Raw genomic sequence first — 219,944 nt, 5'->3', positions numbered from 1 at the left:
ACTCAGGAGATCAAGATAGGAGGTTCAAGGGCAGCCTGGGCTATATGAGATCCTGTTTCAAAACAAAACAAGAACTGGCTAGAGGGCTCGGCAGATAAGGGTGCCTGCTGCCAAGCCAGCGGGACAACTTGAGATCACCTGAAATCAGTCCCTGGGACTCACATAGTGGAAGAGAATTGATTTTTGCTCCTCAGAACTCCACCTGCATTCCATAGAGCATGGGCACCCCAACCACAACCATCAACCACTGAGCGTAAAGAAATATATAAACAACAATCAACAAAAGGAGTTAATGCTACACTCTGCTCACCCCTGTGCTTTCCTCCCCCAACTTCCTTCCCTCCCTCCTCCTTCTCTCTCTCTCTCTCTCTCTCTCTCTCTCTCTCTCTCTTTCTGAGTAGCTGGTATTTAAGAAACAGACTAGCTAAGGAGTCCTATTCCTGTAATATAGTCAGGAAACAAAAATAAGTGCTATATATATGTATATATTACATTACAACACACACACACACACACACACACACACACTGTACTTTCTGGCTCAAGCCTTTCATTAACCTCCAGACTTGCTTTTTCTCTTCCCAACACACTTGCCCTTAGACTGGCCAGGGCAGCACAGCGTGGGTTTGTGCGCGGCAGAGATGTCCTTACTGCTTCTTTCATGGTTCTCTCCCTGTTTCTCCCAACAGGGACTTCTTTGCCCTCCTCTGTCTAGATTGTTAAAAATTCCCACTTGTTAGCACTGCCGTAACAAAGTGCCACAGACTAAATACCTTAACAGAATTTAATTTCTCACAATGGAGGCACACTATCTGAGATTCAGCATGCCCCCTCAACCCCACCCTTTGGCTTTTTGAGATAGGGTCTTGCTACATAGCTCTGGCTAGCCTGGAACTCAATGTGTAAACCAGGGTGGCCTCAAATTTGTAGCATGATCCTCCTGTCTCTGCCTCCCAAGTGATGGGATTATAGACACCCAGCACAGCACCCAGCACAGCACCCAGCACAGCACCCAGCACAGCACCCAGCACAGCTTATAGATGCCAATAGAGATGCAGTGTCCTCATGTGCTTTTTCTTTTTGTATCTTTTTCTCCCCCTCCTGTTCCTCCTGCTTCCCCTCCCCCTCCCCCTCCTTCCCTTCTCCTCCCCCTCCCCATTCCTCCTGCTTCCCCTCCCCCTCCCCCTCCTTCCCTTCCCCTCCCCCTCCCCATTCCTCCTGCTTCCCCTCCCCCTCCTTCTCTTCTCCTCTCCCTCCCCATTCCTCCTGCTTCCCCTCCCCCCCTCCTGTTCTTCCTGCCTCCCCTTATTGCTCAGGCTGTTTCTAACTCTTAGGCTCAAGTTATCCTTCTACCTCAATGTCCTAAGTAGTTAGGACTTAAAGGTATACAGCTCCACGTATGTTAAATCTCCCCCCATCCCAGGCTGGACTTGAACTCATGGCAATCCTCCTGCCTTAACCTCCTGAGTCCTAGGATTACAGAGATAAGCTACCACGCCCAGAGGAAATCTTCTCTTATTATTTTTAATTTTATGTGTATGTATGAATGTCCAAATGCACACACAAGCACTGTATGCCTGGTGCCCTTGTAGGTGCTGACAGGAAAACTGGGTGCTCTGCAAAAGCAGAAATTGCTCTTAACCAGTGGGCCAGCCCCAGTTCTCCCCTTTTTATAAGGATATTAATCATATCATAATAGGGTTTACCTTGATGGCCTCACTTTGTTTTGTTTTTTTTTCTTTTTGCTTCTATTTTCTTAGTTGTTTATTTTATGTATATGAGTACACTGTCACTGTCTTCAGACACACCAGAAGAGGGCATCAGATCCCATTACAGACAGCTGTGAGCCACCGTGTGGTTGCTGGGAATTGAACTCAGGATCTCTGGAAGAGCAGCCAGTGCTCTAACCACTGAGCCATCTCTCCAGCCCAGTGGCCCCATAGTGAGCTGCTATGTCTGTGATGCATCAACTTAAGAAGCCCCTGACAGGAGGCAGCAGTGGTGGGCGAATCACAGCCTTCTGGGATGGGGTGGGGAGGGGGACATCTTATCAGTGAAGAAGACCGCTCAGTGGTCGAGCGTTTTAGGCTATAGGGAATTAAATGGAGATAGGTCCTAAAACAGCCATGCATTAGATAAACAAGAAGTTTAATAATAAAAATGAGAAAAAAAACTACAACACAGTGGGCTGGCAAGAGGCTGGCAGACGCAGTCTGACGTTAGACAGCCTGACTTCTTATGGATTCTGGTCACAGGGTTGGTCCCTCACTCTAGAGAGGCTTCACTCGGACAGGGTGGGCTTGTCTTCCTGGTACCGCTGCTACCGTGTTGGTTTTGTACTCTGTCATCTTGTGAAAGCTGCCTAAATCTGACCTTTAACCTGTGGTAAAAATGACACTCCTTGCGATCGATTTCCTCAGTGCACACCCAATCCCAGCTTTTGAGGTTAGCAGACAGAGGAAGCCACTTTTCTGGAGAGCTAAGAGCTTGAGGAATGCTGGAAGCTCCCCACCGGGAGACAGCCTGAGGCTCCTGAAAGTTCTGAGTCCTGCAGACTCCTCTCTCTTGCAAAGTGCTCAGGAACACAAAATGTCTGGATCCTGGTGACAAGGAGGGTCCAAGAGCTTGCACAGCAGGGACACAGGATCTTGGACCTCGCTGGCAGCCACTGCAAGCCAGGCCAGTTAGGAGGTACTGCTCCTCCTTCGTGGGTGAAGAGCTTTCCTCCTGGCGATGTCCTCCTCGGTGTCACTCTCGCAGTTCCTCTGGGAGGAGAAAAAGAGGTCCATCATCAGATGGCGAGAATGTAGCCACACTGAACAGCCCGAGTTCATATTGTCAAGCAAGGGGCCTCTAAGCTGGGGCAGTGAGGTGATGTCAAAGGCAGCCCTCAGCTCCATCCAAAGACCTCTGCCATACAGGAATAGGAAGGGGACTTGAAACTAGCTGTCCTGAGGCCTCCTTGGAGCATCCTGGGGGAAACAGGTGCAGGAGGGGCCCAGTTATAACAGTGAAATGCTATTTGGTACCATTTATGTCTGTCAATAGGCAAGGCCTCTTGGAAAGATAGTTTGTGGGACTCTGTGTCCCCTGAACTCAGTCTGTGGGGAAGTTGATTTTTCCGTAAGATCGGCTGGCCATTATTTCAGGCCCTTGGCCTCAGCTGGTCTACACCAACCCTTCAGCAAGCTTCACCTAAAAGCTGTCTGAAGAAAAAGACTTCTGAGTTCCACTTTCATGAAAGCGAAACAAAATGTAACCTGTCAGCTCCCACACCTCTGAGACAAGCTGGAGCAACCACCTGGACAGATGTTACAATGTCTTTCCAGTCCAGTCCCACCAGTGTTAAAATCACTATTATTATTGGAAGGTGTTTTGTTCTTATAAGATTTTATTTTATTTTGTCTGTCTGCCTAAGTGAATGTATGTACATGTGTACATGTGTGTATGTATGCACATATACATATACACACATATATGCACATAAATGCATATGTATATATATGTATATATATGTATGTATACACATACAGCATGCATGCAGATGCCCATTGAGGCCAGAAGAGGGAGTTGGACCCCCTGGGATTGGAGTTATAGGCAGTTTCGAGTCACCACGTAGGTTCTGGGAACCAAACCTGAGTCTTCTGCAAGAGGGGGAAGTACTCTTAACTACTGAACCTTCTCTCCAGCTGAAGTTCAGTCAAACTATTAAAAGAATAATTTGAATCTAAACAAGTCCAAAAATGTTTAATTTCTAAGCTTTCTAAACAGAAGGTCCTGCCATCTTTCAAAAAAACATTATTTTAAGGAAGGTTCAATAGGAAAAACCATATAACATAAGTGTCTACGTAAAAAAATGAAAAACAAAACCAAAAAAAAACTATGTTTTGTACTAGGAAAAAGTTAGAAATTTAATTCTTTTACATCCCTTTCTGCAACTATATCACATCAAGGCAAAAGGTCCAAGACTTGATCCATGCCTGCTGCCTGTCAGTGCAAGCCCTAGCCAGTAGGAAATCTGAGTCAAGATCAACTTAGCCAATACATCCTGGACCAACTCTGACGAGGACAACAAAAATAACTCAAGCTTTGCTGAACAGCAACTTTTTAGTATGAGTCAGAGCCAAACAATAAAAGAATAAGCCAGGCAAACTGGCTGGTGACAAACTGGTGACAAATGGATTCTCAGGGCCAGCCAAGTCTGTTCCCTTCATAATCCACAAGACTGGTGGCCAGAAGAGGGACTCAGCCACTGGAGATCTACCAAAGTCCTGACAAGAGCAGGAATCAACAAGAGCTCAGTCTATGGAAAGACGATCCCTGAGGATGTGTTGGGGCCACAGGGGGTGCAGGGGAAAGCTGGGAGCTGGGTGCAGCTCAGTTTACACAGGGCAAACTGCCAGGCTGTTACTTTCCAGCCCCTTACTAAGCAAGGAACATATAAACTGATTTATACCTTTGGGACACTCCTGCTCTTTCCACTCAGTCAGGAGGGAGAGGCTACCCCAGTGAACCCCTACCAACTGAAATGTTCACACTGATACCCACCTGGAGAACAACGGGAGGAGTTTAGCAGGATTAAGGATTGCTAACACACACCAGCATTAGGGACAGGTCTTCATTTATGCTGAATCACTGCCCAGCAATGTAACAAGTATCATTACCCCCAGTTTACAACTAAGAACATTTTGGAACTGAGAAATTAAGTAACCTTTTCATGGTCACACAGCAGGGAAATGGCTGATCTGAATTCTGGAAAACTGGCCCTAGAGGCTGTTCTCTTAATGAGTATATTCTATGATAAGTCTCTGGTTTTAAACATACACTAAGGGGCCAGGGTGTAGCTCAATGGTATAGCATTTGCCTAGCACATTACAGGCTCTGGGTTCAATCCTTAGTACTATAAAAACATTAAATGAACATAAAACTATAATAAGTATAACATATCATCAAATGTTATTGATACAGGGGAAGTTGGGAAGGGTGTAACAAAGCCCCCATTGTACAGAGATGCTGGGATTGTCAGAAAGGGACGTTTTGAGGTAGAGTGGTTTTCGATAAGGTCTCATGTCACCTGTGCTCTCTGCCTTTACCTCCTAAGTGCTGGGATTATAGGTGTGCACTATTATACTTGGCCAGAGTAAATTTTGGATGGTCTATGGGACCCATTTCCACAGTTCTCAGGGAGCTACTTGTCCTCAGGTAGGGGCGGGAGGGTGAGGTGGAGTGGCAGCTCTTAGGGAGCCCATAGGGAAGAGTTCTTGACGATCCCTCACACTTCAGCCTTCGGGGCAGAAGTGGACAGGGCCTGCAGAACAGGTTAGACATAGTTACCATCCCCCTCCACGCCTACAGCCAGGGGCTGTGCCCCAGCAAAGGCTCCACACAGACTTACCACGTCCTCATTTGTCCTCAAGTGTACCTTCTTCATCAGGGAGCGGGTAAGGTGGTTGCACAAGGAGACAATGCTGAATGACAGCTGAGGGGAGAGAAAAGAGGACCACCAGCTGAAACAGAGATCTGGAGAGAAGCAGGGAGCCCCAGCAGACCTCTGACCTTCGCCCCAGGCCCTGATGTACCTTCCACCGCCTCCGGACATACTGCTTCTTAAAGTTCTCCAGGTTGACCACGGACTCTCTGCGCACCATGGCTTGCTGGTTGTCCACTGGCTGAGAAATAAGACAGCGTGATGGTGTCAACTGGGCTTCAAATGGCAGCTACCCACCTCCCCACAGAATCCTGGACTACATATTGTCCTCAGCCCGCCGCTGGCCTCCTTCTCCAGCAAGGCATGCAGTGGGAATGTCTGATGTCGCAGTCAGGGTGATGTTACAAATGTCTTTCTGCCCAGAAGGTATCCTGAGTGTCCCTGAGCTATTATTACCACAGTGTCATACATACATATACAGAGACAGGAAGGAAGGGAGGGAGGGAGGGACAGACAGACAGACAGACATTCACAAACACACAGATCCCTAAAATGGTTTGTACATTTGAATGCAACCTGTCTGTGAATGATCAGAGTAGCCCCGAGCTTTTATTCATGGAAGTATTTATGTGTCAGAGGGAGTGGGGCCAATGTGTACGGGGGTTGGAGTGTTGCACAGAGGAGCTGGTTCTTTCCTTCCACCATGGAGGTCTGAGGAAGTGAACTCAGGTAGCCAGGTTTGGCAGCGAGGACCTTTACCCGCTGAGCCATCTCTCCAGCTGCAGCACCATCCCTGAATCTGTTGGGAAGTTCTAACAGAAGAGCAGAAACACTCATATATCTTTGAAAGGAGCACCGTCCTCCTTACAGGGAAAGCCATCTCTGAGCAGGTCTGACCTTTGGGAGACGTGCACACAGAGTGCTGAGGAGGAGAGGAATGCCTGCCAGTCAGCCAGATCAACCTCCAAAGCACATCTGTCAATGTATAGATTCCTACAATGTGATACTAACTAGGAATATTAATTTCAGAAATAAGTAAAGTGCTGGTGCCTTACACGACATGAATAAAGCTCGGGAAGTGTGTTAAGAGGAAGAAGCCAGACACAAAGGGCCAACTACATGTGTGATTCCAGTGATATGACGTGGCCAGAAGAGATAAATATATGGAGACAGGAAGTAGATTAGGTAGGTTTCTAGCTGTGCCCAGGAGAGAATGTTTCCTGGGGCCGGAGAGCTGGCTTAGCAGTTACAAGTGAACACTGTTCTTGCACAGGCTCTGATCTCAGTTCCCAGTACCCATGTCCAGCAGCTCACAACCACCTGTAATTCTACTGATTCACATGTACCTTCCCACCTCCACATACATAAGTAAAAATAAAATAAAGGGAAAGAAGGAATGGTTCGGTGGTTAAGAGCACATACTGCTCTTCCAAAAGACCTGAGTTTGGTTCTCAGCATCCATATTGGACAGCTCACCCTTGCCTGAAACTCAGGGGAGCCAGTGCCCTAGGTGGTTCTGGGAATAGAACTCAGGTCCTCAGGAAGAACAGCAAGTACCATTAACTGTGAGTTACCTCTCCAGCCCCAAGAATGTTTTCCCTTCTGGGTTAATGAGAAATGTTCCAGGGTTAGAAAGTGACAGTGGCCATACAATCTTGTAAAAATTACTAAGAACCACTGAATTTTACAATTTCTGATATATTAATTATGGAAGTAAAGTTAAGTGTGTGTGTGTGTGTGTGTGTGTGTGTGTGTGTGTGTGTGTGTGTTCAGGCAAGCAGCAGTTCCAAGGATAGTTGACAGCTTCTGTGGATTCTCAAAGGACCCTGTGACCCAAGGACAGCTGCCCAGGATGATCCCTCAGGACCGTGCAGTAAGAGCTAAGAGAGGCAACCCGCAGGCTCTTCAGAGCTGGTCCCACTTAACCACATTCAGAGCATAGCTCTACCCTCGCTTCCCCTCATGGTACCAGGCAGAAGGAGGCCAGCTTACACCACCATCCACACAGCATACACCACCATCCACACAGCTTACACCACCATCCACACAGCTTACACCACCATCCACACAACATACACCAGCATTCACACAGCTTACACCACCATTCACACAGCTTACACCACCATCCACACAGCATACACCACCATCCACACAGCTTACACCACCATCCACACAGCTTACATCACCATCCACACAACATACACCAGCATTCACACAGCATACACCACCATCCTCACAGCTTTGGACTGGCGTCTGGCAGGAGGCCCATGCTAGTGGTACCTCACCTCATGCTCCCAAGTATTTCAAATCCTAATTTATACATCGTTCTAGAAATATTGCTGATTCTGATAGCACTAGAGCCTCAAATGTTTCTTTGCTGTGTGTGGAACCTGTTGATGTCAGCTTGGCCTGTGGACACTGGAGTTTTCCCTTGTCTACACCACCAGGCCACTCTACCCTCCTCCCTAAGCCAATAATGCTCCTGCATGCTAACTGTATGGTTGAAGTGAATCTCTGAGCTACTGATAAGACCAACTAAAATAAAATCCCAGGACCTGGGCCAACAAGATGGCCCAGTGAGTAAAGGTGCTTGCTGCCAAGCCTGATGACCTGAGTTCAGTCCGAAGTTCCACAAGACAAAATCATCATTTGATCTTGATACATGGGGTACTTGTATGCACATGTACACACACATACAAACACACACACACACTGCAAATACATATAATAAGGAAATCCTAAACCTGAACCTGCTTATACCCAACAAGAGGCCCAGGATGCTTTGATCAGTAATCATAATACCATTTGGAGGTACAATTCCCTCAGCCATAAATGACCTTTGAACCTAATTCTGATATGATGTATTTGTTTTTCATAAGGAAATTTGAAGCAGTAGACTCAGGGAGAGAAAGGACTTACTCTTACGTACTTACTGATGGGTAGAAGAGAAATGACTGATTCCCAACCCCCCACAGCTGAGAGGCCACATGTAGAAAAAGGAAATCCTATTAAGAAAAACACCACTTCCTTCTGGTTCAACAGTGTCACATTTACCCAGATGAACTGTCACATGGAGCTGTGCTCAGGGACAGCAACAGGAGGTGATGATTACTTCTAGGGTCTCTCTATATGCTACACATAATAACATGAGTTCCAAGGAAAAGGCCACTTAAGCGATGAATCTGTCAGGCTGGCCTTTCCTCATTAATGGCCTCGTTGGTTACTAAGAGTGTCTCACAAGGCTGATGTCATCTCGGCCTGGACAGTCAGTGGGAGAGAGTCTGCAGTGAGACCTGTTCTCAGAAGGAATGTGGCACTGTTCTGGCTAAATGGACTGAGTCAGCTTCCTGCTCCTCTCTTCAAAAGGACAGTGAGTGTCCACCTTCCAGTCTGTGGTCGATCTCTGACACCAGGGAGCCCAGGTAGCTCTGACCAGGCTCCCAGGGGTGTTTGGTGTCTTAAAAAAATGTCTTTGAAAAGGGAGGTGAGAAAACAGAAAACCAGTGGCTGGAGTCAGATTTTGTTTACACAAATTGGAATGTCTCTGAAACAGCCCAGGGGTGTGCCCTCCAGTGTGAAGTGGCCACAGAACAGGGAGGAAGCAGCTGCAGCAGCCACCTCAAGATGTGAGAAAGGAACTGTGGACTTCAGAGGAACCGCCCCCTCCAGTGATTTTTCTCTCAATACCAGGCTTTCCATAGGAGCTGCAAATAGACTGTAGCTTTCAGGCCTGCATCTGTGCCATCTGACAGCCTCATACTCCACAGAACACCAGGAACACCCACTTCTCTCTCCTGTCACCCTGGGCCTGGTACACTTCCCTTCTCTGTTAAGCCTTCCTCCAAGGGGCACCTCTTCCCTTCCCTTTGTTGGCTAGGCCTTGACCCCAGCTGGCAAACATCTATTTTCCCAGGAAGATGCAGGTGGAAATTTTGTGAGCTTATCTGTCTCCTCCAGCCTGGGTGCTCAGGAGTTCACCCTGCAGCCACCAACCATGAGGAAATGTGATGATGTTCCTCTCCATGCTTGGCCTAGTCTCATTTTTCTGGTAGGTTTTGGGATAGATCGTGGGCATTGTCTTAATGCTTTTTACCAGGCCTTTCTGTTTTCTGAGCAATTTTTGTCTCTAAGAAAAACTTCTGGGCTGGAGAGATGGCTCAGCAGTTAAGAGCACTGACTGCTCTTCCTGAGGTCCTGAGTTCAATTCCCAGCAACCACATGGTGGCTCACAACCATCTGCATGTAATGGGATCTGATGCCCTCTTCTGTTGCGTTTGAAGATAGTGACAGTGTACCTACATACATTAAATAAATAAATAAACAAACAAACATACAAATAAATAAATATCTTTTAAAAAAGAAAGGAAAGAGAAAACTTCCTAAAACTCTCCTTCCTGTACCCTTAAGAGAATATAAAGGTTTCAACTAAATACCATGTGTGAACTGTAGTTGGGTCCTGATACAAACAAGCCAAATGGATATAACAGACACCCTTGCCACATGAGGGTGGGTTAGGTTTATGAAGGAGACCAAGAAATCCTTAATTTCTTCAAGTATAATGATGACATGATGCTTATACAAATAAATAGAGAGAGAGAGAGAGAGAGAGAGAGAGAGAGAGAGAGAGAGAGAGAGAGAGAGAGAGAAAGGTGACTCAGTTGGTAAAGTGCTTGCCTCATGATCGTGAGTTTAACCCAGAACCCATAGAAAATTATGGGCATAGTGTACACACTTGTAATTACAGTCAGAGACCTGGGAGGAGGAGACAGGTGGGTCACCAGAAAGCTCAATGGGCTAGCCTGGCCTTCTTGGTGAGTATCCAGGAGAAGGGAGACTATCTCAAACAAAAAGTAGAAGGCACCTGAGAAAGGTCCGGCAGGCTTGGGGACACGCCCGTAACCACAGCACTTGGTGGCAAAGGCAGGAGAACTGTGAAGCTGAGGCCAGGCTGGACTAAACAGCATGGGGACCTGGGGTGGGAGCTGAAAACACTTAAAGCTTGCCTTAAAGTGACTGGGCCCTTGCTGACATGGTGTAGCACAGGGAGCTCACCATTCCATCCCTCCATACTTCTGCTTACATTCTGAGACTTTTTCCTTTAAAAAGTTATAGAGCCTTCCCTTCACCTGTCACTCAGTTCCAAGATCTTGACTCAGTTTGGGAGTAGACCTCCAGAATGTACCCAGTGTCCTCCTTAAGGACACAGGAGGAGGAAGGTGTCTCCATGAGGAGGCAACTGCCCCAGATCTCCACAGCAGGTTCTGTTGTTCTTCATGCACTACCTCAACCAGAAACATCTGTACTGCCCTGTGTACCTCTCACTTAGCCGTTCTTAACCTGTGGGTCGGGAGCCCTTTGGGGGTCAAATGACCTTTCCACAGGGGTTGCCTAAGACCATTGGAAAACAAATACTTGTGACTCATAGCAGTAATAAAATTAGTTATGAAGTAGTGACAAAAATAATTTTATGGTTGGGGGTCACGACATAAGGAACTGAATTAAAGAGCCACAGCATGAAGAAGGTTGAGAACTAACTGATAACTTACAAAGCCTTTCCCACCTTCTGGTTGATTGGATCCCATTGGTCTTATACTAAATCTCTTTTTCACTTTTAAATTTCTTTATTAGCATAATTAATTGTATTTAATAAAGGGTTTCATTGTGACACGTTCAGTCATGAACATAATGTATTTTAATCATATTCACACACACACACACACACACACACACACACACACACACACATACACGCACCCCATTAATCTTTCGCTATTCTTTTACTAAGCCTCTTCCTCTTCTAAACTAGTGCCTCTCATATGTGTGTGTTTGTGAGTGTGAATGTATGTGTATCCCAGTGAGATTCAGGAAGTTTGTCTACATGAGCCTGGATAGGTTTACCAGTGGCTACATCGTTAAAGAAAATATCTCTTCCTATCAACTGTGAACTGAGTACACTGCACCTCTCCTTCAGGGTTGCCATGGCCTTATCTATCACCTCTCCCTAGAACCAGAACACAAGGGACCTGAACTCCAATATGCCCAGGGTTAAGAACCTTCCCCACAGGACAAGAATTTCACAAAGGAGAAAAGCCATTCAGCACCACAGACATTTCTAAAAGGTTTGATGGTGATGAGGTGTGAGAGGGGAAGCTACCACTGTCATTGTCACCTCAGAAGGACATTTAACTTAAGTCTGTTAAATTAAACATCTTTCACAAGGGTCTGAGAGATGTCTTAGCAAAGGGCTCACTGCTCAAACTTTAGGACCCGAGTTTGATCCCCAAGTAAAAATCCAGGCTCCATGGTGTGTGATTGTATTCCCAGTGCCTTGGAGGCCAAAGGCCTCCATCCCTGGGGCTCGGTGGCCAGCCACTGGTCCCAATAAGAGACCCTGTTTCAAAAAGCAAGGTGGAAAAGCAGGGTGTGGTGGCACATGCCTTTGATCCTAACACAGAGGAGGGAGATTTCTGTTGGGGGCCAGCCTGGTCTGCATAGTGAGTTTCAGGTCTGCCAGGGTTGTACTGCCAGAGACTCTCTTGTGAAAATGAACCAAGAAGATAGTTCCAGAGGAATGACAACCAAAGTTGACCAATGGCTTCTACAGGCATACACACATGTATAAAATGTCCCTATATACATATGTGTACCCCCATATGTAAGTATACCCTCCCTAAATGCAGAAGACTCAGGTGGCAAAGGATCATAAACCAGTATTGCTGCTCCTTGTTCCTGGCTCCTTTCCTCTAGGTCCTAGTGAAGCGCTCCACTCCCTGTCCCCCATCCTGCCAGGACAGCCCTGTGCTCCAGGTGGCTGTTAAGATGCCAGCCATGTGCCTATAAGGAGCAAGCAGGTTCACTGGGTGCATTTCTTTCACGGGCCTCCTCGGACACCCCTGTGCATCAGGCTGTGACGCCTTAGGAGAAAGGAGTTTGTGTGTCAGGTGACATAGGAAGGTCACAGTCTTCTCTAAGTTTCCTGAAAGCTTTGGGTACTTGTCTTAGTTAACTTTGTCTTTGTCCAGTTAAGAGTTTGGTTATGAGTCAGGTAAAGGGGGCACTGTCATACTTATGACTGGCCCTGAACACAGAGGACAATTTTATTGCAAGGAAGGAAACCACTATGGCTCTGAGCCAGCACAGACCTTGGGTAAGTACCACCCATAAACTGCTACACAGGAGAGTACTGGGGAGTTCCCCTCTGAGGACCCTTTCAGCATGAACAGAGTAGCGGATTCCACAACCCAGAAAACCAGCTCCCCCTTCCTTCCCCATCTTCACTAATCAAATCATGGCCATCACCCCTCTTCCTGCGTTTACTTTGGTCTTCAAAGAAGGTTCATCCGTTATGTCTGCACTCATGGTTTCGCTTTTTAGGAAACCCGATGTAAATGTCAAGGTCTGTTGATGTACCCAAAAGGACCTTCAATATTCGTGGTGTCTTGTACCGAACTAGTATGTGACGTCCCACAGCAGGGCACACGGGACTTTGAAGCACCTGTAGAGTCGTTTGTCTTTAGTTTTGCAGTCTTTCCTTCATCCCAGGATGTGCAGTGTCAAACCACAGACATCATCAGCATCTCATCACTGTGGGCCCGGAGTGAGGCACCGTGGGGCCCTGCAATCCATGCTTGACGTTCTTCTGGCTCACACCAGTGTGGTCTAAACCCAAAGAGCAATGTTGCAAAGGTAGCCAGGCCTCCTGCTCCAAGCTTTATCATCTCTACCCAGGGTCAAAGTTGAGCCAGGTGTGTTTGCCACTCTCTGTGTGGTCCTGTCTCTTGGTTACCCTCTCCCTGTGTATCTCCTAGAGATGGTCCATGATAAGATTTTTTTCTTTCTTAATTGACCATGATTAACCATGCATCTTAAAATTGTGGTTTCTTATATTTAATTAAAATAGTTTCTATAACAGTTATTATATGTAATACTTTAAATGATCCAGCTTGTTAACTTAAAAAAAAGGATTCTAGAGAATGAGTTTATTAGATCAAAATCTAGTCTGTGATGCCTGCTGAGAATTTCTACTTCAACACTAACCCAGGACCAGTTAATGGATTCTAGTGACCCTAAAAACAAAGGAAGAATTCAACAGGCCAAAGCCCTGCTGGTTCTGCTCTTCCTCAGCTCACTGTACACCTGTCCTCTACACTGTACACACCTGTCCTCTACACTGTACACCTGTCCTCTACACTGTACACACCTGTCCTCTACATTGTTCACCTGTCCTCTACACTGTACACCTGTCCTCTATACTGTACACACCTGTCCTCTACACTGTATACACCTGCTCTCTATACTGTACATATCTGCTCTCTACACTGTACATACCTGCTCTCTACACTGTACACACCTGTCCTCTACACTGTATACACCTGTCTTCTACATTGTACACACCTGTCCTCTACACTGTACACCTGTCCTCTACACTGTACACACCTGTCCTCTACACTGTACACCTGTCCCCTACACTGTACACCTGTCCTCTACACTGTACACACTACTTTACGCTGTGCTGGGCATCAAACCCAGAGCTCTATGGATGCTAGGCAAGCACTCTTGAACTTGACCTGAACTAGCCCCTAATTCCACAGAGTTCTTTAAGGTCACAGACATAAAATGTGATGAGTGAGAAGACAAAATTCAAAAGAAAGTTAGTATTTTGTCTGTGTATCTTACAGCCCTGACTCTGTAATAGGAAAGTGCCCGCTGAGCAGGTTATTCCTGGCTATGTCCATCGTAACCCAAGATCTTCACTCATATGCTAGACATGTGGAGTGTGAGAAATGAGCCCGTCCACCATCATTACCCAGTTATAAAATATCTCCTGGGCCCCGAAAGATACTCCCAGAGAAGGGCATGCTGAGGGGATATATTTTCTAATCACTGGAGGGAGGTGCAGGGCAGGTCCCCTAACTAGGACGCTCAGCTAGGGAACTCTACAGGGCGTGGCTGCAAACACACACCCCGCAGGGTACTTCCAGGTGGATGCCCCAGCAGAGGGGAAGAGCATGCTTCTATAAAATCCTGAGACTGCACTACTGACTGGATCCTGATGCTCAGAGATTCAAGCCAGCCAGGGTTCCCTCCTTGTGTGATCTGTTGAGCAGCTCCGATAGGGACTCACTGGTGTCGTGGTGGATCATGGAGCCCGGGCTGTGGCCATCAGTGTACCCACTCTCCAGTTGGAATATGCCCACCAGTTCCTGCATCCACTGGATGTCTGCTGAGAGCTGCTGCCTCAGAGTCTCAAACTGCACCTGCAGATGGTCTAGCTTCCTTGCCACGCCTCCAAGGCTGGCCCCTGTGGCCTGGACGTCTTCTCTCAGAAGCTTCTTCAGGGACTCCACCTTTCGGAACTCATACCTGAGCTGGGATAGGTTGTGGCGGGCATTCTCATTCTCCTCTCGGTACCAAGCCTCCTTCTCATTGTAGATGGAGACCAAAGACTCCACATCATCCTGCAGGGTATCATGGGCTCCTGCTAGGGCACGGCATCCCTCATCTACCCGAGCCACATCCTCTACCACATGAGCAAAACGCTCAAAGTTGACATAAGTGTTGTTGGGGGGCATGCTCGAGTGGCATTTGAGGGTATACTCTCTCAGGCGTTTGGTCTTCAGCTGGGCAGGTTGCGTCTTCCACTGTTCGGGGGCTCTGGCTTCTCCTTTTGACTAGTAGATGTTCAGACAGAAGAACCAGAATATTAACATATTATGTGTTCCACAGGGCAGTCCAAGTTGCAGGCAGAAGGCACACACATGGCCTCTTTGGCATTCAAGACATGGTAGGAAGAGGCAGGGTGAGGCTAGCACTGCTCCCTACACGCAAGACCGTAAGAAACACTGAGGAATGTAGGAGTACTGACTGCATGCTCACTACAGGTCAGAGAGCTCTATGACCATTAGAGAGGGTCAACACACATAGAATTTAATAGTAGCTCAAACAGACAAGCAGGGGCTCTGCAAACATCCAACTCAAAGGCTGAAACATGCAGGCTGCGTTGGGCAGAGGAAGGCAGAGGATATCAGCACATTCAGTAGAAAAGAGCCCAAGAGGCTCTCTAGCTTTGGGCTACAGGCACATCCCAACCTAGAAGATTATTGCCTTTCCCTATCCTCCAGGGAGTAGATGAACTTGAATCATCATCTATGTGCCTCTACCCTTCTCATCTGCACTGAGATCATCCCAATAGGCTTCCCAGTGAACAATGAAAATAGTCTAGAGAGTGTTCAGCTAATCAGCCCATAGAACCAGGGCTGGGGCCTTGCTCCGAGTCCCCACTGCCACTCCCAGTGCCCTCTTCACACCAGACTCCAAGACTGTGAAAATGGGTGTGCCCTTCACTACAAAAAGAGTTAGATGGGAATTTGCTTTCTGCCCTGACCCTCCAACAGGGGACAGAATTGTCCTAACAGAGTTTTGGCTTTCCTTCCATACCAGATCTCGGTCTAAAGACCAAATTCCTGAGGCCACACAGCACCTATAGAAGCTGTGTGACTGACTTTCATTTTATCCTGTAGCGAGAGCCTGGTAGTCAGAAAAAGAAATATACCTGATTACAGAGTGGCCCGAGATCTGGCTACAACTGGACTTCTGCAGTGAAAGAGGACAGAGAGATGACTCCCAATAAATTACATTTTATAAGAAAACGCATCTTAAGTGATATCTGCAATGGTGCACTGGCTCTCTGAGCCCACAAGATGCAAACTTCAGGCAGCAAAACCCTATTTTATTTGCGTTTGTCTGTTGGTTTTGGTAGTGCTCTGATGGACTGCAGAGCCTCATGCAAGCGAGATGTGCTCTAGTACGGAACCAGCATGACCCCTCTGAGGCCCCCGACCAGTGCCCGAGATCAAGCTGTTTGTTATCTGCCTGCCACAGCCAGCCCTGGTGGCAGAAGAGAGACCTCCTGCTCACTGGAGCTCAATACACGCCCTTACCATGATCCAGGGATGTCTGAGAGCCTCTTGGATGGTAAGCCGTTTCCTGCAATGACAAGGAAACAGAAATGACTCCACTTCCGGGAGCAGCACTCAGTGCCCCAGTTCTCTGACATCCTTTGACTGCACCATCAAAGCAGTACAGATGCAGAGGGGCTGAAAACTGGCTGCATTTCCAATACTCTTGGGGAAATGGTCCAGGCGGAAACTTTACTACCCAAGGTTACTACTAACCTTCCCGTGTTAAAGGATCTAATTTCCACCCTCTCCTCAGCTTCTTGAAAGCCAGCTGTCCGGGGCCAGCCTCTCGTGTCCATTTGGTGTTTTCCTCCCATCTCTCTCCTCTGTTCTCTACACACTCAGGTAGGTACCCAAACCCCAACACTGCCCTAAATTGGGAAATCAGGGCTTCTGCACACCACAGGACCCCACTCTGGTTCCCTCTTAAGTCTGTGAAAACCAGAGGACATAGCCCTGGTCCACGGCCTGCCCATTCAGACCCGTTCTCTGATGCTCAACACGCAAATGCTTGCCCATACTCTTTCTTAGCCATATAGCTTCATGGCTACCCTGAGCAGAGATGTCTGCCCTCATCTCTCCTTTTCTGACCTCTCTGGGCCTGCCTGCCTCCACTCTCTGTCTGAATAGTCTTCAAAATGTTCATAGTCCTTCAAGTCAGAGTCCTGCATATGTTTAGGGAAGACTACACAGATATCCGAACACACATGCATGCAAACATATAAATATGCATGCTCATGTAGACAGGGCCATTTGTGTTTTGGCAAGAGATGAAGGCACAAAACCAAAATGACAGGATGAGCACGGCCAGGGACACTTCTCAGTACCTGACCAGACTACATGACCCAGATGTAAAAAAAAGCGGGGACAGACTGGCACGTCTTCGAAAGGGAACAGGAAAGAATGGGCACCTGAGACACCAGACTGTGTCCTCTTACCGGGTCTCTTTCACAAGGAGCTTCCGAATGAAGTCCTTGGCCAGCTCACTTGTCTGGCTGAAGAATTCCTCATCAAAGTCGTAACTCACAGCAGTAATGTTTGCCAGGGTTTCTTGCTTTGTGTCTCCCAGGAAGGGGGATGCTCCACTTAGACTGAGGGTGACAGAGAAAGAACCACGTAACTGAGGGAAAGAAGAGAAACCGGAGGAAAGGCCTTGGGACCCCTCAGCCCGTTCTCTCCAGGCAACCAAACTTTTCAGTGCTGTCCAACCCAATTCACTTTCTGAACCTCCAACCGAGTACCTAACTCACGGAGACTGTGTCTAATGGACTCAGAGGCTAAAAGAAGAAAAACAGCCCTTAGCAGAACAAAGTAAAACACAATGAGGAGCTGACAAAGAACGTGAGGAACGCAGGGAAGAGGAGGCAGTGCAGCTTTCACGGGATGGCTGATCTTAAAGAGTGAATAGGCTGCTGGCAGGCTCCAGGAAGAACTCCCAGACCCAGGGAGCAAAGCTTGAGAGACACAGAAGGTGTGCGACATCGTCCCCATGGGGCTAGACAAGGTTGCACTGTACAATGACCTCCTGAAGCACTGGGCACCTCCTCACAGATAAGCGTTTATGATGCACACACCCCATCCACGCACTGCCCACCTCGATTAACTACATTAGCTTACCAACTAGTTGTGCTGGAAAGAATAGTCACCTTGGATTTTATTTCTGTTCCCTTAACACAGTCTCGTTTGGCTGAAGCGATTGCTGCTTCTGTTTACCAGATATAGCTCTTGGAAGTCAGTCCCATCCCTGTGGCTGCTTTCTTAGCACTGGGGAGCAGCAAGGTGCACTGGAGACTCTGGTGCCCTTGACCTTTCTGAGACACTGTCTCCTCTTTTAAAATGAAGACAGTAACAGCCCCTGCTTCACGTGATTGACATGAAGAACTGATGTATGCAAAACACATTGGGCAGGTAGGTATGGCAGCAAATGCTTGTTATCCTGGCACTTGGCAGACAGAGGTAGGAGGAAGAGACTTTAAGGCCAGCCTGAGCTACATAGAGTCTGTCTCAAAAGATTAGCGGATAGTGGGTAGAATGGTGCACCCTCCCAATCCCAGCACTCACTTAGAAAGCAGAGCTGAGGAAAGAATCCGCATGAATTTAAAACTAGTGTGGTATACACAGAGAGTTCTAGGCTAGCCAGAACTGCACAGTGAGACCTTGTCTCAATAGATAGATAGATAGATAGATAGATAGATAGATAGATAGATAGATAGATAGATGATAGATAGACAGATAGATAGATGATAGATAGATAGATGATAGATAGATAGACAGATAGATAGATAGATAGATAGATAGATAGATAGATAGATGATAGATAGATAGATAGATAGATAGATGATAGATAGATAGATGATAGATAGATAGACAGATAGATGATAGATAGATATATAGATAGATGATAGATAGATAGATAGATAGATAGATGATAGATAGATAGATAGATGATAGATAGATAGGTAGATGATAGATAGATAGATGATAGATAGATAGATAGATAGATAGATAGATAGATAGATGATAGATAGATGATAGATAGATAGATAGATGATAGATAGATAGATAGATGATAGATAGATAGATAGATAGATAGATGATAGATATATAGATAGATAGATAGATAGATGACAGATAGATAGATGATAGATAGATAGATAGATAGATAGATGATGGATAGATAGATAAATAGATGATAGATAGATAGATGATAGATATATAGATGATGAATATATAGATAGACAGACAGACAGACAGACAGATAGATAGATGATAGATAGATATATAGATAGATGATAGATAGATAGATAGATAGATAGATGATATATAGATAGATAGATAGATAGATAGATGATATATAGATAGATGATGAATAGATAGATGATAGATAGATAGATGATGAATAGATAGATAGATAGATAGATAGATAGATGATAGATGATAGATGATAGATGATAGATAGATAGATAGATGATAGTCAGTAAGTATGGATGTATCTCAGGGATAGAGCACTTGCCCAGCATGCATTAGGTCTTTGGGTGCAATCCAGAGCACCACAAGAAATAGATAAGATGTTTTGTATAACCCTGATCCACACTAGTGGTTCTAGATAGAAATAAATCATTATTTCTGGCATGGATAGGACATAACAACCCTCTATGAGTCCCAAGCCTCCAGTCTGCATAAGACCAGAAGTTGGTCTGTGCTGCACGTGCTGTCCTCACCCACCTCATCTCTCCTACCTGGGGAACTGATTTCATTATATAGCTACTAGTTCAAATAACATCTACTGTCTGTCCATCTTCTTCTGTGTGCCACAGAAACGTGTTCAAACCTCCAGTATAATCATGCTCCCACAGGGTCATATCTCTACAGACACAGAGCCCAGGACAAGCAAACCCAATCCTCACCCATGGCAGCATCCTGAGTGCCTGGCACAAAACTTTTGACAGAACAGGCTTCCTTTCTTTTTGTTTTGTTTTGTTTTTAGAGACAGGGTTTCTCTGTGTAGCCCTGGCTGTCTTGGAACTATCCCTGTAGACTGGGCTGGCCTCGAACTCACGAAGATCCACCTGCCTCTGCCTCCTGAATGCTGGAATTAAAGGTGTGTGCTACCAGTGTCTAGGCAACAGACACCAAGGCTATAATTCCGCTTGTGGGGAAACTGAGACAGGTATATCACAAACCCAAGGCTAGCCTGGGCAATTGGGTGTGTCTCTGTCATTGGTAAAACATAAACATAAAAACCTGCTAAGTCCTAAGTCTCTGGAAGAGAAGGAGGTGGAGGAGGAGGAGAAGTAATAATTAAGGGATTGCAGGGATATAATTCAGTAGTAATACATTTGTCTGGTTTATGCTTAATCACTCTAGTTTCAAATTCTGAGTATCACAAAAATAAATAATTAAAGCTAGAGCTACACAGTAAGACAAAACAAAGAAAAGAAATATAAAATAAAGTTCATCAAGGTCAAGGGGTCATAAGAAGACTGTGTGTGCTGTAGAATTCCTTAATAGTTCAATAGGAAAACTAGAACTCTAAAGAATCCCAAGATTTAAGAAAAAACAGGTGACAAATTCTCTGGCTCTGCAATTACAGAGAAATGGTTGCTCACTTTGCAGCAGAGCCAGCTAGGTGGTGAGAAAGGCAGAGAGGCCATGGCCCTGCCCTAGTGATTCTAACTTAGTGGATGTGGGTGGGGTCTGGGCCATGGTAGGTATTAAAAGACCCACAGAGTTGAGGGCCTCAGCTGTACTGTGGGAGTCACAGTGTAGCTCCGGCCTGTACTGCCAAGAACAATCCCAGGCTGTGGAACACTGGCCCTAGCTATGGGCTGACTTTTACCCCCAAATGCCATGAAAATGGCATTCTCCATGTGAGTTACCAAGGGCAACCTCTTGGAAGCACTGGCGGTCGAGTGTCAACTTGTTCTGTGTGCCAAAGCAGAGCCTAGGAAGCATGTATGCGGGGCTTATGCTCACCCTACTTCTTATGGCAGAGGGTCTGTACTTCTTATTTTTTCTGATAAGAAAAACAGGTCCAAAGGTTAAATATCTGTCTATGGCCACAGAGACTGAAAGAGACAGCACAGGTATCCTGCCCCAGATGACACCTAATCCACAAAACAACGATCTATGCAGGAAACCTTGGCTTAAGCCATTGGACACAAGGGGGCAAGAAAGGGGGAAAGAAAGGAGGGGGTAAGAGTGTGAGAGGGAGGGGAAGTGGCCTGGAGATAAGAAGAGAGGAAACAGGGCAGTGCAGGGCTGTCACAAGGCTTCTGGTAAAGTAACAATCTCACAGCGACACGTGTGGTCTGCCAAAGGCTGAGCAGAGCAGCCCTAGCTTACCACAAAGAAATTTAGATGTGACCTGTATAGGAGGGAGGGCAGTTCTCCCAGACTAACCCTGCTCAAGTACAGGAAGTGGAGCTCGGAGCACTTGCACTCAGGAGCTGGTGGATGTAGCGCATCTACTGATGCCTCCCGCCTGCCCGCTCCCCCTCCCTCCTCCTAAAGCTAAGCAGGGCTTCAGCCCAAAGCTGGAAATACTCACAGGATGTAGGTGATGACTCCAATGCTCCTATAAAGAAGAGTAGTGTCAGAGCTGTGTGATTTCAACCTCGAACCCTGCAGGGAGTCACCATGCAGGTATCAGAAGTCACTTGCTTCCCCCAGGTGGCCCCTGAATGCCATCTCAAGTCCTATCTATCCCTCCCTACCTCACTCTGCAACAGACAAAGATGCATTTCGGATCCTCGCTCTCTGCACATTGAGTCAAGGACCCAAACTCAGGGTCTGACTTCCGAATTTGCAGACGCTGTCATCAGGCATGTCCCTTAACCACTGAGCCCACTTTCCTTATATAACGAGGACACTAAAGGGTAAGAACAACCTCACAGGACTGCAGGCAGGGTCGTGAGCTGCACCAACTGTAAAGCAGTGGTCAGATATGACAAGTAGAGAATTTGTCACAGCAGAATTACTAGACCAACACATGCCTCGGACATAGAATGCCCCTGTGGAAATAATGGATGGACCAATGGAGCTAACTTAACTTATCTAGACCCCAGTTGACACTGACCCAGGATAAGCCTGCGCATGCCACAGCCCTCCACCATTGACAGAGCTCACTGCTGGCTGGCTGCACAGCTGCTGCTCCTGGGAACTAGGGTTTAAACACTAAAGGATATGCCATCCAGACCAGGGCTGGGGCCTTCTGCTCCTGGAGGGACCCTGGTACCACTTACCACATGTCGGCCTCCAGTCCCAGTGGCTCATAGTTCACGATTTCTGGAGCTGAAAGAAGTCATGTTTTAGAGTCAGGATGGGGTAGAGATGAGAGGAGATGGTTCTAGGGAATTCTATAGTATTTGGTGTCAACTGTCTCCATCTTGAGTCTCCAATGGTGAGAAAGGAATATTGGAACAGCAGATGTGAATAATCCAGATGTAAGAATGCTGAGAAAATGGGTTGCTAAGGACTGTGAGTTTCTACAGAAAGTCTATGTTGAAATCTAATTCTTGGGCAATGAAAAAAACAAACAAATGGGGCCTTATGGGAGATTAGTTCATGAGAGTAAACCTTCAGGAATAAAGTGAGCCCCTTATAAAAGGCCCAGGAGCATGCTCCCACATGAAAACATAGAAAGACACTGGCATCTGTGACAAGATCCCTCACCAGACACCAGGCCCACTGGCACTATTACCTGGGACTCACAACCACCAGGTCTGTGGTCAGGTTTTAGTTGTTTATAATCTATCCAGTCTAAGGAGTTTGGTTACAGTTGCCCAGACAGGGTAGGACATGTGTTTCTTGTTAATCTGGGAGAAACCACTCATGAACAAGGCTTGATGAGATGGGAAAGGGGAGGTACAAAGGAAGAGGAACATAGGAAGAAGACATGAAGGCCTGGTGATGACATGCTATGGGGAATTCTGGTCCATGCTGAGAGGTGATGGAGAAGAAGGCAGCCAAGGGCTTCATTTTCCTCTGAGTCCTGCCTAGCACCTGAGGAAAGACCTGAGGACGTCTTTGGTGTGTGTGGGGTGTCACTGAAGTAAGACTGTAAGCATGAGGGGATGTAGACACATCAGATGACAGCTGGCTACAGGGAAGATTGGGAGCCATTTATACACAGTACAAGCAGGAGCTGGCCAAAGATCCAGTGAGTGACCAAGAGACGGTCTGGAGTGTGAGAGAAGATCCTGCTAAAGAGACAGAGGACTGTGAGCTGCTCAGAGAGCACAGAGGCCCCAGAAAGCCAAGGCTCGGCTTCATGCTCACTTTGTGACTTCTAAGAACATGGGGATGGGATGTTATAGAGGTGGTACTTCATGGAGAACGTGGGGATGGGGATATTATAGAGGTGGTACTTTATGGAGAACATGGGGATGGGATATTATAGAGGTGGTACCTCATGGAGAATGTGGGGATGAAGATATTATAGAGGTGGTACTTCATGGAGAACGTGGGGATGGGATGTTATAGAGGTGGTACTTCATGGAGAACGTGGGGATGGGGATATTATAGAGGTGGTACTTTATGGAGAACATGGGGATGGGATATTATAGAGGTGGTACCTCATGGAGAACGTGGGGATGGGATGTTATAGAGGTGGTACCTCATGGATAACGTGGGGATGGGGATGTTATAGAGTGGTACTTTATGGAGAACGTGGGGATGGGTATGTTATAGAGAATAGAGGTGCTACCTCATGGAGAACGTGGGTATGGGATGTTATAGAGGTGGTACCTCATGGAGAATGTGGGGATGGAGATGTTATAGAGGTGGTACCTCATGGAGAATGTGGGGATGGAGATGTTATAGAGTGGTACTTCATGGAGAATGTGGGGATGGAGATGTTATAGAGGTGGTACTTTATGGAGAACGTGGGGATGGGTATGTTATAGAGTGGTACTTTATGGAGAACGTGGGGATGGGTATGTTATAGAGAATAGAGGTGCTACCTCATGGAGAACGTGGGGATGGGATGTTATAGAGTGGTACTTCATGGAGAATGTGGGGATGGAGATGTTATAGAGGTGGTACTTTATGGAGAACGTGGGGATGGGTATGTTATAGAGAATAGAGGTGCTACCTCATGGAGAACGTGGGTATGGGATGTTATAGAGGTGGTACCTCATGGAGAATGTGGGGATGGAGATGTTATAGAGGTGGTACCTCATGGAGAATGTGGGGATGGAGATGTTATAGAGTGGTACTTCATGGAGAATGTGGGGATGGAGATGTTATAGAGGTGGTACTTTATGGAGAACGTGGGGATGGGTATGTTATAGAGTGGTACTTTATGGAGAACGTGGGGATGGGTATGTTATAGAGAATAGAGGTGCTACCTCATGGAGAACGTGGGGATGGGATGTTATAGAGTGGTACTTCATGGAGAATGTGGGGATGGAGATGTTATAGAGGTGGTACTTTATGGAGAACGTGGGGATGGGTATGTTATAGAGAATAGAGGTGCTACCTCATGGAGAACGTGGGGATGGGATGTTATAGAGGTGGTACCTCATGGAGAACGTGGGGATGGAGATGTTATAGAGAATAGAGGTGCTACCTCATGGAGAATGTGGGGATGGGATATTATAGAGGTGGTACCTCATGGAGAATGTGGGGATGGAGATGTTATAGAGTGGTACTTTATGGAGAACATGGGGATGGGATGTTATAGAGGTGCTACCTCATGGAGAATGTGGGGATGGGATGTTATAGAGTGGTACCTCATGGAGAATGTGGGGATGGAGATGTTATAGAGTGGTACCTCATGGAGAATGTGGGGATGGAGATGTTATAGAGTGGTACCTCATGGAGAATGTGGGGATGGGATGTTATAGAGGTGGTACCTCATGGAGAATGTGGGGATGGGGATGTTATAGAGTGGTACTTCATGAGAGGAGGGAGCCTTGATAATTGCTAAGGCAGGAGGGGGGGCATGGGAAAGACTGAGGTTTGTATCCAGAATAATGTCTAAACCACAGCATCTATAAGCTGTCTGCTGTCCTCTCCCCTACATTTCCTCCTTCAACACACAGACATCCAATGCTGGCTTTGACTTTTTCCCTGGCTATTTTAAAATGGTGCCAGGATGTATTTGAAATTGTTTCTCTTGATTGCTGTTGCTGCCTGCATGCACTTCCGTCCTCTCCCCTGCCGTAGCGCGTGTGCTGAGCTGCAGTCCATCTGCACCCGTCTTCTGCTTCTCATCACAGGAACTTTTGGTTTTGTTTTTCATTTTTGCTGATAAGACACATGAAAGTGTGTTCTTTTTTGTAAATGATATTCAAATTAGGTGTGGACCTCAAGTAATCTATGGACTAGTCCAATAAGAGAGATGCAGAGTTCAGAATACATATTTAGAGGATGTCTTTGGAGTGTGTGTGTAGGGCGTGTGTGAGATAGGGTTTCTCTGTGTAGTCTCAGCTGTCCTAAAACTTGGTCTGTAGACCAGGCTGGCCTTGAACTCAGAACACCTGCCTCTGCCTCCTGAGTGCTGAGATTAGAGGTGTGAGCCACCACCGTCCAGCCAAGGATCTTTTTTTTTTTTAAGTTGGGGAGCCAAAATCTTATGCCATACAAGCTTGACTCAAACTCTCTGTGTATCTCATCATAGCCTTGAACTCCTGATCCTCCTGCCTCTAGCTCCCAACGACTAAGATGATGGGTGGGGACCAGTGTGCCCAGCTCCAAGTTATTTTCACACAGCAACTTGACATCACTTTGACATCCAAACTATGATCATTTCTCTAGGAATTGATCTATCTCCCTCTCCCTCCACTCCCCCCTTAGCCCCCCTCTCTGTGGGGTGTGTGTGTGTGTGTGTGTGTGTGTGTGTGTGTGTGTGTGTGCGTGCACATCTCTTGTTCACCCTATGTATGCCAGGCTTGACCCATTACCTCCTGGGAACTCTCCTGTCTGCTTTCTGTCTTGCAGTAGAAACTGAGATTACAGACACACAGTCACACCTGGCTCTTGTGGGGTCTTGGGATTCAAACTGAGATCACACAGGTGTAGCAAGCGTCCACGCTGCCTCCTCAGCCCTTGGAAATCAATTTCATTGCATCTTACTAAAATGATGACTGTTACACATGACAACACACTGCATTTCTTTTTTGTAGTTTGTTTTAATTTTTGTACAGGTGTGTGTATCTATGTGTGGGTATGTGTGTACATGTGAGTACAGGTGTGTGTATCTATGTGTGGGTATGTGTGTACATGTGAGTACAGGTGTGTGTATCTATGTGTGGGTATGTGTGTACATGTGAGTACAGGTGTGTGTATCTATGTGTGGGTATGTGTGTACATGTGAGTACAGGTGTGTGTATCTATGTGTGGATATGTGTGTACATGTGAGTACAGGTGTGTGTATCTATGTGTGGGTGTGTGTGTACATGTGAGTGCAGGTGTGTGTATCTATGTGTGGGTATGTGTGTACATGTGAGTACAGGTGTGTGTATCTATGTGTGGGTATGTGTGTACATGTGAGTACAGGTGTGTGTATCTATGTGTGGGTGTGTGTGTACATGTGAGTGCAGGTGTGTGTATCTATGTGTGGGTGTGTGTGTACATGTGAGTACAGGTGTGTGTATCTATGTGTGGGTATGTGTGTACATGTGAGTATAAGTGCCTACAGAGGCCAGAAGAGGGTTTTGGATTCTCTGGAGCTGGAGTTACAGATGATTGTGCGCCGACCACCCCAAGTGCTAGGATCTGCATTTGGGTCCTCTGCAAGAGTGTGCACTTTTAGCTGCCTCTCCAGCCCTGAAGTTCTCATATTTTGTCTGTTTTTTTGGGGGGGGGCAGGTGGTTGTTTGTTTTTTTTTTAACAGGGTCTGGCCTGGAACAAAGTAGTTGATGGAGAAAATAATTCAAGCTGCCTTTTGAGGAGGCCACACCCTCCATCTCTGGAGGTATGGCCATACAAGATAAATGATGGTTTGATTCTCAGCTCTCCTTCCTTCCCTCTTGGCAGAGGTTTTCCTTGTGAGCTTCAAACCTCTGACCAGTGCCGTGGGGAATATCTAATGTGTAGACAGAGATGCTTAGGGCAAAGGGTGAGAGGAACAGAGGGAAGAGGGTAAGGCCAGAGCTCGGCTGGAGCTGGCTGTTCCAGTGTGTGAGTGAAGGCCAGGCTCTCAGGAAAGGCAGGCAGAGACCGGGGACCTCCAATGTGTGAGTGAAGGCCAGGCTCTCAGGAAAGGCAGGCAGAGACCTGGGACCTGGCACACACGCCTCTCGTTCTCAAGAACTCAAAAGCTACTTCAGACTGAGGAGTCCCGTGGGGAACCAAGACAGGGAAGTGTTTTTAAATCTGCACAATGAACTCTTCCAAGAGTAAAAGGTAGAGCCAGTTCAGGGAAAGTTTAACTCTACAAAGGCCTCTAGCCCCACCTGGCTACTCTGTGTCTCAGTGGGTACTCAAAGCCAAGCTCATGCCTGTCTCTTCACCAAGAGGATTCCTTCTCAACCCTCAGTTTCTTGCAAGTATCTCAAAGCATCATTTCTCAGCTCAGACATGAAGGATTGTTCCTAAGATTTCTGTCCCTCCTCCCTTAACCCCCTTTTCCCTCCCCCTGCCATGTGTGTGTGTGTGTGTGTGTGTGTGTGTGTGTGTGTGTGTGTGTGTGTGTGCCTGCAGGCCACAGGACAGTCTGGCTATTGCTCCTTCAGTACGATCCACCTTATGTTTTGAGACAGTGTCTTTCATCAGCTTAGAACCTGTCAAATAGGCTCAGCTGGCTAGCTATTGCACCAAATATCTACCTGTCACTGCCTCCCTAGCTCTGGGATTACAAGCATACTACTTGTAAATATGGGATTACAACTACTCTTGGCTTTCTTACACAGACTTTAGGTCTTGAGCTCAGGTCTGAACTCCCTCCCCAGTCTCCATTGACATTCAGATTGAGAGTATAACAATCCAGGGGCTGGAGAGATGGCTCAGTGGTTATGAACACTGACTGTTCTTCCAGAGATCCTGAGTTCAGTTCCCAGCAACCACATGGTGACTCACAACCATCTGTAATGAGATCTGATGTCCTCTTCTGGTGTGTCTGAAGACAGCAACAGTGTACTCATAAAAGAATAAATAAATCTTAAAGGGAGAGAGAGAGAGAGAGAGAGAGAGAGAGAGAATAACAATCCCCAAACTCACCAACAAATTCGGGTGTCCCAAAAATGTTTTTAAATTCAACTCCATCTTCTATTTCATGAGCCAGGCCAAAGTCAATCAGCTTGATGTGTGGAATGGGGATATTCTTGTCTAACAACATAATGTTTTCTGGCTGCAGAACAAAATCGAAAGAAGGCAAGATGGTAGTTAAAGTGTTGTTTTGTGTTTTCCTGTTGGGTTAGGGTGGGGACTGTGTTCTCTTGGCAGGGGTCAGAGAGGGAGTAAAACAGCAAAGTTCTTGTTTTTGTGACCTAGGTCTTCTGTGAGCTCAAACCCAGCATGGAGGGTAAAGGACCAGTTTTTATTAACTGCACTGACAGTGGAACCAGAGAACTGGGCTCTAGTTTCCCACCAGTCTCTGAATGGAAGAACCCGCAGTGAGGCTCCCTGCTTCCTCATCTGTCAGATGGGGTCAGACACCTGTAGCCTTTCCTATAAGCAACCCCTCCCCCGCCCCAATGTGAGAGGACACATGGCTCCCCTGGGTTTATACAAGGCTCGCTAGCCTTGACTGACTCTCTGACCTCCCTCTTGTCCTCTGGCCAGCCAGCTTCCTGTTGACTTTCTCTGAGACTGACCAACTTCTCTTTGTGTGTTTAGCTAATTTTGGCTTTTGGCTGGACACAGGAAAAAATGCACCTGATTCCCAGAGAAAAGACCAGCTGCCTGAGCTATTTCCGGCCCGAAACAGCTGCTGGCCTCACACAACAATGGCGGGTTTGGTGGAGAGAAAGGACACTGACTAGACCCTCACAGTCCAGTCTACCATCCCTCTCCCAGCTCCCAGAGCCTCTGGCTCAGGGTTGTGAGGCTGGCCTCCTTCATTCTCACCCAACTCCGAGAGAGAGACAGGGAAGGGACAGGTCTATCTGCTTAGCCATCTTTCCTTCACCCCACAACTGTCTTAGATTCCATTTAAATTGGATTGTTCTGAAAACTTTACCCAAACAAAATCTTTTTAAAAAACATTTATTTTATTTATGGGTACACTGTAGTTGTCTTCAGACACACCAGAAGAGGGCATCAGATCCCATTACAGATGGTTGTGAGCCACCATGTGGTAGCTGGGTATTGAACTTAGGATCTCTGGAAAAGCAGTCAGTGCTCTTAGCCACTGAGCCATCCTTCCAGCCCACCCACACAAAATCTTATATATAACATTCACAGCAGTATCACAAGAGCCAGAAAGCAGAAAATGCCCACTAACTGATAGAGAGATTCACAAAGTGAGATGTACACACATTGTATATGATATGCACATAGAAAGGCCTACTTTTTTCCAGTCTGGGAACTGAACCCAGGACCTTACTTGTGTGACATAAGTGCTCTTACAGGCCCTAAGAATACTATTTGATGACAAAGAGGAATGAAGCAAATAAAAAAGTAAAAGCTATTGATCTATGTTACAATGTAGATAAACCTTGAGAATGTTACACTAACCAGGTGTCAGGTGTCTGGCCTGAAACTCAACTTACTACCCAGGATGATGAAGAAGATTGAAGTGCATCTGAGGTCAGCTCAGGCTACTCTTAAGTCTCTTCCAGGAGAAGGAGGAAGATTAGGAGGAGGAGGAGGAAAGGGAAGAGGAGGAAGAGAAGGAGGAAGAAAGGGAGGAGAGGAGAAAGAGAAAAAACATACACAAAAGGGCACTTGATACAGGATTGTAAGAAATACACACAGAGTCTAGGCAAATACATATGGACAGAAAGAAGTTTATTGTTGAATAAGACTTGGGGAACAGGGCCAGTAAGGAGGCTCAGCAGGGAAAGCAGCGGCTCTCAACCTTCCTAACGCTGAGACCCTTTAATAAAGCTCTTCATGTTATGGTGACCCCAACCATAAAATTATTTCATTGCTACTTTATAACTGCAAGTTTTTGCTACTGTTGTAAATCGTAATGTAATATCTGATACTTGACTTCCCCCAAAGGGACTGAGACCCACCAGTTGAGAACCACTGATGTACCAAATTTTGCTGCCAAGCCTGATGATATGAGTTCAATCCTTGGGACCCACATGGTAGAAAGGAGAGATCTCTGACCTCCAAATGTGGGCTGTTGCATGTGCTTGTGAGCAAATACACACATAAAAATGTAATGAATTAAAAAAAAGACAGGGAAGCCAGGCAGTCATGCCCCTACATCTTTAATCCCAGCACTCAGGAGGCAGGGGCAGGCAGATCTCTGTGAGTTCCAGGCCAGCCTGGACTACAGATCGACTTCTAGGACAGCTAGGGCTACATAGAAAAACCTTGTCTTACAACACCAAGACTAGGGAACAGGCGGTGACTGCTAGTAAATGTGTGGTTCCTTTAGTGGGTGATAAATAAATCGCACTGGAAAATAAACTTCTTGCTTTTGCATCAATCTGTGTCTCAGGTGTCTCACTGAGGGACATCTCAGAGTAAGTACCACTGGCTGAGGGTCAGAGTCTTACTGCAGCAAGTGGTGGACTGTGTCATATGTGGAGTGATGTCCAGGAAGGCTATTAACCAAGCAAACACATTTGAGAGGATAAGAAGCCACAATTCTCAAAACAACTGAGGAGGAGTTCCCACCTTATGCCTTTGCTAACACAACTGTCGGCACCAGGAGGACTTTGGTCCACCCACTCCCACCATACTCATGGTTGGGTTTTCAAGACTTGCTCAAACTCTGTCTCCCTAGAAGACATTCCCAACAGCCCCAGCCACACTACCTGATTGTAAGCAGAGCTTGGTGACCCCTAGGCTTGTTCAGATCTTTTTGTTAGGACATCTGTTGAGGTCTCCAGTCCAGCACCCCCTGCCATCCTTCCTGACTCTGACAGAGCTGTCCTCAGCCGGAGGGAGAACTAGGCCTTGCAGTGCCCTCCCACGTGCTGTGTAGAGCCTTCATAGCGACACGCTGAGCTGGACCCTAACTTTTAGGGTTTAGCTAACTCACACTTAATCTTGTCTGGTCACCTCCCAACACATACACCCAGTGTCTCTGTCTCCCTGAAATCTCTGTGACCTCTGGTTGATGCAGCTAGAGACTTTTTACTCAAAATTTTTCCTATTTTTTTCCTTTTCGGTTTGTTTAAATAACACATTTTCTTTTGCATTTTAAAAGCTTTATTTTTCTTGCCCTCTGGAGATTACTCTAAACTTTATTTTGAACATGTGTCAAAGTCCTTTCCCGAGGCAGATCAGATGTCTAGCCTCTGCTGAAGGGAGAATGAGGGCAGAGGAGGTCAGGAGAGAAGATCCAGGCGGGCAGATCCATTCCAGCGCCGCGGCCAAGCTGGTGGCTGCCACAGGAATGCTACAGCCATTCCCGGCACTGAGGTACATCCTCCCCACTTCCCTGACAGGCGGCCCTTCTAGTCTCCCCACAGCACTGCCCAGTTTGCTAGGAACTTCTCTAGGGACGAGGCCCTGAGACCAGGTCCTACACTATCCTGACCACCTGAGCTCAGAACCCAGTTCAGCACAATGAACGCAACGGAAGGCACGAGCCACAGAGAGCCACCCCAGACCTGGATGCTCAGGATGAGAGAGCAGCAGAGATGTGGCATCAAGGGACCAAGGCTGACATCTCTAGGGCAGCACCACCTTCAGAGAAAAGGCAGCCTTGTTTCTACTCACGCCTGTAGCTCGCAGTGGAAAGGCCTGTCCACTGGCTCAGAAAAATGGCAGACTACATTTTCTTACCAGAGACTGCTTTGAGCTGCTAAGAGCATTTCCCCTCCCCTGGCCCCTCCCCAAAGCTGGTGCTGCCCCTTCACATTTCAATCAAGATAGCCAACCTCCTTCGAAAGTTCTTTCCTGATGGCCCCTCCCTTTCGAGCTCCAAACACCCTGCACTTCCTCGTTATAGCATTTTCTTTGCTCCAGAGCTGGAGCTCTGGTTACTTACCTATCTCCCTCTAATGGGCTCCAAGCTTCCTAAGTGATTTGTTCTAGCATCTCCCCAGAGCTTAAGATAAAGCCACCAAGTGCTCAGTAGGTGTCCCCTGAGCGAAATCAAGTTCCATTTATTAAGTCGATACAATATGCAGGACCTGGCACCAACCAAATATGTGGTATGGTTTACACCTCAGTCAACTGCTGAGCAGAGGCGATATCTTTCCTTTCTTGATGGAGGAAAAAAAGCCAAGACATCAGCCTAGGGGAACAGAGATTTAAGCATCTCCCCGGCACACCCAAAGCTCTAGACTAAATGACCCCTTTCCCTACTGGAGCAGCTTAGTGTCTGGAGCAGGCATCCGCCTACCACCCCAGGATGCTTTCGTGTAAATGAGCCCCCTCCCAACCATGGCTTTCAGTCCTCACAGAGCTCCTAAGTTAGCTGCTCTCATCTCAGACAAGAAAACTAAATAGTGGTAGGGATGCTTAGAGAGCTTAAGGAGAACCAGAGACCAGAGCTGAATCTCAGGGCTACGACTCCAGCTCCGAGGGATCTGATGCCCTCCTCAGGTTTCCAAAGATGCTTGCGTTTATGTGCCATTATACACACACAGGCATAAATATACATAAATGAAACAGAAAATGGGGAGCTCTCGGAGAAGAGTAACCAAGTTGGCTATACAAAGAAGTGTGGCCCCAAGGGGTTCAACTGGGGGGTGGCAATGGGGCCACAGGGACACTCTGCTAAGCGATGAGGACTGGGGTTTGTGCTCCCACCTCACCAGCTACTCAGCAGGCTACTTGGAATTCTAGTGGCCCTATATACTCAGGCTGGGTGCAGACAGGCCATTGGTTCCCTGCCACCAAATGATATTGCTACTTCCAGGCCAGAGAACATGGTTCCCCTTATCTGCAGTTTTCATAAGGCTTCTTTCTGCCGTCCCAGCCTGACCATTTCCAGGGACCAGAGACTCATTTTGGTGCTCCAAATAATCCTGGCAGCCGCCCTGAGAGGTAGGTGCTACTACTATCACCATTTCACAGATACAGGAAACTGAGGCCCAGGGAACTAAAGACTTACCCAAGGCCCAGCAGTCCCAGTGACCGTCAAAACGCTCATTCTGAGGACTGAGGCACGCAGATCCCCGTGCCAGCTGCAGCCACAACCCCAATTACCTATCCAGCCTTGCAGTGGGTCTCACATCTGGGCCTGCTTTCATCCCCCACAGGGTAGGTACCACCATCTCAGACACCTCACATCACCTCTGGATGCAGCTCTATTTTTTTTCAATATTTTATTCAGTATTAAGACATGCATATGATCTTTTGGTCAAATCTTCCCCATCCCCCCCACCTGCCTCTATTGTGTCCGTTTAGTCTGGTACACGCGTAGGGGCGGAGCATGAGCAGCCTCCCCGGGGCTCCATCCTTGGAGGAAACAAGGTCCTGAACCATAGCTTGCCTGAAAACCTCTGTCATTCTTCGCCTATTTCCAAGCCATGCCTCACGACCATGTCCCTTCCACTCCCTTACTGTCAAGGCTCCAATCCTCCAGAGCCAACAATGCTTACTGCAGCCCCATCAGCAGACGTCTCTCATTCATAATGAACTTGTCTGGGTGGACGGCCTTTCCCCAGGTAAACTCAATTCCATTCACGGTTCCTGATGTTGCCTCTGCTATCTTGCCTGTCACACATTGATATTCACATAAATGCAGTGAAAGATTTCCAGTCAGGGTCTCCTTCTCTGCCTGGGTGACATAAGTCACCACCAGGAGTGCCAGAGAGCTGTTAAAAGGGCTAAAATATGGTCTGAAAGGCAGCCTGAGCTCCAGCAAACTGGCAGTTGCCCGGATTGTGGTCTCCCATTCCACCTCTCCGAATCGAAAAAGAGCTCAAGCCTAGTGCTGGGAAACAGTTTCAGGTCTGCGAGCAAAGGTATAGAGCTTAATAAACAGACCTCTTCCTTTCTTGGGGCCCAGTTCCCCACTCAGCAGATGTCATCCAAAGTTCCTTTAGCAGTTTTGATGTGACACAATTCTAGCTAGGCAAATGTGTGCTGCTCTGGGCCACACGGCTAGACACGAAAGGGTCCTGTGTCACTGCCTCAGGTCAGAAAGGAAGACTAGTCTGTGGTAGCCACAGGAGGCTGGGCCCCAGCCAGACTGCCCTGTGGGTAGCACAATCCTATCCATCCTCACTGCCCAGCATCCTCATCCAAGTGGTATTCACTGCAGTCAGGTACTTAGCCCACGCAGCTGACATCACCTGCAAAGAACGGCTGGAGGAGGCACCACATTCTTTAGGTGCTGATGCCCAGCCCAGAACCCAGAGAGCTGCCATGGGGGATGTGGTGGGAGAAAACTGCCCCACCTGTCAAAACAAACATGCCTTGCTTGGCCTCCCAGTCAGGCAGGCACTCTGGGAAAAGCCAACATGCTTGTTAGAGTTGCCTGCAGTGGTACCAACTGGAAGTTGGTCCTCCCAGGGAGGGCTCATGTTCCATGGCATCAGGCAGGTCTAAGTTCTCCTCTCAGCTCTGCCACTGAAAATATGAAGTGGGCAAAGTCAGTGGGCTTCTGAGGGCTCTCTATAAAGTGGGGACATTCCTAGTAGGTCATACATAGTTCTGAGGGTTCAGAGAGATGGTTCATGCGTGAAAGGGAGTATAGTCCCCAAGAGAGGCTGTAACATACTGGCTAAGCTGCCCATAGTAGCTCAGAGTCCTCTCTGGGAGTGGTCCTTGACACTCCATCACCTGAGTTCACGAAGAACAAGCCCTTGCACAAGCCATCTTTCCCACACTCCCACCTCCTGTTTCCCTTCCCCACACTGTTTTATACTCCAGCCTCATGATGCTGGAGCCACAGGGGTCAGTCAGTCATGCTCTAGGGAAGCCCAGAGAGGTCAAGAAGCTGCAGAAGGGCAGAGCTGGCCCACGAGTGCCCCATAGGGCCTGCCTGCTGCTCGGTGAGTCGGAGACCCAGCTGGACAAGAAAACTTCATGGGCAATCTAAGCCCAAACCCAGAGTGGTCAAGCACCTCTGAGCAACCTGAGAAAGCAAAACAGATCGATCATAAACAGTTCTGACCCACAAGCCTCCAGTGTAGCCAGTGCCCCAGTATGTCTGCCACTCACAGACTTCCTGGCCCCTTGGCCCTTACTGCCAGTTTAGCACCTACCTCACCTCCACTACCTCCACCACCACCTCCCCAACAAGCAGCTTATTCTGCCAGATGACCCCCATCCGAACAGTTCCTCTCCTGCCTCACCGCACAAACTCAGCACCCACACAGGAATGTCTGTGACCCATTCCTCTAACACACTAAGGGTTCTGACCTCAGGACCTTGGTCATGATTATGCAGCCTCCGGCAAAACACCACCAGTGTGATAATCACTTCCTTACTGTCCCGCCCACATCGCTCCAGGAGGAAGTCAGGGTCTTTTCCTCTTACTGCTATCTCTAAGCATCCGAGATGGGCCAGCCTTGTACTAGCTGTGCAGTTACTGGTTATAAGCAAGCAAACGAGCAAACCTATACAGTTCACGCATACCTGTCACACAGCCTGTCTTCAGGAAAAAGCCTGTGGGGGTTAATGCTCAACAGCACAGGTCTTGGAATCTGGGATCATCTTTCTCATTGCCATGAACATCAGTCTGACATTGGGCAAACAATGTTCTCGTCTACAAATAAGGGATAACAAAAGCTACCTCTAGAGCAGTGGTCCTCGAGCTTCCTAATGCTGTGACCCTTTTAAAAATTATTTATTTTATATATGTGAGTGCACTGTCGCTGTCTTCAGACACACAGAAGAGGGCATCAGATCCCATTACAGATGGTTGTGAGCCACCATGTGGTTGCTGGGAATTGAACTCAGGACCTCTGGAAGAGCAATTGGTGCTCTAACCACTGAGCCATCTCTACAGCCCCACACTGCAACACTTTAATGCAGTTCCTCAGGTTGTGGCAGCCCCAGCCATAAAACAGTTTTTGCTGTTAATTCACAACTGCAATGTTGCTACAATTGTGAACTGTAATGTAACTATCTGTGTCTTCTGATGGTCTTAGGTGACGCCTGTGAAAGGGTCAAGGGGCTGCGACCACTTCAGCTGGTGATTAGGAAGCTCATAGGGTGGAGCACAGGCGGAGCCTCAACACTGTACTGTGCTGTTCAGTCTTCCCCGGAATGAGGATCTGCTCATCTGCCTTCCTTTCAGACATCTCCCAAACCGTGTCTTTCCCAGGAGCTATCAGCTAAGCCTGCAGCCCAGCCTTTCTTCCCCGGGCATCCCGGAGAGCGATCTCTACCTACAGGGCCACTGTACCCAAGCATTCTGGGAGTAAGTCTTCTGTTGTTATTATCTTTGTTTTTTCAGATAGGCTCTCACTCTGTAGCACAGGCTAGCCCAGAGCACGTGGTATCCTGCCTCAGCCTACTGAGCACTCAAATGACAGGGATGAGCCACCATTCTTGGATTGCTGGAAATGAGTCTTACTTTCCCTGCTGTGTTAATAATAATAATAATAAAATCCCTTTCCAACGTTCCTCACGGCATTTATCTGTGTATGCACAGAAACACAGTCATGTAGAATGTACAGTTCATAAGGTCCTCATCTCTTCTGGCCCTGTCAGGGTTCAGGCCACACAGATGAAGAAACCAAGGCAAGAAGTCAAGAGTTGTGGACAATGGCTCAGCCAACAGTGAGGCCTTGAGCTAAGCCTATATCCTCTGTGCTCCCACCCTCGATGCCTCCTGTCCTCTGATTGGTGCAGCCGTGTCCTTGCGATCGCCAGCCTGCTGGCACAGTGGGCATTTCACCATGGCTCTGTGCCCCAGCTCCCTGCTTTTCCCAGCTGAGCCTTAGGGAAGGGAAGAACCAGGTTGCCCTTAAATTTGTCAACCCACAGCCTCCACCCAGCCACCAGCAGAGAGACCACTATGTGGCTCTGACCTCTTGCCAAGTTGGGAAAAACAGGAAAGGAAATCACTGCCTGATCTTTGCTCTTCTGGGAAGAAAGAGAAGTAAGGATGCACTATTTGTCTGTTTGTCTGTCTGTCTGTCTGTTTTTGAGACAAGGTCTCACTGGGTAGCTTTGGCCAGAGCCTAGAACCTGCAATGTGGACCTTGCTGGTTATATCTCCCAAGTGCTTAGGACAACAGGTGTGCCACCCTTCGCAAGGCTGTGCTGGGGTCCCTGGTTTCCAGTGTTGGATCAGTCAGCAAGCACACAGGCTTCACAGTCTGTGCCGCACGTCAAACAACACTTGCTACAGGCTCTCGTCGGCATATATTCCTCATCAGGGCGTTCCTACCGCCCCTATCTAAACCATGAGGAATCTGACCCAGATTCGAATATTCTGAGTTCCATGCTGTGTTTGGGTCCCTCAGTGATCCAGGGACCAAATGCTTCTTAGAACTCCCTGGGGACCACATTAAAATAAAGTCTGATGGGCTCAGTTGATGTTGTAAAGCAACCTCTGCAAAGAATCACAGTGCTCACATTTGTCTCCAGGAGCGACTGGCATGAGCAATACATGAGTTAGTGTCTGTTTCTGCCCTGTGCTAACTGTGGGACCCTAGCAGGCCACACCTATCTCTGAGTCTTGGCTGATTCATCACTCAAATGGGAAAATGAATATGGCTAGGTTAGGTCGTTTTGTTTGTCTTTTAGGCTTTTTGTTTGTTTGTTTGCTTGTTTGCATGACAGGGTTTTTCTGTGTGGCCCTGGCTGTCCTGGAACTTCCTCTGTAGACCAGGCTGTCCTTGAACTCAAGAGATCTACCTTCCTCTGCCTCCTGAGTGCTGGGATCAAAGCCGTGTACCACCACAACCTGTGTGGTAGTTAAGGAGGCCCAGTGATGTCCCAGGAGCCTCCTAGTGATTTTTCTATGGCATAACCTCAGAGCTTCTGCCTCAGCACTACTGCACGAGCAGCTTGAGTGACAGACACAGAGAAAAGAGTCTTCATATGGACCCCTCAGGGTGCCACCATCCCCCTCAAATGAACCGGTGTCAACATGGGAACTCACGCATGCCCAGCACGTGTCCCCTAGCGAGCTCCACATTTCAGACGTATGGTATGTGCTTTTATTTTACCTTATTTTACTCTATTAGCCTTCATATAGTAAGTGTTCCACGGATGCCAAGTGCCATTATTACTCATCACTGCCACCGCCACAGATAGCACTGAATTCACCACCATCTTGCTCACAAGTACCTTTGTCCACTGGGTCTCAGAGAACCAGGAGGCAACTGGTTCATGGGAGGGATTATCAAGCTGGTAAGAATTCTGTGAGTGTTTAGCAGAGCTAATTACCAAAAATTGAACTGGAGACTTCTGTTTCTATTGAGATTCGCTACGTTGTTAGGGCTCCTGATTTGCTGTGATGGAACTTCAAAGAAACCATGTGAACAATACTTTAGTCGGGGGAGGCTGGGCTCAGGTAGAGGGCAACACACAGCTGGAGGAAGCCAGACACCTCAGAGCCCCCTAACATGAAATGCCAGGAAATGTTAGGAAAAGAAATGTTCACAAAAGGAAAGAGGACAGTGTAGTGAGAATTTTGGTTTCTTTATAAAACACAGAAATATTTTAAGAATGTGCTTTTGTTTTAATCCCAGGTATACGATGTGGAGTGGCTTCAGATTGTCCACAGCAGCTGACTATGATTTGCCTCGTGCTCTAGGAGGGGTGTGATTTTGTCAGCTGCAGAGAGTATCTGTGATTGTGTGACGTTTGGAATTCTGGAGATTTTTCAGAGGGCATATAAATACCAGGGCCAGGCTAGAGAGATGGCTCAGTGGTTAAAAGCACTGACTGCTCTTCCAGAGGTCCTGAGTTCAAATCCAAGCTCACAACCACTGTGTAATGGGATCTGATGGCCTCTTCTGGTGTGTCTGAAGACAGCTATAGTGTACTCAATAAATAAATCTTTAAAAAAAATAAATCAAGGGGACAACATTTGAAATGTTAATAAAATATATCCAATAAAATGGAAAATAAACAAATAAATCTTTAAATATATACTAGGTTTCTAAGAGGCAGGGTGGGTTGTTGGTTGTTGTTCATCATAGTCTATTATTGTTAAGTAATAGTGTGCAAAAAAGAAACAAGGAGAGAAGAGGAGGAGGAGGAGGAGAAGAAGAAGAAGAAATTAGATATCCTGACAAGCTTGCCCCAGGGAACTCAAAGGCTCCAATCAGTAGCAAGTAGTCTAATGATAATGTTGACAGCTCCCTCCTCTCCTTTTTTCTCTCTTCTCTAGTAATAGGAGATTGAAAGGGTGAAAGAAAAGGGATGAAAAAGAGTGGAAGAAAGAAGAGCCCACAAAGTAGCCAAAGACAGCTACAGGACAGCATTTTACTTTGCTCAGCTAGAAAATGGAGAACATATTGACCCAAAGAAAGAAAGGAAGAAAGGGAGGAGGGGGAAGAAGGAAACAAGGGAAAAGAAAAGGACTAGAAACCAGGTATATGCGTGCCACTGGGAGGCATAAGCAGGGAATCAGGTGTCCAGCCATCTTTGGCTATATGATAAGTTTGAAGCCAGCCTTGCCTACATGAGACCTTGTCTCTGAGAACCAAAACAAAATGTATAGCCCAGCCCAGACCTTGGATTAACTGTATGAATAACAAGTGCTGAGCTGTCATCTGATACCTGTGTGATCTTGAGCGTGTTACTTAATCTCTCTGAATCCCAAGTATTTGGTTTGCAAAAATATGACATCACCTTCTGCTGCCATGAAGATCAAATAAAGAAAAAGGTGTAAGCATGCTGGATTCTAGAGAGTACTATGTCTTTAAAGTGTTGCCATGACCACTCTTATGAAAGCTTGCCCAGTGGTCTCTATCACACCAGGACCATAGGTCAGCCCTGAGGATAATTTTGGTCATAAAGGAGCTCAGAAACTTGGGTTTTGGGGGATTCCTTGCTCTGGAATTTACCCTCTTACTTGTGTTCATAAAAACTAAAAGCCTCCTCAGAGTTTTAAGCTTCTGGATTACATATAATTTTAATCATTTCTTGTGATTTATTATTTTTGCTTCAATATACCATCAATTCTAGGGACCACCTTCTATTTCAGAGATCTCGGGTTAGATTTGGTTGGTAGAGAGGAAAGGATACAGTCCAACTCAGAGGAGAAACTCTGAAATAAACCAAGTATACCCAGAATATAGATGTCTACTAGCCATGTGGAGAATCCACTGTGGTCCTGCCGCCCCTCATTTCCCAGAGTTGCCTATCTGGACCTAGGCCAAGAAGGAAGAGTCAGAAAGTCAGTCTACACACCTGGAGGCCATGGATAGGCTTAGCAGCATCTTTTCCCTACAGGTACTAGAGTAAACTCAGACTGTCTTTAGGTCATGGAAAATGTTCAGATTGAGTCTAAGAGCTAGAAATAGCCCCATCAGCCATCCTACCACACAGCAAGTCTCAGCTCTCTGCATTACTAGAGTTTGTTTTCCTAGTCTAGCAGAGCCCAAAACACTGTAATAAGAGTTGTGTTTTCTTTTCCACTCTTCTGGGAAGGGAAGTAACAATAGCAGCACAATACGTACTCCGCATGCACCACTGAGTGCTGTTCCCCTCATAGGTCAATTCTCCCAGGTAGCTGGTGGGAGCTACATCAGGGTTGAAAAACCAAGGTTCATGCATCTTCTGGTGTAGGGCAGGATCAAGCATAAAGCCCAACACAGCTGACTCCAACCAGGCTCTGCTTCACCAGAGCAAACCCTTCTGTCTCTAGCAGCCACAGGAGAAAAGACAAAGGGAGGCAGTGTCCAGGAGCCAGTGAAGACCCACGGAACTAAGTTAACTGCCTACAGTGTCATTAGGAAGGAGACACAGGGGCAACCCAGTTAGACCATTACCTGCCTGGTGTATCACTATCCTACAAAAGCTTGGCCAGACCTACCTTCCACTGGGATCCCCAATGATTTTTGTGACCCCCTGGGAGGACTCTGTAAGCCATCGTCAATAGAAATCATTTAGAAAAGTCTGTAATAACTGGCATCAGAAAGGGCACCAGGCTGGAGTAAGACAGGGATTCACACATGGGAACTGAGCCCACACCCTTGGTGTGAGACTGTGGGCATGTCCTGTTCTCTCTGGATCAGTCCCTCAAGCCAAAATACAGTGTCATTGTAGACACTACCTCCTCCTTACCTTCACACAAAATTAAGCACCTAAGCAATTCTGAGTTTCACCTCTGTCCCATACTGTCCCTTACCTAGATTACTGCTTTTGGCTCCTGGATGCCCAGCTGTTCCCTTTACATCCATCTTCCTGGCCAGAGGGATCAAGCTGAAACATGGCATGCTACCCTGGCCCCTTGTACCTCTCAGGGTAAAGGGCCTCCTTGGCTCAGCCTTAGCGGTTCTCAGTTGCTTGTGGCCTCTTCCTAGCCTCTTCTCCATGTACACAGGTCCTTTCTCTGTACTTGATTGAATGTTTGCAATACTGTGATTACATACACAGTATATAAGTCTTTCTTCCTCAGATGGTCCTCTCCCTCTGCAAATCCCTGTCAATTCTTTAGAAAAATCAAATGCCAGCTTTCCCAAGCAGCTCTCCCTGATAACTTCAGGAGGAGTTAAATAAAGGTCTGTCCTTAGGGCTCACCAGCTCCAACGCCCCCACCCACACCCACCCCTTCTCCCACCACGCTTCTTTCTGTCATGACTCTTAGAATGGCTGATCTTTCTTTTCTGCCTCCTGCACAAATCTCCTTATAAAAAGGATCTAATCAGGTGGGTGGAGGGGCACCCTGGAGCCAGGGACAGGCATATTTCTCTGAGTTTGGGGCCAGCCTGGTCTACAGAGGGAGTTTGAGGACATTCAGAGCTGCACAAAGAAACCCTGTCTCCAAAAACAAAAAGAAAGAAAGAAGAAGAGACTAAGCCCAGAAAGAATGCTGACCACCATGCACAAGACTGCACAGGGGTTTCTGCAAAGACAGACAGACAGCCAGGTGTGGCAGTGTACACCTGTAAATCCAGCAAGTGGGAAGCAGAGGCAGGAGAATCAAGAATTCGAGGCCAACAAGTTTGAGGTCAGCCTGAGGTATATAAGAGTGTGACTCAAAAGCAAAATAAAGAAGCAAAAACAGCCAAACTGTGTGGGCATCCTCCTATAAACAGGAATCTATTCCATGAGGTAAAAGGACTTCAGTGAGTCAGCTCTGCAAAGCCCCCCATCCCCCAGTCTCCATGCCTGAGCTCAGTTACTCAAAGAGCCAGTCCTTCTGTCCTGACCACAGCCGTACATGCAGTGAAACATGGTCACGATGAACTTTCTCAACCCTGAACACCAGTTACCACAAATGATCAGTGGGCCCTGGAAGCAGTCTTGTGGCTCCAATTTGGGGTGAGGGAGGAGCAGGCAGCCAATGGTCCTTGGGCTCCAAGATCTGTCATCTCCAGTGAGGAGACACAGAAAGCCATGCTGTGCTGGGTCTAGAGTATCAGACAGCCTCAGCAATTCTGCAAATCCTGATAGTTCTGCCCACTCATGATTTCGCTCTTCCTCATCAGTAAGTTTCCTCTTGTGAAATGAGTTTTGTTTCAAGTTTCTTGTTGCTGTTTTCTAACATTTTTTACAGTATGCCTTACCTGCTCCCTGGAAGAGATAAAGTGTTCAAACAGCGTGTAGTGAGCCCCACGTGTGGAAGACCTGGGAGAAGTCGAACGGAAGTGGACACGTGCAACAGGCCGTTCCTCCACCCAGGGTCAGGTTTGGGGTTGAGGTGCGTGGAGTGGGCCTGTGGGCACTAGACACTTTGTAAATATGACAAGGGGACAGGGTCCTTTCTTCCTAAACACTGCATGCCTTTTACTCCCCTTACTGACCTTAAGATCAAAGTGAGCAATTTTCTTTGTGTGAAGGTAATTCACCCCATCCAGGATCTGCTTTATGAAGCTGGTGGCTTCCTCCTCACTTAACGACTCCTTCTGGGCCAGGAAATCGAACAGCTCTCCTCCGGACACTCTGGAAGACACCGGTGGGGAGGGCCAGGCCATTAGTTTTGTATGTCGTGAGGCCCGGCTAGTGGGAGCAGGTCTACAGATGACTGTCAGATTGTCTGAAAAGTAGGATTTCCCTTGCCCTGCCTGGAGCTTGGTCTAACCAGTTCCTAATACTGGCTTTGCTTCAGTTCTTTTTGTTGGAGCTGAGGGTAAAGAATCACACGAGGGTGTTCCCAGAAAGGCTCTAGGCCCAGGTCCCTCGCTGTCAGTAAAGAGCAGGCTGTGGCCATTGTGGGTTACACTTCGGGGAGCAGGCAGCACTGACACTGGTGAACAGTGACCTGGCACAGGGTTAGTTAGTTGGTAATGATGGGCACACATGCCCATGGCACACAGGCAGAAGTCAGAGGACAACTTGCTGGAGTCAGTTCTCTCCTGCCAGTCATGTTTGTTTCAGGGATGAACTCAGCCTTCAGCCTTGGAGCAACAAGTACCTTCAGCTGTTAACCCACCTCCCCAGACCCTGACTTGGTATCTTGTTTGTACATATGAACAAGTACCATCTGCCCCGAATATCCAGAAGGCAGAGAATGACAAGTGAATTATTTGTGTTAATAAAGAAATTATCTCCTGAGAATTGATTGCAGCCACCAGACCAATGAATAACAATTCCTTCACACACGATCCATGAAAGGAGAGACCACAGACTACAGCGAGGCACACCAGTCCATCACTGTCAGGGACACCCTCCAATATGCGTTTGCCACGTAGATCACCAGGTGACAGATTCCTAACTGTCCTGGACTCAGCTAAGAATGGTTTTCCCTGTCTTGGGACTGCCCACTTAGAAGCTCCCTAGACCCAATGTCTGATCCCATGAAGTCTGCGTTCGTACTGACTGCATGGGCATTCACTTGTGCTCACACACAAGTGAAGCAAGAGATCAATGTCAAATGTCTTTCTCAAGTGTTCTCTGCCTTCTATTTTGAGACAAGATCTCTTGCTGAACCTAGAACTCTGGATTCAGCTAAACGGGATGCCTGCAAGCTCTTCTGTCCCCTTTCCCTAGTGCAGAATCAGAGATGCGCAGCGTAAGCGAGAGCTAGTGACCTGGACCTACGTCTTCATGCCTATACAGCGAGCACTTTACCAACAGGACCATGCCCATGGTCCAGGCATCAATATGCATTATCTTTAAAAGTCCTACAGTTTATCCAGGCTTGGTTTTAAACCCAGAAATTAGGAGATGGGAACAGGTAAACCTTGGTGAGTTCCAGGACAGAGACACATAGAAGGATCCTATATATGATTTAAACATGCACATACATACATACATACATATACATATATATGGTTTATTTAGCTTTGCTTAACTCTTCTTAACTTACAAATAATTTTATGAAATATGGTGTGTATAAAATTAAAAGTCCGCAAGCACGGTCTCAAGCACTTGTGGGACAAAAGCAGGACTGTCACAAGCTCAAGGCCAGTCCAGTCCAGACAGCCACTGCCAGGCCATCCTGAATTAAAAAGACCCAAACTCATAAAGGACAAAAACCAAAGTGAAACAAAAGTGGAGTGGGATGAGATGAAGAACTTGCTATTGCTGACGTCCTAACTGGTATGTGTGGGCCTCCAGCCACTCAGCCTGTCTCTGACTCTACTCTCTCGGCTGCTGTGGCCTCCCAGAAGGAAGCTTTATAAGCACCCTAAGCAATCAGGAGCTTCCGGCAGCACATCAGCTATGATAGACTCACATATTAACTGAGGGCCAAATCTTTCACCTTCTCCTACCAGAGACAGCCAGGTTCCAAGCATGTACTATGAGCTATTTGTCAATCACATAGCATGGGACCACTTTATCCCCTCTGAAACCTACAAAAGAATTCACCTAGTCCTTGTGGGTCTAAACTCTCTTTAAAGCCCTTGCAATGTCTATCTACAGCACTAATAATTCTTCTAATAAGTCTCTTACCAAAAAAAAAAAAAAAAAAAAAAAAAAACCAAAACGATCTGCCTTCGTGTTCTGGTGAACCCCAAATACCAACTTTCCTGCTATACAGAAAGACAACTACCTATGAAGCAAGTTCCTCCCAGACAAGTCTGGTACTTTGATCTTGAATTTCCCAGCCTTGAGAAGTATAAGAAATAAATACCAGTTTGTGGTATTTTTGTTCTATAGCTGCTTGAAGAGCCCAACATAGGATGTTTGTATTGAGCAGGGTGAAGCTGTAACCAAAAAAGCCAGCAAAGCAGAAAGCTAATTTGGGAGTGGCTTCAGAAGTAGGTAAGGTGCTGAGGCAAGTTGTGAAATGCATGCTGGGATTAGTCTTCAATGTCCTAAGTGAGTCTCAGAGAACAGTTCTGGGGAGGGGAGTCTCGCCCTGAAAGCATCTCCATAGTTCTGATAGAACTGGAGTAGAAATACAAACAGTGGCCCACCATTCTGATGAGGTTTGCAGGTAGAACTGAGAAACAGGGCTTCAGTCAGTGAAAGTATTTCATCACCATTCTTGTAACAAAATAGCAGAGAAATGCCACTGAATGTGTTCACCTGCTAGTGTCTTATGAAAGGTCAAACTTGTGAGAGACAAGACTGGGTATCTGGCTAAGAAAATGTCTAAGCACAATGCTGATGAAGGGGTCTGCTCCTCTTGACACAGTAAAATGTAAATGTGTGTGTGTGTGTGTGTGTGTGTGTGTGTGTCTGTGTGTGTGTCTGTGTGTGTGTAAACAGCTTGCAGGAGTCAGTTCTCTCCTTCCACTACATGGGTCCCAGGGATCAAACTCAGGTCATCAAACTTGGTGACAGGCACCTTTACTCACTGAGCAATTTCACTGGCCCAAATAGGAATATTATACACACACACACACACACACACACACACACACACACACACACACACTTTTAAAAAAAAAATCAGGAAGATGTAAAAGTTTAAAGTTTTTTTCAGCCTATCCCTGCTGGGAAGCAAACCATGAGAAACTCTGTGGCAGAGAACTCAAGGTGGGGCTGAGGTGTGCTTGATAAGGAGATTTACAAGGATCAGCTACCCCAAGGAAGGCCAGGTGTTAGTCATCAAAACAATGGAGATTAGTCAACTGTATAAAGGGCCTATTGTCCAAGACAATGAGATAATGGTTTCAAGTCACCTCAGACTTCACATAGGGTAACAGTGTCACTCCAGTCACCAGGCCACACACAGGGCCTGGGGGACAGATCCCTATCCAAGGTAGAGCCTCCACCCCACCCACTGGTCAGCCTGGTTCATGTTGAGACCTTTGCTTCCTGAACTCCAACACCACACTCATCAGTCACTCCAGGTGTGGCTCACTTGTTCCTCTGTGCCAAGCAAAGCTGTGTAGTTGTGACTACTTCCCCCAGAATTTCAAAGGATGCCTCAGAGGGAGGAGGCCCTGGAAAGAGAACTGTGTGGGGGTAGAGGCCAATGCAGAGAGCACCTGCTGCAGCAGGCGATCAGGTTGCCTGGAGACTCCAGACCAGTGGACCCTTCTATACAATTCTTGTCTAGAAGAGCCATAGCCAGACAGCTCCAACCTGTGGGGGTTATGGTGTAGACTACTGAGAGCAAAGACAGAGGGCAAATTATTGAGCCAAAAGTGGTCTTAGACTGACTTAAGACCTGTCACTCATTTCTTCTTTTCCAGTTTGCTCCTTTGGAATAGAAAGGTCTACACTACACCTACCACACACAGAACTTTAAAAATCACAATGCTCCTTTGTAGTTTGCCTCAGAATGGATCCCCTCAACTCTCATCTATAACTGACCTGAATGTGCTCCCCTAAGACGCTGGCTTCTGTTTGGATGTTTTGTTTTTTGGACAAGGTCTTCATTTGTAGCTCTGGCTGGCCTAGAACTCCCTCTGTAGACACAGAGGTTTCAAACTCACAAGAGTTGGTCTGCCTCCCAAGCTCTGGGATCAAAGGCATATGCCATCGGGCCTATATTTCCATCAATGTTTAAATTCTGATGCTGAAATCAGTTACGACTTTTCAGGCCTCTTAGGGTTTAATGGATCTATTTCACATGAGGGGATGACATAAATTTTGGGGAGAGGGGGATGGGGTGCCATAGTCAGAATGGACTGAGACAGACAACAAAGAGGAACACATGCTAGACCTGACTGGTTGTAACCTGCTGACTCATTTCTCTAGGAAAGCCATGGTTTTCCCACCTGAACAAGAGCAGATTGAGCAAGATGGTCCCTAAAGCTTCCTCTTCTTAGTTTTAGAAAATATGGCCTCTTCGTGGACTCTGGATAATCTAAGCATGGCCTCTAACTTACACATAAGTCTTCTTCTCTAGAAAATGACAGGATTTGCCCTTTTCAACCTTTTCTGCACCCCCGTAACAGTGTGCGTGAGTGCTCTGGGCTGTATACAAGCTCCTCTATTTGCTGAGCACCTCTGTCCAGTCTATTCAACAATATTTAGCCACTAAACATGTGTGGTTACTGAGCACTTGAAATATGACCAATGTGACAAAGGAACTGAATTTCTAAATTTAACCTAATTTTAAATCCACAATTTAATGAAGTATAGAATTTCTTCATGAAGTACAAGTTTACTGTTTAAATATTACTGCTCCTCACTTAAACCAGAGCAACACCCATAAGCAAATATGTGTTCTGAGTGTCAAACCATATTAGCTTATACAGACTTAGAATATATATATATATATATATATATATATATATATATATATATATATATATATATATATATTATATATATTATATATATTATGCTCATCAATAATCTCATACTGCCTACATATTAAAGTCAGTATGTGTTGGAATCAACAAAATTATCATTAACATCAGGCCACCTATTACTTCTTACCTATTCAATGTGGTTACTAAAAAATTTGGAATTATATTTGGTCAATATTCAATTTTATTAGACTGAATAGAGAGAGTGTGAGCTATGCATTTGGCCGCCATGTGACCAGCAGCCTTTCCTGCTGTGATGGACTGCCCCCTCACAGGGCAGGTCAAAGTAAACCCCTCCTCCCTCAAGTTGTTTTTGTCGGAACATATTTAATCTCAGCAACAGGCTAGTGTTTACTTTAGGGTGGAGGAGGGAGGACATGGGTGAACACTGGAGCAAACCTCCTGTCAAATTTCAAAGCTGGGACAAACAGCTTTAACATATCGAAATGGACCAAGTTCTCTACCAGTTACTGGGTGTGACTGGTAAGCCACACCTTATGTCTGGAACTTTCCTGCCCAAGGACTGGGTTTTCCCTTTCTCCAGAGGCTCTTTCCTATATGATCCAGACATTTTGGTTTCCAGCCTCTCTGTCTCCTAGTACCTTTGGCCTCCTGGCTGCTCTCTTGGCTTCCCTCTCCCTGTCCTCACATGGTTCAGGATATGACCTTTCTGGATTCTCCCACATGTACCTGCCTCTGGCCGTGCTCTCCCGAGTATCTAGAACAAACTTTTCTTCCACCATACCCAGAAGCAGTCATGCCCTTTCCTTTCCTTTTTATTTCTTTTGTTCATTTACTGTTCATGCTGCAGAATTGAATGGGTGCTGGAGATCAATCTAGCACAGCATTTTCTGTGTCTCATGGTGACATCATCCAGCTTCCTGTCCCCACCCTGACTTGGGGCAGGTGCTGGAACCTCATGGTTACTGCAAGGGACACCTTGAGTCTGTCTCAGGAAGGGTTCTGGTTTGAGTCCAGTCCTTCCACAACCTTAACCTCACGATGGGCTGTGTGCAAGGTCCTGGATGTCAGCTTTTCTTTTTGAAACAAGAGTGAGGCTTCTGGCCGCCTTCGGAGGAATCCTGACACAAGGCTGACTCAGCACTGGGAGGCCTTGATGAGTCCTTGAAGTAAACACTAGGTACAGTGTCACTGGAGGGGTGCTGTGCTGGAGGGGTCTCAAATAAAGCTTTGCTTAAACTTCACCATTCCTACAATATGCCTTCCTGAATCTTCTCTCACTTGACCCTCACATCCACCTGGAGGAATGCAGCTTTCTTCTCGATCCCCATTTAGGATAAAACTGAGGACCAAAGAGGGCGAATGGCTCCCCCTGCACAGCTAACGAGTGAGGAGCCGGGTTCTAAAGCCATGCCACCATGAGTACAAGTCCACAATGTGCGCCTTTCCTCCTGCCCTTTCCAAATCATGCAGCCCAAGTGTCTCAAAATGAGGACACCTCAAAACCACCTGGACACTGTCCCTGACACACTCTGCAGACAGCCACCATCACATCTGGCTACACTGTCTCCCCTCCTATACTAGTTTGCTTCTGAAATACTTTGTATGCAAAAGCCATTCAATAGAAGTTTGGTGACTCAGCTAGTATGATGCTTGCCTAGCAGACAGGAAGCATAGGTTTGATTCTATGTTTCATAAACTCAATGTGGTGGCACACATTTGTAATCCCAAGACTCAGGAGGTAGAGACAGGAAGATCAGTAGTAGATCACGGCCAACCTTGTCTACAAGGAGAGTTTAAGAGCTGCCAAAGGTACAAGATGCCCTGTAACATCGATGGGGTCTGGAGAGATGGATCAGCAGTTAAACAAACAAACAAACAACTGGCTGTTCTTCCCAAGGACACGAGTTTGTTTCCCTGGATCCGTATGGCAACTATGCCTCCAGTTCCTAGAGATCTGAAGCCTTCTTCCAGCCTCTGTGGGCTCTGTATGCATATGGTAGATTTATATCCACACACATAAGATAAAAGCAAAATAAATAAAACAGAAGAGAATAGAATTCAAAGGTAGAAACTTGCCATGCTATTCTATAAGCCTGCAAACACAGCTTTTGCCAAGAGCCTCTCAGTTCTAAGACCTTTGTCCTGGGTCACTTTCCATCTCTTTCCAGCTCAGAGCTCAAACCAAACCCCTCCAGCCAAGGCTAAGAGTCCTCCTCTTCGCTTCTGTAATAGTGTCTCAGGGTCACCTCTTCTCCCTTCCAGGTTGTACACCGGGTAAAACTTTTGTAGAGCCGGAAGGATGTTTGTTTTCTGACCACCTCTGTTACCCATGGTGCCCTCTGCTCTCCCTGCTGCATGTTCTCTGGCTGAGGAATAAGCCAGAATCACTGGTTTCTTCTCCTTGATCTCCAAAATCTCATGAAAGCAAGAGTTAGGTCATTACTTGCTATCCTTGCTACTTAGCAAGCTCACCCCCTCCTTTGGCTCCTTTTAGAAAAGGATGAGGATAAGGAAGGCAGAAGGGAACCGCCTACAGCTAACTGCATCTTCGCTGGGCTAAGCTTCCGTCTGGTTTCCCACCCCCACCTCCCCACATCATGGGTCCCAGTGCCCCACTCACAGCTCAAGGATGAGCACCACGTCGGTGCGGTTCTCATAGACGTCATGCAGCGTGATGATGTTGGGGTGCAGCACCTGCCGCAGGATGCTCACCTCCCGCTCGATTTCCTCCCGGCACACACCCCGACGGCTGGCCCGGCTCTGCCTCTTCTTGATGAACTTGGCTGCATACTCTAGCCCCGTGCTCTTCTCCCGGCACTTCTTCACGATGGCAAACTGGCCGCTGTGGGGATGCAGACACAAACAAGTAAGGTGTGGACACTGGAGAAGTGGTTCTCATGGCCAGCTACCAAGCAGGTTACTCTACCAAGACAGAAAGGCGTGTCACTGGTCAGTGGCCCTGCCAAGCTGATATGCAGTGAGTGACTCGGGTAGAGCAGAGACTGAATTTCCTTCAGATCTTCACATTTTACTAAGAGGAATGTTAATGTTGTTCTCACCGTACAAAGGTCCTGGAAAGTATTAACTTGGTTAGGTTGACATGGCCTTGTCCTGGCAAAGCATCAGCTAGACCCCGGTCTATATGACCAGTTAAAGTCACAACATCCATAAAAACAGATGAGGATCCTGGTTGGGATGGAGGAGGGGTGTCATGGCTATTCCTGGTTGTCAAGTTGACTATATCTGGAATGAACCACAATCCAGAATTGGGAGGCTTACCTGTGATCCTGATCTTGAGGCACAGAGGCTATGAATCTTAGGAAACTAAGGCAAGGAGACCTCTGAACTCAAGGTCATCTGGGACAAAAAAGGTCCCAGATCCAGGTGTGGTGGTATACACCTTTAATCTGGGACACACCTTCTGTTGGAGACCTACATAAGGACATTGGGAGAAGGAAGGCTGTCTCTCTTTACCTGCTTGCCTTGTGGGACTGAGCAACTGCTAGATCCCTGGACTTCCATTCACAACTACTGCTGACCTTTGTTGTGGAGTTGGACTACAGACCATAAGTCATCAACAAATTCCCTTACTGTATAGAGACTACTGGTAAGTTCTGTGACTCTAGAGAATTCTGACTAATACAGGGGGTAAAGCCTACTTGGCAAAGTTAATCATCATCATAGTGTGAACAGGGAGTTGTGAAGTTTGAAAACTAGGGCATAAGGAGAGGTGAAGTGACTCAGAATCAATGACAGAACTGGGCATCAAAGCCAGCTGCCCACAGACAAGACCTGGCTCAGGTTCCCAAGACAAGGACCATTAAATGGTGACTGTGACCATGCCAGAGATTCAAGCAGCCCTAAGCCAGCTTCCCTAAGTGCTCTGAGGGCAGCTTGTGCCTCTCCATCTCAATGCAGGCCATGAGCTGGGACATACCTAAATCCCTGGAGACTGCTAGTGCCCCCTCCTTACCTTCCAAGATCCTCCCTCTCAGCCTCCATTCTGTCCCATGTTGCACCCCCCCCCCCGCCAAATACACACTGCCTGAGTAGCTCAGATTTATAATTCTGAAAATGGCTTAATAAAGGACACTGTGGATCAAGAACCCCACCATACTTTCTTAGTGAATCTGGTGTAAAAGTTACAGTTCTGAGAAACTCTGGGCATTTGTCCCAACCTTGGAAGACAGCATTGCGTTGAAAGCATCCTATTTTTAGAATACTCTTTAAAGACATGATCTTTTAAATGAACTGGCTGGCACAAATAAAATGAAGCTACGCAAGCAAGCAGATAGCCAACACCTAAACAGCCTGTCATAGCAAGCACTTGAGAGATGTCACCAAAAGCAAATTTATTCATCTCTCCACCTTTGTCCTTCACTCAACACTGTCTGAGCATGTACCCTGTGCTGGCTGGTAAATGACAGGGAACAAAGGCAGGGACAACAGGTGCAGAGGGAGCCCTCACCCCCAAGTTGGGAGGTCCCTAGGAGCTAGGCTTGGGGTCAAATTTACACTACATGGACCACTAATTCTAAAGTTACAGCTCTCTAGGCTCTGAGTATTGGCACTGAGTTGTCCACGTACTAAGAGCTGACACAGGTGGAGGAAAGCCAGAGTGAGCACATTCAATGTGATCTCTAACACAGATGGCCACTTGGAGCCACTTTACTTCTTGGGGACATAAGGTACCTGAACGGGTGCCAGCAAACACTTGACAAAGCTTTTGGTCCTAGGTGGCCTGAGCCTTAGCATCAGGGCCAAATATTCCTTTCCCTCTGGTACCTCAAAGGCTGCGGTCAAGACTGGCATTCTGAGTTCCAGTAACTGTCCCCCTTCCCTGTCCCCACAATCCTGAGTAAGCTGATAGATGCAGAAAGAGAAGCTCAAGGCCTGTGCGTTGTGTACATGCAGGTGGTGGTGCAGGATTAAGTTCGACACCCAAATCTCCCAGCATCCAGCTTCAAGCTGCACTATGGGAACCCAAAGTCATAAAGCAGACATCTTTCTGTCATATAACTGAACAATCCCTTCAGCTCTCAAAAAGCTAGTGTGTGCTTTTGCCTCTTGGTTTCTAACCCTACTTTTCCTCCCTCTGAAAAGAGGTGCTTCAACGGTGGGGGACTAGGGTGCAGCCAAATACCAGGCAACCATAGTCATCTTGGAGACTTTCTTCTCTCCTGAAGGGTCCTCAGCTCAGGCTTTGGGGGGGGGGTAGCTGGAAGGAGAGCCACAGCCTCTGGCTACCTTCCCCTTACCTTTGGCTGTTTGGGAAAGAACAGAGAAGACTTTCCACTAGGCCCATGAAGTAATGAATGGGGTCTGGAAACCTGGGACAGGTTTCAAGGTTAGACAGACCTGCTTCAGAGACTTCTTTATGCGGTCATGTGGGTCAGGCCACTACCCACTCTGAACATCCTTTTCCTTACCTATGAACAAGGAGTCATGATTCACTGGTAGACCTTTGGCTCACCATCGGTAGGAACAGCTGGCATAGATGAGGAGGGCTGAATAAGAGATACCTAGGGCTGGAAGTCACTGCTTCAAGTGGTCCGGGATGAATGACCAGGGAATCAGTGTAACTTTAGAAGCATTCTTTCCCCTGATGCCAGTGTACACCCAGATATGGGAATACTCTAAGCAATTAGTTGGCCCTTTGAATTCAAGAGCAGTAGGTGTCAATCTTGGCAGCATTCTAGGGACCCCTGGGAGATTTTTAAATAAAGGTGGTCTAGCTTTCAAGTCCACCATTCTGAGTTAGGTCTGGGCTATAACCTGGAGCTGAAGATATTTAACTTTTTATCTTATCCTGGTTTTGTTTTTTGATGTAGAACTTTATTATGTAGCCCAGGCAGGTCTTAAACTCATGATCCATGTGCCCTAGCTTCCCAAGTGCATGTACCCCTGTGCTCAGCCCCTTGGTGACTCTTACATAGATAGGCTGGAAACCATGACTTAGAATAGCTCTCCTTTATAGGAGAAGAACCCCATTAGGTCATGTTCTCTGTGGCCTTCTCCCTGTCACTGCCCAGGAAGCCTTCTTGAATCTGGCTCCATGTAAGAAGACAAGGGGAGTCAGATGGGAAAGGAGGCTTCCCTACCCTCAGGTTCTACTGGAGGGAACTTAACTGCTGTGATAGTCATGTCCTCTCAGAACAGAGACGTGCGTGTTTCAGGCATCCCAGTGAAGGAGCCTGGTTCTACTGCCATTATCGGTATCAGCCATCAAGCTGCTGGCCTGGTTTTGATTTGATTTTGTTTTGTTTTTGTTTTAGAGACAGGGTTTCTCTGTGTAGCTCCGGCTGTCCTAGAACTCATTCTGTAGACCAGGCTGGACTCAAACTCAGAGATCTGCCTGCCCCTGTCCCCCCAGTGCTGGGATTAAAGACGTGGCCACCCCTGCCTGGATAAAGAGATGCTGGGGTTTCACCCAGGGCATCACACACACAAAGCATGCGCTCTACCACTCACCTATGTTTGTGGTGTGTGCTTGAGCATGTGTGTGTAGAAGGGGGGGTGGTGTGTGCTTGAGCATGTGTGTGTAGAAGGGGGGGTCAGAAGAAGAAATTACTCTAGGCTTTGGCAGTTCATATGCAGAGTGGACTATTCCATGGTCATCACACAAAAGCAGAATCTGAGGTAATCTTACCATACCCATAAAGCCTGCTCCACCCAACTTGGTGGGTTATTTGGGAAGTCATAGTGTCTGTGACAGGACTTGACTGTTGGTTGGTGGAACTTGGTCATGTAGCAGGGTTTATCAAGAGACAGTAAGTCCACAGGCACAGAAGCTAGCATCCTTGTTCTGCCAACACAGTCCCCTGCCATTGTGTCAGGAACACACGATCTTCTCAGGTGGAGGGCTCAGCTCCCCAAACACTCTGCAGCTGTTAGGGCAGGGCAGGGCACCAACGGATAGGCCTGCCTCTAGAACTTTGCTGGTTGCACCTCACAAGGGCTCCCTGTTATCTGCCTAGGAACCCCACTAAAAGGAGTATATTTTTAGACAGTATCTCAAGGTTTGGTAATATCCCAACCCAATAACCAGCACTGCAAAGAAAGCCTGACTCAACCTCTTTGATTCTGCACTGCCAAGAGAGAATAATCCCAGAACAACGCAAATATCACACCATGAGATAGACTCATAAAGCTACATGCAGCTGTTCTCTTTAAAGGCCCATTTTATTATTTAACTTTATTACTTAATTTAATTATTTATTATTATCATTTTACTTAATATTATTCTTAATATTTGAAGTCACAATCTTTCGGTGGATAAAATCCTTCCTATGCAGACTTTATGATTTGTGATTGAATCTTGGGAACCCAAAGATATGTGGAAGAGAAGCTGCTTACCAATGTCGTGTAACTTCTATCCACATGCCAATACACATCTCATATACACATAGCAAGAATACAGAAAAATGAGGGCGGGGCAAAGAGATGGCTCAATGGGTAAAAATGCTGGCTATTAGGTCTCAAAGAAACGCACAGACACATACACAGACACACACAATACATCAATAAGTAAATATTTTCTAAAGAATATGAAGGATTAGAAAAGTTGAGCAACTTAACAGTTGGGTCAAGTGGTATAACACAACTCTTTGTCTCCTGACTCCAGCTTCAGGGTTCTCAAGGTAACGATCCTGCCAGGAAGTGCCAAGTAGTGGAGAGAGGGCCCACCCCAGAGGAAAGGTTTGTTCTGCAGTACTGAGGTTCAAATCCAGGGCCTCACCACTGAGCTAGTCTCCTGCCTCATGAAGAAGCATCTACCAGCACACAAAGATAATAAAAGGCACAGTGACTTTTTTTAAAACTAAATTTTATTGATAATGTTTAATTCTCAAAAGACAGCTCAACCCTTAAGTGGTGCCTGCATCAAGGGTGCCTGCTCCTGCTGCCCACCCACTTCCTCCTTTCCTCTATGCCATGGCCAGTCAGACTTATTCAGTCAACTTCCAGGGGCCAGGTACCGGAAGTTCTGTAATCCTATGAATAGTGGGTCTAACTCATTCCCCTTCTCAATCAACACTGGAGTGCCCCAGAGCCACCGTTCAGCAGGTGGGGAAGAGGCAGAGCAGCAGAGAAGGTAGGGACCTGAGGCACAAAGAGATGATTAAGAATATCAAGATCTTAAGAATATCTCCCAAGCAGAGGGTTCTTCCCCCTGCTTCTCCACAGCCATAACTGTAGTTCCTTTTCCCACCCAGCAGAACAATGGGCGACAGTTCCTCTGGAATTACCCACCAGGCATTCAGGGTCACAGGGCATAGAATTAGTGCTTTGAGACTTCTACTCAAGGCAACACCAGGTGCAGCCCAACAGAAGGAATGGGACCTTCAGCTGATGATATGTCTCAAAGACAGGAGCAGGTCAACTTACACCCCCCAGGAACTGGATCAGCCAAATTCTAAGGGGTGAACAGCCACTGTGGAGACAACGTCTCTGAGGCCTCTTTACGCTCTACTTGGCTAGGTTCCAATGCTGGCCTCTGGGGCTGCCCCACACTGTCACCGATGCCCTTATTTCTCGTAACTGTCCTCCAGCCAAGGTACCCCCATGAACTCTATTGGCTGAGGCTATGGGTCAGTGGTAGAGTATTTGTCTAGCATGCACAATAAGGCTCAGGGTTCAATGATAAGTGTTGAAAAAAACTGTGTGTGTGTGTGTGTGTGTGTGTGTGTTCCCACACTACTGTAGCCACTAACCTGTTTCTAATCTCATATATGTAAGTCCATAAGCTATAATCACTCAAATTCAGACTTTAGAGTCCAAAGACCCAGGGTCTATTTCCAGTCTCCACCTCAGTCTCTCTGTACCTCACATAAAGAGGAATACTGCAGTTTTACCACATTGCAATGAAGTAAAAGCCCCATGTGAAACAAGCCTCCATGGTCACTGGGCAGTCACAGCTCCACCACCCAGTCACTGTGGGTTTGGGGACTTAGCTCAACACTGATGAACCCCAAACTCAGCTTCAAAGTAAACGGTGCTAGAAGGACTATGGACACAAGGACAAGGGTCCCCTGGTGGGAGGGACACCCAGGAGGACAGAGAATACTTGAAGACACTGGTCAGGGCAGGCAGGAGACTATAGTCAAGAAGAAGTCAGAGCCTGAAGCAGGGGGGCTGAGTGGAGCGTTGCCCAAAGCCAGGTGGGTGAGTCAGGAACAGGAGGCTCAGCAGCCACCTGCAGCAGTGGGGGGTACCAGGGACAACAGAACCATTCAAACGGGTCTTTGCTGCCGTGTGAGGAGTGTGGCCGCTGTCCCTGGGCCGAGAAGCTTAGGCATTCCTAGACTCGACAATGGCCTCCACATTTATTTTGGTGGAGATGCTTTTCTCAGGCAAACACTTCACATAAGTGTAACAGGTGAAACAGGTAAAAAGCCATGTTTCTCAGGGGGAAACACTGAGCCCACCAGACTGCTACCCCACACTTATGAAGCCCCCTCTTTAGAGGAATCCCAAAAGCTCCTGGGAAACTCAGTTTGAGAAGTACTTCTTAAAACACGGAAGCATGAATTTAAATGATCCCAAGGGAGTTTTAAGATGCAAATGAAAACAAAAGAGAAGTAGAATTCACTGAGATTTTTTCCCAAATTTCAAGAAGCATACTCGGGCTGGAGAGATGGCTCAGCGGTTAAGAGCATTTACTGCTTTTCCAGAGGTCCTGAGTTCAAATCCCAGTAACCACATGGTGGCTCACAACCATCTGTAATGGGATCTGATGCTCTCTTCTGGTGTGTCTGAAGACAGGGATAGTATACTTATATATAATAAATAAATCTTAAAAAAAAAAAAAAAAAAAAAAAAAAAAAAAAAAAAAAAGCAAACCTGCTCACCAAGGCAAACTCAGGGCCAAGAGTAAGAAATGTGGTGCTGGAGAGATGGCTTAGCTTAGTGGTTAAAAGGAATACTGCTCTTCCAGTGGACCCAAGTTTGGTTCCTACCCCCCCCCCCCCCCGCAGCTCACATACCAGTAACTTGAGCTCCGAGAGGGGGTAGTCTGATGGCCTCCTCTGTCTCTATAGGCACCTACACGTACACGCACATATGCAAATAAGCACTAAAATACTTCTTTTTTAGGAGTAAGAAACATGTATAAGATAAGGATCAGGAACTAGAAATCTCCAGGGAACATAAGCCTGACCTACAGACGTCCCCAGTTCCCAGTCAGGTGCTGTTCTGCGCAGGCTTATGGCAGCCGCTTTCATTGGTTAGCTCATTTAATTCTCTGGCCCTGCAAAGTTCCTTCCTCTGTCTTTTTTTCACTTTTCCTGTCAGAAAAACATTCCCAAAGCACAGAAAGGAAGGAATTGCTGAGCAGAGCCAAGTGGTGGGCGCTGAGGGGTGGTCATGGATTTTGAGCTGTAAGCACATGTTCACACTGCTGTCGAGTGAGTGGGGCGTGGCGGGTTTGGGGCGCGGACACAGTCCTAAAATAAGCCAGTTCATGGTAGACGTGACCATATAGAAAGTGTTTTCACTGAAAACTTAGCTCAGCCCTCACTCCAACTACCCTTAGAGTTTAGAGCCGAGTCCATCCACGTGAGCTCAGGCTGTCGAGCACAGGAAGAACTGCGGGCCGATGAGCTGACTCAGTGTGTAAAAGCACCAGGCATGGTGACCTGAGTTTGAACCCCAGCATCTCCTCCTTGGAAGGAGAAGAACCAACTGCACAGTTGTCTACTGACACCCACATGTGTGCTGTGGCATGTAGCCCATCCCTTAAACAACAACAGATTTAACGAAAGCAAAAGACTTCAAAGAGAAGACTGAAAGTCCAGGATGCTTTGCCTGTTACTGTGGAACACAAGTTCACCCCTCATTAAATGCTAACACACAGTTTATCTTCTTGAATACCTCCATGCCAACCTGCAGACCCTCCCCTCTCATGCATGCTCTCTGGAAAACCCTTCAATTCTTCCACTGTTCATAGAAGCTGACAGGAGACCGCAAAGAGTTAACCTAATCCCTTCTCTGAGTAATAGCTTCACATTTTAATGACTTTTGAAAACATTAGTAACAAGGTTAGGCAAACATTGGGCAAGTAAAGAAACAAATAGTTCCACACTCCCAAAACACTCACTGGCTAGACGTGACTATGTGTCAGTGTGCGCAGATCACAACCCACTTTCTTCAGGAGATCTGGAGATTGTTGTTGGTGCAAACACATCTCCCAGCTCAGTTACTGAATGCTAATGCCCAAAGCGTTCTTGTCACGTAGCACATAGCATGTGCAACTTACCACTCTCTTGCCCCCACTTCCCTCATGCCGGGGTTATGGCTGAGGAATTCTGGTTGGAACTCAACTGTTAGCAACCTAAGGGTAGGCGCTACTTCCCAGGATTTCTGAACTTTCTCCTCACAGTTTGCTTCCACACCCATCACCTGGCAGTCACCTCTTCTCAAAACCAAGCACTGTGAACAGCGAAGGCCAACTGTGAACAAAAGACTGGGTCAGGCATCTTGGCTCTAACACAGAATTCCAAGCTGCTTTACCACTTGGGACTTTAGATCTGTCACTGGGAAATAACCCATTGGGCCAAATATCTCTTTTGGGTCCCTATCCCCTTCCCGTTTTATCCTGTTATTCTCTGGTTCAAGTCACGACATCACATGTATATATCAGTAAGAAACACAATCCAAAGACGCACAAGCTGCTTCTAGGTTTCAATCAAGGGCATAGGATGCTGAGTCTGATCATGCTAGCCAACTCAGCTTCAAGAGGCAGGTGACCAGAGCTTCAGGCCAGCAAAGCAGATCTCAGTCACTCTGAGATGTCTATGTGCCTTCTATGAGGATGAGTCTAGGAAATCACGGAACATTCAAATTACAGAAATCCTGAGATAGAAAATGACCTGGACATTCTTCCTAGCCCTGCACTCTCAGCAAGCCCCGAGACGTTAGGAGATCAAGGACTGCTATTTCATAGGGTCCATTCCAGCACGGGGTGCAAGCTGGGTGCGTAGCTAGCAAGTATAAAAATGCTTACTATAAACTAAAGAGGCAGGAGGTGTGGTTGAGATCCTTGTCCCATGCGGCCACCTCTTCACTGTTAGGTTCCCTTAAAAAAGGAAAATGTTCTTGATTTTTCAAGTTCATAAAAGTCCGTTGTCTTTACAATAAAATTACACCCATTTGTGTGTCTCTGTGTGCGTGGAAGTCAGAGGCCAGTTGTGGGCTCCAGGAATCAAACTTAAGTCACCAGCCTTGGTAGCGAGTGACTCTGTCTGCCGAACACGCTTGCTGGCTCATGTTTTAAAATTCATTATTTTAAAGAGGCTGAGGAGAGATGAGGTAGAAGAGAAGGAAGATGGGAAGGAGGAGGAGGGAAAGAGGAGGAAGGATGAGAGGAGAAGGAAGCTAAAAATCCCCCTTCATCTCATCTTCCTGAGATCTACTCTGTTGGAATTTCTGTTTTCAGTGAATACCCTCCTCCCCTTCCTTCTCCTTTTCTTCTTCTTCCTCCTTTCCATTTTTCTTGATCCTGGTGGTTGAAGTTAGGGTCTCATGTGTATTAGGGAAGCCCTTTATGTCACCATACTCTTTTTATCTTGAGATGGTCTCATCAACTCCCCAGGCAGACCTTATACCTTCAGTCCCCTCCTAAGAAGCTAGAACTTCAGACCTGCCCCACCAAGACAGCTCTTGGTAGAAGACGATGCTGTATAGACAACAACACAGTCGTGTGTGTGTGTGTGTGTGTGTGTGTGTGTGTGTGTGTGTGTGTTGCTGCTACTGTTGGCAATAGAAACTGGCTATTCAGCCAGGGCTGGCTGAGATTCTACCTGGGTATGTGCCTTCACACTCAGCCTTGTTGTCTATTAACAATAGATGGTGAACATTTCTCTAATTCTATTAAACTCCTTGTATTTTTCATATTATTTGTAAAGAGCTCTTTACATGTTTGTGATATTACACTTATCAAATATGGTCAAATATTTCCCTTACTTTCTTATGGCCCAGTCATTCCAAGGCTTAGCATCTGTAAGGGCATTAGGTCTCTTGGGCGCTCACACCGAGTCCCTTCCACTGCTCCCGGCTCTGTCTCATGCTGGACAAATGAAGGCAGCACTGCATCTGCACACGGCAGGTCTTCTGGCGAAGCCCAGTGGCCCAAGACCAACCTGACTCTGAATATCAATCACCTCCATCCCTGAATTATATATCAGATTGTGCAAGGTCCTTTGGGATTGTTTGTTTGTTTATACTGGTTCCACTTTTATTTTTTTTTAACAGGGTCATTCCATGTAGCCCAGGCTAGTCTCAAAGCCATAGCAGTCTTTTGTCTCAGCCTCCGCTGGTTTTACAGGTGTGTCACCACACCTGACTTGTAACATTTATTCGAAAGGGGGAAGGTTCTTTTTTTTTATTTTAAAGATTTATTTATTTATTGTATGAGTAAACTGTAGCTGTCTTCAGACACACCAGAAGAAGGCATCAGATCTCATTAGATGGTTGTGAACCACCATGTGGTTGCTGGGATTTGAACTTAGGACCTCTGGAAGAGCAGTCAGTCTTAACCACTGAGCCATCTCTCCAGCCCAGGAAGGTTCTTAAGTACAAAAGGATTTTTAAATGGTTGCTGAGATCCATGGGAAAGCTCCTTGCAAAGCAGACAGTACCCACAGAGTGATGGGGTGGGTGTCTGGGAGAGCGTCGGGACCACACTCCTGAGCTGAGCTTTGCACATATAAAGTGCCCACTGTGTGCCTAGGAAGAAGTTTTACACCGCAGCCCTGTGCTCCAGGAGTGTTAGAACAAAGGACAGTAGGTTCAACAAAGGGACGCTCGCTGAGGGAAGGGGCAGGTAAATTCCCTCTTCCGATATTTAGAGGTTCCCTCCCCACACTCAGAACCATCCACTCAGCTAATATTCGGTAGGCATTATAAATGCTAAAGAACAGTGATGAACAATAATCACATTGGTCTTTTGGGATTTGACAGCCATAGCAGGAGATGCAGGTCCTCACAGTGTCCCAGAACAGCAAGAGCTACTACGGGGAGGAGACAGAGAAGAGAAGCCACTTGTCCTCATGGTCACAGGAACCTTGGCTACTTCTGGATGGGCTTCCAAGAAAAGTCCCTGGTCTCCACTGAGGCCGGACTATCCATCTCCCAGGCAGAGTCCTGCTTGGTATGAGAGCAGTGCCGGGCAGACCTAGCTTCTGGCAGAAACATGGAATTGGAGAAAACAGCGGAAGCAGATGGCCCAAGGGAGACAGTATGTCCTTTGGCTGTCCTGGGTCCAGACGCGTTGAGACGAAACTGGCTCCTCCCTCTGCTCCAAGGGAAGCCTAGACCTGCTAATGCTCAAGATAAGGCTGGAATGTGCCTGTCTGGCCAGCCTGGGCTTGTGTGACAGCCAGGAACGGACTGTGCTTGCATCTTTTTCACTGAGGGGAGGGAAACGTTCCTGGCATATTGGTGGGTAGGAAAGGGTAGCCTGCACTCATGATAGAAATGTCTGCTCTGAGCCATGAAACTCATGATGTGATTAATTCATCTTCATCGATCAGAAGCCATTCCACAAACATCATGGGTCTTCCAGACTCCAGGATTAGCATGCACACGTGCTTATATATGTTTCTATATGTTTACTTATAGACTCCCTCTGAGAATTATGTTTTTGGTTTTTTTTTTTTTTTTTTTTATTGAGACAGTAGCCTGGGCATCACATAGCCCAGGCTATCCTCAAATTAACCTATTTATCCGAGGATAACCTTGATCTCCTCTCTCCAGTTCCCAAGTGCTGGGGTCACAGGCATGAACAGCTGTACTCTACTTTATATTCATATAATTCTAGTATTAAATTTCCTCGGCTGTTCTACAAAGTAAGTGTGTTATTTTCATTACATAGGGAAAGAAACTGAAGCTGGAGACGTTTATGTTTCTTAACGTGTTCTGTGTCAGGTGCTACCCTGGGCATTCATGTAGATCAACACATTTAATCTTCATTACAGCCTTTGAGAGGGTTGTTATCCCCATCAAAAGACCAAGAATCCATCTTGCTCCACACTCCCAGCTAAGAACTAGAACCCTCGTGTAGTGTTCCCGGGGTCCATTCCACATCTGAGCCCTCCGTAGTCTGGGAAGAGTATCTATTAAGCTTTGTGATACCAACATGGGCTACCTCAGCTACCTAAAAGCAACTGTGGCAAACTGGGGTGGGGTGGGGGTGAGGCTTAGGAGAGGAAAGGCAACATTAAAAGTCCGGTAGAGAGGGAAAATATTATTGGGTGTGACGTGTACCCATCCTGTGCCCGGACAGTTAAGCTTAAATGCAGTGCCAAAGCTCAGAAGGACTCAGAGCACACTTAGAGGAGCCAGGTGGGAGTGGCAGCCCCAGAGGCGCCCGGGAGCCGCTAATTGGCCATGGTGATGACAGAGGAGATGGCACGGCTGCTTTGAGCTGCCTGTCTAGTAGAGGCTCTGGCTGCTGCTGGCAATTTGGGCACTCAGGGCTGTGTGGGAGGGGAGTGTGGAGAGAAATTTGCAGGCTTCTGGGAGAACTGGGGCCAGGTCCTTCTACCTCCACCTTGCCCTCTAGGCTTATGGGCATGGGGCACCTGGGTGTGGATCTACACAGTCAAATCCTTGTAAGGGTGGGGTCGAGGGAATGGCTTGGAAGAAGTAAGGTTAGTCCATTGAATGCCTGTGGGAAATGCTCCCCACTCTGTAGTCAATCAGCATGGCCGTTGGGATAACTGTAATTGATTGGATCTCATGTAGACCAGGCTGGCCTCCAACTTGCTATGTACTTGAGAATGACCTGGTACTTCCGGTCTTCCTGCTCCTCCTCTCAAATGCTGGGATCACAGGCATGTGTCACCATACCCAGTTGACATCTAACTGTAGGTATCTAACTCAGGGCTTTATCCATGCAAGGCCAGTATTTTTCCAGCTAAACTACATCAGCAGCCCGTTTCGGTGGCCTTTAATACTCCAGGGCTGACTTTAGCCATGTGTACGGCTCGCTGTCTCTCCTCGTGCTTGCTTACTGAGCTAGTTGACCTCACATGGATGGTAGCATATGTCTTCCTTAAAGTCCCTCCTGGTCATGTATGCTCATGTATGCTCAGTGTATAGAGCAAACACAACCGGAAGCACACACAGTCAAACTCAAACTGGAACAGAAAATAAAGATTAAAATCAGAAGCCGGGTGCGATGGCATGTGCCTGCCTTCCCATCACCCGGAAGGAAGGCTGAGCAGGATAATTTTAAGTTCTAGGTAAGCCTGGGCTACATGAGACCCTACACTTTAAGGATTATGATTTGGCGAACTATGATGAGGCCTGGACACCTGAATATTAATGCACTCCTGAGGTGAGTCTGAGAAACAACCGTGTGGAAGGAGTAGGAAACAGACCCAAGACCAAAGCCCCCAAGACAAAAAGGGGATTAGAGAGAAGGAAGATTGCCAGCTTTTCCAAGATATGCCGGTCATAGTTTATGAAAGGAAGCCATTATAGGCACATTGTAACAATTCGTACTGTAAGCTGGGGATGGCGGCGCATGCCTACAATTCCAGCTCTTAGGAGGGAAATGTAGGAAGATCAAAAGTTAAAACCGAACTTTGTCTACATGGTGAGTTCAAGGCCAGCCTGTGGTCTGTGAGATCCTTCCAAGCAAGCAAGCAAAAAAGAATCTGTTCCATATGGAACATAGACGATTACTATGAATTTGAACCCATCTTTAGTTACATAGTAAGATCTTGTCTAAATAAAAATAAAATAAAAGCTAGACATGGTAGTATATGCCTAGCACCCCAAAACTTGGGGCCCAAAAACAGAATATACAAAATAGGTCAAAGCAAAGATGCTTTGGTTGAAAGGGAAAAACACAAGCAGTCACTTGACCACTATGTGCATCCACACATGCATCCACACATGCACACATGCATCCACACATGTATCCACACATGCACACATACATCCACACATGCATCCACACATGCACACATGCATCAACACATGCACACACGCATCCACACATGCACACATGCATGCACACATGCACACAGGCATCCACACATGCACACAGGCACCCACACATGCACACAGGCACCCACACATGCACACAGCTATATACACAGAATACTCCCTAACCTATACTACAGGGCAGTACAGCAGTGGGCCTCCTTTACAGTGTAGCCTCCTGTTTTCAATGGACCCTGTGACAGACAGGAAGGAATCCTCTCCCCATCCTCAGACAAACACACCTGCTGCCGTGAATTTGCCTAGCACTAACCCCAAGGTTTCCTACACCTACATCTTCAAAGTGAGACATCTAGAAAGCCTCAGGTTCTCTAAGGGGCAGGTTCTGAACTAGGGGGAAGAAGGGAAGAGGAGGACCCTCGAGTTGAAACTCATAAAACCACAAATAACTAACAGTTGGGTTAGTAGTTATGTGCCCATTAATATCAATTAATTACATTCATTCCTACTACCAATAGTCAGAACTCAGCTAAGCTAGGGAACTAAAGTGTGTGTGTGTGTGTGTGTGTGTGTGTGTGTGTGTGTGTGTGTTGTGTGTGTATGTGTGTGTGTGTGTGTGTGTGTTGGGTGTGGGGTAGGAGATATCCCACTTTGTAAATGGCTAACCTGAAACTTGCTATATAGACCAGGCTGGCCTCAACTTCACATTGACCACCTGCCTCAGTCTTTGGGGGGCTGAAATTAAAGGCATGTGCCTCGCTTGTTAAAGGGATTTTTATGGGGTATAAAGGAGAAAATATGGCACAGGGGAGAGGAAAGGCTCTGGAAGCCTCCGGGAGGTGGGAATACAGGTGCTTTGTGGTTTTTCCCTTTCAGCCAAAGCACCTTTGCTGTAACCTACGGTTTATATGCTGCTGTAGGCTCCGAGGCCTAGAACGATGGGCATGCACCACCGCGTCTCACTTTTCATTACTGTTATCAGTCTAATGCAGTCTCGCTATGCAGCCCAGGATGGGTTCAAATTCCTGGTAATAGTCCATCTCCATACGGTCCTTAGGTGCTAGAGAGCAGCATGTGGGTATCCAGAAACCAGCAAGCTGGGCATAAATGAGACAAAATATGTCAGAAGAACACAGCAAGGAGTTGAGCTTATATCCTCTTTGAAGAAGATAGTACATCTTCTTCAAAAGTTATAAGTCAACACACCTTACTTCCACCTTCCGAAACAAAAATACACCCAAACCCCAAAACTGTCCGGTTTGCCTGTGTTCTGCCGCCCCGCACGAACAGATACTAACAGAAGGAACTGACCTGTTTTGTTATCTCTAGATCACTGAGCAACCATGGGGAAATGCAGCATGCCCCTCGAGAGGACAGTCACCATACTGATGGTGCAACCTTTTCCTTCCTCCTCCCAACCCAAGATGGGGCTAAAACACTCGCAATGCGTATCAGCACCGTCAAAATTGAGAACCAAGGTCCAGACTGGGAAAACAGCATCCTCTCCCCGCCAGATGTGGCAGGGGCTTGGACCTTTCAGAAACCCTCATGGTGGGGCTCAGACAGGTGGGTACTGTGCTTGACCCCGCACCGTCAGAAACCCTCATGGTGGGGCTCAGACAGGTGGGTACTGTGCTTGACCCCACACCGCAGTCCCACTCCTCCCTGAGCTCTGCACCTTGGCACCTGAAAACACTGCTCCCCTTGGTCATGCAGCTTCTCAGAAAGGCAGAGCCTGGGCTGGAGAGATGGCTCAGCGGTTCAGAGCTCTGACTGCTCTTCCAGAGATTCTGAATCCAATTCCCAGCAACCACATGGTGACTCACAAGCATCTCTAGTGGGTTCTGATGCCCTCTTCTATCTGAAGGCAACTACAGTGTATTCACATTCCTAAAATAAATAAATAAATCTTAAAAAAAAATAAAAAAAGAAAGGCAGGGTGTGAGGCCTCGCCCACCCTGCAGAATTCGAGTCTGCACAGACTTCTATGGTCTGCATGCACATTCAATCATGAGAAGCCGTTTTGACCAACAGGAAGCCCTGAACCCACACTGCCTCGTAGAAACACAAGTACCCTCAGGTTCACTCCAAACCCCTTCAGTTTGAACCCTCTTGCTGAAAACTCTGCTCTCCTGCCCTGGTAAAGCCAGTATCATGAATACGTAGCTGTTGAATGAGTCCAGCGAGTGAGGAAGACGTTGATAGGAACCATCATCCAGTGGCTTTACCAGAGCGCTCACGGCACGCCCAGAAGCCCTGGCAGGCTGCTGAGGACAGGCTCCTGTTATGGGGGGTCAAGGTCGTGAGCCTTAGGGTACCCCAGTCAGCCTGGACATGGTAGTTTATGTCACGGAATGGAAGTCTCACAGCACAAACCAGGGCTAGCTGCTGTTTACAGGAAAGGATGGGAAATGCTTAATGTTTTCTAGTGCAAAGTTCATCAGCAACGCCTTTGGTTGGGCTTTCTTGGAAACAGGAGTCAGCACTCTGTAATTTCTTACACATGGGCTTTGACTAAATGCTTCTGGAGGTGGCAGGTCTTGAAGGGTCTTACTGTGTCTATTCCACCATGATGTCTTCCTCGGCAACGTGCACACTGTAGTCAGTAAATGTTTTAATTAGTTAATTAACAGATAGCCAATGGGAAAGGTGATCAGAGCATATCCTAAACTCCCATCCTCAGTTTCCCCTTTTTAAAGATGAGGGTAATGCCTGCCTATGTGAGTCTGATGTGAAGCCAATGTGATAGCAAAAAAGAGATCATTTTAATAAAAGACGGACAGGAACAGCACGCACAGACACATAGCTAATTGGAAGAGTGCCAGCAAGGTGGCTCAGTGGGTAAAGAGGCTTGCTGCCAAGCCTGAGGACCTGACTTTGATCCGCAGGACCCAAATGGTATAAGGACAGAATAGACTCCAACAAATTGTCCTCTGACCTCTCCATGTGACAAACCTCTGTCCCTCAAATAAACTCATGCCTGTCATTTCATCTCTAAGGTATTATCCCTGCAGGGAACGATGACATACAGCTTTAGTGCCAGCACTCAAGAGGCAGGAGCAGGCAGATCTCTGTGAGTTCAAGTCCAGCCTGGTTTACATAGAGTTCCAGGCCACCCAGGGCTTTATATAAGTCCCTGTCTCAAAAATGAATAAATAAAGTAAGTATCCTTTCTGCTAGATGTCACACACACTTATTCCCATTGCTCAGAAGGTGCTCCCCACAAGGGGCATTAGCAAGAGTGGAATGGGGGGGGGGGAGGCTGGACAGGGTGGACATAAGAAGGAGGGATTGTCAGGTCAGGTAAGAGGGTAAAGGCCCATCCCCCAAGCTCAGCTCTTTTACTCCTAAAGGCCAAATCAGATCTAGGGCAAATCTTGAACTCTGTCTCTCTCCAGTAACTGAGCAAAGCCAGCAACACTCCAAAGGGTGTGAATTGCTCTCCATCCATGGGACGGTTTATTAGCAATGTGCTCCAATGTAGCAACTGTGCAGTCTTGACAGGGGCCTTTGGAGATTGCAAGATAAGGTCCTATGAAGAGTCTGAGGTTTCTAGATCGCCAGCTTGTAACCTGTTTCCATGCTTATGGAGAATGGAGTCTAAAACCTGGATTTAGCCCGCTGAGAAAGCAAGAGCCAATCGACCATATTCTCCAAGCCGTGATTTCCTTTGTTTAACGATGGTGAGGGCTTAGGGTGATGACTCAGTGCAGTGCGTGTGCACGAGAACCTGCGTCTGGATCCCTAACACTGGTAAAGAGCAGGCACAGCAGTGTGTGCCTGTAATCCTAGACTGGAAAAGTAGAGACAAAAGGATCCCTGGGGTCTGATCCAGTCTAGCAGAGTCAGCAAGTTCCAGGTTCAACGAGAGACCTTGTCTCAAAAAAATAAGAGAGTGACTAATGTCCAATGGTGGGCAGATGGCTCTGAGGTAAAGAATACTTGCTGCACTTCAGAAGGTCCAAGTTCTGTTCCTGGTACCATGTCAATTGGCTCTCAACCACCTGTAACACCAGTTCCAAGGGATCTAACACCTTCCTTCTAGCCTCTGAGAGCTCCCAAAAACGTGTGCATACTCCTACACAGATACACCCATAAACGTGTATGTGAGCATATTCCTACATATATATATACCCATAAACATGTGTGCATACTCCTACACAGATACACCCATAAACATGTGCATACTCCTACACAGATACACCCATAAACATGTATGTGAGCATATTCCTACACATATATACCCATAAACATGTGTGCATGCTCCTACACAGATACACACATAGAGAGAAATAAAATAAAACATAGATAAATGCCCCCCACTGTCAGCTCCCTCTGGGGGCCATATAAATGCCCCCCACTGTCAGCTCCCTCTGGGGGCCATATAAATGCCCCCCACTGTCAGCTCCCTCTGGGGGCCATATAAACGCCCCCCACTGTCAGCTCCCTCTGGGGGCCATATAAACGCCCCCCACTGTCAGCTCCCTCTGGGGGCCATATAAATGCCCCCCACTGTCAGCTCCCTCTGGGGGCCATATAAATGCCCCCCACTGTCAGCTCCCTCTGGGGGCCATATAAATGCCCCCCACTGTCAGCTCCCTCTGGGGGCCATATAAACGCCCCCCACTGTCAGCTCCCTCTGGGGGCCATATAAATGCCCCCCACACAGAAAATGGTGAGAAGATTACATTCATAGACTTTAAACTTCTCAATCAGAGATGGCTAACATTAAACCAGATAAAAACAGAATTAAGAATAAAAGAAGCCAGACGGCCCATTTCCTGTTCCCTTCACTTGTATTGTAATTTAGGAGATCCTTGATTCTAAAAACCATGTCTTAAAAATCAATTTCTCTACCCTTTGGGGCTTGAGTGGTACTGGCAGCTGCTAAAGAAAAAAGAAGTTTGAAGTGGGCCAGGCACACGGCACCCACTTTTGATCCCAGCAGAGGTGGAAGTGGGCAGATTTGTACAAATTCAAGGTCAATCTGGTCTACATAACAACTTTTAGGTCACCCAAGGCTAAGTAGTAAGACTCTGTCTAAAGAAACAAAGAAAATGCCAGAGTGAATCAGAGACAAAGTGACAAAGCAATTTTTATTGGCAAGTCAAGGGACCAAGTGTAGTGTTGGGCATTCACAAGGTCAGAGTACCACCGCTCACTATGGCCTACAGAGAGTGCATCGCTTAATGTATTTTGCTGAACTGTGCCTCGGTTTCCCCATCTTGTAAATGCAGAAATCTTTTTTGGAGAAGAACCTCAGATACAAACACAGAGCTTGATTTCCTGCCTCCAAAGGGCTTTTCTAATGGAGTATGGAAGACAGTAACTTTCCAGTGGGAAGACGAAGCTGATACCTCTCCTAGTCTCCACAGACTGATGGCTGGGGGGGGGGGGTCATTACATCATTACAGCATCGACCTGCTGAGCCCTTTGTATTGGAGACGGGCTTTTGCACAGGCTCTGGGAAACACAAGCACACTGGGCAGACCTGAAGGCAGCGCTCTGGACACAGTCCAAGGATCTAGTGACTGAAAGCCTCACCCTCCCTTTCAGCAGCCAGGGTTTGTTTTTGACCTCAGATCTTGGCTTCAGTGCCAAGAGCAATGTGTGCCTGCCTTTCTTCTCTTTAAAACATTAACCTCTCCTGCTAGATCACCTTTGAGGTGAGAATTTTGAGAAGCTTTCAAGGGCTCCTTCACAATCCTCCCAACACCCAAGCAAGGAAGATGGCTGCAGAAAAGCCCTCATTCCCCAGAGAGGGAAACTGACCCCACGGCTTCAGTGGCCCTTCACACTGCACCCCTCTGCTTGCCATCCTTCCTTAGGAGTACAATACAATGTTTCTGACAGGAAGGGGCATGCTGCCATGTAACCCAGAATCCGTCCTATAGGGGTGTCTGCAGAGTGCTCTCAGGAAAGCCAAGCTCTCTCGGGAGGATCCACCATCCTTTCATGGTTATCCTAACTGATCTCAGGCTCAGTGTAAAGCCACGTGTTCTGCCAGGGAAGTGAACAGAAAGCACAGCAGACACTTTCCTTCCTTAATCTAAATCCCACATACTCCATTGTAACCCAGGAATAAGCACTGTTGTATTTGATAAAAGACAGGATATGTCTGATAGAACCAGGTATGGTGAGGTGGGAAAAATGCCTCAGTGGACCCATGCTGGGTATCACTTCCCCTGAGGTACCAGCCACACACGGAATCTTGCAGAATGGAGATTAGTCTATACACAGGGAAAGCGTGGAGAGTTGATTTAGGGCATGGGAAGAAGAGTTGAGGAGAGTAGAAACAGAAAGACAGAAACAGACAGAAGGGAGGGGCAGCCAGGAACAGTGGAGAGAGAAGGGGAGGGAGTATGGGATCAGGGAGACAAGAGAGTCAGAAAGAAGGAGTAGAGAGAGTAAGGAGGGGCCAAACAGCCCCCCCTTTTCATTTTAAAGCATGATTTTAATGTTATTTTTTTGACATTTTTAGCATGCTGTCAATTAAAAACTTTACTATAAAGTTTTTTGTTTGTTTCTTCTTCTTTTTTTTTTTTCTTTTATAGCAAGCCAGGCCTACCTGGCCATTGCCAGGTAACTGTTGGGTGGACCCTAGAAGGAATGCTAACAAACACAGCTACTAGAGAGGCAGTGGAAAGGGATGCCTAAAGCAACTCAGCAGGAAAAAGGTTGGTCATGTGACCTTCCAAGACAGGAACAAGGCTGTAACTATCCGCTCAGAGTCCCTCCAGCCTGAGGCCAACAGCAAACGCTGGGTTACAGTTGGTCCGGTTGGAGGTAGGAGGGGAAAACTCAGAAACTCTCTGGCCCACAGGGAAAGAGAAATGAGTTGTTAGCATTTGCTCTGGGAGTGGAAAGCAAAAGTAGGCTGTCTCTGTGAGTTCAAGACCATCCTGGTCTACACAGCCAGTTCTAGGCTATCCAGAGACACATCCTGAGGCTTTGTCTGATGCGTGAGTAGAACCAGCCTGCTGCTGTGGCTCTTCCTGCACCAGCTCCTATTACTTCCCAAGGCTTTGGGCATCAGCATGTTACTCTAATGTGCACAGTTTTCCCAGGCCACCTTGACTTTGGGCCACCACAGCAGCACCTGCCACTATGTACCCATGCCAGATGTGCCACAAGTAACTTTTCTGTCAGTTTATCAAAAAGTAGGCAAGGAAGATGGCTCATCTCTTACGAGAACACTTGCTGCTCTTCAGGGGACTGGAGTTTGATTCCCAGCATCCATATTAGGCAGCCCACAACCACCTGTTTCTCCAGCTCCAAGAGATCAAACACCCTTTCTGGCTTCTGTGGGTACCTACACGCTTGCCTACATATACTCATATACATATACATACATACACTTTTTTAAAGTCAGGAACAAAAGAATTAGCACCAACTATTGGATCTGCAGGCTTCCAAACAGACCAGATAGGAACCAGAAACCAAGATGGCCTCTTCCTTCTTATATTATGACCTGGTCTATATAGTGTATCCCAGATCTTGGCAACTCATATAGCTTGAATGAGCCATCTCCACTAGACTCATGAGTTGGCAGCTTGGTCCCTGTGTGGTAGATCCTATCATTAAAATGTTTTGGATCATGATGACTCTGACCTAATCAAAGCGTCCATCCATTGACTGATTCATAATTTGGTGGCATTAGTGAAGGTGATAGAAGTGTCCAGAAACAAGGCTTTGCTGTCACAAATAGGCCGCTGGGGCTATGTTCCTGAGGATGGTATCTTGCTCCAGCTTTTCCCTGTCTTCCTGGCTGCTATGAGGTGAGCAGCTCCTCTGACACATGCCCCTAGCACCATGATGTCATGCCCAAATCTCTCATGTTGTTTCTCTCAGGCATTTGTCTCAGCCAAGAAGAACTAACATCTATTTCTAGTGATGAAGACAGCCTCAGTATCTTCATTAACATCCCCGTATAGGGGCCGGAGAGATGACTGGTTAAGAGCACTCCCTATTCTTCCCGAGGACCTAGATTCAATTCCCACAAAACATCACCTACACAACAGCTCACAAGTGTCTGTAACTCTAGTTCCAAGGACTCGAACACTTCCATACAAACATATATGGAGACTAAACACCAATGCACATAGGAAAAAAGCCACTAGAAAAGCAGTCAACCCATCTCATGTCTACAGAGCATGGCAGAGCCAACCAAGAGTTGTCACTGAGATCCCCCAAGACACGGAGCTTAGTAAACCACAGAAATAAAGGGAAATTTTCAACATCACCCTCCATTCACAGCTGGGGAAACTGAGGTTCAGGCAAAGTGAAAAACTTGCCTCTTGCAGGTAGTGGTAGATCCAGGACTGAAGAAGCCCCTTCCCCCCACCCATCAGGCAGCCTACTTGACTTTCCTTCCTACCTGGTTTCATGTTTCATACAACTCTGATTTGGCGCCTACATGGGGAAGGGCTGGCAGCTACAAGAGGAGAAGGCCAAGTGCACATTACATCATTGAAAGCAGGTAGCCAAAAAGGAAGTGGAGAGTTCTTCCCTCTCACCCACAGGTAGCCCAGTTCCAGGAAATCAAATGAATAGAAAGAAGGCCCAAATCCAACTCAAAACAACAAAAACCTACCAACTGGGCAAGCACAGCTACAACAGAGGAGCCCATCCTGACTTCATCATGCTTGGAACCACCAGACCTTTGCTGGCTTCTATCTAGATGACTGGAAGGTAGATATCGCTCAGTTTCTATCTCCAACTGCATAGTCAGTGTCACCAGCATTGCACAGACTAAAAGCCTAAGGCTTAAAGAATTACAATGTCCAAGACAGTTTGTCACTTCTAGATTAAAGTCAGGTTATCTAAGTGCACTGCTGCTCAGGAATTTAGCCTATGGAGAGAATTCCATGGGACCCAACTCCATAGACGATGGAGAGCTGGAAATAAGCCAGGCATCCTTTAATAAGAACCAGACAATTAGATGGTCTGGATGCAATGGAAGATTATATGGATATTCAAATGATGAATACCAGGAAGGGCATATTTGTGCCGGTGATTTGGCTCAATGGATAAAGGCTTCCTACCAAACCTGATGACCGAAGTTTGATCCCTAAGTTAGGGCCTGGCAAGTTGTCCTCTAACATCTACATGTGCCAGCATGCACACCCACACACACGCAAAGAAATAAATGTGACTTTTTTGTTTTTTTGGAGGCAGTGTTTCTCTGTGTAGCCTTGACTGTCTTGGAACTCACTTTGTAGATCAGGTTGGCCTCAAACTCACAGAAACAATCCACCTGCCCCTGCCTCCTGAGTGCTGGGATTAAAGGTGTGTATCACCATAGGAATAGAGAGATGGTTCAGTGGGTGATCATACTTGTTGCTCTTGTAGAGGACCTAGGTTTGGTTCCCAGGACCCACATGGCTACTCACAACCACCAGTAACTATAGATTGTCCTGAAGCTGTTTGTATTTTAATGATAATTCCACTTCCCCCAAGAAGGGCTGCCTAGTTAAGTACTCAAGAGATGACTTCATCTGAACCTTCCCATTTTAATTAGTAAAATAAAGGAAAGCCAGTGACTGGGTGGGGCAAGGGAGGTGGAGATAGGAGAGGTCTGAGAGGTCAGAGGATGAAGGGTAGAGGTCATGGCAAGATGGAGTTTCCCAAGGACCAGCTAGACCCAGGTGTTATTGATTGGCCTTAAATAACTATGAACATTAAGGATTTTATAAATCTAGTATCTCATATAGAAGGTCAGTTTGTATCTTTGTCTATTTGATGTAATCTTGTGTAGAGGGTTTGTGGATTGAGAGTTGAATATATAAACCTGTATGAAAAGCTATCGGGCTGTAGACTTGTGTTTATGTGGGATTTTGAGGTAGAGAAACACCCCAGGACAGAGGCAGAGAACAGGTGGTAGAAAACCGGCAGGGAGGGGAGTTGTGCAGACAAGTTGGGCCGTGGTGGAGGCTCAGACTGGGCACCAGAGGTGTGTGGGCTCTTTATCAGGGTCGGGCCTGAGGAGTGAGACCTCATGGCCGATAAAGAGATAAACCATTTTTATTTTTTAATATTTACTACAACAAGTAACTACAGGTCCAGGTATCTGATTCCATTCTTCCAAGCTCTGAGGACACCAGACACACAGGTGTCCAGACACACAGGTGTCCAGACACACAGGTGTCCAGACACACAGGTGTCCAGACACACAGGTGTCTAGACACACAGGTGTACATACTGGCAAGCAAAACACTCATGTACATAAAAATCTAAAATAAACTCAGAGAGGACATGCTTATAAAATAGTAATAATTGCTTACAAATGATATATATGAATTAATTCAATTTTTAAAATATACTTGTATAGAAAAAATGTCAACATAGGATTCAGTAGCAAAAGAATATGAAGATGATGAATAACATAAAGAAGCTTTCACAACTCATTTTAAAATGTCCTGTTCTGTCCATCACGGATCAGGGGGGTGCTCACAGGCCCTACCCCTCCCTGCTAAACTACCAGATAATAATGTGTCTGGGGGAGAGACAGTCATTGCCTTCAGCTGTCTACCAAACCACCAGACTCCAATGGACAGTACAAAACCTGTGGTCACAGAGATGGCGCTGGTGAGGATCAGGGTGTCACAAAACAAAAAGACACACAGGTGTGAGAGGAACTCATGGGGAGGTAGAGATGACAAGGTGGTCAGGTGACGAGAGAGGCTTATGGACAGAGAGCGTTATCCACACATATGGATTGGTCAAAGAACAAACTTATTTAAAAAAATATATACCAAGCAAAGTAAAATGAAATTTCCTGTGTTGTTTCAACAGTGAGGAAATGAGAAAGGGAACAGTCTCGTGATCACATCCCCTAACAAACAAACTCTCGATATCCAGTCAAGGGTGAACTGGGGGACAGGACATATGCTAGAGTCACCAAGGGCCTTACTGTGGACAAAGAGGTAAAGGGCTAGCCCCTACTTCCAGTCTACAAGCCTCTTCGTCTGCAGGAACTTGAGTAGCATTGTTCAGTCACCATTGAGCTGCCTCTCAAAATATTCCTTGTGTTTCTGACATAAGGTCTTCTTTTAAGGTCACCTCCCATGGACACCACCATGGTGTTCTTTATTTTCTCAAGCTGTCCCGTGCCATACAGAGTCCTCTGCTTGACTCTGAGCACCTGGGACAGAGCCCATGAATCCCCTCTCCTTGTATTGTTGGCTCCTAACAGTATTTGGTGCACAGTAGGTTTGTAGTTTGTGTTTTTTAAATTTAATTAATTAATTATTTATTAATTTGTGTGAGTGTGTGTGTGTGTGAGTGTGTGTGTGTGTGTGTGTGTGTGTGCGGGTTCTCATAGAGTTCAGAAGAGGGCATAGGATGATAGGATGCCTGGAACTGAAATTTCATGCAATTATAAACGGCCTAATATAGGTGCTAGGAGCCAAACCCAGGTCCTGTGGAAGAGCAGTAAGTGCTCTGAATCACTGAGCCGTCTTTCTATCCCCAATGTGTGTTGTTTTCTGATGGAACTATGCGAGATTTTCTTTGTCTCTGGCCTTCTTCTGGAGCATTACTTGTAAAACAAAGCACTTGGCACAACCTCCTGGATCATCATTCCTATCCCCTAGCCCCAGCCCAGCCCAGCCCACTTTCCTAGAACTCTGACATCATCATGTCTTCTCAATACCACCTTCCCCTTCCCATCAAGCCTGAGCACCTTGGCTGGGCCCCAGCAGCCTCTCATCACCTGGCCCCAATCCATTTGCCCAATGGCACCTGGCTTTCCACAGGGGCACAGCACACTCATTTCCACCTCAGGGCTCCTGCTAGTCCTGATTACCTATCCTAGGAGAGCCTCTGCTTACCCAAGCCCTCCTCCTGCTTGAGTTCAAGTTTCAACTCCTCCTGAAAGCCTTTCTAGCCACGCCAATTCCCAGGGATCGTCACCTCTGAAAACATTGGCTCCTACAGTTGAGTACACCTAAACATCTTTTCACACCCTCTGCTTTTTTGTGTACTTTGCTGATTATCTGTCCCTCACCCCCAAACTAGATTAATCTACTTAAGGGAAGGGCAATATCCAACACCTCATCTGTGATCTACCATTCTCATTTAAGAAGGCATTTTGAAAAACTCAAGACTTAGTAACAGTTAGGACTGAAAACTATTTGAAACAGTTATGATGAGAAATTGCAAAAGTCAGGGCTGGAGAGATGGCTCAGTGATTAAGAACATACAGTTCACACTTCCCATGTCAGGTGCCTGAAACACCAGCTCTGGAGAATCTGACAACTTCGTCTGGCCTCCAAGGGTACCTTCATTTATGTGTGTGTGTGTGTGTGTGTGTGTGTGTGTGTGTATACACACATATATACATATATACATATATATACACATTTTATATACATACTTACACACATACACACATGCAATTACGAATTTAAAATAAATCTTAGAAAGATATGTCAAAAATGTCTTCTTCGGGGGCAGAGACAGCCAGCACATGGGGACATAAGTAGCAAGGTTTGAAAGGGGCACAGAATGTCAAGCTCATGTCACTGGGACCTGAAATGAGTCCTCCCTAGTACCAGATGGTAGAAATCAGTGGCTCTCAAAGTGTGGTCCCCAGAGCAGCGCCATTAGGTGGTTCCTGTGCCCACACAAGTTTGAGAACCACTCAGCAGGACTCTCGTAGGACAGCGGATGAAGAAGTTTCTCACTCATGTCTTTCTGTTTTCCACAGTCCCCAAAGACGAGGAACAGTAGTCATTACAAGCTACTGATGGCACAGTGCTCTGCCAATTGCCTAATGAGCTTTCAGGAACGTGAGGCTAACGGAGCACAGACTGTCTCAGTCCCCAGTGATACTCATCACTCGCTGGCCCCAAAGGGCCATTGTGAGCCATGAATCTGTTCTTGATGTTTAGAGTCCACACTTAAAAGCTGAATCTTCACCGTGAGCTTTCATCTCTGGTTCATCTACCTACCTCCACTTGTGAAAACACTGGGCCAGTCTGCCAGCACCCCATTCCTCAGGACCTGCCCCAGCTCTGCAGACAGCCAGCTGGGGGTGGGTCACATGCAGAGTGACAGCTCAGCTTCCCATAATCTCACAGATAAATTGTTGTTGATGTCCTGACTGCATGGGAGACAAGGACAAAGACTGCAGTCCCTGGGGATAATCTGTGAGGTACAACATCCTCAGACACTTTGATCTCTTGGTCGTGGGTTATAAAGCTACGGACAGAAGAGCCTGCTCACGGTGGGGCACTGAATCTAACACCTACATGAGACAGTGGGCAGAGTAAGGTAACAGATACCACCATGTATAAAGCGTTCTCGGGGTAGATGAGGCAGATGGCTGTGGAGAAGACACAAGCAGAGGATTAGCTTTAACTGGGGCTTTGCATTCCCAGATGCTTAATGTCACCTGCCCTGCCTGTGAGCCTCGCCTCTCCAAAAATTACAGAGTAAAGATGACCTGCTAAGCTGGGCATGGTGGCACATGCCTATAATCCCAGCATCTGGGAGGATGCCATGAGTTTGAGTTCTGTCTGGGCTACATCGCAAGACCCTGATTCAAACAGCAAAAGAAAGCAAAGTAAAAAGTTAAAACGTAAACATTGGAGTGTTTATGAAGAAAGCAAATCTACAGCCCTGCAGACTTCAGTTGATACTATGGATGGAAACACTGTCCAAGGTAGCAACAACCAGCAACCAAGTCTACTGCACTGCCTGTCAATTACCTTACCATTCCACTGCTAGCTTTAAATCTCCATTGAGTCTTGACTATCACACTTTATGGTATAACTCTAAAAATGAATTCACGAACTACTAATAAGTCTGAGAACTCTGTTCATACAGCAAGTGACAGACAAATGAACTGTCTGTCCCATCAGAGGATGCTTTAACCTGTATGGCACAAACGTTGAATGCTTTTTGAATGAGTCCCAGAAAGGAGAGTCCTTTTTGTTGGGTTCTCAGCCTGGTTCTTCCATCAACCACATACGTGAGGAACTAGGAGTCTGTTCTCTCCAGCCACAATGGCTTTGACCTCTTGATGATTCAGTTCCTTTTATAAACTGCAAACCAACCATTCTGACTCCTTCACATACACAGCCATGTGGTCAAACTGCAAAGCTGCCCTGTAAGGAACTTGATAAGCACTTGCAGACACACATCACTGTGGGAGCCATCTGCCCAAACCTCTGTGCACTTTAACCATTGGACAGCTGGGGAGAAGATAATCATACTGTAGCCAGGACCAACAGAAGAAGAGAAAACCCCAAATATCACTTATTAACCACACACTCAGGTAAATTCTAGGTCCTTTTTGTGTTGTCTCATCAGTCAATAAATGAGACTAATGAGTCGGCTGACAATTTCACCTCCCAGGATTTACCCAACAAGAACGCTGATAAGAGGATCACATGGGATTTGCCTCGGTCACTCTTGAGTCCTCACCATCTCGAACCATCCTTGGTAGATAACAGGTGAGGTACACAGGTGAGGTACACAGGTGAGATACACAGGTGAGGTACACAGCATACACAGAGTTGCTCATTTATGTAACAACCTAAGGTCAAGATGCCACACAGCTGTTTAAAAGCTACGACACACACACATATACACAAATGTGTACTGACCTTGAAAAGAGTGTATTGTTTAAAAATAAAAATAAAAGCTGAGCATGGTGGTGCATACTTGAATCCTAGCACTAGGGAAGCAGAGACAGGCGGGTATTCTCTGAGTGTGTGGTCATCCTGGTGTACAGAGTGTGTTCCAGGACAGCCAGAACTAAATAATAAGATCCTGTCTCAAATAAATAGATGAAGGAAGGAAGACAGACAGACAGGCAGGCAGATATTGGGGCTGGAGAGATTACTCTGCAGCAAAGAGCACTGTTTCAGTTCCAGAATCCACATCGTGGTTACAACCATTTATAACGCCTGCTCCAGGAGATCCTGCATCCTCTTCCAGCCTCCATGGACACCAGGTATACACATGGTATACATACATACACACAGGCAAACACTTAGAGTAAAAACAAATCAATCCTTTTTCTAAAGACAGGGTCTCATTGTGCACCGCTCTAGCTAGTAGCCTGGAACTTGCTACAGACCACGTTGGCCTCAAATGCAGAGATCCACTTGCCTCTTACTCCCAAGTGCTGGGATTAAAAGTATATGCCATCATGCCTGACCAATGAGTAAACCTTTAAAAAATAAAACTGTGAAACAATCATCTGCTCCCTTCTGTGTTCTCTAAAATACAGAACTACATATGGTTGCTTAAGCACAGCCGCTTTGTGATAGGCTACTGAAGAAACCGCAGTGATTTCAGGGGACTCAGGATGAAACTTTTAGATGTGCTATTGTTTCATTGACCAGTTTTGAACTGTAAAAGTGTAGCAAAGCTAGGCACAGAAGCCCAGGCAGGAGGCTCTGTGTGAGTCTGACAGAAAAAGGAGTTAAAGGTGACCATGTTAAAATTTCTCTCTTTAACACTGCATAATAATAAATGTTCATAGAGGAAATGACAGAAAAATATTCACACTCTTACTAGGAAAATGGATATAGAGCGTGTTGTTAATAGATCACAATGTTTGACAAAGAAACTACCAAAGCAGAAGCAGAGATGAGGAACATAGCTCTGCAGCCAAGGCACTAGCAGTCTGAGCGTGAGGACCTTAGTTCAAATCCCCTGCAGCCACATAAAAAGTCACGCATGGCGGTCCCTTCTGTAACCCCAGCACTAGAAAGCAAAGACGGGGGGGGGGGGGTCCCAGGGACCGGAACTTACTAGCCAGTCTGGTCTAGATCCAATGAGAGACCCTGTGTCAAAGAAAGAAAAGAGGGGGGGGGGGGAGAGAGAGAGAGAGAGAGAGAACATAAACTAGGCCTGTCCCTGTCAGTGTGGTCCCCATAAGGAAGCTGAGATTCCTACCACACCTGGGTCCCAGACAATCCACACGGTGGCAACCAAGTCATTAAGAGCAGATTCACTCTGCAGCCAGAGCAGAACAGTATCAATAACATTCCAAATGTCCTGCGGAGTGCGCTGGCTGTAACTGTCTCATACTGGTGGGATGGGGGGGGGGGGCTGCCAATACCTTCACAGCAGGGCTACGGCTGCTCTTTGTTGCTGATATTTGAGGCTGGGAGACTGAGAGTCATAAGGCACTAAGTGAGTCTGCATTATCTGAAGAGAGCTAGCCACTTAAACTACACAAGGCGCCTTTAAGATTTAGTATCTGGGCAGAAAAGCGAAACCAGCTGAAAGGCTTCCAACCAGCTGAGATGTTTCTGATTGCGTCTGTGCCATCCTATGGAAGCAAAAGCCACAAGAAAACAGGAGGGCTAAACCTAAGTAACAGTGAATGCCTCCAAATAAGAAAGCAGGGGAGAGGGGATGCTAGTGGGTAAAGAGCTTGTCATGCAAGCATAATGACCTGGTTTGAATCCCCAGGACCCACAAGAAACCCAGGCATTGCCATCCATCTGTAAACTAGAGACAGGCAGACCCCAGGAGCTTACTGGCTAGCCAGTTTAGCCAAAACAGCAAGCTCCAGGTTCAGTAAGGCACCTTGTCTCAAAAACTAAAGGAAGGGTTTGGAGAGATGGTTCAGTGGTTAGTTAAGAGAACTTAATGCTCTTCCAGAGGACTTGGGTTTGGTTCCCAGCATCCACATGGTAACTGCAGTGCCAGGAGACCTGGCGCCCTCTACTGGCCTCTGCAGGCATGTGATACACACACATGCAAGCAAAACATCTATTCATATAAAATGAAAGCAAATCTCTCTAAAAAATAAAGTGACAGAAGACACTTGACTTTGACTTGTAGTCTCTACACGTGCACATATGTGGGTATGTGTGCACACACACACGCACGACTATGCACATATTCATATGCCACATACACAAATAAATGATGATTAAAGGTGAGAAGCCTGGAAATATAACTCAGTGGTGAAGAACTTATCTAGTATTCACAGGACCTAGGTTCAACTCTCAGGATTGCAATATACTAAAGGGGGGAGGAGTTAGGTGAATGTAAGAAGAAAAACACCCAAAAGTAGACAACCCTAAGGAAGGCTTGCTCAGTCATACCTGGTACTAGAAACCCAGGGCTATCAAGGTCATGGAGCTTAGAGTATAACCCAGTCCTGCCATCTTACTAGCTGAGCTGAATTCCGACTGCGTTCTAAAGCGTATCCGTATCCCCACAGGAACTCGGTTCTCTCTCTGTGTAAAGCTTTCTATCTTTGCAGCAAATGAAGACCATCACAGAACCCACACGAAGTCATGATACAGGGGTCAACTGACATGGGATACGGAGCCCTGACATATATCTACAATAAAATGTATTGACAAAGACTAAAGAAGCCAAGAGCTAGAAAATCCTGAGACAGCATCTAGCCCAACTCTCACACTGCCAGAGAAAGCGCGGAGGCCCAGATAAGAATATGTTTCTTCTAAAATGACCACAAACCCAAGAAAAAGGGGTGTTATTAAGTGACCAGAGTTATAGGTTTCTGGGAGACTGGGAGAGCAAGCTGGGTTTAAGAAATGATGGATTCTGGAAAAACACAGCTGCTTCCATGCATATTACATGGAAGCACAGGAAACAAGGGCCCAATTCTTCAAAGTGGTCCAGCCTCTCTGAATAAGTCATGAAGGCATTGTGAGAAGATTGACATCTTCTGCTTCAGGACAAATCGGTTCATTGAGCAAATGACGGAGGCCTGACCTTCTTTGGGTGTGGCTGAGGGGGCGGGTCTAAGAGACAAGGCTGTGCAGTTCCTGTAGAGGTTACACCAATTCGAGCGTGTTTGTTTGTTTTAAATTGTTTTTCTAAGATGACCTTAATGTGCCCAGGGAACCTGGTCCATGGGAGGTGAGGCTGGCATGAAGACAGCTCTACCAGAAGAATGGGATCCTTCTTGAAGGTTGCTTTTCAGGAACATTACTTACAGAGACATTATTACTATTAAGGCCAGTCTTTGTTAGGGTTTCTATTGCTGTGATAAAAACCATGACTAAAAGCAACTTAGGGAGGACAAGGTTTATTTCTCTTATACTTCAATATAGGAGTTCATCATCAAAAGCAGTTAGGGCAGGAACTCAAACAGAGACAAATCCTAGAGGCAGGAGCTGATACAGACACAGCCCATGGAAGAGGCTACTTACTGGATTGCTAAACATGGCCTGCTCAGCCTGCTTTATTTAGATTCCAGGACCACCAGCCCAGGGATGGCACTCCCTAAAATGGGTCCTTCCACCCTATCACTAATTAAGAAAAGGACCTACAGGCTTACCTATAGCTTGATATCATAGAGGCATTTTCTCAATCAAGGCTCCCTCCTGTTAGATAACTATAGCTTCTTTCAAGTTGACATGAAACTAGCCAACCAAGACCAGAGTTGGGGAGCCACTATCAGTGACCCTCCTGTGGTCATGAGGAAAACATTCACGTTGGTTGGGGCCCTGCCATTTTCGGACATGAGCCTTCAGGCACATGGAAAGGCTATTTGCTGTCTTTCTGACTCACGGAGCCTGACATGGAAATGGGCTGCCACTACGCTGGCAACACCTTGATTCCAGATTCCTGAGGCTTTAAGCCACCCAGTTGATGATCATTTGTTATGGCAGCCCTGGGAAACTAATGCAGCAAAGGAAAGAGGCTCAGGGATTCCTCAGGGTTCACAGTGCCCAGGGAATCTGGCTACAGAGGACATTAGACCAACTAGATACAAAGGTCATAATGGGATGACCCTCCTCTCTCTCAGGCATTTCAGCAGGGTATAAAAACCTCTCACCGATTCTCTGCCAGAGCCACAGTCCAATCGACACACCTGGGTGCCGTCACACCTGACCCTTTTCCACTAGGAGCTTCCAGAAGATGCTGTAATCATCCATCATTCATACTGGGTTACTCAAAGCTCATCATCCAAGAGAGGTAATGTGGTTCAGCAAAAAGTGTTTTGGATTTGTAGTCAACAGTACCACAACTTTAACCCTAGGGTGACTTAGAACATGAGTCACATCCCTTCTGTCAAATAAGGTCGACAATAGCACATGTCTTCTATACAGTAGACTCATGATAAGTGCTGGCAATGATTACTGTCACTATTTACATCATAGCAAAGCATCCTACAGCAATGGCCCCAGTCTTCTTAGTCTCCATGCAGTGACACTACACACCATGGCTCATCTCCAGGGCCCTCACTCAGTAGACACTGAACCCTATTCTAGTTTACTTTCTCTTGCTGGGATGAACACCATGAGTAACAGCAACTTGGGAGAGGAAAGGGTTTATTTCATCTTACATTTCCAAGTCACAGCGCTTCATCGAGAGAAGTCAGGGCAGGAATTCAAGGCTGGAACCCAAAGCAGAAACCATGGAGGAAGAGCTGCTTGGCATGCTCGCTGGCTCACGGTCATCTAGTTTTCTCATACAACTGAGATGCCCCTGCCTAGGGATGATGCCTCCTGCAGTGGACTGGACCATTCCATATCAATCATCAAGACAGTTTCTTGCAGACATGGCCACAAGCCAATCGGATCCAGCAATTCCTCAAACTAGGCTCCCTCTCCCCAGGTGGCTCTAGGCTGTCAAGATGACAATAAAAATGAACCAGCTCATGTACCTACTGTGTTCGCTCTTGTTTGCCTTCAAGTCCCTTCTGCCCCACTCACTAGCTGTGACCACAGACCCTAGTGCCTCCAACAGGTGCCCAGTACATATTTGTTTTGTGAATAATAAGTATATAATGAGTCACCTGAAGACACTATCTTCCTCCTCTGTAAAATGGAGCTAATGCTTCTCTCTCCACCTCACTGCTTCATGGAGCGAGTGAAAACAAAGTAGCTGCAGGTACAGCAGCAGCCGCAGGCACAAAAAAGTCTGGGAGGGCAAAGCACCACACTGGCCCCAAGCCTTTGGTCCCGATGAACCTGGCCCAGTTATGTGTGCAGAGGGCTCACACCCCACTACCTGAGCAAGCCAACATCTTAAAATTAATGCAAAAAATGTCCCTGCCATTCAAGAACCAGGATGGCTCTCTTACAGATCACCTGAGGTTGGTTCCCAGCATTCATGAAGACTGCCTCACAATAAAAGCCTTTAACTCAGCGGATCTGACCTCGTGCTTCCTTATGTACCCGCTCCCAAATTCTATTACATTTCCCTACCCAACATACACGATTTAAAAAATAAATAAATAAACTTTTTTAAAGAGTTAAAAACAACACCAAAAAATGCAAAGCTTCCCGCTTTACCCTGAGAAAGCCTGGCTTGACTGTGACACTACTCTTCCGTAGGTGTGTGACTGTGCCCTTAGCCTGTCTGAGCCTTTCTAGAAATGCAGAAGAAAGGTCTGACTGAGCTAGTGTTTGGCATATGCTCTGTTAGTTCTATGGCTCCATCCAAAGGCAGGCTCCCCCTGTAAACAACCACTGCCAGGTAAAAAGCCAGAACCCAGGCAAGTGGCCTCGGAGAGAATGCAAATGCCACAGCTCCTTTCTGGTTTTGCAACTTCAAGTAAGACCTTCCCAACATCAAGTTACAAACTTCTATGTGGCTTTTGCCAGAAAACCAAAACTATTCCAGCCACAGCTCAAAATAGCCTGACCATGAAATAAGCCATTTTTATAAGTACTGGTGGATTCTAATCAACTCAGCCACTAAGGTTAAAACAAACAACAAACTTGTCACCTCTCCCCTAAACACAAATCCTTCCTCCTAAGAAAAGGGGCTTCGTGGAAACTGACTTCATGTGATAAGAGCAGACTCTGGGGCACTCTGGGAAAACAGCCCTTATCTTGGGACAAGCACTTTCTATTTACAGTGTGCAGACGAGAGATTTCTCAGGGAAGTTCCCTCCTCTGAGACAGGTCCCGTGGAACCAGAGTCAATACCTTCCTCCGACTCAGACACAAGCTCTACTAATACAACTAAAAAGCTGAATAACATAAAGACCCCTTTGGTGGTTTAATCAACCAGGTACAAGGAAGGCCAACAAACCAACTTCTCATCTCAAAGCCCCTACACTCCAGCTCCTTATTCTCAAACAAAGGGCCTTCCCCAATACAGTCAGCAAATAAAGGACCTTCAGGCTGGCCAAAAGGTACCTCAAAGGAGGTCATCTGTCCTGTGGTTCTTAAAGGCCCACAGTCTAGGCCCACTAGGGTTGTCCCACCACTGAGGACTGATACACCCAGCCCTAGGTTCGGCTGCCACACCTCTGCAGCCCACCCATGTCTTACGTTTGGGGCCGCCTCTCCCTCTGCCGGTCTTCAACCCAGATAGGAACTATAGATATTCATTTGGTGCAAAACTGTGACCCATGTGAGAGGCATCCTGGCCTGACAGATGGGCAAATGCTATGTAGTCTGCTCCCTGGCTCTATGGCCTTAGGGAACCGACTGCCCTGGCCCAGATACCTTCTTCCCCAGAAGGTAGTGGAACCTTTGCTACAAAATCCCTGTGGGGTTAGTATCAGCACAGAAGGCTCTTGGAACAATGCAAGGGCACAATTAGTAGTAATTATTCTAATACCACTCCAAGCCCAGTTCTCCAGCTTCCATGGCCTGGGCCCTCCTTCCTATCTGGTTCCTCCCACCTCCAGCTCTCAAGTAACCACTGCCCAGTGTGCCTGGTCCCCAGTCCTGCACCCTGATGGAGGACAGGCCTGGCGACCAGGAAGTACTCAAAGCAACTAAGTGACTATTGACAGAGAAAGCACAATCCTGAAATCTGACAGGGTTGGAATTCCTTTCCCTACCACATTCCACTTTCATGGTGACAGACCGGCAGGTAAGCACACTGAAACTGGGTTCTGTTACACAGACTTGTTTTTGACAGCTGTGGTGGCTCCGTGCAAGATTCCTGGATGATTCTTAAAGCTCCTTCAGACTCTTTGGAAGAAAAATACAATTTCATTTCCAATTATAAAAGATACTACAACACTCGGGACACAGAGGCAGGCAGATCTCTGCAAGTTTGAGACCAACCTGGTCTCTAGAGTGAGTTCCAGGACACCCTATCTCAAAAAAATACAAAAAAATAAAATAAAAACAAATAAAAGATATACTGTGATCATTATAGACAGCAGAAAAGCCTAGAAAATGTCGGTGAACACCTCGGCCAGCAAAGGTGCTTGTGGGTAAAGGTGCTAAGGACAAGCCTGAGGGCGTGAGTTTGATCCCGAGGAGGAAGGAGAGGACTCCGGCAAGTCATCCTCTGACCTCCACATGCACTGTGGCAAGTATATGTATGCAAATAAATAACTGTAATTTTTAAAACACAAATGGGAAAAGCATATGATTTTTTTTCACTGTGCTTGTGTATTGTTTCTCTGTGTGACATCCATTTTTAAACTGACAAATGAATCAGACAGACAGACAGACAAGGATTGTGCACGGAAGACTTTCTTGTTCTTTTCCATTCTCTCTACTCCTAAACAACATATTTGTTGGGGAAGGTAACTTTCAATTGCATAACTCCATCTCATGTTATCAGGGGTGGGTGAAGGTCTCCCCTCTGAATGAATTAATGCTGTCATCTCTCCTGTCCACGTTCACACCGCAGAGTCAATATTTACCACGTTGCTAAAACAGGCGCTGGTCCCAGACACGGTGCCAAGTCACCTTGTCTAATCACAGCAGCCGTGGCAGTCTCGGTGGCACCCGCAGGCTTTACTGTACCATGGGTCACAGCACCAGGGGAATGGATCTAGCCTCTCTGAGCAGGTGGCTGCTGGCCAGCAAGGATGCTTCACAGAAGCCAGATAGGATGGGAGTGGCAGAGAGCACTTCAAAAACAGAGGAATTAACCGGGTTTGATGGTGAACTCAAGAAGCAGGTGGTCTGGTATGAGTTCAAGGCCACTGTGGTTTGCATAGTGAGATGAGGGAGGGACTGATTGCTCAGAGGAAAAGGGCCTGCCTAAGCACATGCAGTCCAGAACCAGAGCCGGGACTCTGCTGCTCCTACGTTAACACTCTGTTATCTTGTCTCAGGAGTCTGTCACATGGGGGAATGGCAGGAAGACAACAGAACATAGTTCACGGAGCTAACGCTTAGGTCAAGGCTTCTGAGAAGATCCGTTTCTTCCCAAAGTGCCCAGTCTCTTGAAATTATGATTAAGCGATACCACGACACCCGCAGTCCTCCAACTGGCATTAAATAATAATTTCTTAGTTATTTCTTTTTTAAATGTTTGTTATTTGTTTATTGTGTATGGTCTTACACATGTCACAGCACACAGACTGAAGATAGCTTTCAGGCGCTGGTTCTCTCCTTCCACCACATGGGTCCCGAGGGTTAAACTCAGGCCGTCAGTCTCAATGGTAAGCACCTTCATCCAAACTGACATCTAGCCAAGCCCCTCACTCAGATATGTGTTTTGACCAACAATGAAAAGGCCTCCCCAGGGCAACACCAGTCTGCCCATCCATTGGATAATCTAAAGTCTAAGACCTAAAAATATCGACAGAAAGGAAGGGGGCATGGTTTTGGGGAGTCCTCCAACAACAGGGCTCTGGAATAAGGTCCTTTTCTCAAGGGCACCTTGAGAAGCAAAAGGAATAGTTAGAAAGGAAAGGTGACGTTTTGTGACACCAAAGATGCAGAATGCCTCTATGAAGAAGTGGGAACACCAAGGAGCCTCAAGTGAGAAGATGTGTGCTCCCATTCTGCTTCTGCCACTTAACTGACAGAGGAAAGGGACAGTACCATATCAAGGTCACACAACATATTGGTTGGTAAACTCGTATCTGAACCAAGTTCTTCATTCCAAGTTTATGGCAGATGATCCAGAGAGCACAGCTGAGTCTTTCTATTCTTCTAATCCTTGGAAAGCCCCAAGAAAGCCCCAACCCTGATTTGGAGTTTCCATAGCAACAAGATTCTTCCTATTCAAATGGGAGCAGGCCCTGCCTGATGCCCCCCCCCCCCAGGACCATACTTTCCTAAGAGAAGGTGCTTCCAGCTGGGTCCAAAGAACCTGGCTCCACCTACCTAGAGTTAAAGAAACAGGACAAGGGTCACCAGGCCTACAACAGGGCAAAAAGATGTTGCAATGTAGGATGGCCCTGGGACACTACAAAGTACACAAGTAAATATTCTAAATAGCCAGAGGATGTCAAACAGTTCCACATGCTTGTCCCTTTGCTCTGGTCCTGGAACAGGGCCTTGATGAAATGTCACCCGGGATGCATCTCTACCTTCTCCGTGGTACACAAATCTATAGCCCTCGGGAGCTCAGGATTGGGTGGACACGGCCTGAGACTGTGCCAGCCCATGTTTATTGAACACCTAATGTAAATAGATCCATCTACCTACAAGAAGTACCAAGGACACTAAGACTAACACTTGGCCCCATCTTCAAAGGGTCCACAGTCTCGCTTGAAATGTAGCCTGCACCCTAAGAAACCTGCTGCTTAAGACAGGAATCTCTGAAACCAACTCTAGGGGCTATGAATTGAATGGGGCTGGAAAGAGGAACCCATGTGAAGGGCTCAGAGAAAAAGGAGTTATCTATAAAGGATGAGGCCTGAGAGACATTAGGAAGAAGACAAGAGGAGATCAAGAGCAGAAGATCCACAGAAAGAGAACGATTCACCATAAACCTCAGGAGGAGCCAGTGAGAGCTCTCAGTGAATGGGTGAGAGGGCGGGCTAGCCATCTCCAGCCTCGAAGCCACCTTCTCTGCGCACTGTCTCAGACGCTGTGTGGAAAGACATGGCCAAGACCCCTGTCCTGCAAAGAGCTAACTGAGATGGCAACTAGAAGAAGTAAATACATTTGGGACATATAGAGCAGTTTTACAAGGATAGCTATCAACATGTCAGTCAAAATCAGCATGGGCCAGCAAGTCTTGCTGTGCGAGGCATTAAGCAATCTTACAGAGACAATGGAGGAGCAGCTCTGCAATTGTGGACAATTAGATAGTCAATATCCTTCTTCCAGTTAATGGTTATTTTCCTCAAAGCATTAGGTTAGGCTAGGGAAATGACTCACTGGGTAAAAGCACTTGCCAGCCAAGGTGAGACCTGAGCTCAGATAACCAGAAGATAGAAGGGCATGTCTCCAACCCTGGCATACCTATAGCTAGATAGGGAGTGGAAACAGGAGAATCCCCAGAGGCTCATGCACCAACTAGACTGGTGTGCCCAGTGGCAAACACCACTACCTCTCAAAAGAGGTGAAGGGTAAGAACCAACATTAGAGGTTGTCCTCTGACCTCCAATGTATATATATGTATGCACACACATACACATGCACACATGCATGCACAAACCATACATACATGCTCATGAACACACATATATACATACACACTTGTACACACACACTTACATATATACATGCACACACATATACTCATGAACACATACATATACATACATGCACACATGTACATGCACATAAATACATACACACTCAGTGGGAAAGAACAGAGAGAGCCCAGAAGGTGTCCATTGTAAGTAAATTAACAAAGCCAAGACAAAGCCAAGATGACAAAGAAACTTCTTTGTAGATTATACTGAAGCTGTTCATATTTTAATGTTAATTCCACTTCCTCAAGAAGGGCTGCCTAGTCATGTACTAATAAGGTAACTTCATTTGAACCTTCCCATTTTAGTTAGTAAAATAAAGGAAAGCCAGTGACTGGGCAGGGTAAGGGAGGTGGAGAGAGAGGTCAGAGGACGAGGGAGGAGGAGAGGACAACATGGAAGTCCAGAAAGACAAGCTAGATCCAGGTGGGCTTAACTGGCATTAAACATCTATAAACATTAAAGATTTTATAGGCCTAATATCTCATATAGAAGGTCAGTTTGTATCTTTGTCTATTTGATGTAATCTTGTTGTGTAGAGAGAGTACTGTGGATTGAGAACTGAACACATAAACCTGTATGAAAAGCTATCGGGCTATAGAGTTGTGTTTGTTTGGGATTTTGGGGTAGAGAAAAACCCCAGGACAGGGGCAGAAAACAGGCGGTGGAAAACTGCCAGGGAAGAGAGTCACATTCGGACAGAATGAGACCTGGGTGGTGGCTCAAACCCGGTGATAGAGGCGCATGGGGCTCCGTACTAGAATTGGGCCCATGGAGTGAGGCACGGGGCCGATAAAGAGATAACCATTTTTTATTTTTTAATATTTACTGCAACACTTCTTTAGTGAAGGAAAAGAGAATAAACCAACATCCCAGAGAGCCTACTGTGTATCTCCAGGACCATCTGAAGAACTGACTTTGTACAATTGTATAGTCAGAAGCAAGCACCGTCCCAGACGTCTAAATCTAAACTCTTGCATGCATGTTTGTTTGAAATCCATGGTTCAAATGTGTGGCCACAGATGACAATCATCAGGCTTCATGTTTCAGCCATAACCTCATGCAGTCCTCAGGAGAGAGCTGAGCTCAAATCTGACCTGATAAAGCGCATATTGCCTTCCTCACTCACACATGATGAAAACCACCAGCAGTAATGCACACCCAAGTTCAACCTTTGACCTTAAAGGACCAATTCTTGACTACATGCTAGAGATAGTAGTTTAGCTGCCCCACAGATATAGCCTAGCAAACAAACTTCCCAGAGGGAAGAGACACTGGAACTGTGGAAGAGGTAAGTAGATCCAGTGCCTCTAGCCTAGGGCATGGAGCCCTTCCTAACCAGCAGGAAGTCTTAGAGAGGCATGCACGGGCTCCAGGAGGACCCCAAATCAGGGTTCACATGAGATGTCAGGCATAACTCTAAACCTAACAATTGTAGGTATCCTGCTGTAAGATGGCTTTTAAAGATGGATTTATTTTTATTGTATGTGTGTGAGTCTTTCTCCTGTGTATATACATGTGCACCACACTCATAGTGTCTCTGGCAGCCAGAAGAGGGTATCAGGTCCCAGAACTGGAGTTACAGACATTTTGGGCCTCCACGGAAGTGCTAGGAATCTAACCCAGGTCCAGTCACTGTAAGAACAGGAAGTACTCTTACCTGCTGAGCCAGCTCTGCAGCCCAAGATGGGCTTTTAAATCTCTTGCTCTCAGGAATCATTTCCAGAGTGCTGCTCAGATCTGAGCTGATGCCTTTTCTTCACTCATCTGTCTTCTGTCTTCCAGGACAGAGACTGGACCTTTATATCTCTGTTTTCTTATCTGTAAGATGGGCGCAATGACTTTCTAGTGTCTGCTCTGTTGGGGTTGCTATTGTTGTGGTAGTGATAGTGGTTGGGGTAGTGGTGTGTGCGTGCATGCTTGTGTGTGTGTGTGTGTGTGTGCAGGCCAGACACCAATACTGAGTCATGCTCTTCAGGGGCCATCCACCTCGAATGACCAGCACTTCACTGACAACTATCCTCCTGGCCTGAGAATTAGCTTTGTTTTGAGGGAAAGAATTCAACATACCTTTGAATCTACAAAAGAACTCATTGGGTGTGATGGCACATGCCTGTAATCTCAGCAGGTAGGAAACCGAGGCAGGAGAATCATGAATTTAAGGCCAGTCTGGACTACACTGTGAAACACTGACTCAAAAATAAAAGACAAACCAGAAACAAAAAATGAAGGAAAAGATGCAGTGTCCACACAGAAAGAGGCTGTCACAACACAGTCCAGCTGACCAACTGTGGAAGGATGGACCATCTCTCTTGGGTGATAAGTACCAGAAACGCCAACAGCAGCATGATGGAGTACACAAGTCACTAATCAGAGATGTCTGTCACCCCACCAGAAGCCACTGTCTTCTCTGTGCACAATTTCCTCTCAGCACCTCTGATCACGGCATGAAACTCAGTTGATCCTGCAGCCTTCTCAGATACAAAGGGCAGATGCAGATACAGATTGAGCCCTTGGTCCCTGCTGGGTTAGGTCACAGAGAAAGGGTGGCCTTGTGTACAAGAATGTCATTCCCCAGCTCTGAGAACCTGGCTGAGGAGGAAGCACTCCCTGGGGACTTTAGAAGGGCTAGATCAAGCAACTGGATTTCCTGGTGCTCTGGAACAGAATGCTCTTTAAAGGAAAAAGGGGGTTATTTTTATTTTATGTGTATGTATAAATGTGTGTGTATTCATATGTGTGTACCATGTGCATGCCTGATACATGTGGAAGCCAGAAGAAGGTGTCTGACCCCCTGGAACTGGAGTTAAAGGCAGTTATAAGCCGCTGTCAGGGCACTGGGAAGCAAACCCAGGGTCTCTGCAAGCCACTAGAACTCACCTGCTAAGCCTCTCCAGAACCACCCTACACACTTTACCTTGGCCACCATCACCACCACCAAATGTTGCCACTGCCACCACTATTTATGAGACAGGGACTCACTGGGTAGCCCTGGCTGGCTTGAACTCACTGGTGGACCAAGCTGGCCTCAAACTCAGAGCTACCTGCCTGTCTCTGCCTCCCAAGTGCTGGGAATAAAGGCATGTGCCACCAGGCTGGGATGTTCTTTTTTTTTTTTTTTTTTTTTTTTTCAAAACAAAAGAAACCTTTGCTATTTTGTAGAGTTGGATGGTCCTTATTGAACACAACAGACTCAAAATTCTGGAGCTGTAACTCACTGGATAAATAGCTATCTGGAAGATTTTGTGTTTTAAAACTCCCAGGAGCCTCAGTTTCCTTCTTCGTCTTTTTTTTTAATCTAAACAACTTTATTTTTAAAAACAGAGATAAATGTACAAAATTTTCAAAGCATTTTTGCATAAAACTATATGAATATATTTTTGTCAGTACTTGATTTTTTAAAGGTTTGATAGTATGCATTGAAATCTTACTAGTTACCATGAGCATAAAGTACATGTAAAATAAAATGTAACATGGAAATAATCAAAGTTTTCTTGGTGTGTAAAGATTAAACATAATGATTTTTAAATACCAAGAATTGCCACAAAGCTACATTCTTAGCTCTTGAATTATTAATGATTTAAGATCTAGGTGTACCCCACTCCGAGAGGGTGCTATACACTTTTTTTTTCCTGAAAAGGACTGAGGCTTCCACTTTTTGGCCCTTCTTTATTTTTTTTTTTTTTTTAATTCAGAGCTTTCTGGGGCTCGTATTCAATTATCAGTGACTGCATACTATGTCTGTTCCTTTGTGACTGGGTTACCTCACTCAGGATGATATCTTCTAGATCCATCCATTTGCCTAAAAATTTCGTAAAGTCGTTGTTTCTAATAGCTAATTAGTTATCCATTGTGTAAATGTACTACACTTTCTGTATCCATTCCTCTGTTGAGGACATCTGGGTTCTTCCCAGCTTCTGGCTATTATAAATAGGGCTGCTATGAACATTATGGTGAATGTGTCCTTATTGTATATTAAAGCATCTCTGGGGTAAATGCCCAGAAGTGAAATAACTGGGTCTTCAGGTAGTACCATGTCCAATTTTCTGAGGAACTGCCAGACTGATTTCCAGAGTGGTTGTACCAGTTTACAACCCCACCAACAGTGGAGGAGTGTTCATCTTTCTCCACATCCTCGCCAGCATCTGCTGTCACCTGAGTTTTTGATCTTAGCCATTCTGACTGGTGTGAGGTGGAATCTTAGGGTTGCTTTGATTTGCATTTCCCTGATGACTAGGGATGTCGAGCATTTCTTTAGGTGATTCTCAGCCATTCGATATTCCTCAGTTGAGAATTCTTTGTTTAGCTCTAAAAATATGGAACACCTCACGAATTTGTGTGTCATCCTTGCACAGGGGCCATCATGCTAATCTTCTCTGTATCTGACTCTTACAGGATGGAAACTCCAAAGACACGGAGGATTCATACTGTACATGGGGGTTTTGACAGCCCTATGAGTCAGTGGCCTTTTCAGGACAAAAACACAGCCAATGAGAGAGCCAAGCTGTTCACATCAAACATTTCACAGCGGCTGAGCCAGGACCATGTGTGGACTTGGTGACTGCAGAGCTCAAGACTTGTGCTGCTAGAATGGGCCCTTTGGGGTCCGGCCCTGGGCTGTCCTCCCAAGTGGGTCTCAGTTTCGCTCACTCCCTTGTTTGTCTCTCAGCCCAGGCACCTCCAAAGCACGGACTGGTGAGCATGCCACACTACCTAGAAAGAACCACATCAGCCACAGCCTCCTCTCTGCTTGTAGCTTCACCCTGGAGTGCTAAGCACAAATGGCTTAATGACAGGAGGCCATTTTGTCACACTCCACGCCTGTGCTCAGCCTACTACAGTCCAGCAGCTCAGAACTCAAGATGAGAGAGTCCCAGAGCCCCAGGTTAGATGCTGTCACTGAGGTGTGACGGGAAGATGTCCCAGCCATGAATGGACAAGGGGACTCTCAGCAGATGTCCAGTAAACTGCCAAAGGCACTGACCTGGGGATCACAGGCAGAAAGAAAACCCCAGGTACCTTAGAGGAAGCACTGGACCAGAGTCAGGTCTCATCAGCAAATCTCAGCTCTGACTCATGGTGGCTGGTCGGTTAAGTTCTCTAAGCATCTACTTCTCAACTATAAAAAAGGAAGAATTCATAGCATCCCAATTGGCTGCAAGGATTAAGACAGGCCATTAGCCCTGTGCCTAGTACAGAGCAGGGTCCAGAGAGGACTGTCCCTGGTACCCGTCTCCTTTCTTCCTGCCTCAGCCCCCTCTGAAAATGGCAGGATTCACCTAGGTGCCCCATGGCTCTGAAAAGAAGAGGCTTCTATAAGCCCTAAGTGCCTGGGAGTCCTGTGTGGGCTGTGGGTCGACAACAGAACAGGGGCTCTGAGGGCCTGGGGTGCCTTTCCCTTTCAATGAGACCCATTTATACCCTGTTCCTTCTCCTCCTTAGGAGTCCACTTTAAAGAATTCTACTATGTAAACAGTCAGCTCTCCTGAAGAGGAACAGAAGTAGGCATATTTTTCTCAGCAAAGGGCCAAATGGTAAATATTTGAGGGACTGGGGACCAAAAAGCAAGATCCACATGATTATCTGGGTATTATATAACATGGGAAAATGAAAAACTTCTGCAAGCTTTGAAGTGTTGTAATTCAACATATAGTAAGTAACTGAGAATCTATAAGAAATAATGTTGGTCCTCAGATAGATATGGGTGTACAGACACCATTTTGCCTGCTTAGGGTTCTAGGTTGGAGTTCTCTACCATCAAATACACTGGAAAAGTTCACTTGTAAAACCTATCCTAGCTGGGCATAGTAGCCCATACCTTTGACCCCCCCAGATCACAAAAAGCAGTAAAAGATTTTGACACACAGACACACATACACAGAACTTTTAAAATTAATAACCAATACAAAACAACCTATCCTAACAACTTAGTCAGGGTTTCTATTGCTGTGATGAAATGCCATGGCCAAAAAGCAAGTTGGGGAAGAAAGTGGTTAATGCAGCTTACACTTCCACACTGATGTTCATCACCAGAAACTCAAGCTGGCAGAATCCTGGAGGCAGCAGCTGACGAAGACACCATGGCAGGATGCTGCTTACTGGCTTGCTTCCCCTGGCTTACTCAGCCTGTTACTTATAGAACCCAGGACCACCAGCCCAGAAATAACACCACCCACAATGTGTTGGGCCCTCCTCCAGTGATCACTAATTGAGAAAATTCCTTACAGCTGGATCTCATGGAGGCATTCTCTCAACTGAGGCTCCTTCCTCTCTGATGACTCTAGCTTGTGTGTGTCAACGTGACACACAAAACCAGCCAGACCACCTAATACGCTCCAGGGCCAGTCACAGGGCCATTCCCAGGTTTTTCATGTAGGACAGTAGTTTTCTGTCCCCTAGATTAGACAATGTGGAATAAAGTTCTTAGATTCCAAAGTCTATGTTGAGACTGAGCAATGTGAAGAGGCTGTGGGTGTGGCTGTCCCTGTGTGGGAGGCCCTGGATAGCACATCCCACCTGCACTGCCTAAGAGTCCTGGGCACTCTACTCCAGATGAGCTGATGAGGAGCCTCAGAGCCCCAACTCTGGTTTCCCTAGCAATGGGGGGATTGAGCGCTCACTCCCGTTTCCTTTCAAAAGAACCCCTCTCCCAGGCACCAGCTCTTTCTCTCTGCATGTTTCCAAGCAGAACTCTCGGACATGCATCCTTTCTACAGCTGGAAGAGGGAGCGCCACCCATCTGTGCCAAGATCTGCCCCTCGTCCCTGCCAGCCTGGGCCAGTGGAGGGCCTTGCTTTCATCATATTGTGAAACAGAGCATATTGTATGTGCCCTTCCTTGCTGTGGCTAGAACTTCACATTATCCATAAAATGAGACAGAAATACTACAGAAGGAAAAGTAAAGAAACAAAGACAACAAAGGCTAAGGTTAAGAGAAAGATAAACAAGATTTTTACCACTTGAAATTCCCAATGGAAAAATCTTAACATACCTTCACTCTCTCTCTCTCTCTCTCTCTCTCTCTCTCTCTCTCTCTCTCTCTCTCTCTCTCTCTCTCTCTCTCTCACACACACACACACACACACACACACACACACACACACACTTGCTGTAGATGCACTGAGTACTTCTCCATCAACCCTTAAGCAAATCAGCCCTAACTCTCCTTGGTACACCACCTCTGTGAATTCACCCACTAAAAATAGTGCCAACAGAAGACTGTGAACAAATGAATTCACAGAAATACTCTTATTTAAAAAAACAGAAATGTTCATTGATAATGTTTAAGAAGAACAGGATGAAGCTAATCGATTTATACTTACTTCTTAAAAGGCTAGTTTTTTTAAAATACCATTATCACACAGGGCACCTTTCAAGATTAAAGATGGCTACAGAGCTGTGACAATGAGATGCTACACACAGTCCTGTACTGAGTCCTGTAAAGTAGGAAGAAAAACCTACAAGAAACACGAATGGAGGTGTCAGGTGGCTCAGTTGGTAGAGTGCTTGCCTAACATGCACAAAGCTAGCATCCTAGCACCAAATAAGCCAGGCATGTGCTTGCCCAACACTTAGAAAGCAATGGACATAGAAAGATCAGAAAGTCAAGGTCATCCTCAGCTAAAATAGCAAGTTCAAGGCTAGTCAGGGATATATGAGATCTTGTCTCAAGGGGGAAAACAAAGAAACAAACCACTAAAATTTAAGAGAGTCAGGCCTGGTGACATGTAACCCCAGCACCAGAAGACAGAGGCAGGAGTGCCAGTTGGAGACCAGCCTGAGTTTTACTGAAAATTCACAGCAAGCCTAGGCTACATAGTGAGATATCCTATCAACATCAAAACAACAACCAACAACAAAACAACCCCACAAATGTTGATTTAATTAGAATAAAAGTGACTGCTTATAGTATTAAATGTCCTGGTAATGAAAGAGAAGATCAACCCGTGTCCCTAGGAAATGCATAATGAAGGATCGTGGGATGAACAGGCATTATGTCTACAACCACTTTCAAATGGCTCAGACATGGTGATGGACAAAAAATGTCCATAGCCTCAGGGGATAAAAATAAAGAAGGCAGACAGAGGAGGAAAAAAGGGGATAAGAAGATGCTTAAATGTTGGGATATCTTAGGACCAGCAAAATGGCTCAGACAGTAAAGGCACTTATCCCCAAGCCTGGTGACCTGAGTTCAATCCCTGACACCCACCCAGTAGAAGGAGAGAGCCTACTTCCCCAGGTTGTCCTCTGGCATGGCATACCCTACATCCCACGCTCACATGCAGGATAGGTAAATAAATAAATGCTAGAGAGATGGCTCTGTGGTTAAGAGCACTGGCTGTTCTAGCTGAAGACTAGAGTTTGGTTCCCAGTACCTACAGTGGACAGCTAGCACACAATCTGATGCCCTCATCTGGTCTCCACACACACACACACACACACACCTACATGCTGACAAAAACAAATAGCAAATAAAGGACATCCATAAATCCTGGGGAGATGATGGCTTCAGTGACCCCTCAAGAGAGTCCTTAGTTCTCACTGCAAACTGAACTCCACAGGACTGCCCATCAATTCGAACTATTTGCATGTATGCTGAGCTTCCCACTGACTGAAGCAAGCTCCAGGCAGCCACTTTGTTTGAGTGGCTTTATGCTTTGTTCTCCTTACAATGGGTGATGAACAGCCCCCACTCCCTCATCCAGTATGTCTGTCATCCAGGGCTCTCTACAGGCAGCTGGGGTTTTTCACCCTTTTCTGCTCTTTTATGCAAGCGCAGGCCCATCACTCCTGAGTCCTGATATAATCCTTGCTTTAAGGTTCCCTTAGCACCAGCTCTGGGACTCAGTCATGAGAAGGTGCCCCTCCCAAAGCAGTAGTTTCCTCATCTGAACTCCTGGTACATGATTTCAGGTCCCTCCATTGGTTAGCACATGATCTAGTCCATATGCTCATTTCACTTGCTTTTCAGAGTATTCCCGGGCCCAAGCTGAGCCTCAAGCTCTACGGGACAAGATTTGGCTTATAGTAGTCTAGGGCACAGTTATAGCCTAGCAGGCTTCCTGTGAAGCCAACACCAAGCATGTCCACCCTGAGCCCATAGACACAAGTGTACACTCATACACAAAAGGTAAAATGAATGAATCTAAAAAGAACATGACCTTCCTAAAGGCCTAGAATTGAGTCCTGGCTGTCCTCATCAGACTGTGTGATCATAAATATATATCTTCACTTCTCTTGTTTACCTCAACTGTCAAATGGGAACACTGAGTCCCCTTGTATTGAGCCTTGACGTGAACCAGTCACTTCACATTCTCAGAGGCAGGAAAAACCAGCACAAAAGTCCCAGATCAAGGCGAGGGGCAGGGCTCTGCCTAGAGAAAGTCCCTAGTTTTCAGTCTGGGCTTTCTCTGAGGTTTGTTATGTCTCTTGACTTCACAGGTCTGTTCCCTCAATGCTTCAGGGACTGAGCTTCATCATCTGCAGGACTGGAATAGTCTCTGCATCACATGGTGGTATAAGAATTAAATACAGGGCCATCAAGATGGCTGAGTGAAGAAAGCTGCCTGTTCCCTAGCCTGACTACCTAAGTTCAATCTCCAGGCCCCATACAATGAAGGAGAGAATCAACTCCCATGGGTTGTCCTTATATGTGTGTATACACATACATAGCCAGGAAAAATGCAATTAACTAATTAAAGGAATTAACTACAGTAGGACTGGAGAGATGACTTCGGGTCGAGTTTGTGCATTGCTATCGCAGAAGACCTGAGTTCAGTACCAGTACTGACAAGCTCACTAACTCCTGTAACTGTCTCTAGGGATCTCATGCTTCTGGCCTATGGTCTCTGTATGCATGTACACCTACCCACGATCTCACACACACAAATAAACAAATAGGTAAATCTTTTTTTTAAACGAAGAGTCGGTGGGGAGTGCTCCGTGGAGGGAGGTTTCTGTTTCCCACTCTGAGTTCCAGAGCTTATGAGAGCAGGTGTGACCCGTTTAACTTCAAACATCTACTTCAAAGCAGCTTCTAGATAGCTCTGTGTTTAATTCTAGGTGTCAGTGGGTGCTGAGAACTTACCAAGTGTAAAAGGACAAGAATGAACACTACCGTAGCCATGGAGACCTATGTGTTAAAGGCTAAATTACCCAAAAGCCTGGGGGCAGGTAGAGGATCCCAATGGAGAAACACTTTAGTGTAATATCGTTTAATGTAATAGATGTGGGGGGTCTAGAATAAAAGCTAATTAATTCTTTAGGAAGAGTATGGGATGGAATGGAGGGAGATTACAGGAAGCTATTGGGGAGATAGCAACTAATTTGGATCTCAATTTAAAAGTATAATTTTTTTCACCTGTGGGTGTTTTGCATGTATGTCTGGGCATCATAGGCACAGTGCTGTGGAAACCTGAAGAATACTCCCTGGAACCGACAATACAGACAGTAGTGAGCTACCTTGTGGTTTTCTGGGAATTGAACTCAGGTCTTCTGGAAGAGCAGCAGTGCTCTTAACCTCTGAGCCACCTCTCCAGCCTCCTAAAAGTACAGTTTCTAATAGTGGGGGGAACCGGAAGAGCAGACACAGTGGAGTTGGGTGGATGTCTGGCCTTAGTTTCAGTGTAGTCTGATGCCTGAGATAGAAAACTAGATGTTACCTGACATCAAAGAGCCCAGCACAAATGAATTCGAGATAGGCCTAATCTCATGTCTGGCCTCTCCCTGAGCTGCCTGCCCCTCTCTGCTGTCTGGGCCTCCTTAGCTCTTGGAGGAATGTGAACTCCATGTACAAGTAGACACAAAAGAGAAGGGGTGTGTACAAGAGTGAGAAACACCCTTGGCAAGTTAGAGGAAAGACTCAGAAATAAAACCAGTTGATGATTTAATATGATTTTCTTGCTGTTGTTGTGGGGTTTTTGTTTTGTTTTTGTTTGTTGTTGTTGTTTTTTTTTAAGATGAGGTCTCACCAGGTAGCTGTGGATTCCAACACACAGAGACCCCTTCTGCTACTTCCCAAGCATGGAGATCAGGGCGAGTCATACACCTGGCTGTTTGTTTTGAGACACAGAGGTCTTATTCTGTTCTAGCTTCAGCCCCAAACACCTATTCTCAAAGCCAAACAGAAAAGGGGAAAGGAACCAACTCTCTACCTTACTTCTCTCCCCACTCCCCAGAAGCGTTCGAATAAAGAGAAATGGTTTTGTGTTTGTGGGTATTTCTGTTCCTTCAAGGCTGGGATTCCAAACTTGGTCACCAGCCCTACCTTCATTCCATCACACATGTACTTTGTGACCTTGGACGAGCCACCAGTTTTAGCTTTATATAAAATTATGGGTTAAACTTATTCTCTTTATGAGCCTGCCTCTATTCAGAATTCCTGTTCTTTCCCACTGGTAGTTAGGAAGGCTAAACCAACATTTCTTTAAATACTCTAGAAACAGCAGACAACCTCCAGCATTGTTAGAAGACCAGAGCAGAAGTGTGTACAGCCAAGTATCTAACTCAGCATGGAAGCCAGAGCTTGGAGCAGCCTTTTTTCACCAGGTATTTTAAATATATCTCCCACTTTTCTCCCTCAAAGCACCCTGTCCCTTCCCTTCACATCCAACCTGACCATGACTCATCCTCTGTAAATCCCCTTGTCTGGTGCCTCTCTGTATCAATAAATCACAGACTGCAAGAAAACAGGTCACATGTTTTACTTACTACTGCTTTGGCCATCCCTGGGACACAGTAGGTCCTTGCATCAGAATCCTGGGCTGGGTCTCCCCAGCACCTCCTATCCTACCAAAACACTGTGTGGCTATCCTCAAAGTAGTTCTAATTCCAGTCCATTCTATAGCCCCCTGCAGAACCCTTCTCAACCCTGAACCTCAGTTGCAACTGTCAAATAATGATCCTGGAGGGATATTTTAATGGCCTTCTAGCTCATGGACCTCTAGCCAAGTCCTAGCATGTTTGACCACTCCAAAGGTCCCAGTCTCTGTCGACTCTACCAACCTTTGGGGATGGAGGACCCTAGGCTGTGGGGATATGCAGCCTTCACACCTGCCACAAGAGAGGCCTGAAGACTCAACTGACTCCCGGTTCTAATGGCTCATGTCCAAAGCGGTGGAGAAGCAAGACAAGGAGAAAATGACACAAGACTTCTCCAGGGCCCTTGACCAGCCAACTTCTCAGTTTCTCTGCCCCTCAGACATCAGCCCAGTCCCACTCTGGCCTTGTCAAGCAAGCCTCTACCAGGCTGGAGTTCCAGGAGGGGCACATGCATGGTTCCTTGCACATCACTGTACCATGGAGCAGAACACAGGCAAAGGCAAGAACACCAACTCTAACCTCTCAGGCAGTTTCCTGCCAGAAAGACTGTTTCCTGTGCTGGAGGGGGAGGGGCGGAGGGCCTGCAGCCAAGAGACCCTGATTTCTCATTTAGAGGTAGGCTCCAGAAGAGCACCTCAAAGCCTCTACCTATCCTTCTTGCACCCATTTTCTAGGCCCAAGACCAGCAACAGAAGGCTGAAAAGCCCTTGAAGTCTGCAGATATTCGCCCCCCACCCAAGCAGCCTGCTAGGTGGGTTATTTCCTAACCTATGCTCCCCACCTCCGCTGCCTCTCATCTTGGAATAAGGCTCCCTGGCATTACTCTGTTTGCCTTTAAAACAAGGGTTGTAAGAATTAGTGCTGGGCTAGAGGGATAGCTCAGCGGTTAGGACACTGGCTGCTCTTCCAGAGGTCCTGAGTTCAATTCCCAGCAACCACATGGTGGCTCACAACCATCTGTAATGGGATCTGATGCTGTCTTCTGGTGTGTCTGAAGATAGTGACAGTGTGCTCAAATAAATGAAATAAATAATTCTTAAAAAAAAAAAAAGAATTAGTGCTAACTCAGCAGTGAAAAGGTACCTGTTTTACCTTTCCTGACTCACAGGCCCCTAAACAACCTTGGCTTTGCTCTGCTCGTGTGTGAATGGATGAGATGGAGTGCCCTGAGAAACACGTGTGACTGCAAGAACCTTGCTCACACGAGCAAGCAGGACAGGTGTGCAAGGACAAACTGGACAGGTATGAACCGTAGCTTTGTTGCTTGTTGTCCTCAGCAATTTTGAGAAACTCCCTTAAACCCTTTCTATTGTCTCCCACCTGTAAGAGCAGATGGTTTTGAAATCAGCACTTCAGGCCTGGCATTTTGTAACCACTAAAATACCATGTAAATATCAACCATTCTTAGAAATGGAAGTCCAGAGGGAAGCTTCAGAAACCCAGTCTCTTCCTTTACCAAATAGTGTCTCTGATGTTGAGCCCTACTCTGGACTGAGCAAGCACAACTCAGATCCCAGAAACTTCCTGATGAGGCTGGTGTGGCTGTTACACAGTACAAATCCCTTTTCTGGAGGATTACTTCACCTCCCATTCAGACTCTAGCTTTAAAAAGAAAATCCGGGGAAACCATGGAGACTCCCAATGGGACACCAGGAACAAAACCAACAGGTCAGGTGTCCGGCCTGGAGAGGAGGCTCTGATACAGGAAGAGCTCCCTTAGCAGTCAGTGAAAGGACATAGAAAACACAGCCCCCAGCTCTGCACCTCTGCTGCTGTTGTGACATTATTTCTAGAGACACCCATGAGGATGAATAAACCTCGGGCCTGTTTTACAAGCCTCCCAACAGCTCTGTGACCAGCCCAGCTTTACAGCACCAACTGGCCAAGAGAAGAGTGTGTCTGTCCGTGTGCGTCTCCACCTCTCATGGAATCTCTTACCTGCCCAGCTCCTCTCCAATGTCATAAAAGTCTTCCACCTTCTGCTGTTTGAATGTTTCCATATTTGGGCTCCTCATTGAGGCCTGGACCACACAATCCTGAAATGGAAAAAAAAAAAAAAAAACAAACTAAGCTTAGGATGGTTGTGCAAACTAACACAAGCCTAAGAGTCTGAGTTTGGAAAGCAACCAACTGCAAAACAGAAAACAGTTTAAGTTGCCCACAACCTTGGTTCCTTAAGAACAGGTCTGTGTATTCTACTCCTGGGCATATACCCAAAAATGCTCCAACATATAACTAGGACACATGCTCCACCATGTTCATAGCAGCCTTATTTATAATAGCCAGAAGCTGGAAAGAACCTAGATGTCCTTCAACAGAGGAATGGATACAGAAAATGTGGTACATTTACACAATGGAGTACTACTCAGCTATGAGAAAAAATGACTTTACAAAATTCGTAGGCAAATGGATGGAATTAGAGAATATCATCCTGAGTGAGGTAACCCAGTCATAGAAGAACAGACATAATAGGCAGTCACTGATAATTGGATACTAACCCCAGAAAGTTCTGAATACCCAAGAAACAACTCACAGACTATATGAAGCTCAAAAAGAAGGAAGGCCAAAATGTGGAAGCTTCAGTCTTTCTTAGGAAAAGAAAAAAAAAGAAAAAAAATCGTGTATTCATCATATATTATTATGTAACAAATTTTTTGAGCTATAATAATATTTTATAAAATAAATAAATTTTAAAAAAGAGCTTCTCACCTGTGGCTGATGAGCCATCTCAACCTGTGGGTCCAGACCCCTTTGTGGGGGGTCACATATCAGATATTTACATTATGATTCATAACAGTAGCAAAATTACAGTCATGAAGGAGCAACAAAATAATTTTATGGTGGGGGGGTCACCACAACATGAGGAATTGTATTAGAGGGTCATGGCATTAGGAAGGTTGAGAAACACTGATGTATAATGTCCTGGCTAGTTTTCAACTTGATACAAGCTCAAGTCTTCTGAAACTCAATTGAAAAAATGCCTCCATAAGATAAAGTGCTTTACTAGTTAGTGATTGATGGGAGGGGGCCCAGCCCATTGTGGGTGGAGCCATCCCTGGGCTGGCGATCCTGGGTTCTACAAGAAAGCAGGCTGAGTAAGCCACAATGGGCAAGCCAGTAAGTGACATCTCTCCACGGCCTCTGCATCAGCTGCTGCCTTCAGGATCCTGCCCTATGTGAGTTCCTGTCCTGACTTCCTTCAATGATGAACAGCGATGTGGAATGTAAGACAACTAAACTCTTTCCTCCCCAGGTTTCTTTGGTCATATGTTTTATCACAATAGTAACTCTAAGACATATAGGTTTTATTCCTCTCTTAAATTTTATTTTATTAATATGTATATGTATGTTTGGTTTATGGGTCTGACCACACAAGTGCAGGTTCTAAGGAGGCCAAGAGAGGGTATCAAATGCCCAGGATCTGGAGTTACATTCAGTTGTGAACCACTTCATATGTGTTCTGGGAACTCAACTCAGGTCCTCTGGAAGGGTGAGAGGTCTTAATTGCTGAGCCATCTCTCCAAATCTCTTATTTGATTCCTCTTTTAAAAAAAAAAATTTTTTTTGCTATGAGCCTCTTACAATTCATTGGCTAGCCTTAATTTTGCAGTAATTCTCCTGCCTCAGCACCCCCAGTGCTGACATCACAAGCATGTATCACACCTGTCTCCTATTTCTGAAGGAAACAGAAAAAGAGCCCTTCCTGCTTGTCAAGATCTGTCTGAAGAAGTTCACGGAGAAACCGAACCATAGGGACTTCAGTTATTTGTTCTCACTAAATTCAGCTTTACTGGGACAAGAGGTCTCTGCAGCCAGGAATCTATGACCCCAGAGGTGTCTGCAGCCAGGAATCTATGACCCCAGAACTGAGAGGCCGGAGGACCAGGGATTCAAGGCCAGCCTGAACTAAACAGTGAAACCCTGTCTCAAAAAAAATCAAGAGCTGGGCTGGAGAGATGGTTCAGTGGTTAGGAGTATTTGCTGTTTTTCCAGACAACCCAGGTTCCATTCCTAGCACCCATATAGTGGGTCACAATCACATGTAACTCCAGTTTCAGGGGGTCTGAAGCCCTCTTTTGGCCTACCTAACACTGTGCACCTGTGATATGCACACACCCATGCAAGCAAAACACCTCTATACATAAAATAATATTTTTAAAGCCAAAATATGGAGATACAGCTCAGAGTAAGCCCCAGTTTGGCTTGGGTAAATAAATCATTTAAGTTACCAGACACTTAGCTTTCCCATCTGTAAAATGGAGCCAATACTGTAAAAATCAATTTCAAATCATGAAATTGTTTTGTGAATGATTAGATGCTGTGGAAAGACAAGGGATTATCATGACCTCAGCTTCCTTGGGGGCCGTGCCACCCGACTGCGAGTCAGAACAGATTGGTAAATGTTCACTCATCGCCTCATAGGGGACATGGGTGGGGATGGTGTGACAAATTAAAACAGCACCAGGAGTCAGGAGCCTCGGGTGCTGGTTCCAGCACTACCCACATCTAGCTCTGTGACCTCATTACTTGGCAAAGGAACCCTGTTTCTTCATCTGTGGAACATGGTTATCTCTGCCTGCACTGGGCAACTCAGCAAAAGACCGGGGCAGTTTGTGCCACAGGAAACCCTCACTGTAAGGCTTGTAACTTCCCCTGTGAACCCCTTCCCAAAGGTGCTCACTTAAGAACAGCACCCCTGGGCAGGGCCCCATTATGTCACCCAACGATTCTTGGCAAAGGTCTTCTTAGCAAAGGCCTACTTGGGCTAGCATGGGCAGTCTTTCTTCTGCCTGCCAATCAAATGCCAACCACACTCAGTCCGTGACCCTGAAAGACTCTTCTCTCTCGGTTTAGAGGTACCATCACATAAGATAGGTCTCACCAACATCAAGAAACTGGAACTGTTACAGACTTCAACAGACGTATACATGTCTCCTTCTCACAAACGAGAGCCCCATTACCAAAATGTTCCTTCCTTCAATCCTTCTGCCAAAGCACACAGATCCTTGAGACTCCTAGACAGAGATGTCCCGACTCCCAAATCTCTTTTGGGGTCACCTGTCTATGGCACCCATGACTCTTCATGTGCACTGTACACTCAGGGTGGGCCTGAGTGTGCACAGATACTAAAACAAGCAAGCCTCGACACAGAATTAGGTTGGGTGGATTATCCCTGTAACCCACAGTCTGGCACGGATTCTCACCCTCGTCTGTAAACAGACACCCCTATAATCCCTACCATTTACCTCATATACCAGTATAGGGATCCACTTGGGGCAGGGGGAAGACATGATACCATCCAAGTACGGAGGATGAAGGTCTTACTGCCATATCCCAGGCCACTGTGTCTCTGCTTCCCATGGCTATGGTGACATTCATGTTCCCCTCTCTGGAAAAGGTTTTGGTGTCCCCTTAGTAAGGTTGACTCAACCAGGATCAGAAGCTGAACCTGTCTTTCCTCTCAATATCCCTGCAAGCCTCCTGAAATCAATGCTCCTTCCAAACAAACCATTCACCGGTTCCTAAGGTAGGGCACCAATCCCTACAGATAGATAAAAGCAGAAAACTCCTCAACCTTTTGTTGGCAGTAACACCAAGTGTGGTCCCAGAATTGCTACGAGCTTTCTTTTGGTTTTGCCAATCAGACCTGGATTCGAAGAAGCCCCGGCTTCCCCGAGAAGCATGGCTGGGGTGGCATGGAGGACGAGATCAACACCCTATCCCACTATATCGAACAGAGGACCTTTCCTGTCTGCCTGCCATGCCTCACCTCTTTCCATCGGAAGCCCACGGGACAGCTCCATGCTCTTAAGGTCTAGGAGCCCAAGTGCCACCTTCTCTGTGAGGCTCCATGGCCCTGTTCTTCCCTCTTCAAATTCTAGAAAAATCCTCTTAATAGGATTAGGTTAGAATTTTCTCATTCTGGTTCATAATCTGTGCATGTTGTAAAAAGAAAGTCAGCCGGTTGTAGTTGGTGCATGCCGGTAGGATTTGCTGAAGGAGGCAAAGGTAGGAGAATCATGACTTCAAGGCCAGACTGGCTACACATTGGGTGGAGAGATGGCTCAGTGGTTAAGAGCACTGGCTGCTCTTCTAGAGGTCCTGAGTTCAAATCCCAGCAACCACATGGTGGCTCACAACCATTTGTAATGGGATCCAATGACCTCTTATATATATCCTTATATATTAATAAATAACTCTTTTAAAAAAACTTAACAAAAAAAAGAAAAGAAAGGCAAAGAGACTGGAGAGACGACTCCGTGGTCAAGCATGCTGACTGTTCTTGCAGAGGACCTGGGTTCAGTTCCCATCATCCACGTAGTGGCTCACAACCATCTGAAGTTGTGATTTCGTGGGAACTGGCATCCTCTTCTGGCCTCTGCAGGCACCATGCACAAATGCGGTACACAGACAGACATGCGGCAAAACAATCATATACAGAAAATAAAAATAAATGTTGAAAACAGAGAGAGAAGCAGTCATACAGACTCGGGTTCAAATCTCCGTTTGGTTACTATGACCACATTACCCTTAGCTGAGCACAAGACAGCGTTTCTGGGCTTCAGACTGACATCATGGCAAACAGCCCCAGTCATCAGGCTATGGGTGAGTGCGCAGAGCAACCAGAACACCGAGGTACTGCCAGAGGGTACACACTTCGAAAATCACTCTGAATACTGTGGAACCATTTCTGTAAACACACTGTGAGAAACACATGCAGCTATTTTCCAGAATGATTCATGTAGCAACAACTAAAATTCGAAACCAACCAAATGCCTATCAATAGGAGTCACTGAAAGTGTGAAGTGGGAAGAAGTAAAGGACGCAGGTTTCACAATACCATCGTATGCTGTTTGACCCAGTTTGGGCTGAGGAGACATCCCAGTTATCAGGGTATAGAGAAAGCCCTGGCTTCCATCCCCAGTGCCAAGTGCACTGGGCATGATCAGCACACACCTGTAATCCCAGCACTGAAGATGTTCCTTGAGTCAGGCCAACGTGGGCTATAGGTAAGACCCTGTCTCCAAGAAGAAAAAGAAATGGAAGAATAAAAAACTGTTGGTGATGCAGCTCAAAAAAGTGTATAGAGGGCTTTCCTAGCAGACACAAACTACCTTGGCTTCAATCCTCAGCACTCCATAAACCAGGCATGGTGGGTCATACCTGTAATCTCAGCACTCCAGAGGTGGGGGCAGAGAAACCAGAAGTGATGAGAGCAAGGCCAGCCTTGGATATTTGAGATCCTGGGGTGAGGGGCATGGAGGAAACTAATACCTATTTTATTTTTTAAACTGTTTTTTTAGGGTTATTTCTCTGTATGTGTACGGCTGTTTTACCTGCCTGTATGCACCACATGTCTGCAGTGTCCAAAGAGGCCAGAAGAGGGCATCAGATCCTCTAAACTGAAGCTAAAGATGGTTGTGAACCACCATTTGGGTGCTGGACACTGAACCCACGTCCTCGGGTAGAGCAGCCAGTGCTCTTAACTGCTGGGCCATTTCTCTAACACCCTAACAAATACCTGTTTTATAAGTAAGGTGGCATATCTGAAGTGCTTTTGGAGCCCCATGAAGGCAGAGGGTGTAACACTCTCACCTCTGTCCCCTAGGTCATAGCTAATATAAGCAGGTACTAAAAGTAATATAAGATGCTGATTTGCAGTTAGTGCCCCAGCCTTCTTATGGCCACAGCTCAGATGCTCCACTATCAAATCAAACACCTGTGGCAGCTCATCACCCCTCCATCAGACCTCCACAATATCAATTTTCATTTTAATTGGTAAATTCTCAGAGTCAGGGACAACTCTAAGGCAGAATTGCAACCACTGACTTTGAAAAACTGAAAACCACATGTCAGAGGCAAGGCACATGACTAAAACTTTTGACCAGAGGCTTCGGCTACCAGCTCAGACCTTCCAAAGATGACACCCACCTGGATGTCCACATTTCTTCCAAGGCCACCCTGGGAATTCTCCTTCCAACCCATGGCCTTGATACCACGCAGCACTCTAGGAACTAACAGACTTCCAGGGACCCCACAGAAAGGGACCTCACAGACACCTTTCCAGTTTAATCTCTTCAGCTGGAGGAGAAAGTGAGCCAGAGTACTCCCACGGCATCCTTGCCGTGGACTGGGATTTAGGGTGAAAACTTAACCCAAAAGTCTGAACCCACTGGGATCAGGTCTAAGTCACTTGTTTGACAAAAGGAGAAATTTGAGATCCAGAGAGGGGAAGGGACCTCTCTACCGTGGCACAGCCAGGCCATCAAATGTCCCAGGGCTTCTCTTGACATCCAGCCAACTCCTCCATTGGTGGCTCAGGACTGAAAAGCCATTGGCTTTTGGGAAGACAACTCCAAGGAGAAGGAGCCCAGGTTTGGACACCACCTCACACTCCCTAAGTTTTCTCTCCTGGTCAATGGTCAGTTTGCATTGTCAATGGTCTGAGCTCCTCACCCAATTCCAGTATGAGAAAACAGGCAGTGGCAGGGGTTGGCAGTGGTTTGGAACACACACACACACACATGCGCGTGCACACACGCATGCACACACACCCCTATGAAGAATCCTCAGACTCGGGCTCTGGGGAAGCTGCCAACAGAAGGGAGGGACCCTACAATTACTGAACCCCTGTGGACGATACCTGATAAGGAAGCTGGGGCTCAGAGAAGGTCAACCACCTCCCTGAGTTGACGTGAGAAAAACTTAGTCTTTTTTGGTAAAAGTTCAGCTTCTTTGGGCAGCCGGATTGTTTGCCCTCACATCTAACAGAATAGAAGGCTCTAGAGAAGTGGTCAGAGTTGGCTGGTTTTTATTTCCACCAGCAGGTAGTGTGTTGTGCCAGGGCAGCAGATACCCACTCATCCCTGACACAGACTCAAGCCTCCGAAGACTGGTCTATCAATACCATCATCACTTCAGATGCCAAAACTCAAAACAGCGGGCGGATAAGGAGAGAACAGGGATATGAACTCAACCCTGAAGCAGTCAACAAAATTCCCCTAGGATGCCAAGATACTTAGTTAGGAACTAATGTCAGAAACGAAAGGAGCTGCCCCCAGCTGTCTTCAGATTCTAGATGACAGGGAGCCAGGGAGTGTCCCTTCACCTGCCTACAGCTGTTAGGCCAAATTGGAGGCTCATTTTGAATGAAGCAACCTCCTGGGCCTAGGCGGGGAGGAGGTGTGAGCCCACAGAGGCCGGGCTTGTCTCTCTCCTACCCCGGGGACTAGTCCCCTTTTGAGGGAGCCAAACTTGATGCATTGGTTGTTTCCATTCTCCTGCCCAGATGTCAGGCCTCTGTCCGGGTGTCTCCCCACCCGGTCTCTGGGACCAGAGTGCCAAGCTTAGAAGGCACCCCGAGGTAGCAGAGTGCAGACTGGCCTCCGGGTGCCGCCACAGCGCGCAAACCACAGAAGGGCCATATCCTAGACAGGCAATGCCCGGCCACCCCAGCCCCTGCTGCCGTCGAGTCCCGCGGCCCGGGCACTACTCACGGCGAGAGGCTGCGCTGCCTGTGCGAAGGGCAGGACGTGCACCAGGGCGCGGCGGGGTGCGCGGCGCTCCGCTCAGCTCTGCTCCCTGCGCCCCGCGTCCGCCCGCAGAGCCGCGGAGGAGCCGAGGGGGCGGAGCGGCCAGCCCCGTCCCAGGCGCCGGCTGGAGGCGCGCCCGGACTCTCGGCCCGGAGCTCGGGGCGCCCCCTGCTGGAGCCCCCGCGGGACCGCCCCGAGGTGAGGGCTTGGATGCTCGAGCAACCAGCAGGTTCCCTTGTCCTATCCCGCCCTGACTCTCACATGCTGTGCCACCTGGAGCGAATCAACTTGAGTAAGGTAAGGATCGATGCACAAGTGCCCAGAAAACAGTACTTACCTGCCCTTCGTCCCCACCCACGCACACCCTGAAGGAGTCCCACTACTCCAACTCCCTGACTGCAGATTCTGTAGGGACCTCGCTTCCTTTGTCTCACACAAGGGTAGGAAGCCCTCATTGTCCCCCACTCATCCCCGGCCCAGACTAAGGATTGCCTGCCCTTGCCCTTTTCCCACACCAACCCTGGCATCATTCTTGAGTGTAGTCCGTGTGTCACCACCATTAAACCTGTCTTAATGAAGGACCTGGGAGTTGATTCTTCTTTCTCCCTTTTGCCAGAAAATATCAGAGGAGAAACGAAGTCGTGTGGTAGGGTTGGTGACTGGAAATAGAACTGAAGTTCAATGGTCTCCATTCAAGACCAGAGGTCTTTCAAGATATGCCACCTCCAGCCCCAAGTCACTGTGATGGCTAATACTGTCACCGTGGTTGGATTTACAATCAATCGTGCAGGGTATCAACCTCTGGGCATGCCTACAGGAATTTCTACATTGTGTTTCCAGAGCTTTGGGAAGACCCACCCTACATGTACAAAAGAGTCTGTGGGCTGGGGTCCAGGGCTGAAAAAAAATTGGGGAGGAGAAACTGTAACTAGGAAGAGCCGCTCATCCACTGCTGCAGTTTCTGGGACAGCCTCCAGGAAATTCCCAGACCTTCGAGTGTGACCTTTGACCTTTCCAGTTTGTGCAGGCTAGAGGGCTCTCAGTGAACAGAGAACCAGGATTCACTCCCCGCCTCCCATGTGGAGCACAGTGATGTAGCCAGCCGCTTCATGCTCCTGCTGTATTGAGGGACTATATACCCTCCAACTGTGAGCCAAAATAAGCCCTTTCTTGAGTTGCTTTCCCCACCCCTTGAGTACTTTCTCACAGCAACAGAAAAGTAACAGAACAGAGTCACCCTTAGGGATCCTCCCTAGAGCTGAGGATGTTAGAGTCTGAGTCCTGGGTATAGTCCAAAGTCCTGCTCTACTCATCGTCTGTGGTCACCGGAAAGTGGGAGCAACAACCCTTCTGGTAGCTTCCGGTGAAGTCTTGAGTAGCTCTGGCGAAGGTTAACACGTGTTCACGTGCCCGAGGAGCACATTGTTCCTCAGCCTTTCCAACACCAGAGCACAGACAATGCCACGGAGCCCCGCCCACCTCTCACTTTTGCTCTGGGTCTTGAACAGTCTCAGGGAAGATCCCAGACCTTCCCGTGTGACCTCTTGGGTTTGTGAGGTTCTGGGGTTCTCAGAATACCTTGCTATAGAGAAATAGCCACCATCTGATGGCTTCTACAGTCAGCGAGCAGAGGGAAGGACATCCCCTGGTGGTCACCACAATAGGGAGGTCCCTCATCCTTCAGCTAGCCCCAGATACCTCCTCCCCCATTTTTGCTTCTGTTGCAGTGTGACAAACCATCCTAGCCTTGCTGATACAAAGCAAGAGCTTCATTATACGCCTGCATTCCTGGAGTCTGCCCTGGGAAAGCCTCTACTCTGAACCCTGCCACATTGGTTCAAGTCTTTCTTGTCATTCCCTGACTGTGTCGTAACTATGATTAATGTCCACTTTCAACAAAAGCAAAACAACGTCTTGTCCATTTGAAGTTCATAGATTGCATGCTATGTCAAACCTAATGAAAGAGTTAAGTTGGGCACATAGGTAATAGCACAAAGAAGCCACAGCTGTCCTCTGTCGCTCCCTGTAGCACAGTTCTGCAGCACAGCATATGACAAAAGCCACTTAAGTAAGGAAGTTCTTTCTGTTCACAGTGCGGTCCATAGCTGCAGCAGGACGCCGGGCAGCAGAGGCATGAGCAGCCGATCACGTCCAGTCAGGAGGCAGAGAGAGACGGATGCTTGCTCAGCTCTCTTTCTCGTGACTCATTCAGTCCAGAACCCCACATGGAACGGCAGCACTCACGTGTCTTCCCCCTGTAACCCAGGCTAGAAACTCTCCCCTCAGTGTCCATCTGAGATGATTCTGTGCTGCCAAGATGACCGTGAGCATCAGTTATCACAACCCCCAAGAGAAGATGCTGGACGTGCTGATGCCTGACAGGCTCCTACAGTCACAGCGCCCAGGAGAGCCTAGGCAGCAGAGCAAGAACCCATCCTTAGAAAACAAAAATCCAGAGGGGCTAGAAAGTGGCTGAGGTTAGCAGTCAGTCTCCCCCACCCATCTGAACAGCTCACAACCCTGTCATTTCAGCTCTAGAGGACCGATGCCCTCTTCTGGCCTCTGAAGGCATCTGCCCTCACATATGTACATACCAACACAGACATATACACATATAATTACACACAAGTAAGTCACTTACGTAAGGAACTTCTTTTGGTTCATAGTAAAAATACAAAAAAATCCTTTTTCTAACAATTAGCCACTGGATAGACAAATATGTAATGAACTTTAACAACTACTACACATTGTTCTAACGTGTGCCTTCTCAGGCCTTGGATCGCTCTACTTCAGGGTGGGTTATTCTCCCATCTTACCGATAAGGTAAATGAGACATGTGAAAGTTAATTTGCCCAAACTCACACATGAGGGGCTGAGCTGTCATGTGCGTCTTGCCTGCCCATCTCCACAGCACGAGCAGCTTTTCTTGCTTCTCCCAGTTCTGACTTCAACCGGAGTTCCCAACATTTCATTTTTGGTTTTGTTGTTATTTTAAGACAGGATTTCTCTGCATAGCCCTGACTATCCTAGAACTCACTCTGTAGACCAGGCTGGTCTTGAACTAAGAGATCAACCTGCCTTTGCCTCCCAAGTGCTACAACTAAAGGCATGTGCCACCACTGCCACCTATTTATTCATTCATTCATTCATTTATTCGTTTAAGACAAGGTCTTACTGTGTAACCTTGGCTGGCCTGGAACTTGCTATGTAGACCATCTTGGCCTTGAACTCAGAGAGCCATCTAGATCTGCCTCTCAATTGCTGGGCTCAAAGTCGTGCACCACTGTGCCTTGTCCAACATCTCTAAAATAGGATTACTCCAGACCACATGTTCAAAAAGTCCCCATGCCCTGATCCTGCAGCATCTACACTGGGGTCTGTCTGTAGGAGGGGTTCTGTGCTCCAGGAGTTGTTAAACTCTTGGGTATTTCCACGGTACAGGCTGAGGACCATTTTACTCTAATGGGAGTGTCAGAGGAGCTCACAGAAACAGGCTCCAGTGGTGGGCAGCAAAGGGCTCTATGAAAAGCACACTTGGTGCCTAATGAGTTGGCAGAACCTAATGACCTCCTCACACACACGAAGGGTAGGGAGGAAGCTGGTGTATGTGTCGGCCGTGCCAGATGACACTGGGGTCGGCGTATATAATGAGGACTAAGTGAAGAACTACGGAAGTATAGATCCAAGCTTCAAGTTTACTTACTGTGTGACCTCAGGCAGATGGCTTGACTTCTCTGTGCCTCATCCTCAGAAGCCAAATGGATAGCATATTTGCTTAGTTTTCAACACCTTTGAAAGTCTTAGATCAGTGCCTTGCCCTCCACTAAGGGTCAGTGAGTTTTAGCTACTTCTGTTATTCTGTAAGTGCCCAGGTATGAGCTCCTTGGGGAGAAGGTACATCTTATTCACCTTTGTACTTACCCCACCCTGACCCTGCCTGGAGCAGGTTCTTAGGAAGTACCAAATAAACTGCAGTGTAGACGTCTTGGCAATGGGTCCACGGTTGACGCCTGTCCTAGACTATCAGTCACATCGGGTGGTTCTCCACAGCTTGTTCTCTGCTTGGGTGGCCAGACATAGGAAGGTGGCCTGGTGACATGACTTTCTAAACCTGCCTGCCCAGCCTCTGCTTTTTATACCCAAGCACAGCAAGTTGCACCAGAGCTCTTCTGGCTTCCTCAGGAGGAGTCCAGGGGAGTAACTACGACCTTATCACACTGGGCAAGGCCTGGAGCCCACCATGGGAAAGGCAGGAGAGACGAGAGGAAAGAGCCAGGGGCTGGGAGGCTTGGAGGATGGGGTCTCCTGCACTTAAGCATGCTCTGACCCACTTTGCAAGCATTGGGCAGCACTTGCTGGGTACTGACTGGGAGAAAGGTGGGGACCCAGTGCTGAAGGGTCAGAGCTATTTTGTGAGGAGCCTGGAGAGAAAGACAGTCAAGCTTGAGAGAAGAGCTTTGTTGGCAGAAAGGACCAGAAGAGAACAGGGGGGTGTGGAGAAAACGGGAACTTCTACGTGCAAAGGGGTGTGGGTGTGAAACCACCTGTCAAGACCTGCCCAGACTTCCTGATGAGCAGAGAGGACATGGGGAGGGATCTTGACCCAAGCATTGGCCTGCTTAGGACAGAAGCTGGTAATATGGTACTTGACCAAGGCCCCAACCTATGGCTGCTTCCTGAGGAGTTTGGGTTGAGTGGTAACGCAGGCCTATTTGTGTCCTACTGCTGGCCTTCGAAGCGTGGTTGTCTTGTCTGTGAATTGAGAATAACTATACCTTCAGGGCTGATGTTAGGAACAGCCTCTTCCCCTCCCCTTCTCCTCCCCTTCCTCTTTCTAATGCCAGCGCCCCTTCCCTGACCCAAGACCCCCACCCCCACCTTGAGACATTCTGCTCCGTGTATCTTTCGTCTGACTTCCTTTGTCTATCCAGGACTCGGCCAGAGTCCATTTCGTGCATGCGGCCCTGTCTCAGGGCCCACCACACTGCAAGTACCCTGAGCTACTCCCATGAAGAAATGAGGCACTAGCTCTGAGACAAGCAGAGGAGATACCCTAGGAAACATTTAAGAATTCTGCATTCTGGGGCTAGACCAGGGTCTGGGCAGAGCCAAACAGGAGGTCAGAGAGGAAGGGTGTTGAGGACCTGGGAGGGAACAGAGTAGGGAGGCTCCCCAAGGACAGGAACTCTTCCCTGAGTTCATAGTCATATCTGCAAAGCTGAAATACAATTTCACCTTCCTGTATTTGCTAGCAGGTCCTTGATGCCTGTCACTCTCCCACACACTGTGCCAACCACGCAGTGGAATCCAGCCTTCCCTGATGAGGGCCAGACCTGGTGACTCTAGGGTGGCTCCTTTCACACCCTTGGCAGTCTTGATGGCTGTGTATCCTGGCTCTCCCCTCAGGGCCCCTGTTCTGCCCTCCTGAGTCTGCATGGTGACACTGTCTCACTCCAGCCCAGGTCCTGACCCCATTAAATACAGCTGCATCCTGGAAAATGATGTCCACCCATTTATAGTGACCTCTGTCCCCAACAGGACTGGGCCTCTGCTCTGTCCCCTTCAGACCTGTTCTCTAGGTTAAAGGACCAAGGCCCCCACAGCTCTTCCTTTCGTGAGAGCTGCCTGATTCCTCAGCCTTGGTTCCCATCACTCCACCCAGACAGGTTTTCATCCTTTATCCCAGATCTATCCCCAGGCCAAGGGTCCCTCTGAGTCAGAACTAATCATCCTCTTCTGGACACACTCTGAATACTTTTACAGCAAAACTGTTGTTTCCTATAGTCTCAGAAATGAATAATTGAAGAATGTAGCTAATCCCCTTCCTATTTGGGTGTGTTCCAGAGAGAGAGAGAGAGAGAGAGAGAGAGAGAGAGCGAGAGAGAATCCACCAAGTGACATTGCTATGAAATATTAGAACCTTAAGGCAAAAACATTTGAGAGGATTAAGAAGGAAAAGACATTTCACTGCAACAATACAAACCATACCACCAGCAACTTTTTGTTTCGTTTTCACTTTTTATTGGTTCTTGGTGAATGTCACATCATCCACTCCAATCCCACCCACCTGCCCCACCCTTACAACCTTCCCACTCTCTAACAGAGAAAAACACCAACTTTGCCCCACAGTATATCCTACTGCTTGCAAATGTTTATTGCAATGACTCACTGGTCTAGTATAAGACCTCTGGCCTCTGCCACTCTCCTTATACTGAAACCTCACCGCGACTCCTCTCAGATCTCCTGTGGTTGCCTGTGTCATGGGGTCTGAAGGACTGGATCCTTCATGGACTCCAGCAGTTTGTCAATGGGGTAGATGTTGAGGTGCACTAACTCAAAGCCTGAGAGCTGCTCAGCCCACTGACTCTTCTGTTTTCTGGCCTTCAGGGCTGGCCCTATCCTGCTGCTGCAACTGGGGAGAAATATGGCCTGTTCTCCCATTCATGACCCTAGAGCCAGCTCTCCTGCCTGCCAGCGATGGTGAAGGAGAAGGGAGACAGAACATCTCTCCATCTGCGCTACTGCCCAGCAGACAAGAGGAAGATTGGGCTCCCCTGGGCTCACAGCCTTGTGGCTGGCTCAACTGCAGTCCCCACATCCAGGGCCAGCTCTACTGCCCAGGAGAGGTGCAGGGCCTGCTCTCATGACCCCAGGCTCACCTGCCTGACATAGGGAGAGGTTGAGGGTCAGGGAAGGCCTCTTTCCCTCACCTGAGCTCCCTCATACAGACAAGTGTGGGCCAGCTCTCCCACACTCACACCCTCAGGCAGCCTTGCTGTGTTCCCACCATCAGTGTGGCTCTACCGTGCTGCCCAGGTCAGGGGTGGAGCCTCCCTCCTGCTCTCATGACCCCGGATGAGTCCAGCTTTCTTCATTGCTGCTGGTGGTGGTGATGGTGGGGGGGGATCTCTTCACTGCCACACCCCTGCACAGCAGACAAGAAGCAGAACCCCAGCTGCAGTCTGTGGACAAGTTATTATGTGGTTTAACCAGAGGTGCAGGTCAGAGTTTCACAATAGGCTCTCATGTAGACTATGCTGGCCTCAAACTTGATAGTCCTGGGATCATTTGAACATCTGGTCCTGCTCCGTCTCCAGAGCAGTATGATTGCAGGGGTACCATCATGCCCAGTTTATATGATGCTGGAGTTTAAACCAAGGGCTTTGTGAATGTTAGGTAAGCATCCTACCAACTGAGCCATATCTCCAGCCCAAAACGCCAAAATGAAAGCCTTAATCGTCGTCATCATCATCAAGAAAATGCATGAAACCCTAGGTTCAGTCCTCTACTGATAAACCAGACATGATGGTACATCTCTAATCCCACTGCTCTGGAGGTAGAGGCAGAAGGATCAGAAACTCAATGATCCTAGGGGTCATCCTGATCTGCATGAGACACTGTATGAGAAAGAAAAGAAAAACAAACAAAATCTAGGTCAATTCTTGGAACACCTCTGTAAGCTTAAAATGTTTCAAAGTCAAGAAAATGAAATTTCGAAACTACAAGGAACTAAAATTGAAAATGGTTGAAGGTGGTTGCTTTAGGAAATGTCTTGGTGTGTTTGGATTGCTAAAACAAAGCCATAAACAAAATAGCTTCTAAGTGGTAGAAATGTTACCACTGGGCGCTCGGGAGAGCAACTCTGAACTGAGAGGTTCCTGACAGATTCTGTGTCTGTGGAGACCTCAACTTTTTGTTGTTGTTGTTGGTTTTTGTTTTGTTTGTTCTTGTTTTTCCAGACAGGGTTTTCTCTGTACAGCCCTGGCTGTCCTTGATCTCACAGAGGTCTGCCAGGTGAGCTCCGCAACCACCCACCTGAGGGATAGCTTTCTTCTTTATAAACAGTCCTTCTTACTAGTGGCAGACAGGACAAGGAAGATCTCTGGAACCTTTTTAAAAAGTGTTTTTAAATGTCTCCTTTGACAATTTCTTATTTTTTAGCTTATCTTATGTGTACAGGTGTGTTCCCTGCATTTACACCTGTGTTGCCTTCAGAGGCCAGAAGGGGATGCCAGATCCCCTGGAATTGGAGTTATAGACATGCACGGGCCACCATGTGGGGGCTGGGACTCAAACCCAGGTCCTCTGGAAGGGCCATTAGTGATCCCTACTGCTGTGGCAGACCTTGACAGTTTCACAGATGCATACAATATATGTGATTATACCCATCCTCTCCTCTCCCTTTCCTCTGGACACTCTGAAGCCCCTTTCCTCCTCTTCCCCTTCTTCTTTGGTTATAACTGAGTCTTGCTGCCTGCACATCCGTGACTGTGGACCACCCACGGGATCACGAGAGCTTACCAGTGGCCTCTCCCTTAACCAGCAGCTATCCACTGCCCTCAACTAGGGGTGGCGCCTCCTGAACCCCTCTCCTCCTGGCCTTTTAAGCAGGAATATCATCTTTTATAAGAACGTGCTCTGCCCTCATGACTAATCATCTACGGCTCCACTGCTTATAGTCAGCCTGGGAAAGGACACAAACATCTGACCACAGCACCTAATAATACAGACATGGATACAAGGCTGCATACCCCTCCTGTAGAAGATTCCCCTTTCCCCACCTTTCCATGTTACTTCTAAAAGTAAAGAAAACAGGTTAATCAATCAAACCGACAGTCATACAAAGACTGTGCTAAAAAGACTAAGTTTATACTCACAGAGACCTCTTTATTCCAGAAAATAATGAAAAAATAACGTGGTTAATGCCCTCAAGGGATCATGTGTGGTGTGTATATGTGAGTGTACCTGTACCTGTGTGTATGTGTGTGTGTATCTGTGTCTGTCTGCATGTGTGTGTCTGTGTCTATGTGTATGTGTGTGTCTGTACTGTGTCTGTCTGTATCTGTGTATGTGTGTCTATGTGTATGTGTGTGAATGTATCTGTGCCTGTGTGTGAATGTGTGAATGTGTGTGTGTGTGTGTACTGTGTCTGTCTGTATCTGTGTGTATCTGTGTAAGTGTGTGTATATGTGTATGTGTGTGAATGTATCTGTGCCTGTGTGTGAATGTGCGAATGTGTGTGTGAGTGTGTGTGTGTATGTGTGCAAGTGTATGTGGAAACCAGAGGTCAGCTTCAGAAATCCTCTCTTAAGTCATCCCTTACATTTTTGAGACATGGTCTCTGAAGCTGGAGCTAACCATTTCAGCTGCACATTGAGCACTAAGATCTCCCTGTCTCTGCTCCATCCCGGCTCCAGAGTTACAAGTGTATGCTACCATATCTAGCTTTTCTTTTTTCCTTTCCTTTCCTTTTGAGACAGAGTCTCACTGTCGTCCTAGCTGGCCTGGAACTCACTTCCTAGACCAGGCTGGCTTTGAACTCATAGAGATCTGCCTGCTTCTGTCTCCTGAGTTGGAACTCAAAGTGTGGGCTGCCATTCCCAGCCTACAAGCCCAGCCTTATGGGGTTTGGGGATTTGAACTCAGCAAACCCTGTTGCCCTCTGGTCTCCCCAGTGCCATCATTAAGTTTCCAGCTGTGTTAATAAGTGCTGAGGTGCGACCTCACTCCTGCTCTGCAGCTCTTCTGTCTTCCCTTTTGTGGTCCAGAGGGTGGAATCTAGGGTCTCATTCATGTCCATAACTAGTTGACCACTAAATTTTTTAACCCAACTTTTGTGTTATTTGCGATTGAGACCCAGTGCCACTGAATTACCATATTGGCCTTGGCTCCACTGGTAGGCCAGGTGGGTTTTGAACTCTTGCTCTTTCTGCCTTGGCAGTCTTAGCAGCTGGCTTGTGCCAATCAGACTTTGTTCAAGACATTGCATTCTTTTTCTAGATTTATTTATTTTATGTGGATTTATTTTATAAGCCCTTTGCCCAAAGGTATGCACGCATGTCACACGAATGCCTGGTGACCAAGGGTGGCAGAAAAGACACCAGCATACTTGAAACTGGACTTTCAGGTAGTTAGTTGTGAGCCACCGTGTGGGTTCTGGGAACCGAACCCCTGTCCTCCACAAGAGCAGAAAGTGCTCTTAACCCCTGAGCCTCCTCCCCAGCCCCATATTCTTTAAGTCTTTCTAGAGAAAGATGAACGAGAACATTAAAATCACCCATGTGCAAACACATATGCTATAAACTGTCTTTCAGAACCGCTACACCTTCATCTCCTGTCTAATTGTACCTTGCTTGTACCAGGAAATTCTGCCAATCTACCTAGTCCCTGTTTTCAATACACAAATAAATAAATAAATAAATGACCCAAAAAGTTATTTTTTTAAGTTTGACAAAATGTATTGTAATTTTAGTAAAGACATTCAGCTCAGTCATCTCTCTCCATCCTGACCTCAGGTTAACTTGTTATTTGAGTCAAGTAAAGAGTATGTAGGACAGGTGTTATTTCAACAAACAGTAAAACAGACAAATAGACAGTTACATTTATGTATCTCGATATACTTAAATCATGTGTGAACTAATGGTGCTATGTACATTTCCATCGTTTTACTTGGGGCTTGCTAAGTAAAATGAAGTGAACGGAGTGTTAGGAATATCGCAGGCTGCTTCTTGGAAGTCGTTACATTAAAAACTGCCTAAGTAAATAATCACCACCCACTAAACTCGCCAAAGCTGCCCCCAAATAACATTGTAATTTTCAAGGATGTTTTATCATTTCTTTTGTCTGTGACTATTAAAGATGCATTAACTGTCACATTTAAAAAGCCCATATACAATACAAAAATATAAAACAAACACCCTAAATACAGAAATCTAAGCATATGCGATGAGAGACAATGGAAATGTGTTTGAAGAAGTATTTCTGTCCTATTTCAGTCACTAAATGTGCTTTTGAAGTCACTGATGTGTATGTAAGTATGCATATACTTGCATATGTATGAACTTAAAATATTAAGCATGTATATACTTAAAATAAGCCATGGAGTTGTACAAATAAGAAATCAATGTAAATTCAATTCAAACCAGATCTAGTAAGTTAGTAACATAAATGCTTCAAAAGTCATAGAAGGTGTGCCGCCGCCTCTGCCTTCATACAGTGTTAGACCTTCTTTTTGGTATTTAAACCTTTTAAAAGTAAAAGCCAGCCAAACACTTAAAGCAGTATGTACACTGATATTTTTGGTGGTGTTTTTCTTTAAAAGAAACAACTTCCTTAAGCTTTGCCTCAGGTTCTGGTGGAATTGCTTATAGAACTAGAATGGAAACCAGGAGAAGCACCTTCCAAATACTGACTTACTTTGGTAGCAAATAGTGTCCTTTGAAGAACCCTGAACAGAGACAAGCTCCAGTAAAGTGGGCCAGTTACAATACTCAATGCTTCATATGAGAATTTTTAATGAAAAAGAAATGCTTAAAGAGCAAAGCGCCTGCACCACTGATAGCGAAGCAGCGCTAGCAGACAATGGCCCAGAACACGTGAAATGCCCATAGGAAAAGGTTTACTTTAATTCTATCTAATTTACTTTCAGTCAATAGTCCAGTAACATTGTCTTCTCAGTCCAATACTCCCTCTCGGTAAGGCTGATCCAGGGAGCCAGTCAGGTGATGAGGGGAGAAGTCAAGAGAGGAACTGCTTTTAGTTTGAAGTACGCAATAACTTTTGGCTTCCCTCTTAATGTGCTAATAGTTGTGTCTAAAAAAATATGCAATTCTTAGAAAGGTACCACTTCTGATTTCTTTATTATCTGTAACCCTTGGAAACTAATCATGTGAAACTACAAAATTAGCAGATGTCTTAGAATCTATATAAAAAACAAAAATTACCCCTAATTGCAAACTCTAATTTATTAGTGTACCACTCAATCTTTTAAAAAAAGAAAAAAGGAAAAGAAAAAAAATGGCTCAAAAGCTAGTCTTACACAAAAAGAAGACTGCTCCTTCTTGCTCCTTCTACCTACACCTACCCACACCCCAATCTCAGAACGCTTCACTTAATTGTCTTGTTTGTAAACATTTCCAAGATGAGATTTTATATTTCGCTCCCACAGCTTCTGGTTATTGGAAAAGCCATGCTTTCCTTTATTAAAGGAGTTTGGTCCGGCTGATGTTGGTGTGTCCCTTCCAATATTCTTCTTCCTCATCTTTGCTTCTGGAGGCATTTCTTCTGGCTCACTATCTTCATCTTCACTGAAAGCTGCTGCTACTGAAAGAGTTTTTGGAGCAAGAGTTGGAACTGTTTCCTTAGGCTTACGTGCTCCGAGTCTAATGGAGATGGTGGATGCTTTCCTTAACGTCTGACTACCTATGGCAAATCCAAACTTGGACATCTTTGCAGCTTTGTCTTCGGCTGATCGCTTTTCAGTGCTGCGACTGGAACTTTCCCCTCCATTACTGGAACAGTCTTAGTTTTCACAGGTTTTTCTGCTTCTTCTTCAGGTCCTCCAGCGGCTTCTCAGGCTTCTCCTCTCCCGCCTTCCCGTCCGCCATCTTCCCCGCCGCGATCTCCCCCTGCAGCCTGGGCAAGTTATTTTCTTATTTACATGTTTATGGTACTTGAGATAGAAGAATCCAGGGATTATAAGGAACATGCATATCCCTAGCTCCATCCCTGTGTGTGTCTGTGTAACAGGACAGTCTTGGGTGTCAGTCCCTGCTTTCCATGAGGCAGGGTCTCTCGTGTTGTTGGTTTTTGTCCTGGTGCGTTGCCCAGGCTGTCTGACTAGTGAGCTTCCAGGAGATTCTCTGGGCTGTGCGGCCCAGTGTCCCTATAGAACTGTCAGAATTACAGGTGTACACTACAGCACTTAGCTTGTATGTAAGTCTGGAGGGTTCAGACTCAGGTAGTCACACCCAGTCACTTTACCCTGATTTCATCATGTCAGTAGGGAGACATGTCTTGCCTAACTCATGCCACTGATTCTCAAATTTGCACCTGGCAACCTTCTTCCCTATATCTCAATGCCACAGGCTGATTCTCAGTGCCATGTGGTGTAGACAGCTTATCCACCATCTCTTGACTTAGTTTGTTTACCTATAAAATGGGTAGAAACTGGAGAGCTGGTCCAGTGATTAACAGCAGTTGCTTTTGCAGCCTAGGGCCCTGGGTTCAATTTCAATGCCTACATGGTAACTGTTGGCAGCTCTAGTTCCAGGAGATCAGATCCTCTTCCCAGTGTCACCAGTACCAGTCACACACACGGTGCACATATGTAATGGAGACAAATATTTACATACATAGAGTAAAAATAAACCTTTTTTAAAAATGGGGGGCAGGTAGATTATATGGAGCCAGTCCTCAGAGTTCCTCCTAGAGAAACAGAGCTCCTATAAAACTGCAATCTTGTAAGGTCTCCCAGCAAGGACATGTGCATGCTGACTCGGCTGAGAAACCTCACCTAGTGTAGCCAGAGGACACCAGTGTGGAAGCTTTGGGCTCCATCAGTGAGGACACTCTGCTACTGTGACCTCCATCAGCTTAGCAAGTTCAATCAGAACACAGCAGCAACAACCCTAACGAACAACACAGTCTTCCAAAACTAAAACAAGGGCTGGCAAGATGCAGGAGAGGCACTTGCCACGGAGCCTGGAGACCTGAGTTTATCCCTGAAACCCACATGGTGGAAAGGAGAGAACCAACACCTGCAAGTTGTCCTGACTTCCACAGGCGTGCACAGAAATTAATTAATGTAAAGACCTTTTTAAAAAAAAAACAGCAACAACCACAAGGCAGATAATTCACAGGAAAGGAAACACAAATGCCTCTAATCTTATGCAAGAGATGTTCAATTTCATTCATAAGAAGGAATGCCAGAACTTAACCAATGGAGGGCTTTCCACTTATCACTTGAACAAGCCTTTTAAGGCCTATGCATGTGAGCACACTCAGACATGGATGGTCGCAGGATGAATTGGTACAGTTTTTATGGAGGACAATCTGTCATTAGCTACCTAAATAATAACCATATACTCTTTACTCAATAATCCCATTCCCAGGAATTTACCTTAGAGATCACTTGTACATGATGAAGGAGTTGTGTCTAGAATTGCCTATTGTGGCATAGTTTATAACAATTACATGCTGTAAATAACCTAAATGTCCATCAGTATGATGCATACAATGAAACCCTATGAGGCTATAAAATGAGCAAGCTCTTTGTAAACTGATGGGGGGGAGGTATACAAAAGATACATTGTTAAAAGAATAGAGGAAAACACAGAGCAGGGTGACCTTGCGTGACCTATGCTAAAGGGTCATGCATACTGTGATGTTTAAAAAAGTTTAAAAAAAAAAAAAAAAAAAAAAAAAAAAACTCTTTAGGGTGAGTGGTTAGGGCAGGAGCCTTCCACCCTATACATTATACATTTCTGTCCTTTTTGCTGTTGGCTCATGTTTTAACATGGTTCATTTAAACAGGAAACAAGTAATGGTAAACATTTTTACTTGTTTGTTTAAACAGATTTATTATTTAGGGGCATGTGTGAGTGCCTTCATGAGTTTATACTGCAGGCATGTAGGTGACCATAAAGACCAGAAGAGGGCATCAGATCCCCTGAAGCTGGAATTACAGGAGATTCTTAACCACTAGGCCAGCATTTCAGCCCAACCATGTTTATGCAAGCAAACAAACAAACAAAAAAAAAAAAAGCAAATCTACAGTACACAGATGAAAGAAAAGGTAATATTGTGGAGGTCTCCGCAAACACTAGGGACAGCAGACTAAAGATTCACACAAGACAAGGAAGATTCTGCTCAACACAACAACACCTGGTTCAACTTCTAGAGTTTATTTTTGGCATATTTATGCACCACACAATTTTGGGGAAAAAAGTTTCCTAATAACTAACTCCATCTCGTGTATACAAGAAAGCTTAAGACACATTTACATCGAAGCTCTTCACTAAGTTCATAAAGATGGGTTCTGCTGGCTCAGTTAAGGTTCAAGGGAGAATGAGTAAACGTGAAAGTCTCGGGAGTCCCGAGTGGCCTGGCCCTACAGAGCACAGGTCACCAGACTACTAACTAAATCCATTCCCAGCTTCTGGGTGGAAAACAGGTATACACCTTCTCCACTGAGGAGACAACCCTGCATGTCTAATATTCCTAGCTTCCATGGCGTTTATCTGTGAGCACAAGGCCCTTGTGCCCTCTACACGTTTACATTACATAGGTAACTTTTTTCAAAGTCTCACTATGTAGCTCTGACTGGCCTGAAACTCACAGACATCTGCCTGCCTCTGCCTTCAGAAGACACTACCATACCAGGCTGCATTTGTTCACATGTGGGTGAGCACACAATTGTTCTGGTGTTCTCACATGTATGTGCACATGTGTTTGGAAGCCCAATGTTGACATCAAGTGCTTTCTTCAATATCTCTCCACCTTATGTATTGGGGCAGGCTCTCTCTCTCTTACGTCCAAAGCATGATGATTTGACTAAGGCCAGCTTGTTTTTCCCTGGCTTCCAAGTGCTGGGATTACAGCAGGCTGCTGCCACACCCACCCTGCTTCTGTTCCTGTCGACAGTGTTTCTGGGGATCTGAACTCTGGTCTTCATGTTTACATAACAAGTACTTTGTCCATTGATCTATTTCTCCCCAGCCTTGGCACCTTTAACTCATACAACCCTCCTGACAAGTACCAGAATTACAAACAAGCATATACTTGCCTTTATAGTTAAGTGGTGTGTATGTGTGTGTGTGTGTGTGTGCATTAGGGTGGGATGATATACACATGTGTGTGCTTGCCTGGTCATGCAAACACAGAGGCCATAGACTGATATCAGGTGTCTTCCTCTATTGCTTTTGACCATTTTTAATGTTTTTGTTTTTAAAGTGATAATTACATAAATTTCCCCTTTCCTGCCAACCCCCAATGCCTTCCCCTTGCACTCTCAAATTCAGACTCCTTTTTAATGTTCTCTGTCTGTGTGTCTCTCACACATACACACACAAATATGTATGTAAGTGCAACATATGCTCGGTCCATAGAATGTTGTCTGTGTGTTGATCTTAAGGCTAACTACTTGGTACTGGATAACCAGCTAGGGTTGTCTGGCTCCTCCCCGAGGAAGACCATTTCTCCCGTCTCAGCATGCTCCGCTTGCCCGTCTTTTTCTAGGGTTGAAGCTCCAAGATCTTCCTCCTTCCACTGGTGTCGTCATTTTTCAGGTCTTGCTGAGGCATCCACTCTGATTTGCCATTCAGACATTTCTAAGACACACTGTCTCACAGCAAATGTTCTATTCCTCTGGCTCTTAAGCATCTTTCTGTTCCGTCTTCTGCAGGGAGCCTTAGGTGCAGGAACTGTGCTGTAGGTGTATTCCTTGAAACTGGGCTCCGCAGGATTGTTTATTCTCTGCAGTTTAAGGGGTTGTGGTTTTAAGACCAACACGGTCTGAAAATTAACTGTCTTGGCTAAGCTGGCTGGCCAGCAAGCTCAGAAATCCTCCTGCCTCCTCCACCCCGTACTGAAATTATGGGTGTGGGTCACGAAGCCAGCTTTTACACAGGTGCTGGGGACCTGAAGTAAAGTCCCCCTGCTGGCTTAGCCAACATTTTACCCACCATCTCTCCAGTCCACATAGTTAGGCTTAAAAACTGAGTGAGATTTTAAAATATTTAATTTTAGTAAATAAACTCAAACAGAAAAAGATACTTTTTTGCCCTTCACCTTGGAAATTTAAAGCAGTAACACCAATTAGTGCATGGCAGGGCCACACGGGCCACATTCTTGGTACCTTAGGTGTACAGCTTCTTCTGAATCATAGCAACATGTATCAGTGCCTCAGGAAGGACTATGACCTCGCTGGAGAGATGGCCTGACAGCAGCTGCTCCTCTGAAGGACTTGGGTCCTCCCAGCACCCACAGAATGAATGCACACAGTGTACAGACATACACACAGGCCAAACACCCATAACATAAGATAAGGACATTAAAAGAATCATAACCTTTGGCAAAGAAATTCTAGGACCAAGAAAGTCTCCAGTTACAATCACCCCAATCAGAAGAAAGGAGCAAAGCACAGAGCCGATATCTGTGGAGACCTGTGCAGACCTTTGAGACCTGTCCCCCGACCCCATCCCAAGAACCATGCTTTACTGACATCTAGTGTTCACATCAAGTAAGCGCACCTAGCCAAGAGAACCCAGTTGCTTCCTTGTGCCTTAATGCCAAGCCTCTCCTAATTTTTTATTTGGTGGTCCAATCCGCTCTGGTCAACAGTGAACATGTGACGGCCTCACCCACCTGTATGTTTTGTCTGAGACTGGGTCTCACTGTGCAGCCCCGGCTGGCCTAAAACTCCATGCAATGATCTGGAGACAACAGGATCCTCTGGCTTCCAACACCTGTGTGCTGGGACTAAAGGCTTGTGTTAGCCATGCCTGGCTGCTTCACTTAAAAGTTTATTTTTATGTGTGTGTGTGTGTGCGCGCGTGTGTGTGTGTGTGTCCACAGAGATCAGAAGAGGGCTTTCATTCTTCAGAAATGCCATGGTAATGAAAGACAAAGACAGGTGGAGGAATTCTTCTGTATTAACAGATTCATGTTCTCCACGCATGTGATCATGTCAGTCTTCAAAAACTCATGATCCTGTTTAAGGAAAAAGAATTGTGGGCTGGAGTGATGGCTCAGCGGTTAAGAGCACTGAGTGCTCTTCCAGAGGTCCTGAGTTCAAATCCCAGCAACCACATGGTGGCTCACAGCCATCTGTAATGGGATCTGAAGAGGACATGGTGTACTCATATACTGTGGAAGCCCTGTGACTTTTGTAGCATTCCTTCCTGCTCCTAACCTGCAGCCCTCTCCTACAGGCCACTGTATCCTGCTGGGATCATTACCTCTGGGTAACAAAGTACTTACTTCACATGTGTTGAGAAGCAAATAACAAGGTGCTGATCTGGGGAGTGAGGGGAACAGCAGCTCAAAGGCTCAGCTCCATGGTTTGCTTAGTCTCATTGCTCTTGTCTTGGCTCACACTGTAGCCCAAGCTGGTCTGGAATTTACAATGTGACTGGGTTTCAGACTCTGGGGATTCCTCCTGCCTCGGCCTCTTGAGTCCTTGCAGGCATGCGCCTCTACTTCCAGCCTCAGCACTGTTACTTACAGCCCAGAGCTAATGGCATGGGGTCCACTGGCTTCAGGTGCACTGGAGTCAGGGTCATGTCTGTAAATTCCCTGGTTTTCCTTAGGGGAAGGTCTACATTCTGACTCTCAGATTAGTTTGAGACCTTCCAAAGAAGTCAAACGTAGTTCAGTACTTGCTTTTATATAATCTTCATGGTAAAACAGGTTTCAATGTTGTTAAGTGGTTAAGACTGGGGGCAAGGGAGAGTTCAGGATGCATAAAAAAAAAAAAAAATCACATGAAATTAAATTTACACCAAGCAGGATGACATGTGCCTGTAATGTCTGCATTTAGAAGCCAAAGATGGACAAGTTGCTCTATATTTGAGTCTAGCCAAGGCTATGTAATGAGACTCTGCCTAAAATAAAAATTGTAAAAACAATACCCTAAACCATTTCTTAACTTCTGATCCCCTTCTTTCTACTTCCTGAATGCTGGATTACAGGTGTGTTACAGCTTTGGGCTATAAATAATAGTGCTGAGGCTTCAAGTGGTGGCTCATACCTGTAAACACTCAAGAGGCTGAGGCAGGAGAAATCCCCGAGTTTGAGGTTAACCTGTGTTACGTTGTAAGTTCTAGGCCACCCTATAGGTTGTGTGGTGCTGGGGATAGAACCCAAGGCTTCATGTGCACTAGGCAAGCACTGTGTCAACTGGGCCACATCTCTGGCCCCCATCCATAAACATTATTGAACAGCAATGGACCCCAGAGGCTCATGTTTGAATGCTTGGTTCCAGTTAGTGGAACTGTTTAAGACTGATTAGGAGGTGTGGCCTTGTTGAAAGAAATGTGTCACAAAGCCCAGTGTCTCTCTGCCTGAGATCAGGCTGTAAGCTCTTAGCCCCATGCCTGCCAGTCTTCAGCCAAGCAAGCTTCCTGCTATAATAATGAACTAACCCTCTAAAACTGTAAGCAAGCCCCACTTAAGTGCTTACTTCTACGAGCATTGCTTTGGTCATAGCAGCTCTTCACAGCGATATGCCACTAAGACAGTATTTTACATGTAGCACATGCTGTTCTTAAAGTTTGGATCCTCCTGGTCAGTTTCTCAAGTACTGTTCCTACAGTGCGGGGACTGAACCTAAGCCTGTGTTTATGGGACAAGTGCTCTGACACAGACATAGACCCCCAGCTGCCCTAAAATGTTTTAAAGAAACTTCTCTGCCAGAGATGCATAGGAGAGTATGAGGTAATGCTCATGTGGGGAAATAGCAGGGCAAGTCTGTCTGTCCAACTTCTTCCTTTCAGGGAGTGGGATCCTCTGAAGTGAGGGTCTGTCTGACGATAGAGAGCCGTTTCTTTATTCTCAGCTCTTAAGCAGAAAGAGGGGCTATTCGAGACCTGCCCTGGGGAAGGGAAATTCTGTACTCTATGACTTCAGAGGACAGAGGGACTGAGGCACAGGACACAGGAGGGCAGAGAAAAACTGCCTTTAAGGCATTGTCTTCATTACTTTTGGGACTAAGAAATAGTCTCAGCCCTTCACTCGGGTTGGCCTTGCACTCAAGGGTGACCCCCTGTCTTAGTCTCCAGGGCACTGGGGTTATTTCGAGTCTGACCTTGGTTTCCCTAGTTTACAGTCCTCAGCCAAAACACATTCTGGGTATTTTTTCCTGGGCCCCAAACATCACAAGTTCCAAAGACACCCTCAGAGAATGAATGTCCTATCTTCTAGAACTTTCTCAACTCTCCTAATACTGAGATCCTTTACTACAGCCCCTCTCACTGTGCTGAACCCCTCCCTCCCACAAAATTATTTCCTTCCTACTTCACAAATGTAATTTTTCTATTGTTACGAATCGTAATGTAAACATCTGATATGCAGGATGTCTGATGTAAGACCCCTGTGAAAGGGTCATTTGGCCTTCAAGGGGATCACGAGCCACAGATTGAGAACCACTGTTCTAGAAGTAAGCAATGGTCAAATGACACATACACACATTAGGCTGGAGAACACAGAACAGGGCAGATATCCTTGGGCAGGCAGCAAGTATCCAGACATTCTCTGCTGAGGTTTCCTTGGCCAATGTCAGTTATGACACCACAGCAAGAATCATGAAGAACACTCAGGCATTGCTCTGCCTTCAAAGTAGTTAGACTCGAGGCCAGAGAGACAAGTCAGTGGCTGAGGGCTCTTGTTGCTCTTGCAGGACCCAGAGATTGATTCCCAGCACCCACATGGCAGCTCACAACCACCTGTAACTCAATTTCAGGGAGTCTGATGCCCTTTACTGGACTCCACAGGTACCAGGCATACACGTGGTACACAGACATATGTGCAAGCAAAGCATACATGCATTTAAATTTTTAAAAAATATTTTCTAAAGTACTTTTAAATTTCCAAGGTCCCTAGCCTCTAGCCCTGTGCCATTTTGTCCCTTAGGGCTGCACTGATGCCCCAAGTCTCTCTCACCCACAGATAGCACACCTTCAAACTCTGAGTTAACTTCTTAACATTTCCCTCAACTGAACGCCAAGTGTCACATCCCCGGTCTCCTGCCAAAATGGGGTTGGCACCCAGCACTCTGTGACAAACTAACCCCGGCCCAAAAACTCTTAGTGAAATAAACAATAAACATTCAGTCTCTAGCATAGCCCTTCCCTTCCAGGTCAAAAATAGGACTGTTCTGGCTCAGGTCTTTTCCGAGACTCTTATCTACCTAACACAGTAATGGAGGGTTGTCCATGAAGGTCGCAGATTAGTGTATGGTGATTGTAGGAGACCTTATGGCCTCCTCGACCTGTGAAAATCTCCACAGGTGTGCTTGAGTTTTCTCTGGCTATAGTGGCCAGATTCTGGCGGAAAGAGCAATCCAAAAAACCACAACAGAAGCAGCAATACCTATTCTAATCTATACCCAGAGATCACAGTATGCCCCTCTGCCATTTCTTACTGGACCTTCCCACCAGCTCTGACTCAATACAGAAGAGACTGTACAAGAGCACAAAGGCCAGGTACTAGGGACATTGGGATCTGCTGTAAGCTGCCCACCACACCCTTTTACACTCCAGACGAATACTTTTCTCCCTATCGAGCTGAACCAAGTAAAAAGAAAGCGCAGAACGTCTAGATTGATTCAGTAAAAACAATGTTAACAAAAATTACAGTGCTTCTTTCAAGGTGTCATTTGAACGCAGGCACTTGACCTTGCAGAGCACAGCACTTGCACTGAGCTAGATCCTCAGCTCTTCTTTAGGAGACTCCTTTAAAACCGTGTTCATGGGAGCTGGGGGGGGACTATCTGTCTGAGTGGTGACGAGCATCCACCTGCACTGCTCGTCCTAAGGGCTCGATCCGAGCACCTACATGGTGGCTAACAACTGTCTGTAACTCCAGTTCCAGGGGATCTATCTCATCCCTTCTTCTGAACTCCTCAGGCAAGCATGTGGTGCACATATATATATATATATATATATATATATATATATATATATGCAGACAAAACAACCATACACATAAAATAAATTATTTAAAACTGTAAATCATCTAACCCCCTCCACATATGATCCATAGCTCTAAATGAATAAATAGGTCTAGAGTTCTCCAAAAAGAAAAGCAGGGTCTCACCTTAAGGATTCCCTTTCATTTTCATTTTAGACTCCACTCTATACAACCAGAGAACAAAGCTCTAGAGATGCCTGTTAAAATTCACATTTACATTAGAGTTTATAACTCAGTAAAAACTTAAGGTGAGCCGTTATAAGAATCATCTGTCATATTTATTTTAGAATGATTTAAATCAAATACATTTGGGCACAGTAGATATTTGACAGGAAAGGCAGTTGTATCAGAATGGCCATCAGAAAAATAGTAACATTTTACACATAATAACTAGAAAATATTTTTCTGTCTGATCACTTGAGTTAGAAATCCTGAGAATGTTACTCACTGAACAATTAGAATTTACCTCATAACTGAAATTTGCTCAGAAAGAATCCTTTTGAAAAATGCTCTGAAGGCTGGGCAGTGGTGGCGACACCTTTAATCCCAGCATTTGGAAGACAGAGCCCGGTGGGTCTCTGAGTTCAAGGCCAGCCTGGTCTACAGAACAAGTTCCAGGTCAGCCAGGGCTTCACAGAAAAACCTTGTCGTGAAAAAACAAAAAACAAAAAAAAAAAAAGCTCTGAGGTACAAATCACCAGATAGTCGACAGTGTCCTCTACGTTTTACAAAGGATTTAAAGGAGCAGGTCACACGCGCAAGTGTCAGTCTGGCTCGAGGACACACTGCTCCACAATCTCCCGCAGGTTGGGGTTCTCCATTGCAGCTGCCACTCGCTCTTTGTCATTTATCTGCTTATTGACTGCAAAACAGGGACAAAAGTGAACAGGACAGTGATGACAGAGACATCAGACAGCATCTGTCCAGCCTGCTAGAGCAAAGAATTTAACTCCTTGAGAACTTACAGCTAATTACTCATCTACAGTTTAACACTTTCTTCCTCTTGTGCACACAAACACACATGCACCGCTCACAAGTGCTAATGGAAGCCAGAATATGACCCTGGATCCCTGGGGCTGAAGCTCTGAGTGGCTGTGAGCTGGCTGATGTGGGTGCTGGGCACTGAACCCCAGTCCCGGGAAAAGCAGCAAGTGCTCTTTTAGTGAATCCACCCTAGTGCAGTGGCTCAGGTCCTGAAAGCAGTCTCGAGAGAAAATACTCTCTAGTGTTCTACTCTGCAACCAGCTTCCAGGTTGATTTCCTTCTCGGCATCATCAATACACATATTTCTATAGTTACATTCAGAGTGAAATTCAAAACTGCTGCTTTTCTCACTTAACCCTGGTTTTTTGTTTATTTGGTTGGTTGGTTGGGTTTTTTTGTTGGTTTGTTTTTAACTATAGAGTTGTTTACGTAGCAAAAATTCTAAGTGTCTGGCCAGGCATGGTGGTGCCTGCCTTTACCCAGCACTCAGGGGTCAGAGGCAGAAGGAAGTCTGTGAGTTCTAGACCAGCCTGGTTCTACATAAACAAACAAATAGAATGGGCTGGGGGTGTTAGCTCAGTGGTACAGCCTTGCACATTTGAAGCCCTGGGTTCAATCCCTAGCACTATAAAAAGTAAATAAATAAATAGAGTGAGGGCTGTAAGGTGGCTCAGAGACTAAGAGCACTGGCTGCTTTTCATTCCCAGAACCTATATGGCAGTTCCAGGGAATCTGATGAGCTCTCCTGGCCTCTGAAGACACTGGAGGCATGACAGTGATACACACGCATAAGTAGATGAGAGAGAAAACTCCTTATCCTCAGGGAACTATAAACTCTAGGGCTCTACAGCTGCCCCTCCCCCTCTGAAACAGCAAGTGTCTTCTCACCTCTTCCATTGCAGCAAACTTTTAGTGCTCACTGTCTCCCCCTCACCTCAATGATGACCCCATTTTCTCCTCCTCTGTTCTTCTCTGCCTCTTCAATCTATTCAGTGATGCTAACACACAAGCACTTTTAGTATTTACTTGAGACAGGATCTTACTATGTAATCCTACCTGGCTTGGGAGTCACTCTGCAGACCAGGCTGGTTTCAGACTCAGATCTGCCTGGCCTGCCTCCTGAATGCTGTACTGAAGGTGTGTGCTGTCATGCCTGGCAGAAAGCTAGCACTTCCCATCTTCTCTTTGTTTTCTATCATTTGTTTAAAATTCTGCTTCCCATGTACCACATAACTAATTAGGAAACATTCTGTCTTTTGCTGTTTTCAAATCCCACTTCTATATTGGTTGTCTTCTCTCTACAGAAGAGAGGTCCTAAATATAAAGTTACCCCCATTCCCGTCCTTCCACGTAACCCAGACCACGCCCCAACCCCAGCCCTACAGATTCCCTAACACAGGACTGTGAGATTCTCAGTTTCAACTTTCCACACAGCTAAGAAACTGCTAGAGAAGAACCAGGCCTTCACAGCTCAAGGTCTCCTCTAGAGCTGGACATGTTTACAGGTCTGTATGTAGTAGCATGGGTCTGAACCAGTTAATATTCACAGGTTCTAGTTTACAGGACCCAGTGAAAAACTACTTCCTTTAAATGCTTCCCCACCTGTGAAGGAAGAGTATAACTATGGTGTCCCCTCTTTTTTGCAGGGTACCCCAAGTATATCAGCTGGGGTGGTTGACTGACAACCTAGTACCCAAGACAAAAGTATTAGCTGCAGCCATGTTTACTTACTGTCTTCTTCTGTTGAGTGAGTTCCTTCAGAAATGTAGATTTCCAACTGGAGAGAAGAGAGACAGAAACAAAACCTCAGAATCCAGGGGTGTGTAGGGCAGACCCAGGATGGGGGATGGGGAGGAGTCCAAACCATGCTGTTAACATCAGTGACCTAACAGGATGAAACCGAAGCATTTCCACCAACTGACCTTCAGGGGGCGTGGCCCTGGACGTCTGTATGGTCTCACATGATCTGTGTCCTGCCCTAACCCTCTTCCCAAACCTGTATCTAATCCGCCCTCTGTCATCACATCAGCAACCTAGTGCACTTTCTTCCTCTCTTCTACACACACAAGCACATTTTTTTCTCTTATGCATATTTTATACACAAACACACAAAGTTACTTCTTTACAAAAATGAGACAAATATGTAGGTTTTGCATACACGTGCATCCTCTTTTTTCCTCTGTTATCTTCCTTCATTTATTCCCATGTGTAATACCAGTAAAGCTGGTTTGTCTAGCCCTGTTAGCCCCATAAATTAGTCAACCCCTAACCACAAGAGCTTTTGATACAACCACAAAACGGCTGCAAATCCTGTGGCTGGGGCAAGCCTGTGAGCGGCAAACACAGAATCAGCAGTTTTCAAGAGGAAAACATTCAGAATGATTATAGATAATAGGGACTTTAAAGACTGTCTGGTTCAGTGTGGATGCCAGGAGCTAACTCAGGTCCTCTGCAAGAGCAACCAGCGCTCTTAACCACCGGGCCTCCTTCTCAGCCCCCAAGCAATGTTTTTAACAAAATGTGGGAACAACTCAAATTAAACACACACTGTCTAATTTCATTAAGATGAAATATCCAAGGCAAACTATGGAGACAGGAAATCAATGGTTGTTCTGTGCAGAGAAGGGGAAGCAGTAATGGAAGAAAGACTGCTAATCAGTGTAGACTGGCCCCTCCTTCCCTCCTGTCAAGGTTTGACAATGCTTGGCCAAGGGAGTGTCACTATTTAGTGGTGTGGCTTTGTTGGAATGGGTGTGTCACTGTGGGTGTGGGCTCAAGACCTTCACCCTAGCTTCCTGGCAATCAATCTTCCTCTAGCAGCCTTCGAGTGAAGGTGTAGAGCCCTCAGCTACTCCTGCCTGGATGCTGCTATGTTGCTGCTTTGGACTGAACCTCTGAACCTGTAAGCCAGCCCCAATTAAATGTTGTCTTTTATAAGACTTGCCTCGGTCATGGTGTCTGTTCACAGCAGTAAAACCCTAAGACACCTTCCCTCCCTTTCTCTTTCCCTCCGTCTCTTCCTTCCTTCCTTCCTTCCTTCCTTTCCATTTTTGTTACAAGATCTAGCTATGTAGCCCAGGCTAGCTAGCATCCTATCTTCACCTCCCAAGTGGTGGCATTACTTATACAGCACCACACTTGACTGGATACAGGATTTCTTTTGTAGGTGATACAAATGTTCTAATCGTGATTCAGAGATAGCTGCAGAACCCAGTCGACATTATCAGAGATTACTTAGCTGTCCACTTCAGGTGGCTTATATGATATGTGAATTACAGGTGTCGAAAAAGACAACTTGAAGTAGGGACAAAGCTTAAGGACAGGGTATTGGCCACCCTCATGTGAGGCTCTGGGTTTAAGACAGCAACAAGCTTCTTACCTTGTGTTTGAATGGCAGACACCGCTGGAGCTTTACTCTTAAGCACAGTCCTATGACAGGGGAAAAAATCTTCATTATCTTTGTATCCCTTCTTACTGGCTCTTGAAAAACTCAAATGGCATCCACATACTACATGACAGCTGCAAAACAGCCCTGCTCATCCCGGCATGGGTCTCCGGTGAGCTTGGAACCACGAGGAAATTTACAATAGAGTTTCATGGCTCCCCCAGTAAATCCAGGGAGCTGGGTCCATTCTGTACGTGGTGAACCAAGGTCACAGTGTAAGGTGACTGCTGGTAGTACCTCAGCAAAGCTGGCACTGACTAGAACAAAGAAGCACCAAAAAGGCCAGGCCTTTTCTGCTGGGCCAACCGGCCCTCAAGCATAACGGATGACCATTAGGCTTTATTTATGCCTCTGGTAGAAGACAGGTGTGGTGTGCACACCTTTAATCCCAGCACTCAGCAGGCAGAGGCGGGTGGATCTCTGAGTTTGAGGCCAGCCTGGTCTAGAACACTCAAAGCTACAAAACACTGTCTTGGACCCTACCCCTCAAAATAAGCCACTGGTAGACCCAGATGTGCAAAAATGTAAAACAAAGCATATTTAAAACCATTTATTTAACTGCCATCAAGATGACTTAGCAGGTCTCTACTAACACCGTATGCACGAACATGGTGCTCAGACATACATGCAGATAAAATACCCATACACAAAATATGAATGAAAAATTCAAACACTTACCAATAAAAAATAAAATTCACATGCACCCATGTACACACGCATGCATACATGCACACTCACTTACATTCACACAACAAACCCTTACCAATAAGAGTTGCCAAAGAGCAATGAGGTACTGTTGGTGTGAACTTGATAATAACCAAATAGTCATCTTCGTTTATTTCTTGTACTTCCACGCAACTCTCTGTGACCACTTCCAGTTCTTCTAAAGTATTGGGCTTTTCTGGGTCCCGGATAGTTCGGATTAAATCTAGAGGCATCAGACATAAGGCATTAAATTAAAATATGAATATCCTAAGTGAGGAGGATGATTCTTATCTCAGCTAAAGCACTGACGATTTTCAAAGATATATTTTGAATTTCTGTGTCTGTTTTGCCTCCATATATGTCTGTTTATTATGTGTATGTAGTGTCCACAGAAGCCAGACGAGGACCTCAAGATCTGCTGGAATGGCAGCTGTGAGTGGCCCTGTGATTAAGGAACTGAACACAGGTCCTCTGCAAGAACAGCCAGAGTTTTGTATCTCTTCAGGTCTGACCACCCTGCCCTAACTTTCTTTTAAGTATCTGACAGAAATTTCCACCTTTGAGAAAACAAGTTTCTTAGATCACTATTAGACCATATCCAATCCTTAATTCAGAATCATGGGACTACAGATGGGGGATCATGAAGGGAGATGCAGAGGAATCTTGGTTGGACAAAAGGTGGGATTGAGCCTTTGAAAATGAGCAGCCTGTCAGTGTGTCACATGTAGACTATAGGAAAGAACCACCAGGAGCTTCCTTGGCTTATTTCCTGCAAAGGAAAGAGCAGAAAAGAAGGGTGGGGCCAAACCACCAGAGTCTTTCTTCACTAGCCACAGGCAACAGGGTTCCTCGGGAGACTTAGAACAGGGAAGTGGAAAGCAGTGGCTCACTGTCAACTTCTCCTTCACCCACACTAGCTGCAAGACAGCACCAAAGAGAAAAGCTAGGAACAGCCACTGAAAGGCTCATCTTAAAATCAGCACATGACAACAAGGACAGAGACAGGAAAAGTAAGAAGCTGATTCACAGGAACTGACATGTGGCAACTTTTGCATCTGGAAGACAAGCCTAGAGAGAAAAGGGGGAGAACAGTATTAAGATAAAAAATGGGTCATAGAGGCGCCTGGGGAAGACAGGGTGCTTAAGCCAAGCCTGAAGACCCAAGTTCCATCTCCCAGACCCAAGTGGTGGAAAGACTCAAGGCAAATTAGCTCAGTTTCTTATGTTGTGATTTTGGAGGTGCTTCAGACAATGAAATGCCCTAGCAAATGTTGTACAGTACCAAGTGCACACCAAGGCTAGAGTGGTTGTTGGAATCCTGGGATCCATCAAGAAGCACGTGATGGGTCCTACAGTTCCCACGAATGCCTTGAAAATGTCTGGACCCCACCCAAGCCATTCTGATTTAACTGGCTTAGAGCACGGCCTGAACTGCTAGAGTTCCTAAAATTCCTCAGGTTATTTTCTTAAAGCTTTATTGTTGTTTTCTTTATGTTTAAGAATGTTTTGTCTACATGTGTTTGTGGGCACCAGGTGTATGCCTGGTGCCCACAGACGTCTGCAAAAGGCTTCAGATTTCCAAACTGCAAGTTAGGAACTGGATGTTAGGATATTGTGAGCCACCAACACTGGTCCTCTGCAAAGACAGCAAATGCTCTTAACTGTTGAGCTATCGCTCCAGCCATCTCAGGCTATTCTTATATGCAGCCTGGTTTGAGACTCCTTGGTAGAGAAAGAAGGAAATTCACAAACAGATGCTTGAAAAGTTAGCTGTGGTGGCACAAGCCTATAATCCTGGTACTTGGGAGGCTGAAGGAGGAAAATCTTGACTTCTAGGCCATCCTAGGCTACACCCTGAGACCCTTTCTCAAAAAAAAAAAAAAAAAAAAAAAAAAAAAAAAGGAGTAGAGACGGGAAAAGAGAAGTGTTTGACCATAGCAAATGCTACAGGAAGAACACAAATGGGAGAATTTGAATTCAAGGCTATCCTGGACTGTATAGTAAGACTCTCAAAAAGACAAAAAGACAAAAAAAAAAAAAAAAAAAAAAAAAGGCCAGCATGAAAAGAAAAGCAAAAATTATCAGAAAAGGAAACAGAGGTGGCCAACATTATACACTACAGGACTCAGGACTCAGGCTAATGTGCTCTTGGATTTGTTATCCAACAAGTCAATTATAAAAAAGCAGTTTGTAGAGAAGAGAGGTACAAATCAGGAAGCCAACAGATGGGAGAATGCATCAGCCAATGCTTTAGACAGAGCTAGAATCTTGACAAAGATTAGGGACATTTGAGTATGGTTTTTAGTTCAATGTAAGGTTGATAGAAGAGATATCAAACTGTGAAGGAAGCTGGGTAAAAGAGCACAAGAGAAGAGGATCAGGAAGGCTGGGCCGTGCAGCAGCAGTGGCAAGGACATGAGCTCATCCTGCCTCTAGCCTACAGGAAAATGAAGCAGAAGGAAAGGGAGAGTGATGAAGGAGGGCAGGGGAGAGAAGCAGGCTGCAGGTCAGTGGGCCTGGGGTTCTCTGGGCACATACCAAGTCCAGTGGCCTCAAAAGCAACCAAGAAAAATAAATCTATCAAACTTTCCTTCCCTAGACTTACCTTCTATCTTTGCCAATGAATACAGACAGGAAAGAGGGCTATATTCCCCTTCATTTAACAGGTTATTATGGGATTTGGGAAAGCAGGGTTTCCCCACTCCTATCCTAAGCTTCTCCTTCTAAACTTAATTTGTAAATGCTGTATTATGTTCTTTGAACACTACTAAGTCCTGAAATTAAACCTTACCCCTTGTTGAACACTTCTAGCTTCCTAGTGATATGAGAAGTTTGATTTGTTAAGAAAGTTATCAAGCTTGTTCTCACATTACTCTTCTAATCTCGCCTCACCCCCAACAGCTTTTGTTGCTTTGTACTGAAATGAAGATCTGCTCTTCTAGAGAACTTAAATTCAGGTCTCAGCACCTACAAGTGGCAGTATACAACCTCCTGTAACTCCAGCCTCAGGAAGATCCAACAGTTCTGGCCTCCAAGGACACACACAAGCTTAAAATTTTTTTTTAATATTTAAAAGATGATTCTTGGGTTGGAAAGATGGCTCCGTGGTTAGAGCACTGACTGCTTTTCCAGAGGTCCTGAGTTCAAATCCCAGCATCCACACTCACAACCATCTGTAATGAGATCTGATATCCTTGTCTGTGTCTCTGAAGACAGCAACAGTGTACTCACATACATGAAATAAATAAATCTTTTAAAAAGATGATTCTTTCATTTATATTTAAAAGTTTTAACAGATAGTGTTAATCCTGAGATGGCTCAGTAGGTAAAGGGGCCTGCCACCAAATAAGCCTAACCTCCTGGGTTTCCATCCCCAGTACCCACTTGCTGGAAGGAGGAATCTAACTCCAGCAAGTTGTCCTCTGACCTCCATATTTGCACTGTGACTTCCATGTGTATGTGCAAGCACACACAAAGTAAATAAATGTAATAAAAGTCGTTTAAAACTTCAGCATTCCAGTCTACTATCTAAAGAAATAGCCAACCACAGCTCCACCTGCAGTCGCTGGTTATCAGGAGCCTCCTTCTGCACAGCTAATTCTGTGTTCTCACCTCCATATTATTCTCTAGTTTCTTCAGCTTATGTGGTCTCTGACTTACCCAGGTCCAAATATTCTTCAAAGTCTAACTCAAGTAACTGCCCAACATCGTCACAGACGTTTCCTCTGAGCGCCCATATCTCCTATTTAAGCCTATAACCCCTGGCTGAAGTTTGTATTTTTGCATATGTAGGTGTTGTTCAATACAAATTTGGTTTTTTTTTAAACAAATCTATTTCTTTTAAGATTTATTTATTTTGTTTATGAGTGCACTGTAGCTGTCTTTAGACACACCAGGAGAGGGCATCAGATCCCATTACAGATGGTTGTGAGCCACCATGTGGGTACTGGGATTTGAACTCAGGACCTCTGGAAGAGCAGGCAGTGCTCTTCTCTCCCCCCCCCCCAGATTTATTTATTTATTATATATATAGTTCAGACACACCAGAAGAGGGCATCAGATCTCATTACAGATAGTTGTGAGCCACCATGTGGTTGCTGGGATTTGAACTCAGGACCTCTGAAAAAGCAGTCAGTGCTCTAACCACTGAGCGATCTGCCATCTCTCCGGCCCTCAATACAAATTTGAGGACTAGAATCATCTCTCTTACAGAGTTGTATCTCCGGTGCCTGGAAGTTTCCAGATGCTACACACAGAGGTAATGGCAGAACAGGAATGTTTTATGGAGATAGCACACTAGTAATTATCTTCTGCCTGGGGTTAAGTCAGCCTTGCCTCTCTACCAAGAGATAGGGAAACCTGATTAGCCCAGGCCATTCCATCGTAGAAATCATTCTCCCTGGCCTATAATTCTTACCTAACCTGTATTTGTATGACCATCTCTCTTAGTGCTACATCTAGGACTTTTCGTTGTCAAAAAGCAGGACTGGCGGTGGAGCATACCTGAGTTTTCTCCCTAACCCAGATACATAATACTACAAATGGTCAATGGAGGGTAGAGAAGGGCTGAGGAGGTAGGGTCAAGAGTGGAGGAGTAAAGGGGTGGGGGGAGAAAGGGGAGAGAGAGAGCGAGAGAGCAAGCAGGCATTACATTTGCAATCACAAGTTTGGTTTTCTCTGTTCCTTACTGACAATGTGACCTCTGGGTACTTGTTAAACCACCACCTCCCCGTCTGTACAATGAAGACAGTCCCTCAAAGTGGAGAGTATCTGAAAAAATACACGCATATACTTGACTGTGTAAGAAAACTAAATTTAAAGTCTCGCGCTGAAATGCCTATCCCTAACTCTTCACTTCCTATTGATTCTGTCACAGAAGAGAGTGCCTGTGACCTTGGGCCAGTTCCCAACTCGGCCACTACCAAACAGTAGCCTCAGTTATGGCAGGAGGAACGCGTGTCCAGTAGCTAAAGAAGGAAAGACTCTCGAGTAATGAAATCTTAGGCATGTTTTGCTCCTTGACCACTGCAGGCTCATTCTGCCTATATCTCTTGACATAGTCCCTAGAGCAGTAGGCAGTCCAGGAGAACGAAGCGTTTATGAGTTCTAGGCTCAATTTCACTTCTGGTTTAGTAACAGCCCGACATTGCTGTGTGACTTAGGACCCGGAAGAACACGCTTCCCTCTATGTCTGCCAAAACCCCCAAGTGTTCACTCCAGCCCAAAGGTGAGGCCCTCCTCCACCCCCTCTCCAATGCCACCTCTCCAAATAAACCTTAAATGGTGCTCTGGGTAAATTACCATAAACTTCTAGCGCTTTCTCTTCCATGATCCGGGGCTGCCAGGCAGCTCCCTGCTCAGAAAAGCCTGAGAGCCATAGGACCCTGCTCAGCGTCCAGGAGAGCAGCCCAGACACTCGCTCCATCCTCACGTTCCGCCATCCCTGGCGACTGTCCCAACCGTACCACCGTCTTTCCGCAGCCGACCTCAGAAGTTAACTTCCTGGTCTTCAAATAAAACAAAACATGTGTAAAGGTTTAGGGAGCAGAGAATAGGCGGGACGCAAAAACAGTTACGCGAAGGACCTAGGGAAATTAACTGTAAAGACTACATGTCCCAAGATGCTTTGCTGGGTTTAGACGGCACAGAAAAATCCTTGCGGCTCGTTAGGCGCATTGCATGCTGGGATATCTAAGGGGGCGGTAGCCGAACGGCGTTGAAATGCATCTGGGACTTGTAGTCTCAGCCACAGGATCGTGTAACAGACTTACGCGTCTCCCAGAACCCCACACAGTTTCTAGAAGAACTAAAGATGAATCCTGAAGAGGTAGGGGGAAGGAGATCAAGGTTACTACTATTGGAAGATCTTCTAGAACGGAGACTCTTCACAGCTATTTGTCAGAGGAAACCACTTCCAAACAAATTTTTCTTACTTTCTGGTCAGGCCGGAAGTGTACTTCTTTTGCGGTTGAAAGGGGCTATTTTTGGGAGAACAGTGTTGATAGGCATGGCCACAGACAGGAAAGACTTGGTTTTCTTGTCTCCTAGAGACTTAGTCCAGCTCAGCTTCGCTCCATGGGCAGTATATCTACCAACCACCACCTAAAGTACAACGAGAGAACGCTCTCTGTGTTCACTGTGTATAGTGATGATAATGGAAATGGTCATCCTTAAAAAAGCATTTTTAAGCTGTCTTCTGTTCATGGCTGTAATGGGTGCCAGTTACAAAGTTGATTGTGTTTCCACCTCAAGTGTTTAATAGACACTTAATTTGCCATACACAATGTGTATGCAGGAATAAAAGTTACAAACTAAGACACTCTTCCGACCTTCAAGAAGTTTACAGACTGTAAAGGAATCCACCCCTGATATTGAGTTTGCAATTGCAAACAGCCCACTTTGCTAGGTCTGGTGGCTCGTGCCTGTAATTCCTGCATTTGGGGGGCCGAAGGAGGAGCATTGACTCGAGTTTGAGGCCAAGTTTGGATACAGAATGTCAAGCCTGCCTAAGTGAGACTGTTTCAACCAGAAAAGCAAACCACCTCTGTTGGTGTTAGTGGCAGGTTTCAAATCCTTGAAAAGAAAAGATCATCTTGCATATTAGCCTGAGATAACATAACCTACATTATCTTTAAACTAGTTGACTTCAACTCACCAACCTATGATTAAGTCCCAGGAAATTTTGAAGCAGTCCCACCAGTATCCCTGACATTTCACTTCATAGCAGCCATAGGAAGTAGAACTCCAAATTCTTAACGACCGAATTTAGTACACTGAGATTTCCCCTTTGTGTGAAGCTTGGCTTCTCCCAAAAGAATGGTTAACTTCTTTTATTGTTGCACACTGTAACACTGAGTGTGTTTAAATTGTTGACTTATAAGACTGCCTCATTAAACTGTAAGCACTCATTAAATTGTGAGCCAGGAGCTTTTGTATTTGTATTTGAAACGCACAGTAAGGTGCCTTTCACAGTGAATGTTCTGTATATATCGAACGAATTAATGTTGTCCAAAAACTAAGTGGCAAAACTTCTTGCAGTCTTTTCAGCCCTCAATCAAAAGTATTTATTAAATCTCTCTGAGAGCACTGTGCTTGGCATGAGCAGGTGGCATGCAGAGGTTTTCAAACATCGTTAGTCACAGACTTCTTTATTCAAACAAAACCTTAGAAGCGTGACAGATAGAGCCGTGTTGGGCACAAAGACCTGAAGGAACTGGGCCGCCTTTAGCTCCTCCTCTGCCTACTTGGCCCGCGGGAGTGCAGCCCTGCAGTTCAGGGCTTGGATTGGCTGAGCAGCAGCCCAGGCCCCGCCCCAAGTGCCTCCCCCAGGCTCCGCCCCGACGGTCCCTCCGGGTCCGTAACGGCCCTCGCGCACCTCACTCAGCTGAGCGCTTTGCTCGCAGCACTGTCTATAAAGTTGTTGTTGCTGCTTCCGCCACGGGTGGAGGAAGATGGCGTCGGGAGGTGGTGGCTGTAACGCTTCGGAGCGACTCCCTCCGCCCTTCCCTGGAATGGATCCGGAGTCAGAAGGGGCTGCCGGGGGGTCAGAACCCGAGGCTGGGGACAGCGACACCGAGGGGGAGGATATTTTCACTGGCGCCGCGGCAGCCGTGAGTTCCCACCCTTGGGGCAGCAGACAGGAAAGAGCTCCCCCAAAAGAGAACCCTTATCAAGGGTTCGAGGGCTTTGAGGATAGTGGGCCTGGTGGGAAGTCTTCGCTCGGTGTCAGCAATCAGGACTCCAGGGCCCTGAATAGGAAACGAGCCCTAGAGCCTGGCTGCCAAGCCGGGGCGGGAAGAGACCATGAGGGGTGTGGTGGCTTCACCATGGATCCGTAATAGCCAAGAGCAACCTAGGCCGTCCCCTCGCCCTGAGGTGTAGTTACCCCAGGGATTCAACGGGCAGTTCTGCTGGTTGTGTCCTGAGCAGACTGACTTAACATGACAAATAAGAAAATGAGGTGCAGACCGTCAGTTCGCTTGCCTGACTGCACTGAAAGTGGAAACGTGACCTAGGGTAGGATCATGACCCGCCCACTGATCTTCCTATTATATCCAGCACTTCCTGGTCATTACCAAAAGCCCATTCTGGATCCTAGTTTATGAAAGTTAGGTTGTGACTCCTTTGATCTGGTTGAAAAAGACATTGTCAGATAAATTACACGGATCAGAAAGCTTTGCTTCTGTTAAAAGGATACAGTAAAGTGCTTGGAAACAGATCTGTAAATGCAAAGGGGAAAGATGTCTCCCATAATAAATACCTAGGTTTCAAATGAGAGCTAGCTGCTAGCAAAACAAACAAAACCTCCTTGTCTTTCAGTGTGGAATGTCAAGAGTTAACAGCACCAGGAGAGATGTTTTGGGCTGGTTTATGAGAACACTGACTCATACCACTTGGTACAGTTAGTTCCAGCTTAGAAACGTTTTCAGTACTGAGTCTATGCAGTTATCTTCCTTTCTTGCTTATTGTTTCTCTTCAGAGTAGCTAATCAGGATCAGACTGAGTTAAAAACTTTAAATTCTGTATACAGCATGTGTCCGAAAACTTGGAGGTGCTCTTTACATCAGAAAAAGTTTAGATTTTGGAGGCATTTCTTACATGACCACGGTTAGAATTTTACTATGTTGGGAAATTGAAGGCCATAATTCCAGCTCATAAAGTGGTTGCTGATGCTAATAGCAAATTGTCTAATGATGTCTGTTACTATGAAAAAGAATAACTTGCTGCTAACATAGTCCTTACTTCTGTTTAAGTATCTTGATATAGTTACTCTCTTAAATATGGAGAACAGCTACTGTTAGTATCAGTGGATGGATGAAATACCTAAAAATTGAAACTGGCACCTAGGAGTTGTTGTCTGGAGTTGTCAGTGATTTTAGTGACCATCCAGGTAGTTGATGGGGGCATGACACTTCTTAAGACTGTAGGGATCTCCTACCTTCTTCCCCAAAAATGAGGGAGGGAAAGTCAGAATGCCTTTGCTCTACCACAGAAAGCAGGTGCTGGGGTCAAAACCAGCTCTTAGCGAATGCTAGGTATACATTCTACCACTGAACTATGTCTTCAGTAACTAGCTGTCTTTAGATTTGACCCAGAATACTAATCTTCAGCAAATTAAGGACTAAACGTTTTATTAAGCACCCATTAGTTATAAATTATATTTTAACAAATGCTTTAGTTGTAAGACAAAGAATATAGAGGATTGCAGAACTTCTGCAGAGTTATAGTTAAAGAAAAACGCTGAAAAATTAAGAAATTAAGTTGAGCCTATTGGCTCAAACCTATAGTCTCAGCTACTCTGGACCTGAGGCAGGAGGCTCTGTCACAAGTTCAAGGTCAACTTGGGAACAAAAAAGAATACAAAGAGTAGGCTTTGAAGTCTGATGTTAATCTAGGCTGTTTTCTTGCTTATTTTAACTTTGGTTTTTGTTTTTATTATTTGAGAGAGGCTCTCTTGTAGCCAAAGTGGCTTGAACTCCCAATCCTCCTGCCTCCACCTCTGAATAGTAGGATAAGCATGCTCCACAAAGCTCAGTTTTGCTAGCTTAACTTTGGATAAAGTATTCTGTTAGCTACATTTCTTCATTTTATGACAGAAGGAAAAGGTAAATGACTTGGTATAGTAAAAATCCCAACACCTGGGAGACTGAGGCAGAAGAATCAAGAGGCCACCCTGGATTTCATGGGACAGTGTCTTAGGAGACCAAATAAATAAATAGGGATCTGTTTTATGAAGGTTAAGTTAGTATGTGAAATGCTTGGAACAGTTGTTTCTACACAGTAAACTAGACTGTTTTAGAGAGGTTGGACTGTTTTTGTTGAGAAGGGTTTCAGCAATCAAAACTCCCACAAAACTGAATGAGTTAGAAAACAAAGGTAATTAGTAAGATTGGTTAGCTTAAAGTCATCAGAGTAGACAGTTGATGACTTCAGTGGCTTCCTTTTGTTTTGAGTTAGAGAGAGAGAGAGAGAGAGAGAGAGAGAGAGAGAGAAGAGAAAGGGGGCATGAACCTGGGGTCTCAAGCATTTTATTTAAGCATTCTCCCATTAAGCTACATCTCAGCTCAAGTTAACCTTCCTGTTGTGATTTGTTAACACTGAGGCAAAGAAATGGGCATTAAAGTATTGGGAAGCTGAGACATGCAGCACTGAAAACTAATTCATGGTGTGCATGTGATGTTCTGGACAGCTGCTGCTGTTAATCCTTCCATCTGCTCTTCCTAAGCCAAGAAGCCATTTCACCCCAGTAATAAAAATGGGATTTGTAGTCAATAGATAGGCCATGAGGTACATCTCAAAATATGTATGCCAGTTGAGTGGGAGATCCTGAAATCAAAGAATTCTAAGACAAATCAGAAGTCATTAATAAAAAGTCTGAATCTAAATCTTTGATGTGGACTTGAATCCTGATATTAGTTGAAGCTTTCCTCTAGAATAGGATTGCTCTCTCTGTAAAACAAGGGACTGAATTAGAGCCATTGGCTTTCTAAATCCTTGATGTTATGTTCAAAAGATGGAAAATGCATACAGGTTTTTACGACACATATGATCTCACTGGTCTGCTTACTGTAAGTAAAGACTCAAAACAGAAGCAGAGCCTTTTGTCTTCCAAAGTCTTATCTGCTCATCTCTTCAGCAGTCTGCCAGAACCACAATAGATTTCTCTTTCAAATAGAAAGGGAGAAACTATGGTGGCTTTTTTTTAATGCTGAGAGAAAAGAAGAAAATACAGAGAAATGAAGTCATTGGCTTAGATTTTGGCCAAACATCAAATGTCAGTGTCTTTATTTGGTCTTATGTCAAGCCAATTAGGATTTTTTTTTTTCTCATTACTCTCTTGTGAACTAAACCCTATTGACTAGAGAAAGGCCTGGGAAAATAACTTGGGATAAAGAAGGAATGGCAAGGGACTAGAAAAGTCATGCTGAACAATTTGTCTTTCATTAGTCTTATATTACCATGTGCAAATGCTGAATGCTTGTAGTCCCAGCCCTTGGGAGGCTGCGGCAAAAGGTCACAAGTTCAAGGCCAGACTGCTAAATAGCAAAGCCTGTTTTAAAACAAAACAATAAAAGAGAATATAATATACTGTTGTAAATTTAAAGGTTTAAAAGTCTTAGATATGGCTAGAGTAGTTAGATATGGCTCAGTGGTTAAGAGCACTGGCTGCTCTTCCAGAGGTCCTGAGTTCAATTCCCAGCAACCACATGTTGGCTCACAACTGTCTGGAATGGGATCTGATGCCCTTTTCTGTTGTCTGAAGACAGCAACAATGTACTCATATAAACTTTTTAAAAAATTAAAACATCTTAAAAAAAAGTTGTAGATAGTAGACCAGTAAGATAAATCTGCTGCTGATGACCTGACAACCCGAGTTTGGTTCTTGGCACCCAGGAGAGAACTGACTCCTGAAAGTTACCCTCTGATTTCCTCCACACATGCACTATAGTGCCCAAGAGCCCACGCTCACTCGAGCACACACACCATAAAGTAATTTAACATTTTAATGTAAAAGAAGCCAAGCCTTGGATAGCAGTGCCTCCAGATTACCAGAATTCACATTAACAGGAAAGGACTTGGACTTGTTAGAATCCTGCCATAAATCTGTGACTAGTACAGGATGTATCTTGGGGTTGGAGGGTATGCAGCTTTAACAAAGACTGTGATAAAAGCTAATAAAGCTAATCTTGTTTTAATTTGTGTTAAGTATATTCACATAGCTGCAAACAGATGTTCATGTCTTCATTGGACAAGTCTGAAACTCAGTACCTATCAACAATACCCACTTCCCTTTCATTTCTAGTCTTGTTTCTGTATCATTCCAACCCAAGTTTCTATGAACTTTTTCTTTGAGCCAGTGTGGCATTGTATTACCCAGGCAAGTCTCAAACATGTCGGCTCATCTTACCAGGCCGATCCTTCTGCCTCGGCCTCCTCGATAACTGGGACAACAGTCATGTGTTACTGTGACCTTTTTTATGAATAACAGTTTTTGTGAACTCACTGTTACCTTATTTATTTATTTTTTTCTGAGACAAGGTCCCATGTAGCCCAGTCTGACCTCTTGTTCTACAGCTGAGGATGACCTGGAACTTCTGATCCTTCTGCCCCTACCTCTGATTGTGATGCCTCATAAAAGGTAATCCTAGCCATTTTGTTTTGTTTTGTTTTTGAGATAGGATCTTAGAAGTACAGGGTGCCCTCAGTCACACATCTCTAACCTGAGTGCTGGAATTATAGGCGCACAACACATACAGTATGTATCTCTTTGTGCTAAGTATAATGTCCTCAGGGTTCATCCTTGTGGTGAGTACTTTCCTTGGGATGGACAATCCCGTCTTATATCTTACCTTCGTACCCATTTACAAGCCATTACACATTGGGCTGACATTTTGGCCATTAGGAAACGTGCTTCTGAACAAGAGTGTGCAAATAAAGTTCCTCTTTAGCTTCTTTAAATCTGTACCTAGTAGTGAGGTTCTGGATCATATGGTGACGCTATTTTTGATTTGTTTTTGAAGAGCCTCTTTATTTATACCATTTTACAACCCAACTCAGCTCTTTTTCAACTGTGAATGCATATAGAATAACTTCTTTCAGTCCGGACAGAATCTGAAAATTTTATTTTAAGAAAACAGAAAGCCAGCAAGCATGAAGAAAATAACAGTTCCTAGTCAGTGTTTTTGTTCCCCCACACTTACTGTCTTCAATACATTTGTGAGTATATGTGTAAGTTCATGTGGGAGGGGATGGACTTGTATGCATGCCTATTCGTGTGTGTGTGTGTGTGTGTGTGTGTGTGTGTGTGAGAGTATGTGTGTGTCTGTCCAGAGGTCAAGATTGTTTGTTCCTCAGGAGTCATCTACCTTGTGTTTTAAAACAGTTTCTCATTGGGACCTGGGACTTGCTGATTAGACTGATTTGGCCAGTAGCTCCAGGGATCTACCTGCCTCTGCCTCTCCACACTGGGAAGCCAGTGTGCCACCATTCCCAGCGGTTTAGTGGTGACTGGGGATAGAACTCAGATCCTTATGCTTACCTGGCAGGCATCTTACTGGTTCACCTATCTCCTTAGCATCCTTCAGTAAGTTTCTTTGTTCTTTAAAGGGAGTTTTTTATTTTCATGTGTGCACATGTCTCGGAGGGTACGTTTGCCTGTATAGTGGGGATGCATGTCATGCCTGAGGATTGAACTCAGGTCCTCATGTTTGAGTGGTAGGCACTTTACCAACTGAGCCATCTTTCCTGCCTCCAGTAAATTTCTTGACACAGACGCTACTTTGGCCTCCCTTTTTTTTTTTTAATGGTGATGGTGGTGGTGGTGATGGCATGGGGGCAGTTGTCAGAGGACAACTTTCAAGTCAGTTCCTTCTTCCACCATGTGATTCAGAGGATCGGACGTGAGTCTGGCAGCTTTGTGTGGCTAGTGCTTTTCTTTGCTGAGCCATACCTCTTCTCTAGCTTTAACAGGATCTCTGGTGCGGAATCCTTTTATCTTTTAGACAAGATCCTGGCCCAGCTACTTGCTGTACAGACCTGCACGTCTGCCGTCCTAGTGCTGAGATTAAAGGCGCACCACACCCCACAATGAGTATTTCTAAATAAAGGTGTATTGTTTTGTTTAGTTAATAGTTGAACTCACAATCGTAAGTAGTTAGGGTAAGTTTCTTTTTACAGCTTGGTGTTGTAGTGCTTGACTCTGAGGGGGGACAGAAGGACAGGAAGCAAAGGGTAACAGCGCTATGCAGGGCCCTGTCTCAGAAAGCAAGAGAAAAACTTGAGTTTATGTCGTGGTTTCTTATGGAAACACATTACTTCAAACCACATGGTTAAATCAGAAGTTGGAGGCTGGGTGTGGCCTGTTAGTTCCAGTACTGGGGAGGCAGGAGCAGGAGGATCTCTGTTAATAAATTCAAGGCCAGTTTGGTCTAGAGCAGCGGTTCTCAACCTTCCCAATGCTTCTGTCTTTTAATACAGTTCTTCATGTTGTAGTGACCCTGGCCATAAATTTGTTTTCATTGTAACTTAACTGTGATTTTGCTACTGTTATGAATCATCATGTAGATATCTGGTATGTGACCCTGTGAAAGGGTCATTCAAACCCCAAAGGGGTCACAACCCACAGGCTGAAAACCAGCACTCTACAGAGTGACCAGGAAAGGCTGCATAAGGAGAGCCTGCCTGTACTAGTAAAGTTCAGAAGCTGAAACTCCACATTTACTTGAAGGCAATGATGTACAAACTATCAAAGCTTCGTTTTAGTGATCAGCACAAATAATGAACAGTCGTCTTTTCTGAAGTATAAAGACTTCATAGATTGCTGGGCATGTTTTTGCACCTTTAATCCCAGCATTCAGGAGGCAGAGGCAGGTGGAGCTCTATGAGTTCAAGGCCAGCCTGTTCTACAGAGTGAGTTCTAGGACAGCCAGGGCTGTTCCACGGAGAAATCCAGTCTTTAAAAAAAAAAAAAAAAAAAAAAAAAAAAAAAGATAGATATTATATTATTTTATATATGTCATTATATTGTTCTGGCACTTTACCTAATTTTCAGTAAGTAGTTTGGAAGTGTTGGGGAAGAGAGAAGACTTTTCCAGATGACGAATAAGAGCCCAACCTAAATTTTATTTAGAATTGGTGTATGGAGCATATGAGAAATAACAAAGGCTGCTGCCAGACTTGTAGTCTCTGAGGGAGCCTCAGCCTTTCTGCTTTCTCAGTGTCAGGTCAACTCCCATGACCTGGTTGTTGGCAGCTGGTAAGGCTGGGGGGGGGGAGAACACTAATGCCCCTCCCTGGGTCCTCAAAGCTTCTCAGCACTTTAAAGTAACTTTTGGCATGAATAAATCATGGGTAGCTGCTGCAGAGAGTAGCCACAAGTACCTCATCTCCAGAACAAAAGCTTGTTGCTCAGCTGTTTCTGGCTCAGGCTTTGCTTAGTCAGATGGCCAGCCGGGCTTCTTCAGTCTCGGGGCAGACTTGCTCTGGTTTGCCTTTCCCCTGGAGGAGCCAGCTATCCACCCTGAGTGACTGACCCTCCTGGAGTTTTCCCCGACCCAGAGCTGATTAGTGTGAAGTGAGGCGTGGAGCTGGGTGTTTGCAGCTCTGTTCAGTGGCCTCTGTACTGAGATCTCCAGTGGTCCTTAACTAGCAAAATGCCTAACTTGAGGCTCCTTTCTCCACCCTTCTAGAAGGCCTGTTCCTTTGTTCTGCTCTCGGCTTCAGAGTTCTCCTCTTGTGTGTGTTCTGGACTCATTGTGGAGACCCATTCTCAAAACAAAATAATTTAACGTGTAAAATATGTAAGCTCACAAAGGGAACCACTCATGTTAGTAACATGTACTACTTTGTTATTTGAAACATGGCCTCACTCTACAGCTCAAGCTGGCCTCGAACTTAAGACAGTCCTCCTCCCTCAGCCTCTCAGAGAGCTGGTAAGCATGAAACTCCATACCTAGCTTAGCATATCCTTTTTGGTGAGTTAAATAATAAAATCTAGAAATCAAATTAACTACCACAATTTTAAAATAAAGGCAAGCACAAATGATACGAAAATGCCTGCTGTTGATTGGGGGTTGTAGCTTACTGGTGAAGTACTTACCCAATATAGCAAAGATTCTGAGTTCTATTCCTAGCACTTCAAAACAAGACAAAACAAAAGACATTTAGTGTGTGTTAGTTGTTGTCTCCACTGCTGTTGTTGCAATCATGCCTATGAGCGAAGAGAATGCTACATTTTGGCCAGAGGTTAGGGAAAATAAAATTGTTATTTCATTCCTATCTAAGTTCCGATACCACCGCCCTTGGAATTCTATGACTTGTGAGGCCCAGTGTTGGGATGGGGGTAGGGAAGAGGCCGATAAAGCTATAAGAGAAGGAAATACAGTGCAAAATTTAAATTAACTGTTTAGTTATTTACCCAATTTGTAGATGCACCAATATTCCAACATATATAAATGCTCATTTTCCCAAGCACAGGTGTTAGCCGCTGTTAAACATGATTCTGGGAGAGGAGTCATCTTCAGATATTTGCCCCCTCACACCATCAGAAAGGACGGCAGCCCCATTGGCATCTTGATTTTTGCCTGGTGCTCCCTATATGGACTTTGATAAGAATAAAGAATGATGAATTCACACTGTTAAACTGCTGGATTTGTGATAGTTTGTTGCTACTAGTAAGAATACACTGGGGGCTGGAGAGATGGCACAGTGGTTAGAGCACTGACTGCTCCTCTAGAGGTCCTGAGTTTAATTCCCAGCAGCCACATGGTGGCTCTCAACTGTCTGTAATGGGATCTGATGCCCTCTTCTGGTGTGTCTGAGGGCAGCAACAGTACACTCACATAAAATAAATAAATCAATCTTTAAAAAAGAAAAAGAATACACTGAAACCACCTCATTTGCTTTTCCATAGTAAAGTTGGCAAGGGGAGCAGCATTTCATGGAATGGACCCCAGAGCAGCCTGTGGTGTGGGTGTGGCTCGGGGCTGGCTCACTCCTGGTTGCTCTCACCGAGTTAGAGCAGAGCGAAGGCACAGCGCCTCGGCTTCTCAGCCTTACTCAGTTATGCTCACTTTGCCTTTAAAAAGTAAGTGCTCTAGCCCTCCATGGGCACTGCCAGCTTAGCATCCAACTGGGGTGTTCTTTATGCAGTGACCTAAATGTATCATATTTGTGTGTGTGTGTGTGTGTGTGTGTGTGTGTGTGTGTGTGTGTGTGTGTGTACGTGTGTACGCGTGCGCGCGTGCGCATTACTACTGCCCACATGTAGAGGTCAGGGGACAACTGTCACGAGTCAAGCTTCTCTCTCTCTCCACCCTGTAAGTTTCAGTGATTTAACTCATGTCCTCAGGCTTAGTGGTAGATGCCTTTATCTGCTGACCCCTCTTTCCCGTCACAGTTGGGAGGTTTTGACACAGGCCTTTAAGGTCTCTTAAATGTAACTCATAGTCCCTATGCAGAGCAAAGAGAAGTTAAGCAACAAGAGGAAGAATCACAACTGCTAGCTTCATGGGAAGTTGCTCAGAATCCCAGCAGTGGTTTTCAGTCCAGACTGGCCACATCACTCTGAGCTAAGAAAAGCATGCTCGTGGCCTGTGCCTGAGAGTTTGAGGAAGATACCTATTAAGAAATACCCATTTGCTCTAAACAAAAGTACCCTCTTCCTGCAAGATCTTTTTCTAGTACAGCTCTAAGATTAGCATTGGCCCATTTCTCTGCTCCTATTGTAATAAGCAGAAACTTTCAGGTAGGCTTATCAGTGAAACCACCTGCTAGGGTGTTAGAGATCCTAGCTAGAAATGCTATCTGCTAACAAAAGAGAACATTGCTCTCATGTAAAAAGGGCAAAGGGAGATAACAGGATACATAGTTTCCTTGGCTTTATTTACTACAACTACTGCTTTCTTCTGTTGCCCAGAAATGCTTCCTCCTTTGAAGGGATGGGTAGCTATAACTTATTATGAAGGAGCTAGAGTGTTTTTGAAACAGGGTCTTTCCAAGTGGTTGAGGCTGGGCTTGAACTTGCTGTCCTCCTGCCATAGCCCTCTGAGTGCTGGAGTTACAGCAGCTCTCAGCCTGTAAGTCATGACCCCTATGGGAATCAACCCTTTCACAGGGGTTGCATATCAGGTATTTACATTATAATTCATAACAGCATAATTACAGCTATGAAGTAACGAGAGTAGAAAATAATTTTATGATTGGGGTTACCACAACATGAGGAACTGTATTAAAGGGTCAGAGCCACTGAATTACAGAGATGTGTTACCGCGCCTGCTTACTAAGGTCTTAAAAGGATGATTTGTAAATATAAAGCTTTAGTATTGGTTCTGCTAGTCAGTGTAAGGTGACTCTCCTGTCTCCAAAAGTTCATCCAGAATTTTATCTGTCCAAAACCAGCTTTCTTCAAACAAAGTTTTACACAAATTAAAAGTTAGCGTTTGGAGGCTGGTGAGATAGCTTACAGATTAAGAATGGATATTGCTCTTACAGAAGATTTTAATTTGGTTCCTGGAGTCCTTATGGGGCAATTCCAGCTCCAGGGAATCTAATGCCTCTGGCCTCAGCAGACAAGCACATACCAACACACACACACACACACACACACAATTAAAAATAAAAACAATCTTAAAATTTTGAATTAGCTTTTAACCTTAGATAGAATGTACAGAAACTGTGGTGATGTCTAGGTAGATTATATTTTGAAGGCAAGAGATTGCAGACCTCTCACCTTGCCACCTCCACCAGCATAATGTGGAGACACCACAAAGATGTATGTTCTTCTTATCTTAAAATTGTTCTCACCCAGTTTGGTGGCATGTACATTTAACCTTAAAACTTGGGAAATGGGGCTGGAGAGATGGCTCAGTGGTTAGAGCACTGACTGCTCTTCCAAAGGTCCTGAGTTCAAATCCCAGAAATGAGATCTGATGCTCTCTTCTGGTGTGTCTGAAGACAGTGACAGTGTACTCATATATAAGAAAGAAAGAAAGAAAGAAAGGAAGGAAGGAAGGAAAGAAAGAAAGAAATCATTAAAAAAAAAAAAAAACTTGGGAGATGATAGTTGCGGTAGTCAGAGAGCTGTGTGAGTTTGAGAACAGCCTGGGCTACTTACTTAGTAAGACCCAAAGGTTTGTTGTTTTCTTTTTTCTTTTCTTTCATTTTTTTTAGGTGATTCTGTTCAATTTGTTCAATTTTTTGTTCTTGGTTGTAAGTTAAACTTGAGAACATTATTATGCCATGAGAACTACCTGGCAGTAGGTTCTCCTCGGTAAGGTTAGTTTGTTCAGTATCAATACAAATCGACTGAAAATGTGTGTGTGCCAGTAAGCTCTCAGGATCTTCCTGCCTCTACCTGATTCTCACTGTACTTAAAGCTTTTAAAGTCTAAAGTTGAGCCCTCATGCGTGTGTGGTCAGCACTATCCACTGAACCATCTCCCCAGCTCTGAAAAAGATATGTTTATAAATGATATATAAATTTACATGTAAGCATGCTCACTGTTACGAAAGAGCTACAGATAAAGGCTAGAGCAGTTGTGTGGCGACTTTGTTCAGTTGACTTGTACTTGGTGTGTGGGCCCCAGGAGTCTGTGAGGGCATTTCTCTAGTCTCAAGGGTGCTTGTTACTAGCTCACTGACAGCACAAATCCTGTTTCAACCAGTTTCCATCAAACTTGGATCTGGTCTTGTCAATAGATGGGTGGAGGGAGAGGGCAGGTGGCAGGTCTAAGGAGCTTTTTCATCTGGATCTGTGCTTGATTAACAGAGCCATGACAGACGCTGCTCTAGCTGTTTCATAGAGCAGTGTTACTCTCAAGCCTTCCAGAAGTGGAGAGCCAGGTTTATTCATCTACACATCACAGGAATAGATTCTTTGGGGTGTTTTTAAAAAGAAATTGTAACAGAACCTTTCATATTGCTTTGGTTTCTGGTGCTTATTGAGTTCAAGCGCCCTGAGTTTTCCCTCTGAAGACAGCTGGTGCCATGGGAAAGAAGTTAAAAGAACTCAGGTGGCTTCTGAGCTCTCCTTGAGTGAGAGGGAAGTAAGGAAGCCTGAGCATTTGTCTTTACAATTTGGGAGTAGCTACAGGAGAGGCCACTTTCTCAGACAGATGAGAATGTCTGATGACCACCATTGAACTTCATTAGCACAGAACAGTCCAGGAAAGGCATGATTTGCTAATACAAACCAAGTGTGGCTTAAAGTTAATTTCCTTGAAAAGGAAGGTTCAGTCTAGCGAGGAAGCTGTTCGCGTGAGAAACTCAGAGCATCAGAAGATCTGTCTTTTCACTTTGCTCAGTTGGGCCCAAAAGGCCTGTCGAATGAACCAACAACCTCATTTTTGTTAAGGGAATGTTTTAGGAAAAGTTCCTTAAATCAGGTCTTTTAACTGCCTTTGCCTTAGGGTCTGACTTCAAAGCCCTGCAGTAGTATAAGCTGGCCTTCTGTAGATGTGTGTGGCACAATCCAGCTTTGTTCATTCTGGTACCGGCCTGGGCAGCTTCCCTGCTCTTGTTTGTGATTGTGCTGAGCTTTTAGTAAAGGCCAAGGACTGACTGCTTTTTCACTATGTGCCTACCAGACCAAGCGTGACTGAGCTTATTCTTCAGCCTACCATAGAGTGTGGCTAAAATTTTTGTCCATGAAAATTGCAGATATACTTATAAGCAGCATTAGACAGAAGGTTCTGTCTCCCTGTGTCTGTCGGGTGAGTTAGGAATGTCTAAGCTTCAGTTAATAGTTTAGCCAACACAACAAAGGAAGCCTGGGATCTGAACTCCAACATGATGTCCTTGTTACTAGAATATGCCCTGTCAGCACTTAAAATAGAAAAGATCATCAGGCTGGCATTTCGGCACACACCTTTAATCCCAGCACTTGGGAGGGAAAGGCAGGTAGAGGGATCCATGGTCTGGCTACACAGAGAAACCCTGTCTTGAAACACCCATTCCCACACTATTAAAAAGAAAAGAAAAGTATTGGAGTAGAATATTTTAGAAATTACCTGTGTGTATCTGTACCCATGTTGGTTTCCTATGGTTTGGATATCATATTCCAGCAAGATGTTGGTTATACAAATTAGCCTGAGATGTGTGAATTTAGCCCCGTGGTCCCCTGAGCAGCAGCACTCTCGGCTTTAGCAATGACTGGCCACTTGCTGAGCCAGCTAACTAGTGAGTCTGTCTTCCAAACACCTGTGGGGACAAAGGCCATGGTCCCTTTCTAGGTAGGCTGAGTTTGTTTTTACTGGTTCTATTTTATTCAAAGTATCTTTTTTGTTTTCAGAGTAAGCCCCAGTCTCCTAAGAAAACCACATCCCTTTTTCCTATCAAAAACGGTTCCAAAGAAAATGGGATCCATGAGGAACAAGACCAAGAGCCACAGGACCTCTTTGCAGGCAAGTAGAGACTCAAAATTTAGGCACCTTATATTCATCTTCTATTTATTGCATAAATTAGAAAGTTTAAGCCTGGCACAATAGAGTCTATGTCTGTGATACTAGTACTTGGGAGGTAAACACGGGAAGATCAGGAGTTCAAAGTCATCCTTGGCTACCTAGCAAGTTCAAGGCCAGCACAGGCTAAATGAGACCTTGTCTCCAAAACAAAACAAAAAACCCTACAACAAAACCCCCTAAACAAACAAAAATCTAATTTTTAAGAATGAGTTAAGTTATTAAATATTAGAAATGCAGTTAGGGGAATTACAGAAATACTATATCACAGGAACTCACAAAAGTACAAGATTATTGACCATTGCAGTAACTCTAGACTTTTATTTAAAATGTATAGTCTTTCTGTGTAACTTGGCCTGGAGCTCACAATCCTCCTGCATCTGTTTCTTAAATAGTTAGGATTACAGGTACATCCTGTCACTTGGGCCTTATTTAATTAGATCGAGATACTGTCTTACTGTGTAGCCTTTGCCAACCTGGAATTTGCTGTGTGTACTAGGTTAGTCTCAGACTTATAACCATGTTTCTGCCTCCTAAGTGCTAGAATTTAGACATGGGCCTTCATGCCCATTCCTTAGAATTCATCCCTAGTCATGAGAGACAGAGACTAGAGGAGGTGGAATATATATGAATCTTATATGAATCTGAGTTTAGAAGAAAAATTGAAAGTTTATTTAGATCTTGATATTTTAAATTTAAATATAAAGAAAAATGGCCAGATGGTGTGAACATGAAGGGAACAAAGAGGCTTGAAGGATATAAAGATTTAGAAGATTTTGTACTTCATTTGGTCTCTGAAACCTTAACGTGCACACTATCCATTCTGGTAATTAGTGGTTTTGGAAGGAAAGGAATGATAAAAAAAAATAGTAATAATAAAACACAAGCAATGAGTTGTTTATACCTAGCACACTGAGAAGAAGGTACACTCTCTATGTTTGAGCCTTTGAAATGTATGTGATCTCTCCTTACACAGCATGAAATCTTATTGCCACAGTAACCCCTGTGATTGGCACTCTATGAGTGTGTGGACCTTACAGGTTTTCTCAGCACAGTCACTGTGGTTTATGTCATCTGCTGCCAGTTCCACAGGCAGACAGTTGCTGCCTCACTACTAAGAGGAACCGGATGCCTGGAGAAGGGAGTATCCTGAGTGTGCTCTCAGGTGTTTCCGGTCAACTATACTGAGTGGAAATTTAAAGCTCAGATTTATTTTCTGCAAGGTTACTGTCATGCTGATTGTTCCCTCTGGATCTCAAGAGCTTTTCAAAACATATTGTTGTAAGGAATGCAAAGGAAAGAAACCCATATTTTCATCCTTAGGCATACTTAAAAGTTTGATATCTTATAGTAATTTCTATAGGAAATGCTCAGCTTTTCAAAAGGCTTTTACTGGGCTGGAGAAATGGCTCAGTGGTTAAGGGCACTGACTGCTCTCCCAGAGATCCTGAGTTCAAGTCCCAACAACCACATGGTGATTCACAACTGTCTGTAATGGGATCTGATGCCCTCTTCCAGTGTGTCTGAAGAGAGCAACAGTGCACTTATATCTAATAAATAAGTCTTTAAGAAAATCTTTTTTAAAAAAGGCTTTTACTATTCCTCTAGCAAACCATAGATAGTTTAGTTCTATTTCCAGTCTGAAGACGGAGTCAGGACTGCTGGGCATGCCTTAGTGAGCACACTGCCGCTGAGCTATATCTTCTCCCTTTGGTTTGGTTTGAGACAGGAGTCTACTGTATAGCCCAGGCTGCCTAATTCTAGCTCTGGTGTTTAGTGGTTTTGTTTTGTTTTGTTTTTGTTGTTTGTTTCTCTGCTTATTTGTTTTGGGTGAGGGTTTGTTTTTTGAGACAATCTCTTTGGCTCTCTCCCTGTCTCTCTGTCTCTCTCTCTGTCTCTCTCTCTCTCTCTCTCTCTCTCTCTCTCTCTCTCTCTCTCTCTCTCTCTCTCTCTCTCTCTCTCTCTCTCCTTTTCCCTCATGTGGCCCATGCTAGCTTCAAAGTTATGGCAGTCCTTGTGCCTCCATCTTTCAAGTCTGAGGTTATAAGTATAAAGCTTGGATTACACCATGCCCAGATGAGACAGGGTCCTTTTATGTAGCCCAGGATGGCCTCAAACACTCTAGCATTCCTTTATCCAACTTCAGCTCCTTAGGAATGTTTGTTCATGGTACAGGGGATTGATCCTAGGTCCTCACATATATTAGGCAAGTTTCCTTCCACAGAGGAAGATCCCTAGCTGTCTTACTTAGGATTTCTAGCTGTGATATAACTCTACTACAGTGGGAAAAGGATTTATTCTGATCACACTTCTGTACCACAAACATCATCAAACAAAGCAGGAAGCTGGATGCAGGAGCAGATGCAGAGGCCATAGCTGGTGCTGCTGACTGGCTTGCTCATCCTGCTTTCTTATGGAGCCCAGAGCTGCCAGCACAGACGTGTCCTTAACCATAGTGGATTTGGCTCACATCAGTCACTCATTAAGAAAATACCCTACAGGCCTGCCTACACCCCAATCTTATGGAGGCATTTTTCAAGTGAGGCCCCCTCCTATTAGATGACTGTGCTTTCGTTAGGTTGACATAAAAAGTAGCCAGGACACTGGCATTATTATCATTGTGGTTGTTGTTGTTATTAGACAAGGTTTTAACAAATTGGTAATTACCTTGAATTATCAATCCTCCTGTAGCTCTGAGTAGCAGACTTTGAGTCTATGCTCTGGACCTTGCTGGAATGCTGGGATTACAAGTATACTCCTCACACCCGGTTTCACCAGAGGATAGTTTCAGTGAATAGTACATGTTTCATTTACTAGCTTGGACTGTTATGTTGGACTTTCACAAAGTGAATCTCCTATACAAACTTGAGCTGGCTCCTTGTTTTGAAGACTTCACAACCTAACATATTTATTCTGTGTGCTGCTTTCGGTTTTATGCCCCCATGGCAGGGTCTTTTGCAGAAATGATTCACACTCAGTGGTCAGCACAGTAATCTAAACTGTCTCTGGATTCTGCCTGGCCCCCAGTGAAAATCTAGAAAGAAAAGGAAGCAGCTTTCTCTGTGGTTCCCAAGACTAAACTGAATATTATAACAGTCAGACCCAAACCCATAAGGGTATATTTATGTTTTTTTTACTAAAAAGAAAAAACAGTGAACTGGTTAGGGTTAGAACATCTAGCTTTACTGCTCCACATTGGAAGTACATTTGCATAAGAACTTTTAATGTCTAAAAATGTTACAAAATGCTATTTTGGAAGTCATTTCCCTGGAACACACAGAGAACGAATTGTTCTGCTCACCTGCATCTTCTCCAGATAGAGGCAGCTCTTAAAGCACGGGCCAGGTTTTCTCTTCAAAACCAGAAGTGTTTTCCGGTCTGCTGCTCCCTCACCCCATTCTGGTGGCATTTACAATTGAAAACTTTGTCAGGATATAGCTAAACTGTCCCTGTGACTAGTTCTTAAACTGGCAACATAGCTGTGCTGTGATCAAGTGTACCAAACTGCACTTTCTCAAGTGTTGCTGTACATTTTCTGGTTGGTATTTTTCCTGAGGCTTCCTCTGATGTGCACTTGATGATCTGTCATGCTGTGAGTAAAGCAATTGGAGGTGCTTTCTTGTACAAACAAGAATAAATCAACATGGAAGGTTTTGAGTGACCACTCCTGTGATGGTTTGTATATGCTTGGACCAGGATGTGGCACTATTTGGAGGTGTGGCCTTGTTGGAGTAGGTGTGTCACTGTGAGTGTGGGCTTTAAGAACCACATCCTAGCTGTCTGGAAGCCAGTACTCTGCTGGCAGCCTTCAGATGAACTCTCTGATTCTCCTTCACCATGCCTGCCTAGATGCTGCCATATTCCTGCCTTGATAACAGACTGACCCTGTAAGACACCCCAATTAAATGTTGTCCTTACAAGAGTTGCCTTGGTCATGGTGTCTGTTCATAGCAGTAAAATCCTTACTAAGACAACTCCCAAGAGTAAAATCATTTGACATTTTTTTTTTTTTTTTTTTTTTTTTTTTTTTGCTAGACTCCAGGTTCTCTGGCCTAAGGTAGCCAAACAGTTGTGTCCGAAATAAAAAGGAGAGTTTGCTCTACCAAACATGTGCTACGGCAGCCCTCCCCTCAGTGCCTTCTTTGACTCGTGTAAAAACTGCCTCTCGATCTCGTTGTATTAGGTGCTTGCCATTCTTCTTGTGAGCCCCATCCTTCCTGTAGAACTAACGTTCAGCCTTCAAAACCCACTATTGACACTCATTTTAAACTATCAACTGTTTTAGATGCCACAGTGGAACTATCCCTGGACAGCACACAAAATAACCAGAAGACAATGCCAGGCAAAACACTTATTTCTCATCCTCCGCAAGAAGCCACAAATTCTCCCAAGCCACAGCCAAGCTATGAGGAGGTGAGAGTGTGTGCTGTTGGTCTTCTTGCTTTTGCATCTTTGGGACTATGTGAAGTTCTGTTGGGTTTGAACCTTGAGAAAACATTTACAGCTCCTGAAGGAGACATGGTTAATGCCCAATCAGAATCCAAATGAGAACTCTGTCAGATAGGGTCTGTTCCCCCCAGGACAGCATAAAGGCTTTCACTGGTCATTGATGCTGTTTGTCTGGAGTTCCCATATGCAGGAATACAGCCTCTCCCTCTTCCCTGTTTAGTCCAAAGGAGTCCAAGTCAACTAAAATTCTCTAATTACTTGTTATTGTGAAAATAGGAGTGTGAGGAAATGTTCATGAAATGACTGTGAACTTGTTCACAACATGTAGGCACTGGCTCACTGGACAGAAGTGAGCACTGTGAGAAGAACATCTTGACTTTATTATATTAACAAGTCTTGAATTTTGTGATGTCTAGCCTTCTTTATAGCAACTCTCCTGATTTTTCTTTTTAAAGCTGGAGGAAGAAGAACAAGAGGATCAGTTTGATTTGACAGTTGGTATCACTGATCCTGAAAAGATCGGTAAGTGTCATTGGACTCTTGTGATGTTATCATGAGCTCTGACCAACTAGTTTGGGAGTAGCTCTCAACACAGCTGAACCAGCAAATGTGAAGTGTTTCATCAGTTTCCTTCCTAGAACTCTGATTCTGAGGTCAGAGAGTGTTCTCAACCACATTACTTAGATTTTTTTTCTTATCTTTATTAAGAAAATCCAGAGACTTGAAATATAACTATAATCTTTAGAAACTCAAATGGGGTCCAGATTACTAAGGACACCTACAGCCAAGCTTCACAACCTGAGTTAGATTGCCCAGAGCCCCCATGATGGATAGAACCTACTTTGAAACTTTTCTGACCTCCACATGTGTATCTTGGCATGGTCATGCCCACATACATAGAAATGCAAAATTAGTTAATATTAAAAAAAAAGCCACCAACGGGAGCAGGAGAGATGGCTCAGCAGTTAAGAGCATCCACTGCTCTTGCAGAGGACCCAGTGCCTACAGATGGCTCACAAATGCCAGCTATGGTATCAGGCTGGTTATGGGCATCTTATTCAGTTTCTTCACCTATCAAAAGAGGAAAGTGAGGACCAAGGAAAGTAAATCCTGTTAAGGTAGCATGGGGTTCAGTGTGAAAGTAGGAACAGGGCCTTGGGTGACATATCTAGGAGTCTCTTGTCTACAACTATTCCTTAACACCTTAATTTTAAGCTTAGCTGCCTACAGAATCATACAAATTACAAAGTGCTACTAATTGTTTGAATATTTACTGTTGTGATCTTGAACCACGAGAGTGAGTTACCTAAAGCTGATGGCTAACTGGAGTTGCACTCTGCATCCTGAGTGCTGGGATCCGAGGTGTGTGCCACCACACCTGGCCAATTTAGTGTTTTTTATGAGATTCTGAGTACACAACAGGTGGATCTATTTCTTATGCTTTTATTATTTTGTGAAGGAAAGCTCTTTTCCTTCTGTTTGTTTTTGTGTTGTCCTATTCCGATAGTAGTTTTTGTTTTATCCTATTATATTTTATTACTGTCCCTAAAAGTCTCTTTGTTTTCTGATGAACAACAGAAAAGGTATAGCTGGGAAGGGAGGTGGGGAGGACTTGGGAGGAGAGGGAGAGAAAACCATAATCAGGATATATTATGTAAGTAAATAATCTATTTTTAATAAAAGGGGAAATATCAAAAATCATTAATTAAAAACAAAAAGTAAAAGTATATAATTCTCTGATTTTTCTTAAGTTTTTATCCTCTTTACATACACGAATTGTGTGTGTGTATTTATTTTGCTATTGCTACTATAACAAATTCTACAAACTTCGTGGCTTAAAACAATAAATTTTTTAAAAGTCTTACTGTTCTATAGAATAGAAATTCAAAATAAATGTCACTGGGCTAAAATCCTAGAGATGGTAGGAGGCATTCTTCTGCAGGGTGCGAGTTTCGAGGAATCTATAGCTGTACTTTTTCCAGCTACTTGAGACCTCCGTGTCTACAGCTCACAACCCCTTCCACCTTCAGAATCCTTCTGACCCTTCTCTGGCCACACTTCAGACTCCCACATCAGCTATAAGTTCTTTTCCCTTAAAGATTACACTGTTAGTGTCTTACTTAGGGTTTTACTGTTGTGAACAGACACCATGACCAAAGCAACTCTTATAAGAACAATATTTAATTTGGAGAGATTCAGTCCATTATCATCAAGGGAGGAGCATGTCAGTGTCCAGGCAGGCATGGTATAGGCAGAGCTGAGAGTACTACATCTTTATCTGAAGGCTGCTAGCGGAATACTCGCCCTATTTTTCTTTTTAACACAGCCATGTAGCACTTGATCCACACTGTCTTAGTCAAGTTTTCTATTCCTAAACAAAATATCATGCTAAGTTGGGGAGGAAGGGACTTACTTAGCTTACACTTCCACATTGCTGTTCATCACCAGAGGAAGTCAGGACAGGAACTCACACAGGTCAGGCAGGAAGCAAGAACTGATACAAGAGGCCATGGAGGGATGTTACTTACTGGCTTGCTTCCTCTAGCTTGCTCAGCTTGCTTTATTATAGAACCCAGGACCACCAACCCAGGGACCATTTTAGCACCACCCAAAATGGCCCCTCCCATCCTTTATTACTAGTTGAGAAAATGCCATACAGCTGGATCTCATGGCGGCATTTCCTCAAGGGAGGCTCCTTTCTCTGTGATAACTCCAGCTTGTGTCAAGTTGACACAAAAGCAACCAGCACACACTCTAATATCTTTTTTTAAAGATTTATTTATTTATTATAAACAAGTACACTGTGGTTGTCTTCAGATACACCAGAAGAGGACATCAGATGGTTGTGAGCCACCAAGTGGTTGCTGGGAATTGAACTCAGAATCTCTGGAAGAGCAGCCAGTGCTCTTAACCTCTGAGCCATCTCTCCAGCCCCTAATATTTTTATTTTATCCGTGAAGACAGTGTTTTCAAGTAAAATCGTATTATCTAGAGGGGCATACCTGACCCTAAACACAGAGTAATTTAAACAGCTCACAAATCAGAACTGGACACAATTACTCTAGGTGCTAAGGTTTCATCCCCTTGTTCTATACTCTTAGTCAGGTTGATTCCAAGAAACCAGCTAATTAAAACATGTTTTCTAATCAGGACCTGATCTTTATAAAAACATGTTCTGTTTGTGTGGGCTGGTTTCAGCACACATCTAAATAAATTAGAATTGCACATTTACCTGGGTATTCTTTTTAGAATCTTGGCAATTTGCATATGCCATCTCCAACTTGGAAGTTATTTAGGAAATCTGTGCATTTTCAGATTGTTGTGTGACTCGGCAGCTTTCAGGACTTCTGTACTTCTCTTTGTACACACTGCCTTAGCTGTAACAGTGTCTGGAGGCCCTGTAGAGTGTGTGTGTGTGTGTGTGTGTGTGTACTCTTTACAAATAAAAGCAAGCATTTCCACCCATCACAATGAAATGATGTTGCAGAGTATGATCTGCTGATCCACTTCTGCCCTTCTCCCTGGCCCCTCCCTCACTCCAGACTCAGAAGCAAAGGCAACTGGGAATTGTTGACCTGGGCTTTCCTGTCTTATGAGAGGAGGGATCAGGGGAAGGAGGGCAAGGGACCAACTCTAAACCCCATGGTCTGAGTTCCAGTCAATAGTGCCTTTATCTCCCTAAGTGGTCTAGGTCAGGACACTACCACAGAGAAAGACAGTTGCTTGAATCCCAGATTATTTAGCAGTCAATGGCTTTTTCATAAGAGTTATTCCTCCAGGAAAGGGAGATTTTTGTGACATCAGGCAACCCAAGTGTCTTCCTGCCAGGCCCTTTGCTCTGGGTGAGCATGCTGGATCAGAGAGGTCAGTGTCTGCCAGCACCAATGGTGGGACCTCTGAAAGAGCAGACCCAGCCTGGAGCTAGCCTTGGGTAGAACTACTTGTTTCCTTTTACATCAGTCGCTTCCTTCTCTGCTTTATACAGCAAGAGAATTGTTTGGTTTTGGACAGATGTGTGTAACCAGCCCAAATATTGGCGTGGTAACAACTGATGAATTGTCAGTATCCAGTGCTGCTCTGTGGGGGTATAAATGGAGCCTGGCTTTGGAACAGGGGACTGACTCTCTTGTCTTAACTCAAACTGGGGCCCAGCCAGCATCTAAACGGGCATGTGTACCACACAACCCCCAAGGCACAGGAAAAAAGTGAATTTTAGGATTGCATATAAAGCCTGGAAATGCAACAAGCCCTTCTAATATAGGGCTTGTGTAACTTATGGTCTCTAGTTAAATGTTATTGGCTTAGCTTTCCTTTCTTTAGTTGAAAGAATAATTCCCTCCTGTTTCCTGTTCTCCTGCAGGGGATGGTATGAATGCCTATGTAGCCTACAAAGTCACCACACAGGTGAGTCCCAGTGGCACTGCCCATGCCCCTCAGTCCTGCCTACTCTCACCAAGGTTAACATCTAGAACATTTCCTTTTCAATAACTTCCTCCTATTTATCAAGCTATAGCAAGTCTGCATTGCCTCGTTGGTCTTTTCTTGTTGTATTTTATGTGTATGAATGTTTTGCCTGCGTCTATACCCTGTGCACTGTGTGCATGCCTAGTAACCACAGAGGCCAGAAGAGGGTGCCAAACCACCCAGAACTGGAGCAACCTGCCATTTGGGTGCTGGGAACTGAAACCACCCCAGATCCCCCAGAAGAGCCGGTGCTTTAACCTCTGAGACAAGTCCCTGCCCCACTCACTCCCCACCCCGCTCCTTTGTAATCCTAGCTAGGTACACCAGCCTAGGCCTCCCAACAATCCTCTAGAAAGCTCTGCATGGTGTAAGATGTGCAGTCCTTTAGGAACATGTGACTGGGGCTAGTTTAGTGGATTGCCTCAAATGAAGAGTAGTTATCAGTTTACAGCTTTTCAGTTCTTAGACCAGACAAGGTAGCCTACATCTGTAAACCCAGCACTACAGGGGCAGAAGCAGGAGGATTAGGAGTTTCAGAACAGCCAGGAGTACTTAGTGAGATGCTCTTTCAAAGAAACAGAAGCTATGTATATGCACCCTCAGAACAGAGGGGTTTGAGGTTGGTTGGTGTTGGAGGCAGGATCTCCCTATGTAGCCCATGCTGGTCTCAACCTTATGTCCATCTGAACCTCTTTAGCACTGGAGTTACAAGTGTGCACCCCCACACCTGACACAAAGCCAGACTGTTCTTGAACTTATAACCCTCTTGCCTCAGTCTCCCAAGTACTGGAATCACAGGCATTTGCCACTATACCTAGCTTTCTTTTCATACTTTCTATAACTTTTACTCTTTGAATCTGGCTCTTTTAATTAGATACTATTTGTCATTCTAATAAAACAGAGCCCTGAACCAATACCATTGGGTACTACCAAATGAGTACCATTGGTTGCATCAGCTCTGCCTTCCTGGTTGTCTGTCTTAGCCATGCTTTATACCTACAGGCAATTGCCCCCCCCCCAGTCTGATATAACAGTCTTTGCATGTGTGTCCTTAAGTAATGTGGGGCTTTGTGTTGAGTTTCATAAAAATAATCTGTCAAAAATAGTGGATCCTTTATTTAGCATGGTTTCTCAGACCTCTCCTTGTTGGAAATAACAATAGTTGGTCTGCTACATGAATACAGCATGGCACACAAACCAGTTTTCCCCAGGCATTTCCAGTTTTCTTTCTTAGCTGAACTCTGGGCATACCTCCTCTGTCTCTGGTGCCCCATGGACATGTTTCTCTAGATATATAAATAACTAGGAAATGCTGAGTGCAAGAAATATAAACTATTTTGATGTCTTTGTACCAATTTATACAAAACTTTGTCCAGAAGTTCTCATTGGTTGTTTCCTTGTGAGTACCTGGCAGAGCCAACCTCTGTAAGTTTTGCCAATCTGGCCAATATCCTGCTTTTTTAAAATTAAAAGATACATGTCATTTGTGTGTGTGTAACACATTTATGTGCATGTTAAATCTCCTGAGACTGGAGTTAGATAGGGATGGTTGTGACCCACCTTGTGATCTGGAAATTGAACCCTGTCCTCTGAAGAGCAGCCAGTGTTCTTTACCACTGAGCCATGTCCCCCACTTTTCTTTTCTTTTTACTTTTACTAGGAGACTTCGTGTTTCTCTCAAGTCCTCCCTGGCCCTCCTGTGAGCTCTAAGGCCCACAGAACTTTAGAGGTTATTGTCTACAGACGTGTCATCTGATTTCCTCATCCTCTTAGAAGCATTCTTCAGTGTGTCTTGTTTTATTTGTCTGTTAATTCTAGTAGTTGACACCCTAAAGTAAGTCAATTAAGGACAAATTGTTTACAGATGACCATAGAATTGTATCTTTTAACTAGAATTCAGTATTAGTTTAATTAGAGCAAGTGTTCTTAACCTAGGAATGAAGCTATATATGAGTTTTATTGGCTGCCTTTATAACCTCATATACACTTGAGTGTGCAAGTGTGTGTACTCATGTATGTCCATGTGGAAGCACAACAGGATGTTTGATGTCTAAACTCTATAGCTCTCAGACTTAGACAGAGGCTCTCACTGGACCTGAGTTTGCCTTTTTGTCTGTCTCCACCTCCACCTCCCCAGTACTGTCTCTTCTTCCCAAGTGCTGGAATTTAAGGTGTACATCACCACCAACCCTACCCAGCTTTTCCTGTGGATACTGAAGATTCAAACTGACCTTATGCTTGTAGAGCAAGTATTCTTACCCACTGAGCCACCCCCCAAATCACATAATCCTAGTTTTTATGCACTTAAAATTATTACTCTAAGTAGGGTTTCTTAGATTCCCAGGCTGCCAAGAAAGAAAAGCCTCTGTTTTGGACAAAGTTATTTGTCAGGCGTCTAAAGGGCATGTTAATCTGTTTCCTTTGATGTCAGTAGGATAGATACTTATCCTGGATTTGGAATTAAATTGCCTTGTGTTTTCCATTCCCAAGACGAGCTTACCGATGTTCAGAAGTAGGCAGTTTGCAGTGAAAAGAAGATTCAGTGATTTTCTGGGTCTTTATGAGAAGCTATCGGAGAAGCACTCCCAGAATGGTTTCATTGTCCCTCCTCCACCTGAGAAGAGCCTGATAGGTAAGCCTGTGGTGCTAGAGAAGTGGCCAGGCTGCTTTTACATCTTCTCTTTCTGCCTTAGATTCTTGAGTGCTAGAATCACAGGCATGCACCACGACCTGGGAAAAATAAAGACGTATGTGTGGGGGTGGAGGGGGTGGTATTTAAACACAGTGCCTCATGCATATTAAGTAGAAACTACCACTGAGCTATATACCCTCAGTCTCAGGACTCTTCGTGATTGCTCTTCCTTCCAGATTGAAATTGCTTTGGGGACTGGGGAGGAACTTTCTTACCACCATCAAGTGATTGTTAGTCTATACTCAGAATCTCAGAGCATTTTTTTTCTATTATTATTTTATTTTTAACTTTGTATGTATGGGGGTTTGCCTACTTACATGTATATGCACCACATGTGTGCCAGGTGCCTGAGGAAGACAGAAGAGGCTGCCAGATCCCTTAGAACTAGTGTTATGAACCCCGGGTGGGTACTAGAAATAGGATCTATATGCTCCGAAAGAACAGCTAGTACTCATAGCCACTGAGCAAACACTCCATCCTCCCACTTCCTCGTTTTTTGAAATAGGATCTCACTATGAACATCTGGATGGCTGGAATTTACTATGTACAACAATCTGACCTTGAACTCACAGAGATCTCCTTGCTTGTGCCACCACACCCAGTGTGCTTTTTTTTTAAGACAATGTACATTCTAAACCCCATAGTTTATAGCACCCAGCATGCACACTCATAAGGACTTAGTACAGAAACTCTAGTCCACCCCTGCTCACAACCTTACATGGTGCTGTGTAGAGCTGTCCTTACTGTCGTTCCTTCAGATGACTCTGTAAAACTTAGATGTATCCTTTTACTATTTCTGCTTATTTTGTTTCTTAAATTCTACTCTAGGAATGACAAAGGTGAAGGTTGGGAAGGAAGACTCTTCTTCTGCAGAATTTCTTGAGAAGCGGAGGGCTGCTTTGGAGAGGTAGGTACCTGACAGCCATTCTCAGGCATGTTACATAGGGAGAAGCTGCTTTGCTTCTCTCCTGGAGAAGAGCTGAGGTGAGTTACAGTCACACCTGCTTCATATCCCTTCCCTTCCTCTCCATCCCCACTGAACCATCATACTTCCTTCTTGCATAATCTAGTGGATGGTTCTGGGGTCTCTCTCTTTGATTGTCTTTTGGAAATGTGAAAAACATGAAAGTTTGAATACTTACAGAGATTTGCTTAAGTGCCTTATCTGAGTTTACAGTGCTCCAACCCTTCAGAGTCCTAACCAGAGCTGGGCAATAGTGACTCACCCCCTTAATCTCAGCACTCAGAAGGCAGACTCTCTGGGTTCAAGGCCAGCCTGGTCTATACAGTGAGTTCCAAGACACACAGGTCTACACAGAGAAGCCCTGTCTCAAAACAAACCAAAGAAACAGAGTCCTAACCAGTTGGTGATATTTACCCTTTAGGTACCTTCAAAGAATTGTGAACCATCCTACCATGTTACAGGATCCAGACGTCAGGGAGTTTTTGGAAAAAGAAGAGGTTAGTATTATGCAGAACTCAGCCCCATTGTCTCTCATTACCCTGAGTGAAATGAAACTGGTTGGTTTGGCAAATACTCAAATGTCTGTGAGTTTGTGTGACCCCCCCCCAAGAAGGACAAGGGTTTGCACTGCTCCAAGTGAGAGCAGCTCTATGTGTGGTCCAATGGTGACCTACTGGTGTCTCATGGAGCAGAGCGCTCTGCTTGGCAGGGTCTAGGCATGCCTTTCATAAGTTACTAATTGGTTCGAACTGAATGTGTAGTTTGTGTTAGGAATCTCAGAGGCATCCGTTAAAAACAGTTACCACAGACCCATCATATAGCAAAAGGATTGATTGAAGTGGACTTTATAAAGCATAGGCCATTCATGATTGTGAAAAAGTGGAGACACCCCAATTTTTAGTAACTGAAGAACTAAATAAAATATACCCACACAATGAACACGTTATGTTGACACCTATGCATACAAAGTGTAAAGAAATGAGGGTATAAGAAACATCAAATAGGGCTGGAGAGATGGCTCAGTGGTTAAGAGCACTGACTGTTTTTCCAAAGGTCCTGAGTTCAATTCCCAGCAACCACATGGTGGCTCACAACCATCTGTAATGGGATCTGATGCCCTCTTCTGGTGTGTCCGAAGACAGTGATGGTGTACTTATACAAATAAAATAAATAATTTTTTTTAAAAAAGCATCAAATAGCAAGTATACCCTGAAGCAGAAGGCACATGACTGGGGAAAAACAGTATCTTAGAACTAGAATGAAGTCAGTCACATGGGAAAACTGTTGTTATGTTTTTGTTTTTAATTATTTAAAAAAATTGATACTATAATGAAAATGGGATTATTGTGATGAGATTTTTTTCTCCAAAATGATCTTTTTAATTGAAAATGATCTGTCAAAGCCTTAAGTCATTTATTTCTACTTCTGGTTCTTTCTACTCTGTCCTCACTCAATAACCCTAGCGCAGGGTTTGTTTTCACAGTCTTTGTGTGGGACTGTGCTGTAAGATTTAGCTCTCCCTCCGCAGATGCGACAACTCAAATCATCTCCAGATATTGTCACATGTCCCCTTGGAGCAAAATAGTCTCAACTTGAGAAGTACTACATGACATGACATCCTAAACACCTAAGACCCTTAAGATTGCTCCCATGCCCAAGACTTTCCATCCCTGGGGTCACTCGCAAAGCTCTGAGTCCGCTTCTGTGAAGGGACCTTTGACTTTTTTTTTTTTTTCTTTTGAGCCTTGGCCCCTAGACTTGGCTGTGCTGGGATTGAAGTTGTATGTACCACAGTCTGCAGAAGCCTTTGGTTTTAACAAAGGGATGCAGTTCTCTACAGGGGAAAGTCCTTGCTCTGAATTCCTGATGACCCAAGTAAAGGTGGAAGGAGAAAACTGACTTCGTAGAGCTGACCTCTGTATGTGTGCTGTGACGAATGCATACGCATAACATAATTTTAATGTCAAAAAATTTTAAAGGAATGCTTGGTATTTAAGAAGGTCACACCTGGGTAGACAAACATTCTTGCCTTGGGGTCACCTGGCCACATAACACTCTCTGTCTTCTCTCTTTCAAGGAATAATATCAAAAGCTGAAAACGTGATTGATTCTTACAGACGTGGTGCTTTGGTTTTGCTTCTGCATTTCCTAGTTTTAGATTCCTGTAAATGCCTTAGAATGCAGCAGTCTATAGTCAAGGGACTTGTTGACAAGTTTTAGGCACTTGATCTGATGGATACTAATTCTTCTGAACCTAAAGGGGCAGCAGATAACTTGCATCCCGCCTTGGTCTTGTAGTTGCCTCGAGCTGTGGGAACGCAGGCTTTGAGCGGTGCTGGTCTCCTTAAGATGTTCAACAAAGCTACAGATGCAGTCAGCAAAATGACCATCAAGATGAATGAATCAGACATTGTGAGTAGCCAGTGTCTCTCAGATGCCCTGAGAAGTTCTGAAATTCCTGAGATTCTTTTCAATTAAAACAAACAAAAAAACAAAACCAGCCCTTGGTAAAAACTGCTAAAGAAAGGTAGCTCCCTGCACTCTGTTGAACATTTTCAAGCCAGCTCTGGGCTGTCTGTTTCCAGTGGTTTGAGGAGAAGCTCCAGGAGGTGGAGTGTGAGGAGCAGCGCCTACGGAAGCTGCACGCAGTGGTGGAGACTCTAGTCAGCCATAGGAAAGGTAAACACTTGCTCAGACACACACCTGTACTGGGGGAAATCGGTGTCTTCATCGGGCTGGAGATGAGAGGCTTGCTGTTCTCAGCCATTCAAGTGGAAATTGTTGCATGATGTTCTGATAAGCCAGATATGCCCCACTCTCCTGGCAAGAAACAAACTTAAACCACTATGGGCGGTGGGTGGAGGGAGCCTACCTGGGTACACGCTGCTTCTCTTGATGGGAGTTGGAGGCTTACATCCACATTGATGATTTTGTTACATGGTCATACTAGCAAGGTATGGATGCAGGGAAGCCTTCTATGTCTTCTTTCTTCCTCCTCTTTATAGTGAGCTTTGCTTAGTTGGGAACTTGTGGAATTTTCCAAATTTGAATACTTTCCTTCTGTGTCTTAAACATATTGCTAGCAAGAAATCTAAAAGACCATTAGCGTGAAGCCAGTGTAAGGGCCGGCAAGCTATGGCATGGCTGAAAGGACAGGTTTGGCCTTGGACCCTATTGCTATGAGAAGAGTGTGCTGCAGAGACAATGTGCGGCCTACAGAGCCCAAGGTGCTGACTGGCCCCATACAGAAAGTTTGCTCTGCTTTAGAAAGTGGGAACATCTGTGTGTGACGTATACAGGTGACAGTTCATAAGTTCCAACATAAATACCAGAGCCACTTCTTCAGTTGGCCTGGTGACATGAGCTCCAAGAATGCTGGGGCTTCTTGCTTCAGGCAACCAGACTTAGTTGTATGTAGATAGCAAGGGCTTTCCCTTCCAATCATGTGACTAGCTGAGGCCACTTCCCATCATTCTGAGTTTAGAGACTGGGTTGCAACCCTTAGTTGTCAGACATGTAGGGTCAGAATGGGCAGGCTGTGCTCTACAGCATCAAGCGCCTCTCCCCTTTCCTGAGAGATCAGAAGCTTCTGCTGTCTTTGCCTCCTTCCAGAACTAGCGCTGAATACAGCCCTGTTTGCCAAGAGTCTAGCCATGCTTGGGAGCTCCGAGGACAACACAGCACTGTCTCGAGCACTTTCCCAACTGGCTGAGGTGGAAGAAAAGATTGAGCAGCTCCACCAGGAACAGGCCAACAATGACTTCTTCCTCCTGGCTGAACTCCTGAGTGACTATATCCGCCTCCTAGCCATTGTCCGAGTAAGCCTCTCTTCCTTCCCCCAGCTGTCCTCTGCTCTTCACTTCCTAAGCAAAGTTCATCTCATTTTAGCTTAGGGGTGGTGTAAGTCTACTCTTGAACGGACCTGGTAGACCCAGCAACCCACTTAAACTAGCCAGTTACCTTTAGTGATTCTGAGGCCCACAGCAGCCCACTCTTGGATTTCCAAGCTGGCCCATTATTGCTGAGGACAGACAGTGTTCTCTGTGCACCTTTCTCCAAGCAAGGCTTATTACAGACTGCTGCTTGGCCCCTGGAGCAGTGACTCTGCAGTCCTTTGGTCTTTGCCCTGATAAGAGCTCTTGCTGGCTTCCACTTGTCTTTCCAGTGTGAGTAGTCAGGTAATGACACAGAACTGGCTTCGTGTTGCATGGAAGAGTGTGCTGAGAGAGCTTTCACCAGAGCCTTCCTTGTGCTGTGCTAACCACACCGTTAGCAACACTGCACGCTGCCCCTCAGGTCAAATACCTCACGTCTCCTGGTGACCAGGGTGGTCTGTTTCCAGAGCTCTCATATCAGTTAAGGAAGCTTGACTGGGCAGTATTAGCTCTTGCATGGCCTCCTTAATAAGGGAGAAGGCAAGAGGAACCTGGCACTTGCACTGTGAGGACCTGATTGTGCACGGTATCAGGATGCATGAGCCTCCCCTACACCTCATCCTCAGCGCATCTCCCACTGTGGAGCTTCTGTGCTGTGTCAAGAGCTGAGCTGCCCCCTGGGTTCTCACGGCTACTAAATGTAGCCTCAGAGCTGTTCCTGCTAATTCCAGAGAGATAAGAAATGGAGCCTGCTGAGGGGATTCTTAGAACCAGTTAGATTTCTCAGGCTAGAAAGCCACGGGAAAGGGCTCTGTCTGGGGAAAGCTTTCTGTGAAGAGCATTGTTTTGGGGTGGGAGCAGGGGTTCTCTAGAGAGCACAGCTTTTAGAAATGACTCTAGGCAGGGTGAATCTTTGTGGACAGGGCAAAGAGAAGCTAAGCCTTGTTCTTTAGGGGTTGGACAGCAACCTGAGAGCAGAGAGCTTTGAGCAGATCTCTTCTTGGAGAACTGCTGCGACCCTCCTCTTGTCATGAGCGAGCAGTGGGAATGGAGAAATGAGCAAAGGTTCTTTTGTGTCCTTTCCTGAAGCCCTGCTAACCCAGTGGGATAGGTTTAAAGCCTTTCTTAGATGTGGGGTACCTGAACTTTTGACTTTAAGGTGCTAAGAAATTTCAGGAGCCAGGAATGGAAAGTGTCTGTAATCCCCAGCAGCTGGGAGGCTAAGGCAAGAGGATCATGGGAAATTCTAGGCCAGCCTGTGCTACAGAGTGAGTTCATTGGATGCATAATGAAGCCTGCCTTGAGAAACAGCATGAGCAGCAGAGCAGCAGAGCTCCCTGTCTCCTTCACTAGAAACAGCCAGGGAACCTGTGCAGGGAATGAGGAGCAGAGGAGGCTGGCCCAGTGACCACTCCTGCGTAGGGAGGACTGCCTTTGAAGCCTGCAGAGCACCGGGTGGCATGGCCAGCAATTGTCTGCCTCTGAAAGCACTGCTTCTGTTCCAAGACTAGAAACAGGAAGCCAGTAATGACCTCTGGAGAGCTTCTTCCAACATGGGTAGCCTAGAGCAGGTGAGTGGGTGTGTGGATGAGGTGAAGTCAGTAAGTAGGTTGTGGCCATTTTAAGTGTATATGTAAAGTCCCCTTAAGCTGCCAGCATGGTGGCTCATGCCAGTAATGCCAGCACTTGAGAGATTGGGGCAAGAGGTTCAGGAGTTCAAGGTCATCCTCAGCTATACAATGAGATCAGGCTTGCCTGGCCTACCTGAGACCTTGTCTCAAAAGGAAAAAAAAATTCTGCTACTAAGCCTATTACTTGTATCCCTTTGAAAGGCTGCTTCCTTGCTGTAGACTTAGAGCTCCAGAGCTAAGCAAAGCCAGATGAGTTTTGGTACCTGCTCGTTTTCCTAGTACTCCACATGTTGTAAACATCTACTGTAATTGCTAATACAGTGATGGCTTTTCCAGGAGATAAGTCCCTTGAGAGTGGGACCGTGTGCTTCACTCCTACAGTATTCATGGCTCCTCACATGACAGGCTCAGGGAAAGCGTGTAGTGTGTAGACCCTTGCTCTGACTTGGTGTGGTAGGCAGGTGTCAGGTTTCCGCATCAAGCCACCATCTGTGCTCCAGTCACCCAGCCCTGGGAGTAGCATGGCGCTGGCCCACTGGAAGCTTGAAGAGGGCCTGACCCAAGCTTGTGCTTTTAGACATTAAATGCCTCAGCTAAACAGTGGCTGCAGAACCTTGCTCAGTGCTTCCCTGGCACAGCTGCTGGGAGACCCTCCTTCTAAGGCAGAACCAGCCAGAGTTACTGAAGAGCTGGGCTCCTCCCAACTACCCTCCCCCGTAGGCTGCCTTCGACCAGCGCATGAAGACGTGGCAGCGCTGGCAGGATGCTCAAGCCATGTTGCAGAAGAAGCGGGAGTCTGAGGCTCGGCTGCTGTGGGCCAACAAGCCTGACAAACTGCAGCAGGCTAAGGATGAGATCGCAGAGGTGAGTTCCCCATATATTGCTGGCACCTCAGTGAGCACTGCTCCCATCCTAACCATGTGGATGCTCAGGAGCCCACAGTAGGCAACAGAGCTAATGAAAGGGACCGTGACTGCTGGGCAGGCCAGTGGGAATGACTCAGGGCACCCTTGAGGCCTGGCTCTCCACCAGTCTTTTTTATTTTTAAATTGTTTTATTTTCATTTTTATGGGTGTTTTGCCTGCACATCTGTCTGTGTACCATGTTCGTGCCTGGTACCTGCAAAGGTCAAAAGAGGGTGTTGAGTACCTAGAAACTAGTGAACCACCATGTGGGGGCTGGGATTTGAACCTGGTCCTCAGGAAGAGTAGCCAGTGCTCTTAATCCCTGGAATAACTCTAGCTCCTTGCATAAATCTTTGAGAAAGCTACCTATGTGATTCAGACATGCCTCTCCAGGAAAGATCTAAATTAAGTTTTTCTGTGGTTTGTGCTGTGTTTCTGAGTTCCTGAATCAGAATCCGCTATGGTGCTAGAGTTTTCTCAAAGGCTAGGCTTGGCCAGAGGTACATAGCCATCTTTTCCCATTGCCTGCCAGGCTGTGATATACAATGCTGAATCCCTTAGGAATCTCATCCCTCCCAGAGGGACAAAATGAGGTTCCCTGTAGAAGTTCACAATGATTTAAGTGACCCCGCTGCCCACCACCTTTGTGATTTGCGGTGCTGGAACTCAAACCCAGTCTCTCACACATACTAGCCAAGCATTGCGCTGCTGAGCTCTAGCCCAGACCTTAAGCAAGTCTCTCTTTCCTCTTCCTAGTGGGAATCTCGGGTGACTCAGTATGAGAGGGACTTTGAAAGAATCTCAACAGTTGTACGAAAGGAGGTGACACGATTTGAGGTAAGCTAGAACCCGTGCGTTCTGTGTGTGCCTGAGTCATGGTGGCTGTCTTATGTTTGCTGCTGGACCAGTGCAATTAGATGCAAAGCAAAGCCAGGAGCTGCTGTGTGTCCTTTCTCCTCCATCACCCTCTCCTGGCCCTCTAAGAAAGTGTGTAGAGCTTTGGCAGAGGCTGTTTGGCTGGAAACTGTAGCTGTTAAAGCTACTGGCTCTACTTTCCAAGGCTGTGTTTGACCTTGGTCAGCAGTAAACATCCACCACCATCCATCCCACCAAAATGGGAAGGAGCGCCTGACTGGGAGGTCAGTGTAGAATCCTGTCTCCTATAGAAAGAGAAATCCAAGGACTTCAAAAACCACGTGATCAAATACCTAGAGACACTCCTACATTCCCAGCAGCAGGTATGTAATTATGCATAGCTCTGACCCCCCCCCCCCCATTTCCTGCCCCAAATGACAACTGTACTATCTGCCCCTCTGGGTTCTGAGGCTCTAACCAATCTGTGGAACAGTGGTACCATTGTAAGGTGCAAACAGAGACTGCCTTTGAAATTGGGGCAGAAACTGATGCCTCCTTAAGTCTAGAGGGAGGGAGAAGGGTGTGGCTTCTGCATCTGCCCCACACGCCTCCCTCCTGAGTGGCTGTGGTATGTGATGGGGTATGCACTGAACTTGCCGCCCTCCCAGGTGGGCTCCAGCTCTGCCCTGCCACTAGATGGGGCACTTGCTTACTGTCTCCCTACTCTTTTGCAGCTGGCAAAATACTGGGAAGCCTTTCTTCCTGAGGCAAAGGCCATCTCCTGAGGGACCGAGGATACCAGAGCCTACATTCGTGACGCTGCCTTTTTATACACTGTCCTCCTCCCCTTGATGGACCCCAGCTGATGCCCAGCCCTGCCACTCTGCCCCACAGACAAACTGTTCCCAGTTACTCTAACCAACATTCATTCAGCTTCCACATGTATTTTCTTACCTAAGAGAATAGTTTCCTGCTTTAAGCAAAAGACCTACAATAGGTGGTGGACTTATAGGTTAGGGTGGAGGGTTGATATAAATATATAAATACAAATGTATATTTTTCAGGATGTGGTTTAGGAACTGGGAATAACGTTTTCTGTTACTCCTGATGGTGCCATGAAAGATTATGTAATAAAATATTTGAAAATCAGGTTACAGGACTCAGCATGGTAGCACGTTTTGCTTTCTGCTGGAAAGCAGTTGGAAAGGTCTAGAGTACTCGTAACCAAGAAGTTGCATCTCTAGTAGGTTTCCCTCCACAGGCACTGAAGCCTGCTGCTGCTGTCCTGTGGGACTGGAGTTTCTTCTCTACCTGCCTCAGCTCCCTGCTCAGAGTCTGTTTGAGTCTTGTTCCTACTTCTGTAGGAAGGAGCTTCAAGATAGACTTAAGACTCTAAAGCCTGTTGTGTAAGAGGCTGACTTGGCCTTCCATCCGTGCTTCCCTAGGCCTGAGGAGCTCTCTGGCCTAGCATATGCTCTAACCCTCGGTACTCAGGCTGGAGGGAGGGTTATTCATTAGCATCGGGCATGTGCTTGCTTAGCATGTGAAATGTGGACCCAGTCCTCAGCACCACACAGAGGGAAGGCACCTCATCTTCAGAGTTGTTCCTGTGTAAAAAGTGACAGGACATGCTGCTTTATTCTTGCAGACCGGGTAGCTACAGAGCACCTAAGCCTTTCAAAGCAAAGAGGCTTTACTAGAGTGTCTGAAAGAGAGTGTGTCCCCTAGAGCCCCCGAGTACATGGGCACAAGCCAGGAGTGTTTAGACCAGCCGGAGTCTAGCCAGGGAAGGTTGGAGTCTCAGACCATTGCTGGGCTTGCTGCCCTCAGCAGTGTCTACAGCTGCCCCAGTGGCACAAGCTAGAGAGGGGTCCGAGGCTCCTCAGTGAGAGAAAAGAACAGAATGCCTTCCATGGGTGCACTGTAGCTGTCCTCAGACACACCAGAAGAGGGCGTCAGATCCCATTACAGATGGTTGTGAGCCACCATGTGGTTGCTGGGATTTGAACTCAGGACCTCTGGAAGAGCACTCAGTGCTCTTAACCACTGAGCCATCTCTCCAGCCCACAATTCTTTTTCCTTGAATAGGATCGTGAGTTATTGAAGACTGACATGATCACATGCGTGGAGAATGTGAATCTGTTAATACGGAAGAATTCCTCCACCTGCCTTTGTCTTTCATTACCATGGCATTTCTGAAGAATGAAGGCCCTCTTCTGATCTCTGTGGACACACACACACACATAAAAATAAACTTTTAAGTGAAGCAGCCAGACATGGCTAACACAAGCCTTTAGTCCCAGCACACAGGTGTTGGAAGCCAGAGGATCCTGTTGGCTCCAGATCATTGCATGGAGTTTTAGGCCAGCCGGGGCTGCACAGTGAGACCCAGTCTCAGACAAAACATACAGGTGGGTGAGGCCGTCACATGTTCACTGTGGAAACGCTGAGAAAGAGAGCTTTGAGAAGAGGGGCTAGTCCATGCTGCTCTCGGGGAGGGCGTCCTTTAAGTGTCTCATCCTCTACCAAATGAGCTCGCTGGGTCCATTTGACTTTCAGATAAAAGGTATGGAGAGAAGTCTGCATTTACCCTGGCGTCACCCTGCTCACCCGCCCACCCCCACATGCACACTAAGTCTTCTGATGTCATCTGAAGATTAGAGCCAGCTTTCAGTAGAAGTGTTCAGTGACAGAATCAGTCAGGAGCTAAGGTGAACTGAGTCACATAAATCCCAGGAACTGTGTGCTCTGGGGTCAGATTTGGTTTTTGGGTTTTTCGAGACAAAGTTTCTCTTTGTAGCCCTAATATCCTGGAACTCTATACACCAGGCTGGCCTCAAACTCACAGAGATCTCCCTGCCTCTCCCTCCCAATTGCTGGGATTAAAGGCGTATGCTACCATGCCTGGCTACTTGAAGCCCAAATAAATAAATCGGATGTGCTGTTGGAGAGGTGCTCCGGATGTAGCGATGCCTGCAGAGCAGAGTAAGGAGATGAGGGAGTGGCTCCCGCACAGTGAGCTCCGGGGTACACAGGAGGGGGGAGTGACCCTTGCACAGTGAGCTCCTGGGTACACAGGAGGGGGGAGTGGCTGCACAGTGAGCTCCCGGGTACACAGGAGGAGGGAGTGGCTCCCGCACAGTGAGCTCCCGGGTACACAAGAGGGGGGAGTGACCCCTGCACAGTGAGCTCCCGGGTACACAGGAGGGGGGAGTGGCTCCTGCACAGTGAGCTCCCGGGTACACAGGAGGGGTCTGTGCACAAGATGATGAGATTTTCCCACCGGCATTCGGAAGGCAGCTGGCATTCATGTGACCCTCACACTTGGTCTCTGGAGAGGTGTGGAGCCTCTCCACCAGGGCAGGCCAGGGCTGAGTGTTAGATTTAAATGAGACCAAGCTGTCTCACCCTCTGAACCTTGGGACATGTTACCTGCCAAGGTCCTGCCCTGTCAGCTGTGACTTTATGTTGGCACTGTGTACCAAACCATAAACTCCAAGGTCCCCAAAAGTAGCTCAGGCTCAAAACAGGTGCCAAACATGCAGGCTATGTCACAGTTAGGTACTGTAAGGACCATAGCTCACCCTGCCCCGTTTCTCTTCTAGGCCTTCACAATGGTGGTAACACCTCTTGGAAGGTAATTCCAAATCTGTCCTTCCCGTCTTCATTTTGGTTAGCTCTGAGCTTTGTGCCTGTAACAGTCCCCATTTTTCAGCCCCCATTCCTCAGCCACCACATCTTTCCTTTTTTAAAAAGAAATATGTATGTGTATGTGTTCCTAAGTGTACATAAGTGTACCATGACCCATGAGGTCAGAAGACAGAGTCGGGTCCCCTGGAAATGGACTTACAAGTGGTTGTGAGCGGTGGGTACTGGGAGTTGAACCCGAGTCCTCTGCAAGAGCAGCCAGTGCCCCCAGCTGCTGAGGCCTCTCTGCAGCCCTCTTGGTGTCCATCTTTGTCTTGGGCCTGTACTACACCTACACTCTGGAGGGGTATGCGAGTCCACTGCAGACCCTCGTGAACACTTCTAGAAACTAGGTACTAAGGACAAGTCCTCAAAGGCGTCCTCCGTGGCATTGTGAACAGCTGAAAAGACGGGAAGCAGCCCACAAGTACATCGGAAGGGATGAGATGAGGTATGGTTCAGTGACATTAGATTTCACAGAGGCAGTAACAGTGGTGGCAAACAGTATTCATCCACAAGGAAAATATTTTCTGAGTGAAAAAAGCAGGCAATGAACAACATGATCCACATTTAATAAGACTATAATTGGAAAGGGCACTGATTGCATTGTTAAGTACAGTTATCTCTAGATATGGAAATTTTCCTTTTACTTTTTATGTCATTTTTACATTGCTTAAATTTTCTGCATTTATAATCAGAAAACTCAAATAAAGCGATATTTCACTGTGGAAGAAGAGTTCCACACTTCCTTTAACACTGTAAGCTTTCTGATAGGAAGGGAAATCTCACCTCCTGCACATCTCTTGATGTGGTGCACATGTGTCCTCTTGGACATTGGTCCTTTCTGCCTTGTGTTCTGTTAACTCCAAGATGACTTCATCAGCCTCCTGATTGTCACCTGAAGACCATGGACTGCTTCAAATGATTGCCTGTGGGTCCACCAAGGCCACTTCACCCCTCCCCCCAAGGATTTCTCTGTGTAGCCCTGGCTGTCCTGCCACTTGATACCTAGACCAGGCTGGCCTCGAACTCCGAGACCTGCCCACCTCTGCCTCCCAAGTGCTGGGACTGAAGGCACGCCCCATTCAAGGCTCCTTTTCAAGGGCTCAGGATATCTGGGCTGTTTAATGGGCCTCACTGTAGTGGTAAGACTGTTGTTTGGCAGCTTAGGTTGATCCTGCCGGCTACTTTGGGATGAGATTTGGGATACAAATCTTCCTACAAGTCTCATCCCTCTAACCCTGGCTTGCTTTGGAAATTGCCCTGTTGCTGTGAAGACCAGACCTGGACGGAAAGCCCCACCCACCTACAGCAGGTCGGAGGCAGCCCTGTGGCGGCAGCCAGCTGCTTATCTTACAGAAGATATACTTTGGGTCCAGAAGAAAACCCACAGGAAAACCTTATTCAGTCTGAGACAGGACCTTTCCTTAAAGAGATTTGACTGTTTCCAAATGACTATTTCCCCTTGAGCGTCCAAGCCCTCAGCTTCCCCTTGCATTATGAGTAGCTGCAGTCAAGACCACAGGAGCCCAACCAACCTGTATCTGCTGGAAAACATCACCAGAAAACTATGATGAAGCACAAAGCAGCCAAGAACGTGTGCACAACAGGGAGCAGAGTGTCCCCAACAGCCACTGCCACTGTGGAGTCTAGTTATTGACTCCAATAAGAACTGTCATCTGAATACTCTGATATGCCAGGCACTGAGCTCCTGCTGGAAGACCTCACTGCCGGGTGGGCATCATCTAGCACAAGAGCTATCTCACATAGTTTGCTCAAGGAGATACCCCAGAGTTAATACTTAAACCCAAAATTCCCAATTCAAGCTTATCTGCTTCACTGTGCCTCACACAAGGCAGACAGAGAAGTCAAGAGGATTCCACACAAGAGGAATCCACACAAGAGGAATCCATCCACACAGAGGAATCCACTTAGACTATTAAGCTATTTTATCTGTTTGCCTTTTGAGATGGTTTCATAAAATTCAGGCAGGCCCCTGATGCACTATGTAGCAAAGGCTGGCCTTGAACACCTGATCCTCTGGTCTCAGCTTCCCTGGTACTGCAAGCCACCGTGCCTGGCTAATTTGTTTTTTGTTTTTGTTTTTAAGACCTAAATTAAGTCCACTCAATAAGAAAATTATTTGCCCTTATATTTGAGCATTTGAGACACTCTCCCTAAACGACTTGCAATGATGTCTTGTTCTGCTGGTGTTAGGAACAGCTACTAGACAGCTTTTTTGTTTAGTTTTGTTTTTTGAGACAGGGTTTTTCTTTGTAGTTCTGGCTGTGCTGGAACTTGCTCTGTAGACCAGGTTGGCCTCGAACCCAGAGAGATCTGCCTGCCTCTGTCCCCCAGGTGCTGGGATTCAAAGGTGTGCACCACCACATCTGGCTTAAAAACTATTCTTGTTGAGCCTTGTGTGAGTCCCAACCATATGGGAGACTGAAGCAGGAGAATCGTTTGATCCTAAGACATGGGTAAGGCTAAGGCTATAGCTTAGTGGTAGAACTTGTGGCTGGTACCTAAAGTCCTTGGCTTGATTCCATACAGTGCAAAACGACTCCGATTTTTGAGAAGCCACAGACAATCCTGTGGGATGCTAGAGTGTAAGGTCAGGGCACCTCCATTCCAGACCTGCACCTCTGCAGCAGCCACGGCCCCTCCTGGATTCTTGTTCAAAAGCTATCTTCATGAACTATCCCAATTACGTGGATGTTTCTTTGTTCTGTGAACTCAATGGTGAGTACCAATAGGTGGAAGGGTTGACTGGAAAGCACCTGAGTCCCTCTGTCATAACCTGGGATGGGAGTGAGGGGCCCTTAGGAGTCATACTGTTGGCTCATGTCCTAGGCTTTGTTCACACATGAACAAAGGTACCTTCTTACCCCCACTCTTTCTAAAACCCACTCTCTTCCTTCCCCTAGGCCTGGTCTCACATTAAAAAAAAAATGGAGTTTAAACTACCTTTGTAGTTTAAAATGTCTTAGCAAAACTTAAAAAAAAAAAAAAAGTTACGGGACTGGAGAGATGGCTCAGTGGTTAAGAGCACTGACTGCTCTTCCTGAGGTCCTGAGTTCAATTCCCAGCAACTACATGGTGGCTCACAACCATCTGTAATGGGATCTGATGCCCTCTTCTGGTGTGTCTAAAGACAGCTACAGTGTATTCACATACATAAAATAAATCTTAAAAAAAAAAAAAAAGAGGTTACTCTAAAAGTCCCACATTCACACATAAAAATTATCTACTTATTTGTTTGTTTGTTTGTTTGTGTATGTATTTATTTTGTTTTTGTTTTTGAGACAGGGTTTGGCTGTCCTGAACTCATTCTGTATACCAAGCTACCCTTGAACTCACAGAGATCTGTCTACCTCTGACTCCTGAGTACGATTAAATGTGTGCACACTGGTGTGGATATTCGTGTGTGTGCTTTCTCCCTCTCTCTTATACACACACAGCAGAGTAATTTTTAAAAATCAAGCTTGGGATATATGTAGCTCAGTATAAAAGTTGCTTTTATTTGCTTGATATAATTGTCTCTAGAGATTTACTGCCTCTGTCTGGTCATGGAGGCTTCTAGCCTCTTACAATCTAGTCTGGGCTGAGAATGTTTTCAGACTTTGAGACTTTCTGCTGAATAAGCTCACCCTTTTAAGCTCTTTCTGAACTTTGGCTGGCTGGTTAATTCAGCTGTTCTGGCTCAACACTTGACTCTACACTGACTGATTCAAACTGGCTTCTTTCAGCTTCTGACTGAATTGCATTGTTTGGACTCATACTAACTTTGGCAATCTGTTCTAATCTGGCTCCTCTCATTCTCTGGCTCATACTGTCTTCACCTGTGTCTTGCTCTTTTTCTCTCTGTGAGCTGTCTCTGTTCAACTGTTCTAGTAAAACTGCCCTCTTTCCATCTCTCTCTCTCTCTCTCTCTCTCTCTCTCTCTCTCTCTCTCTCTCTCTCTCTCTCTCTGACTCTCTTTTCTCTCTGTTCTCATGAGAATTGGACATATCCTATTCTGTCTCTGATCCATCATTTGCCTCTTAATTAAACACTTTCTTCTACAAAATAACATTACCTTTATTGTTTGGGATTAAAGGTGCATATTAAAGGTGTGTCTATATTCCAGCCAGAGTAGCCTTGTTACTGGATTAAAATCCCTCTACAGATCATTTGGTAGAGTGCTTGCTGAGTATACACAGAGCCTTGGGTTTGATCCCATGCATTGCCTGTACCTAGACAAGATGGCATACAACCACAATGCCAGCATTTCCCAAGAAGTGGAGTCAGGACCATCAAAAGTCCAAAGTTGGCAACACAGCTAGTTGAAGACCACACAGGAGCCTGTTTTTTTTAATTAAGTAGTTAAAGTACAAATTATAAATGTCCTTTAGCTGGGCATGGTGGTGCATGCCTTTACTCATAGGGCAGGGGAAGCAGAGGCAGGTGGAAGCTGGCCTGATCTGCAGAGTGAGTCCCAGGACAGACAGTGCTACACAGAAAGACACTGTCTCGAAAATAAAAAGAATTTATATTTACAAATGTGTACATACACACATATCTATCTAATCTATATATCTCTATCTCTGTATTAAAGTCAGCAGGAACCACACTCATGATGAATAAGAGGCTGGTCACACTGGCTTCTGTCTCCGACACTTTCATGCACTATGGAGTAAGTGTGGGAATCCTAATCATAGCATTTAACACTTGAAATAGTTGTATCTCAATGTATTAAAAGAAATAAATATATATTAGGATGGACCATATGTAGTTGCCAGGATCCCACTAGTTTATGAAGTATAAAAATAGTAATTTTGTATAAATAAAAAAAATATTTATTCACTGTGTGCCCATGCTAAACACTTCAGAAGCATGATGTGGTTTAACCCACATACAGATCTCCTGCAGATAGGATTTGGGTTGGGGGTCAGGGTCAAAGATTACACAAACCAGCAAAATTGAGATCTGGTGTAGAGGATAGACCCACCCTTGCTCGGGTAATCCTGAAGCCAGCATGCCTGCGCGCCCCAGAGAAGAATCCAGCCTCTGTGCCCAGCTGCAAGCAGGAGCTGTTTGTTTTCTTAACGGGGGTTATCCAAACCTCCTGAGCGCCTCTCAGCTGCAGAAGCCCTGCCGGTGAAAAGGAGCTTTGTGTGGTGATGGTGAAGGCTGAGGTTCCCAGCCAAGACCGCAGCTGAGCCAGCTCAAGTACCAACCAGCATGGGGCGCTCCCTAGGCAACCAGGGCCATGGCAGGAGCAGCATTATGTTGGGAGACATCATCACCCCAACTTCTCCTGCCCACTACTTAGTCCAGGATCCTGCCTACAAGCTGTAAGCTGTGGACTCCATGTCTTCATAGTGGAACCAGTGTGGAGTGTCCCGGGAAGCTGGTGTGGGAATCCAGAAACAAGTGCCATTTGAATCCCAACCAACCGTTTCAAGGATCAGAACATGATCTGGAACTTCTGTAAAGAGCATCAGGCTCTTCCAAGCTCTAAGCAGTCTGAAAACTGAAAGTAAAGTCCATGCTCTATAATCTGTTAGTGGAGTATAAGATCCTAATGTAACCAAGAGAAAGAATTCGGGAGATGGCTCAGCAGTGAAGGCTCTGAGTTCGATTCCCAGGGACGCCCTGGTGGAAGGAGGCATTGGCCTTCATTCACACTTGAGGGTGTATGTGCATAAGTTTAAAAAAAAAGTCACACAAACTTTCAGAAGTAGCCAAGCACTTTTAAGCAACTGTCACTCCACATCTTGGAAATGAAATCCACATGCTAGACAGTAATGGGAAAAAAGGCAAGATCTACCCTTAAAACAGCCCTTTCTTGACTAGCATTGGTGGCATGCTTTTAATCACAGCACTCTGTGGTTCAAGACCAGAGCAAACTCTAGGACAGCCAGGGATACACAGAGATACCCTGCCTCGAAAGAAACCAAACCAAACTAAAACACAAAATATAAACAAACAAAACAGACCTTTTAGATAGAAATCACTTGAAAGTCCATGTAGTGCATTGTCTAAATCTGGGGTGGGGGACAGTTCACGAGCCACAATGGCCAATGTCCTTTGCAGTAACTGCTTTGGCGTTCATATCATGGTGTATATATATAAATATATATATGAGTATATATATATATATATTCATATATATTTTTTGAAAGAAAATAATTCACATAACTTGCAGTATCTCTCCCAAGATATTTTAAGTAATACCTCTGGGTCAAGGAAATTTGGGAGTGGGGGTAGGGGGTGCTGTTGTTGATTGAGACAGGGTCTCATGCAGTAAACTGGCTTGAAACTCACTATGTAACCAAGGATAACTCCTGCCTGTACCTCCCAAGTGCTGGGACTGCAGATTTGCACCACCACACCCACCATAAGCCTCGTGCTGTTTGACTGCACTCTTGTTCTGTGGAACCCTAGGGACTCTGGAGCAGGAAGGTTACTGCATGTTTTTACTGAGTTCAGTTCCTGGGCCCTATATCCCTGTGTACCTGTGAACACCAGGATGGGATGGCACCTTTCCCCACAGCGAACCAATAGAGCACTTTTTAAAAAGAGAAAGAATACTTGAAAATCAAGTAAGTGAATAAAATTCACAAGTCTGCAGGGAGGGGGGAGGGGGATGGTAAGAGACTGAAATGAAGGTGGAATGTACACATAGATGCACATACATGCACATACATGTACATGAAAATTAAACACCACAAACAACCCAAGCAGTGCGTGGTGCTGGACATCTGTACCTGCGGTATCAGTGAAATCAAAGCCAGCCTCGGCTCCTCACCCCTCAGCTGGCCATCAAATCTAGAAAGGTCGTTCTCCTTAGGTCCAAAGGAAGCTCCAAGTTCTCCAAACTCCAAAGGCAGTGCATATGTCAAGAAATGACATTCTTGGCTAAGCTCAAATTGGACGACAGAAGGAATGTTTAGGAAAGCCTAGGTCAGCATTTCTCACGAACCCAGGAAAACCATTTTTTGCCTGACAGAAAGGGCCAGTTTCTTTGGCATATACCTATAGCTACATATCAAAGCCCATGCTGGCCTCTCCGCTCTTCAGTCCCTGCCCACAGACATCTGCTATGCATTTCAAAATCCATGCTAGCTCCTAAGCTTCCCCCTCCAAGACAACCCTTCATTTTCTACATACGGGCATGGTTTTCCTCTGTTCCCCAGGTCTCTCTCTTTGCTTCTCTTGCAGACAGCCCTGGCCACATCCAGTCTGCTTCCTTCCTTCTCAGCTCTGAATTTCTTCTGGAAGCGCACATGCGCTCTCTCTCTCTCTCTCTCTCTCTCTCTCTCTCTCTCTCTCTCTCTCTCTCTCTCTCTCTCTCTCCAATAAAAATCTTTCCCCTGGACTGGAGAGATGGCTCAACAGTTAAGAGCACTGACTTAACTGACTTAACTTCTGGTGTGTCTGAATATGGTATGTCTGAAGACAGCTACAGTGTACTCACATATATAAAATAAATAAATAATTTAAAAAAGTTCCCCCAACCATTGAACAGCCATCTTGGTAACTTCACTACTTCTTCTTCTTCTTCTTCTTCTTCTTCTTCTTCTTCTTCTTCTTCTTCTTCTTCTTCTTCTTCTTCTTCTTCTTCTTCTTCTTCTTCTTCTTCTTCTTCTTCTTCTTCTTCTTCAAGTAACCAGACCCAGACTATACAACTTTTTTTAAAATTTTATTTATTTTATGTATGTGATTACACAGACCAGAAGAGGGCATCAGATCTCATTACAGATGGCTGTGAGCCACCATGTGGTTGCTGGGAATTGAACTCAGGACCTCTTAACCACTGAGTCATCTCTCCAGCCCCATGGCTTCTTTACTGAACCCTCGATTATAATTCTCTCCCTACTCCCTGGAAGACACTCATCCCAGAGTGTCCTGCCCCACACCCAGGAAAGGAGGAGGAGTGTTGGACCTACAGAGGAATCTGAGCCAACAGGCCTCACTGGGTTTCTTCCTTTATCTACTAGAGTTAACACAGCCTTTGGTCAAGTCTCGCCTCCACACAGCTGATCATGGGATGGGTTTGCTTTGTGGTGCTGGAGAGTGAATCCAAGGCCTCATGCATGCTATGCCGCTAAACTACAGTCCCAGGCTTCCCCCTTCAAATTGTTTCCAGGATCTTTGGACCTTCACTTCTAAGAGGTCATCAAATCCTCCAGAGTGTAAAATAACTTCTATTCTCCTGTCATCGCTGCTGTCTGGGAGGCTCACTGTCTGTCTACTAACCTAGGCTAGTCTTGGAAGCTCCCAGCCTCTGTACAATCTCATCTAGGCCCTGAGTGTTTCAAGCCTCTGAGACTTACTGAATAAGCTCACCCTTTCTAATTCTTTCTGAGCTCTGGACGGTTCACCTCAGCTGTTCTGGCTCAAAGTCCTCTCCACACTGATTGATTCTTATTGGCTTCTTTCCACTTCTGACTGAATTGCTCTGCTTGGCCTCGAACTGTCACTTTTCTGGCCCCTTCCTTCTCTTTCTCTTTGCTTCTTCTGTCTTTACCTGTGTCTGGCTTGTTTTCTCTTCAATCTGTCTCTATAAAACTCTCCCAGAAAAGCTGCCTCCTCCTCCCTCTCAACTCGACTGCACTGCTCTCCATGAGCCCTACTGTGTTCCTGTACTATGTCTCCCCTTAGGTAGCTTCCCCGACCTCTTCTCATGAGTTGGGCAGATCCTGTTCTGTCAGATCTTTCTCTGATTCATCACTTTGCCTGCCACTCAATTAGACATCACTTTCAAACACGGGTGCTTCCTTCTACAAACTAACTTTACCTTCATTAAGATTAAAGGTAAGTACTAAGGGCATGTCAACATTCCAGTCAGAGGGATTGAAGACATGTGCTAATGGCTGAGCCATACAACTAAAAACTGGTTAAAATCTTCTATAACGCTGGAGCTGGAGTTGTAGGTGGTTGTGAGCTGCCATGTGGGTGCTTAGAATCGAACCTGAGTCCTCTGCAAGGTCAGCCGGTCTTATTAGTTATCATCCCATCCTTCCAGCTCTAATCGGTCTTTTGTCGTAGGAATATCAACAAGACTCTTACAGGGTTTCTATTGCTGTAATAATACATAGCCAAAAGCATTTGCACCTCAGCATCATCATCTGAGGAAGTCAGGGCAGAAGCTGATGGAGGTCTTGGAGAAGGACTGCGTCTGGGCTGCTCCTATGGCCTGCTCTGCCTGCTTTCTTTTCTTTCTTTCTTTCTTTCTTTCTTTCTTTTTAAAGATTTGTTCATTTTATTTATGTGAGTACACTGTAGCTGTCTTCAGTCACACCAGAAGAGGACATCAGATCCCATTACAGATGGTTGTGAGCCACCATGTGGTTGCTGGGAATTGAACTCAGGTCCTCTGGAAGAGCAGCCAGTGCTCTAACCACTGAGCCATCTCTCCAGCCTTCTGCCTGCTTTCTTTTCTTTTTGTTTTTAATTGATAAATGACAATTTTATTTTTTATGCATAAAGGTTGATGAAAACTTATTACTAGTTCTAGTAAAACTGAACATTTCAATCAAAGAGCATAGCAAGTATACTTATTAAATACCACTTTCTAAAGTATAGCTTTAAAGCATTGAACATGCTTTTTAAATTTCAGTACAATGGATCCAAGACCAAGACTATACATTGCATGCATCAAGGCTAGATTACAAATTATCATAGTCATCATCATCATCTTCACGTTTTCTTTTCAGTGCATGTGCTGGCTGCATCTTGTGATACCATATTAGTAGTAATAAGCATGTTTTTGGAAACAATTAATGGTGGATTAATAAGAACGTTCTGAACTGCTGCTGATGCAGGAATGGAAGCTTTTACAGCAGGGACTGAGAAGCAGGGGTCTGCACTGTAAACCTCTGCCCCATGAGGGATGTCGGAGTGCCTACTTTAGCTGAAACAGGCATGGCTTGTGGAGTTTGGTGTGGCGAGTGTGGGAGTCTTCGGTCTATTAGAAAACAAACCAACACTTAGCCTCAGAACCCTTATTCTTCCTGTAGGAGTAGTTGCCTTTTTTTGTAAAAACTTAAGCCTATAGTTTGGAGCAGTTAAGCAATATCTATCAGGTGGCAATCTAGGACCTGAATATGGCTTGATCAATGGCAAGGGGGGGGTTGTTGTTTTTGTTTTGTTTTTGTCTTGCAATATCTAATAGAAAATCTCTCGGGGGAGGAGAAGTGAAAGACGGGTCAGCACGGCACTGGATTGCCAGTCATACATCATCTGCATTGACAGTAGCTTCCTTAGCATGGCTTGAATAGATTTTAGCATCATCTAGAATTGTGGTAACATATTGGAAGGCAAACTCCAGCATCTTATTTATAACTATATTCTGTAGTCCCCATGTCCTTCAGGATTTGTACCATCATCTGTGCATCTTTCGGCATGCTCTTGGGAGACGCCATCTTGCCAGACTCCATGATATCTGGTGATCAGACTTCCCGAGCTCGATCTCCCACATTAACGTACTTCAGGCCTGATCTTGACGCAAGTTCTTTGCCTAGTGTGGTTTTTCCAACCCCTGGTGTACTGGTGAGCAGGATGTTCAGAAGCTTCATAGTCCTCCTTCACACGCAGCCAGCACCACGGCCCAGCCTCTCCAGCCTCTGATGTCTTGTTTTTGAGACAGGGGTTCTCTATGTAGCCCTGGCTTTCTTGTAACTCGTTTTGTAGACCAGGCTGGTTTTGAGCACAGAGATCCACCTGCCTCTGCTTACAGCCCGATTTACAGATGCTTTTTCTTAATGTGTGCTCACTCCTCTCCAGTGAGTTGCCTTTGTGTCGAGTTGACAGAAAAACTAGCCCAGTGGGTGAGGGAAAGTGCCTGGAGACACACAGCGATTATAGACTGGACTAAGAGCTTGCTGTGGTGTGCAAGGACCTCTTCAAGGACACAGGAAGCTCACTGGTGGAGGAGTCAAGAGAAAATGTGTTCCAAGTAAGAATGAATGTGGAACGTAAGAAAGGCTGAAGCCATCTTAAACTGGCAGGGAGAATGAGTCCCAGTTCCAAGCAGAGAGCTGTGGGGAAGCAGGTGCTCTGATAGCAATTTGCATTGTGAGATAGAGATGATGCTCTGAACACTGAAGTGGCTCTGTGGTGACAGGTTCAGTGCCCTTTGTTCAATTCCAACACCCCAAAACGGAAATGAAACCCCAGCACTTCTCGCTGGCATGGGTCATTTCCCTTCCAGAGGCCACACCTCCACCTCCATCTGGGAAGTTTCAGCTTCCTGATTCCCTGGCCTTGGTTCACTGAATTTGGAGGAGGAGAATGTGAGAGTCAGTGTTGGTGAGGATGTCCTCTGCTGAACATCACTTCTGTACTAGCAAGAAAGACTTGTCTCCGAACCTTGGCCCTTAACACAGATGCTTTGCTTTTGGCCCTACTCCAAATCCCTCCTTCCAGGTATTAGCCTAATAAAACCAAAATAAAGCTTTATAAATAAAGGTCACCTTACTCCACAGACCTCCCACTGTGTGAAGTCAATGTGGGACTCCTTGCTACACACAATAATTTCACCGTAACTGAAGATGCAGGCAAGTTTGTTCACACAGCGGGCAGACAAATGTGCCTGTTCGTTTCTACAGAAAAGTCACAGCAGGTTGGATGTCTGATGCTGCAGGACATAGAGCATCATCACCACTCACCAGAGATGGTGGTGTTTATAGAGTTTAAACTCATCAACGGTGCCAGGTGGGGGTGGTGCACACCCTTAATCCTAGCCCTCAGGACAGGACGCAGAGGCAGGCAGACCTCTGAGGTTGAGACCAGCCTGGTCTACAGAGGAGTTCCAAGACAGCCAGGTCTACACAGAGAAACTTTGTCTCAAACAAACAGACAAAATAATCAAACTACCGACCAAACAAAAATAACAACACAGAAAACTAAGCCAGGAGAGGTAAGTTCGGTGGTTGAGAGCACTGGCTGTCCTTTCAAAGGATGTAGGTTCAGCTCTCACATTCATAGGCAGTTCACAGCTGTAATTCCAGCTCTAGGGGGTCTGAGACAGGTACGTGGAGGCAAAGTACCCACATATACACAGTAAAGATTTTTAAAAGAGAGCATTATCTCACATAAACACATGGTACAAAGTGTATGTTTAGGGCCATTTCAGAAGTTGTTGGAAATTCTGTGCTAATCTCAAACCAAAATGGATTAATTCAGTTTTTCTTTCTGAGACAAGATTTCATCAAACCCTAGCTGGGCTTATACACCAGGTTGACCTATGTGAGAGAAATTTTCTTCTATCAAACTTTAAAACTTTTACACAAACCTTTGGGGTTTGTTTTGTTTTTGTTTGTTTTTGAGAAAAAGTCTTTTTTTTTTTTTTTTTTTTTTTTTTTTTTTTTGTAGCCCTGGTTGGCCTGGAACTTCTTATGGCTTCATACTGGCAGAGATCCACCTGCCTCTGCTTCTGGAAGCAGGAGCTGATGCAGAGGCCATGAAAGTAAACCACTTTCTAGCTTGCTGTCTATGAAAGGGTCTATCTGTGTAGCCCTGGCTGTCCTGGAATTCACTGTATAGGCCAAGCTAGCCTTGCCTCTGCCTCCCAAATGCTGAGATTAAAGGTGTGTGCTATTGTGCCTGGCTATCTGTTTTTTTTGGTAGTGTTGTTGTTTTTATACTGTCCACCCCATGACCAGGATGGTCCAGGGGTGGCATCATCCAGAGTGGGCTGGGCCCTCCTACATCAATCGATAGTCAAGAAAATGCAGATAGTAACTCGGTTGGCAGTACGTTTTTCAACTAAGGTTCCTCTTCCCAGATGATTGTAGCTGTGTGAAGTTGACAAAGAACAACCAGGGCACAAACCTATATGCTGTCACACACATGAATGGTGTAAGAAAATGCTGTCTTTGTTTTGTTTATTAATCAAACTACTATATTTTTATAAGAGCAGATAACTTTGTATGTTCAAAACACAGCAATTTGCCAAATGGTAGTGGCCTTTAGACCCAGAACTTGGGAGGCAGAGGCAGGTAGATCTTCTGAGTTCGAGGCCAGCCTGGATAACAGAGTGATCCAGGCTAGCCAGGGCCACACAGAGAAACCCTGTCTAAAACAACAACAGCAAAGCAAGCAACCCATAAAACCTCCAAAGCAATTCATTCCTAAACAATAATCTCAGCTACAGCTGAGGCATTTCGGGTAATGCGAATTGTCAGTGCACGGTGTGACCCTGTGCACAGTACAATGTGTGCACATTGTATACTAAGGGTGAAGTGACACTTCAGGGTGCACAGGCTGAAAGCACATCATTAAGGGCTGCTGGGTACACCTTAGATTCATTACATGTTGGAATTTAAATTAATGTTTAGTTGTTGCATATTCAGAAACTCTCTATTGTTGTCAAATATTTAAGACACCCATGTTCAGTTACATAACTGTATTAGTCAGGGACCCAAAACCACTAGGGTCGTCTCTCCCTCTTGCATGTGTGTGTGTGTGTTGTCTGTCTGTCTGTGTCTCGCTCTGTATGTGGGGATTTATTAGTGACTTACAGCCTGTGGCTCAGTTAGTCCAGCGACTGTCCACTAACAGAAAGTCCAAGGATCCAGTTTTAGAGTCTGTGAAGCTGGATGACTCAGCTGCTCTTTAGTGTGTGTTTGGATCCAGCAGGCTCCAGCCCTAGTGAAGGAAAGCCTGAGTGGCAGGACCTGAAGCTTCTTCCTTTCATGAGTCACGAGGAGGTGTGGCCCAGGGTTAGTCCTCCTACGTCAGTGATCCTGTTAAACATCCCATGCAGTGTGCCCAGATGTTTGGGGCTGTTTAAAAAGACTATTTATATATATATATATGTTATATGAGTACACTGTAGCTGTCTTCAGACACATCAGAAGAGGGCATCAGATCCCATTATAGATGGCTGTGAGCCACCATGTGGTTGCTGGGACTTAAACTCAATACCTCTGGAAGAGAAGTCTGCTCTTAACCGCCAAGCCATCTCTCCAGTCCAGCCACTTGGGATTTTTTTTTTTTTTAGTTAATTCCACCTATAGCCATGTTAACAACTAAGAATAGCCATCACACACACCCAGTTTGAGATGAGAACACTCGGCCATTGAGCTACTGAAGCTCAGTTAGAGCCAAGTGAGGAGTGTGGGCTGAGGTAGAAAGTCGTTTCTGTTTTTACCCATGAAGTGGTAGTTCTGTACTGCAATCTTACTACAGCCGGACATGCACACGCCTTTAATCCCAGCACTTGGGAGGCAGAGGCAGGCAGATCTCTGAGTTAGAGGCCAGCCTGGTTTAGAGATGAAGTTTCAGGTCAGCAAGGGCTACACAGAGGAAACCTATCTACATATCTAGAAAAGCCAAACCAAAACAAGCAATAAACCAACCAAAAGTCCTACTACCTTCTAAAGAAGAGCAGGTAGATGAGAGCAATGGCTTCCCACAGTTCCTCTTCTGTACCTACTTTTTATTATCTGCCCGTCACCACCCATCCATTCCAGAACAAGCCCATAAGGAAGTCACTATTTGTGGCTGAGTTGCTCAAGCTGACTTTGAACTCCTGGTTTTAAACAATTCTGCCTCAGCCTCATAATTACATGGACCCCCGAGGCCCTCACCATCCGGCTTTACCCGGTTTTATACTTAACTGTTACAGAAAGCCCACACAGTTCATAGTCAAACCATGTGATTTTCAATGAACCTGGGTTTTTAACTGCTTTCCACCCCCACCCCCCAACTAGCTTGAATCGAATTAGGCATGCTAAGGACGGATGGATGGGTGGACAAGTGGATGAAACGAATGGTTTGTAAGTGCCTGTCAAAGCTAGAATAGATCCCAGCCTCACCCTGGCACTGCCTCAGTTGGCATCTACTAGAAACTGCGTGAAAGAAGGGAAGGTTGGGGTGCTCAGGTTCTCTGAGAACAGGTTGGTTCTAAGCGGAAGCCCAGGTCTGGTCTCCACCTGTGCCTTTATCTGGTACCTTAGCATCCAGGGCACTAAACAAAGACCAGGTGAAACTTTAGCTGGCTGCCTACAAGACAGGCAGTAGATGCTAGGGAAATGACTGACAAATGGGTGACCCTGTCGAGGGTTCGTTCCTGTGCCTGGCGACCCTTGGTGTTATCTTCTCCCTCAGGACTTTAGTGCGCCAGGGAACACCCTGGGCGTGGCGAGGGCGGGGACCCGAATCAAAGGGTGGAACCAGGAGCTGAAAAAAAAAAAAAATCCAGAGAGGGGGCGGGGCCTCCGGCCCGTGGGCAGGGCCTGGAGCCAGAGGGCCGGTCGGCCTCTTAGGGCCGCCCGGTTGCTTCAGGGAGTTCGGGTGCCCTAGCGCTCGATCCAGGAGAGGCTGAGGCCAGGACGAGGCACGGATGCTGGAAGTTCACATCCCCTCGGTGGGGCCCGAGGCCGAAGGGCCCAGGCAGAGTCCAGAAAAAGGTCACATGGTGAGCAAATGGACGAAGAGTGTGCGGGGATCTCCCGAATATCCTGGCGACCAGCGCAAAAATGACCCAGAATTCAGGGCTAGGACATTCGTTGCAAAGGTTCGGGGTTACCTGGCTTTGCCAGTCCCTTGGACAGTGGTCTGGGCTCTAGAGGGATCGCGTGGAGCAGAGGGGAGGGCCCATCAGCCTTTTCTTTCAGGTGTGAGTGGGGTTCGGAAAGGGTTTCCCTGAGCCGTGGCGCGCCAAGTTGGTTTTGTGCTTTTCAAACGCCAGAAATTGGGCGCGTCTCGCGGCGCGGGTCCCACTGCATCCTTTGGACCCGCCGCCCGCACTCCCCCGCCCGCCAGGTGTTCCAAGTGGAGGTGCTGTACAGCGGACGCAGACACACCGTGCCCAGGCGCTACAGCGAGTTCCACGCTCTACACAAGCGGGTGAGATGTCGCGGACTACCCACCGATCTGGGTCCAGGACACTGTGCGAAAGAGCTCTGATCCCAGCTTCTGGTTGGCCACCCTATTACTGTCCCAGTTCCCGGGAGGGTGCAGATCATAGGCGACTACCCAGGGCTGTAGGGCCCCTCGCGGGGAGGACGCTCAGACTGACCTTGTCCGTGTGCGTCCTTTCCACTCTCTGGCTTGTCACTTCTGTCCGAACCACCTCTTGCCAGCTAGCTGTGCCAGGTTGAAGCGTAAAGACATATAGAGAGGTCGGGACAAAGCCTCAGCTAGGTGCAGTGGGCTCGAGTGCTGGGATCTCACCTCGGTGACTGATGTACAGATCAAGAAACGGTACAGAGTGCCTGACTTTCCCTCAAAACGCCTGCCCAACTGGAGGACCAGAGGATTGGAACAGCGCCGGCAGGGCTTGGAGACCTATATCCAGGTGTGCACAGGGCACACTTGGCTGCCCCTAGCCTGAGGAATCAGGGGTGACCCAGTTAGAGATGTGGGAGTGTGTGGGGGGCCCACAACTTTGGGTTGTTCAGTATCTCAGTCTCTATTTTTCCAAATGAGTGCAAACTTTTCTATCTGGATTATTGGAAGTTTGAATAATCCAACAAGTAGATTCTTCGCTCCTAGGATAAGATGCTGTTTTCTTCATGAGGTGTGTGTGTGGACTCACTTCTCCAACAGTGATAGAGAGGATGTTGGATTAGTGTGCCCACATCGTGGGGGCCAGTCTTTGTAGTTCATACAGGGCCATGTGTTTGGTCTAATACTTGTTTTCACTGCCACGAAATTTTTAATTATTTTAAAACAAACGTCCTCAAAATTTTTGCAATGGGGTTGAGCAATTGGTAGCTGGATCTGATTGCAGACTTTCTCTGTCTTCTTCTCTAGGGCATCCTGTACCTGAATCCGGATGTGCCCAAGGAGTTACTGGAATTCTTGAGACTTAGACATTTCCCTACAGACTCTAAGGCCAACAGCTGGAGGTAAGGATAGCTCTGCTCAGGTAGCAAGGGCCTCAGCTGCAAAGTGCTGTAACCAGATCCTGAAGGACAAGCTTTTTTCATTTTCCAATGTACTGGGCCCTGGCCTGGCTCTGATACACCACCTCCCTCATCACCTTCCTTGACTTGGCTGGTTTCTGATGGACAGCTTTGGTTACTTCAACTGTCTTGCCTCCACTTCCGGAACTGGGCTTGTTAAAAAACAGAAGCAAGTCTCCACCCCCTCCTCACCTCCCCAGGGTATCCTCAAGCAACTTAGTGTTTTTCTTCTTTTCAGCACCCTGGGGGAATTCCTGCCTAGTGACACCAGGCAAGTCAAAATCCTACCCTAAAGGCCTGCTGACCCCTGGTGGTTACATGCTAGGAGGCAGGCAGCAGCCTGTTTTCTAGTCCCTTCCTTTTCCTTTATGGGTCCCTGCTGATTTTGGTCTTCGTTGTCCACTCCATGAGTCCTTTGCCCTGCCACCTCTCCACTCTCACTGTTCACAACTGTCACAGCTCACAGCTGCAGCACCGGCCGGTCATTGGCTTCTGTGTGGACCCCTACACTTACACCCCTTCTCCAGGTGAGCACCTCCTGCCTACTGTCCTCTGGGGGTTACCACGTGCTGCTCCTGTAACTGGCAGCCTGCTTTGTAACTTCATAGAAACTAGTGCAATACAGCTTGTTCACCAGGTCTCTGTTCCCCTGGGGCATGTCTTCAAAAGCTAACATGAACAGATGTGGACAGGGAAAGCCAACAGTGCCTCATTTGTAGACAGCTGAGCCTGTGGTCGCTCAGAGTGCTGCAAGCTCAAGGCTAAGCAGATCACACACTAGCTCCTTCTTCGTTTTCCCACAGAACCTCTCCCAGAAGTGGTGGTGGATGGTGTGCTCCAGGGTCTCTATGGCTTCGACACCAGCCCAGCACCAGCCCAGCCAGAAGCTGACTGTCATCCCGCTCCATCACCAATGCCCGCACTAGCCCAGGTTTTGGGCCACACTTTTCAGGACAGTTATGTGCCTCACTCCTAGTTCATACAGGAAACTGGGTCTTCCCCTGGAACAGACGCAGGTTTAACTAGCCGAGGCTCAGTTGTGCCCATCCTCACTCGGAGCTCTGAATTTGGGTTTGCACTGACTGGTGTAGCTGGTAGAACTCAAGACTTAAAGCCCAGGGGTCATGGCAAAGTCGCGATAAAGTGTGAGGTAGGCTGAGAAGATTCAGGTGTAATTTTCTAGCCCAGCCTGATTCTGGATGACTAGTGGGTAGGTAACACCCGTACAGGCTTAGGCAGGAATCTAAGAAAGGAGCTGCATCTATCAGCATGGGAGAATCCCTTGCTGGAACACTCAGGACAGGTGCTATACACACCCCAAACACAGCCCACACCTAAATTATATATATATAAAAAAACCCACTTCTTTATTGATCAGAATCGGTAGGAGTTTTATATAAAAATCAGGCCTGTGGAATGTGGGGGGCGTGGTCACCCCATCAGATGGAAGCACTGGGGCCGGAGTGGCACAGAACCTTGTGACTGGCTACCTTCACCTGTGAGGGAATTGATATGACCCGCACAGACAGCTGCTTAGAGGGATGAGGTTGCAGTCTCTGTCTACTCCTTGGCAATGGCGAAGGGTTTCTCTACTTCGATCTTGCCACAGTCTGCAATGATCACATCCTTCAGGGGCTTGTCCCGGCTGTCTGTCTTGGTGCTCTCCACCTTCCGTACCACATCCTAGAGAGGAGATGTAGAAGTTGTGTGGGGGTCAAGAGGACACTACTGGGAGTGGCTCAGGAGTGCTGAAACCCACACGGGACGAACTCAGAACATGGCTGATCCAACTCTGCTCAGATATGAGTCTGAACATCCCTGATTCAGGGAGTGACCAGACAGAGGACCCCAAATTCTGATTGTGGTGGTCAGGATTAAACCCAGGGCCCCAAGCATTCTAGATTAAGCACTCTGTTGGGAGCCAGCCACAAGGGCACTCTAACTGTGGTCTCAGGTTGTCCAGCCCAGCCTTTGACTCCTGAGTTCAAGTGATCCTCCTGCCTCAGCCTCCTGAAAGCTAGGACCACAGGCATGTGCAAGGCTCTCAATCTTGACACTTCCCCATATGCCAGGTCAGGAGGGACCAGTGCTGGTCTGTGTTTGTGCTTAGGTGCCTTTGGGAAACCCTTGCCCGGATCCTTGGTAAGGACAGTAAAAGGTGTAACTCATACTTCTAAACTTACCATGCCCTCTAGAACTTTGCCAAAAACCACATGCTTGCCATCTAGCCAGGAAGTCTTGACTGTAGTTATGAAGAACTGGGAGCCATTGGTGTCTTTGCCTGCGTTGGCCATGCTCACCCATCCAGGCCCATAGTGCTTCAGCTTGAAGTTCTCATCTGGGAAGCGTTCACCATAGATGCTCTTTCCTGGGAAGACAGAAGAGGTCAGGTGGGTGGACCCAAAACAGGCAGATGCTTGGGCGAGGATCTACACAGTTCAGGCTTGTTATACAGGCTAGGCTTGAGTGGCAAACAAGGACATAAAAACAGTCTTCCTATCTTCTACCCAAGCCATCGGACCAAGACCACCTGGGGCCTGAGGCCAGGCTGAGACAGATGCCTAGCTGCCTGCAGGATGCTGGGGACATGGGGGTTTGTGGGTGTAGAATCCTTCAGAAAAAGGCTGCTGTAGCCGGGATACAAGAGAGGTTCAGCTGCAATGGGGGTTGGTTGGGGGAGGAAAACATAAAATAAAAGATGCTCATGAACATTTGTCATTGCGTGAGATATGGGTGAGTCTTGAAGTTGGTTGCCCCATTACCCACCACTAACTAGTGGGCCTGAGAACACTAACACAGAAGCAGCTGCGCTCCCAAGCTGGTGAGATAGCTTGGCATGCACAGTAACTTACTGCCAGGCATGGAAGCCACAGGGTGGCAGAGGAAAACGTTCTCTGACTTCCCACACACACTGGTAGAAGGCTAGGTGTGAGGGAATGATATTAGCACTCTGGAGGCAGATCTCTAGGAGTTCCAGGCCAGTGACACACAGTGACTAACTTCCTTGCTCTCAGCTCACCCCACAGCCTCCTCAGGATGCCTCAGGCCAGAGACTGTCATGACCGGAGACACTGACATGACCGGAGATGTGGCTGACTGTACAGCCACTGGGGAGGCAGAGAACCAGGATTAGACTGGTTGGGCTGAGGTGGTCCGTTTCCTGCAATGGCTCCTGGCTGGATACTGAATAAGACTTCCTTATTTGACTTCCATATATGGAATTTTAATTGTCCAATTCAAAAAATCCAATCTATATCCTTAGTTTCATTCTCAGCCTCAAGACACAAGGAGCTCCTAGTTACCAAAAAAAAAAAAAAAAAAAAAAAAAAAAAAAAAAAAACCTGAAAATTTGTTTTTTAACTTTAATGATGGTGAACATAAATCACACTTAATCTCTCACAGAACTTCCACCTATCTGCCCTGCAAATGGTTAAGCTTCATGCCTATCAATTTTTTTTTTTTTGCTAATTTTTTTCCCCTGAGATAGTTTGTGTGTAGCCCTGGCTGTCCTGGAACTCACTTTATAGACCAGTCTGGGCTCCAACTCGGAGAGCCACCTGTCTGCCACTGCATACACCACACCAGCTTTTTTTTTTTTTTAAAGTGTATGAGTGCTTTGCATACATGTATGGTTTTGTATCAAACATGTGCCTGAGGAGACCAGAAGAGGGTGTCAGATTCCCTGGAACTGTAATTACAAACAACAAGTAGAAATGGAGCCCAGGACCCCTGCCCTCTGCAAGAGTTGTCAACCAGAGTCCTCTCTCTAGCCCCTGGTGTGCTAAGGTTGACCTTTAAGGCTGGCCTTCAAGTTGTTCTGGAACCTCCTGACTTAACCTGAGCACAGGAAGGAAGATGGCCTCTAGAGCGGGTGAGAGAAGCTTTGCCACCCCACCTTGGACACTACAATGTCAAAACTCCACAGCTCAGATGACCTGAAGTTACCTCCGGTGCCATCTCCCCTGGTGAAATCTCCACCCTGGATCATGAAGTCTTTGATGACTCGATGGAACTTGCTGTTTTTGTAGCCAAATCCCTTCTGGAGATCGGAAAGAGAACACAGGACTAAAAATGAGGCAACAAGCAGATGTCAATCAGGCCTGTAGAACCTTTTCTACGCTCTTTTCTAGTATAGACGCAGCATTTAATGTACTCAGGAACCAGCCACTGCAGGTCTGGTGCGTGCGTGCGTGTTCATGTGTGTGTGTGTGCTCAGCAGATCTCCAGCTTCTGCCTTTCTACAGTTCCTGAGTGATGTAGCCCAGGACATGCAATGCCTTTCCCGGCTCTGTTCTCATAAGAACAAACTCGAGGTCTGGGGATGTGTTTGTCCAGGCAGGAACAGCCCTGGGTTCTGCCCTTCTCAGTGTGTAAGTTGAGAGTGGTGTGTGCCTGTGACTCCAGCACTCAGGAGGGAGAAGCAGGCATAAGCAGATGCTCAAGGTGACCCCTGGCTGTAGTCAGGTTCAAGGTCAGCCAGGGGCTACAAATAAGAGGGAAAGGAAAGGGGATAACACCTGAATTGTAAATACAGAAAACATCCAATTAAAAAATTTTCAAAAAGAACATTCAAATAAGAACTCAAATAAAATCAGAAGGTAAAGATTACTCTTTAAACATTATAGTCAAACAGTACCATGTTCTCTCAAATATAAAACCACATCAACACCTCAGCAGCCACCAAACTATTTGGCATAGATAACTGAAGCTGCCAGTTTCAGTACTTTGGATCATTACAGTTATGACTAGGACCAGCTCAGTCTTTGGGTAGTGCCAAACCATGGCCAACGGAGGCTCTGAGTAAGGTGCTGCAGCTCCAGGGCCTTCTCAAAACTAAAACTGGACCTCTTTATTCCTATTCCATATACAACAATCTTTGGTCCGCAGGGAAGCCCGGCTGGTAAAGTCTGGCTACCAGTGAAGATGGGCTACACTCTGAAGTCCCAGCTGCTGCCATCCCTACCTTTGTACCAGCCACTTACCTCTCCTGTAGCCAAGGCTACAAAATTATCCACTGTTTTCGGAACGGTCTTTCCAAAGAGTCCAAAGGTCACTCGTCCTACAGGTTCATCTCCAATTTGTATATCAAAGTATACCTAAGGACAGTATGAAATCCAACCTTAGCCACTTGTACATCAAAGTATACCTAAGGACAGTATGAAATCCAACCTTAGCCACTTGTACATCAAAGTATACCTAAGGACAGTGTGAAATCCAACCGTAGCCATATTTGTACAGCAAAGTATACCTAAGGACAGTATGAAATCCAACCTTAGCCATTTGTACAGCAAAGTATACCTAAGGACAGTATGAAATCCAACCTTAGGCATTTGTACATCAAAGTATACCTAAGGACAGTGTGAAATCCAACCTTAGGCATTTGTACATCAAAGTATACCTAAGGACAGTGTGAAATCCAACCTTAGCCATTTGCAGGGGCCTTGGTAGAGAAGGAAGGGCCTGAGAAATTACTCCATGAGAGAACAAAGCCTCAAGCTGTGGCCGACTCTGATTCTGACAGAGGCAAAACCCTTATTTAAATCCAATAAACAGGCTGGAGAAATGGCTCAGCTGTTAAGAGCAGCTGCTGCTTTCCCAAACCATACAGCATTTGTTCTCATATATGGTGACTACAATCATCTGCACTCTTATGAAAGCTCTAGTCTCCCACCCCAATACTCGGGAGTGATGAAATGGCAGGGCCACTGCAGGCAGGCAACAGTCCATCACTGAGCTAATAACCCCAGTAATTATTCTTGCTAAATTGTAATCTCCCTCAAGCAGCTGGGAGTACACATATGCCATAGCACTTGGAATGCTGCATCACCCTCCACCCAAAAAAGTGATGACAGACTGGCCTTATGGCTTAGTGGAAAATTCGGTTGCCGCTAAGTCTGAAGACCTGACTGAGTGAGACCCACATGACGGAAGTAGAGAATCGACTCCTGCAACTTGTTCTCTGACCTCTACAGTTGCACTGTGATACCTCGAGTCCCTCTCTCTATTAAGTAAATAATGTAACATTTAAAAAAAGTATTCGGTTTCAGACTACATAACAACAATCTGTGTCCTTTCAATGACTCCAGATTTTAGAAACAGACATTAAATGGGGGAAATACACAAGATCACTGTGCTTGCAAGTTTTAACTATACTGTGTGTGCTACAAAGCACACTAAACAGAAGTGATCATAGTAAAAGAAGATTCGGCAATCCGGATCCGTCACCATTTCCTCGCACTTCTGGGTACGTGCAAAGGGACCGACCAGAGGATGTCCGTGCTAGCCACAGCTGGGCATCCTGGGTGAGGGCGGGGTCTTAGGGGAGTCCAGGTTATTCTCTAGTTTGAGTAGGTAGGGCTTCAAGAGATCAAAGTCGACCCAAGGATGAGTTGAACAAGGACGCTCAGGTCCGAATTACAGGGTCAGACCCGCTCCGGGTTAACCGGAACGAAGGCGGCGAAGGCAGGCCTCGCCGGTGAGGGGAGCCCAGACCTTGACTGTGACTTTAGGTCCCTTCTTCTTATCGTTGGCCACGGAGGGTCCCGGCAGCAAAAGGAAGACCACGGAGCCCACGATGAGGGCGGCGGCGAAGAGCACCTTCATATTGCGCTCCGAGAGGCGCAGCATCCAACACCACCAGCAGCAACAGTGGTCTCGGCAGCCCGGACCGGAAAAGGGTGTGGACGCGCAGCACGCGCGTGGCCGACCAGGCGCGGGGTGGACCCGGGGGCGCGGGCCGTCTCGCAACGCCAAGAGCGCGCCACGTTCTCCCTACGCAGCAACGCCGAGTGGTAGGCGCCGCCGCAGGCGGGGCTGCGGGTGGCTGCCACGTTCAGTCCTCTGATTGGATAGACACCTTGTTCCTCCGCCTATATCAAGGCGGTGTGCGGAAGGCGGTGTTAGGATTGGTCTCAGGGAAAAGGACTACGTATCCCAGCATGCCCAGCGGCCGACTTGCCCACCCAACTTTAGAACCTTTGTTTTAGCTGTAAGGGCCAGTCGCTCCCAAATTGGGGGTGGTCTTCAAAAAACTGGACACGTTTAACCTTAGCGCTAGGGGTTGAATTTTGCGGCTGAGCGTTACAGCAGTCTTCTATATCTTCTATAATACTTACCTTGCTTGGTGACCTGGAGTAGTGACTCACACCTGTCCTCCCAGCACTGGGCAGGGTGAAGTAGGAGGCCAGCCAGGGCACAGAGTGACTACTAGTTCTTGGGGGTAGAGTGAGACCTTGCCTCAAAACAAACACTGCCGGTTATGGTAGCACGTCTCTTTAATTCCAGCACCTTGGAGGAAGAGGCAAGGAAGAGGCAGACAGATTTCTGTGAGTTTAAGGCCCCTTCTTTGTAGTTAGTTTCCGGCTAGCAAGCCGTTAAATAGTTAACACCTGTGCCTGCAAACAAAAAAGGGGTGGGGTCGAGGGGCGAAGAGATGGTTCAGTATGTTAACTCTTGTTCTACAACCTTGAGGACCTGAAATTGGACTCAACTCATGGACTTTATGACCTGGTGCTTTGGAGTGCCGGACATAGACATGGAGTCTGGTGGACTGGCTGCCACTAGTCCTTAGACTGAGGGCGAACCTGTCTCAAAAAGAAGGTAGAGGATAAGAGCCGTACAGCAGACATCTTCCTCTGGCCTCTGCTCCTGTGTGCATGTACACTCCCCCTAAGACACACACACGCAAGCACGAACGCACGCACGCACACACACACACACACACGCACTTGGATATTTAGTTTATCCCACTTTACTACTCACCTCTCTCAGAGTCCTGTGTCTAATTGTTGTGTGGGCCTATGAGACCATGCGTTCTGTGGATACTTCGGTATTTATCTTTTCCTTTTTACAGTGTGTCATTGTATGTGAGTAGGTAGACATGCAGTGGCCTGCATTTGGAGGGAGTTTATTCTCATCACAAGAATTCTTAGGGTTGAACTCATGTCCTCAGGCTGAGAGGCAGGTAACTTTACCGAACCTGAGCTATCCTACTAGCTCCTGGTTATTCTTTTTTAAAAAAGATTTATTTATTTCATATGTATGAGTACACTGCAGCTGGCTTCAGACACACCAGAAGAGGGCATCAGATCCCATTACAGATGGTTGTGAGCCACCATGTGGTTACTGGGAATTGAACTCAGGACCTCTGGAAGAGCAGTCAGTGTTCTTAACCACTGGAGAAAATCTCTCCAGCTCCAATTTTTTATTTTTACTTTTTGAGCTATGTAGCCCTGGCTGGCCTGGAACTTGCTATGTAAACCAGTTCAGTCCAGAGATTTCCCTGCCTCTGCTTTCAGAGTGTTGTGATTAGAGATGTGTGCGTATAATCACACACACACACACACACACACACACACACACACACACACACATATATATATATATGAGATAGCTATTGACAACCACATTGATTAAGTCAATTAAAACTTTCAAGTCTTTTTTATTGATGGTTAGACCAAGAGTGGGCTTGTGTCTTAAAGTCTCTTGGTGCCCAAGTTGAGGATACATAGTTTTGTTTATTTTTTCTGTTGTATGGTTATTCTTGTTTGTTTTTGCTTTGTTTTAAGACAGGGTTTCACCGTGTAGCTCTAGGTGTCCTAGAAACTCACTCTGTAGACCAGGTTGGCATTAAACTCAGAGATCTGCCTGCTTCTGCTTCCTGAGTGCTGGGATTAAAGACATGCACCACCACTACCTGGATAGATAAGTTGTTTTTGCTTTTTTCATTAAAAAAAATTACCTATGTATATGGATACTTTGTGGAAAGTACTTCTACAAACAGAAAAAGCAAGATTTATTTAAAACTATACCTCAGTAACTGAGCAGTTAAATCATCTACCTTAACCTCCTATGCTAATCTGGCTCCCTCCAGCCCCATCCCATGATACTTGCATATTATTATTGATCTGAATCTTTGGGCTTCAGGTGTGCTTCCATGATCTCCCTCCCAATCCCTTCCTCCTGGATCCAATTTCTCCATCCTCCTGGCTCACCTGACTCTCCCTCTCTCCCCATTCTCCTTCCTCTGGCTGGCAGAAGTCCTACCCAATTCTTTATTCAGCATTTATGGACAAGGCAGAGAATAAATGATAAGAACTGTTTATACAAACTTGAGACAGTAGAGTCTTGGTATATGCTTTACAATTCGGTGTCTTAAATAAGAAAGGAGATCAGAGACACCAGCATTTGAATAACACAAGGGTAAACCTTACAGTCTATAAAAACATTATTTCCACATAGTTCTGATTGACTTCTGTTGTGATTGGTTTCCAAGAACAGGGAATATAACTATGCAGTCAGCTTGGGCATGAGAACGTTTTTTAGTAACAACAATAATGACGCAAGAGAAAGCTTCCAAATAACATTAGTAACAGTTCAAAATGGCAGGCTAGACAGATAATAGTTACCTAGCCCTTACCATGTTACCTAGGCCATAACACTAAGTATTACCCCAACCTACAAAGCCATTACCTTGGATAGAAAGCACCTAATCCAATCCCTCATGGTTTCCTCTACCATTCTACAACTCATAACAATAGTGAAATTAGTTATGAAGTAGCAACAAAAATAATTTTATAGTTAGGGGTTATCACATGAAGAACTGTATTAAAGGGCTGCGGCATAAGGAAGGTTGAGAACCACTGGCTAAGATATATTGTCAAGAGTTGGAAATGTCCTTCCAGAGGTCCTGAGTTCAATTCTCAGCAACCCCATGATGGCTCATAACCATCTGTAATGGAATCTGATGCCCTCTTCTGGTATGTCTGAGGACAGCTACAGTGCATTCATATACATAGAGTAAACAGATCTCTTTTAAAAAGATACTGTCACAGCATTATTGGTGTGGCTATAGCAGAAGCTTAGAACTCTGCTGAAGCAGGGTCACTGGGTCTGAATTTATGTTTGTTGTGGAGTCTGGGAAAGCTAGAAATGTTTAGACAAAGAGGTGGTTAAGCCAAGTTGGTAGGCAGGTGTGGAGGAGATTTAGTTGTTGACAGTAGCAGTGATTGTAGCACCTAATTTTCAAAAATCTTTGCCCACAGAGGGAAGGACTCTGAGGCCACCATGAAGGAGTAAGTCACCTATTTCCAGCCCACACTGGTCTTTAAGGGTAAAGAGATTGTCCTTATGTCTGTTGTTCCTTGTACTGGTACATGTTTTTATCGACAATATGACTTTTAAAAAGAGAAACCTCTATTTTAAAAACAGAAACATCTGCTCCAGTGTCTACCAAAAACTTAACTGGGTAGTCTTTTTTTAATTGTTAAAACACTTTAATTTATTTTTCTTTTTCAGTTCCCAATTCCCAATTTTCCTTCTTCACCATCTCTTCCATTTTTTAAGATAAAAGTTGTTTATGTTTACATAAAATTTACAACTTTGGAGCTGGAGAAATGGCTCAGCAGCTAAGAGCACTGGCTGTTCTTCCAGAGATCCGGAGTTTAAATCCTAGCAACCACATGGTGGCTCACAATCATGTGTAATGGGATCTGATGCCCTCTTCTGGTATATCTAAAGACAGCTACAGTGTACTGACATGTATAAATAAATAATTTTAAAAATTTTACAACTTTATTTTACAGATAAAATCCACCTTTTAAAAAAAAATGTGAGTACACTGTATCTGTTTCGGGGTAGGGGTGGTGGGAAGAGACATTAGCTTTTTAGCATCTGTGCCAATGGCTAAGACCAAAAAAGTTTTCCTCACTTCAGGACCCAATATGTTCCCTTACCTCTCAAGTAAACAAAGTCAGAGTTTCTGGAGGACATTACAGGAGGGAAGTTAGGGCTTATCAGGAAAAGGGGAAGGGGCCTGGGTCTTCCAGTTATACACATCAGAAGCAGAGAAAGGAATGCAGATGAGGAGAGCGAAACATCTTTCTCTAGGCCATTGCTTTCTGCTCCAGCAGTTGGGGGAGCCTCCCACAGTGGAAAAAAACAGAGGCTGGGACCTGATTTAGTTAGGGGTATGGCAGGCTCTCAAATGGGTAGCCAAAGGTGGTGAAGGAAGTACAGGTTTCTGGAAACTGCATATCTCCATCAGGAGGCAGAGAAAGAACCATAGAGGGGAAGGAAAAAAGGGTACAAGTCCAGAAGGGGAAATGGGAGATTGGTATGGGGGTGGATAGAGTGAGGTGGGACAGGATGGTGGGGCCTGAGGTTTGGCAGGAGGAGGATGAATTTGGAAGAGGTGGGAGGGATGGGGAAGTGAGCCTAGTAGAGGTAGCAGGCCACTTGGGAGGGGGCCAGTGACACAGAATTTTTTCTTTTCTTTTTTTTCATTTTTTAAAATGAAAACAAGCCCTTGTCATATATAATATATTGTGAACATTTCATTGTACAAGTAAAATATCAAATAACAAGATACCATTGATCAATTAAAAAGTCACTGATTGCACTTAATGTTGAAATAATACTCTATATAACACCAATGTAAAATCTGTAAAGATTATATTGCATGTGAAGTTAAACAGAGCACTGTAAGACCTTGGATAAATGTATAATTTGGGATAAGCATAATAGACATTTAAATAAAACTGAGTTTGCTGAATGAAAACAGAAAGCATGGCAATTGTTCTTGAAAGATGGAAAAAGATGTCTTTACCCAATTGGACAGAATGAAGACAGTGAGTTAGGATACAATGTTACCAAGTAATAATCCCCAGAGGTAAACCCTTAAGCCAAGCAGGGGAGTTTTGAACAAGAGCCAACCAATTGATCAGTAAAAGGGGACTGATCAGGATGCACAGGGGTTCCTGTGACTGGCTTCAGGGAGCTGGTAGATGGCCACCTCGTTTAATAAGAGGGTCACTGAATAGCAGAGTAAGTGGTGCATAGCCTTTTTGTTGTTGTTGATAGTGGAACATCAGATGCAAATCCTTGGGGGGAAAGCTTTATAATTCATGGAAGGAGTGAGAGTTTAGACTCGGTGGCTCCATGTCAGGAGAAAACTTAGGTGTCTCAAGAAAGTAAAATATTAACATGACCAGCAACATGGCAATGAAGAGATAGATGACTCTGGTTGTAGGAGCTAGTGACAATCTGAGGCTGGAGAGGTGACCCCGGGAGTGGATTGCTATGACTAGAAATTTTTCATCCTGAAGATGATAGGAAACTTTTTTTGGTTTTGGTTTTCAGACAAAAAAGACAAACAATAAACAATGCCATGTAGAGGGTGCCACTCAATGGTAGAAAAAACCCAGCCCACACAAAAAGAACAGTGGCCTGCAGAGATTGTCACCTAGCGGTAAAATCTGGAAAAACCTACCAGCACCTGGACGGTACAGAAACAGCAGTAATAGAAATGAAGAAGTCAAACAAGTACAATTATTTGGGCCAAACGTGTCCATCATGCGTCTAATCATTCACACACCCATTCAAGCAAAACCGAAACTAGATTACCCACGAGATGCGATGCACTGCGCTCCCCACTATCGGCGCTTCAACTTAGCGTGGGAGGACTGGGAAAGTTTCCTGTCCAAAGGAAATTTCCCTTCCCAAACCAGGAAGTGGGATCCTAAAAGGACTGGATCTCTGGGTCTCCCTTGGGTCTATCCCATTTTTCAGAAGTCAACGACTCCCCTTTGGAGCATGTTTTTATCCAGGCTCCAAACCCTTTGGGGCTTGTCATCCTCACCTGGAACCAGAAAACAACTAAAATTAACTTCAGAATACAGACACACCTCCTAGGAGCATCAGAAGGACTTGTACTTTTGTGTTTCAAAAACATGGCTGTCATTACCGACATCCCTAGACTCAGTGAGAGGAGCAGAGCCCTGGAACTTTTGTTTGGGGCTACCTCCCCTGTTACTACCCCCACCCCCAAACCCTTACCTAGGAAGGCCTAGAGTGAGGCACTCCCAAGGAGCAGGAGGATCTTAGGACACCTCCAATGGAAGAACTAGAAAAGGTGATTGACAAACATGCTGATTAAGCCAATTATAAGTTTTAATTCCTTTTCATTGATGACCAGACCAAGAGCCAGCTTCTGCATCTGAAAAGACTGAGGGTCAGAGTAACCTTGAAACATTTGCTGCTGGCGTATGACTCCATAGTAATTATTTTAGAAATAACTTAGCAATTATTTATTAGTATATCTGGACCATGGTCAAGGCCATAAAATCTCCAATTTGTTGCCAAGGCAGATAGGAATACTGAGGAAAGGGGAATGGGAAGAGTGGAACAAGAAACAAAAGCAAACACAAAGTCAAAGCCAGTGGCTTACCTTAGCCATTTCATGGCAGTATGACTAGCTTACCCTCCTGTCCTGTAGACTGTCCTGAAGCTGTTTGTATTTTGATGATCATTCCACTTCCCCAAGAAGGGCTGCCTAGTCATGTGCTCAAGAGGTGACTTCATCTGAACCTTCCCATTTTAATTAGTAAAATAAAGGAAAGCAGGTGACTGGGCGGGGTGAGGGAGAAAGGAGAGGAGGTCACAGGACAGAGGGTGGAGGTTGTGGCAAGATGGAGGTCCCCAAGGCCCAGCTAGACCCAGGTGATATTGATTGGCGTTAAACAGCTATGAACATTAAGGACTTTATAAATCTAGTATCTCATATAGAAGGGCAGTTTGTATCTTTGTTCGATGCAGTCTTGTTTTGTAGAGGATTTGTGGATTGAGAGTTGAATATATAAACCTGTATGAAAAGCTATCGGGCTGTAGAGTTTGTGGGATTTTGAGGTAGAGAAACACCCAGGGACAGAGGCAGAGAACAGGCAGTAGAAAACCACCAAGGGAAGGGAGTTGTGCAACCCAAGTAAGATCCGGGTAGTGGCTTGGATCAGGTGCGCACAGCTCCGTATCAGGGTCGGGCCTGAGGAGTGAGACCTCAGATGAACCGATTTTTACTATTTTTTAATATTTACTGCAACACTGTCCCTTCCTTTCTTTTCCTTTTTTTTTTCTTGTTGGTTTCTGGAGACAGTTTTGTTTTGTTTTTTTGTCTTTTTTCTGAGTAGCCCTGGCTGGTCTGGGATGGAAGGGGTGTGTCACCACCACTCAACTTAGCTGCCCTTATGAAATATTTTTAATCTTGTATGTGTATGTGGGTGTCAACTTGAGTTTAGGTATCCATGGAAACCAAAGTGGGGGCATTGGATCATGTGGAGTTGGAATTAGAGGTAGTGAGAGCCGCCTACTATGGTTGCTGGGAAATGAACTCAGGTCCTCTGCAACAGCAGCCAGTTTCCTAATTTCCTTGTGTAAACATGAGTAACATTTGCTATCTCCTGTTCTTGAACCTCTAGAAAATCGGGTACAGGTGATTCTAGTAGTTCCTAGTCCTGCTTTTTGGAGGTGTGATGCGCCTTTCTCCATTCAAATATTAGACTGTCACATTCAAATATGGAGCCTATAGCTGTGGAGAAAAAAATGTTTACTAAACCACATGTCCCAAGTGGCTTCTTACACAAGTACCTTAATGCTAAAATAGCATAAAATATCTTTTGTTCTCCTGTCTGATTTTTGTTGTTTTTGTTTTTTTTGAGGTAGAGTTCCTCTTTGGAGAGGAACTGGCTGTCCTGGAACTCTAAACCAGGCTGGCCTCTCGATGTCTGCCTCTCATGCTGGAATTAAAGGCAAGCACCACCACTCTGGCAGATAAAGAACTTTTCATATACAACTACCTGACCTCCCCCAGAAAGGGTTTCTCTGTGTAGGCTTGGCTGTCCTAGAACTTGCTCTGTAGACCAGGCTGGCCTCAAACTCAGAGATCCACCTGCCTCTGACTCCCAAGTGCTAGAATTAAAAAAGTGCTCCACCACTGACCACCCTCACATACAACTTTTATCATGATTTTCTTAACTAGGGTCTTCCTGTGTTGCCTAATTCTTGAACTTGCAATATGTCTTGCCTTCCAAACCAGCCAGTCAGTTATGCCCAGATAGGGAATTATTTTGGTGGCCATGTGTGCACATGTGATTTTACTATATAGGTTTTTTTTGATTTGCACTATATAGTTAAGTCATATCTCCTGTCTGTAAACATGTTCCTCAAATAATTACAGCTACAAAGGTTTGTTTCTTGGGGCTGGAGAGATGGCCCAATAGTTAGGATCACTGGCTGCTCTTGAAGAGGACCAGATTCCCAGATCAACCCTTCCCCATCAATCACTAATTAAAAATTTGCCTTGCAGGCTTGTCCACAGCCCAATCCTATGGAGGCATTTTCTCAACTGAGGCTCTTTCAGATTACTCTAGCTTGTGTTAGATTGACATGAAACCAGCCAGCACCATGTGCATGTGTGTTCTCTTGTGTGGGCATATGTCTACATGCATGTAGAGGCCTGAAGCTGACACTGAGAGAAATCAATGTCAACTTATTCTCCGAGGATCTTTTAGGTGAACCCAGAGCTTAGCAATGCTTCTGGTCTGCCTAGAAAACTTGACTTGGGTTTCCATCTCTGCCTTCCAAGTGCTAGAATTACATGCAGTTCAACAGATTTTTATGTAGGTTCTGAGGACCTAAACTCAGGCTCTCAGGTTTCTGCAGTGTTTTATCCCGATGAGCAAACATTTCTAAAAACGAGAAGTTAAGCTGGTTGTGGTGACACATGCTTTTAATCTCAACTTTCTCAGTTTCAAGCCAGCCAAGGGTACATAGTGAGAAGATCCTGTCTCAAACACACCAGCACCTCTCCGACACCCCTGCAGAAACAAAGACCTGGGCATTACACAGGCCTAGGTCAAGTCTTAAATGTCCATTGGTAAATTTTTATAAAATTCTATCAACATTATCAGAGACCACATGTACTACAAAACAAGTCCCCAGTGTATTCTGTCCATGTTTTAGTTCTCAGCATTGAACAGCTCACAGCTGTTACTCTAGTTCCAGAGGGAATGACATTTCTTTGCTTCTGTGGCACCCACACATACAGAAAATAAATATCTTTAAAAAAAAATCAAACCCTAAAACACTGCTTTTTCCCCCTCCTGACTTTAATATTCAACTAATACTGCCCTCTTTTGCCCCCAAAACACAACCACTTGTATGATGATGTCACTACAGGCCTCTGGCCTCTATGCTGAGACGTGGCCCTCACTACAACAGTGCTGCTGCAGCCTGTCCTCTGCTCTCAGTGAGCACTTCCTTAGCGCTTCCTTTCCATGCACTTCCCTTTCATAGTGGGCACCAGTTGAAACTTGCCGTCTTCTCAGACTCTCTATAATATGAAGTAGTGGGTCTTTATCACTGTTTTCCTCCATTACCTGGTGCTGAAAGCACTTCCCAGAGTCACTTTCACATTCCCATTAGACGAGAGTAAGGCGTCTTTAGCTGGCATAACCCCAGGTTTGGAGCATGTGAGTGATGTCCATGCTGCCCTTAAACTAGCCCTCCTGCCTCTACAGGTGTGTACCACCATTCCTAACTTGGAATGTTTGCAAGCTTACATGTGTGTACATGTGCAGAGGCAGGGGACTTCAGGTGTTTTCCCCAGGTGCCATGTTTCTTTTCTTTGTTCTATGTGTATTTGCTTGTGTGAGTGGATGCAGATGCTCACAGAAGCCAGAAGGTAACATTGGACATCTTGGAGCTGGACATCATTGGACTTACAGGCAACTGTGACCTGTCCAACGTGGGTACTAGGACCTGAACTTGGGCCCTTGCAATAACAGTGCCGTGTTCTTAACTGTGAGTCAACTTTTTAGTCCCCTTCCCCTTATTTTTTGAGACAAGGCCTGTTGATGGAACTGGGGTTTGCTGGTCTCTTCTTTCTAGCACTGAGATTACATGTCTGTCACCATACCTGATTTTTCACATGGGTGCTGGGTACTAAATTTGGGTTCTCATAGTTGTGTGGCATGCACTTTACCAAGATATCTTGTCAGCCCTGAAATATTAAAAAAAAAGTTTGTGTGTGTGGTGGTGCATGTCTTGATACACACACACACACACACACACACACACACACACACACACACACACACACACATATACACACATACACACATGGATGTCAGAGCAGAGGACAGTTTGGTGTTCTACCCTTTTCACATAGGTTCTGGGGACTAAACTCAGGTCACCACAAGCACCTTTACTCTTCAGAGCATTCTGCAGTCTCTGGAATATGAGAGGGCAATGTTCAGCCCAAGGAATGAAGGCAGAATGCCAAGGTACCAGACATTATTCTTGTTTGAAGACATATTGATTCCCAACCGTCAGCCCCAGCCCGAGTTTTAGAAATGAACCAGGAGACTAAAAACCAAGGAAGTAAAAGTAACCAAGAAAGGTAGGACATTTTATTTTACATACAAAAGGGTGCAAACTGAGTGCTTCCCTCCCCAAGGGGAAGAGGTATACTTAAAGATCACATTGTGTTGTCAGGGCGCCCTATGAAAAGGGCGACTCTGAGACAGCATACCCAGAACATTCTGTTCTCTCTAAAGGCTCCGTCCTCTGCAGAGTCGTCTTCTCCAATGCTGTTCAAATCTGTCTACTGGAGGAGACGCTTCAAATAAACTTGAAATTGACATTCATTTAAAAAATACAATTTCATTTTTCACAGCTGTTTGTTTTTTTGACCAGTGCCAGGGATTATGAAACATTACATTATCTTTAAAAAAGTAGAAAAAAAGAGCATTTAATAATAACTAGACACAGCCACACATGAATTAAAAACCGATTTCCACAGCTGATTTATACATCATCTACTTAAAAAAATTGCAATCAAATCCTAACATCTTCTAAAGAGTACAATGGGTAAAACTTGAGACTAACAATAAATTAGAAAGTGTAACACATCCAATGGGAACCGCCGCATCAACATTACTTTCCATTGGAGAGTGAGTGTTTTTGGTTTCATCTTTTCTGCTGTTCTCACTTGACAAATACAGCTCTTTTCCAGAGCCAGCTACTCGCTGGTCTGAGCAGCTCACTGAGAACATTAAGGAACACCGTTCCCAGGAGCCTATGCTGTCTCCGAGAGTGAAACACACACAGCAGACTGCACACATCCCCAAGAAATGGCTCATGTTTCCTGAGACATTCCTAACAGAGTGGTGAGCCTTCTGAAAGGCCTGGGTTTGGTCTGGAGCTCCTGAAGACGGGCACCAAAAGGTTTCTAATCAGGATGGCAGTTGTCTGCATTGCTGATATGACTACAATGCTTCCTGGCTTATTATCACAGATAATCCTCTGCTCTTAGACCTTAAAGGGGGTGATGGCACCAGAAAAGAGATGAGGGGAGCATTCTGTCCACACAACTGAGGTTTCTTTATTATATCAAGTTTGGTAGTAACTGAACTAGAAATGCATGGAGTGCATATTTACTTTTTTTCCCTTGATAAGCTGATCTATAAATACTGGAGTTGGTTTTCTGGTTCTTTTTTTTTTTTTTTTTTTTTTTGTTTTTGAGAAAATATTTCAACTGCTATTGCCTATACTCAGGGGTCTACTTACTATTTTGAATACAATGAGAACTCTATTCTTCTGTACTTAGTTACCTTCAAAAGTAGAAAAAACACCCTAAGACTGGTTATTGGATCAGAGACTCCTAAGACTGGTGAAGAAAACACTGCTCAAAACTTTACAAACTCACAGAAAAGCCATCATGGCCTCTTTTTTTCCCCATAATAATAAAAAACAAAAATAAAACCTAATCTACTTACAACAAAGTTGCCCGATAAACAAATGATTTTAATTGGATTCCTACCAACCCATCATAGGGAAGGCTGGAGTCATTGGCCATCAATTTCTACCTGGGACTAAGTCTTCTAAATCAAGAAACCCAGAGATAAGTGCTCATTACCCACCTGGCCAATCCAGATGGGGCCTCGGTATTCTGGCTCCCTGAGGGCCTCTGGAATTGCCCACTTGGGGCAATGAAGGGGATGGTGGCGGTGGCCTAGAAGGCAATGCTGGCTATATGACCATGTAAACTCCTGGTCTTAAAAACTCAGGCCATGGCGTGACCGGCACTAGACAAAGCATCACCAGAACTGAACATGGAAGAGGTGGCTCAGACACAGGAGTCATGTGGGCTTGGGAGGGTGGATCAAAAGAAAACAAGAGCAAGTTCCTGTGAGGAAATGCTTCTTACGTTTCAGTGGAAGATGGTCTTGAGAAATGCATACTTGCTCGACACGGAGGGGAATGAATTCTCTCTTCCATTATCTTTTTAAATGAAGGCTACCATCTGTAGCAAGCACTCTAACATGGCATGCTTCTGGCCTGTCCCGTGGCTGCTAACACTGACCATCAACACTAAATGAGCACAGCAGCACTCTTTTCCACACGAGGCCCTCTTACAGAAGACGGACTGTCTGAGTTCTCGTCATTCACTAACAATGAAAGGGGAGTCAACACTTTCAGACATCTTGGGATCCTTGCTGATTCCTGCAGTTTGTTCCGATTGAATGGGAATTTTAACTAGAGACTTAACCTGACTTACACAGACCTTCACAGACCCTGTTTGCTCCTAGACAGACCCAAAAAAGAAGAGTGTTAACTAAGGCAGTCAGTCACTGCTCACTAGCTGATTGCACATTCAGTGCAGCCTTGTGGGCAGTCTGAAGTAAGAACTCTGAAATCTACTTGCATGATGGGACCCTTGTGTAACCCTGGCCCGGGTGGACCTCAGTATGCTCAGACCGCAATGTCTCAAGGACAGCCAAACTTCAGGAAAACTTCAAATAGTATAGTATTAAGTGCCCTGTGTCAGGGACAGATGAGTCAGTTTTAAGGGGAATTAAATGCATCAGTTTTAAAGAAAACTGTCCTCAGGTGTCATAGCTGAGAGGGGGGGTGCCTGTGCCTGGGGACCTGGCTGAGCTTGCAACCAGGCCGCTAAAAGAAACAGGGATGTGTATGAAGCTTGAGGTGCTGGGGTGGGGGAGGGGCTGAGATGAGCAGATTGTTTCTGGGGAATTCAGTTATATTTAAATTTTAAGGAAGATAAGAGAATTACTCAGGTTTGGGATCACCCTGGAGTGCCAACGGCCTTCAAAGGACCACCACCACCCTGCATGTTAAAGGGACCTTTGCTATGAAACCCAAATATCTAATAAGGGATTTGTGGGTGCTAAAGGGTGCAACACTGCATCCACAAACCACTCAGGTTCAACCACTCAAGAGCTAGCCTATAAAAATATTTTAAGACAAAAAAGAAGTCTTAAGCCCAGCTGCAGGGCACCCTACCCTGCAGCCAAGCTGGTCACTGCCTTTGCTTTACCTTGGAAGCAGGTGGGGGAGGCACTTAGTGGGGCAGAGTGCCAGGACGCTCTAGGCCTTGCCACCATTTCCTGGGATGAGGATTTTTAAGTTTCTGTATGGGTAGTCAGAGTTGCCCATATGCCAAACGAGGGACTATATAATTTTAGTGATGAGCTTTAACTACTCTATAGTAAAAAGGAAGCAAATCCTAACACTCAAATTCCTTATGGGAAAGGGGTTGGACCTGACTTCTCCCTGCCACTTTGTTTCAGACAAAGACATTTCTTGTAAAGAAATGGCCAGGTGGCAATTGTTACAAATGCTGAACAGATTTGAAGTCAGTGAGGAGAGGCTCTCTAGCCCAGGTCCAATCGAACAGGGAAGGCACACAAACACAAACTCTGCTTCATTTGATACTAAATCTGATCCACGACCACAAAGTGTCCCGACACCTTCCAGTCCTCTACATAAACAAGCAAAAGAGGTCTGTGCTGCACTAAAGCCACTAGCCACTGTCCTATGTGGTTAGGTCTTTATACCCAGACACAAGGTCTCTTTCCCCATGTTAAAAATTCTTCTTGCTACAACTAGTCACTATG

General features: G+C 45.8%; 5 protein-coding genes and 2 pseudogenes across 9 annotated transcripts; 2 read left to right on the top strand and 5 right to left on the bottom strand.

The window, feature by feature from the left end:
- Positions 1-2,550: 2,550 nt before the first annotated feature.
- DAPK2 (death associated protein kinase 2) lies at positions 2,551-111,312 on the bottom strand. 3 transcript variants are annotated; one of them, XM_080934748.1, is made up of 13 exons: positions 111,175-111,312; positions 103,616-103,713; positions 50,225-50,446; positions 42,790-42,928; positions 28,052-28,181; positions 22,131-22,179; positions 21,437-21,463; positions 17,325-17,477; positions 16,369-16,414; positions 14,792-15,099; positions 5,580-5,669; positions 5,396-5,479; positions 2,625-2,765 (listed from the first exon to the last, which is right to left on the bottom strand). In XM_080934748.1, the coding sequence occupies exons 2-12, from the start codon at positions 103,690-103,692 to the stop codon at positions 5,431-5,433; spliced, it is 1,290 nt and encodes a 429-aa protein (XP_080790874.1). In that variant the 5' UTR covers positions 103,693-103,713; positions 111,175-111,312; the 3' UTR covers positions 2,625-2,765; positions 5,396-5,430. The 3 variants fall into 3 exon arrangements, with proteins under 3 accessions (XP_080790875.1, XP_080790874.1, XP_080790873.1); XM_080934749.1 differs by lacking the exon at positions 14,792-15,099 and having other exon boundaries at positions 2,551-2,765; XM_080934747.1 differs by lacking the exons at positions 2,625-2,765; positions 5,396-5,479; positions 5,580-5,669 and having other exon boundaries at positions 12,470-15,099.
- An 11,788-nt stretch (positions 111,313-123,100) lies between these two features.
- LOC308434320 (PEST proteolytic signal-containing nuclear protein-like) lies at positions 123,101-123,596 on the bottom strand (annotated as a pseudogene). The gene is made up of 2 exons: positions 123,412-123,596; positions 123,101-123,312 (listed from the first exon to the last, which is right to left on the bottom strand). The product of its transcript is annotated as a PEST proteolytic signal-containing nuclear protein-like (transcript).
- A 9,334-nt stretch (positions 123,597-132,930) lies between these two features.
- CIAO2A (cytosolic iron-sulfur assembly component 2A) lies at positions 132,931-143,412 on the bottom strand. Its single transcript, XM_080934190.1, has 5 exons — positions 143,114-143,412; positions 137,871-138,035; positions 137,042-137,091; positions 135,394-135,439; positions 132,931-133,540 (listed from the first exon to the last, which is right to left on the bottom strand). Exons 1-5 carry the CDS (start codon positions 143,235-143,237, stop codon positions 133,443-133,445), a joined length of 483 nt encoding a protein of 160 aa, XP_080790316.1. The 5' UTR covers positions 143,238-143,412; the 3' UTR covers positions 132,931-133,442.
- A 1,851-nt stretch (positions 143,413-145,263) lies between these two features.
- SNX1 (sorting nexin 1) lies at positions 145,264-179,713 on the top strand (the record flags this gene model as incomplete). The annotated part of the gene is made up of 15 exons (XM_080933953.1): positions 145,264-145,422; positions 158,600-158,711; positions 163,054-163,181; positions 163,673-163,739; positions 167,578-167,621; positions 170,172-170,313; positions 171,202-171,280; positions 171,759-171,834; positions 173,636-173,749; positions 173,923-174,016; positions 174,950-175,155; positions 177,564-177,707; positions 178,505-178,585; positions 178,915-178,986; positions 179,338-179,713. The coding sequence occupies 15 exons, from the start codon at positions 145,264-145,266 to the stop codon at positions 179,386-179,388; spliced, it is 1,569 nt and encodes a 522-aa protein (XP_080790079.1). The 3' UTR covers positions 179,389-179,713.
- Positions 179,714-191,946: 12,233 nt separating this feature from the next.
- LOC308434508 (transcription initiation factor TFIID subunit 9-like) lies at positions 191,947-192,717 on the bottom strand (annotated as a pseudogene). The gene has a single exon. The product of its transcript is annotated as a transcription initiation factor TFIID subunit 9-like (transcript).
- A 4,910-nt stretch (positions 192,718-197,627) lies between these two features.
- Positions 197,628-200,170, top strand: SNX22 (sorting nexin 22; the record flags this gene model as incomplete). Its single annotated transcript, XM_080934334.1, has 7 exons — positions 197,628-197,702; positions 198,050-198,133; positions 198,480-198,584; positions 199,043-199,137; positions 199,433-199,465; positions 199,654-199,721; positions 199,998-200,170. 7 exons carry the CDS (start codon positions 197,628-197,630, stop codon positions 200,168-200,170), a joined length of 633 nt encoding a protein of 210 aa, XP_080790460.1.
- Positions 200,171-200,544: 374 nt separating this feature from the next.
- On the bottom strand, positions 200,545-205,945 carry PPIB (peptidylprolyl isomerase B). Its single transcript, XM_080934165.1, has 5 exons — positions 205,687-205,945; positions 204,177-204,290; positions 203,140-203,233; positions 201,378-201,562; positions 200,545-200,877 (listed from the first exon to the last, which is right to left on the bottom strand). Exons 1-5 carry the CDS (start codon positions 205,819-205,821, stop codon positions 200,755-200,757), a joined length of 651 nt encoding a protein of 216 aa, XP_080790291.1. The 5' UTR covers positions 205,822-205,945; the 3' UTR covers positions 200,545-200,754.
- Positions 205,946-219,944: the final 13,999 nt, after the last annotated feature.

This window comes from Micromys minutus (assembly GCF_963924665.1).
Source record: "Micromys minutus genome assembly, chromosome: 21".
Classification (NCBI taxonomy): Eukaryota; Metazoa; Chordata; class Mammalia; order Rodentia; family Muridae; genus Micromys; species Micromys minutus.
Note: the sequence above shows the minus strand (reverse complement) of the source record. Positions and strands in the feature narration are given on the sequence as shown.

What these genes read in the sequence shown, in the direction of transcription:
- DAPK2 (XM_080934747.1), bottom strand. Translation starts at nt 103,692, where the DNA reads ATGAGGAGCCCAAATATGGAAACATTCAAACAGCAGAAGGTGGAAGAC. An exon ending in ATTGGAGAGGAGCTGGGCAG is followed by an intron (nt 50,447 to 103,615) that starts GTAAGAGATTCC and finishes GCATCCCCACAG; the next exon opens with CGGCCAGTTTGCCATCGTGA. An exon ending in GGAGTCATCACCTACATCCT is followed by an intron (nt 17,478 to 21,436) that starts GTGAGTATTTCC and finishes TGTCACCCTCAG; the next exon opens with TCTAAGTGGAGCATCCCCCT.
- CIAO2A (XM_080934190.1), bottom strand. Translation starts at nt 143,237, where the DNA reads ATGGAGCGAGTGTCTGGGCTGCTCTCCTGGACGCTGAGCAGGGTCCTA. An exon ending in GAAAGCGCTAGAAGTTTATG is followed by an intron (nt 138,036 to 143,113) that starts GTAATTTACCCA and finishes TGATGCCTCTAG; the next exon opens with ATTTAATCCGAACTATCCGG. An exon ending in TCACTCAACAGAAGAAGACA is followed by an intron (nt 133,541 to 135,393) that starts GTAAGTAAACAT and finishes CCTGTTTTGCAG; the next exon opens with TCAATAAGCAGATAAATGAC.
- PPIB (XM_080934165.1), bottom strand. Translation starts at nt 205,821, where the DNA reads ATGCTGCGCCTCTCGGAGCGCAATATGAAGGTGCTCTTCGCCGCCGCC. An exon ending in GACCTAAAGTCACAGTCAAG is followed by an intron (nt 204,291 to 205,686) that starts GTCTGGGCTCCC and finishes TACTGTCCTTAG; the next exon opens with GTATACTTTGATATACAAAT. An exon ending in CAGGGGAGATGGCACCGGAG is followed by an intron (nt 201,563 to 203,139) that starts GTAACTTCAGGT and finishes CTGTCTTCCCAG; the next exon opens with GAAAGAGCATCTATGGTGAA.